The sequence below is a fragment of the Prenolepis imparis genome, unplaced genomic scaffold (genome assembly GCF_030444845.1).
Source record: "Prenolepis imparis isolate NDT839.2.m4 unplaced genomic scaffold, iyPreImpa1.0 SCAF_13, whole genome shotgun sequence".
Classification (NCBI taxonomy): domain Eukaryota; kingdom Metazoa; phylum Arthropoda; class Insecta; order Hymenoptera; family Formicidae; genus Prenolepis; species Prenolepis imparis.
Window position 1 is genome coordinate 6,926,173 of NW_028141171.1, and position 212,810 is coordinate 7,138,982.

The following is a 212,810-nucleotide window of genomic DNA, read 5'->3' on the forward strand; positions in this document are numbered from 1 at the left end:
TAATAGGTTATAAAAATTAAAATAGGAATATATTATAATGCCTTATCTGCGATTAATATTTTTTGACAGAAATCAGCTGATAACTGTCAAAAATATTAATCGAGTTTAAGGAATTATAACATATTATTTAAAACATTATTATTTTAATTTTTGTAACATATTTTTATTTTAAAATTTAATTAACAATTTAACGTTTTATTAATATTTTTTTTAGAGAAATCAGCTAAAGAATTAATTTGCTAATTAATTTTTTTTATACGTCTATGATTTCCTGCCATAAAAACATATATCACTCGATATTTGAGGATGATAAATCTTAAATTTATATCACATGTTAAACATTTCACTTTTATATTATATTATATATAGATTATTTTTCACTGTGTGTGTGTGTGTGTTCTATGATATGTTCTATGTTCTTAAAATATGTATATAGACAAAAATATTCTGCTATATATTTTTATTTAGTTTTTTAAAATTATAATTTATCATTATAATTTTATAATTACACTAAGAAAAAAAGTTGTTAATTTAATTAAAAATCGTTGTGTTTAACTAATTACAGTAATTACTAATTTGTTAATTGAAGATATAGAAATATTTAAATTAAATACAACATATCCAACATTAAATCTAAACATAACGTGTATTTGACTTAAACATTTATATATGTTCAACTGACAATATAGTAATTAGTTGAACGCGATTTAGTCAAGTTAATAACTTTTTTCTCACAATTAGTGTATAATTTATTATTTAATTTTCTTATTATTTTTTTTTAATAGATAAAATGTATCGTGTAGTGGAAAAAGAGGAGAGAATTGAGGTAGCAAAAAAGTTATAAACGCAATGTCTTTCGTTCATGATTTTAATGTCCGAAATTCATTTCATACAAATTAAGTTGGGAGAGTTATAATACAAACTTAAGATATATACATCAATATTTCGTGAAACTGCTCACATAGTTATGCAACTTATATCCATTAAATCCGTTGGATTTCTCATCATTCTCGTATCTTTAAACCGTCTTATTACCTCTTATCATTTTTTTTATATGATTTTTTCTGCCCTTTTTTATGAGTTTACCTCGCGTACACTATGCAACAAAACTTGGCAAGTCGTTCGAATAAATATAGTATTTTTTTTATATTTTAATTATCCGCGGTGCCGTGAAACGCGTAATATATTTACGTTTCGAAACGGAGTGCTCCCTCGAATCGGAGAATCGGCATTCGAGTTGGTTTCGCAAGTTCCTCGCGATATAGCCAGCCTCGTTTTCTTTTTTGTTATTTTGGAAGTCACAAAAATCCGGTGAGAAATATCTCTTTCAGATGTTCGACCAGATACGCCACGATTTGTGCTACAAACGAGTTTTACGCGAGCGAATCGATGTAATTCTTTCGATGCATATTTATTCATCTCTTGCATCTTTATAGGGGGCAACCAAATGCCCTTTTATCCTTTTTAATATGGATTAGAAATCGAATGTTTAGAGACGACAAATTAAAATAAAAATAGAATAAAGAATATCTTTCCAAGACTTTCGTTCGAAAACATCCTATATATCGTACATTTCGACGACACGATTTTTGCAAAAAAAATGGACAGAAATTGTTGAGACATTTTTATGGAGAACAGACGAGCTTCTCTCTTACATTTTGAGAGAAATTCGACGCAACTTGTGTGGGACGGAAGTCACCGGATGTATGGCCTATCATTTTCGACTCGTTCCCGAGAGATCTCTTACGCGTTATTTTTTCACACTACGCTATATTTTGTCGCCAAATCAATCAGAGAATTTACTTAATTTTAATTCATCAATAATATAAAATCAAATCGCCGCGTATGAAAACGCGATACGAGTAATTCGTTTCATCGTGTTTCGTTGTCGGGTTTTTTTTTGAGCTTATGAATCTGCACAATTTCGTAGCAAATCTCCCCGAGTATAATATTTTACCTTGCCGTTCGATCTACAACAAAATTTACGCGCGATAACAAAAGACGATACGCACAATACAATAATCGAATAGAATCCACTCGCTTTGCTTCTCTCTTTTTCTCTCTCTCGCGATATTCAATCGAATCAACGCAACCGGAAGATTAATAATGATGAAGGTTTAACTCGCGTTGAAATTATGTACAAATTAAATTAAATTAGTACAACAATAGAGAGAAACGCGCCGATTCTCCGCTCCGATCGCGATCTCAATTTATGTACATATCTGTTGGCGGGCGCAAAAATCGCGCTATCGATCGGTATATCGATATTACACATGATTATTACACGCGAACCACAGACAGATCAGATCCGATCTGTCAACACGCATACAACAGAGAACACATCGCTTCTTTTCTTACGCACTCGCCGTCAACGCATTCAAACTCAACATCATTATTTTAATCATCAGCATCATCATCATCATCATCATCATCATATCGTATCGTCGATCGAATCGACTCGCCTTTCTTTCTTTCTTTCTGTCTCTCTTTCTCCTCTCTCTTGCTTACCCTTTCGTCTTATTCATATCATTATATCATTGTCATTGTCATTCATTTTTTTTTGTTGCGTGGCTTTTTTTCCTCGCTTTTTCTCTCATGCACGATTCTCGAATAGAACAGAAGCACGAACACGACCCGATTTCGAATATGTGGAGAGGCTCGTGTGGAACGTGATGAAATAACTCTTTCTTTTAGAATTTTTTTCGACAAGAGAAAGAAAGTTATAGAATAAAAAAACTAACTAATAATTTGTAGAATGAAAAAATAACTAACGCGCAATCAAAGGGGATGCCTACACCGGAGAACACTCTGCATTTATCTTTCAGGTAGATTTTTTTTTTTTTGGCAACTCGGTATAGTTTGGAAATAGTTTGGTGTGAGAAATGGAGCACGAATTTCAACGTTTCACGACAAAAGCGATAAAATAAATATCGAATGCAGAGACCGTCACGTATGTGTATCACGCGCGAGCAGAAAAAGATTAAATCTTTGACGACCCGTTAAATATTTTACGCTCCACCGGTTTGCATCGGCGCTGACATTTTTTTTTAATTGCCCCTGTTTTTAACGGGCCGTAAAAAGATTGACGATGCGTCGATTCAACGCTCGTTAGATGGAATTTAGAAAAAAAAAAAAAAAAATATTGACAGATGATCAGTTTTTTTTTATCACGAAATTTTTCGCCACGTGTATAAATAAGCTAGAACTAATTAAAACTCATAGCTGCGCGATTCTAGGAGAGATGAGAATTACTTTCGGGGACGGAAACGCAAGGGATGGAATTGAGAAGCAAGCTTATGGAACTCGCGTCTCGATACTAACAATAAGCCGACACTAAGTAAGCCTATCTGCGGATCAATTTGGAGGACCGCCCGGTACGATCGACCGCGTAAAGACAGGAATATCCCTAACAAGCGTCTTCATTAGGAGAGTCGCGCCCCGAAAAATATCGCCTCGCGAGCGCGACGATTGCACATCCCGGTACAAAATCGAAGACACGAACGGAGAGGTCGACCTTAGCAAGGGCGGGAAAAAGGCGCGAGAAGGAGATTGGGAGACAGAGAGAAACGCGATCGAGAGAATTTATCAACCTTCCTTACATCTCCTCTACACCGTATAAATTATATCTAACATATATAATAATAATTATTAAACACACGCTAATTAAATAGTTAGATTGCCGTTACACGGAATTAAGAGTATACACACAGGATGGCCACAGCCCTCTTCTCTATAGCCTTAATTTATATAAAAACTTAATCACCCCCGAGTTATAATACAACACACAAAGAGTAAAATGGCAATGCGAACGAATTTATTTATTTTTTTTTCTTTACTCGATGAAAGGTCGACAAAGTGTAATCGGAGAGGGGGAGAAAAGAACAAAAATAGATCTGTTTTCCCTAAAAATTGATCCGCGCTTTTTGTTCGCGAAAAAAACACGTTCCACGCGAGCGAAACCCCGAAAACGAGCCTCGCGACACAAAAATCTCTCCTCTCTCGCTAACAATATAATTCCTCTTTATCCGCATTTTTTTTCCGCTTTGTATACTTTAATTAGTGAATATAATATATATGTATAGGTAATATAATTGCAAATACAACTATGTAATGAATATACGAGCCTTTGTCAGGGGGAGCAATGCAGTCGTCGTCAATAAAAGTCACGGGGGTAGTACATTGTATACCTATACATGCAATCTTGAGTCGCCCGGTCGTCATCGAAATCATCAGCATCAACATCATCATCTCTCTCACACTCTCACACTCTCTCACTCTTCTTTTCTCTCTTGCTTTCGCGTCGCAACGCAAAAAACTTAAACAAAAACGCACGTACGTGTGTGTCTCTCTTTGTGCATGTACATATATTTATCTATCATATATATATATACGTATATATAAGTTTATTTTCTCGTCGTTCCACCTGCTTCTCCTCTCGCCCGATCGGTGCTGAAAACTTAAAGACTATCCTTTTCGCGCTCCTTAAGTCACACTTATCAGTCATCCGAGCGCGCTTCTTAAAAGAGAGGCTTTCTCTCTCTTCTTTTAATTATTTTCTTAAGCACTTACAAAATATCTCTTCGCTCCTTCAATCGAGCACGCGGCGACCGATCTCTCTTTATTTCTCTCTCACTCGACGACGATCAATCGCGCGGAAGATCATCCGCGTCGAATTGGCAAGTTTCAAGTCTGCGTATCGACTGATCAGCTTCTTTTTTCTAAATAGAGAGAGAGAAAGAGAGAGAAAGAGAGAGAGAGAGAGAGAGAGAAAAAGTAAGCTATTTTGTCCGACGATTTTTCTTTATTTTTAAGGCTCTCGTGCGACCTCATCGCTTATTAATGAAATTTTGCTTTAAATTCACCGACAATTAAATCAAAGGTTTTTATATTCGATATCGCAATGATTAAATTCGATACTTTAAGTGATTATGGGCCTTAAACAATTAATGAGATCGGTCTCCAGCGTCTCGCGGACTAATCATTTATTCTCTGATATGGGCGTTAATTAATGACGGGAAAACGCGCGAGCATTCGATACGAATGGAATTAATATTACATCCATCGATCGTCATCGATATGTGGGTATCGAACGATCGCGTTTGCCCAGCTCGTCGCATCTCTCTTTTCGTTCTCTTCTTCGTTCTCTTCTTATCCTCGCTTCCTCGTGATTCGTTTTAATCTCTAAGGCGCTTTTTTTTAAGTTACATATAGCGAATCTCTACGGCCGGCCACAATGGACCAATGTTTTCTATTCTCGATGCTTTCTCTATCTGTCTAACTTCTCGCGTCAACCCTTTATCTACGGATACTCTTTATCTGGGTCCATTGAACGCGCATCTGTTTTCTCGTCTTCTCTTCCCTCGCATAATTAAACAAAAGGAGAGAATATGATATCTCGTAACTTTGCGAGATATATTTTACATTCGCGGGTTTAATATATAAAGTTATATAAAATATCGTAAAGGGTTTGCTTATTCTCTTTCTTAATAATCGATCGTATATAATTTCCAAACACAGACGCGGATCCAACGACTCGTGTACAGTAGACAGAGGGTTAACGTCTTCTCTTTCGAAAGAAAAGAAAAAATCTCCTTAACGCGCGTGATCGTCTCGGCGATTATATTATTACAAAGTTTCTAACAACACATCACAGTCAAAAAATATATCGCTATAAGATGAAATAAGGGGACGTTGATTCCGTTGTACACGCTCGTCTCTATCGAACGTGGCGCAAATAAGTAATTACTGGGGAGGGAAGGGATAGGGGGCAACAAGTAAAAAACGATAAATATTCATAGGAACGACGAAGAATAAATTTCGTTGTTCGTCCACCCCTTTGTAGCTGTACCAAGTTATGGTAGGTATAAAACTTTCTCAAAACCACTGACTGACTGACTGACTGACTGACTGAATTATTGCGAAATTCAAAGAAGGTACAAGGTGATTGCAACTTTGTTGACCAGAACCTTTGCCTCCGCGATAAGGAGAAGGAAAAGAAGAAATGCACGATGATTCTGAAAAATCGAGAATTCTGCTCGGGACCGAGTTCCTTTTATTAAGATAACGGAAGGTGTGGCTGCACTTTGCTCTCTCGATTTTCTCTATTAGAAGACGGTGTTTCAAATTGTATCAAAGGAGAGCGAATCTCCTATTAGCCTATTAAATTAATAATTTTGTCCTATATCGGACGATCTGATGGGCGAGACTCTGTCAGGACGATTTACGAGGAGTCAGCGGCGAATCGTGAAAGCAACGGAGCAACTTGTGCATTCCGCATGTGATATGCCTCTCGTAAAACGAAGAATGGATATACTCATAAAATGATATGTCACGATCGAATAATCTCGCGCTCTTGCCCGACCGAACTGTCCATTCGCGATCGAATCGCAGACTGATGGATAGAGATATGCGAGAATCAACCTGTCAGATCGCTATAACAAATATCGATTAATTTTTCCGATTGAATACTCGGCGCAAAAAAAACGCGACAGCTTTTGCTAAATCGCTTTGCGTTATCTCTACGTTACGTTCTCTTCATCTTCGCGATGTATCTTTACTTTGCGCGTAAAGTATACGGCTTTCACTTCTCGCGAAAACGGCGAATTTGCTAAATATTATTTCAGCACCGATGCTCTTTCGGCGAAGGAAGAGTGTATGCTCCGATTTATGCGTGTTTCTCGAGAGCGTTACAAGCTTTCCTTGTTGTTGAAGAGAAATGGGGAAAACGATACGAAATATCTGCGAAGAAATGTGCGACCTTGGAGAAACCGCAAACAAATTTGATGGAGTCGCGGAATTTATTTTTAAACAGGACTCGACCATTACGAAAAATATATCTTCCTGACGTTTGTATTGCCTGGGAAAGTTTTACGAAAGTAGACACTCTTGTCTTACACTCGTAAATTCCGAGAAATTGTGAGTAGTTTGAATTTCGATTCAATTCAAATAGAAATAGGCAATCAAAGTATGCGAGAAAAGAGTAGTAAGAGAGAGGCAAGGGATCAAAGTATGTGTATGTATATATATTATATATAATATATAAACCGTATGTAACTTTTAATCTCTATCCTTTAATTCCACGTTATTATGCTTATTATCTTCGACTCGAGTATACCGGCTAATTTCGTCGTTATCATTATTATCAAGGAAGAAACTCGCGAGTTCTCGTAGCCGAAACTTGTCTGTATTACTATATGTCCCTTATCAATCGCTTTGCACATACTGATACCACTAGGAGATAATGCACGTAAGATTATACTATTTATGTGTAAATGTGTCTGTGTATACATACATATTATGTACAATAAATTCACGCTTCGCTAATATTGGCACTTGGACACTTTTCGTTTACCCAACAAGTCGAGAGAAAGAGGAAAAAAAAATTAATTAATTAATGAAAGAAAGAAAGACAGACAGACAGAGACGGAGTTTGATCATCATTTGGACCTTTTGAGCATGGATATGATCGCGTTCGTCGAGCATCGCTCATCCGATCGCGGATGGGGCACAACTCGACGACACTTAGGATGGTTTCGAGGCAGTATATAGGACGTGTAGACCTTAACACGCGTTTAGAAATAAGGACACTGGTTTTTCGCCACGTGGTGCACTGAATTCGACTATCTGGACGTTGAACGAACACCTACTTGCAACTTGGAAATAAGTGGATAATATATTCGCGTTTTATAGCGAATATTCAGAAGAGGAACAATGCTGTATCCACCCAGTTGATCAGCTGATGCGAGGAGAAACTTTTCCAGCGATATCCTCTCTCGAGCCATCGGGACGAGATTATTTTAAGAGTTTTGATTCCCTTCCGAAATGTCTGTGTTTGTGACTCTTTTACGGACGAGAGATATTTTTCGCATACATTTATATACGTTCTCTCTCAACAAAACATATGTATGCGCACGATCCTACAATTGAATCCATTCTGCCAAACAATCGAGAACAATACGACGATATATCTTCTCTTTTTCTACTTAGAAAACAGCTATCCCTAAATAATGAGAGAAGTTTCCCTTTCTCGCGAAACAATAACGTAATCACACGACAATCAAGGAGCAAGTTAAAACGTAAGCGTTAAGAGCACTTAAAAATTCATTGAAAAACAATAACTATATCTGGACAACGCTCGGGTTTAAGGGAAGCGACGAGCGCGAAAGAGAAACCGGCCTGTTGCTTCGCTTAAGTTAACACGATCGATATTTTTGTATCTTTTATTATCTCTGAACATGGTTTCGGTTCATTCTCTTTGGCACTTTTTATATACTCTTTCTCGGTTGAATTATTAAAACAATCGATTGGTCGGTCGACAGGGGTAAGGAGGGCGGGGGGAGTGGTTAATCGAAGCGAGTGTTCTTGCCGAAACTCCGGTTAATTCGTAGTTAACAAAGAATATCGCCTTTCGATTTTCATACAACATGATCGCAGCGATATTATTTACAAATTGTACAATTTACAAAGGACTGGTATATGTGGTAACTACAGACGTTGAATGAAAAAACGCTCGATTCTCGGTGAGCCTTTATCGAAGCATCGTGTACCAACTCGAATCTGTATATAACACAGCGCAAAACCCGCTAAGCAGGAAATGTCGATTTTCACGTCGTTACTCGATAAAATGATTGAAAAGAAACGCAAAAATTGATATATTATATATTTCTATTAATTGTATCTTTTTAACGCAAGAAGACGTGTGTGAACAAAATAAGAATATATATTATTTATTTATCATTATGTATATAATAGTTTAAATATATATATCGACACCGGATTCCTTTATCTTCAAATAAGACTAATGGAAATTTCAATTATATTCGAATTTATGATTAGTTATTTACATATCAATTGCACACACGTACTTCTATACAGATTTAATATTCGTATGCATACATATAAATATTTGCATATGAAAATATGTTTTATTAGAGCGGTATTTAACACTGTGTCATATATTCGATTAGAGGAAGGTTCTTTCGATGCGAATTCTTCGAAATTTCACCCTACATTTTTAATCGAAATATCGTTTATCATATATTACGTCCTCAAAAAAAATTCGCATAGTTCGCATTTTAACTTATTGAGATTATATATCTACAATGAAACTTTTTTGTAATGTTTTTGTGTATTGCACAATTTCGAGAAATGACAAAGTTGTGTTTCGTGATAAAAAAAATCATTCTCGATAACATAACAGATTTAACATTTTCATTGTATATGTAATATATGTATGTGTATATATTTTATATATATACACATAGATATATATTAATCAATTATAAATAACTAGATTTAAATCAAGAGAAATCGATGAACAACCCGCATTTATTTAATGTTCAAAATATCTAAAATTTATAAACTCAATTAACAGTATCAGATAATAATACAATTATGCGTGTTTCATTGTATATAAAAGAGAGAGAGAGGAAATAATTCATTAATCATTCCAAACATTTCTATTATTGGTATATTTAAATTTAATATTACGTGACATCCTAAGAATATGCTCAGAAACGATATATAATTCGAAAAAATAAAATCACGAATGTGCAGATAAAATTTCAGCGAGGAAGAGATATATTGAGACGATTAAATTCATCATCGTCATATTCGATAGATCCTCTTCCGTGTCTTTAAACTTTATATAAGAATCTTACGTCTGGCAAAAATTTCAACTGCTCTCTCTTTTTATACCCACGACTCGATGGACGGCTTTGGGTAAATTTACTCAGTCGTCGAAAATGTATTCATTGAACAATAAATGACTAAGATTGTCCGGAAGAAACAATATTTCGCGTCAAAGCTGATCGTTTAATGAAATGTTTAATCTTTTAATTAAGTATTTCAAGACTAAGCTTTTGTCATAACCAGCAGATCAAAAATAACATTAATGAGTATCGAAAAAATACATTTGCTACATAAATTTTAGATATCATTGTTTTGTCATTAAATATATAAAATACATAAGATGTAAAATTAAAATAAAATTAATTAATTTAGCATTTAACTTAAAACATAATGTTCGAATGGAAATTGTTTAGTGATAATCTTTAGTACGACAGATAATTAGAAAAAAAAGACATTAACAAATTTGACATTATAAATTTAAGTTATAAATTTAATAAAAAAGAAAAAATTTTTAAAAAACGGAGAAATGATTGGAAATCTCGACTCGACTCGATGCACTCGATATAGCCATATCGTCTGTATTTTAACTCAATGATAATAACAATGATTGTGCAATATAGCAATAATAATTAAAAATAATATTAATATAATTATAATATAATTAGCGTTAATTATAATTTAAAAAATTATTTTTTATGCGGATTATTACGAGCACTGTACACAACATACGATATTGTTCTTTAGTGACGATTAATAATTCCTATAAAAACTATATATATATATATATATATCTCAATTCTTTTTTTTTAATTTCCTTTTTCTTTTTACGGGAAAACCATTGCGCTGAGCGCTTCATTATTTATTCCTTTTCTTTAATTATTTTAATTAAAATTTGAAATTGTTAAAAGACTTATATTATAACATAAAGTGTATGCTATGCCCTTTTACTATTAAAGTCGCTGTTAAACCAAACTGATTTGATTTCTAAAAGATTCGTCAATTTATTGTAAATTACATACAATCCCACATAATATATATTCCCATTTGATCTACTTACGATTGTTATTGCGCGGTCGGTTTTCTTATTATTATTTTTTTTTTTTAGGCTGCTCATCGTCTCATTTCTTTTGTCAACCGACCATATCTATTATCATCAACGAAGGAAAAAAAAGAACGAAGAAGTAACAAAGAATCTTATAATCACAAAGTACTACGATCTCTCTATAGGAAGGTAACTCGCTTTTTTTTTACACGCCCTTTCTCAGGTTTGCGACGAGCAACGCACGAATTGCGCGCGAGAGATACGTGCCAGCTCGTGGATAAAATGTATGCGTGTATGTATGTGTGTGTATGTGTTGCGAGCCAGTTTTCTTTTCTCCTTTCAGCGGACAAAAAAGAAACCCGGACGTGGCACGCGGTAAGCCTTATTATCTCTTGGACCCTCTTCTCGCAATCATATCTTATATTTTTTTTTGTTTCTTTTCTTTTATCTACTCTCTTAAAGTGGACGACACACTTGGACGTGCGCGCGGTAAGTAACTTATTATAGAGTTTTACTACTTTTGCTTCTCTCGTTGCGCCTTTTCTCTTCGCTTATCAACAACGTCTTCCGTCAGTCGCCGCGGGACCAGCTTACAAATTTCCATACAACTATATACGCACAATTCGCATTTCGCTGGTCATCAGAATGCCCTTACTACTATTTTTTTTTAATCCGGATGGATTTTTTTCTTTCTCTTTTGTCTAATTCTTGAACGTACCTCGATTGTCGTCAGCCTTCTACCAAGAACTAGTATTGGTCGAAGTTTGTGCGCGAGCCTTGCCCGGTTTGTCGTGATGGCGGAAAGCCAATAAATTGAAAATCGTCACGAACGATTGTCAATTCTCACGGAGTGGAAGGGAAGAGGGGTCAGCAGGAAGAGTATCTCATGTACGATATATATTTATCGATATTGCGAGATGTTTTATCGGATATCGTACAGGAGACCTTGCGACCTCGAGTCACTTTTGACTTTTCGGCGATAAAATCCAGGAACCATGTGGACCGTGAAGGATCATCAGCCTTGGAACTTGCCGAGAAAATGCAAATTTTGCGACAATGTTGACAGTAACGTACCGACAATCGAGAGGAGGAGGCGGGGAATAAGAGGCGGTCTTTTCAGTTTGTGTCAGTAATGCCGACTATTGAGATGCTCCATGTTTACGTTTGTGCTCGCGGTCGTCGTGGTGCTAACTATACTGTTATCAACGTTGCTCGCGGCCGATATCGCCTTTTCGTAGTCTATAATCAATTGCTTTATATGGCTTAACTTTTCATGCAGGTATTCGAACCGTTTCTTCAGTTGCTGATATTCGCGGTTCTGCTTAGTCTCGTTATATTCGCGCACTATCTGTTTCGACGTTGCCTGAAAAAAAAGAAAAAAACACCACCGTATTAGCATTCAATGTTCATTCGTTTTTATTGTTCGAGAAAAACGCGATTCTAAATGATTACGATACCTCGTGCTCGATCACATTGCCCGATGCTTTGTGCTTCTCCAATTGATTTTGCAAACACCTGAAGCGCTCCGCGGTTTCGGTTATTTTAGTGTGCAATTCGCGGTATTCATCATAGTCCGCGTAGAACTCTTCTTTATAACGCCTTTTCTGTCTCGCGCTGCTTATTGTCGTATAGTACCTGAACAAATATGAAACAATTTAACGTCACGATGCTTTACATCGATCAGTTTTAAGCGTGTTAAATTCACTCGCAATAATTGAATGGAAAGAATGCTTTTTCATTACAGAGTTACTGTTTTCGCAGATTAATATAATCAATAACACAATAGATATACTTACGTGAGGTAGTCGGGGTATTCCCCGGGGCTCCCCAGCCTCTCTAGCTCATCAATCGGCGGCGAAATCGTCATCTCGATAGAACTGGCGTTACCATTGCAAATGTGAGCTCCACCGCTGCCGGAGGTTTCGCTTCGAGCGAGAGAAGTCGTGTCGTTCGCGACGCTACTCCTATTTCTGCACTCTCTTTCCCTATTTCTCTCTTCCCTCGCGTCGCGACTTCGATCGCTCCTGTCGCTCCTATCACTCCTGTCCTTCCTATCGGCGCTTCCTACCTCGTTCGCGTTGCTTCCGGCATTTCCACTGATCGTAGCGACACTGCCGTCGCGTCCATGGCCGCCGCCCTGGTGATGGCTATTCCTTTCACTGTCACTAGGTGATGACGTTAGGTATGATGGCCGACTGAAACCGCTCGGAAACGCGGGGCCGCCGTAACCATTTCCAGCACCTCGCAGCACATCACTATTCGCTGTCCTTTCGGCTCGATAATCGGCGCGACTGCTACGTTCACTACGTTGCGTGTGCTGCCTCAACTCCGAACCATCGAGACCGCCGCCGCCGTTGCCGCTGTTGCTACTATTAGTACTAGTACCACCACCACCACCTGCACTATTGCTGCCACTACAACCACTATTGCCGCCAGCGGCACGCTCACCGCTGGCAGTTGCACTAACACCACTGTTATTATTATTGTAATTGCTGCTACTGGACATCTTTTCGCTAGCGGGGATGAAGGAGATAGGTTCGGGTCTCTTATAGTGCGATACTCGTGGCTTCTTCGTTGGTAGTCCATCGTTACCCTGGTAATATCCCGGTCTCTTATTATTCAGTAGGCTGGGCGGAGGCGCTGTAATCGCCGGTGGCGAACCCGCATGGATGGAATTGGGTGATTGACCACTGCCTGTAAATAAAAATATGTAAAGGATGTATAATTGTTCAAATAAATAAATAAATAAATAAAATGTTATGTAAATGACGTTTGTGATAAATACGTACCGCTGGAACCATCACTTGAGCCGGGTGGCGTTAGGTTCTGAGGTTTCCGTCTCCTCAGTATTGTTTTCTCCTGCTCGGTATAAAAAGGCCAATCCTCCTGCACATCATTCCACATATGCCTGTGTAGGTGATACGTATTGTCGCGCATGTAAGCCACTTGCTTCAGGATCGTCGTCATGATGGGTCGTTCTCGTTCCCTTAAGCCCTCTGTAATTTATCGGAATATTAATATTATTGACTGAAGTTATTCTCTGAAAAGCTAAAGAGGCGTTCCGATTTTGTCTCACCTTTGTTGATACGATCGTAAAGTTCGGGTTTCTTGTAGGGCCTCAAAGCAAGGACATGGGTAAGTCTTTCCCTGTTAAAAAAAAAAGTTATAGAAAAATATAAAATGCATTCTAATCTCTAATGCAATGAAAAAAAAATATTAATCTTTAGTAAATTTCTTTCTTATTTAGAATTTTATTGAGCATTGAATTTTATCTTATGTATTAATCTGATAACAACAGTCTTATTTCCGCGTCTTTTATCAGAACGTGATTTATTACTCGTATCCTTGTGTCATTTCGTCAATGCACTTACTTAAGTGGCCTGCGCATAATGTCGGAAATTTTTTTCTCCGGGTTGCGAGTTGCTGCCGCCAGATGATTACTATTACTACTACTATTGCTAGCGGCCGCCGGCTTGTTGGTAGACGCTCTGGGTTGACTGCTGCCGGAAGTTGGAATGCTCATCGTAGATTCCCGATGCTTTGCATACGATGACGGAAGTGGTATTGTCCTTCCGGGTATTTTCACTTTCACCTTGCGTCCGATGTCTGGACCATTCGCTTTGATCACCCTCGTACTTTAAAAGCGACATAATTATCATTGAGACGAATGCAAACTGATTCATATTAAGCTGCATTATTTTTTCTAGCGCAACTTAATTATTTAAGTAATACAAAAAATTAAAGAGAGAAAATTAAATTTAAAAATTTAAATTTAAATTTAAAAAATTAAAAATAAATAAAAAATTTTATCGCGTTTGTATATTTAAAGCCGTCGAACTGTTAGATGTTATATATACACAAATTCTATACGACCGAGTCCCAACGTGTAGCTGTACAATTAATGCAATTTGCAGCGTTATCGTTACATAGGGATCCCATCGATTGGCTGGTTATGCAATTTTCCGCGACGCGTGTCGCGATAAAGGCACCGCGATGGCGAGGAGAGACGGAAAAAAGTGTTCGGGTTCGTGACGAAATTGCACTTGTGAGGCGCTCTTAACCTTGGCCGTGATAACGACTAAACAAATTAGCCCCGTCGTCGATGCAGACCCGTCGAAGAGTGCAAATATTACGCGCTAACATCTGCAAAGCCCGATGCCGAAGAACGTTTCGTCCGTGTTCCCGTTTAAGAAAATTTAAAGAGACAACAAGCGTTCGTTTTTCTGAACAGATAACCTTTTTTTTTTTTTTTAATTAAAGCAATGCAAATAAAATATGTGCAGAATCAATAAACGAGATTATAATACTAATATTAAATATACGGTAGAATAATATTAAAAAATGCATTATTTACTCTACCAAAAAAATGCGAATATTTGTAAATAAATGCACATCTCTCTCCATAAAGATATTTCAAAAACAGCTAAGATCTCTGGAGTTTCGTTTAATTTAACAAACTGCATTGCGAGATACCGACGACAATGATATATTCGAGGTACCTGACGACTGAAAGCGCGCATCCACGTGCATGCAATTTCCCGCGAGTTTTCACGACGACGACGCGTTCGCGGCTCGTAAATTCCTTCGTGAATCGCGCGAACATCCGTTAAGCGCGACCGTATCTACGGGCGAAAGTTTGTAAAAGTAAGGCCACGACGCCGAGCATTATTTACGGTTCCGCGAGGCTCGACGAACCGGGAAACGGAGAGACAGGAGGGGCACACGCTCTCGCGCTTTTTCAAAAAAAAAAAGAAAAAGAAAAAGAAAAAGAAAAAAAAAAAGAAGAAGGATCTTTCTCCGGGAAAATCGAACGGCCGACGACGACCGTACGTCCTGCTACTCGTGGGAATATCCGTACCATTTGTTCTTGTTATTCTCCTCGGCGACCGCCATTCTGTGCCTGGTGGTCTCGTAAACGTCGTCGTTTGCCTGTATCCGCATTTTGCACGGTATGGCGCCGAGGCTCTCCAGACTTCTACGAAAGAGAAGAGGAAAAAATAAGAAATAGTTTCTTTTAAATTAATTGAAATTTTCTTTTAATACCGAGCAAAAAGACGAGTAAGACTATGCGAGACTCAAAAATTAAAATTATATTAAAAATATTATTGTATATATATTTAATTTTGTTAAATATAGAAAAAGTATTATCATATTCATTGATGAATATAATACTATATCACATTTATATCGTCTTGTTATTACTTGAAAAATGAATGAAAGCTGTGAGCAACTCGACGAGCAACAAATTGAGAAAATCATTATTTGCAATTATATTTTTAATATTAATTCGTTAAATCCTCGGGATAATATCGTCGACACGAGAAGCACTAGTAGTCGCTGAATCGGTTCTGCTGACGCAAGCATAACCGTTCAATGATGATGCTGTAGTCGTCAGTAGTCGACACCTGCTAGCTCACTAACAGCGCTTTAGTGTGTCAAGTTGCCGCGATAAAACCACCTGCTCAAGGATGCTCCAAAGTTTTTTACACAACTCGGTTTAGATTGAGGGGATTACGTTTGAGAAGATTACTTCAAATTACGGCATCGTGTGTCGAGTCCATTCAGCGGAACATTATTTCTCAGTTATAGCGAATCTTGCGTATGATAGCCATCATGTGACACATACAATATTTTCCACTAAGATATAATAATAGTATAGAATCTTTTCGTCGACTAATAAATAAATAATAAAAAAAATTTTTTTTAATGCTACCTACTCCGATTCTTTAGCACGATTATTACGACTATTCGCATGTGTATAAAATGTATGAATTTAAATTACTTGGCGAGTAATTTAAGTACTTCTGTTATACCCCGATAATCGATACGTACTTAGGGCCAGTTTGACGGACGCACTCGAAGCCGCCCTGGGGACCCTCGATGTCCTGGTTGCTGGAGAGACTGAAGGTGAATCCGGTAGATCCATGGTTGGATGGAATGCTGAGTTTCTGAAAACAAAACACGCAAAGCGTACTGGTTAGTCCATCGTCCTCTTAATAAGATCGCATTAAATTACGAAACGACAGGGCTTACGCGATAGTGTCTCATACGACCTGCCATATATATATATATATATATATATATATATATATATATATATATCTCTTTCGTGTTCTCTTTTCTCTTGTAACCGCTATATACCCGCCGGGATACATGAAACTCATCCATATATCAATTCCAGCTGTTTAATACCGATCTCACTCATCGCCAATTCCTCACTCTCTCTTTTAAGTTAGAAAAAGTTTTACAAAATAACGCGCTATTATAAATTTTACAAGTTTTGACAGGTATCAGCTGATTTCTGTCAAAAAATATTAATCGAGTTTAAAATAATATATAATATATTATTTAAAACATATTATTATTTTAATTTTTATAATATATTATTATTTTAAAATTTAATTAGCAAATTAACGCTTTAATGAGCTGATTTCTGTCAAAAATATTAATAAAGCGTCAATTTGCTAATTGAATTTTGAAATATGTTAAAAAAATTAAAATAGTAATATGTTGTAAATAATTTATGATACTTCAACTCAATTTCAATATTTTTGACAGTTATCAGCTGATTTTTATCAAAAAAATATTAATCGAGTTTATAGTATAATAACATACTATTTAAAATATAATTATTTTAATTCTTATAACATATTATTAATTTAAAATTTAATTAGCAAATTATCGCTTTAATCAGCTGATTTCTCTGTCAAAAAATATTAATAAAACGTTAATTTGCTAATTAAATTTTAAAATAATAATGTCATCAGCTGATTAAAGTATTAATTTGTTAATTAAATTTTAAATTAATAATATGTTATAAGAATTAAAATAATAATGTAAATAATATGTTATAATGCTTTAAACTCGATTAATATTTTTTGACAGTTATCAGCTGATTTCTGTCAAAAACAGGGAGCTCGCTATTGATTCGCTTATATTGCAACACAAGTGAACTGGTAACATTTATCTCATTTATACCGAATTACATGGATTGATCTTGGGGAGCAGCGCTTCTCATATGTAAAATTATTCGCGATAACGTCGTACGATTGGCGTCTTTTTATCGAGTTCTATGCAATGAGTAGCACAACGAGGTCGAAAAGACCAACGAGGATAATCGCGCCCGGAAATAAATAGAGCCTAATCGGATTGCCGTCGACGCATGACATTTCGACATGTTGATCGGATTAAAAGAAATTCGAGCGATCGCAGATCGATGGTGTCTCTTCTAGGCTGACGTTAAATGCGCAGAGTATTTTTGTAGTGCGATGATTCTTGTGGCTTCGAAACAACTTTCGCGAAGACAGAAGTGTATAAGAATGCGCGATTGTAGTTCTCCTTCCAGATCGCAATCGTTGATTATCACAGAGAGAAGAAAGAAAGCAGATTTAACCGCGATTACCTCTACATTAGACACTTTATATATCGAGTGTATGTGCGCGTTGCTCATCTGTATGGAGCACATTGTATGCAATGGCTCGTTGATAGGTCTCTTCTCCCCGCTTCGTTTCCCCTTTCGTTCGCAAACGAGTTAGCAATGTAATATTTTCTCGATATAATATAATCAAGCGAAGAGAACCTTTCATATTTATCTTTAAGAAATCTGCGTGCACACCTTTAAGGTATACAGCGTCGAGACTCTATCATTAGCGCGAATAAATTGAAAGTGAATTTAGAGTTTTTTTAAAAATTAAGTCAGGGCATACTCTCTTGTGCAGCAGAATTAACTGCAGATTGATGCAAGTGCGAGCGGGGTCCGGCTGCCTTTTTTTTCGCGATTCAATTTCATCGAAAGGCAGTCGAGCGCGACTGACCATTTCGCAACTTTGCGTATATATATATCTCCTCCTCGTTCCCGTTGTTATTTCGCCCTTCTTTCTCACCTTCTTTCTTGTTTTTTTTTGTTTAGAGTAATTACGAATGCGCGACGAAACATGCATCATCGGATGCATCTGTCAATGAGATGACGTCTGACAATTTAAATAAGAGTTTCAAAGAAGCGTTCGACCGCGGTTGTTGATCGTTCGTTCGAGCAATCAATTTTTTTTTAATGAAACAAAAAAGACCATAAGAAAGGAAGAAAAACTCATTGTTTACTTCGATTTTGTGAATGGCAGCGACGCAACGCGACATGACAGATTGATACACATACAGCGTTGTAGACCACGTGGTGAGAGAAGGTCGACGCGATGACGCGATGACGATGAGCATCAGCGAAACGATGGTGACGACGATGACGAGACAATACAGCGGTACGTAATATCACTCGAGGGGCGAGAGATGAAGAGAGGGTATACTTCTCTCACGGACATTCACGTATCGAGGCCATAGGGGCTCCCCGAGCGTCCGGCCCCCCTTCCACCGATCAGCTAGGATAGAAGTTGTCGTCGTCGTCGTCGTCGTCTCTTAAACGAAAGGTCGAATCGCGCGAGAATGCGATATGAAAGTTTTGTGAAGGGAGCAGCGGTGATCGGGAGCGCTCATTTAAATTTCACTGCACGCGTGGATGGATGATCTATCGCCGATCTGTCTGTCTGTCTGTCTGTCTATCTGTCCGTCTGTTGTCTGACCGGTCATCTGTCCGTTCGTCACAGCTATACCGCGAGATTCGCGTGTCCCAGACGAGAGCCCATTGTGCTCGTAACACGGGTTACTCGTCGCCGGAACATCGACAACAGCTGGTTCGGTTTCTCACGCCTGATGCGGATGCATGGGAGAATCGAGAACGCGCGAAGGTCCCGATCGAGAAAAGAATTACTCGGAAATTATTACCCTCAGGGGTCAATCTCAACGAGGACGGCGGTTTTTCAGGGTTTCCTCTCATCCGGTTCGAAGCCTTTCGTTCGTCACGTTTTATTTTTCCAAGTACAATATAAAAGAATCTTATCCTTATTCCATTTCGAGTGTTTTGACAAAACTTTAATTAGATAGATTACGTCAAAGTCTAATTTTGACATTCAAGATTTAAAAAATAAGATATGTAATTAAAATTGAAACTTCATTAAAGGAAATTCCGATCTCAGATTAATCGGAGAATCTGTAGATCAAAGTTTATCAGCATTTCTCGGAATCGTGGAATCTCGGAATACATAACGTCATTGAATCAATATTGTGAAAAATGATTGCACTCTATCAAACTTCCATTTATGTCGCATGTATAAAGGCGTAACGAGTCGGAGAATACGCTGATGTCTCTGACTCCCTCTCTTTTATTTTTTCTGTCTTGCGTATCGGATTGCATTTTTCGCAATTTAAGTAAGTGCCGGGGGAGGGATTATTTTAACCGTCACCGATTTATTTCGGTATGCTTTACACGTACACGAATGGTACCAGAGACCATAGTAGTAGACCGCCCACCCCCCTACTCACGTTGCCAGATTGAAATTATTTCGGTACTTAAGGCCGCAGCAACAGCTGAGCAACAAACGAACGAACGGTAATCGCCGCTCGAGACATTCGCGACATTCCAGCACATGTGAGAAGTCGCCGGTATCGCATCATCGACTATATCACATGGATTATTATATCCATGAGTATTTTATATGAATAGCCATGTGAAAAAATATCAATATCTTTTTCTTTCGTTTCAGAATCCATGTTTTCGTACGTCGTAAGATTTTACATATATTTAATAGAGAATTGGAGATTATATATATATAAATTTTCTCTGCATGATTTTGTTTCATTCGATCTGTCAAACGAGTCCCTCGAATGGGTTAACAAACGTTGTTTTGTCGAAAAAATAATTTTAACACATATGTTTTTTTATCGCGATTAATTTAAATTCATAATTAATTGTCATTTTATTCGTCTACCCACGATTGGAAACTCGCGATTCTGCATACAGCACGTAAATATCATCATCATTTGTGGACAAGAAAATGAATATTTTGCTATTTGTGGCTACCGTATATACAAGAGGGAGATTCCTGGTCGACGAAGGAGACAATCATGGATGCACCACGATAAAAATTACGAGTAATTATGGTCGTCGACCGTATCGCCGACGCAAATGCAGTAAATTTGCTAATGAGCCTTATCTCTTCTCAATTTACACGCCGCCGAGCGGAATATACATATTTCTAATCCCGATTTATTATTATTTTCATCGCGAATAATTTCACCGTGTGTTATATCTGTCATTAGTCATTAATCGTCGCGTAAGTGATTTATAAAGAAAATCCAAAGCAGAGCGATATGCATATTTGTGGCACCAAAAGCTTATTTATGTATTCTTAAATTACATATGCATGCGTGTGTGTAAATGCTAGAGAGAGAAACGGTAAATTAATTACAAAAAAATAGATATTAATAATGAAGCTTGTTTATTTCTTTGTGAACATTATGTCTGACACGGTGATATACACATCGCTCAGAGAATTCTTGGAAGAATCGGATATAAGTATATAAGTGCGGACGTCACAACGCATCGCGGAGACCGGAGTCGACGACTGGCATGCGTGTAAATAATAACTCATCGCGCACGTCATCGAAGAAAGATGAAAGACGGGGCCGCGTTTTTATTCGAAAAAATGCGGCCAAGAGATATCTTCTTCGGAAGGAATCCTCGCGAGAGACTCGCCGCGATACATTTAAATCGAAGATATCGAGAAATTCTTTCTCCGTTCAAAATAAAAATTCTTTCTATATTCCTTAATCGCTTACACATCAATCCAACGTCTATCCTCGCATCAAAAGTCATATTAAAATATTTTTTACTAGCTCCCTCAACATTTATTTCCTCCTCTCTCCTTTTCCGTCCAAGGCCTCCACAATTTGTTCCTTGAAATTTTCTTAAACGTCGGAGCACTTGGCTTCGAACAAAGAGCAACCGGTCAACTGAAACGATCCCGCGGCGAGATCGATCTTCGATCGACGAACTCGGGAGGGCAACTTTCACTGGTCGACCGCTGTCAATATCGTACAGAAAAAGGGAGACCACGCATGTAAGCGAGAGAGTGCGTGCGGGTAAAACTCATGAAGATTCGCGAAAGTGCGCCAATCAATACATATATGGTATAGATGATCTATCTTACCGCTTATCACGGTAAATACACGTGACGACCTTATAGACACGCGTGGAAACGCACGAGCGACGCTCGAGTATGCGACCGAGATTGGTAATTCTGTGTCTGGGAATTGCCAGATATTCTGTATAAAAGATGTGTCCATATACAGATATCTCAAGGAAAGGTCCGATTCGAAAATTTTCCGGCTTTCTAGATTTTTATCGTTAATCAAACTACGTTAAAGTATTTTTATTTTATTAATTTGTGTATACTATATTTTATCTATCTTCATGCCCTGAGGATGTCTATCGAAATTAGTCCATTATCAAAGAGACGAACTTTAATCGATGTAGTTACTTCTTTTTTTTCGAAAGCAGGGAAAATTAGATAATTTCAACGAGAAAAACCTAGAAGAGATTACTTGGTTTCTTTTTTATTAGCGGAATAAAACAAACGCTCGCGAAAAACAATTCGCCTTTTTCGTTGCATCAGGTGAGAAAATACAGCGGCGCTTTTTCGTAGCCGTATCTCTATGCACGGTCGATGGTGAAACAGAAGCGAGACGAAAGATAAGCGGTGTATCGGAGAGACTGACTGTCCCTGGCTCAGGATGAGGCTCCATCTGGCACAAGGTCATCAGCGCCATCGTATAAGCTGCCCCTTTCGTCTACGGGAAAAGAAAAAAAAAAAAAAAAAAAAAAAAAAAAAGATGCACGTGTGCACCGTGTGTGTCTCGATACAAAACCGAACCGACCGGTGACCTCACCACATCGTATTTTTGTTTCTCCTTTCTCCTGACGTATCTCCCTTCCTCTCCTCGAACCGGCACCTTCTTCTCTCTCGAACACGCAGGCAAAGTACACACACGCGTTACACGTATATATATAATATAGGCGAGTGTGTGATGTCGTTAATTAACTCCGCCGACCGCGAACGGTAGGCACGTTCGATTCGCACGCGCATCGACGGCGCAGAAAATAAATCGCGCTAAGTGAAAGTAACATTGCGCCGGTTTCGTGCTGACGAATCGTCGCGAAACGCCGCGATTATTCTACACACAATTGAACAAAACTCGAAATAACCGCAGGCGTAATTAGCCTGACGCATTCTTGAAAAGAAAATAATAGACAATTGAGTAGAAAATTTGAGTGACAGATGTCCTTTCTTTCCAGAAAACGTATACAAAAATTTGGATGTGCGATACTAATAATTCATATATCCAAAACACGCTAATTATGAGCCGGATGCGATAAGGAAAGTGTAGATTTTTTGTCTCTTAATGAGATTTTAATATTGATCAGTTATATAAATTCTTTTCTAATAATTTGCGCCCATTCGTCTGGAATAGGCACGAAAGTTTCTTTTATCTAGTAAGTAATTTGATGTTTTTTTATCTATCTATTTCTCAGGTTTGTCGAGATAGAAAATACAACGTTTTTAAGAAAACGAAAACATGTTTCCTTCACCGGAGTTACGTGATACGCGAATGGCACACGAAATTTCACCGTTTATTCGGACATTTTGACTCCTATAATTACGCCAGCTATCTCATTTCTTTCTTCTTTTTTTTCTTTTTTAAGACGGCGATTACGCACGATAAATTCTATCGTCGACGTCTCTCGAAAGTTCACGAATTAAGCGGCGTTAAGTGAAAGCCGCACCGGTTGCGAAACCTAGTAACGCGAAAAAAAAGCTTTATTGTGAAGACTAGAATTTTACACACACACACACACAAAGTAACATTGCAGGAAATTATATTGTTACGTCGCGCGTAATAGTGGTTACTGGTTAATTTGCGAGGGCTGCGCTTTACACGCGCGTCTATTTCATTTCGCATCGAAAAGAATATATATATATATATATATATATATATATATATATATATGCGAGTAAATTTCCTGTACCGACCACAGAGGAGAAACTGACGGATTGCGGGTAGCAGAATATGCTGAATGTTACCGCGGTCGTTTATGAAGCATCGATACTTCGCCAAGACACGCGTCAAAGCCGTTCACGTGGTCGTAAATAAAAGATCCCGCAGTAGATGCGTATATAACTATATGTATATCGATGCAAGGACAAATATGCCATTCGACTCGCGCGATTCTCTCCATTTATATGTCTATAAAATTATATAGTTTTATAGCGGTTCAAATTTTATTCGCGATCTCGATGAATGAAGATGACAAAATGTGGAGGCAAATGAGATCGAAGAGAGAGAGAGAGAGACCAGGATATAACGATTAATTATTGCCAAATTAAAGAAAGTTTCTGAAGAGAGAGTCAGATATCTTGTTATCCATCTTATTAATTTTTTCATGCAACTATTGATGGAAATAAGAAAGAAGATAATAATCTTTCGAGTCGAAATTTTTTTCCTACTTTCAACCTTAATGTTCAATTTATTTTTATACTTAGCAGCAGATCAGTCTACTTTGAAACTATTTAATAGTTTTCCGAAAGCTTCCTTCTTCAATCTCTAAATGAGAAATTATTTGTTTACTGTCTACTTGACGTACAAAGTAGAAGCACACAATACAATACCTATATAAATGAAACCTAATATCAAACTCCTCCAGAATCTATAAATGTGAAAAATAAAGGTTGAAAATTTCGATTCAGGCTACTCTATTAAATTCAGATGTTTTTTAATAAGAAAGAAATAAAAAAATAGCAATTACAAACCGGTAGAACTTCAAAACTATAATCATAAATTAGATTCCATCTTCTTTTATCGATATTTCGAAAAATTTATTAATGTGGATAATTAAATTAAAAATACACAGCAGTACATTATATAACTCGAATTGTATTGTTCAAACATCAATTCACGAAATTATTTCCCACCCAAGATCGTTCGATTTCCAGCGCATCCATAGAAAGGGTGCTTTTCGGCCTCAGCTCGATTTCCGCGACGGATAATCCGTTTGTATAGTTGTCATCGCGGATTTACCTCCCGCAAAACCATCCCCGATGGGGCTTCCGGGAACAAATCTCGGGGACAAATAACGTTACTAATTGTTATAATCGATTCCATCCGATCTTCCCCGATATGCATTCCTTTCGCTAAAGTCGATCCGATTCCGCGCGCCAGGGTTAGATAACTCATTAACCTCTTTACTTATTCAACGCCGACGTGTTATCCCTCCTATCGGAATTTTATAGCTGCTATGATTTTACGAAACGACAGTTGCTACCTGCCACACACGCAATATAATGCTTATCGCGAGCAAATAAAAAGAACAAGAGAGAAAAATCAAAGATATTCTTTATCAGAAATATATAATAAAAGTTCTACACGTAGAATTTTACTTTGTACGTAAATGTTTCTCCAAACTGCAATTTAATAAATATTTCTTTTAACAACAATCGCAAACACTCGAATCTTTTCTATTATAAAAATTTTTAAGAACAGAATATAATCTGTGAATACCACTATATATTTTTTAAATTAAAATATGACATATATTTTTCGAAAAATTACCTTATTTTCTGATTTGAAAATATAATGAATAATTCATCTAAAAAATAAAACTAAAATTAAAATATACAGGTCGAATTTTTCGATTTCGCGATACACATTTTCGCAATCAATCGAGATCTATTATAAGAGTTGTTACACATCGATAAGCATTTTGTTGTGTTAATGTAACGCGTTGAATTATAGCGATTCGATGAGAGAAGATTCAACGTCGTTTTGCGAAAGACCCGGATGGATTCGCCTCTATTTTGAATTTTCAGGTTAATAAGCTAGTATAACGGCAATAAATAGCAAAGAGTTTCTAAGAGTTGCTCGCTTCGCGAATTTCAGTTAGGGATTACGTAAGTCGAACTTCCAGGCTTGCTCGTTCACTCGCTCACGAATGATGGAACGCGCACTTAAATGATTATGAAATTGACATCGCTAAACGTTAATCGGCAATATTGCTCCTGAAACGATGGAATGTCAAGAGGAGTGTATGGAAAAAGCTTTTGAAATCCTGATAATCTTCACAATGAATTTTCGCATTTTGTGAAATAATGCAAATCGAAAAACGAATTTTTAAAAAAGGAAATCTAAGATTATCTTATCTAAGAACATTCATGAAAAATTGTTTTCACAAAAGATTAAAGAAAAATTCTTTCTATTCATAAAGAGAAATGAAAAATGATTTTAAGTCTCTTTCTGTTCTCCTTTTTGTTCGGAAAAGAAAAGAGGATACAAATCGATGGTCCCTTTAGAATCCTTAAAATATAACAAGGTTTACAAAGGATCTTTCATATAACTTCATTTTCCGTTTTTCTTTTCAAATAGAAAATTTTGGAATTCCACTATTGTCTCGTCTCGCATTTTTGAGTGAAGAATATAGCGAATCGCCATGACTTACAAGAAACAATTGTCATTGACAAGCGACTTACAATTAGTATTCATCGTCTGAGAAGGACCTAGACCCAGTATCAGCCAGCAATTGCCTAATACAGCGTCACAAATAATGCGCGGAATTGGGTTAGAAAGTTTCTCGCAGCCTTCGGTTTCGGTATCTGATGAAAACGTCAATTACGTCGCTTAAAAATGCGCGTGAAAAATTATTTGCTTCACTAATCGTTCGCGCATAATTTTTTTCTGATATTTACTTCACGACAAGTTTCGAACTATAATTTAGAGCTATTTCAAATAAAAAAAGAAAGTATATTAAAATTTACAGATTCTCTATAAATTTCTTTGTGTAATGTAACATCTCCTCCTTCCCTCTCTCTTTCTCTCGTCGATTTTTTAAATATTAAAATAGAAAGATATATGTTTGAAAAAAGGATTGATGCTATTTTAAAGACTAATAATTTGCCAGATGTCTCATATGCACGTATAATACATGGTATACACGAGCAATTGGTCATAATGCCAAATGCAAATTAATCAGATATGTTCATCGCCCACGTTCGACATCTTTTGCTCGTGCTGGCATGTTGCCGATCATAAAGCTTGCGAGCGAGCTATCTTGATAATTATGCCACTAATGTAAGCAATAGTACGCGCGGTTATTCGCTGATTCGCAGGAAGTGACTTAAAGAATCATTTCGCTTGCACGTTTAAAGCATACCTATACATCTTATCGCGTGGAGATAATGGTTATCTAAATTTATTTGTACGAGCTTAATCGCCAATTATTATTCTGCGGAAAATCCAAAATGCGCGATATTTATACGTGCATGATGTTTTTACAAATGTTATGAATGCATCTAGTTTCTAAAAACTAAATTAAATAAACAAATTTAATGCAATGGTAGTCTAATCATTTAAAGAAGATAAAATTTAAATTGTCACAAAATTAAATTTTAATTAATTAATTTTTATCTTTGAACATTTGAAATTAATCCTAAAATGTATATTCTTTAAAAAAAGGAATTAGATTACTCTTAAATTAAATTTTACAAGAATTTTCCCGTTCTTCTGTAGGTATATATCATTCTCGGAAGGCGACGGAAAACTTGGAGGAAAAGCGGGCGCGATCTCGGTCGCGACGATAGTTGAGTTAATTTGAAAGAGAAACTTAGGATACGCATTCCGTCGATCGATCGATCGATCGCTCGACTCGATCCGAAGTCGTACAAATTCCGATGCACTCGAACGAAACGAATTATAAAGTCGGAGGAGGAGGAGGAGGAGGAGGAGGAGAGGTCTCGGACTTGATTGAAATCCGCGTCCTTATGACACGCGTCGCGAAAACGCGTGAAAGGTTGGCGATTTCAAATGCCAATGAGCCAACCATCGGTGGCACATCGCGCGAACCGATGACTCAGGAACGCATTATATTTATAGCGGCATACTTATTCTCTTTGCTCTTCGCGAAGAGGCGGGGTGAATCACGCGGACGATGTCGTTGCACGAAATCGTCGGATGAGTCGCGCCAATCCTCGTCGCAACGTTTATCCCAATCCCTTTCTCCTCTCCTCCACCTCGAATCCTATCCTTCATTGACTTCTTTCTGTCACATCTCAGTAATATATCTATCGGATTAATCGCCGATTTTTCGTGATCGAATATTTTTTTTTTTTTTTGCGGAAATCAACTTCCTTTTTATTAGATTGTATAATTATTCGCGTAATAGAAAGATGATTCGTATTTAAATTATGCAAATCAGCATGCACGTGTCACTAGAATGATCTGTCTAGTTAATGTCCACGTGGCTACGTTCGCAATCGCTGTCGATTAGTATGTCAGTAGGTTATTGCCGATTTCAATCGGAGAGTCGTCCAAATTCGGCATTCGTCCGGAGAAGATGAAGATTCTCGGAATGTACGTTTACAGCTATGGTAATATTTTTAATAATTAATCTCACGACAATCTTATACTTTTTCCCGCTGCAATCTAAATTCTCTGAAATTAATTTCGAATTGGACAAAGTATTTTATCTTCACTAATATTAAATAAGAAAAATTAATGTTAAATAAAAAATATTAAATAAAATATACACACGTAATTTGTCGTATTGTACAATTTCGAGAACTTTGTCGATTTAATCAAAGAAGCTTGAGCTTTCTGTGTCGTTTACCTCGCGTACACGTGAACAATGCGTGCTATCTGGCCCGTTTACGTTAAAATTAGTCTTACAATAGTAAGGCAGGAAGCATTAGAGCGCAATTATATTAATGGCACCGCGATGTTTATTGAGGAACTACTGTAATTACGTGACAAATCTAAATTAAACAACGTCATCAAGCTCTGGGAGCTTGGGAGATGTAGCGAAAATAAAATGTAAATGTCAAGATTGTCGTTCGGACGAACGATAATAAATGTCGACAATATTTTTATCATTCAATTCGACATAAGTAGGGAAGGTTGCTTTCATTATCTCCCTCCTTCTTTCTCTCTCTTTCACCGGTTTCATATTTTTTTCATACGCTTAATAAACAGAATTGAATATTACTGATTTGATTACTCGTCGGAGAAACAAAAACATGAATAATCTATAATGAAAATCGAGATACGCGCGCATTAATCAACATATATTAGGAAATTTACTGGAAATTTTCCAGATTATCGTTCAGTGAATATATCGATGTCTTTTGTTTGTCGCGCATATCACGAGTATATCTATATTATCAAGGTATCGTGGGTATTATATACACGGCACAATTCTTTTTATATATGCAAAGGCACCTTTGTTCAAGGCAGAAATCTTATCAACGGATGGCGGATCGCTCGAACGAGCTTGGCCGCATATCGATAAGACATTCCAGAAATCTCGTCGTCGGAATCGAACGATACTTAATCCTCCCAGCTACCTGGCTACCTGTTGGCACGCGTAGATAAACAACATCTAACGAGCAACGTAAAAATTCGTTTCGATGGAAGGTGACACTTAGTGGAAGATAATGTCGAGACGCGACGACGGGGTCCGATAAGGTCCGACAACGATTAGACAAATGGCCGGAAATCATCTGGATGCTCGAAATTGTTTTCTTAAGTATCTCGCGATCGTTTTTCCTTTATTTTCGACGTGTGTCGTTGTATGACCGCCCGTTATATTAACCACACGATATATACTCCGTCCCGTTATCAAAGCCAAATTAAAATTCGAGCGATAACGAGGTACATAATAAAAGCATAGAACGATATCATTGTTACGCGGGCAAAAGTATCCGCGTATAAGTAAATCGAGCGAGAAAAGTTGTCCGTTCCACTTTACTCGCTTGCTCGCTTAACGAGTTTAAGTTGCAATTAAATATACGGCGTAATTACGTGAAACGAGTCGGTTACGTAGAAAAGAAACGCGTCGCTTAATTAAGGGGAAACCATTCCGGCAAGTGTCCTCTCTCTTTCCTCCCCACGAGGACCGATATAGATTAAATACGCGTATCTCATAGCTATGCGATATATAAAGCACAAATAATAATAGAAAAAAGATTATATATATATATATATATATATATATATATATCGATGACCTTTCGAGAGGTTAAAAGGATTCGACGCGTCAGTCTGAGAAAGACACTTTGCAATTCAACTTGTGCCGATCCCGGTGAGTCTTATATTATTTTATCGTCGGCCTTGTAACACGAGAGAGAGAGAGAGAGAGAGAGAGAGAGAGAGATTTTTATCTCTATTTTTCTCTTTCGAGGTGGAAAATTCAAAGTCGACAAGGAACATCTTCCCCGTAAAAGCCCGACTGCTCAAAGGGCAGGTAATTGACTTGTGAGTTGTGTAAATCCGGAAAGTTAAAATTATGACTAAGTAATAATTAACAGAGTAATTCCTGGAAATACAAAAACATAATAATTAAAAAAAAAATTCATCAAGAATATTCGCAAAAGCGAAAATTTTAAATGTCATTACCAGAGATAAGACACCGAGAGATAAAAAATATGTTTATGCGCTGCGAGAGAATATTACGGACATAAAGTATGAAAGTGCGAGATAACCTCTGTATCTACGGCGATAAAATTAAACACGTAAATTAAATTAACCAATACACGAGATGCGAGATTTCTAAAGGGAGACAAGAGGAAGAAAGAGAGAGAGAGAGAGAGAGAGAGAGAGAGAGAGAGAGAGAGAGAGAGAGAGAGACCGACGAGAAACAAAGTGCAACGAGGCTGAATAAAAACATTCTTCCTGTTTACGCGGAAACGATGCACCTGTGATAATCACAGCAACAACTATATACATCTAAAACCATGCGAACAATGTTTAGTTTAAGCCTGAGGTTAAATCATTCTCGACCAAGCTGTAATATCACACGCAAATATTGCAACCATTTGCGAGCTTATCGATTCGGTTGGTACAATACATGTTGTATATGCGTGCACATGTTATTTTAAATGGAATGCTAGATGGATGCACTATACATGTGTATATGTATGTGTATATATTGACTTTATATATATCATTCGAATTCGTATGCATGTGTCTCACTTGACAACTCATTTACGCGTGTATATACGTATTTACTCGAATTTGTGAATGTAAATTACACACACATACACACACGTACACATTCCTGACATAGAGTCTGAGCAAACAGACAGATAACGACTCGTGTTGTCAAATACACGCGTGTTTCGTGTTGCGTGTATGACACGAAAAGGTATCCCCTCTTATCGGAATCTTAGCCAAATATACATGTTTTTGCGAGAGGAACGATAGTGCGTCCCCTCGTTACGCCATCCAACTTTCTGTCTCTCTGTCTGTCTCTCTCTTTCCTGCTCCTTTTCTCTAATCACGCCAATAATAGTGTTCTACGCCGAGTCGCCGTCCAATTTATATATTTGTATCGAAGCCATTGGAACGGGAACGGCAACGACGGCGAGAATGGATGGGAAACCCGCCTCGATGATATTATTATCACCGTTTGATAACGCTAAATAACGTTCCCGACGTGCGTTCGCTCGATGCGTGATTGTCGCAGTAAATAAAATAAAGAAAAGCAATCCCGCTAAAAAAAAAAAAAAAGATCTCGAGACTTGCGAAAGCGATGCCGCATACTTTAGTGCATGTTTCACATGTTAAAAAAAATAATTAGCATTATTCCTCAATAACATACATATAAGCTTGGACGTCACAAACGTTATTATTTAAAGAAGACACGAAAGAAAAAATATTTCCTCGGGAAACACACGCGGAATTTAAAAATTAAATTTTAAACTCGAATTAATTCGATTTACAAGAAATAAAATAAAAATAAAATAATTAAAAAAATTCGCTCTCGTGTCTCTTGTCTCGTGCGAGAAGCCTTGGCAATGGATTTTCGATGAGACATCCGCGGAAAATGCCGGGCTCGCATAGCGGAGGCGTGTCTACATTTTCCTCCTGCAGTTGCCGGGGACAATTTTAAATCAACGTGGCTTCTCTCTCTCTCTCCCCGAGTATCTTGTTCCTCCGTTTACTACATCGTCGGCGATATGCGCGCGTTGCATGCATATCTTGGCGACAAAATATTTTCCTTCGGGAACTCTAAGTTTAGCACAACAGCGTCGGTATTTTTCTCCGACTGTGTCGTGTCCTGCGTTGAAAAGCCGCGGAGATTTATACGAGTACGTCCCGGGGATTCGTCGGATTCCTCGTTTCCTCCTCTGGAAGGATCGGCGCGAGAAAGGCCTCGAGTCTTTTTCACACTTTTCGGGAAACTTTTTTTTTTCGACGCCTCGAAAATTCGACAGTCGTGATACGATCGATTCGCGACGGATGAGCGAGAGATAGAGGCGATTCGAAAAGTCGAAACCGGATTTAGAACTCAAGGCTAATACGTTGGCAAATAAAGAGAGACGCGAGGTAAAAACAACGTTTTAAATGTCACAAACCAGAAACCGAGCCGCTCTCCGAATGCCCGGTAAGTCAAACGTTCTGCATGCTAATCTTGCACATTCCCAGTCGCGCATTTTAACGTTAAATATAATAACAACTCAGTTCTCTCTCTTTGCACCATATGTCATTAGTGAGCGTGATACTCGAATTGATAAAATCAAAGTCTATCGATATTCAGCGTCTCTATATACCAAAGTCTCTATACTATATTCAGCGTTAGAAATGCGGCATCTCGCATGAAATCGTCAACGACAGAGAGATGCGTGCTTTATTAGAGGTCTACGGATTCTCAGAACCGCGGAAACTGAAAAATATAATTAATCGCTCGAACGAGCACACGATAAGATTTGCCCGCGGATAAATCGCGCAATCGAATTTGTACGGTACTTTCAGAGTCTCTTTCAATGGCTCTTTTGCGAACGTGTGAGAGTATATTAATGTGAATGTATATACATGTATACAGGCGTCCTTCGGAGGCCCCTGCCTGTCGCTAACGTTTGCCAAGCCGAGCGCGACGTTGACAGGGAAGAAGTAAATGCACGCGAAGAGTAAAAGGCCAGAGCGCCTCTCTACGTCGTGGTCTGTTACAAAAATCCGCTAATTACGTCCCGGGGAGGGATCCAAAGAAAATATTCCAAACTCGTGAAACTCGTACAAAAGAAAATTAAACTATACGTTGGAAATCTATGATGAGTTATCGCAAGAATCACACGTTTATATAATAATGAAGAATGGTGAGATAGTTTTTATTATATCGCAATGTGTTTGGTACAACACGAGAAAGCGAAAAAAAAAATATAATACGTGCCGAAACGCACGCGCCGATTGCGCAGGAATGCCGGCTGTTTCCTCACAACAAAAAGATTCGATTGCGCGATATCACGATACTGACAATTCGTGGCGATAACAAAGAGACAAGGTACACGGACGTGATTAAGAAGCGAGCGTTTCGAAAAATTAAAAGAAGACTGTCTCCTTCATCATATGAGAGAGAGAGAGAGAGAAATCGGACCCGGAGAATGGCTTTGCGAAACGAATGGATGCGTCACGGGGAAACACGTGCGTGTATAGAGTTGCATAGGCTGCAGAAAGAGAGAGACCGAGACAGAGAGAAGAAGGTAAAGATATTCAAGAAAGAAAGCAAAGGAGAGAAACAGGAAATACTGGAAGAAACGGAGACGCACGCGCGGTAAACTCCTGCCAAGAGATAAAGAAAGCGAACTTCCGTTTTCACGGCGTTCCGCGGAAGGCAAGAGCCGCGGAAGTAGTTACGATCGGATTTCTCGTTGGCGAACGCGCGCGTTCGGTAAGAGACTCAGTCAGCGGTTGGATACAAGTTGCCATCTATCACGGCTAACGACCGTCGTGCAGAAGCCGATCTATCTCCGATATGCCGCCCAGGCGTCTCGGGATCTCCTCTCTATACGACCGTCTCTCTTCATCCTTCCCGACGACGACGACGACGACGACGACGATGATTATTCCGCTCGTCGCCAATAAAGATTCCAACGACCACCCGCGAGAAGAGTTCCAAGTCGAGCCCTCCTGTCATTCTCACGGTCGCGAAGTACGTCGACCCGAGTCTCGATCCGAGATCGAGAACTTGAAGATCTAATGAATAAATAATTAATCGCGATATGCCGTGCGAGTTTAACCCTCCTGTCGATGCATAATTTTTGTTATCTTCCCATCAATGTGTGGGTCCAATTGATATGCACTGCGACAATTTCTTTATAGCAACTGCTAGGCATCAAAAGATCAAACATTTTTTAGGAGGTTTCCGAATAGAAATAAAATATAATTAAAATTGATTTCGAGCGGAGAAATTTTGATGTTGCTAAGGGTACTCGTTCATTGACAGAAGGGTTAAAATAGTATCAATTTCTCGAATTTTTTCGTTCTTTATCCCGACGAAGCCGTCGATTACGAGGCGAAGCCGCGGAGTTATTTTATACTCGAGAGAGTTTCTCCTTCGATTTTTTTTTTGCAACGTTGCACCAATGCGCGATTCGCGCAGCAATTCATGCGCGGCGAATTATTACGTTCGCGTATTGCCCGGTTAGGTTCACCGCGAAGATATGCAACCCTACTTTTGTCTCCCTCCTCTCACTCCCTTACCCCGAAGCTCGGCCCCTTCTTCCTGTTTCTCTCCTAGGCGAGTCTCCCTCGCGATGTGTGTGCATGTATGTGTGTATATGTACGTGTATATTCGTTTTTATTATTATCCACCACGCAACAACGGTTGCGCAACATCTTTTATTAGCCGACAACTTCGCCGGGGCGATCGCGAAATCGCCCGATCGTTTACTAGCTCGAACGTGTTGTTTTCGGTTGGATCGCGTACTTATTAAACTTCGAAAGAGGATAGATAATTGATCGTTTCGAAGAATTTATCAGCAACGTCGATAATAAAATAATTAATTCGCATATGTTCTACGTTTGACGTATGCACACGCATCCTATTACTCAATACAGACCCGACGACGCATAACGTCTACGTCTCCGGATTACATACTTGGTGTTTTTTACTAGTCGCCTTACGTCAGTGATGATTCGAGGAAATCGCGCGAGCTCCTCGAAATATCCGATATTATTATTTGTTTATTGGCAATCGGTGAACAAGAGCAGATCTTGGCGCCTGACGCGATAAAACGACGTGGTTGACGAAGACAGGGATATCGCGTACGAGTCACGTGACAATGCGATGGAAATCCAATGATCGCGTATTGTCCGCGACGATGACGTTGCCGGATCGAAAGGGATCTCCCTCTCGTCGTCGTCGTCTCGGACGACCGAAGACTCCGAGATCCGCTGCTCGGAAGAGACCTTGAAGCGGTAGCGTAATAGCTGGCGCGATGTGTTGGTGTGAATTGTAGAATGAGATCACGTGGCGTGATCTTTTCGTGCACGCGTAGCGCATTCTTGCCTCTTTCGGTTTTTGCGATTTCATTTCGACGGCGCGCGGTTCTCCACAATAATATCGCTAGATTGATCCGCAGACACGCGACTTTTCCATTCTCATCTCTTTCGAGAGGGCAACGTCCTGATGCGTCGCCCTTCCCTGCGGAGAGGGAGATGAGGGAGATGAGGGAGATGAGGGAGATGAGGGAGATGAGGGAGATGAGGGAGATGAGGGAGATGAAGAGGAAGAGGAGATTGAATGACGACGACGACGACGACGACGACGATGTTATTGCGAACGCTACGTCATTTTTCGAATTTCCTAGGACAAGCCAAGACGACTTTTCCAAAGTCGTTTAGCCACGCGTGCACGTATATAAGGTGCGCCTTTAGAGAGAGCTTTCTCCTTCTCTTCTCCTCGTGTGCACCTGACCTGGCGCGCGGTCAACGCGCGTCCTCCATCCTTTTATCTCCTTCTTTCACTCTCTCGGGCCATTTGTTCCTTACTCGCCAGCCGTAATAATACGTTCGTTTCTCTCTCTCTTTTTCTTTCTCGAGTCCCTCGAACGAGGACGAGGAGAATACGGAACGCATTGCGTTCCGGAGCCAGTCGTCGAGTGGCTGATTCTAGCGGCTCGCGCTCCACCTTATATATCCGCGAGGTTCGATCACGTGGTTCTCATCCGCAGCCTCCCCACCATCCCGTACCCCTTCGCCGTGGCTATATACATGCATACTGCTCGACTGACGTTTCTCATTGTATATATAATATATATATATGTATATATAGAGAGGCCCCTCGAAGCCAAATGGAGAAGCCGCCGAGGTTAAAGAGCGCTTGCGCCGCGACGTAACACACATATATGATGCATACATTTACACGCGATCGCACACGTCGAACGCGAGTACAATATCCATACAGATCGCAAAGAAACCAGGCAGCCAACCGCGTTGAGAAGCGCATTATGCGGATACAATGCGACGTCGCACATCTCCTTAAGTCCTCGTAAATCGCCGCGCAGATTCGCGAAAGTGATATATACAGACGCCAGGGATGCTGTATGTGTGTGTGTATGCGCGAATAAAGCGTAACGATCGTGGGATCGTGCCTTCGTGACGAAAGCATAGCTCTCGCGGCAAGGAGAATGATCAATGTCATACGGCTCGAAAATAAGAGAATGCCATTTATTTTTATTTTTCTTTTTTTACGTTTTTTTCCGTTGTTTTCGAGTCGACCGCGCTGTTCGTTCAAGATACTACGTTACAGTTGTACATTCAGAATTTCGAGATTGACTTAAAGTATTATTCTCGTTATGCCACCTCCCACCGAACCTCTTCGGCTTCTTCCCGAGGATTGGCTGCGTAACCATTTTTGGAGCGCGTGCAAATTCCTGTTGAATTTCCATCGATACTCCAACACGTTCCTCATCGGAAAGAAATTTTATTTCTATTTATAAAATTAATCGAATTTATATACGAAAAACTATCACGTTGCATAAATAGATCCTCGTACTCAATACTCGTGTTCAAGAATCAAGTATGTCGTAACGAAGAATAATTACGGTAGCACGATTTCTTAAACGATAATCAAGGTAATAGCCAAGTATCAATGAGCAAGTGAAGTCGTGATCACCGTTGACTGGCGATTTAAAAGGGTTAAAGGGGGAGACGAAAGGAAAAGAGAGAGAGAGAAAGAGCCGAAAGGCGCGAGAGCGAGCTGTGTGAAGTGGGTTCGGGTTACTCTGCAAACGACCTTCTTAAAGACGGGTCGAGGAGGTGCGGACCGTTGCGATAGTAACCTACATAGCGGCGATGGACGGAGCAGCAGCGGAGGCAACAGGCTCATCGAGAGCCGCTTAGACTTGTTTACGAGGAAAAGAGAGACGAGGCAGCAAAAGAAGACGAGGATGACCACGGGGATGGCGAACGCTTGTACGACGGAGTTACTGTTATGAATATATGCGCCAACAATTTTCATAGACCATGCGTGACCGACGTCGTGGCTTCCCTCTTCTTCTTCCCTCCTCTGTCTCATCTTACGCGATCGCTCGTGCTCGATGAACCATGGCCCACGGAGGAGAAACGGGTGTTCCACGTTCTACCATGGACGCGACCTACTGGTCTTGAAACGCCTCATTATATGCGTTATAAAACGACGCTGCGACGCAGCCGACGATTATGCGACGAGGAACTTCGGATTCGCTCTTCCTATCGCAAGGAGTCGCGTACGGTAGTCGCATTTTCGTAATAGATATGCAGCCTACCAGAGAAAGAGAAAAGAGAAAGAGAGATGACGACGCGCTCTCGTTATTTCAACGAAATACATAGGATTATTAAAAATTGTTGCAAACTTTAAACCTAATCTCTTGATGAAATGGCATCAAACTTTGAAAACGTATGCATATATATGTGCGATAAAAAAATTTATAAAATGATAACAAAATGATAACAAAACATGCTAGTCGCGCTAATATGTATAAGTATATATATTTTTTATTAATTAGTAAAAATAAGATATTTGAAGAGATACTGAGAACGACTTTTCGATAAAGCTTTTAAGATACTGGAGAGGAGGAGCAACGTTCTCTTCTTGTCGAAAATATGCAGCATCTGAGAGGCAGCAGCTGTCTCATCGACTTCCAACCGTGAAGTGGTCGAGATAAGCACGCGTGCACTTTGCACGCTGTCGAATGATATCGATTTATCGTTCTCAGCATCCATCTGTCGCGTAAGAACGCGTAAAGACATTTCTTTGCGGCGTGGTCAAACATCAGATTGAGGCATCGAGTTTGACAACTGTCATAATATTGCTTCTTATTGCGATACTTATTCTAGCATTCGACTAACAAGTATAATTTTCGATAGCTGTAGGAATAACTGAAGATAAACTATTACCGCATCTTTAGAAATAGTTATTTTCTAGTAAATATTGAATCTCCTTGCGAGCACACGTGATTGATGAATAAACCTGACAGTTGAACGAATATAATCATTTCATCCTTGGTCTATATTTATTCAGAAATAGATATTATAGGATACATCATACCAAAGCTTAGAGTTAAATCTCTCTTTATGAAATACCGTCTTTATAACGAGCCGTGCATTAGCGCCGATTATCAAAACAAACATGCCCCGCGAGGGAAATTATTTGATCACGTTCCGCGAAGGAACCCATTGATTCGCGTAAAGAAGAGCTTTCCAAGGAAACGACCGACGCGTGGGTGTTCAGTTCGAAAGCGATGGGGAAGAGGAGGACACGGGGCGTATTACGTCCCATGACGTCACCGGTCGTCGATATTACAACCCTTCTTCAAGGAGGGGTCCGCTTCCTGCTCCCGAGGAATCCCTTGTCGATGCACGTCGCGTCTGTCATTCGAGAAATTCGCGCTTTGTAATCGCCGATAGAATCGGACGTGACGCGGGCTAATAATCGAAGAACGATGACGGGGCATCGCTTTCTCCCTCTCTTTCCTTGCCATTTCGGGAAAGCTGCGTGTCGGAAATTTCGGACGCGCGATTTCTAAAATGTGCAGAAGAGAGCTTACGTAAAGGAGGGGCTCGCCCCGACTTGCACGGGATTTCATAACACAATGCTTAGGTAATGGCTCTGATAAATTATGATAGAGCGGTCGTAAAGAAAAAGATTCACCGAAATCTAGACATCGAAAATACGTCCATTAATTAATTGGCGAAAAATCGCGTTAAAGGTGAAAGAGCGGTGACATATGTCGTCGCGAGGTAAAGCGTCGGAGAATTGCTTTGTCGTCGGACTATCACGGCCGCCGTCGTTATTTCTGTCGGTCGTGTCGCTATTTTGGGGCAGCGCCGGATCGAATATATGCTTTTTCGTTCCGGTGTATCGAGACCAAGGAACAACTCTCTCTCTCTCCCTCTTTCTTTCTCGCATATTTTCCCCGTACGCTCTCTCGACTCACAAAAATACAAGCGAGTGAGAAAAGGTAGGAGGAGGACGATCAGCTGTGTCGTCCGACGTATAAATAATTCCCGGCCCACTTTTACACGGCGTTGCAATGCGCGAAGTCGCTGTTAGCGAAGCTGATTGTCGTCGTCGTCAACGTGCTTCAAAGAAGACAAAGTGTGCGAGAGGGAACTGCGAAAGGGGACATTATTTAATGCTCCATCGAAACTCGGCGAGGCGAAGCCTTTCTTTTCTCTAGAGCTCCCCTTTATGAAGAATAATTGATACACAAGTAATTACGTTCCTTGCCTCCTCCCTCCTCCATCCTTTCTTCCCCTCCTCGCGAAAGATTGCATTGAATTCGTAATTAGCGTGTATTAATTCGCGCGCGCACGAGTAGACTTCAATTCTTATTCCGGTTGTTCTCTTCCGCGGCAACTTCATCTCGCGGAATGAAGATCCGATGAGACGATTCTCCTAAACTTGCTCCTCACTCTCTCGATAAAATTGATCAAAGTCTCTTCTCTCCTCGATGTATTTATAATTTTCTCGAGTCGAGCCATAAAATAATCGCGATCCGGATTAAATTATCGGCGGAATTAACCTCGATCGTTAACGAGAATGCATTTAATAAAACACGGATAAAACGCAAGCACGAAAGAGAAGAGAGCCAAGAGAGAAAAGAAGAAAGAAAGAGAGAGATCTCGACACAGTTAATTACGACGGCGTAGAACACGCGATGCGAGGGACGCGTTACACTTTATTGGCGTTACGTCAATCGTTGAACATACATTATCATTCTTACGCGCTCGTTTACGATGAAGAGCGCAGCCCGCTTTCGCCGCGATCGATCGATCGCATCGCCGTTTTTTTTTCTCCCGCGAACAGATTTCCGCCATCATGAATATTCCGAATTATTTCCTCGCGATTAATCTGTCGATCGACCGTCAGTTTCTAGAGACGCGTCTATGATAGAGAGAGAGAGACGATAAAAAATCGTGTGATGTTGTACGACGCGAAATAATATTTACGAAAGTGCATTTGCAGACTCGTCTCTTATTTCTGGCATTCCTCGCCGCGGCGGAGGCTGAAGAGTAAAGTTGGAAGGAAAGTCGGTTACGATAAAAGTCGACCACCTGAGAACCTCGATGTCAAGACGACCAAGAGTCGGCGGCACGGAAAAAGGGGGAGCAGCAGCTGATGATGGATTTGAGTCAAACGCGGCTTCGAGTTTTAACGGCTCGTTTATTTATTTTAGAGATGTCAGGTAAACTTGTTTATTAAATGGAAGGAAGGAATGCTAGAGTCGCGCGTGCGTGAAAGAAGCGACACGCGATGTGATTCTAGAGTGTCTGTATGTGTGTGTGTCTACGAGTGAAGAGGAAAAGAAGACACAGAAATGCGAACACCGCGACTCTCTCGCCTTACGCATTCGCATGCATTTTGTGTAAAGCGCATTTTTCCGAGCCGATGAGATTCGCCGTAAACAAATTTCACTTGCGCATCGAGCACGATGGGGAAGAATGTATATGCAAGAGCTGACGGACAAAGATCATTATCCCGATTGATGGATTAACGTCACTTGTTAATTGCGCGATCAATAGAGAGGGAGGAGGGAGCGAAGAGTCATTCACGCGAGCAAGAAGCTGCGCTCGATAGCGACGAGACGATGATGATGATGATGACGATGGCAATGAGAGGAGAGGAAGAGGAGAGGCCGAAGGAAATTCGTGTATGGGGAACAACGGTATAGCGAGCTCCATTCAGTGTAAAACCAAGCGAGGTAACGGTTTCCGGGCAAGGATGTGGCACAGCCTACATACCTTCGATATGAAGTAGGAGAAGGAGGTAGCAAGGCAGAACGAGACGTTGGCGAATCAACGAGAGAAGAGAGAAAGAGAGAGAGAAAGAGAGAGAGAAAAGCCGCAGGTGCGAAAGAAGAGGAAGAAGGACGGATCGTCGTTGTTATACCGGATAGAAGATAGAAACGCAATTCGCTGTGTTTGCTTCCACTCGCTAATAGTCTCTGGCGCGAACTAGAGGCTCCGCCGCGCGAATCGAAATCGCTATCGAGCTCTTCTCTCTTAGAAAAAAACGTGTCCATCCCACGCTATTGATGTACGCAAGTTTAAGTAGTACTGATAACATCGAAATACACGTTATCGGAGTATAATGGCGAGAATTGTTCACAACATCGACAGATATATCAAAAGGCGCGAATCACCTCTCGTTAAAGGATCGGATGATCTTGTACGACTCGCTTTCACTAACATATTAGGCTTGCAATCTTGTCCTATATTGCGACACGCGCCTTAGCAACAAATCTCCTCGAACTACAAGATTTTTTTTTCTTAACGCGGAGGGAGAGAAAAAAAGGAAAAGAGCAAAGTCTCTAGAAAGAGTGTCGGAAGGATTAATTTACGCGGAGAAACTCTCGATAAAGAAATCGTTATACCGGGGTGAACGCGCTTGATCGAGAGATCCGAGATTGGTCTTTTTTTTCCTCAGGCAGTCGTTAAATTTGTTCGTTTCTGGCAGTCGAAGGATCGCCGGCGAGCGCATTATACAAGAACACTTTCGCCGGCGTATATACTTGCTTTTACCTCCTGCCGATCTAAAAGTGTGTAGAGATTCCCCTCCGTTCCTCTTCCTGAGAAGGCGATACCTGAAGAGCCGAACGCTGGTTAAACCCCTTCTACCGGGTGTCTTTCTCTCTCTCTTTTTCTCTTTCTACCTCTAATCCTCTCTGTCTTTCCTATTAGCTCCTGAAGAATCCGGATCTACGCCTCAAGGTTTACATAAAGAAGGTTCTCGTTCGTAATGATCGATCTGGTTGTCCTCGTGAATTTTCCGCCGCCTTTCGCTTTAATTTATTCGCAGAAAATTCAGGACAAATATAGCGCTAAACTCGCAAAGTATCATAGAGACAAAGAAACAATTCCCTTTCGAATAAATATGATTGTACAAAGTCGATTCATACATTAAAAAAAGCCCAAATTGTCCTCTTAATAAGCTCAGATCACTGACGAGAATTAAGAAGGACGGAAGGGAGTGTGATTCTCTCAATTTTCTTTCAATCACGCGCAACAAGTGTCTCGGCGAATGTGGTAATTAAATATTTTTCCCGACTCCCCGTCTTGCTGAAACATCCGCGAGCAGTATCTCGAAGGCGAATCGCGCGATCTCGTCTCAACGTGATCGCGATGGGAACGAGAAATCTCTTCGACGTGGCGTTTCGACATCGCGCGTTGCCCGGCGGCGGTAACACCTGTGCCGCCTTCGATGTGCCACTCTTTTCTCACGTGAAAAAATATATCGCTCGTCCTTATCCGCCGCTCGCGATTCACTTAACTTAATTGATCCGCCGCGCCGGCGGATTTGGCGCCCCTCGTTAGGTCACCTCTTCGGAGCGTATTCGCTCTGGCTCGTGTTATTAACAGGGATTATCTCGACAACAAGGTTAACAAGATAAGCGATTTCTCCGCCGATTAATTGGCTACGAGTTCGACGGGCGATGATGCTGAAAAAGTATTTCTTTTTATTTTTAACGAGGGGCGCATTTATCGAAAATATAGGTCAGCGTCTGACCTCTTTTTTAGGAAGATAAGAGCGGCTCATCTCTCCGTGGCGTTTGTCTCTCTTAGGACGCGATAAGATCCGATATTCGTCATTATATATATATATATATAATCCGATATCCGTTTGTATAAACAGTCGAGCTATTATCAGTTTGCAAACAATGGAATTACCTGGATCAAGGATACGCTCTATGTTTAAAGATGCTTTACGTCGTAGCGAGAGAATCGAAATTTTTATCACTGTCTATTTGACATTGCTATTTTATTAATATCTAACACGGAGAAAATACTGGCATACATTCTCACGTTCTCTATATTTTGTATTATTACTTTAATTTTATTAAAATTTAAGCATTATTTGAATATATATGTATATATATAATATTATGAATTCGATAAATTTCGATAAATTTCGTGTTCAGCTTTTCCCGAGAGATCTCAACGTTAGCCTACCAGATCTATCTGGAGCACAGCGGTCAGTAAAAAGCCGGGCACCTTGCAGGTACTGGTAAGGAAGTACCACGGATCCAGTGTAAAAGAAAAAGACGGCGGTGGCGGTGGATTGAATCTAGATAGCGTTAATACGGTCAAAGTAAAACAAATTCCTTGGCAACTCTGCTGTGTTCATTGTTAGGAGAAAAATTAATTTTTTTTTAATTGCCGCTGTCGATGGTAAAGATCATCAAGTGATAATTGAACGTTCTTATAAAATTCTATGGGAATTTTTATCGACCGAAAGTTTGCAATGATTCTATCACGATATCTGGATATTAATTAATATATTATAATAAAAATATATATTTTATTATAATATTATAATATTAATATGTTATAGTATATTAAAATAATATATAGAGTACATCATGTATTGATAAATATTACTGCTAATAGCTTAAATAATTGTCAATAATTTTCATAATATACTAATTTAACAAATGGATGATGTATGTATAGATATTGATTGATAATCGCACGCGATAAGAGGCTAAAACTAAGCGATTAAAGTGTGAGACGTACGGAAAGGAGGTGATATGCTATTTGTTTTGAACGGTAAAACGTCTTACGTAAAGCGCGAATGTTATACGCCTTGTGGAGCAATTGGTACGCATTTAATTAGCCATTACCTCTCGACTAGTTGTTTTGTCTATGTGTTTGCTCCTCTCAATTATTTCGAATACACATTTATCGCTATTTTATTGTGTACCGCTGCAATTATTCAATCCACAAAACCGGCTATCGGTAGGATAACAGTCCCGCATATTTTGTCGGGATAACTTCGAAGATCCGTGATTTATTGCCGTTTTATATGCTGCTCATTTCGCGAAATTTATTAATGCCGCGCGACATTGTGCGAACACGATATTTTGGAAAATTATACGTGACATTGACATTATATCGCTTCGAAACGATTGACGATTGTTGTTGCCTGTGGCACGTACATACGTCGCCGCGTCAACACTTGTTGCGTAATTAATGTATGTTAAAAGTATGATACGTATATGATAAGTGAAACGCGATGACGTCGATCTTTTCGTGAAATTTGAAAGTTACGACACACGCGACGAAATGTCGAATTCTTGCTGCAATGTAAGAAACAATCGATTCTTTTCGAAATAATTTTATAAAATATTTAAAATGTTAAAAACTCATATATATATATATTTTTCACAGAAAAGCAAGCAGAAATATACCCGAATAAAAACATTGAGATTCGAGAAGCAGCTTATCTCTCACAGCTGTTGTCATGACATGATCTCGACTTCAAAGCGCAATGATATGGCCATTACAAATGGAACAGATGTAACTTTTCGTTTTACAGATCAGTATGTACACGGTTGCGCGTTTTTATGTTTTCGCAAATACTGTGTGCGAATTAAATGGCACGCGCGTTAATTTCTTTCGTCAAATGCAACATACTGGAACAAATAATTCTCAAAAGACAAAAGAATAACTGGGATATATTCGTTATAAATCATGCGCGCGAATTATTGACGCATTTGTGACGCAAATATTCGCTCCACTTTTTAATCTTTTATACGTGTTAACCTCGCATATTGTCTAAAAGAAAAAAAAAAAAACATAAAATAATAAGTCAAGATGTAAGTATTTCCACGTATTTGATGTCGAATGAGTAATATTATTGATGACATATTTATAATTATGCATTTCTAATCTTTAAACGCGCAAGAATTATCCTTGTATCTACGAGACTTCTACAATTCTTATATTTATATAATTTAAATCGGAGAAATCTTATCTCTCTAAGAATTATCTCTGGTGGAGGTAAATCGGTGCTATTTTCACCTACAAAGGAAGATATAAAAATGACAAACGTTCCTTCGGGTTTCAATTGTGGGGAAGTCTCTTTTCCTATCTTTTTCCCCGCGTGAGCGATAAGATAAGCTGACCAAAGGATAAAGATAAATTTTTATTTTCCGGGTGATAACGCGTTCTTTTTGACGGAATAAAAATAAAGATTGTAAGACGATCCTGCATTCGGTATTCCCCCCGAAACTCGACTCATGCATCATGTTGTGATGCATTTTGCAAATGCATTATGCATTTTACTCGCGACAACGCGATTGTTGCACGATTGTTTAATTAAACAAAATACCTATTTAATTATAATTAGCTAATCAATATAAATAAAGTAATAAAATAACTGATAAATAAATGGACCGTGATTAATTAATCACAGATAGAATAAAATATAAATCAATATAAAAAGAACACGATCGCTAAAATCTAACCAAGATCTCACTTTACATAGAGAGCCGATTTAAATTAATTCAAATACGTCCCCGCGCACAAATCAGTTTGTAACAGATTATATAATTGTGTCATTACGTTTCGTGTACCTTGATAATTGCAGGCATATCCGCATATGGCGTATGGAATATAATGATCGAGCTAGCGTATAGTACCTCCGTGCGAAATAACTCCGTCCCGATGGCGGAGTGAAAGTTATTCGTCGCTAATGAATTCGTAATTTCAACAAGTTATACGCCGCCGTTCGCGCTGCGATCTGAGCGCATATCGATGAAGAAAGAGGGCAGAACGGGCGGAATTGAATGGCGAAAGAAAGAGAGAGAGGGAAAGAGAGCGGGATGGTATATAAAGACACGCGAGAGAGAGAGAGAGAGAGAGAGAGAGAGAGAGAGAGAAAAAGAGAAAAAGAATGACATTATGCGGAGAGTGCACACACACACACACACATACAAGCACGTGTTCGCGAGCTCGTTCGCTGTTGCGCCCGGAATTTCCGGCCTAAATCGTTCACACCGCGGCACGGCTTGCTTATACGCGACCTTGCCGCGGATTTCACTCGAGGACTTCGAAAGCGAAACGGCGGAGTTCCGCCGTCGTAATCTCCCCCGCGGAATGGGGGAGATATCTTTTTATCGCGTAAAAGTTGCAAATATTTCTCCGCGATATTGGAATTGTAAAATTCGTAATTAAAGAATCTCCGCGCTGTAGAGAAATGTAACTTTCATTATTATTATTTATATCTCACAGAATATTATAAGTTTCTTAAATTTTTCTCACACATATTTCTCAACATGCATGTCATAAAAAGTTATGTACATATTAAACCGCGTGTAGACAAATAATTATGAATTTATTAATTCTTATAAAACGCGGCCCAGTGTTGGAGGGAAATATGTAAAAGGCGGATGTTTATCTAGGTTTATTCGATATGCGAATTTTTTCAAATGTTGCACGTGTATATGTGTGTGGGTGAGAAGGCAGGTTCAGAAGCTTGATGATCGCGACAGGAAGTAACGAGATTCTCCGCGAGCCTAGGCAAGCAGATCGAAGGATACGAGGACTACATATCTTCTGACTTAATTAAAGTAACGGAATGTATCGGGTATCCATGGCCGAAATAAATTATGTATCTTTAACTCCTTCATGCATACTTCTTCCCAACCATCTCCATTATACTACATCTATAAAAAGAGTTAGCGCATTTCTTTTCCAGAATTCCGATCTATGTAACTGATAGTTTTGGTTTGCTGAATCACTGTCTCGTGATAGAATCTAGATATGATAAACCGGAAACAATAAACTTTTTATACGCGCAGCCTAAGTAAGTTAAACAATTGAAAAGTCATTTCCTAAAATTATACCTTTCTGCAGGTAATTAAGATTTATTATTCGCAAAAACAGTGATATTCAACGTTTCCGCATGATGTAAATTATATTTTTACACGTAATTTACGTAACCGTAGATAACATATATGCTATATCATATAGATCATCTCCTTATATAATCTCATTTCGCATACACCTTTCAATTGTCACAAGAATAGATGATATCTTTCGAATCAGTCGGTATATTAACATTCATCGACCATTATTTAAGAGCTCCTCTTTTATTAAAATTATTACCTCGGGAAACTCTTCTTCGCGGACTATGCATGCCCTTGCGTGACAGTAAGACATTGAAAACGGGAAACTATTTGTTTCCCGCATAGTTGGCGTAGTGTATAGTTCGCATGAGAAAAAGTTGGCGGACGGCGAGCGGTGAAACCGCGTGGACGTAATTTTCAAGACACAAGAAGCCTGCTTGAAACCGGTACGCGAAGAGCAACATGTATACGTGCGTATGTACATATGTACATATGTACATATATATACATATATACATATAACCGGTGTGTCTTTTCCTATCCAGGCCGCGTTACGATACGTCAGTGTCGCCGTACCGGAAGCAGGGAATCTAAAACCGCACGGCGACACTCTACTTCCGGCCTTTACACGGTCCTTACGTTTGCCTTAAAACCCGTTTGCGTTCTTGAGCTTCGCATGCACGACTTATGGGAAACATCTGGATGTGTTACACGCAGCTTTTATCGAATATCCACGAGCGACAAATCTAACGATCGCGGCTCGGCGATCCGCGCAAATCGCGATTGGCTTGAATAAGAAATGAGGAAGATGTCTGTATAAAGTTTCGCGCGTTATTCGCCGCATATTTTTTTCCCTTCCGCGTAAGGATATTTTACGTGATTAAAAATTAAAATTTAATTAAACAATGAGATAAGTGCCATATGACAATTATTTTATTACAAATTCAGGTAAATTATTTTTAAATTCCTCTATACTTATTTTGCACAAAATAAGGAATTTTTAAAATTGTGTTGCACCTAATAATTTGTGCCTTGCTCTTACTAGCCTTTTTCAAACCTTAATTTATATTTATATATCAGAGTCCTTTCGATTTATTTAATTATTTTATTAAAAATGAACCAATGAAAAATTAATTGTTAAAATTTTTCAGTAATAAAGAAATATCTTGCGCACAAGTAAGCTTGGGGAATTAATTGGAGAACTATAAAATACACATATTTCGTTGAAATGCAGCACTTTAAGATTATACTAGTCTATAAAAGCAGAACCACAGATTTATTTTATGAATGACTTGCGATTATTTAAAGAGAAAGAGAGAGGGAGAGAGAAATCTGGAAAAGGCGAAAATTTTTCTCCGATTGTCCGGGTTTAAGAAATTATCGCGGGATAATCGTACAACTGTTGTGTGTGAAAACACGATCTCTTGTGTATATCCACGCATGTCCGCGGGGGGGGGGGGGGGAGGAACGCGATCAATAAACGTAATTTATTCCCCTTTACGTTCCCGTATCCCCGATAATTAACTGCTACGCGATGTCCGCAGCCCCCGCGGTAAGGACGGTTTATGGTGGCGAGAAAACGGTCGACGTTTTTTTTTTATTTTTTTCTTTTCGAGAAGACGGCGCCTTTCGAGTCTGCCGCAACGTCGCGAAAGCTCAAGCGGGAGAACGGCCCCGTGTAATTAATTACACCCACATCCGTGATTAATGATTTTGTCTCGCTCGCCGACAAACAACGCGTGAAACCTACGCTATTGGTTTAGCGACGCTTAATTGCTGAAGCGGAGTGGACTTAAAACTTGATGGTGTATCGATATACCTTTATTCGCAAGAGTATAAGATGTACATGTATGCGTTGCGAGTCTCTATGAATTATTAAAAGGGGAGAGATTAGGATGGAAATTTGTGCAGTTTCGAGAAGCGCGGTACCGCTATATTAGGCATTTTTTATTCTAACGGCACCGGCGCCTACTAATTATCCGCAAATTTCTTCAACGGTATCGGCTGACGTAACGCAGCCGGATTTTTTTTTCCTTTTAAGTTTTGGCACGGGCCTTCGCGAGGAATAACGCTCTCGAGCGAGTTCGGCCGCGCGCGCGATAGCATTAATTAATCAAGAGCGCACGAACTAATCGTTCGACAAAGCTAAAAATTTTATGAAGCAATTTTATATTTTCGACACGGTCGTTATCGCGCGTGCATTCGCCGATAATGAACTTTCACGGTCGTTACACGTGTTACATAAATTTGACTTTATCATCCTATCGCCGATATCGGCCGGTTATTATTGAACATTAATGCGTCGTGGAGTCTACGGTTAATTGTTGGAAATAATTTCGCACGCGGCTTAATATACATATATGTATATAAAATGTACAATGCGATGCATTTACTAGTACAGAATCCGCCAAGTGTCTTCCGTCGATTTGAAATCGAATTTTAAAGAGACTGAGAAATTGTTTAAATTTTATCTCTACATATAATAAATACTGTCTATAAATTTAGAATATAGATCATATATTTGCGTGGATATCACGAAGATGGAGTTAAAATATTCATTACCCTCGTGCGTTAGATAGAATTTTCCACGGTGGGGTCTAATCGGGGTAGAATGAAAAGCGATAAAAAAAAAAGAGAGAGAGAGGGAAAATCACGCGGGGATGGAAGCACATGGCGAAGAGCCAGGTGCATATTTTATGCAAAATTGTTGCCTCTTCACTTTTCTGTATCGCTCTAGCGTAAATCGGAAAGTACAGGAGTGAAGAATACACCGAAAAAAATGTTTTCTTGAAATTCATACTTAATAAGTACTCTTAATAGATATTCTTAATGAATAAGAATATTTCCATCTTTATTTTTACTTTTTGGAATATCCTCTTAAATTGAGAATATATTCTTAATTTTTTTGCAACTTTAGCGCCGAAATAAATAAATATAATAAAATAAAATTATTTAAATTATTTAAATTTATAAATAAATTTAAGTTTACAATTAATATTAAAAATAATAATATAATACAATTATATTATTATTTTTATATATAAAATTATATATAAAATATAAAAATATATAAAATTATATATAAAATATATAAAATTATATATAAAAATAAAAATAATAATATAATAAGCAAAAATGTATATTTAACTATGTCAAATACATAAAAAATATTCAATTATATGTGTAACATTTAAATATACATGTAATAAATAACAAATATCCATTTGTAAGACATTTTTTGTTATCATGATTAATTGAATCATAATTTGAATCATACATTGATAAAAAAAAACATCCTAAGAGGATCCTTTTGGCGCCTATTTTAGTGGAAGATACTATAAAGATAAGTGGCATATACTTAAAATGAGAATACAATTTTTTCGGTGTACAATCAAATACTACTTACGGCTGTATACAATTGACTTGGCGAGAACAGCAAAAGTAAATAATTTTCACTATATATCGCACAGAAAAAAAAGAAGTGTCAAATCAATACTTATATACTCGTATATACGCAACAATAGCTATAATCTTCTTATTTCAATATTATAAGTGTCATCTGAAGAATATGAAAAAATATATTATTTTATATGAAAATATGTTATTTTCTATCCAACATTTTTCTTTTCCATTCAAGAAAATTATTCTTAAATAATAAGATTAATATTTTTTTAGTTGAACTATATAAAATGTTTTTATTTAAGCAAATTTTATATAGTTTAATCAAGAAAAATATTAATCTTATTATTTAAGAATAATTTTCTTAAATGGAAAAGAAAAATGTTGGATAGAAAATAACATATTTTTCATATAAAATAATATATTTTTTTCATATTCTTCAGATGACACTTATAATATTGAAATAAGACTGTAATATTGTGGAAATTTAAGATTTAGCAAATTCTTGTAAGAGGATTATAGCTAATGTTGCGTATATAAGAGTATATAAGTATTGATTTGACACGTCTTTTTTTTCTGTGGGCATGTTTTATTGCGTGCTTTGTTAATTACAACGTTGCTTTAAAATTCTATGTTTGGAATTTTCCTAAATAAATTTATTGTTAAATATATAAAATTTGTAACGCAAAAAAATAAAATTTATTAAAAATTTAAGAGTTGATTTTCTCAACCGAGGGGTGTTTCACTCATCAAAAGTTTTTTTTATCAAAAACTTTTGGTACAAAATTTATGGCTATAATTTGCGTACTAAATACATAACATTATACGTGAATCATTGCATATCGAGCATTATATAATATTAGAATTGAAGACAGTAGCATTACTAACGCTCACCGATTCGCTGCAGTTCAGTAATCCATATTCCGCCGTATATTATATCCAATTGACAGGGGGACTTTGGGCACATTTTACACTATCGCAAATTAATATGCTTTTGTATAGATCACTCGTACACTCATACAAACGCCCGATATGAATTCGACACTTCCGCACTGACGAGATACGGCGAGATGCGTGATTTATTTTCGAGACGGAACGAGAAAACATGACGGAAAGAGAGACAATTTTTTTCTCAAGACTCTCCCGTTTCGTGGCGTCCCGTTCGTGGCGTCCCGTTCGCGGCGTGACGTCACGTCACGTCACTCGTACTTGCTGTTCGGGTAATACTTGGTCCATTTTCAATCTCGCTCGATGCATTCCCTGCTATCTCAAGATGCAGTCCTGCGTCCTGATTACCGCTCCAGGATACTGGCACTCGATCGTATCCACAATTCACCCACGAAGAGAGACTTGTCCTTGTCTAACGGTCCCCGTAAATAAGTCAAGAAGGGTCATTTTCGCGTGACTACGTCATCGCAATCTGAACATTGCCGCGCAGTAATGCCGGCCGATGAGAATCACTGGGCTTGCTCCACCGCCTTGCCGATGCTCCGAGACGCCACGATTCCGCGAGATAACGCCTACCCGACACGTATTAACGCGGCGCGGCGTTAATACCACACTTTCGACATTAATTCGCGACCGCGGGTTACCTCGGACCGGGAAAAAATCGCAAAAATCCGCCCAATTCACGGACCACCGAAACGACGACCGGTAGGAGATTCGACGAGACTACAGTAACGCCACCGCGCATGCGCGCCCAAACTTTCGAAACTACCGGCGTCCGCACAAATCGAGTAAATGTTATCGCGAATAATAAAATCTTGACAATACTATGTCGAGCACACACACATACACACTTTATTCGACATTCGCGATGCTCGCCGCGATTATAATGCGTACTCGAGTCGCCTCGAGAAGTTACAATCGAAGGAAAAACACGAATATTTTGTCCAACGAGGGGGGGGGGGAGCAGAAGGGCCGCTTCATATACGTCATAGTCACGTGACTGTCGGCGAGCTCGGTACATTCTACGTCAGGAGGTGGAGGGGGAGGGAAGACGAGCGTCGTCGTGATATTCTATACGGCTCGGTAATCGAATATATTTAAATGCTTTTTTTTTCTCGACTCTCTCGCGGAGTTTATTTCCATCCGTTTATTTTAAGCCCTTTGCTTTATATAATATTTTCATTAAAAGCGTATCACTTTATTTTGTCTTTCCAATACATTGAAAAAGAAATTGTTAATCATTTCAGAATGAGAAAGATAAATAAAAAATGTGAAATAAATTCTATTCTACATAATGACATTTCGCGCACTCGATAACCTTAAAAGATTTTACACAAAAAAATGTAATAATAGCAAAAAATAGAATATTATGCAGAGAGAATTTTCTCTTAGAATTTACCCTGAAAATCATGGTAATCGTGGGACTATATGGTATGGAAAGAATTTTATGAGAATTTCTCTGATTAATATTTATTACTTATTTATTTATTAATAAAAATAATAATATCTACCACGATAAAATATAAAATATGTTTGATTAATTTTACCATGCAATTTAGTAAAATTAATCAAACATGTTTGATATTTTAGTTAGTGTATAGATATTTTTATTTTGATTGTGATAAAATATTAATCAGAGAAATTCTCATGAAATTCTTTCCATACCATAATGTCCCACGATTACCATAATTTTCAGGGTAAATTCTAAGAGAAAATTTTCTCCGTGTAAGAATTAAAGAATTTTAAAAAATTATAAAAAGCGAAATAGGTTAGTTATCGAATATGTTAATTATCGAAAGATAATGTTTAACGAGGGGTGTCTCACTTATCAAAAATTTGTACATGTATTGCGAATTACCGAGAATTCTATGTAATTCCAAGTAATGCAACGGAATGCGTGTAATTATGTTAATTCTTTTTTTTTTTAATAAAATACAATATTAAATATCAGTACTGTTTAATGTAGTAAGAAAAATGTAATTAGAATGATTATAAAAAGAAATGTTAAGTTAAATTTATTAGATATTACTGTAAGTCTGTATAATGTATAATGTATTATGCAAAAAATTTAAAATTAATATTTTTTTAAAAAATTAATATTGCAAATATTTAGTTGGAACACCTAAATTAAAATATGATATTATAATAAAAATATAACAAAAAGTTACGTGTTCCCAATTATAAGTTTAAAAAAAATATCTTGTTTTAAACTTCGTGATTAAAAATTCAGAAATTTTTAAAAATCAACTTAAAAGACCATTTTTAATAAAAATTTCTTTGATCTAAACTTGAACACACACCAAATACAAATAAAATTATATTAGATCTGAACAAATTAAATATCAAATATTAATAATTTCATAAATTCTAATATTTAGTAAAATATATATTTAAAAAACATCATAATAACATCATTTTTACTTTTTAAGACGTTTTAATCTTGCTGGGTTATTGTTTTATGCTTGTAAATGAATCCGAAGTAACACGTAATTCCAGAAAAAATGCGTACATATGTATTGCGACAGTGAGACACCCCTCGACAAAAACATAATATAAAATTAGCAAAAGAGCGTTAAAATTTTTCACATGTTTTATTCGATTATTAAATTAAATGATTGTGCCCAGCTTAATGAATCGAATAAAAATAATTCTCAAACATATACATATATCATCATTATACATCACAGAAAAAAAAAAGTGTCAAATCAATACTTATATACTCGTATATATACGCAACAATAGCTATAATCTTCTTATTTCAATATTATAAGTGTCTGAAGAATATGAAAAAATATATTATTTTATATGAAAATATATTATTTTCTATCCAACATTTTTCTTTTCCATTCAAAATAATTATTCTTAAATAATAAGATTAATATTTTTCTTGGTTGAACTATATAAAATGTTTTCATTTAAGCAAATTTTATATAGTTCAACCAAGAAAAATATTAATCTTATTATTTAAGAATAATTTTCTTGAATGGAAAAGAAAAAAAGATTGGATAGAAAATAACATATTTTCATAAAAAATATTATTTCATATTCTTCAGACGACATTTATAATATTGAAATAAGACTGTAATATTGTTGAAATTTAAGATTTAGCAAATTCTTCTAAGAAGATTATAGCTATTGTTGCGTATATACGAGTATATAAGTATTAAGTAACAATGTAGGCTCCCTGCATTGATAAATTACAAATTCAAAAGGAGGCTATATGGAGCCACGCGTAGGGTGTAGGTACGCAAATATTAAAAACAAACTTGTTGGAATAACAAATTTATTGAATCTAAACGTTTCGGTCCTTTCTTCCAGAGAAGAAGGTCCAAAGAAAGGACCGAAACGTTTAGATTCAATAAATTTGTTATTCCAACAAGTTTGTTTTTAATATTTGCGTACCTACACCCTACGCGTGGCTCCATATAGCCTCCTTTTGAATTTGTAATTTATATAAGTATTGATTTGACATTTCTTTTTTTCTGTGCGGATAGACCGAAAATATTAAAAAGTTTGCGAAAGATTTTAACCTGAATACATGATGAAATGCGTGGCTAAAAGATGTGTGCCAATATTTTTACTTTAACCGGCTTTTATTTTTCTTTTTAATTAGCAATACCTGATATATCTGCTACTTTCACAAAGTGTATCCATTTGTCTAGACGTGCGGTCAATTCGATCGTCGAAGTCCAGAGACCATCGCCTAAGAATTCCATCTTTAATCCGACATTGCATTACGGGATTTGAAACATATTACTGTCTTGGCGTTGCGGAGGCATATTTTTAACAGCAAAGTAAAAACGTACCGTTACACCGTTGCGGCCATTTCTTTTCCAATGTAAGGACGCACCGTTCCCTATGTAAAGTCACCCAAACGCGCGGGATGCTAATTATATCTATAATTGTCAGTTGATCGCGCGATAGCTCCCAAGCGTGAAACGAGATTTTAGTCGTTTTTAATTTATGAAGATTATACGCATATATATTTGCATAGAACAAATTTTAAAATTGTTTTAGCAGATTGAGATATTAATCTATATACTTCTTTAAGTAAATCTAGATATTTTAAAATATTAACAAGGTTAAGAGTATTTTATTGACCAACACTGGCTAAAGCAATAATTCTTTTATTACGACGTTTCGACCCTAAATTGGGTCCTCTTCAGGCTATTCTTTAATGTAACGTGGTAAACCCTATACGCACATGATGTTATGTTAGAATGTGGACATTCTAACATAACATCATGTGCGTATAGGGTTTACCACGTTACATTAAAGAATAGCCTGAAGAGGACCCAATTTAGGGTCGAAACGTCGTAATAAAAGAATTATTGCTTTAGCCAGTGTTGGTCAATAAAATACTCTTAACCTTGTTTTTAAAATTCGACTGGCAATCACATCTTACATTTTGTTAAAATATTAAATTTTCTTATCCGATATAAATATAAGATCGAGACTTGAGATTTCTCGTTCGGAGAATTCTCTGCCGACACCGCAAAGGACAAAGAAACGTTTATCGATATCCATGATCGAGAGGAACAAACGGAGGAATTTGTTGAGCGAGTAAATGCATGAATTCGCGCGCAAAGCTACTTCGCGATGATATCTCTGTCGTGGTACGAGAAGCCGGTAATTTTCAATGTATACGTTACACGAACGAGGGGAAATCCAGTTTTGCAGGTTTCAGATCCTTTGGTTTCGCGTCGTGTGTAATCGTCCCTCACCAAAGTTTTATATATAAATATATAAATGTGTATGTATAGTAAGTGTCGAGCGAGAATACGTCGAGATGGTCAGTTTTGTGAAGACTCGATGTGAAAAAAAGTCCACTCTGCGAGTGGACCAAAAATAAAAATCTCTCGGTTAAAGTTGTTTGCTTAACTTTACGATCAAATATATAATTAGCTCGCTCGTAAATAATGTTCATCTTTAAAAGAGTAACCCGGAACGCGATGCGTCTCTCGCACGACAAGTGTCTGTAGATATGTAGGAGGAAAATGATTTTTTAATGCAAAACTTATAAAAATTCATTCAACTTTTGCATTTACGAAAGTAATGCACCGATAGCCTTCTTAATCCACGCAATCTTTCTTTTTCGAAAGAATTTTTAGATCAAAGCCTAAAATATATATCAACGTCCATCCATTGCGACTCAAAGCATCTCCGTTCCCTTTATCCGCTCGTAAAATTTCCATGTGGACATACCCGGCCTGTACCTAAACTCCAGCGTTATCCGGATAGCTTTGGACCGTCATTTATCACCGGAGGATTTTTAGCAGGCCTCGCGATTTTCTCTTCGCCTCGCCGAGAAACGAGTGAGAGGGGCTGCAAGACGTATTTCGTGTCGAAACGGCGATTGGCTGCGAAAACGAGACGAAAGACGAGGCAAGAAGGAAGAAACCAAGCTCTCGGCAGAAAAGATCTTTGGAACCAGTTTCTTCACTGGACACTTCGCAGCCCGTGACCGGGCTAAAAAATTTTACTTGATGGTCGATCAATTGTGCGCGAGTTCTCTCCCAGAGAGATCAGCAGAGATTTATTTGAACATGGTAATAGATATATATGTATATTTTGGCTGGACAAGCGACACGCCGCGTTTGCAACAAATATTGACAATACTCAATAATAATAATAACTATAATGCGTTATCTGCAGCTGCTGACAGGTTGCTCGTATCTGACGCGACCAAGAACGCGTTCGATTTAATCCTTATCGGTTCTTCTAGAGCAATCGCATGCGAGGCAAATGCGCGTAAATGCGCGTAAGGTAACAAACCACGTGAATGAAACGACGTAAACCGGAGGGAAAATGGAAAAGAATATAAATGCTGCGAGAGAAGCGTAACACACCCGCATCTCGTTGCTCGCGGTCGCCTACATACGCGCAAGGCCGCGACGATAAAGACACACCTATATACGGCGTCCTAAAACTATCGACCCGTTCATCTCGTTCTCGGATATTTTCTTTTCACACATATGCATTATTAATTTAATGGTGAATAAATTGTCTCGACAAAAATTCTTCAAAAATTTTTGTTACCTATTTGTTACGTATTGGTGATTAAATCTCGAAGAGAGACGGAAGTTAAAGAAAATAATAATTGAGATTTATCGTGATGAGACACCCTGTATATACACGTGTCCCGCATTCGACATTCGCGCGTATCCTATTCGCGATGTTGAATCTCGTTAACGTTTATGTTCTTCCGAAAGGAGAGATTAAGTCACGATGGAACGAGCGACTCTCACTCCAAATTGTCGTTTTACATATTCCTGGTATTTCGATAAAAAAAAAATGTCAAATAATCGATCTCTCTCTGCTATATTTACATACCTACAGTAAATATATTTTTAAAAAATTCGCGACATTATTAAGATTCGAGATATGACAAATTTGATGCAATATCAAAATATTACAATTAAATGCACATCGATTAATTATAAATAATACTGCGTCATTAGCATATCTCCGTTTCAGTATTGCGGTGTTACGGTCGCCTCTTGCAATAGCCTGACGTTTATAATATTTTATATATATCGAATGTAAAATGCAATCTTGCTGTCTCTTATTTAACACGTTTAAAGTAAAAATGTGTAAAAATGCGCAATCGAGAAATTTAAGACAAAGGCATTAATTTTTTTTTTCCACAAAAAAGTTCTACCCTCGTATCGCATCAAATTCGTAATGATATACTCGTTGCGCAATCCTTAAAATCAATTGTTGCGTACTACATGCAATATCAGTGGAGCAAAAGCCGGTGTGGGTATCGGTTTGTAAAGGTCATCTCATGGAGGCAATTACACGTCTTCGTCTCGCCGTCTTAATATCAACGTCGATACGCAATCCACAACGCATTCGGCGCGTCAGGATAATCGCCGTCTCTCCAAGGCTCGACACTTAGATCCAACGACTTTTAATACGATATCGTCGAACAACATTCCAAACCACTATTTTTTTCCATCGATACAACCGCTAATATATACACGACGTATTCTGAATATAAATTAATCATATAAAACAGCAAACTAGATATCTTCGATATTTTAAATTTAACAGTGCGTCTTCTCACATGATATAAATATCTATAAATGTGTCAATAATGATAACAAGAAAAGTATATCTCTGTATAATAATATTAACATCGAGATGCAAGTCATTGCATCAGTTATTAATTATAAATTATAATTATAAAGCTACGTCATGTATGAATTGCTCTTCCACGATATCGCTTCATCTACGCGAGGCTCGCGTAATAGAGAGAGATTTCCACACATATTACTTGTGCGAGATCACATTCGACCTTCTGAATGCCGCGAGCGGACGACCTTCGTTTTAGGGTTGCATCGTGACAACCGTCCGTCTGCCCGCCCGCCTATACCCGACGATTTCAGGTCGACCCACTTCTCATTGTGATGCTTAGATTCGATTGCTAGAATGGTAAAGTGGGTCACGCGTAAAAGTAACTGTTACGGCAGCGACGTTTCGTGTCAGTCGCGATTGACCGCGGTATGGCTACCACCTTTATATACCGGGAGAAGAGCGTGCGTATGTCGAGTGCGAAACGCGCACGCATATTTTACACACGCGTGTTACACGTGTCGCGTGAGTATGCGCAAACGGCTCAAGGCGGAAACGTTTATCCGCCAAGACAATAACGCGCAAGGAAACTTCCGCCTCGTAATTTGTCCCTGAAGGAAAAATGCCACTTGTCCTCTGTTTTTTACTTACTACTCGCGGATTAAGAAAAAACAATTGCGAAATGAGATATCCGAGCGAGAGGCATCCAAGTGACGATATAAGTATAGACAGTTGGCCCGTATTTTATTTCGTGCAAAACGCAACGATTACTTTCACGTTAAAATATACCGCGTCTTTTCTCAGAGAGAAACTAATTTTTTTTAAATTGAATTCCATCCGCTCTGATTGAACTCCATTCCCTCGACCGATATTACCGCAAGAAAAGAAGCAATGGCATTCTACGTTATAAAAGGTTTTTTTTTCCCTTGCCAGGTATAACGTAACGAGAGAATTGACTCACGCCGTTGCCTGTGCACTTGTGCAACTGGTGAAAACAAAGTTTACAAAATCGCTCATGATCGTATCGAATGCCTGGATCGATCGGCCATCGGATCAATGAAATTTCTCAAAGTTCAAACAGCCTTCTTTAAATAGCTTCATTATCGCAAATGATAACCCTTCTCTCACCGTTTATCGATTCTTCTGCAGTGAATGTCGAATAGTGTATTATTTAAATTACGAAATTAAAATGCCGAATTGAAAGAGTCGAGTACCCTGTTAAAGCGAGCGCTGCGAAAAAATTAGATCGAAATATTCGCGGAAAGTGTGGCAACAATTTTCGAGCACAGCGCGAAATTACCGGAGGAAAGAGCATTTTCCGATTCTCCCTGTCGGAACACATCCGCGATGATTGACGAATTCTTGAAATGTGCACTTCCGCCTCTCTGAAAACCCGACCTTTCCGGTAAATCGGAACTCTATCCAATCCATTGCACGATATGGCGAAATTGACATATCTATCGTATCAATCATATTATCGTACATATGTCACGTTGAATCCTTCCTTCAATCCGCAATTCTACATACAATATATTGTATATTGCTATTGTTAACAATAATATTGGACATATATCCCGAAAAAAATTAATTAACCTTTTTGCGGGCTGAGAAATCAGCTGATGCGACGGAATCAGCTGATACGCTCGATTACGAAGGGAAATCCTGTATTTCGGCTCCTTTATTTCGCGTACGATAACATATGGCAACGGATTCGATGGAATATAATGGCAATAAAATGCGCCACACACATTCCCGGATAAAATCTATACCTGTATATAATATAAACGGGCGCTCTAAGAAACCGAGTGAAAGGCAACAATGTGAAGGCGAGCGTTCGCACGTAACACACACATATATATAATCGAGCACGTGCGCGCGCACAACTGTCAGACGCATACAAATCTGCGCGAAAGAAAAAAAAATCATCGCTATCGCTAAACCGTGTGTTCGCATGAATAACAGAGATTCTCCGCGTTCGCGATAAAATTATGCAAGGAAAGACGAGAGCAGAAAAAAAACCCATGATCCCAGAGAGAGAGAAAGAGAGAAAGATAAGACGACATATACGTGTCAAAGTCGTACGTTTGTACGTATAAGAGGAATTCCCCTCCCCCCGTTCGATTGTCACACATGTATCGTGCCCGATCGTGCTGAGCATTGCTTACACATTGATTACACATGAAATGAAATCGCTCATTGCGCACGCAAACACATGCACACAAGTGCACATATATATATACGTAGCGCCTGTCTGCGATCCAGACAGGCGTTCTGTAGAAGAGAAGGCGCGAGCGGAGATCGGTTCTCTCCCTGGATACGTCAGCCCACGACAAGGACGTCCGTTAAATGGCGAATTATACCTGAATAATGGCTCTACGTTTCTGGCACCCGGGGCACCGGAACGAATTTCACTTTATGCGAGAAAATAAAAAGAAAGGAATAGAAATTCTCGGACCGTCTTTACTTTATTCCCGTTATATACACACCGAAAATGTGTCTGCGTGTGCGTACATGTGCTGCTTAATTAAAGAACAATGTAATATGCGTTTGTTAAAAAAAAAATGACAAACTTTCTTCGAGATTTTCGCCAACAATAGGAAAAAATTTAAGTCAACCGTTATTAGAAAATACAGAAGTGAGAGAGGACAACTTTTTACAAGCTTGTATTTAATTTGAAAGTCACAAATGTATTTTGTCGTGAGAAATAGCTTTTCACTACTGTGTGTAACTTTCAGTGATGTCAGAGATTCTGCTCCCCGAAGACTCTCATGAATCCGCTAACGAAATATTCCTACAGAATAATTATTCAAATATCGAATGCGAACCCTAAAGCGCCTACGTGCGCAAAAGTTGACGTTGACGCGTCTTTAGAAACAGTGGAAGACTGTCAAAGGTCAGAATGAAGACAGCAAATAAACGATCTTTGTGAATGGAAAAGTTAAAGGAAGCGATAGCTCTTTACCGATTATAGGGAAAATGAATATATGAATGAGCTAGAAATTGCTATTTAATCTGACATAATAACGCGAAGAGAAGAACGACTCGAGCTGAAAATTTCCAAGAAATTTTCCAATTCCACGTTACATGTTCATTCTCAGATGTCTCTGGAAAATTTCCAAGAAATTTTTCTGACATTTAGCGGATCAAAGTCACACAAACTTTTTACCGGTATAAGCTTTAAGAATTAATACGATAATATTATAATTCGCGATAAATCACGTAGCTAATATATCGAGGGTTTTTAAGAAAAAAAAATCCATTTCAAATTAAACAAAGAAGTTTCTCGAATAAAAAGAAAATAAAGTTGAACATCCTGTATCTTTTGGTTTCTCTTTTTCGAGATCGATCGAGTTAATTCTTTTTAATGTTTAAATTATAAGTGATAGAAGTTTATCTTATCGAATTTGTGTCGCGCGATCCATTGCGACATATACACAGGTGAATAAACAACATCTCGACGACCACGTTCGAGAGCAAGGGGAAGCCGATGAAGGACGAAGGGAGCAGGTCAATTACCTCCAGATCACGAGAGAGATTTCGTATCGACGATCAGCCCGTCGCTGTCGTTAAGGAACACCAGTGGCATATGGCTGTTACGACGCGATCTCTTCTTAAATATCATTAAGCGCGAAAACCTTTTTTTTTCCAAGCGAGCATAAGTATTAATTTGCCTTAATGCACATCGATCGCCGATAGCCGATAAGTACTAAATGGATAAAAGGGCTGATTTCATCAACTTTCGATCAATTACGATTCTTGGTTAAATTTGAGTCAAGGCCAAATTACACTACGTATTAAGCAAGCCAATTAGTGATTTCGTACTTTAAATAGTGATTAATAAAAAAAAAGCGATATATATGTAATATTACTGTGCTTCAAGTATTTTTAAATTCTTTTCGTTTTCTAGTCTGATTAAGTTCCGAAAAATATTTCTGTTAATGCACTCTTGTATGCTATATAATAAGATTTAACGGATCAAAATTAAGCCGAATAAAATGTACTTGATATAAGTAATGCAACTGCATAATTTTCCACCTTTTCACGTGATAAAAATACGCTCGATATTCGAAGGGTTTAGGTCTGTGAGACCGAACGGCGGCGGCGAGAGAAAATGGTGTATAACCTTGCTCGAACGACCTCGATCGCCTTCACCGAGGAACCTTCGGTGTGTGTGAAGCCGTGACGAACACACACATACGTACACACATATATATACACGATCTCACGATGACTGCTCGGCTGAGAGATCGGACTCTTGCAGCGCCAAGCCGCTGTCGCGAGATCTCTCCTCTCTTGCGTGTAATGCGAGATACGTCGTCGCGATGATACGAGAGGATACCCAGATGACCGAGTAAGAATTTTATACGCGCGAAAAAAATTATATAAAATATATAGAAATAATGTAGAATAGAGTATATGTAACACGTATGTGTAAAAAGTACAGATTTCTCTCTAGTTATGTAAATGTCGTGAAATAAAATATAAATAATAAATAATTAAACGACTATCAGCCTGCGTTGATAAATTAAGAGAAAGGAATGTTAATGAGATGGCGCGCCCGCGTATTCCTCTCACTCTCACTTTTGTTTTCATCGACAGAAAATTTTAGCCTTTTTTTTCTCCCTCCTCACTCTAGCTCAGCCCTACTTCAATATTGTATAGAATTTTAAGTAATTATCGAAATTCGAAGGTTTTTTTATATGGATTTCTAGGACAGATATGAAGGCCGATTCACGAAGATACACAAGCCTATACGAGATAATTAGCGTACTTGCGATCGTCAGTATGGAATAAATCGTTGTCGATACGTAGAATATCGTCGTATGCTAACGTCATAGGTACTAAATAGATTCAAAGAAATACGATTGCTTGCGCAGTTAATAGTTTCGGCAAACATTCTAAAAGAGAAGACGGATAGGTTGCTCTTCCACGAATAGTGGAATATTTTTTTCAAATAAAAAAATGTCAAATCTCGATATCTGTTTGCGCGATCGGTGAACGTTCTATATCTCTAATCTATCGTAATCTTTACGTGTAGTCGACTGATAAAGCAGTGCTTAATGTCGTAATTGTCATACGACTTTAACAATTCACATAACGATAAAATCCACATAAAAGAAAAAAAATTGCGCTCACTCACCCCTTCATTCTGTAGGAACTGTATTTTAGGTTTCTCGATGATCTTATTCTGAAACAGAAAAAAAGTCAAGATTAATTCTCGTTTTCATAAATGTAGATCGAGTGTAGATATAAATAATTATTGTGAAAAGCTAAAATGATTCTAAAATTGCTGCGCAAAAATATTCTTAAACTACTGCTCGCAAAAGTATTCTTAAACTACTGCTCAAGAAATTATGATAAAATATATCGTATTAAAAAGATATCGAACATTGTTGAGGCGCCAATTAGTCTCGGATCGATAAGGCACGCGAATGAAAGCCGAAGAGCGAAGAATTTCAGTCGCGAAGACTTTCAGACGCTCATCATAGGAGGTGATTATTACAACAGCAGTTAATTCGAACGAGGAGTCGATTAGCGTAATTATTCGGTGTCGATTGCTTGTCCAACTTGGTCACACGTGAGCAACGAGCCACCGGTAATTGACAAAGCGAACGCGTGCGATTAGGCCCGCATATGAAGGCGAGTATAAAAACGCGAGATTTTGTGCGCCCGCGTGAAATTGCGTGAAATCTTGTAATTCGCAAGAGTTGCGTTATGTCGCAGGGGCGGTGATTTTGCGTATATCTTTTACATGCGCGCCTCTATGTCTCTTGGCGAGATAATCTGGAAAAGGGAAAGTCCGCCGGTGAGAGAGCATCATCGTTCATTTTCGTTTGTTATCCAAACGCGACGAAGACGCACGGAAAAAAATATTAGCTAGCATAGCTAAATTTTAGATATAATAAATATAATAATAAATTTTAGAAGACATCTAGGTAGCTAATATTTTTTCCGTATGTAAATCACTGTCAGAATTATAATAATAAATTCATCTTTTACAATAAGTCACGATGCTTATTTACGAGCAAAACGCGTATCGAAATATTTCTCCCATTTTCAATTTCAATTTTTAATTTAGCATTTTTATTTCGATCTCTCTTTTGAAATTATTTAATTTAATTAAATTTTGCTGAAAGCTTTTCTTCTAAAAATGCGAGTTTTGCCTTTAGACATCCTTCGCATATCTGTCGATCCTATTGCTCATTAAACTCGCATATTCGCGATTTGCTAATGTCAACGAGAGATGCGCTTACGCTACGTATTACGAAGCTTATACGGTTTCCACTTATCGTCGATTTGAAACCTGTCGGGACACAGACGTGCATGCGCCGGCTGCACGCGAGAAAATTAATCGCGCCGCGGAAGATCGCGTTTTATTCGAACGCGCGCTGGGTCGCGCCAAGATTGACCCGCGAGCGCGAGATGAAAAGAATGATTTGCCTCTTTCCTGCAGCGCGATCGCCCTGCGTGATTTCACATACTTTCCCTTCCAATCATCCGCATTGGAGCAAAATACATATTCTTGAAATTAGCGCATTTCCTAATCTCCCACTAAAGAAAGAAAAATTTTGAACGTTTTATAAAAATAAGGAAGAGTTTATAAATAATTTTGTCGAATCTATATGTATATATGTATATATATACACGAGTTGAGCAAAGGGTTAAACCGTATTTAGAATAAACAGCTTACGAATGGCGTTACGTGGTTCTCTAATGTGTGTTTCAAGTCTAGATCTAGAGCGACACGCGCGAAGCGGTATGCTTTCACGATTATTCCTCATGGTCGGGAAACTTGGACCGACGCGACGACGCGGTTACACTTTGATGGCCCGCGGAAAAAGTGACGGCATTAGACAACGGCCGAGAAGTCCATTGTACGGTCGCGGCGAAGGTTTTACGAGCGGCTCTCTGTCACGCTCGCATGACAAACACGAGCATATCGTTGCATATCTCTCCCGCGTGTGTGCTCGTGGATTGTGTGGTATTCACGGCGTAATACGGCGAATAATTATACTACCACGGCGTGTTACATAAACGCGACGGAATAATCGAGCGTCGCCTTGCTGCTCTCGGTCCGCTTTCACTCAATAAAGGGATCCATTACACACAGTTTTAATTATTCTAATAATTGCGCCTCTTCCCTCGATCGCGTTTTCGTTGTTCGAAAGCGCGCCTCGAAAATCGCCCAATTTCACGCATTATTTATTCACGCGTTCGAGTTGATTTATCGAAAAATATCGATAAATATTTTCCCCCCCTCAAGGTTTGGAGATTCGAAGAAACATTTTTAGGACAAAAGGCAGTTCGGCACAGGGGTTTAACGGACCCTTGTGCGCGACGCTCGAAAATTAACGATAGTCATCGACTGCATGCACGCGTGCGCATCCGCATGATGTTAAGAGGACAAAGTGTTTCCCTCTCTGAAGGGGTGTCTTTCTCTCCAGCGGCGAAGTATAAGTGAAATTTCGTCGTCGCCATTGCTATTGTCGATGCGGGTCGTTGGCCTCGGAACGGTCGGAAATGTGGGAAGGAGAAAGGACGAATGAAGGAGCTTACTATTCGCTGATTACTCGTTTATGTGAGAACATTTATCAGAATGTAATGATCATCGAAAGAAGAGATAAAAAATGTGGGACAATTAATGTGACTTTATCAGAAAAGTAGAAATATCTGCAAGACGTATTTTACCGCAGACTCGGTCTTTTATAAGTGCCTATAAATTTTTCATAAAAAAACTGAATTTACAAAAGGTTTGAGACATTACATTTAATTTGCGTTTATATTATATATAAATATATACATATAATAAAAAATATATAAGATAAGATATAAATATAAAATAAAATGTCTAGAGTATTATCGATCAAGAACAAGCTGAGAGATTCGTATTTTTTTTTCTACATTTAAATTTGATGAAAACGAGACGTTTCATGTGCTACGCAAACGACCTCGAAAAGGTTCTTGCCAGCCATTCCTCTCAAACAAGAGAACCTCCTCGGCGGCAGGTCAATAACTCTTCGTCCTGGGCGCAACCCCCTTCCCCCCCAGACTTCCCCTCGTCTCTTACGCATCGCGTTTTCACCCTCGACGGCGACCCTTTATCCCGCTTTCTACCAGAATTGGATCTCCGGTCTGTGAGCCCATCGCGTTAACAACAGCTCACCATGCATCTTAGCCCTTGGTCTGCGAGTTATCCGCAGATCAATTATTTGTCTCGTGTGTCAACTGATAGGACGATCGATTCATTAATCGCCAGCAAATAGAGACTATTCGAATTTCAATTATCGATTAATTATAGAGATCTGAACAGCGTGTTTATAGAAATTTCCTCCTTAATTATAGTGAATCGCGCAGCACGTACGTCTTTCCTCCGATTCGATGACTTACGTTGCGTTATCAATCGACTTATCGTCGCTTAATTAATAGACATCGACGCTTACTCTCTAATAATGAGTTATCAGCTATCATAACGCTAACGACCCGATTATGAGAAAAACGACGACGACGATGTTCCAGCACGTGTTGTTCTCGCGGAATATCGAGAGGAAAACTTGACGTCTAGCCGACTACTGTTTAAAAACATGTACATACATATGTACTTGGTCTCTCGCACGCGATCGGAAAAGGACGAAAAAGCAAGAAGAAACCCGTGTGTGTGTGTGTGTGTGTGTGTGTGTGTGTGTGTGTGTGTGTGTGTGTGTGTGCGCGGTTGTGCAAGCCTTTTGCATCGGGTGCGCCTCGATATAGGTATATGTATATTTCGCCGCATAAAACGTTTATTCGCCGACATCTCGAGAACGTATGGAAATATTTTCTCAAGTTGAAAACTGCGCGAGAAAAAAAGAGAGAGAAAGCTTTTTTTCAAAATAACATTCGAAAGAGTATCAACTTTATATAAAAAGATCGCAGCTTTATGGCAATTCAAAATCTTTTTTTATACCAATTAAATGCGCTTCCATTAAAATTCTCCAGAAATATAATACGCTAGGGAAAAAGAGAGAGAGAAAAGTTATATAATATATATATAATATATATATATATATATATATTTTAATATGAATAAATACCAAAGTTCACTTGTTACATATTCGAGAAATCGATATCGAGTTTTATCTCTCTCAAAGGAAATTTTATTTTCTCCGCGCATAAACGAGATATAAGTCCTTTTTATTCATAGAAGCACATTCATAACGCCGCAAGAAATCTCAGCTGTATATAAAAGCAAGTACGCGCTTTAACTTGCAACGTAACGCGGCATCTTTATTCATTCATCACTTTTCTCGTGCGCTTCCTTCGACGGAATAAAGGCGAAAGCGTGTGCTCGCTCCACTTTGATTTTTGATCCAATTTTCGGGGGATGCGGGGGGAGAAAAGGAAGGGGCACAGAGATACCGCGAGTGCGAGAGCGAGCGTTTTGCAATTATTCCGCAATCGCGATGCGGGAAAATAGGAACGTATATACTTTTGGTTCGTTAACCCTGAAATGTGCGCGTAATAAACTGCTGTTGTTGCTGTTGCTACCAGCAACGCGATATACACGCGGCGGCTCTAATTCGCGCGGCGAACATACGCTGTAATAACACACGTGGCGGTAAGAAACTACCTAATTAAGTAATTAAACGCACAACTATGTGCTACGCGCGGCCTCTACACTCGTGAGTAACTAACGTGGCCGTGTTTAAGCCATAAAGCCGTTCTTATTAGCCAGTTGAACTATTTTATCGTCGGATGAATGAGGTGCATCTAGCGTGTATTTACCGGGCTATCGCGGATATAAACTCGATTATTTGCAATTATTGCGCAACTGATTCTTTTTTCTCGTCCGCAAAGTGGAAATCCGCGAACCGGTACTAATGAAATATATATACCGGTTCACGGAGGGCTTTAAAAGCAAATATCTTACATTTTATGTGTTAAATTTAATTTTCCAATGATCGATTTCAGGAGGGATTACACTTTATGCTCGCGCAGATAAGCGCAAGATAAGTACGGTATCACCGATGACTGCCCGTACTTTCGTCTACAATCAGTTGGGTGTTCGCCGGCGCGGAAAAGGGAAGGCGGTTCGCCAAAAATCTCTCGGTTGGCTCTCAATTAATTGCTCAGACGCGGACATAATCGTCATGAGACAGCAAGCACGGTTGCCGGTTCGCAACAGGTAGACAAGCAGCAGCAGCAGCAGCAGACAGCCACACGGTGCGCTTATTCGCCTCGCCGCGATGAGAAATTCGCCAACACCGCCAACTGGTTCACTTTCTCTCGGGCGGCGAACTCCAGGCCTGCTGTTCACTCTGCCTCCCTTCGTACGTGCATATACCCGCGTGCACACACGTATACACGGTGCACGGTTGGTGCACGCGGCCAACACGTGCACGTCTGTAATATATATGTGCATGTACCGATCAGCTTTGAGACCGCGACTTTATACAGATTAGGTTGGATCGTGATGAATCCGAGAGATCCGGGTATTTCAACCTTAACTCTAACAGGGGACCGATAAAATCCTATATAAAATGACCCATTATTTTTTATAAATTTGTATCAAGCTTTGAAAATGATATCTGTTCCTAGAGGATGCTGATTAAAATTGAGAAAATCGAAAATATCCGAGCAAACGTTACATATAGAAAATTTGTTACGACAACGATTAGATTAATGGATAATAATTGACCTCCACGTATTACATTTTGCGCAACAATTTAATTACGCGTTTCGATCCCTTGCTGAGATTAAGAAATATCGTTAATCCATCGATTCTACCGCGATCGATTACCATCGATCTGCGAATGCACTCGCATCAATAATAATAAGCGTTACACGGAATTTGCGCGGTGTGCACGAGCGACGAACCCGGTTTTAAAGATCCGGGCACCGAGACAGCGAGCGTCGTAATCAGAGCGATTAGGCGTGGCCGCGATAAGCGCTTGGAGTACTGCTTGTTCGTTGGTCGTCGCCTGTGCTAAACGCGCGCAGCGCATTGTTTCTAGGTCTCTCGGTTGTCTGTCGTCACTTTCAAACGTATGCCTTTCGAAATGCATTCGTATACAAGCCGCTACTTTCTCGTAGCTTCCATTCCCGATCTGCCGATCATCGATATCTGCCGTTATTTTCCCTCACAGTTCTATCAGAATTGTCAGGAAAAATTACTCTTACTTTTAGGAGATACTCGTTAAAAATTACTTTACGATTGCACGTGTGTAGAGATCAACTTCAAAATTCAATAAAATTATACCTTCAATAACTGTGAAGTTTAAAAAATATAAAGAGAATAAAGTTTATTATATAAAAATTATGCTATTCAAATTTCATTATTTTATTCGAAAGCGAGTTACAATTTTCAAAAAGTCAAAAGTATATAGCAGATATTGCACGAGTGTGGAAGATACCGGAAGCCTCGATATCGTGCTTAGTTACGCAAACGATAAGGCAAAACGATAGGCACGTGAAGACTATCGGTCATAATTACGGGGTGCTTGAAGGAACACGTCTTGCGTCAGCGCTACTTGCAATAAATCACGCGTTACGCCGAGAATTAATATATCCACGACAGGCGTCGCGCATGGTGGAAACGTCATCGTCGTCAGCTAGCCAACTCGTACAATGAGCCGCGGATATATAGGCTTCGGAGAGCCCGGGATCGGGATGATTACGCGTGTGCGTTGTAAATGTCAAACGAGTTTTGCGCACTTTAGGAAAAGAAGAAATTCAATTCCCCGCTCTCGACCAATCGATCGTCGCGATCGAATGAGCAGCCGCGAGTTGGCGAAAGGACTTGCCCTTCCTCGAGCAGCGAAATCCATTTTAATTCGCTCCGCGCATAAAAAGCGGAATATCCTAAGAGAAACGAGCGAGTAAAAGATTCATGTATACCACGATCGTACGTCGACGATCCGCAGAAAAACCGTATAGCCGGTATTTAAAGCGTATTATTAACGCCTTATTTAGTAAAAAGAACTTCGCGAAAGCACACCATTTTCTCCCTCTATATAAATCCTTTTATTTTTCTTCTATTTTCTTTCATCCGCGAACTTTATTTGTATTATTTCCTTGTTTTACAGTGTACAACAAAGTCTCTCGTTTACCCCTCGATAGGAGAGATAAGACTAGAATGGAGAAGACGAGGGTGAACAAAGAACAGCATCGATCCTCAAAACTAGCGACGACACAATTTCACGGCGCAAAATAGCTAACGAAGCTTGTTTCTTTCTCTGTCTCGATAATTTCTTTGATTAATTATATTATAATATCAAAGATGTCTGTGAATTTGTCGTCTGATTTTCGTGATTTTGAAACAAATTTAATTTTTATTCCAATATAAAGTTTTTATCTTTCATTTAATTCTCACAAAAATTTAATTTCCTAAAAAAGAACTTAACACAAATCTTAATAATTTTCAAAGATTTATATTTAAAAAATAGATAAAAATAATATCTCGCTATTCAATTTCGTATATTTAAAAATCTCGAATTTTACATTATCTATCGAAATTCTGAAGAAAATGAAGCTTCGCAAAGGTTAAATGTCCAATGGTTTTCGAATATTCTGTATAAAATGGCACGTTATTTGCATTGTGTTTTTGTACAGGCAATAATTGTCGCGAGGCTGTAAATCGTCGCGCAAAACGTGCGCGAGATTGGAGATAAAATAAATTTAGCGCGCCTTCGAGCACAACGCGATACGATAAATAAATCACGCAATTGCGTAATTCGCGGGGACTTTACGCGATCGTTTCCCCGTGAATACTTCCGAGTATAAATGGTCAAGGGGGATGAAGAAGAGGGACAAAAGGGAGAAGGGAAAGGGAGAAAACACGCAATGCGACGTGTAATTCGGTACAGTTAATAACGGCGATCCCGTCGTATAGTTTTTTACCTCCCTTTGGTGGACGGGCGGGATTTAAATTACCAGACGCGCGGCCACGACAATCGAATTACCAACAAGAGCAAACTCAGTTAGCTCGGGATACAATACACTCTTCTCTCTGTCGCCGTGTCGGGACGACGCGCTTTTTTATTTTTCTCTTTCCTCCGGTCGGCGAAAAAGCGTCTCGTGGAAGAGAGAGAGTAGGTGGAGAGGACAAAGGCTTGCGGCTGATAGAGGGATGAACGGGGGAGTCTGCGAGGCTGAGGAAAACGAGGGGAGCGATACGAAAAGACCGGACAATCGGGAACCATTATTCGTGCGTTACCTTCTTAAGGGCAGATGGACAACACGGAGAGAGGGGGAAAAAAAACCGGGTGCCAGATACGGATACAGCGCGAGAAGGACCGGACGACGTTTCTCGCTTTTCCCCGAGTCGAGGATCTCGAATCCGTACGGCAGGGAGAAGCTCTTGTCGACTTGGTTAAAACCCCCGGTAAGCCGGTAGACGTAGGGTCCTTCTCCACATCGCTATATACTTCCCGTTCCTGGAGTTCGGTCGCGTCGATATGCCGCACATCGACGCACTAGCTACGCGTCTGTGTATACTCGCGTTTGTGCCGCGCCGAGTACCACCTGCCCTGTAGGGACGTGTTTATGCCGCATCGAACCCGGCGATTCACACACGGGGTGCTGTTGCACTCTCTACGAACGTCACGCGTGAAAAGTTCCTCAGCCTCGGAGCTTCACCTTCGTGCGCAACGAAACGTGTTCTTATGGTGGAGACTCGATATACATCTTTTTCTCATTAGCCAAAAATAATATTACGTACATTTATAGCAGAAAAAAATAGATATATATATATGATATAAATATTATATTTAGATAAAGAGACTGCTCGCTCTCTCTCTCTCTCTCTCTCTCTCTCTCTGTGTGAGTCGAGACAGCGTCGTCAGGTCTGCGGTAAAATAAAAATATTAATAATCGCGCAACGGCATTGTTGGCCAAAAGTATTTTAATTTGGAAGTTCTGGGATTAAATATTCTGCGCACACAGCTTTTGGCGTACGTAACCGCAGGATTTTCCAGCTACCACCGCGGAAACGGCGCGCGTTCACGATAATTGCTCATTCTCGGACGTTTATTTCGAGAGAGAAAACGTTTAAATGCGATGGGCGAGTAATGACGCGTGGCATATAAAATGATAACGTCATTAAACTAGACGGAATGTATCTCGTCGCGTAATACACACGGATATCGTCCCGAATGAAGTTGCGGTTTCCTTTCATTTCTTTAATTCTTTTTCTGCCGTTTATCAACATCTTGGGCACAGACAAACAGTTATCCCGACCTTGTGCCCGTGATATTTTTAAATTATTTTGCAAATCGCGATATTTTATCCATCTTGAACGACATCAGCGGCTTAATTAATTCATCGGAAACTCGCTGCACACGCAAAACTAGTTTCGTTCCGAAATAATTCCTTTTATTTTCTATGCAAACGCAAAGAGTGCCCTCCCGGATTTTACTCAACTTTGCAGACGGTCGAGAACCAGTTTGTCCTGTGGATCCACTTTTTATGGAGATAAATAAAGAATTCGTACATTAATGTGTTAATTAAAATTAAAATCACAATGGAATGTTAATGCGACACGCGTACAATGAAAATTTTTTTCTCAAGTTATATAGGATGAGATACTAATTTGATAATAATAAAATTCAATTTAAATTTTTAATGAAGAAATTTCGTGGGGCGACGACCAACGCATATAGACGACGACGACACGGCGAAGAGAGGGCGCATTATCGATTCGTAGAAACTCGACGGCTTCGGAGACTTGGTGGTTTCTAGAGGGCGGCGACAGGGCGAGACGATGGAGTAACTCTTGACAGACATCGGACACGTTGTCAAGTGTCACGAGCGAGCACTTGAAATGGAAACGCGGTTACGGCCCGGAAGCTATGTCGATATATTGACAGAGAGAGAGAGAGAGCTTCGGTAACACAGAAACGGCAGCTTCGACGCGAAAGAAAGAAGCTCTCCTTTCCTCTCGCACACGAGTCGCGACTGCTATTCATATCGCGATTCATACATGTAAATCGTGTTTACACGCCGCTGCTGACGGAGGGACGACCTGGTGATGGTGGGGACAAAAACGGGAAAATATACGGCGCCGGATGTGTATGCTATCCTTGTTCGTGTCTCGGGTAACCGTACGCGGTTAAGTGAATGAGAACGGTATCTTCTTACAAAGCTAAATCACGCCGCGGAGTAAAAGTTAGAGGTCGCTCGACGCCGACTAAACCTGAGAACAAGCGAGTAGTGCGAATTATGAGAGCCGCCTTTGTGCGATGACGGCGCTAAGAGACAATGGGGACTCGTATATGAGTAAGAATTCGAGAGAATGCTCATATAGAAAATCTGGACGCGCAGACATGTTTTATAGTGAATTTAAAAAGAGAGCGACACACACGTGCGAGGCAGAATCGTATCCTCTTCCCTACCTATATTTCCTTTCTTAAAAATTTAAAAATGTTAAATATGAAGATATATACATGAGAGAGAGAGAGAGAGAGAGAGACAACATCGTAATTAATATAATAAAAAATATATGAATCATAGATGAGCTGTATGATGAATATTAAATAATATCTTGCTTTTATTATAAAACATGTGTGCTCTTTTATCACATTTTCGACAACATTTAATTTCTTCGTTCCATCTGTAATGGATCTTACTGCTCGGAGTGTATTACGGTCGTTAAATAGAAGAAAAGGCGATTTATTACATTGAAATCGAATCCGCGCACGTGCATATCAGCTACTAAAAGGTATTGTGTACGTACCGGGTCTGCAATATTTAAAGGAAATGGATACATTTCGTTTCCGTATATTAAATTCGACCGTTGAAACCGCGATTTATATATACGACTATCAACGATATCGTGTCGATCGATGGTGCGAATTGTATCGAAACCGAGCGCTCGCCCCAGAAACTCGTAGGCGGATAGAAATGTCACCACGCAACCGACACCTTATAATTCGTCACGCCGCAGCGGCGTTTCACAACCGCGTGTGCGGTGCGACGACGGCGCCGAGTACGTAACACACACACACACACACATGTACATACAAACGATTTAAATACGCGTCGCACACCGACCTCGTGTGTATGCGTGCACGCACACGTGATCGCAATCGGCGTCTCAAGAGAGCAGAGTGAAAGGAGCGCCGTAAATCAGCCAGAGAGACAACAAAGGGAATAAAAGGATGCAATTTATTGGACCGAACAAAAATTTAAAAAAAGAAGCTCGAAATTTGACTGCTTTAATCCTTACAGTATAGAGTTCGATTTTATCTTCCGTTCTATTTAGAAAAAAATTAATAAAATTTTGCGATATCGGGTAGCCTATTTTTAAAATTATGAATAATTTTAAAATATTTGAGAAATGAATTCTCAACGTAATTTAACAATGAGTGTAAACTTGTCGGAACATTCTACAATTTTATACTATATGGCAGACTGTCTCGCCGCTTGGATCAGCTGATCGAATGCAACTGTCAACGTTTGACGTTCTTTATTGCAGCCGATTTATTTGTCCGTTTTTTTAAAGATTTCCGTCAGATTACGTAGTATCTTACGTACGTAATATTTTTGTGTTCACATTTTTTTTAGATGAAAGTACCGTTGCAAAATCCTGAATCTTACTTAGCGTTATTATGAATCGCTTGCAACATTCGAGATTCCTGTCGTTAACCTTATTTGTCATTAACCACGTATACCGAAAAAATGCAGATAAAATCGCTAATACATTTATCATCGTCACCGCGTCCAGAGTATCACGAATTAAATTAATATTACGATTCTTTTATAAACTGCATTCTGCAAGAGGCATGCGATGCCGCGGGCTTGAGGACGCCATGCAATCATTTCGCGCCGTCAGAAAGATCGGAGGAATCGAGGTCAGGAGGTTGGGATCGGATAATTTCGACGAAATTGTACAAAACGCGATAGTCTCCGTTCGTCCCATTTCGACACCTAAAAAACCAAGATCGAACGTTTGCTACGAGAATATATTTGCAAGTTATTAAAATTTTTTATTCCGCGAGCCGACAGAATCTAGATTTTGAATTAAATCAATTTTATTCATGTCCATTTTTAGTAAGTCTAGTTCTAGTCAATGCGCGATTTAACAAAAATCCATAGCATCTGTGATTTATCATTTTATAGCCTTTTTTTATGTGCGATACTTTTATTATTTTTTTATTCATTGACTTTTCTTTACAAATCAATCCACAGATTGCAAGAAGCGGATACTTGTTTCAAACGACACAGGCTTATATGCCGAGATAAAATCGCGATTCCGTCCGCCGAATACATTACAATCAGTCGCGGTTTAATTTGATGGCTGTACCAAGGATGAAAAATTAATTCGATGACGGTCGCGCAAGGCTAACTAAGATTGTTTCCGCGGCAAGTTTCTGCACAACGACTGGCATACGGATATCTGCGAGAAAAAGATCTTTAGCACCGTGAACCGTGATAAACTATTCAAAAATGAAGCCAATGCGACGGGCGTCAAAATTCCTGAAATTCTTGAAATTCCGGAAATTTTAATGCCCGCACTCTCGACGTGACAAATACGATCGATGATTGAATTCGAGGTGAAATCGAATACGTAGGTCCACAATGATTAGAGATCTGTACGCAAATACTTCCGTATTGCAATTCCATGTTTGACAAATTAATACGGTACAAATTAGACAATCTGTCTCACAGAATTATTTATTTTTTTTATTTAAAAAAGAAAAAAACAATTTTACAAGGGCATCGATCGATGAGAATGTCTCAAATACTGCAGACTATTAACTACGTGTCTCGTATAACCTTGGACTGAAAACGCCTTCATAAATATGAAAGAACCGGATCTAATTTTTAAGCGAAAGAAGAAAAGAAAAATCATTTAAAAGAATATACCGCAGATATAAACTTATACATATATGTTATAGGTTTATTAACTTCTTGTTATGCGAATGTTAATGTATAGGATCATGTACATGCACTTTTCACCCTGTGCTATCTTTTCTGTCTTTAGTGGAGTAATAATTATCCAATTAACAATTAGATAAACCGATATGCCAGCGTTATGCATTCGTAAAAAGCCAAGTTTCAAATTATAGCCTTCATTCGAAACCATTTAGAAGATCGCATAAAGATACACAGAACATATATAAGCTCACCTCAAATCTAATAAATTCCATATTTAAATTCTGAACAATTCACGGTTAATCAAATTTGAAGATAACATTTAGTCGAGAAAAAACACAGAAGCGCTTATCGTTTTAATAAAATCCACATAATGTTGTAAGTAACACACACATATTTTTTATACATATATATGTATATATTTCTCATCCCTGCGCTCTCTCGCCGTATTATCTGACTTTATCATAAAGATAATGCGCACAAAAACATGGTAAGATGAGATATCAGAAAAGTCTCAGTGACGGCGAGATAAATAGGTATCGTATTTTTGTTTTTTGCATGTTGTTCAATATTTTATTGCGATATCATAAATTCTTCGTCAATACGATGAAGTGTTTACAATTAAATTTATGCCAAATTTTTTTCACATATAGTAATAAATACATCATTAATTTCTAGATAATTATAAATACAATTTTAGAGATATAAATATAATGACAATAAAATTGTGAAATTAAAATAATGAAAATTTAAAAAGAGTGATCGTATAGATCTAATAGAAAATCTCTTAAATGAGAATAATAAGCAAGAAAATGTGCAGTTTGACGATTCTATAATAGCTTTTATCACACACTAGAGACGATTCAACGTAAATGAAAATTATGATAGAATCGAGCATAAAAGTAGCAAGCATAAAATCGCGGTGAATCTAGTAATGAACTTTTCTCCCGGCGCAAACACGTGCGTAATGCGCAAATCATCTTGAAGAAATTTCTCAAAGCATGTTCGACCTGTTTTCATCGAAAGCCGGAAGCGCGTATCGATAGCAGCCGTTATGTTCCGCGTTGGATGGCGCATTAGATATACCTGTCTACCGGAGAATATCGCTTTTGTGATTAATTCCTATGATATCACCATTGCTGCAGCGCGATTTGTGTTTGCATTGGAAATAATTCAGGCAATGATATGCCAAGTCACGCGACTGAAGCAAATTTTGATAGACGAGCGTTTGAAGAAGATCAGAGCACAATTTATTATTGCAATCCAACTTGTATTATTTCTAAAAAGAAGTATAAGAATATTGAATTGTGAAACCGTATATAGCCGCAGTTGTAATTGAATGTAAGAATGTTAACTTTCCCTCGACTGACTACACTATTATGTATGTCGGTCCATTACAATAATTAGAAATAAACAATTACTTCTCTTTTAAAAGCTGAATCTTGAGCGTTTTCCGTAGATTTCTCTACAATGCATCAATATGTATCTGGGATGTATTGTATACCGAACAAAGCACAATTGTGTTCCCTAATCGTTACCAGATGTTGCAAAGTATTAGATTTGCACTAAATTAAATTTCCGATATTCAATGAGTTCGAAATTGACTGCAATTAGTAAATTTAAGATAAAGCGTTTCAGATTATACTATTCAAAATTTATTAACACAATATCGCTTTTCAATTTTCTTTGATTGAGTTCTTTTTATTATTATTGTTTTATTCACAGAAATGAATATATTTTTAAAAAATTACGAGTACTTTTTTATTTAATTTAAAATAAATCATAGTGCAATTTAGTCAGGCAGACATTAATTTGATCTTCGGAGGGTCTATTAATAATTTTAAAAAAATTAATAATTCGAAAATTATTAGTTTAAGTTTAATTTAAGTTTCGAAAAATCAACTTTGAGATAAATCCGTTCTAATTGCATAATTCAATAATTTATATAGTCTAATAGTTAAATTTATATCAAATTTGATAAAATCGCATATTATTTATTATCTATTTAGAAAAAAAAAAAAAAAAAAAACTAATGTTGATTGAATAAAATGTAATTTTTTAAAGTAAAAATAAATTACAATTTCTATTTTAATTTGCAAAAGCGACTATTTCAAGGATTATTTCATGTAACACAATATAGAAAAGTGATAAAGTACTTTGAAACTCAAATAATATATCAAAGGGTTCAAGATAAAAGAACCAAATCTAATGTTGGCATTGTGTGTTAAGTGTTTAACAAAATTTATCATAGTTGTCAAATCTTAAACAAAGGATAAAAGTATCTCACGATATGCGTACAAAAGATATCCTTGGAATTCGATCCTTGAAACAAAATAGCTTTGTATTTGTACCAATCTTTTAAGTTTACCGGATCAGGTAAATGTGTCATTGTTATAAGAGAATAAGACATTCACATAAAAACACAATAGAGCTGGGTTTTTATTTATTGTGCCGACAAATAGGCATTTCCATGTGAAATATTTTGTCGTAACTGTTCTTTGCGCATAAACAAGCGGCTTTGCGCTTTTTTTCCTTCATCGCCGCTCGTTGAAATGTTTCAAAATATATTCCTTTAGAAGGACATTTTAATTACGAGCATAGGGGGATGGACGGCGCGTAAATTGCCTCGATAGAACGAACCGCGAGGCGAGAATTTTTCAGCGCGCTCGTACACGTTTCTCTAACGGGGAAAGCCCATGGTATTATGGTAAAACGCCGGGAAATCTCCGTGAACGATTAACGCGGCCGAGAGTCCTTTTTTAAACCCGCCTCGTTCATGCGATTTGCTTCGTGTGCCGGCAAAATATAAAAACTTTCGCGACGAGCGCCTGTGTGCCAGTTAGGGCGGATACATAATTATCGGTAATTAGAGGAGTGTGTACGATCGAACAGGGAACAATATTGCGTTATACACTTTTATCCAATATTCAACAGCTTTGATTTTCTTTCTGATACTCTCTTTCTTTTATATAATTAGTATTCATTATACTCAAATACGTAAAAAAAAATTTAAAAGAGTAGATATAAAATAGAAGAAAAAAAAAAAAGATATACAGAAGGGATAATTTGAGCTTTTTTTTATATTAAAAAATGCAGTGTGCAGACAATGACGTAGGATATTTACACGGACAATTGGAATGTTAATCCCGACGATCACTACCGTTTCATAGCTTGAATAAGCGCCAAGGAGAGCTCCTATACGATAATTATATACAGTCACACATCCGGTATTGTATTTAAAGCGCCTGAATATTTCCACGAGGGTCTCAATCGCCGCGCGGTCGGATTAAATCCGAAAGGATTTTCTCATTAAGTAATTTACGATAATACTGCGATTCACGACTATCGCATGATAAAAGCATATGGACAACAGTGGCGCGATTCGATTCCCGGTTTTGTAAAGTGAGCACCGCGGCATTAATTTCTTGTACAAGAGCAACGGCCTTGAGACGAACTCTTCCAACGCCCCGACGTCCTTAGAGAGAAAGGACGCCTCTCAAAGGCCTTACTCGGAGAAAGCCTTTGCCCCGCTAGATAACCACACGGAACACCGCACAGAATCACATCACTCTCCCTTCACCGATCTTTTTTATCGCAATCGCGAGACTTCGCCATGGACTCGGGGCAAACTCCGACATTCGCGCGGCGGCGTCGCGTTTTCTATCGTACGATATTAACCTTTTCCAGTCCGCTCTGTACCGGTACCGATCACCATCTCTCTCCTATGACTTAGCTTACGTTTACGCGTACACCTAATCGCCCGAGGTGGAATTTTGACGACCGCGCGAATTCGTTAAAACGTCGAGTTCTTCGAATCTATCTCTCTCTAGATGAAATGTTAATGATGTTAAGTGTAAACAAGGTCCGAGTGCTAAAAGTCGTTTGAAAAATTCCTATGCAATTTCGTAAGAAGAGAAACGAATATTGGATAATAATCTCCGACGATAAATACACACCAAGCAAGCTCGAAGAGGGAATTCTCCTCAGTCACAAATGTTTTTATATGCTCGCGGGGAGACAATGGAGAGGTCGATGGAGTTTCAATCGCATTACTTTCTCATCAATCCGCGACAGATGAGCCGACATGGGCACGAAACGAAGTACTAGAGAAAGAGGAGATAAGAGAAAGTGCCCCCCCTAAAGTCAACGATCTATTACTTATTTCGAAGAAATAAAAATTTTTCCATCATTAAAATAGATCTTTAAAAAATTATTATAAAATAATTAGATACCTCTCGCGATAAATTGTAAGATTAATGACAAAAGTAAGAGTTTATATCAAATTACAATTCGACTCTTCGTGTAATATTCTTTTTTTTTTTTTTTTCAATATAGATAGTGATTCTTTGTTATATAATTTTCTCTCTCGTTCTCTCTGCAAAGTTCAAAAATCCCTCAGAGTGCCTTTCTCTTTGATCGCACGCTAGAATTTTTGCACGCGAATCAGTATACTTATCCCGATAAAATCGCGCAATCCGGACGACGGACTTGGGGTTTCTCTGAAATATACCGCATTCTTACAAAGTATAGTTCGTACGCATCCGATTGAAGGGGCGGAGGAGAAACGGAGAAGGGCGCTTTTACGTGTTATATCGGCGAATATCGTCGAGAGAGTCGCTGGGGAGTCCAGCCGAGCGTGCACCCGGTAATTATTGGCCTGAAATCGCGCGGCGGAAAGGAAAAGCGGAAGAGAGGAGACCGACGATCGCGGGCGGGTGAAGTCCAAGAATCGGAAGTTAGGGCGCGATAACGCGCGAATCGAAAGACACGCCGCGTATTCTTTCTCGTCACAACCATGAAGATCTGTCCCGCGTCTCTTGCGCCGCTATGTGTGAATCATCGCGTGCGAAAACAGAAGTCGCACTCAAAGTTACACGAGTATACATAGTGCAAACAATTCTTATCGAAAGTGATTGTCGCGCTGATCACTGCCATGGGAATTTCCGAGCTGCAGTTTGACCTATGCCGAGTTAAATCCCGAGAAGCGTGACACGATGTAAAACAATTTTCCTTTACTCTTCATGACATCAGCATTATTTAACGTAATCATGAGTTTACGTCATTATGTAGAAGCACACAAACCAATGTCTCTGGCGTATAATAAATCAATTTACCTCGGATTAATTTTAAAATAAGAATCACGGGAGGATTAGTCATATTGATTAATCGTTCCGCTGAAAGAAATTAAGGAATAACCTTAGCTCTTGTTTACAGGGAAGCCCAGGAGGAGAGGACCGCTTAGATGTTCTCCGAGGGGGAGGGCAAAGTTCACGAAGACTGCATCTCAGGCTCCCTGTAAGAGCCATTGTCCTAACGACCGCAACTTTTTACGATGCTTTTACGCGGCTTTATCGTTTCAAAGTCTCAGACTGATACTACAACGCGACGATGGGTTATGTGTTAAACTCGGTGTCGTAATGTTGCCGGGATAATTCCGCGTTGCCATGACTCCCGGCGGAGTCTATGCTCGATACATGAATTCGTAATGATGGTTCTCCGGCAACTCCGCACAAATCAATTCACGCTCGTACTCGGCAGTTTTATGAGACAGGGCTCATCATCGATCTTTCCGGATCACCCGCATCATCCGATAACGAGCCACTCGAAGCCGCACGAAATTTCGCTCTCGTCACGGCGAGACACACAGCCGACGATTTCACCGACCATTCTCATCGAAATTCGTCGCCGAATGAAAACGATACCAGATATATTCGATCGTTTCGGGTCGAAAGCGTAATAACCTCGATCGAGAACGTTTCCGGGAGATTGTGTGTCGATTCGATGCACGGATAATGTTGCTACGATTGAGATCATTAAAGAATTAGCCGAAAACCGCGCGTGTTTTTCTTCGAAAAGGAGATATCGGTATTAAGACAAGTCCAACTAATAAGCAAAAAAATATCGTCATTCCTTTTCATTATCTAACGCCGTATTGTGTTAGTGCGTATAGTCGGGAAAAACAATTTCGCTTATATAAGACCGCAAATATCCTTTTTTCTTTTTTAATCTTTTTTAATTGTTTTGTTTAATTAATTGCCATTCATTTGATAATCAATGATAACTGATTCATCAGGTAATCCATTAATGCCATTAAAATAAGTCATTAAATATCGCCCGTGCGTATACGTTTCACAGAAGACGCACAATGACATTTACCGTGACACCGTCGAACGGTTGTATAATAACGTTAATCATCGTACTAATTGACACGCGACTAAATTATGTTAGTAGCTCGCTTTTTCCTCGTCGATTCACATTAGACAACCGAGATATGCGACACTTGGCCTTGAAAGAGATAAAAAAATGCGATTGCAGTCGCTAACGTCACGAAACGGCTTTTTACCATAGCGCCTTGTCGAACAATTGTATTAGCATGCGAATATGAACGCGTTATTGCCGAAAGATAAAAGCCAAGCTGTCTAGCTATCGTAAAATACGACTATGATAAAACCCAGGTACACATATGTATAATACGGTGTGATCGCAGTCCAGCAGCTATTTCATGCTGCATTCAGCAGCTTTTAATCAAATAAACCGCCGATCCGTCGACGAGCCGATAATTAAGTATGGATTAGTTTCGCATTCCGGGAAACCGAAATAAATGAATGTAATCGCGGAGATAAAGCTTGATATAAATATTCATTCTCAATATTCACGCTATAGTAATATGAGAAAAATATACATATAAATTTTATAATATATAAGATATTTCAAAATATTTTTCAAAATAAGATTATTGTATTAATAATATAGATAAAGAACGCATATGAGTCTTCTTTAAAAAAGAACGAGAAAGAAGAAGTTTTAAAATTTTTCTTAAATATGCGAGGTATTATGTAATCTGCGAAATAGGTCGAGAATATTTATTTGCGGTGTTGCGCTTCACGGAAAAGAATATCACGAAGCAAACGAGAGTGATGTTTGTAACAGTGTGAGAGGCACGAGGCAAACCTCTCTTTTTCGCAGATATGTGTTGTATACATTTATTTACGACAAAATTTTTACGACACACGATCACCTATTTTTACATATATAATGCGTGCAAGTATATATGTGTGTGTGTGTACTTATGTTATAGAAATACAAATCAGAATGGAATCACGATCGTCCGAGACCAGTCGGTTTTACACACTTTCAAGGTTTTCAACGACCGACATTACTTTTTGAAGCATGCCTTCCCCTCTTTCGTCCAAACCCTCTCCCCTTTTCCATTCGTCTCTCCTGCGTAGCCGGCATTCACTTTCACCTCGCATAATTTATTCTATACCAAGCGTAAATTGGAAGCGTTTGACGTATGTAAGTCGCCAATTTAATAGCGCTTATACAAGGTGCGATATCTTTTTTCTCTCTCTCTCTCTCCCTCTACTGAAACTATTTTAACGATCCCGATGTGTACTTTATGTCGCCGAGGAATGCATCTCGCGCGTTAATATCATCTGACTTTCCATTTGTCATATTATAGGTATAAGTTATTTCTATACGTGAGAATAAAAAAATCAAGATCGAAACAGTCTCAAATTGTGGACTTGGCACGTGTGAATATTTAATCGCGGCTTCTCCTCATAAATAAATTCGTGTGTCGCTCGAATTTACGAGGGTCTTAAAATCTCGCGATAACCTTTCGCATCGACGACTACTAATTTACGATCGATTGTTCGAACACTCTGACTTGGCTATTTTTTTAATTTTGCCATTTGTTTTAGCTAACGCATTGTGTTAATACTGATAAAGTGTAACGCGACAATTGCGAATAGTTGTTAAATGGGAAAAAATGCAGGTAAACGAGAAGAAAAGAAAAACGAAGTTTGCAAAAGGCACGAAAGAGTTGTAAAAAAAAAGGGGAAAGAAACGGGAGAAAGAAAGACCAAACAGTGCAATGAAGAGCCCAGCTGTTTTCATGTTTAAAAAATGATTTCTGAATATTTCGAAAATATGCACACACGTAATTTTGATATAATTGCTCAAGATGCCGAGAATTTCGAAAGTTATAAAAATTGTTTGTAAATTACAAGATTCTCGTAAATTAAACAGTTTTAAAATTTAAATAACAAATTAAAGACTTTAGGAATTTGGTAAGAATATTATTATAAATGATTTTTATATGTATAGTAATTTTTTTGAAAAATTCTTGATATACATACATATATATTCTGTAAGATGTCGGTAAATATTAGGATAAATCATAAATTTTGTTGCAGTAAATATATCTTATCTTTTGGGGAAAATCTTAACTTATTTTTTTGAAATCTTTTTTTTTTTTTTTTCTTTTAACGATTCAACCTACGACCTTTACTTTTTCCTAATATACTAATAGAGCTATCACTTCTATTATATACACTCTTGTGTATACAGGTAAATCCCTTGTTTGTAGATAAAAATTTAAAGTGTATATTTCTAATATTTTAGGAATGCGAATGACTAAGAATGGACTATATAGACGAATATAGAATAGATCGCTGTCCTGAATTTGACGATAACATTAGGTTATTCAATAAACAGAATGAAAATGTCATTAGTAGAATGAAATTCTACATTAAATAATCAAATAATTAGTAGAGAGATTAAATATATCATAATCTACCTTATGCTGTCATCTGAACAAAAATAAAAAACGCAAGTTATAAATCAACTTAATAAATATGTCCATAGATATCCTATTAGAGTAAAAGCTGAATCGGTCATTCGATATAATATTTAACGTTCCGTCTGGCTCTAAATAATAATTCGGATCATGACTATCCATTTAGGGAGCTCACAGGTTACCAAGCCAGAGGGCAAGGGGGTAATAAAGGAAGAAAGTAGAGAGAGAGAGAGGATGAAACGTATTCTTTTCGTTTTTTTTCTACTTGTAAAATATACATGTGGTTGTTGCAGCCCCGTTTCTTCGGGTTCAAGTTATTCGAGTTTCAAGGAACAGCTGTACACTTCTCGAAAGGGGCACGCCCCTTTTCTTACGGGATACAGCAACGCAGCAGGATCTGAACCGGCCCTTGGAATTATAAAGGGACTTCGCTTTTGAATTCTGCAGCGCTTTTTAAACGGCCTGCTATTTAAACTAACCCTGTTTTCTCTATCTTTCTTCCTCTCTCGTTTGCTATTTTTTTACCTGCATTCTTACAATTAGCCACGGAGACTAGAATCATTCATTAAAATATTGAACATCTAAGCTGAAAAATCCTCCTGATAGAAGGAAGAAAATGTTTGGTCGTGTCTCTTTCAATCGAGTTATTTATTTTCAAACTTTTTTATATCATGAAAGATCGAATTAATTAATTTAAACTAGTAAAAGTATTTTTATTCTTTTTTTTTAATTCTAAGCAAATACTTGTGATTATATTGAGCAAATGTGAGAAAAAATAATATTTAACTTTGATGTAAACAATCGTAAATGATTTTCTTTTTTTCTCCTTTCTATTCTCTATTTATTATTTCTCTATGCAATTAAAAAAATAAGTTTCGAAAAAATTATTGCTTCGCTGCCCATTAGCATAAGATATATGACGCGTCGTTCGTTATCATTACACAAACTTATTCTAACAATAATTTATTATTCAACGATCCGAACCTAATGAAAATTAATGTTCGATTTATTTAAATGAGACTGATATAATAAGTAAACGTAATTTCAAATGTGATTTCAAAATATGTGCATATTGTATGTGGCTTCTGATTAAACTTCACTTCTCGTTAAAGAGTCGATTGGATTTTTAGCAATCGGTTGAACACACAAATTTTCATGTCACGTTGCACACACAATAATAATACGACGCTAAATCGACTTGAAGCGAAATATCTCTGAACGTCGAATGACAAGTGGAATCACGACAATCCATGGACAGGGAAATTGTTTTATCGAGGCCGTTTTCTCTTGGTTTTATGGCGCCTCACCACGACGTATGATACGCAATTCGAGTTGAAGGTGGATTATAAGTTACGCAATAGAATAAAACAAAATAAAAAAAAAAAAAACGATATCGATGATAAGCGGCATAAGCGATAGACGCAACGCGATCGAGTGCGATTGAATGTACTATTTTTCAGCGACTCGCGGCTTCTCCGAAGGCAAGTATCCATCGAATTTAACGGCGTTATTTTGACGAAGGCACGCCCCACGATTCCTCTACTTTCCAATCTCGTCCGTGAGGTTAGAATCAGCTGATGTAAGAATTCGCAATCGCTTTATAACGCTTCATGCTCGTTAGACCGCGTATTCCTCGGTGTATTTCAAGCAACGGAAAAATACGCGCGACCAGAAAGGAAGAAGCTTTTAAAAATAAAAGGCTATTAAAGGAATTCCTTTGTTTTTTTGATTCGGCGGGGCCGAATAGTCCGACGCGCCTCGGGTATTTAACAATCACCCAGATGATAATAATAAGAGAGCAAAAACAAGCGCAAGAAAATTCGCAGACGACACAACGACGCGCAGTCGTTGGGTTAGGTCGCAGAAATCTTGCTATCGATGTGATGTGACGTGAGATGATTCATCTGTTTTTTCGCGTCCACGAGAAGGGAGGGAGGATCTTTGCAAGAGAATTATGCGATTTACGTCGGAGGTACTTTTTTTTCTTTTTTTTTTTTAAAGAATGCTTCGAGAATCGCGACACACATGTGAAATTCCGCGCGGAATTGCGTCCGGCTTCGTTACGCACATATATAATAATTTTTCGACTCGGCTCGGTTCGTACTCTCGTGTTCTCGTATTACGTAATTACCGTTGTCAAAGCGGCAGACGTGTCGACATCGCACGATTCGCTCGCTCGCTCGTTCTCGCTGCTGCTCGAAAGCTGCAAAAAGGGAGACCACTGAGACGAGGGCGTATCGAATTTTCAGGTTTATCGGCCTCGTGGAAAGTTCTCGGGTCTCTTTCGAAGGAGACGAAACAGAGACAGAGAAAAAAATGAGAGAAAGAGCAGCTGTTCACAAAGAGAACCGGCCTTCTCTCGAACGTGATCTCCTTCGAGAAGAATAGATTATGAGAAGAGACAGATAGAGATAAGAGAGAGAAACAGAGAGAGAAAGGATTCTAGTGAGAGAAGGGAGGAAGGAGGGAAAGAGAGAGAGGACTGAGCTTGTCGGAAGTTTCCAGGCGTCGGCGACGAGAAGACGTCGCGACGAAATTTCGCAGAAAATATGGCGAGTGAGCGAGCGAGCGAACGACACGACACGACCGACACGACGACGATCGGATGTCTCGCCGTCTCTCTCTCTCTCTCTCCTTGGCACGATATTACGACACACACGTACGCAGCCACGCGCGCGTATATACACCATCTCGTTCACGGTACACGCATATACACGTACGCAGATATAAATGCGCTATCGTGTGCTTGAGAGAACATATATACATATACATACATCGAGTTCGCGCGCGCATGATCCTAGCCTCTCTAACGCATGAAAAGCATGAATTGTCGATATATGAGAAGCTACTCACCCGATTCTTCAAGTAATCTTGGATGGCACGATACGATGAATCGGTGAGCTTGCAGAAGATTAGGGACTTGTGTTCGAAATTGTGCGACGACAAACCATACTGGACACCTGGCACCAGCGCCATTTCTCCGTCTCCCATTTCGCCGTGTGCGGCTTCTCACTGTCTCGCTCCCACTTGCGCACGATTCCTCTTGGCGCAAAACCAGCTGACGTCCTCCTCCTCCTTCTCCTTCACCACCTCCCTCGTTGGTCGGGGCTCGCCGTAAAAAGCGGCGCACGACGATAACGCACTTCTCTCTCTCCCCGCGCGCACTCGCGTTTCTGTTTGAAAAACTCCGTTTCTCCTCTCTCTAACCGTCGTCGATCGGACGAGTCGTTCCGCGAAGAGGCGTGAAGTTTGCGCCGTACGGCGCGCGGAACGAACACAGCGGGCGACACCGACAACGGATATCTTCAGCCGGAACTCTCGACGCGAGACGAGACGTTGCCTCGACGCGAAACGTGTTTTTTCCTCTCGCCACGCTCGCACCTCCTCCTCCGCCACCGCCGCCACCGCCACCGCCACTTCCTCTCGCGTGTACGATCTCCGTATGGTTTTTATCTCTCCCTCTCTCCCTCTCTCTCACTCTCTCTTTCTCTCTCTCTCTCTCTCTAGCTCACGATACTCGACGACACACTGTTACTCGCGACGAAGCCCCCCCGGATCGGACGATATCGTAGCGTGGCAGCAAGCAGCCCCGTCCGATGGGTTAACGATGGACCACCCTCGAACGCGCTCGCGATTTTCCATAAACTCGACCGTCTCTCAACCGTCGCATATTAGTGCACCGACACGACTCATTTCAAATTTTTCCTGCGACTGAACACCGGACTTTTCGGGGCCTTTGATCCAGCGAGAGAGCAGCGCGCCCGTTCGTTTCGGCGTAAAGAAATACAACTACACACTTTCGAACAGCCACCTGGTAGGCGGGGCTTACGGAAAGGAGACGTTTGACCAATTGCAACGCGCACGAAACGGATAACCCGAGAGTCGAGCCAAGGACGAGTTCGCCGTCCTCGCGCGTTGACGGCCAACGATCGACTGCCAGCGCTCTTGACGCCTCTTGCCGCTGCGCCCCGCGTACCTTTGTCGCCACCTGTCGGCGCCTGCGCGAACTTCGCTTCGCCGTTGCTTGACGTAACGCCGCGTTTTCACACGAAATCTCTTGAGGAAATATCTCTCGCGCAAAGAAAAGAATTAATTAAATTGCTATTTATCGTGTAGAATGAAAAAACGTATGTAAAATTTATTAACGAAAAGAAAGAGAAAGAATATATGCGATTCGCTGCTTTTTTGCAAGATGATCTTTACCGTCTAGAAATTGTATAAGCCAACTATGATCGTGTTGGTAGCACTGCATCTTGATGTAACAGCTTACGTGCGCTCATCTTGATCGCTTGATCGAACGATGTAATTAGGTTATGATTTGTTGAGCCTGTTTAATAATGGCTAAATTGCGAAATTTGGGCGGTATTTTGTTCACATTATTATTTACACATCTGAATTATACGATCGCTACAGACTACGAGAATGGCAGAACTGATCCGTTTGGTCCATATCCTAGGATACCAGATAAGGAGTTGGTAAAGGTAAGCTTTACACGATTGTGTTGCGATTTTAATTTTTCAATCTTACGTCGACTTGTCTTATGTTGCCAGCATTAATTAATTTGATTACTCGTGACTTTAGATCTAGTTAAACTAAGATTGAGGTTAATCGATATTGGTGAAAGTGTTTTATTAGTCTCGTAGACTTTTGACATTTCCAATATTGACAGAGAAAAAATTATAATTATTATTCATTATTTCAGAGAGAGATAGAATTTGCGGAGGAATGCAGGAAATATATCAAATCACCTAAGCAAACCTTTATTATTAATTAATATAATTGCTGTGCAGTGAATATATTTATATACAGTACACGTATATACATATACAATGTACATGTTTCCAACAAAAGGGGAAATGTAGCAGTAAATAAACATAATAGAGTAATTTAATATTTAATTGTGTTTTTAATTTAAGATTCAAGAAACTTATCTTTTTCATATACAATACACAAATAATTGTTTCCTCTACCAGTCCTGTACATACTATATTCCTGTACATACTATATTCGATCAAACTTTTTTATACGATAATGTCTTTTAGCTATGCGTCAACAAAATTTTTAATTTTTGTTAATAAATAGCAATACAGAAAATTGTAGAATAATTTTATTTATGAAAAGTAATTTTTATTTTTAAAGTAGACTATCAAAAATAATGAGACATTTTTAAATGTGAGCTCTTGCAAACTTTAATTTTAATAATCCGATTATCCCTTTTGCATGTGAAAAGGAGAAAAAAAAATAAAGGATGGAGTAAAGGAGATTGTACACATCAAATAGAAAAATCTCAAGCAGATAGTTTTGGATGAGTTTATTAGAGTCCCTGGATTTTACCTTCCCCTGAGGCAGCTTATATACCAATAAGAAAGCCATCTTTTCTTACCGTTATTTAACGATATATACCATCTTAATACATTGCAAACTTTCAGTTTTCATTTCGCTGTCCACTTTAAGAGCACCCTTCGGATATGGTACATTGATCGCAAAACGAGAAACAAGAGAACTGTGTGAATGGACTACAGGAGAGGTAAAGTGTAGAGTTAAAAATTATTATATCGAACGTACGACTCGTTTACTTTGCTCTTAGGACATCTGCGTCAACAATATTTCAATTTTTTACTCTTTGATTCGCGAAGGCACAATAGCGGCTATTGATTACCTGAATATTTATACAAATTTATTCTCGCATTTCTGGATCAATCCTATACAATCCGATTTATTGGCGTTATTTTTAGTTAACTAAATTTGAATATCCATCTACTATTATAATATTACATATTGTACTTTATATATATTATACTACAATCTCTTTAGAAAGAAACAGACAATAGTTGAAAATTAATTGAACATTTTTTGAAAATTAAAACGAGCAAAAGGCAGCCGCTATAGTTCCTTCAACGATGCGAGCAATTTTACCCCCCATAGGAGACATTATTCTTTTAAACATTTATAACGGAAATATATACAACGTAATGTTGTAAACAAATTAGATTAGTTTTAAAATCAGCGCCACCGTCTTTTTCGATATAGGAATAATACAAATGGAAACAATGTATTTCGTAAACACTTTGTAGCAGTAATCTTCTTTTTTATATATACAATTATTATTCTGAAAAAATCGTATTGTGCAAATGCAAATGCTTTTATTACCCACACTTTCTATTGCTCTATTGTATTTTTATATATTTATCACTGCAACATTGAAAGTACACTAAGGAAATAGAAAGCGTAAACAATAAAAGATATTTACGCTTATATAATGAAAGATATTTAGTCCATTCTTTTCAGTCGCTTTTCTTTTGAAAAATGCCCCAAAAGAGGTATCCAACAATTCATCTTTATCCATTTTATCTTTTGTCTATGTGCTCCTACCTGCCTGCGCGAGATGAAAGAGCAGAATGATAGTCGAAAAAAAAACACGGAGCAGCCGTGTATTGAAAATTATAATACATGTGGCAACAAATGGAGGCGGACACTTGCGGAAACATCGGAATTTTTAGGATGTAATTTTAGGAATAGGTAGTGGGCACAAAATCATTGTTCCGTAGCTGTCTCTCAGAATTTCGCCGTAAAGAATTTCCCTTTCAGATTTTCTATGCAGGATCAGTTAAATCTGATATGGACAATTTATGGATATTTACATAAATACGTGTATATTTATGCAAAATAATCTCTCTTTAAACGCACTTTTTCTGCACAATCTTTTTGTCCAAAAAATTCTGTAAATAATTTTTAATTTATATTTTTCTTAGCACAAATATGTTATAGTTTATCGTATAACTTTTAAATTCTTGACGTCATACATTTTGCAAGTGAAAACTCTTTTATTTGATCATTTAGCTCGAAAGTTATAGTCTCAATGTTTTCTTGAAAAAAGTATCGATTAAAAATTCATCAAAGAAGGCACGCTTAATGAGAGACATTTTGTATAATAATGTAATTTACGTAATGTATGAGAGTTAAAATTTTATTCGGGTGAGAAAAACATGAGCGAAAAACTGAATTTCAGATGTGAGATAAAGTGGTAGAGATGGAGTGAAATAAATGGAAAAATTGTAGCAAAATGTGTAGTGAAATTCGTCAAAATTATTTTAATTCATGGAGCGGATGAGACAGCAACGGACATGACTATGTATATATTATATGTATATGTATATATAATGTATATACACACTTGTAAATATGTATATAATATGTGCAGTCGTATGTGCAATATATTCTGTGATTATACGATCGAGATGCGATAATATCTTACACGTGCGTGTGTACTGTCAATGCGAGAAAATTAGATTACAAAGGGCATTCGCGATTATGGACAAAAATGAACGGACGCTTAATTCGTGCGATGTCTTAATGGTGACGACTGACGACACGAGTATGATTCGCTTATCATGACGATGAGGATGACGATTGAATGAACAGATTCGCGCTAATGATTTTCCCCCTCGTCTTCCGCTGACAATGAATCGGAAATCTCGAGAGATCCCGATCGCGAATGAATGGTCGGTCGAGCATCCGGTGCGGCAAAAATTGTCTTCGCATCGCGAAATTGCATACACGTAAGAGGCAAATGAATAAGGAAGGTACATATTCAAAGAAGCAAATGAATTAAGGAAGGTACATATACTGTGTTACACTTATACACTTTTGAGATTGTAATCGGTTTTAGGGTCCGATTTAAAATTAAACATTTTTACGATTATACACAATGAATATTTTGTAATATTCATTAAATATATTCAATCTTTTTTTTTTTCCTGGTGAAGTTATATTGTGTATCTCTATTCATTCACCTCTCGCCTCTTCATCTGCAATTATAGGATATATATAACATCCTATATGTATATATTGGATGTTATATCACTCTCGAATAAAGATCAGCAACGAATCACAGTTAGTCAAACGAATGCTGTACATATATTCCGGATTTCCACTCGCATGATTCCGTCATTCTCTGTATATGTATATGTATATGTATATGCATATGTATATGGCTGTATATCTACTACGCGCGCGCGTGAGACTTAAAGTTAATAATATTTAAACTTTGTTTTTCCGTCTTTCTCTCTGATAATGCGATGATATGGCACATGGTGCGATGATTCAACGATGATATAGCTCTATAATAAGTCCTCTTTTCATTTCTCTCTTTCTCTCTCTCACTCCATTCTGTTATATTTCCTCCTAATTAATTAATTAATCATTATTGGATTTAATCTCCTCTGTTTAATAACTCTCGCTCTCACATTTCATCCACACTTCTCTCAATTTCATTCAATTATTCTCTATATATTATATTTACAAATCCATCGAATAAATATAAATAACAAATAATTAGGATCGCGTTCTCATCGCACAATTAGCGCTGAAAATATATATAGATGTCTTTTAACGTCAACATCATGCGGAAGTTAAACAATCGCATTTACGCTAAATGCGATAAGTCAGATCTCAATATCGATCATACGATATTGAGATCTCACGTTCGTTATTAATATGGAGTAGTTAATCAATCGTGAGAGAATCGATAGAGTTCTCTTTCTTTCTAACATATAGATACGAAATAAAATTGATAACCCAAGAGATTCACGCCTTTAAATCTTTCATTCGCCAACTATAAGCGGCACGCAGTGCTAGTGAATGACACGCGATATATTCATCAAATGAGGCGAGTCATGTATATATGGATCTCTATCTCTAATTGAACGGTGCGATTGATGCAAGTCAATATCCTCCGTGATTGAGTCTTGCTATGCATTGATGTCACTAGGATTGTTAGGATTTCGAGAGGCAACGCGCTTGTCCGAATCGCACAATCGTTCAATACGACGAATTGAATCGAGCGAATCGATTAGCGGAACAATATCGGTATTTATCGTCATCTGCTATGAAGATGATTATGATAATGATGATGATGATCGCTTTCAGGATGAGAAATGTAACGACGACGCGTGCATTCGGAGTTTCGATCTGTGTGAATGTGGAGTCACACAAGTGCAATCTCGCTCATATGTATGTATGTGTGTTTGTTCTGTGTGTTTTGTATCGTGTGTGATATTATATACATATGTATGCAATTTGCTGGGAAATAATTCGTAGATGAGCGAACAAACGAAATAATGTGCATTACCGAAGAGAGATTCGATACAGTAAATAGGTATTCTTTGTGTCGAATGTGCGTGTTTCATATATACTCGGATACACAATTGCTTTGGATCACCTTTTAATTAATGACCTAGCATAGCGACGATGTATCCTTGAAAACTCTCTTCTTTTCTCTCTTTTCCTTTTCTTTCATTTTTTTTTTCTTCGGAAATTTGTCTCGACAATAATAGCGCTTTCCGTGGGACGACAAAGTTGCTTCTCTCTTTGCTCGTTAGACGTAATTACCTAATAAATCGCGGTAATCCGCGCAAAAGTTATGCATCGCACGAGTGCATCGTCTTTTCGTGCTCTAATCACGCGACTTTTATTCTTAGTAAACGCTTTTATTTATGAAACACAAACATCTCCCGTCTTGCTTTAAATATTTATTAGGTACATTACACATACATATGTGTCATACGATTCTCAAGCATAGTATTGTCAACAGTTGTGTATATCTTTTTTCTCTCCACAATTTTTGTTTGTTTGTTACGCGATCTCTCGTTCATATCCCCCTTGTTAACGCGTCTCGTTTACAGTAGTTTAGAATCTGTCCTGAAGTTCTTCCGGTCTTCATTCATCTCAATTCGACCGGACGCAAAAGTTTGCGGCAATTAAGAGCCCGAGTCTCTTCAACACAAACAAGAGAGTAATCGAAGTATTTGACCTATCGCTCTCCATTGAAGTTTCTTTAAATACTTCTTTGTCATGCTCGAAAGAATCCGGAAAGTGACGATGAATCAATTTATCTTCATTTCGTCACACTCGTCAATGACTCGCCTTTGATCTTTGAGGAAGAATGTAATCTCGTCAAAAATAAATCGCATTTATAAAATTCAAAGTGTACAGTGTCTCGCATTGTAATTTAGAAAATCCAGAATGATACGTAATTATGGAAAATATATTTAGAAAAGAGCAAGAACAGAATATGTAAACACTTCTATTAGAATGTATTAAATATTCGATTTATATGATATAAATGATTGAATATCATGCCATTTGAATTATAAAATTATTAAATACATGATACGTGCCATTTTACTCATAAAATCGAGTTCTTGAATTTTTTTTTTCACGTCACTATTGTATTTTATCGTTGATTAAATTTTCGCGGTCAAAAACATCACTATCGTTATGCACTGCATACTTTTGCGTCCCTTATCTCTCTTTATGTATCCTTGGTAAAATCATTGCGATTTATTAACATGATATACGGTGTTTCAGGTTCCATGCGCCCCATATCTACAGACTCTCCGATCAATTTCGTGTACCTTTCTTCAACAAGAAACGTCAAGGTAGTAGCAATAACTTTTTGAACTGTAAGACGATAAAAAGTCTAAGAATTTCGACGAACGGCGGAGCCTTATTAAATTTTATTCAGATCGAAGTGAATTTTACTTTTACAGCATTTTTATTTAAGAGGCTTAAGATGTATTTGACATTAGAAAGTCGTGGAAAAGGATCAAACTTTCGCTAAGGAGAAATCAATTGCGAATTGGTCACAGGATCGGTAGATGCAAGGAAGTAAAGGCGAACCTGGATCAACACACTCTATATACGTACGTAAGTATATACATATATATCTCTTTTTTTGTCTTTCGTTACCATCCCGACGACATTCCTCGAACGTTTAATGATTACAGAGAATAGAAACATGAGAATGTGTTTAAAGAAGAAGAATACTGCTGCTATGTTTGGGATCGGTGTAATGACGTAAATCGTATCTATCTTTGTTTATATGTCTGTGTTCAGAGTTTCTGTACAATTTTCTTGTTCCGCATACGCGGACTTCTTCGTACGTGTTTTTTTTTTTTTTTTTTGTGCGTGTACGGTGTAGCGTGTTTTAGTGTCCTTTTTAAGGGGTAATTATCACAGAATACACGAGATATTTTCATTTAAGCTTACAAGAGATATTAATCGAAGCGGAGAATAAGAGGAAAAATTGGCGACCGATCTCGTCGACGATCGCGTCGATGGATTAACGATCGAGATTTTTTTTTTCGGTCGATCCGATCCAAATGAGATATCGTTTCGGAGACGTGTTCGTCGACGAGATCGATCTGGATGTCGAATTCGCCAGCCCATTCGTATTCAATAATGTACTTAGTTAGGCAGCGGAGAAAATAGACACTTTTACAAATGAAGATGGTGGCGAGGTCGCGGACCCGTGTTTTTTCTTTCCTGCTTGAATTTCCGACAACGTCGGTGACAGATGCAGATGCAGGTGCTTTCTTCAAATCGATCATGAAATTGAAGTTGAAACGTTCTAGCAAGATTCTAATATGATTCTAGATGTCTTGTATATGATTGGCGGAGGATATTTTGAAATATATCAATGTCCCGATAGAATATCTGTCTTTTTTTAAATTTAAACTTAATGAATATATAAATGATTAATCTATAATTAATTAATATTAATTTATTTCTCTTAACTTTAAGATTAATTCTTTCACGAAAGTTCTCAAAGAGGTAGGTTACATCACTGTTGCTGATAAGATCCTTCAATTCATGGTGCGATATTTCGACGAACACACACTCAAATTCGGAAAGCATCTGCAGCTGAGGTGTGTATGTGTGTGTGTTGATCGGACGTTCATTTTTTTTTTATTAAGTGTTGTACTCGATTCTTTCTCTCTTTGCCGATCGAAAATCCCGCGCTCGCAGCTACATCAGCAGTTTAGACACTATACACAATACGTAAGTATAATCTAGACGTACTACGTAGTAGAAACTTTTGAATATAGCGTAATCTCTCCAGAGTTGTGTTGTACCTACCCGGGCACTTGCACGGGCTGGGCGATGATTGGGTTCATCGGATACGAGATCGCGTGCATTTGTGTTTCTCTCTCACGGAGGGATCCGACCGAAGCTTCGTACGATCGAGCGAATATCGCGAGGATACGCTGCGATCGTTTTCGAGAGGAAACGTCCCTTAGAACCCCGTCGATCTGATATGAATTTCTTTAAGTATAAGAGAGATCGGCGGAGAGACGATAGAGAATCGTGCGTACAATCATGCATTCATACGAACAGGCGAACGTCCGCTATATGTACAAGTATAGTACGAGACGAGACGTACAGAAGAGATGAAGCTAATAGCGGTAATAGGAATAGTAGCGGTTTTTAACGTCCAGTTTCGATACATCATATTTCGAGAGAGAGACGTGCAGCGATCGCTACAGACGGAATCAAGAGCTACGGTATGATTACTTTGCGCGCACTACGAGTAGCATTGATTCAAGATTCACGAATATAACTCGCAGAGATGTCAGATTTTATCCGAGTCAAAGTTAGACCCAAGTGAACAATACCGGAAATAATCGGTCACTCGGACAATCGCACCTGAAATATCCCCGAGTATCGACAGTACTAATTACAAGGGTGTAAAGTTTAATTTTTTAGAGCTCGCACGCTCGCCGGTTCGTAGGAAGTGAATTCGTCTTTGAAACGGACGCATCGTCGAGTATATATTCGAAATTTTTCTCCTCTCTCTGTTACGTCAAAACACCTGAAAATGATTACCGGAAACGCGAGCGGTGATATCGATCTACGCGTGTATCGATCGTCGCGTGCGTTCTTAATTATGGTAGGTTCGCTCACGGTCCAGAATCGTTTACGCGCTTTTGGGTAACTCATCTCGAAGCTTTCGGACGGATCTCGGACATCATCATTCGCAACAGCGGCAATAACATCAGCAGCAGTCAGACGATCCATCTCTGGTATAATCTTATACGAATAAGAACGTTACTTTACAATTACAATGCCTTACTAACTTTTTTTTGTTTTTATTACTAACGGCACGTCACTGAGTGACGTCACAGGACGTGCCTATTTGGTCGTACGCAATGCTACATTTAAACTGTATATTTAGAAAAACCTTTTTTTTTCGTCAACAATGTTTTCACGTATCTACAGTAAACTCGTCCTCCTCGAACAAACGGCCTAGAAACGACGCGGTCGTATCGCGTGCGCGTGTTTGTGTGTACGTGTGTGTTTATTATGAATTTTCGTATTTTTGCGATCCTCCTCTCTGCATATGATCCTCCTTCTGTATATCCTTGCGCGGTGCGCTCGACTCGTCCTCTTCTCGTTTTAGCACGTGACGGTCGAGGATCCTGATGCTGCACGCGCTGGACCAGCTCTTTTTTCGTCTCTTCTTCGTCTTCTCCCTGATCTCAGAAGTCAGTCTTTCGGCGAACGGCGGTGTGTCCGATCGAGAGAGAGAGTTTGTGTCGCGGAATTTTTGCGCAAAACACCGTAAATTTCTCAGTTCTTTTCGCGGTGCTTTCATCTTTCTCTCTCTCTCGTCCTATTTTACGTTACGAATATTACCAAATATATTGCGTACTGGCAGCACTATTTTGACGTTTCGCGTCTCCTCGTCTCGCGAACATTCTTCTCCTTCGTCTCTTCCTCCCTTCCTCCCTCCTCACTCTCCCCCCTATGTCTCACTCGTACGAAGAAGAGTCCGATGTGTCTTTCGTCTTATATAATATCAAAGCGTCGTCGCTGTCCGAGCTTCCGTTCTTTCTGTAAATCAGGGTAAGAGAAATCCTCCTTTTTTTCCTTATTGTACGCCGGACGAACGTCGAGCCACGCGGGATTGTTGACCTAGCTCGTCGTCCTAGCTCGGGATCATGTGGAAGGTGGTTTCCCGGTGCTCATCGTCGCTGTCCAGGGACGGGGTTAAAGCTCTGTATATATATGTGCGTGTGTATGTATATATATATGTGTGTATGTGTTTGTAAGACGTAAAAAAGGGAGAGGGATATACCAAACTCGACCGAACTCTGCGGTGCGAGGGATGCCGAAGGGAGGAAATTTCACGATAAAACAAATCCTGCTGCCTAGGATCGTTCCTCCCTGGCGTAGTGTCTCGCAGCGGAGAAGGGCGGAAGGGTTCGGGCGATCGTTTTCGTCGGGCGAATTGCACGAATTACCTTTCTCTCTCTCTCTCTCTCTCTCTCTCTCTCTCTCTCTCTCTCTCTCTCTCTCTCTCTCTCTCTCTCTCTCTCTCTCTCTCTCTCTCTTTCTCTCATTCTCACACTCTCTCTCTCGCGAAATTAGTCGTGAAAGATTTCCTTCGCTCGTGGCACCATAGGCATCGAATTTGCTAACCCCCTTTGGACGGCCTCCTGTTTCTTCTCCTCATCCTCCTCCTCCTCTTCGGGCTCTTTCCAAGCTCGAAGTACTCGAATCGCTTCGCGGTCGGCTTATTAACGCGGCGTCGTGTCTCTTCAGGTAGGGTTCGGCAGTGGTGTCTCCTGCCGGATGTCGCTCTTGAGCTTCACAAACTCTTTGGCGATCTCGTCGTTGTTGCGTTGCGAGAGAATTCGCAAGATCGTCCAGCCGGTCTCGTCCATCTGGATCCGCTTACCGAGCGACAGCCAACACGCGCACGAACCCTCCTCGACGATGTCTTTGAGCTGCATCACCGCGACGCCGACGAGTCTGTCCTCCCTCGCGAAGCAATAATCTTTCACGCAAATATGCAGCTCGTAAAAGTCCAGCTGTTGTTGCTCGTTACCGATCATGCTAAGAAAAAAGGTGAGAAAGTCGATAGAATTTTATCGACAAACAAATTTTAATCATCGTCTAGAAGTTGAATTACTGCGTGACTTACAAGTCGAAGCTCTCGTTGAATTGCGGCGACCAGTTATTGCTCTTCGATTTCGTCGACTGTTTCCTCTTTTTGCCAGTGAGATGCGGACCGATCAGATTCACTTCAACATACGGTCTGAACATGCCCGTCGCCAATACCCACTTCAAATCGTTCGCGGCAACAACTAAAAACACAAAAGTTTTATTTTAATTAAATTATCGACGCGAATTGAAAAATGAATTACCAATTTTTGCATTATCAATTGCCAAGTATATATACTATATACGATTGCTTTTACAAGTTTTAGCGAAATCTTGAACGTACCTTTGACGGTGACTTTTTGTTCTCCCGTTCCCGGATGTGTGAAAAGATCCACCTGAATGCTAACTTCGCCCACCGAACCCTCTTCCGAACTGGCGGTATCTGGAACTAAAAAAGCCGCAGTCAGAATTTAAGCTCGAATAGGATGCCGTGAAGGGGTGTGTAAAGTTAGCATCCCTATGTTATGCTATCATAGTTCTGAGTTATTTAGAACAATAGGAAGAGTTCTTGATAATTTTTTCTAAAAATTGCAGAATTTTTTCAAAAAGTAATCAGGAATTATATAACTATTTAAAAGAACCTTAAAACTCTGCTCAAAAGTATTAGAACTTGATGTGTAAAAAAATGTGAAGTTGGCACCCCTATTTTTTGAAACTGATTTTCGTTATCGTAATGACCGGAACTATTTCTAAAAATTATCAAGAACTCTTCCTATGGTTCTAAATAACTCAGAACTCTTAACAGAACTATGATAGCATAACATAGGAGTGCCAACTTCACACACCCGCCGTGAAGCTAGAATATGCATCTAGATTCTACGCGGACTTCGTCTGATTCTATCTGATGCTACGATTTGATGAGACTAAGGCTAAGAGTCTAATCTCGATTTAACTATCTCTAGAGCAGATTACATGCTCTGATAATAAGCAGCTCAGGTACTTGTTGATTCTCGTCAGAGCAATTATCTCGTCAGTAATTTTCAGACGAGACGAAGTCAGCCTGCGCAAAGTTTTTGTGCATTAATCACACGGTGTGTGATGAACTTTAAAATGGTTTTATATATCTCTCGGTTCTCTCTATCGAAAACAAATTATTTTTAGTGTTTGGAGAATTCCAGCTCGAAAGATTAAGTGCGTATCTCGAGCCGAAATTTGTCTTCTATTTTTGATCTCAATTTTCAATCTAATTACTTTGATATTTTAACCAGTCTGATTATCTTTTTTTAAAATTATTTAATCTATAGTTTTGTCGAAAGTTTCTCTTTTAAATCTTTAAATGAAAAACTATTTGTTTATTGCTTATTAAAGGTACAAAATAGGAGCTCAATTTTTTATATAAATTAAATCTATCGAAATCTATAAACGCGTGAGAAAATTAAATTTGAAAATAGAGGTAAAGATTCGATTCGAGATGATACAAGTGTCCATGATGTAAGCGATCGATCCTTTCTTCGTTCCTTCGAATCCTCATTGTAAAAATAAAATTATATATAGCGCTAGGCAATGACGTTCGTAAGAAGATCATGTACAGTGATCACAAGTGGTCAAATGGTAGACTTTCTTTGTGTAACATATGTGTGTATATATATTTTGTGTATATATGTGTTTAAAGCGTCGTGTTGAAACAAATATGAGATCGAAAAAGAGACATTTTGTGTGTGAATCGTTAAAGTTCTCAGTAATAGTAATAGTAGCAGCAAGAGTGGCGGCAGTAGCAGCAGCGGCAGTGATAACAGCACAGCTTCCTAACACAACTATCGAAACATCGAGACGTCCTTGGAATATTCTTTCTTTTTATTGAACGAATAAAATTAATATAAATACGAAATTTCAATCAACTCAAACATCGCGAAATATTATCGGAAAATTATTTCTATTCGCGATTAAATATTTCAAAAATTGGTAAATAAAAGTGTGAATATCAGGATACAAATCACATCTTGAAAGACGTCTCGACGCAACGATCAGTTCACTACGTCCTAAAAATCTTTCCGACACTTCCCGCTAGACCTACTAAGGTCTGCTCTCTGTTGGTACCTTGTCGGCTCTCTCGACGAAGAGAGGGCTTGCTCTGGCGAAGGGGTTCCTCGAGGCTTTCCATACCCTCGGCTCCTTCCCCTTCGTCACCTCTCTCGCTGCTCATCGAACGCTGACGCTGATGTAGCGTTGACGCGTCGTTCAGCGGCACTGTCCCGACAATTTTCATTACGTCGTAATGTAAGTGTACAAACGCATACGCCGATATATATCGATTCTTTACGCGTGACGGATCGCGCGACGGATCGTGTAATGTAATGTGTCATTAGAATATATCGTTTGTGTTGTCTAACTATTTCGTGAGTGTTCCTGATTCTCTCTCATCGCGATTGCGTTCGCAATGTAACAAGAGACATATATAAAAATAATAATTGCATTATTAGAAATAAATAAATAAAGTATTATTACGATTTATATAAATTTGTAACTTAAACGATAAACTTGCAGTGATTACCTTGATTGATTTGCGAAGTGACGAAGGTCTTGATGAGGGTGTCCGTTGTTTGTGTGTACAGACTCAATGCGTAACGGAGGCTCTGCAGTTCCGGCGATTTCTCCAAGAATGTCTTCTTCAAGCCGTTACCACCGGCGTGGAAGTACTGTTTAATCGTGTCCAGGGCGACGTCGAGAATCGCGCACTGCTTCGGCGAAAGATTCTTCTCCACTTCCTTGGAGATATCCTGACGAAACAAGGTTAGTTGTTGACAATAATCGCAAAGCAATTTTTTCTCATAAGCATATAAATATATATGTAATTTAAATCATTTATTTTTATTACCATAACTCCGCTAAGAGCATTTTTCACATCGGGTTTCCCGGCCATGTGATTCTTAAACAGCTTCGACATATCTTCTATCTTGGCATTCGCAGCGAGATTTTTGGCATTATCTGTCAAGTTCTTGAACATCATCTACAAGAGACAAGAATTATTAAACCGTAATACACACGTTATAATAATATGAAATTAATATTCTATCGATTTAACTACAATAGAAAAGATATAATTACAATAGAAAAGTGTAAAATTTAATCATAACGCAGGTAACATACGCTCTTATCCGTCATAGGTGGCAAAACTACGGTCTTCTCTAAAATCCTCATGACTATCTTCCATAATTCTTTCAACAGTCTCTTCAATACCGTCTTCTCGCACGACTCGGCGTACAGAGATAGACTACCGTCGAGTAGAACCATGAGCGGCCTCAAAACGTCGTCAGCCTCCACAGTTACGTTGTTTCTTTGGGCCGGCTGTGATAAAGTTACCTGCCCTCCACCTTTGATAGCTAACAGAAGATCTCCCAACTCTCTGACAGAAGCTGTTATTCGCGGCTCCAGACTGTTCGCGAAGAGCATGGCCAGATCGTCCAGAGCGCCGTTCAGCTGCTGTTGTAATTCCTTCAATATGTTCGCCGCGTCTTCCTCGAGCTTGTCGCCACCCATCGACTCGAACATCTTCTCTAACTGCACCCGAAGTTGCTGGATGTTGTTCATCAGAATGCACGCCTGCGGAATAAAGAATTTATAGTTAAAGTCGGTGTGCTGCGTAAATTTTTATGCAGATTCTGTATCACTCTTGAGCACGTACGATTCGTTCCTCCTTCAGATGACTGGGGAATTCTTTCTTTACTATATCCGCGTAGGCCACCAGAACCTTGACGATGGTCTTGGCGAATCTCTTCATGTACCTCTTCCAGATCTCCGGATCCGGACACTCGAGTTTCGATACCACGTCGAAGCACTGCGTCAGTTGCGTGAAGACGTCAACGACGGAGACGCTGAAGAGCACGTGCTCGCTGCTCTTTTGGAACTGTAAGGAAAAAATTGGAGAACCAATTAAAGATCTACGTCGGGGTTCGTATGAATAACATCCGTATGAGATATATCACTTACGCCTTCCTTTTTATCTCTACTAAAGGCACCGTGGAGATATTCTAACGAGACATCGTCGTTCTCATTAAGCCACTGCATGACGAAGGGCTCAAACCAAGCCGGATATTCCGGCACGGCGCCCTTGTACGGCGGCACGTCCTTGACGTAATTGGCGTGTAGCCACTTGACCTTGAAGTGCAGATTCATATAGGCCGAGGACTTGCACAGTCTATGCTGCTCGTGCTCCTCCAGAGCGTACTTCATGTCCACCGCAAACAGAGACCACATCGTGGCTGCCGACAGTTGACCGATGTTGAGCTCCTGAGGGAATTGATTCAACACGGGCGCATAGCTGTTTTTGTCCTCCTCGATCACCGAGACTATCAAGGCGATCAGCTTGTGCCAGAAGTCGAGCGAGTCCAGCCGCGGCCCGTGATCGTCCGAGTCCCTCTTCGCCTCGTTCGGGTCCGCCTGGAACTCTCGATTGTACAGGTCGTAACAGTTCTCGAAGAGGAACTGATAGGTCGATCGCAGGCATGCCTTGACACAGTCCTTGACAACGGTGCTGGCCCGCGGCGGACTCGACAGTTCCTGGACTTTCATACGGAAGAACGTGATACTCGTCAGCAGATCCACGGTGCTCTTTAAATCCATCAATTTTTCTTGGCTTGAGGCCGGGAAGTTATTCCTATACATTGATAGGTCGATCCTGAGAGAGTTGTGCAGCTGATCCAGTAGCTTGACGAATTTCTCTTTCTACAACGAGAAGAGAATCCGATTGAGCGCTTCTTTTATTAATATAATCGCAGTTGCAATAAGGCAAATTTCTTTTCTCGTCGGACAAACACACGGGTTGAATCCTTTTTTCTATTTTACCCCGACAGCTTTTTACCAATTGAGAATAGCTGCGCGTTTTGTGAAGAGACTCTCTCGTCGAGTTTCAGCTATCACGACGTTCGAAAATTTTCAACCGCGGTGAATTTCTTCGGAACGCGAAAAATTTCGCCGTAATATTTTCGAAAGAGAATATCATGCATAATTCAGGAATATAAAAAACATCTGTTCTTTTGCAGAATTAAAAGATTCGCGAATTTAAATTTTGTGGAAAATTTTGGTTCACATATCGTTCGCTGTTTTACAAGTACCGAAAGAACGTCGATTTATAGGTAGAGGTTCGAGAAAAACATTTCCATATTCTCTACACGCTAGAAAAATTCAGTTTTGGCCAGTCTTGACTGCGACTCGGCTAAAATCTACATTGCATAAACAGAATGCGGTAGAAGAGAAAATCTTAATTAAAATCTTAATTAACTAACATGTATATATATACTTTTCCGTAATTCTTTCCTAAGAAAAGATTAAGAAAGAGAGCAGCAGAAAAATGCAATCATAAACACGGCACAATCTTGAATCTTTAATTAGCGATACGGATTTGTAACGTAAAGGTTTCTTAAATCCTATGCAAATATTTGAGCTTTGTTGTTCGCTCTTAGACTTTATTATTCTTACAGTTTTATAACAAAAAGAGTCAAATTATTAGTTCTTTCGGGCGAGAAATCTCTTCTAATCCTCGGTAAATGCTCCATTTTATCAAAAGATTCAAATTTTATTCGAAGATATTCGACGCTGCCGGGTATATCACTTAATCCCGTTCGAAAGTTCGCGAAGTAATTATTTGAATATTCGCGTCAGCTCATCTCTTATTCGTGACCTGGTGAGAATGTAATTGATAGAGGTGGAAAGAGATTCGCGTTCTTGCGCAAGTCGACGCGCTAACGTCTCGAATGCGAGGAAGCAACTCGGGATAACGGATAGTGTTGGTTGGCAGGAAATTGCAAGAGTATTTCTCGCTACTTGCAGACTCCGAGCGTCCACCATCCCTCGCTTCCCTACCATCCCTCGACCTACCACGCGCCACCGGCGCAACCTTCAACATCCGGCACTCACCCCGAAGTTACTGGCGGCGAATCTATCACTGGCCGACACGGCCGGACTAGCGGTCGTATGGGCGTAGTACGCGTTTATGTTTGCCAGGAGAGTCGACATAACGGCCGGCACGCCTGGACACAGGTACTTGGTTGAGAGGCAGTGGAAGTGCCTGGAAAATACGAGATCGGTTCACGAATACGGAACCAGAATCGATATCGAACGATCGATCGTCTCGATCGAAGCTACGATAATCACCTAAGAAGCAGAATTATTGCCTGTATTTTAATTCCAAGTAAAATATATAACATTGAAACGTTACCTCTTCTCAAGAGAAGGTTAAAAAAGGTGCCTGTCGGAAAAATTGTTATACAAGAAAATTTAATGTCGCTGTAATGTATTTATTTTATTGTTCTACACTGCAATAGCGATAAATCAGAAATGTTCGAAATTTTGTATTTTAGTTTCGAGCAATAATAATCAAATATCATTACCTGTTTTAATCTCGAGTAAATATGCGTAATTTTAATTCCCATTATTACGCTTATAATTTTAATCTCAACTTTAATAACGAGAATAAAAATTGTTTGCTCGAGAATTCAAAATCGCGGTTCGAAAAGTTATTCCGAGATAATAATGTTTGACATATGATTTTTTTAACAGCACTCACGTCATCGCCTGGTAGATGCTCTCGATGCCGTAGCGCATGGCGAACTCGTCAACGAGCTCCTCGCCGGGAGGATCGAAGTAGACCTTCCAGGCGTCGTCGCCCTTCGCCTGTGGCAGAGTCACCATACCACCGTTCTCCTCGCACAGGCTGTGGAAGAGGTTCTCGTGCAGACAGGTGTATTGCACGTGATAAGGAGCCACCTTCTCCTCGCCCTTGATCTCGACGCTGATGTGCAGCCGAATCGCGCCCGACACCGCGCTCTTGTCCGTCCTCTTCTCCAGATTGTACCAGACGTCCATCTCGCCGCTGAGCGTCCGGACCTCGATGATGGTCTGCCCGAGGAAGTCGTCGCTCTCCCTCGTCAACTTTTGCCTCAGCTTCGACTTGAGGTCGTTATCCTCGTCCCACACTCGAACCTTGATTCGATCGGACGAATTGTGGCACTCGCTGCGAACAGTAAGTTTTAATCTGAGTCTTGTTTCTTTTAAAAATAAAAGAAATTCTTTCTCGAATATTTAAACGACCTGTAATGAAAATGTCGTCGTACGTAAGGTCTGCGTGTTTTCAACAAGTAAAGTGCGATAAGTAAACATGTAAACATACATATGTACGAAGGAAGTGTGACAATTGCTGTCGCGCGAAAATTTGCAGAAGACTTTACCAGTAAGATTGAAGAAAATTACGCATTCCGCTGGCGTAGCACAGAAACTTGTTGAAATTACTTACAAGTAGAACTTCTCGTGCCACACTGGATTTAACTCTCGCGGCATGGTCCTCGTACGTTTCTTCACTTTGCCAACTTGGACCGTCACGTAGGGATCGGATGTGCCGCTCTTATCTTTGGCGATTAATCCCTGGGCGCTGATCACTATCGACGCGGGAGAAGAATACGATTAGGCTATTACTCACTAAACTGGAATGCCTAGAATTTGCACGCGAAAAAAAAACAATTTTTCTTTTTTTAATCGCGGAAACGTAAATTTCCAATTTTGCGGTATACGTTTAATGTGATTACCACGAGATATAAATCGAATAAAAAACATTAGGATCGAAGTTTGCCAGCTGGCCAGTATCCAAGAACGCGGCTGCGAGGGTTAATCCAATAAAGCTAACACAGAATTCCTGGATATTCGTTGGAACATCTGTTCCGCATCGCTTTACAAAAAAACTGTCAACAACCATAACTTCATCATAACTTCGCATTTCCATTCGTAATCGAATAAAACGCGTCGCAACGGGATCGCGTCAGATATTCATTTAAATTCCGCATATTGTTATAGAACTACATTTCTTTTCTGTGTCAATCGCAAAAAAAAAATAGATCGTATCGGAAATAAAGAGAAAAAAATCACAACGACGATAAAACGTGTCGTATAAGCTCTGGAATTCTAGACACGACGCGGGATTCCAGAGGTTCGCGGAGAAAACGGTGTGGACCCGCGCACTTGTAAGAAGTACCGTCGATAAACGAGCCAGGATTACGATCTATCGTACGGGCTCGTCGTATCGTTCGTCGACGGGAAATCGTTGTTCCGGGTCGTGTCGACGGAATACCAGAATGATAGGCCACAAACGGATGGTTACAGCTCTCGAAGCCGGGACCGCCGTGCATCATCCTACGCGAAGGTAATGAAATTTTACTGTCCCGTCCCAATTCTGATTCAGCGACTAGCGTATTTTATATACACGTTCTCCATCAGCGTTATTCTAACATTATCCGCCTCGACTTTATTATTTACGAGAAAAAAATCGCGAAATTTTTTATTATTTATTATCCCTTATATATTTTATTAATGATTAATATTAATATTTAATAGTTTCCGGGAATCTCATAATTATAGAAAATTAAGAAAAAAGATAAAAATTTTTCCTTGCATTTTTGCACGTCGATACGACTATGTATATGTAGATTTATGAATTGTTTCGATGTTTCGTCATCGTCGTTATAATTTTTTTAGCATTTATGGATAATGGACAGCTGGAGGAAACTTTTTTTTCCAGGTGTTTTATATTCATCTATTCACACTGTCCTCACGTCATTTATTCGTGCCGTTGGCCGAATGAATAAATATGACTCTGCTTTATGTGAGAATTTAATTAAAAACAGGTAGTTTAAAAACGTCCCGTAGGGCTTTTATCTCGAAATATACAAGGAATTGAGAAAAGTCGATGCATCCATTGTATCTTCTCCATTAAACCGCTCAGTAGTTTTTGCAAAACTCTTCAGACTCGCAATTAAAATACTCGACTTCATTTCGTAAAAGGGAAAAAGACTTGCTCTCAAAAAACTTGCTGAATTAAAGTTGTGTAGACGTGAATATCAAATCAATGAATATAGATAATGAGTCTTATCAATTAACGTTTATCGCAAAATAACATAAGAGATATTTTCTTTATTTTCGATATTCGAATCATTATAAATAATTTTATATTTATATATATATATTTCGTGTGAAGAAGATGCATGCAAAGGCTTAACATTCATCTGGACTGGACACTTGATATTCTTTTGAGACAGCAATCTTAAAAGCGTGCAAAAGCTCGGCGTGAGAATTATATACATACATTTATTATTATACATATATATACATATATATATATATATATATCAATATGTATATATATGTATACATATAGTTTGTATGTATGTATATACGTACAATTATATATAGACATATGTATTGTAGCATATAAAGGGGATATTTATAAGACAAATAAATATATATATTTGTGATATATCATATATATATATATATTAATCATACGTGCTTCGATTTAGATCGACGGACAGACATACATGCCCATGCTACTAACTCTTTGCGATTCGCATCGCCGATTGCAGCAGGGGACGATCGCTGATGCTCCCTGCCCCCTCGATGAATGTCAATTTCATACCTAATCTCATTAATCATCGAGTCATCGCCACAATCCACTTTGTGAGAGATGTCAAGAGAGAGGGTCTCGGCGCGTATATAAACGCGCGTCTGAGTGTCTCTGTGTCTGTGTGTGTATGTTGTAATTTGCGCAACTTTACGCTCTGTGATTGTGCACAATAATGTGTAATTCACCGACTGACATAGACGAATATGCTGTAACCTCATTAATTTATAATAAGAGTTGCGTAAATATTATTACATCTCGTATTTACATATATCGTACAACGATTGATTAATTCGATACGCGTCAGTTTGTGTGAGAGCGAATTTGCATACGATCTGCATCTAAGACGATTTTCCGTAAATCGGATTAAACGAAAAACGCACCCGGAATTGAATCCGGATGCTTCAGAGAGACGCGTAATAAAGTCATTACCGAATATAGAAGATTTATCGAACGTTTCGAAAATTCCTTTCTATTAAACGACACGATATCAATCGGATGTACGCGCGTTATTCATGTTTTTGCACGTCGTCATCGGTCGCAATCGATTTCACTCTTGCAAATTTAATTTTTAAATATATATCGAAAACGATCAGGAATACAATGTGTGTTTTGCGTTGCAACGCGTCGATTATGATCTGATTTCGAGAAAGGAAACATCGCATCGACTGACCGCGATACGATGCAGAATGTATCGCACTTATCATCGGCATCCAATGTATAATTTCTCGTTTGCATGTGCGTTATGAGGTTGATCGTTATCAATTTGCGTATCGATTTTACGTGTTGAGTGACATACTCGGGTTCAATCTCGTGTGAAACGCGCTAATTCAACGCGTACATTTGCAGCCGCGAGGCACATTAATTTTTAATTGATCACATTGCTGTGTATATTCCGATGATTATGCTTCGGTGGGTATTGCACTTGTACCGATATCGCGCTTTTTATTAACTCGTAAACCCTCTCGCGAAAGGTGGAATTCTCTCCCGAGGGAATACGATTTCCCCGTCCTCGATCCTCGCAATCTGCGACAGTATCTCGTCAGATCTCTAGCCATTTTAATTCGCGCCCAGTGAGTCACGAGATTTGATTATTGGGGCGGAAGAGGAAGTGGCACCGACTGTTACCAACGTAGTTCTCTATCTCTTTCATCACAATTCGCGCGTTCCCTCGTTCGGCCCTTCATTTCCTTCCATTTCGTCCATGTGGCGGCCGTTAATTCGCTCGTTCAGAATCAGATTAGGTATTCTCAAAATCGCGTATGTTGAAACGCGTCGAGGAAAACTAGGATCCCGTATATATACACAAAAGGGGATTGAACGATTCAGTTCCGGTTCTCGACAAGTATTTAAATTTCGACCTTTATTAATTCCAACGGTTGAAAGTGGCACTTGATAAGAGTGGTTCAAGTGCCTATTTAAGTTTCAGGATAATACCGTTTTGTTTCTTTTTCTTTGATATAATTTTCTGATTAAAACAAAAGTCGCAGACAGATACCAGATAAACCAAGCAAACGATGATTGACAACTGCGACTATCGTGACTATCCATAATATTCTTCACTGAAGTAATCTCTTAGACCTCAGAAAGACGTTTCAATCTTCTATCTCTCTCGCTCCTTCTCCGATTATTTAAACTCACTCTTCTCGAGTATTCAAGAGTGCGCGGGAGTATATAAAGGCGCGAGGAAGGAAACGCTCATGGAAGGAATAAAATGGTTGGAAAGGAAGAGACGTCGCGTTTAAAGCAGACCATTCCGCTGATTTTCTTTTATTTTTTATGCTATGTGTCCTATTTACTTATCTCCCCGTTTTACCGGGATAGCCTCCCTTTTTCGTATCTCTCTGACCTCTTTCTGACTTTTTTTTTCCTCTCGCTACTTCCGTCGTTAGCGGCGGACTAGAAGAGCGCCGCTGGATATTCCGGCTTGCCTTTGAAAGGCAAAAAAGTTTCGTTGCAGTTCGCTATGTTGACTCTATATTTATCGACTTCTACTCGTCGGAATGTGCTCCAAGGCACAAATATATCGCCCATCCTCGTTCATCTTTCCAGCTCGATCGTAAATAATAAAGTGCCTTTCTCTCTTCGCGCTCGTCCGTCTCTTGCATTACGTACGTTAAGTGCGCGAAATGCAATTTATAAATTTCATATGACTTCGTTTAAGGCCCGTGTTTTTTTTTTCTCATCTCTGTAACTTTTCGTTCAACCTTCCAGTAACGCGAGAAGAAATGTACATATATACGGAATATATACGCTTATTACGGTTTTAATCTCGAGATTTTTGATGATACATATATGAATAATAATAAGATGTATATAAAATGTTTTCTTGTATACTCGAAACTAAAATATTAACATCCATTCGAGGGTTTTAGTTATTTAAGACCCTGAGTTGCTAAGTTTCTCTAACTCTAAACATGAAACACGAATCTACGGCTGGCGCGTCTTTTCGAAGAGAGAACTGTCATTCACAGATTTCACCATTGGCAGCACTTTTGTGAGAGCGATAAAAGGACAAAAAAAAGTTCGAATCCCATTGGATCTCTTCTTTTTTCCATCAATTTACTTTGTTCTTTCGCGTTTTCCGACGTGACGTTCCCGATGGTATTTCGACTGTATCCTTATTATTGGCTGCGATCCATATCAATCCGGGATACGTTGGCATTCTCTGTTATATTTGCATGCTTAAAATATTAGATATATAAGCGTGCTGAAAGAGAATCGATAATATCTCCTCGCAATAGAATAGTATCACGTCCGACGAGAACCTTCCTAGTATTTCTCGGTTAATAAGAAATGTGTTCTGGTTTTCGTTTGTATTCTTTTATGCAGTTTCCGAGTAGATAAGAAATACATGAATTCATACTGCGACGTGAATGAGCCGCGGAGGCTGGAGCACACAGCTATCGCACTTGTCTGTACGTTGAACTATCGATCTCCTCCTCGGAGAAGGTGCGCATACATATGCACCCTGCGCCTCTCCCGTCGTTTCCACGTCGTTCGCAGCGCGATGCACCGCGATTGCAATTTCAAACGGGGAGAGAGAGGTGTAATTTTCTATGACACACGCTCTATTCCTGTAATATCGCAAAGTTATTATACGTCTCGGCGCTTGACATTTTTATTGACGTTACAGAGCGACCGGCAACGATCCGATAACAAAATCGAGAGAATTAAAAGTCGCCGTCAAACATAACGCATACCTATCTATATGTTGCTGCACGGTCGGAAGTAACTCGCACAGTTATTCCCTCCGGAGACGGCATGTATATATAGATGTATATGACATAATTCACCGTCCGTTACATTTACCGAATCGACACAACGTCGTCCTAGAAATGCATACGAGGTAGCAGCTCTCAGATACATTCAAATCGCTTCGTTAAAACCGACAATGAACGTCGTATTATGCGTTTCAAACCTACCGATCGGCGGAACGTCACGCAAATTGCCTTAGTTTTCATTGTAACGAGAGCGAAACGAGAATACGTTGTTCAACTTTAATATATATTTCGAAACTTGCCGAAAAAGGGAGAGAGAAACGCGGGCGATACGGGCAGGATACACGACTCGGAGATTCAGGTTTATGTCGCTCGATCGATCCTCGAGGGGTTCGACTTCGTGCCGGACGGAAGTACATCGATCGTATCCACAAATATATACACAAGCGCACGATGGTGTACGATTGTGAGAGTATATATACGCGACGTATACTGCGTTGTGCTTCATATATATACATATATACATATATATATATATATATATATCAGGTTCCGTTATCACCCCCCCCCCCTCCCCGATAGTGCTTTGTGACATAGATCTTTCGTGTTTTGCTCTTGAATCGCGAAAATCGTGTGCACGAGAACACGGTGATGGAAAGTCGAGATACGTGTGAGGCTGTGCTTGACGAACCGCGGGATACAGGATACATAATGCTCCGCATCTGCTTTCGATTACGGATTGTCGGATGAATCCGCAATCATGTTTCCGCGAGAAGTAAAGTTTAATTCCAAGTTCATCCGAGAATCTGCGAACGGAGTCATCACACATCCCGATATAATTCGACGATTGGAAAATTTGCTCTCGGTGATTCAGAAAGAGAATAGAGAGAAGAGAGTAAATTTTGTATTTTACAGAAAGAGAAAATAAATGTCAGCCGTTCATAAAAGTTTATCACTAAGTTTTCGTGTCAAATTGTGTGTCTCAAGCGTGTATTATGTGACTGACAGAAGAATCGAGTGATTCGTTATCGAGATTGTGGTGAATGATCATTAAAAACTCTAAAGGTATCAGTATCGTGTCACCTGTGATGGCGATCTTGCAGGACCACTTGCTGGTACCCTCAAGGACGATCTGTTCCGCCTGCTCGAGACTGTCTATGTGCGTATCCGGGTCCACTGAAAACGTCGTGCTGAAAAGAAGACAATTCCCTCGTCATCGGATCGTCCTTCGACAACCTCTCGTACCCCCTTTCGTATATAGTCGTTCATTTAATCGGAGAAGAGAACCCTCCCGAGAGAGACGGGGCACCTTTGAGGGTGTACATCTTACGGAGGCCACCGAAGGGATCATTACGAGGCGGAGGATCGTCCGTATTGTATTATCCAACAGCCATCCAGCAGCAGCAGCAGCAACAGCAGCGGTAACAGCAGCAACAGCAGCGGTAACAGCAGCAACAGCGACGGCAGTATCATATTCAGCAGCTCAGCTATAATAGCGGGGACGCATTCGCGTAGCCAGGACACTAGGATGTTTTTCTCGGAGATTAATCCGGAATATGGGAATATTTCTCGGCATCTGTGTGTATATGTATATCTCGTGTGAAAGCAAAGGGAGACGTGTATTGCAAATCCGCGCCTCAATCTGAGATGGATTAGCTCTGAAAACTTCCCCCTCGTTCTCCATATCATTTTTCAATGTGTGACTTTCGCAAGCCGGATATTGTATACAGAATTCGACGAATGAATATGAAATGAAGATCGAAGAAAATGAAGCTAATATATCCTTACCTCGAATTACAAGTCGGCTAGATCGAACTATATTTACATCGAAGAAGAGGGAAGAGTATTAAGAATCGTATATAAGGACATAATGGAAGAAACAAAGTTGAATCGAGTCGATCAAGCATACAACGGAATACCATTGACGTTTTATCAAAGTTTCATCCAAAATGTGCAAAGTACACGAGAAAAGTTGATCGATCATACACGCGTTGTCACGCCACAAATACGGTAACGTGCCATGCCACCTGTTAACATCCTGCCATCGTAAAGTTATCGTTTCATATGGAGAGCTGACCGAGGTGCGCCTATCGGCTTGGAATAAGAAAACTTGTTGCTCGACTTATGTGGCGCATCGCCAGCGCGGGACTTCCGTTGATCTCCTAGTCGTGGTAATAATCGTTTTACGAAGACGAACATGAACAGCTTTATAAACGCAACGTTTATATGCGATCATTATTTAGCCAACGAGCTACTGTTACAGAGAGATATCAAACCGGTTTTGTCATAAATAATTTAATCGTTTATTTAATTACAAATAAATTTTTATCTGTCTATAAAAGTTCGGAGAAATCTAATTCTCTTCTCCTGTCATTGAAAAATAATTACAATTACTTTTTATCCATGATCAAAGATTTGATTCTATATTGAAAGAGAGTATTAAAATTTTATGAAACATTATAGGTACATTGAAGTATAATTTCATAGTCGAATTATAATTATGTTTAAAAAACGAAGAATAAAATTTGATTTCCTTCCGAGCGCGACGTCTTCGAATATGGAGAATAAGGAAGAATTGATGAAACAAAATTCTCTCCTTTGAATTACGACCATCGATCAATGCCGTTAAACTTCCCTCCGGTAAAGTACACCGAGTACATTGTAAGAGACCATATATACTTATGTTCCTTCTATTCCCGACCATATGAGACGACGAATGAAAGAAAGAGATTCGTTTTCCCTTTGATTTGGCGGAACAATGGACGCGTTATCACGCGGAATAGAAATAATGAATAGAAAAAAGGCAAAGTGTATACCTACCCTCGCGTCGCACATGTTATTTCGGTCAGGTTACTTTTTTCCACGATCGCGTACGTTTCTCATGCAATATATTTATCGCGGAAAACAGCCCGCGGAAAAGAAATCGTTACCGCGCACTGTGTGTATGTATGTTTACGAAAAGTGTGTAAACGATATTAACTCGACAATACTTTTTCGATAGACATGTAATAAGTTTACAAAGATTTATAAGTTTATAAGCTTTCAAATAAAAAAAAAACTATGTTCGACTTTCTCGTAGGATGTATCGACCCATTCTTGTTTTGCGTTTGAAACAAACTTTGTCCCATCTATAATTCATAAACGCAATTTATTTCTCGAGATGTATGTCGAGATAAATGCATTTTTCCAATATCTTTGACATCCGTTCTAGTTAAACGCAGATCACCAAACTAATCCAACATACGTCGAGGTGAATTCAATTTTCCTATCTTCGACACGCGAGCCTTTTCACCTCGAAAAGTTACATGCTGCGAAAGCGAGAAGCTGAAATGACGCGTCGATCGAGACGATGATCGATGCTTGGATTATCATCTCGGTGCAGAAATGCAGGGAAAGAGAACGCGTTTTCGATACACGTCACTGTGTGTGAGTATCGAACCCATCGGTCAGGGATTCGCGTTCATGGAAGCTCGATGACTCTAGTCGAACCGGGAATTTACCTTAGACAATGGCAACGGCACATACTTGGCGCCACAACAAGTTGCCACGTGACCTTAATGGACTCTCGATTGAATTCCCACCAAGAGAAAGGGAAGAGCATCGCGTGATAGCTGACCAGCACAATCGCACACACGCATACATATACACACTGTGAACATTCGTATATCCTCATGTTGATGCGTAAAACAAAGCAACGCAATGTTGGTTCGATAAGTCTTATGATTTTTGCTAATAGAAATTAAATTGGCCGTCCGAGTTGTATCTCGAGCATTTTGAGAGATATTTCACTGCACGATGGTAATCGAGCTGTTGTTTCTAGGGGAACCGTTCGGACCGACTCGCGGGAAATTTTATTTGAAGCACGAAATTCCGCGCTCTCTCTGTATCTGAAGAAGAAAAGTTTCTGCAAATCGGACGAGAGCGTACGAACGAGGCGAGAACTGCTTGCAAACTCGATTTCATCGATTTTGTTGAAAAAGGAGCCGCTGCAGCTGGGAAATTGGAACGAAATTGGAACGAGAGGAAGTACCATTGAGGAAAAAAATAAAAGAAAAAAAGAGACACTGATGAGGAAAAGGAAGAGGCAAATACCAAGTAATATCCAATTAATGGTGTTTAAATAGTCGGGGCGCGCAATATCGTTACATCCAGCGGACAAATGTATAAGATCGTAAAAAAACAGCATACGCACACATACACATACCACATACATACACACACACCCACACACATGTAAAACAACAACATAACATACACGTGCGCACACACAATAGTCTTAATATCAGTTTGAACAAGATAGTTGCGAGGGGATGTAAGTCAAGGTGTTTCCAGAGGAGAATATACGAAAATAGCTCGTCCATCGTGACTTTAAGTAAAGCTCGCGGGTTAAGTTGTCAGGTGCGAAGTATATTCCAACTTATATAAAGAAGTTAAAGGGAAAATAATAGAGGTAAACAAGTTTATTCGAGCGATTTGTAGCTCGAACATAAGACAGCTCTGTCGCGTTGTAGCACGATGGTCAAACGATGTTTTAATAATGGAATTACATAATGGTAGATGGACAGTCCGCTGCATAATGTTGGTAAGTTCATGGCAATCGATACAAAGCAGCCACGCGCGGTAGCCATCAAGTGTCGTTATTGTCAGATCTGACGATATAAGGCACGTAATGACGATAATGACGATAATATGAAGAGAATATAAAGGTGTAAAACTGTGTGCGTACACGCATTACGTATAAATGTATACAGTATATATATAGATGTATAGGGATATACACAACGGGGGGTGACTCGTAGAATATCAAAGAATACGTAGGCATACGCAGCACACATATATACATATGTACGTATCGGGACGAGCACCGATGATATCGATGCTCGCTCGTCGCATGGGAGGGTGCACAAAGACCAGTTTAAGAGTCGGCGAGCACGAGCTGCCCACAAACCTGTAATAGCGATCTTCGCCGACCACTTGCTGGTACCGTCCAAAACCGACTGCTCCACCGCCATCATGTGACCCGAGTGCGCCTTTTCGTCGACCCCGAAGACTGACCTAAACTCCGACGAGACTCTCTTTCATATAAGCTGTGCCAATGGCCGCGATCTCGTCTTATCTGCAGCATCGCGAACTCTTCGTTGTTCCGAGATGACCTTTCGTCGCGAAACATAGCTTTCCCGTCGCGAGATATCATATTTTCGCTGCGAGAAGATCCTCAAAGAGGAAGATTATCTCATCGGTAGCGAAATATTTTGTCGGATAAACGAAAATGAAAAAAGAGAAGGCAACGCGTGACGAGCGAAATTTAAATCGACAAGTGTATTTAGCCATTCTTTCGCAATTTCGTAAAAAAAAACCGTGCTCGTTTTAGTGAACGATTACCTATGCAATTCCCTATACAGTTTCGGAATTCTCTCTGTAGAATCAATTGTTCAGTCAGACGGTGCTATTTCTTGCTAAATTTTTTCCGATATCGCGAGCATATAGAAGGCTAAACGAGGAGAATCGAGCGTATATACATACGCCGTGGCGAGCAATTAAGTCGACGGAAATTTTTGAAACGCGCTGGACAAGCACCCATCTCTAATTAAAGCGACTGGTCATCGATCAAACCCCTAACGAGAACGTTGATTGCCCGATAGTACACGATATCTGCGCTCGATGAACATCCAAATCCAAATCCGAGATTCGGACCCGGCTTGGATTGTCGCGATTAATATATGCGTCCATCAAAGAAGACGAGATCGGGCCTTGTAACGGTGACGATTTCGCACATTATATTAGCTTCGCTTGCTCTTCGTTACATATATTACTCCGTTTATTACGACCGTCGCCACTGCATCGCTGCACTTGTCTCTGCGTGTCCCTTTTAATTACGGATTAATTCCGGTCTGTCGCCGCCGAATGGACGGACGGCCCTTAATTGACAACTAATTATTGTCGCCTGAGATATTAAATTAATTACGATTTTCAATAATATGTATAATTATTGCGAGCGCAGCATTTCGCGATGTAATATTTCTTATGCAAAAGCGACTGCGGAGCGCTTTTCCTGGAGCGCGTGATAACGAACGCTGCAGCTGTTCCACTAATTTTGCACGTGCTAATTACGGTAGAAGCGCTAAATTACGGTAATACTCAGCGTAAACGAAGAAGAAATATCTGCATATATTTAATACGCACTGATTAAGTCGTACGTTTATACTGATATGATAAAGCGCCAAAGCGTGGTATCACCTTTGCTAACTTCGTCAGAGAAAATTTTCAACATGTGTTGATTGAAAATAATATCTGCAAAAATTATCCCTGCCTATACATTCCATCCCGGAGCAATTAACGACTTTCACAATTAATCTCGCCAATTGCGTAAACACATTTTCCAATTATATATACCGAAAAAGACGTGTATTATTACCATAATGCGCTAACGTGCGACTAATTGAACAAGCATTATTCGATCGGTTTATCAGCGGGATTATTCGGTCTTTCATAATGCAGATCGCATACGAGCGAAATTAATTAACGTTGATATTGAGTAATATTGTCTGGTTGCCGATCTGACTTTTACAAAACTGTAGGTACAGTGTGTTTTTCGTGTTGTGTTCGCGATATTTACAATCAACGCGATATAATAAGCTAAATATCGATAATACGATCGAAATGCAGGGTGGAGAGGGGGGAGGCCGAGATGTCCCGAATAGCTCGATTAACGACGCTTAATTAATTATGGCACGAGCAACGGCAGATATGCGACAGATTGACGTAAGGTACGCAAATGCGATTAGACGGTTATTATGGCGATATATCGCGTGCCCCTAAACCGCGTGCGTATATGTTTATCCGTTTATCATTTATTATGCAAACCGCGCCTGAGAACGATGCACACATATGTGACCTGCTTGGAACCGTAAACGGATCAAAATTTATATCTCTCCGTCGTGTAAACATATTTATATATTTATTTAATCCGCCAAATTATCGCCAAAATATTAAATAACGCGGCGAGATTTTTGCTTTCGCGTTCTCGCGCAGATAGATACGGATTTAAATGTTTCGATTGGAAAATGATATATTAAGTATGTACATAAATGTCAATGTCGATTATTAAACAATATTAATTTATGAGATTATTTAGCTTCCCGACAGAGTTTATTTGATCGAACAAGAGTAACACGTTTATTACATCAAGCGGATTTTGCCATATATACCGTTTAATCGATGACATTGCGAAGATTATTGTTAACTGAATAATGCATTACATTATCGTTTACTATACCATTAATTATTATACCCGTTGTTTTGTAACTGTGATTCCTTTTGCGCTTGTTCTATACATATGTTTCCTAATTTATGTGATGCATATAAAAATTACAATATCTGAATATAATCTAACTTGTTTGCGCATATAGATTCTATCATCTTTCGCAGAAAGATCATTGATCATATTAGATAATAGGTTTTCAATAATGAAATGCATTATATTCGAAGCCGTAAAATAAATACACTGTACCATCCAAGATAACAGAATATATACTTCGAAGTTTTTAGAAGGTAAATTGTGTGCTTGTGCCGTATTCATCGTAAAGCATTGTTCACGTATGTTTACACACTATGTTACCGCGAAGTTACGTCAGGGCTAATATTAGCGCAAACAACGTTTATAGGGCGTTTAACGATTTCCGATCGTTTAGAATCGGTGGGATATATAAATCCGGCTCGGCGAGTTTTTTGCTCGCGGAATCGTTTACATTCTCATCTCACACAAAGTGGAGACGAGCTCCCGGGATGGAATGGAACGGGAGGATTGTTTTAATGGCGACTAATTAATTTCTACAGTAGTTGAAAATGGCTTTTGGGTCGCTATTAAAAGTGTGCCGTTTTTGCGAGGTTTCTATACAGGCGACGTTAAATATTTCTCTCTCTCTCTTTCTCTTTACAAGATTTATATATAATTTATTCCGAAACTGACAATGGACTTTTTAATTTAAAAAAAGCAGCGAGCAGTGGCGATCGGCGAATCGATCTACATCGATCGACGCTATTCATTCTGGAACTGTCATTGACTTGACAGTCCTACGGTTCTCGTTGCTTCGCATCGATTTCCGTGGCTGCGGCAAAAGAAGGGAATAAAAGGAAGCGAGCGCAATGTTAGCGGAAACTCACCGAATTAGTTCGAAGATCTCTGGTTTTTCTCGTTCTCGTTGCTTCATCCTCTCCTTCATCGCCGTAATTATGCTAATCGCCTTATCCTCTGCGCCGTGCTTCGAGCTTTTCTCAGCCGCTCCTATGAGAACGAATAAAACAGCGAAATATGAATATATTCGAGAGATTCGCATGATATGCTTGTACGTATTAGGTATAATTAGTTGACTGTACTAGTTCGTTGATACAACTCGATCGATTAAATATATATATGCAATTATTTGTTGCAAATTAATTGTCATTTGCTTTGAACCGAATGTATGTTATCGATAAAATTTATTTATTTCTGATAAAAAGAAAAATGTATTTAACGCGCGAAAAAGATTTATTATACGTTATAAAATTTATAAAATTTATATATTTATTAGCGTACACGCAACATGTTATTTTTCAAAATGTATTGATTGATAAAATGCTTGACAAAAAAAGAGATTTGCATTGGGATTTTCGCGAGGAAAATATCATAAAAATCGTGATTTGTGTCATCGACAAGTGATTGAGTACATAATACTAATATTTTCGTGCTCCGATATCGCCTGAATACAGGACTAATAACAAGACATCGCGTGTATAACGCGTTCGGGGTAATGCATTTCGCAAAATTGTATACAAACTAGAAAATGTGTATCACAGATCGTGATAGATGGCTATGCATTTCGCGCGTTGCATAATAGTCGCGTCAATTTTGATGACATGTAATCGCTAGACATCAGATATGTTAGATGCAAGAATGATAGCAAATGGTAACGAAATATTTTGTGATCCGATACGCATGATGATCGATCGCGTTTCAAATTCTACGCGAAACTTCTGCATTCCCTTGACACGAGCAATTTCAATTATGAATTGAAAATTTTGTGAAATAAATTAGAAAATGTGTGTATGTATATGTATACATGCAAACACATATATAATTTTCATTAAAATTTTTTTAAAATAAAATGTGTCTTCTTGTATAACATGTCAGCACAATATATTGTCATTCACATATCGATTTTGAAAGAAATTTAATTTATGCATAACAGCGTAATCAAGATTCCTTTTCCCTTCATTTAGCAGAAGAAAAACGGCCTAATTAACATAAACACAATAAATAAATAAATAAATACACATTCTATAAATAGTGTAATACTATAAGTGTTAGTGGCAAAGTGCCCCAATTGTTTAAACTTTAGTATCTCATAACTATAAAAATTAAGTTAATTCTTTTCGTGCTAAATGCCTCATTTTATAAAAACATCTGAACTTGCATCGTGATATCTAAAGACATCTTTTGCAGCCGCCGTTCAATAATTCAGTATTTTGTGCATGGAATAATTAGGGGTTACATAATATAAAACGATTCCGGATATATCTGTTCCCATCCACAATTAGATACACTACGTCGCCGCGGACCCTATGCGGCGCATTCTTATATTATGTATATTTAATAAAAAATTTGTACGCTGGTGTCTGCATAGTACCAAATAATCTGCAAACAATGTACTATCGAAACATAGTGTTAATTTTTAATATTTTAAGAGGAGCCAAAAATTCATCTCTTGTATATTTCGATAGTACAATGTTTGCAGAATATTTTGGTACCAAGCAAACACCAGCGTTCCACCAGCAAACACCAACAAATTCTTTTATTTAATATATATAATATAAGAATGCGCCGCATAGCGTCCGCGCAGTGTTGTTCTAGTTATTCAAATTTTGTAAGAAATAGTAGTTATAAAAAATTTAAAAGATTTCTACTCAACACAGTTTTGTTCACAAATACGTAAAAATGCTAAAAAGAAGAATATCTAAATTATATTTTTAGAAGATACATGATGTTTCAGAGATCTAAACGAGTAAAAATCACCAGCAATTTAATATTAATATGCGTCAATTAAAACGTTATTTTGTTGAATTTATTTCAGAATTTAAATCGAAAAATAATATATACACATTTATTTCCTACGCTCGTAGAAAATGCTCGGAATTACATCGACGTTACATTTGCGTGTGTGAATAATAACTAACGTGAATGAAATAAATTTGTGTACGTAATTGAATTGAAACATAAATAATGTGTGTATACGCGATAAGAAATTCGATGACATGGACATTCATATAATGTGACACTTAAAGTATGAGTGTGACACTTAACAACTAAAAGTGATGAAAACAAGTGTCGGCATATCTTTTTTTAGTTTTTATTATCTGCGTATCGAGTTTCAATCAATGACGAGCGGTGCTCGAGCATTTAAAGACTTTAAAGAATTAAAAATAACGCGAAAAATTTGTGAATGGAAAAAACGAAACACCAATGCTCGAAAATACACCGACATTATAAACGCGTGTGTGAGTAACTACGTGTATGAAAGAAATTTTTACGAGTAACTGAATTAAGACATAAATCACCGCGATAAGAAACTCGATGACAGCTCGACATGTAGTTTTGAGACGCGACGAGGAACGAAAAGGACGCGAGAAGAAAATCCGAAATGCTAATAAGAAGCGATGTTTCGCCAATAAGACGAGCTCATTCTGCGAGTCGACGAATTCGACTTTTCTATCGGATCTAATGGTCATCGCTCGATAACTCCCGATAGTCCGCACGGACTTCGCGTTGACTCCACGTGGATTCCACATGGTTTTTAAATCAAGAAATTTAATATGCCATGTGGATCACAATGCATCGCCCAAACTATGATTTTTCTGAACTATGAGAATAAAACGATTATGATTATTTGCGAGCGATGACTCCGCGCGGATTAATACACATTATTAATTAATACACATTATTAGTATATTATACTGATACATATAATAAATAATAAATATGACAGATGGACACGCGAGAAATCATTTATTATACCAAATAATTAGATAAGGAAGACAGAAAGTCTTGAACACTACATGATGCAACGCGAAATAGCTGATACATCGAAATTACAATAACGGTGAATAAGGAAGAATTATGTAATCGGAAACGCGAAATTATAAGGCAAGGAAAATTGATATGCGATGAATCGTAGATTCATAGAGAGAGAGAGAGAGAGAGTAAATTAATCGTGAAATGTCGAATCGAGGAAAGAAATTTTATCGGGTACACGATGGGAATCATTAGTTTCGAAACGTTACACAAATCGATAGTGAATGATAGTGTCCCGACAAAAGAATACGTATATATAGGAAACGCAAAGAAGCCCGTCAAACTTAAATTGAAAGTGTGATGAACGGACGGACATTATGAGTGTCGTTACTTCCCCGATTTTTCCGGACAATGAAAATTGACTTATAAAATTCATCGCGTCATATTATCGATCCATATCTATCGAATCAAAACGCGAAATGGTTTTTATTGCGCGTTATTCGTAAAAGTTATTTTTCCGCGCGAGACGATCTAATCTGTGAAATTCAATTGCGCCCTTTAACACTCGTCCGATTATTCCGTTCTATGAATCGATTTTACGAGGATAATACCCGTTTATTGACAAAACGACGGAAATACTGTGACTACAATGGACTGAAGTCGGAATGTCTTACGGAGCAAATTAAGTATTAATTCGCATCGAAGTAGCGACGACGAAGGATTAAGAGGAAAATAGCGTCGTTTAAATATATATGTCTGTTGAAATTTATTCATTCGCACTAATCTCTGTTTAACGAACCGCGAAGCCTTTCTCGACCTCGCTTAGCTCTTGTTCCTTCACCAAGGGCCAACCGATTTTACTACTGCACACTCGTTAATGGCTAGAATCCGAAGCTCTTAATTGCGGTTACTTATTGTCCGGCAAGAAACGCCTTTGTGACTCTTCGGAGATTTCTAAATACATTTGCAACTTCTCGGTAGAGAGATAGAAATCACTTTAATATATCTGTATATATGTGATTATGACGATTATTAACTACACTAACGAGACTTTAGTTAATTAACGATATTAATTTATTTTATACTCTTCCGAGAGTTTAGTCATTTCGTAACAATAGTCGGCTTCGATCGAGCAATTAACGGAAGCGAAATATATAATTAATTCAATATATATCCTTATATAATTAATAATTTTGTAACTACAAACGGAAATTGCATTTGCAGACAAACTAAATTGCAGAAGTAAAGGCTGATGTTACTTACTCTGCAAGCAATCGGCATTCAGGAGGTCCTTGCACTTTTCGTGACACTTGACACCGCACTCCATACATCGCACACCCTGACGAGCGATGCCCCAGAGAAGACCTTCGCACTCGTAGCAGTAGGTCGGCGATGTGGCGGTCCAGGTGACGAAATTGTGAGGAGTGGTCGACGATATCGGATAGATCATCGCCTGCAGGGTTTTCTTGTACACGTGCATCTTCTGCGGATGTATCATTGCGAATGCAACACCGGTAAGTCAAAAGTGAATATTCGGGGGAAAGAGAAAGGCATAGGAAAAAGGAAACAGGTAACCGGTTTACGCAAACATTTGCTTATTCTTTCTACTTTGGTCTTCTGCTCGTAAAAGTTAACATGTCACGATCTTCGAAAGAGCGAAACGATTCGCCGGACATTAATGTGAATTGTTAATCCTTTGGAAAAATAAATATCACCTCTAACACTACAAAAAAAAAATCATGGTCTCTGATATTAATATAACGAGAAAATGCGTTTTATGTCATTTATCAAATTTTCCGATATTATTCCGCTGACATTCATTGTAATTTGAAAAGAAAATTGAACACTGAACTTCCGATATTCACAAAACAATATATGATTAAGTGAGTATGTCGCGGCTCTGCTGACGTACTATAGCATTCTATTACCTGTGTATGAAAAATTAATCGAACAACCGTATATATCGGATTACATCAGAAATTATATCTCAGCAATTGCTATTTCTAGTTGAAAAATGAGACCGCTTTTTTCTGACCTTTTAAGAAAATTGCTTTTTCAACTTATTGTTTATTTCGCGTTACTTTTATCGATCTTCAATGCGCATTAATTCGTACAAAGTATCTAGATCTACTCACTTTAATTTCAAATTTTGCATTTCAAATTATAAGTAGAAAGCATTTAGGATTAGGATTCATTCTTGTTCAAGCGGTTTCTTGCGTAAAAACTCCCTCATGAATTCAATCATTAATCGGGGATCTTCGTGTCTTTGGACTCTAGTTACATAATCATGTGCACGCAAACGGTATGCAGTACTTAAAGTTTCACAAAGGAAACCTCTATGAGAGTCCAATAGAAGCGAATTGGATACGCTAAGAGGCTGTTTTGAGGTTCCTATACTCGCTCGTGCCACTCGAAATCAAGAAGAATGACTCTCATCGTTCGGCTTTCGATTTTCGAGAGCATTTCTTTTGAGAGCGGTTTTTTTTTCTTTCTCTTTCGGGCATTCTTTTTTCCATGCTGGAATAGGGAGATTATCTAGGAGATCTTCACAAGCTCACGTAGGGGCGAACTTCTCGATCCTAAAGGGATCATCGACGTTTCATGTCAAACATCTAAAATTTTTACGCTCTTTTTCCGCTCTCTTTTCTTTTTACGATCTTTTGCGAAATATTTTTCATACAGTTTCGTACGCCGAGAAAATTCTACAATAAGCACATTTTTTAAATGTCATTAAATTATCTAGCAAAAAAAGAGAGAGAGGGAGAGAGAGCAAGGATGTAAAGCATCGATCCGCTAAGAAGCACTACTCTAACGTGTGAAACGTATTGGATGTTCCTCCCGGGGTGCATGAATCTTTCAAAATCCATATATTATCTCGATGTAAAAATCGACATGAGCAAATGGCTGAGTTTTATCTTTTAAAAATTATCTGTCAACGCGATTATTTTTCCAGAGCATCGGATACACTATAAATATACTTATATTTTTCATCCGAATTCTTGGATGCAATATTAATAAATCTTGCCCGTGCTTAAATTCTACACGTCTAGCATTAACAAGAATTATGTTTACGTAATAATATAATTGAATTTCAAGTCGCATAGATCTATGATAATGTTTTTCGAATGTTTAATTCGAATGGAAATAAATTACGTGTTTATAAGACCAGGGGTTGGATACCGAATATCTTTCGTGCGTCAAAGTGACCTCTGCAAAAAGATCCTAGATACACGAGGAACATCCGACGTCACAGAATTTGGAAACTCCTAACACTAGGGATTTCTTTCTGATACGATGTCCTGCGCCGTGATACTTTATAGACTCTCCTACGGATGTCCTATACATATATGTATGTATTTATATATACATATATATGTATAATATATTCACACGCGTGTGCATGTTTTAATCGCTATTTTCTCACCTATAATGCATACGTATACATGTACTTTCATGTGCATACGTGATGTGTATGCATATATCATGATCTTAACCGCTAATGTATTTTACACTATGCTGCTACGTGTTGCTCGAAAATAACATAGTGTGAGAAGGAGATAAATAGAAATAAGGAAAAAAAGAGCAGAAACATCACTAAATCACACTTACGTGAAAGAAAATAGCGGAAATGAGGATAAAATGCAGCACGTTTGGTAAGAAACAAAGAGTCCAATGGTTAAGTTAAGCTCCTTCGGCGCCAGGATCTCTCCCGCCGCTATTGAAACTTAAAATTAAATGATGTGCGACCTAACTCCTGCCTGATACCTGTCTCCATATTTCTTCCGATATTACCTTTCGCCATAGATCTCCTTCTCGTAACTAGAAGCTACTAGCTATAGATAATACATCTTTTTACTTTCGCTTTCAAAGCTTCTCCTTTTCCGATCCGTTGCTAGGATTCCCGGATGTGTTGCAAAAGTAATTAAACTCCAGAGAAACTTCGTTTCGTGACTGATATCGCAACTAATGCGATACAAAAAAAAATAGCAATCTTGAAAAATTCCATTACAAAAGGGCTTACGATTAGTGCGTTTTTAAAAAGAACATTTAAATATCAACGGCGCAGAGAGCGCGATATCAATTTTCCTCTTGCAAAACAAACACGTTTCTCTTGGTTTATTAAACGGTAACGCGAAGTGACGATGATGAAGTACAGTGACTAAAGGGCAAGTCCTTACCAGCTCCTCGTCGTTCAGCGTAGCTCGTGGCACAGCGGACGTAAGACCAGCGTTCCTCTTCGTCGCCGCCATAGTCTGGGAAAAGATAGGGATTAATGTGCATCTGATAAAAGTATAATATCTTCTAGTCTCTCTATTGCATAGTCAGTTCTCGAGTCCTGGGACTGAGAAACTGAAAGGGAAAGAGAGAGAAAGAACGAGAAAGAGAAAGAGAGAAAGAGATTGAAGGAAAGCGTTAGAATAAAACAAATCGAAAGACGTGAAGAAACGCAAATGAACGAAAAAAAAGAAGAAACACGTAGAAGAAGTCTTCGAGAAGTGTTATTTACAGATATTTTTAACATCGAGATTAAAACGTGGCTATATTTACGAGATCAAAACAAGAGCGAGTGACACGACGAAAGAACGTTACGTGATGAGAATTATTCAATAGTAATCACTGGCGGATCCTGGGGGGGATTTTGGAGTTAAAACCCCCCCATTGCAAATTAAAAGAAACAGTTTTGCTGAATTTGTTTAAAAAATATAAATAAAGAAAACCAAACATTAAAGAGCTATCGACGTCAGGATCCGCTAGTGTATATACAATACATAAGTATAAGATACACTGTAAATTATACTCATTACGCATTCAAGGAGTTAAGTATAGATTAAGTCAGACATAGGATGAAATGATGAGATAATTTCATTGCACGAAAATAATTAGGTGAAATTCTTTACATCTATATAATATATATATAATATATATTATATCTATATAATATGTATTATATCTATATAATATATATTATATAGATACAAAGAATTTCGCCTAATTATTTTCGTACAACAAAATTATCTCATTATTTCGTCCTATGTCTGACTTAATCTATACTTAACTCCTTGAATGCGTAATGAGTATAATTTACAGTGTATCTTATACATACATATTGTATATATTATATAGATATAAAGAATTTCGCCTAATTATTTTCGTGCAACGAAATTATCTCATCATTTCGTCCTATGTCTGACTTAATCTATACTTAACTCCTTGAATGCGTAATGAGTATAATTTCCAGTGCATCTTATACTTTTATATATACATATATATATATATATATATATGTGTGTGTGTGTGTATATATTATATATATATAAAGAATTTCGTTTAATTATTTTCGTGCATGAAATTATCTCATCATTTCATCCTATGTCTGACTTAATCTATACTTAATTCCTTGAATGCGTAATGAGTATAATTTACAGTGTATCTTATACATACATATTGTATATGTTATATATATATAAAGAATTTCACCTAATTATTTTCGTGCATGAAATTATCTCATCATTTCGTCCTATGTCTGACTTAATCTATACTTAACTCCTTGAATGCGTAATGAGTATAATTTACAGTGTATCTTATACTTTTATATATATATATATATATATATATTATATATATTTTATATATATTATATATATATTTTATATATATTATATATATATAAAAGTATAAGATACACTGTAAATTATACTCATTAGGTACGCATTCAAGGAATTAAGTATAGATTAAGTCAGACATACGACGAAATGATGAGATAATTTCGTTGCACAAAAATAATTAGGCGAAATTCTTTATATCTATATAATATATACAATATGTATGTATAAGATACATTGTAAATTATACTCATTACGCATTCAAGGAGTTAAGTATAGATTAAGTCAGACATAGGACGAAATGATGAGATAATTTCGTTGCATGAAAATAATTAGGCGAGAAATTCTTTATATCTATATAATATATATATATATATATATATATATATACACACTGGCGGATCCTGGGGGGAGGGGGGGGGGGTTAAACCCCCCTTGCAAATTAAAAGAGTTTTGCTGAATTTGTTTAAAAAATATAAATAAAGAAAAACAAACATTAAAAAGCTATCGACGTCGTTGATCCTGGAATAAAAGCTAATCATGAAACCAAAAATATTAAATAAAATAATTTTGCAAACCCCCCCCCCCCATTATTGACGTCAGGATCCGCTAGTGATAGTAATAATAATTTTTAATCAATCGAGAAATGTCAGTACATTTTTAAAGAAACAACTTCACATCGAGATTAAATTGCATCCGCTGTAATAACGTCGTTGAAAAGTTGCGAGAGAGATAAAAACAAATCCAAAGCCGAAGTAAAATACTATATGTAACGTAAATCTTGTGACGTAAAAGAAGCAGTGACATTACATGCCAAGTGAAATATCGATGAAGCTCAATTTCTATTTACAAGTTTCATGAAGTAAGTATTAATGTGACTTTTATATGTATATAATATATACATGTATTAGATATATTATATATATATGTATATTATATAATATATGTATATATAATATAACCCTTGAGAGTGAGAAAGAGAACCGTGCTAAGAGAAGTTGTATTGCAAATGTTAAAGGAGACATTTTCTCTGCATCTTCTATATTTAATCTAAAGTCTTATGTAGCCGGCTGACATTTATATAACTTGACAAGAGTGCACGCGTTGTTTGTGAAATGGGTTACAAATTTAATGCTAGTGATGCTGGCTACTGACCAGCGCGTTTGAGCATACTTTACAACGAGTATCAAAGAGCACGTGCGGAATGTTTGCTCGTGCACAGATATTTACAAATTTAATATATTATCCATACGATTATCTTTGTGTAAAATCATATACGAGATAAAATTAACGTGGCGGTCAACAAACAAGATTGCAAATATCTGAACCGGTGATAAGATTCAACTCGACATTCTAGATCTAGATGTTACGGTATTTCGAGACTCAAAACGGAAATTGTACGAGATGCTAATCAAAGATTAATCCTGTTTAATTAATAAAGTCGAGCACAGTCTCAATGTAGCGTAGATTTGCATGTTCGATTGGAAATGCATATACATATACATGTAATGTATGTAATAGTGTACAAGATCGAAATTAGAAGAGAGGATAGCGATAGTAAGAAAAGTCAGTGAGTGGCAAGAACTAGGAAGCGAATGGAGTGGAAAGCCAGAAGATATGTAAATCAGTTGACAGAAAAACGATGAAAGATAAAGATAAGAGAAACAAAGAGAGAGATAGAAATAGAGATAGAGATAGATAGAGATAGAGAGAGATAGAGATAGAGAGTGAGCGTAGAGGAATCTCTAGAGCGGAGGGGGAATTTAATCTAATTAGCTTATGGTGTCTGATAGGTGTGGTGAGCGATAGGATTTGTGGTTAGCATAGATTTCAATTAAGATATTATGCACAGGACCCCGCGAACCGTGCACGTGCCATTGTTTCGTCCCGATAATCAGGCATTAATTCCGCGCATGCTAATCTCACTTTTATCGATCATAACTGGCATATGTTATTGCGTGCCATTGTTTTTTCTAATATATTCTTTTACTCGAGTAAGTGTGCTGCAAGGTTGCACGAGGGTGCCACAGTAATTTAATTTTATTTCCTTCGAGAGTGCGCTCATCCCCTTCGCTTCTCGCCTTTATTTTCATCAAAAAGAAGCGAAAGTGGTGAGAGACAGATAAAGTAGTGCTTTGAATCGAAGCAAGCTTCCGTTGAAACGAGTTGCTTCTAAAAATCATTATCAAAACGTTTACTTATATTTTCATAACTATTTGTAACACATGCGTCTACAGCTATCAAGACGTTTATTTATTATTGATAATTAAATAGTAAATAATTCCGCATGCAGGTGAAAGAGACTATAATAGAATGGAATAAAAATATCTCCCGAGACTAATTGCTTTTATCAAAGAGATTAGAGACTATTGGATGACTGTAGATTAAATTTAAATGCACCTGAGAGAAAGAGAGAAAAAAAGAGAAAGAGAGAAGAAGAGAAAAAGAGAGAGAGAGAGATATATGAATTATCCAAAAGCTTCTTTAAATGGAAAATAGATCACTAATCCACTAGTCTTTGCTTAATTCTTACTGATGTTTTTCTTATAGAAAATGTGATTATATCTTTGCATGCAAAACACAAAGTTACAGATAAGCCATCAAAAAAGCACGACGACAATGCGTCTCGTTGAAGTGCAAATATCTCTCGTCTCTGATTATATACGAATCAAAACACCAGCCACGTTCAATTTAACGAGTCGCTGGAGACTTGACATGCTGTTTTCTCTCGTAATCGATATTTCATCCGCGAAAGATAAAAATTGCACGTTTCGCGAATAGTAAAAATTTACTTTGACCTCTGTTTACTAACGAATACACATGTAACAGAATCGCATCAAATTAGAGATGCAATCAAGATATTTCTACATCGCTGACTATTCTGTCGCGGAAGAAGAGCGCGATTTTCAACGACTCGCAACGAGGGAGACATGCATATATAGTGAAACATCAGAAAAAAAAGAATATACATCCGAAGTGGACGTAAAAAATTTAGTAGAGAGAAAAAGAAAGAGCAAGTAACAAGACGAAATATAAATCTTAGAACGAATGGAAAAATTGTGAATTACGAAAAAACATACACGAGCTATATAGTGAGAATAAAGAAGAATAAAAAAATCCACATGCAAACGTTCGAACAAGCTTCTAATTGATTTGGCTAACGAGGCATTTAATTAGTACCTTCAAAACCTGGAGGTAGAGTTTTTGATATTTTTTGAGAGGTTTTTTTCAGTGAGTGGTTTTGGTTTTTTCAGGTGTTCAAGTGGATACAACAACGGGCGCCACAGAGAACAAACAAAGAAAATAGCATTATATGCCGGTTAGTACGTGTACCGCTTGCAATTTTTTTTTTTCTTTAATTATGATATGAATATATAGGTATTTTAAAAGTAGGCACAAGAGAGGCACAAAAACAATGTTCGACGAAATTAGGAGTGATTCATCACGAGAAGAGAGAGACATAATTGAGTAATGTAAAAATATAAAAAATAAGTTTGCGCATTCTTCTTCTTCTTTAAAAATAATATTTACGATCTCGCGCGCAGTGATCATTTGCATTTTAGGTGTTTATATGTCCCTCTCTTCACGGTGAATTTAAACGACCACCAAAATTACTGGGCGATAATCGCATTTTACGCGCGGTCGGTCAATTTCGTTTGTTCGACATTGATGCCGATGATGCGTGGTTCACCGCTGCTTCACCGCAATTTTTCCGACGAAAACGTTTCGCGATTATAATCCCCAGTAATCTCGCGCTTTTCGCGTACTGCCTGGACAATTTTTATTCACGACGATGATATCACATAAAAATATATATTTTACGTCGCGAGATTTTAGGATTTGAGAGATTATATAATGTGAGAGATACACAACAATTATATATATAAACTGTTAACATTAAACGGGGAGACAAACATACAGGAGACAGACATCGGATTCTGGGATCTAAAGAGATTAAAAATTTTATTCGGAGCACACAACGCTACTTTTGGGGGAAAAAATAGGGGTTGGGGAAGGTGAGGGAATGGTAAATCTTCTAACATTAAATTCATATAATTTCTCGGGAAAATACAATCACGGTTCTCATGTAACTCCGATTTTATGATTTTCAGAGTAAAAAAGAGAAAAAAATCAAATTAAATGGGTCAATCGAAAAATCTAATTTTTTATTATTCAACTTTCGATCTAATTACGTTTTACTATGCCAATAATGCATCTCACTCCCTTAAATTAAATCACATTTTCCGCGACACACTTATCCCCACTGTGAGCGCTTTTCTCTGGAGCGCGATCGATAAACTACTTAAGAATTTCATTTAAAGCATCACGCACTAGTTGCACACGCGAGCTCTTAGCTTGCAATGGCATTCGTGTGTGTGTGTATATGTGTTTATGTGTGTAAGTGACGTAGGCAAGACATTTTTATTATGGAGCACGCGCGTCATCGTACATATAATAATTGAGCCGAGAGAAAAATATATATAATAAGATATATAATCCGCATTTCATTTAAACTCGGTCTCCCTCAACGTTTTATATATATTTTATTTTTCTCCCTTCTTATAAATCAAATTCAATTTCTTTAACCGCTTTTTATCGAATCGTTGGTCCAAGTACGCAAAAGCGAAAGGCGATTTACTTAAAAGGATTCGCGACCAGTTTACATCTCCTCCGCACTGTCTATAGGACAAGCAGAACAGATCATCGCGGTATATGTATATATATAGGTGACTGATTCGAATTTCAAATCGCGAGTTTTCTAGTATTTTCGATCGATCGGTCGGCGAGATAAAAGCACCGCTCGAAAACCGATCGCATCAGTAAATTGCGAATTCAATTTTTCCAGCGGGAATGTTCTCGGTGATTGAAAGCATAACGATCATTGGCGCGATTATATGTATAACATTTGCAAAATGTTGTTAAAATAATGAAAATTCGAGTTATTCGTACACATGTTCGTATTCAACAAATTTTGAGATATTTTATTGATTTATTTGTTAATGGATATTTCGGATAAAAAGAGAAAAAGATAGATAAAAATATTAAATAAATAACCGTGTCTCTCAATGTGGATTATGAATTATTTTCAAATCTTTTTTTTTTTTTTTTTGGAATTTCAGGGAGAGAGGAAAGAAAAAACACGAGAGGAAATATTTCGCCAGATTCGATCGCTTTGGCGCTTTGCGATGGTTTTTGGTAAAATTAGCAATTCGATTCGTCGCAAAGAACGACGGTAACACTGAAACGTAAAACACAATTAGGTTACGACGAGGTACACGTTCGTTACGAACTGCATCGGAGGATCTTTTTTCACTTTATCTTAAAATACGGTAAAACGAATATTTCTCACATAATTTCAATGCCGTACATTTGCTTTGGCAAATCTCCTCGGATGCGTCGTATACACGATACACAGAATTAGGTCTCGCGACGAAAGTATTTTAGGTCGCCGTCGTCGTCTCGCAAGATAAAATGATAAAAAAAAGTTATTATTGTTCTGCAATTAAGGAAACATAATAATTGTTACATTTATAATATATGAAACACAAAGCATATCAACTGATTGTATCATAATATCATAATGTTATAGCATAATCAATGCAGGTCGTCTAATTAATCGTGTGTTGAATATCGATTAATGTTTCATAGTTCGCTTCAATGCTTGAACCGGCACATCTCGCGAATAAATTTAGTATGTACGACAATTGATAATATTTCATCCAAGTTTCTATACATAGCACTTATGTATACGAACTCTATTATATATTATATACAATATAGTTTGTATATATAACTGAAGTAATGCCATATATGTATGATAATATATATTATATATAAAGAAAAAGAGAGAAAAAAATATTCAGTATATTAAGGAAATAATTTATCTATTTTTCCACGTGAATACGTGACCGTATCAGGCAAAAATCACATTAGTGATTATATTTTATATATACTGCCGTTTGGCGAGTTCTCACGTATCTCGCTACACCTCCGCCCGAAAATGCACACGTTGTACATAGGTACCATGGTAATTAATTCTAACTCTGTTTTATTCCACAAACGCGGAATATACAGAATTATAAAGCGTACGGGCAGCGACGCGTTAAAATTTTAAAAGAGATCCACGCGCAGAGCCAAGAGATGGCCTCGAGTTAGTCGAGCGAATTAATTAAATTTAACTGGTCGCATAATCGTCGCGCAGATCGAGAGAGGTCAGACCACTGCTACGTTGTTGAGTTGCGAGAAAAATCACGTTTTAAATAATATCCTGATAATCACGAAAAGAGAACGACGACGACGACGACGATAACGTTAATGACAACAACGAAAACGTCGGGTTGATAATTATTTCCGACAAATATATGTACGGACGGTCCAGGCAATGTACATATATGTATGTGTGTACACGGTGTACTTATGTATATATATATACGCGGAAACAATGACGGAATGGTGTTAATGGGCAATCGGCTACCTACCAGCTCGGAAACCAACGGTATCGACTTCCGGCGCGGTCGAATGTCCGGCATGCTGTCGATGGTGCTGTAGAAATTGTCTCTCGGATGTCTGGAACAAAAAGAAAGATCTCGAAAGTTGCATCAGCATCGGATCCGCGATCGCATGTCTATCCTTTCTGCTTCAACAAGCTTATATCTTTTATCTACGTATTCATATTTATTACCCTATTGTATTTAATATTTATTGTATTTAATATTTATTACGAAATTAATATTATTTATTACTCGATACATTTATTGGAAATTACGGATATTACCTTTGGCTGTAAAATACAAATTTTCTCAATAACTTTGGAAATCAAATGAAAATGTTCGGATAGTATAATATCGGAAAAAAAATGAATACCAATAAAGCGTTGCCAAGTTGAGTCTGAGATTAATTCCGCGTTGATTGAAAATGAACTGAACTTTCGAATCAAAGTGTAGGTTCAAGTTAGCCTTTAGTTCGAAAAGGGAGATTTTCTCGATCGGTTCAGAGCGTTTGAAAATCCGTTGGCAACGTAGTGAAAATTTGTGCTTGTTAGAAAGTTTTCAGGAAATTCGAGTTTTCGCAAGTCTAAATATCTGCTTCGTCAGGCGATTCTAAATATAAGATTATATTTGAAATTTTTCATCGAGGCTTTCTGATAAATTGCATTCATTTTGCGCGAAAAAACGTGGTGAAAATATATCAAAATCTGAATAAAGTACAGAATTATTGGCCGATTTGAGAATAAATTTTATAATATTTCATCTTCATCGTTTAAAGAGAGAGAGAGAGAGAGAGAGAGAGAGAGAGATTTCAGAATAACTTTTCAAATATCTTTGTTTTATTTAGTACAAATATTGTTACGTTCAAAATTTTGATTCGGAAAAAATATGTAAAGTATGACAAGCATCCATGATCTCTCGAGATTTAAAAAGAGATGCTAGTCATAAAATCTTTTTCAATGTCGAGTAACGACAGACCGCAAAATATGTTGTTCATGCGATTCGAAATAAAAATATGTCGATTTGTGTGCGTAACATGGGTAATGGAAGAAATTTTATCCCGTGTTCTATTTGACATGTAAGAAGAATGATTGAGATATTATTTCTCCGAGAGAGAGAAAGAAGGAAGAATCGAGATACAGATTTATTTCTCTGCTTATCGAGCACAAAAAAATTTATTTTTAATAATTAATAATAGGTTTAATAAAAAATGCACGTTATACTTTAAATATTAATAGTCCATTTCTCGTTAGTCAGATATTAAAATATTATACCATGTATGTGTGTATAAAATGATAAAAAAATAAAAAAGTTGGTGCTCTTAAAATTAATATAGGATTTGTACACACGTTTTAATGAAATTAATATAACGTCAGCGTAGTTTCTAAAAAAAAAATATATATATATATGTAAAGTTTAATTAAAAAATGAAGGGATTAATTAATGTCGGAAACGATATCGAAGAAATAATAGGAATATAATGTCGCGATGCAACTTACCCGTTCGCTCGTCCGCCAGATTCGCCGCCTGGTCCGCTGCCGTTCTAACAAACAAAAAAACAAGTTTATTAAAAACAAGCTCAGTAACAGTTCGAAAAAACGAAATGGAGAGCGCGCGATATATGCCACTCGTGCAAACGCAACGTGGCGCGCAGGATTCTCATTTATTTTCAATTACAGTCTTGGATAAAAGAGAAAACGCGCGGCCATGGAACAACGCGAGGAGAAGACGTCGTGCGAGAACAACACGATGATGGCACGAACACAGGTTTACCAGCTCGATCTTGCTTGAAAGTCCCCGGTTCTCTCTCCGTAAGCGATATTCTAATAATCTCTCCCGGCCGACACGATATTACAAAACCGCGAGATGAATTTCTCGCTCTAATTTCCGTGGCCGCGCGCGCACATATATATACGCACAATGCTCTGCTTTGTGAGATATTCTATCGCCTAAGAGAGAAATTACGAGTGAGGAACAGAATGAGAAGGGCGTAGAGGAAATCGCTCAGTTATGCGGGGAGTTTTCCACAGGAAAGAGAGAGCTATTTTTCGCGCGCGATGTTTAAAAAAAAAAAAAGAAAAGAAAGCAATGATCTCTCCTCGCTCTTTTTTAAAATTACGAGGGTTTCTCCTCTACCTCGTTAGATTAAAATCCGATTCGATTGTTTGTCTCTCCCGCGCACTTACAGCTGCATTATCCCCTTTGCCCATCTACTGTTTCCCTCGCAACGCAGGTTTCTCGCGAACAACAGGAAGCTCCCATCGATTGCATCGTCACACACGATGGTAAACCTATTTTCTTTCTCTCTCTTCCCCAATCCAACATATAAACCACCGCTTTCCGTTTAATCCCTTTCTCGTTCGCCGGACAGGTCGAACCCATTCTCGTCTCGCTTGTCGTCATTTATCAACCTTCGGCCTGCCGGGCGACCTCGAAGAAGCACAGGCATTTTGTCGTCTGTCAGCCGGCTGGATTCATGGTTCGTTCGTTCGTTCGTTCGAGACCAAAGTGGACTCGCGATAAATTTTGCCGGACTCGGTCCTCGTGTCTCCGAGGAGATCTCTCCTCCATAGTGTTCCTTTTCGTATCAGTATCCATAGCGTTTCCTCTCTCGTTACCGCCTGTAAGTCCTCATTTCGATAACGATTTCTCTCAATAAAAACTCTTGCTCTCCCTGTATCGGTATTAAAGATCCGGACGCGAAAAACTCTAAGGATTAATCGATACTTCCAGGTAGAGAGAGAAAGGGATATATCTACGCCGGTTGGCACGTTGGATGCTGTTCACGCTTCCGTCGTTTTCGAGAATGTCTCTCTTTTTTTCTCTTTTTCTTTTTCCTCTCTTGTCTTTTCGCTCTCCTGCGCTTCTCGTACTAATCCACGTTGCGGCCGCGCGGTGAAATGGAAGTTTTGGAGATAGAGAGATGTGTAACAGCCCGTATAAATATAATATCACGTACAATACGTCGTAAATTCTGTACGATAGAGATATAATATAAACTTATCGATAGCATAACAAGTGTAATAAGTATTTAGAGTTAGAGCCGCAGGTATTTTCATCCCTTAACGCTGTCTTTCTTTCTCTCACTCTCTTTCTTTCTCTCTGTCTCTCTCTCTCTCTCTCTCTTTCATTTCTTTCGCACATCTCTCTCACTTAATTTTCTCAATCTCATTCTCTCGAATTACAATTTTTCATTATCACTCTTGCGCTTCTCGCTCTCTGATTCTTTCTCTCCAATTATCTGTCGCTTTCGTACTCATTCTCTCTTTCTTCTAAACAGTCTCGCGGAAAGGGTCTCTTCTCTTAAAAAGCTTAGACAACACTGGAGTATGACAATTTTCGTTTCGTTTTCACATTTAATCACGAAATGGTGACCTTCGAGAGCGTCTCGTTGAAGGGCGCATAAATTAAACATGAGGCTTAATTCTCATTTTCGCAATATGATATTGCACATGAATTTGCATTCGTAATTACATTGAACGAGAACGCTTTAATTGGCAATAAGGATTATCTTTGGTCGAAATGAAACGATGCAGAAATTCCGCATCGCCGGTTAAAGCGTTATACAATGATACGTTACAAAAAACGGGCAAATATAATTGCGAAAACCGTAAAACTTTGAAATAAAAGGAATCGCGCAAATAATCTCTGCCGTCTCGCGTAAAGTAAAAACTGATTTCATTACCGGCACGAAAACCTACGTTCCGCATTTGCGGGGTGGAGTGACATTTTCTGCCGACACAGGGCGATACGCGTACACAGATTAATTATTCATAATATATATATATATATATGTATATATATATATGTATATATATATATATATATATATATATATATATATATATTGTGAGTTTTACTGCGCGCAACGGCTAATTAGAGCTCGGTTAACTCGTAAATTTTGCCGCATAGCGAAATTAAACGCGACATTTCCGACACTGTGCGACGTAATTTTTGCTAACATGCGGTAATTCACACGACATCGAATTAATTTCAAACGTGTATATATATATATATATATCGATCGATAAATAAAGATATAGAAAGATAAACATATAATATAGGGTATAGATGTGCTGACAGAGATGCGCTCGAAGGCAAGAAAGTACAACGTACAACTCAATGGTATATCATGTGTATATATCTACACGGAATAGTATCGTTTCGTGAATATTATTCTGACAAGCGTTCGCTTAATAATCAAAACCTATAATAGCATTGTATGAGTGAATGGTATATAATCCATATGCGTGTGTGTCTGCGTTATTCATTACTCTCTAACAAATTTTTTCCCGTTATCTATTAGGCCTTAACAACGTATTTTCCTTTAATTCGCTTAGACACTAGGCGTCAATTGACGGCGCTATTCGCTAGGTTGAGAAGCCTTAAGAAATCTTCGCTGTGTACTACATCGATCGATGGAAGGCGGACGCCTTCATGGTTCGCGTCCACCTCCCGTCCCGTTAATGATATGACACTTAATGAAACGATATCGATGATATGCAGGTGCAATTTTATAAGATGTCCGCTCGTCGAGACTCTGCGACTCATCGCGGGATCGAAAAGAGAAGAAATGCAGGCGCATTCGAATGATCCTGCGCGAATATCTTGTTAAGTCCTCCCTCGACTGAGGGTCGGCTCTCGCACGTATTTTCACGAACAGTCTTTCCCTCGGCATCAAAGTGGATCGGGGTCGCGGAAAAAATTTATGCGAAACTTGGTCTCGTCTCGACAAGAAGACACTCTCACGATAAAGCTCTCGGTGCCTGTGTATCCTGGTATTTACCCGCGGCCAATGAACGTGAAATATTTAGGGAAGAATTTTTTCCCTCTCCTCTTTAAAGTGGAGCAAATTGAAGTATGCCCAATTAGCGGGAAACTATAAATATTTATTTAATGTTGTGGCGCAATCTAATCATTCTCGTCGTAATTACTTACGAATTTATTTATACGGCATACTCTCCAGAGAAAATGTCTACACATTTAGTTACGTCTGATATGTAAAAATGCGTGACTTGCGTCGATATACTTGCGAAACTCATTCCGCCGCGATACACGTATCAAATGCGATGATTTATTAACGATGATAAGACGTTGTTGGAATTTCGGCAATCTTTATATATGTGTGTGTGTAACAATTCAGAATGTTTAATTCAACGGAAATAAAATATATATCACGCGAGAAACGCGATTAAAATTTTCTCTCACCCTTACATGAATTAATTCCAAGCAGCGATTATGGCTATCATTACATTGCGTGCGGCGCGTATTATAATAAACCTGCGATAATATTCCTGTAATAGCTGACATAACTTATTTACGAATTCAAGGACAACTCTTCGTGATGGATCGTAAAAATAACAAAAATACTTACGAGTACAAAACTACGTCTTTATACGATTCTCAAGGAGAAGATATTATGATAGCGAGTCGGTTATACAGACGTGGTGCGTGAAAAAAGATTACGACGAGTCGCCGGAATAGATTTCCCGCGGGTCCATATTCGAAAACTGAACTATATCAGAATGTCACAAAAGTACCCGAATGTCCGTGATTAATGGAAATGGAAATGGAGCAAGACACGAACGAAAGAATTAATATGACCTCAGGAAGAAGCGGCCGCATGCGATATGCGCATGCATATTTTGCATAAAAGTCAATTCTGCATTGCGTCCCGGTATATTACATGAGATCATCATGTTGAGCAAATAAGTGCACGCGTAAAAAAAAGATTGAAAGCGATAAACGTAAGGGTTCCATTATAGTAACAGAATCTTACGAAGGCTGTCGAAATTCCAAAACACATTACGATATGTAGTCGTGATTTATGAATATGTATACGTCATTATAAATAATTATGGTTATACATAATACATTAACGCCGTTAAAGGGAGGTGTAGCGTAAATAAATTATAAACAAATAAATTATTTCGAGGCGAATAAAGATACATGTATCTTGGAATATGTATAAAAAAGATCTCTGAAGTATCTCTAACTAATTATAAAAAAACAATACATCAGAAAAAATGTAGCATAATTGAGGGATATGTTACTAGGAGAATTTTAAGTAGTACGAATCAAGCATAAAATATCCATATAAACGAATTTCTTATATTATAAAGAAGTATACCTCAAATGTGTCTGACCAATTGTAGTAAAAAGAAATACACTAGAAAAAATGTAGCATAATTGAGAAATATGTCAATAGAAGAATTTTAAGTAGTACAAGTCAAGTATAAAATATCTATATAGACTATAGACGAATTTCTTGGAATAAGTATAAAGAAATATCTCACAAGTGTCTAACTAATTATGAAAAAACAATTCACTAGAAAAAATGTAACATAATTGAGGGACATGTTATTAGGAGAATTTTAAGTAGTACGAGTCAAGCATAAAATATTCATATAGATGAATTTCTTGAAATACATGTATCTGGAGAATGTCTGTGCAAATCTCGAAGGAAAAATCGATAAGTCAATTGAATAATTAACCGATTTGTTGGCGAGTACCGAGAGTACATTACCGCGTGTGTGTTTCAACATTAATCGAAAACTGGGTACGCAGGCCGCAGGTAACCAGAGGCATCCGCCCGTCTGAATCTGTATACGTGTGTGACTTTGTGGTAAGTAACATGGACACCGTGTACATGTATAGGTATGTATATGCGATTTCTGGGAATGATATGTCGAACTGTGTATATGTGTGATGATAGTAGCATGTGTGCTATAATTGTGCTAGCAGACAAGTTGTAGACCCCCACACTTGCGTGAGGGTGCAACCTAATCCCACGTTCGCCTAATCATCCCACAGCTCACCGCGATTTATCTTCAACTTCCGTTTCCGCGAATGTATAGTAATACTCTCGATATACATATTCTCCCGTCGTAAATTATCATTATACACAGTACGTATCCGTTTGCAACGGTAAGCGCCTTTAGTGTAGTATCGATAGTCTTAATTACGGGATATGTATTTGCTACCCTATTTGCGTGTCTGTATAATAGGGCGCCATATCTGAACACATAAGACATAAATATTTTACGTTGAGAAGAACCTAGAAGGGATCGCTTTATATGCATACGAATCTCGAGATTCTTTCACGTTTAACAATTTGTTTACGTCTATCATACTGACGTAATCGTTGCAGTTCGAAAGACATCGCTCTTGTGTTTGTACGACAAATTTCTTACGTGTAAAGACGTTTAATGTTCCGTGTAATTTTAGCGCGTTTACGTTATCACCGAGGATTCGAGATAATCATTCACGGATGGTTGCTTACAATGAATCGCAAGATGGCGAATAAATGGAGAATAATACGATTAGTCGTCAGACGTGATTCTAATCATTTCCCTCACTAATTGTAAGCCAGGCGTCGTTGGGAAATGAGTGTGGAATAATCTGTGTGACTCGATTAATTCGAGAGAGCGACTTGAATCCCAGACGAAGTCGCAACTGTCTATATATATTTCCAATAAAACGAATCGTTATTTAATTACTGATCGAACAAAAGTAAATTTTCATCGACATTTTTAATAAATTGCACCCTTCTGAATCCGATATATTTCACCCCATAACTGGGGTGTGTGTATACGATATATCATGAAATCCGTATCGTATAGTTTCAATCCTTTCGACATATACGTTGAATAATGCGGCTCTTACGCGGTATATCAGGGCTTGAGGTTCCCATTCGGTGTGACTAATGGATTAACTAAGTTGAATGCACCAAAGTCGACTTCCAGTAACTTCTAGTTATGGAGATGCTGCGAATGCACTAAAGTTACGCGTGATCTTATTACAGATCCCGCAACAATGGGGGAAGATATTTAATAAATCGCGGCGAGGCTAAAACACGTCAACAGGATATTTGCTAATGTCGTTCAATTGCACTCGCAATTTATATCTGTTTAGCATTCCCATACTTTTCTCCCTCGGGCGCACGAAAAAGAATACTTCGCCGCTTTTATTCGTATATAAGTATATACATATATGTGTACGTGGCATCGTTCTTCACCCTATTTATGAAATATATTCCGCCAAATTACCATCTTTACGGGCCGCGTATTTATTTTCTCCAAGACCAACCCAGATGCGACCTCCCCGACATATGTCACGCCATTTTTTACTTTATCTCGACACTGCGTATTTATCATCGTAACTTTTCCTCCTACGCAAAGGAAACTGTTTAGAACGAACGCTCCGTTATCCTCGAAATTTTTTGCTCGTTATCGGAGTGCTTTTCTGTGAAAGACAGCCGTTAATAGATCTTAATTGTATCTTGACAAACTTCGTTACGTTTCACGAGTAGCTGCGAACATAAACTTTTGTACATCATTAAATATAAAATAAAACTCTACTGAGATATAATCAAATTGTTGTCTAACTTCGCGGCTCAAGAACTTTTAGATACGCGTCATATTCTTATCTGACAGTTTTTAAAAGAATTATCTTAAAATTGAACGTGTCGCGCGCGTAAGCGAAATATTGGAAGGAGAGGGATCTATATAATCGATCATTCTATTTTATATATATATATATATATATATATATATATCCCAGGCAGTTCTTCTATACATATAACGAATCGTGCGTCGATATATCGAAAACTGGCAAGTTTGCGCCTGGTTATGGATTGCCAGACAAATCAATTAAAATTAATCTATGCTGTCAACTGCACAGCGAAAAAAGTACAGGAAAATATGAGGAATGCTGATGGAAAAGCAATTGTATAAAAAATCATAGTAAAATAAACAAGAATTGAATAACATTTCGTATCGTGAATTCTGATGAGAAAAAATAATATTTAAAAATAACTCTCTCTCCGTCCATTGATTATTGATATGAGATTCTATTAAATATTATTCACGTCTGACGACTAATTTTTCCACTATCTCGAATTTTCATCAAAGGATATTTACTGGATATTATTTTTTAATGTGTTTCTGTGATATCTTTTATTATACATTAAGAAACACCGAAAATAATATTTTTTTAAAGATGTGAGCGTGTGAGATGCTATGAGCTACGTTCATTTTCCATCACAAATCTTTATCCCCATCCTTATCCCGATTTATCACACAAAAAAGTTTATATACTATATGTTTTTCATTTTCCCTCCGGAAAAAACACACGACTAAACATTTCGTTATAGTATTAATTGACACAAATCTACCGCATAGGCTAAAGTGATATATATGTAGATATATACCTTTATGTGTATATATATACACACGTGAATTATGCGTGTGAATGAATGTATGAGTATTTATGTGCGTGTGGCTTGTGTTGATGACGAAAAATGTTGTTATAATGATACACTCTATGTGTGTAAGAGAGAGCCAAGAAAAAATTGGCCTGGCGTACCACCGTTCGAGCAATAAAACTCGACGAGAAGACGATTACGTACGAGCGTGTGTCAGACACTTATAGTGATACCACGACAGTATACATATACAGTTATTAATGACAATTATACTATAGGCATTTATAGTATGTAGTACTTAACTCGCTCCTTTCGCATTACGCTCATATAAAAGTGAGAAACGGTAGAGAATTGGTCTGGTCGTATATTGGCCTCGTATCGCCCTCGATCCTTCGGAGAACTCATGTAATTCGACTGACGGAAACTCGACGAAATTCAATCGGTCAGTCCTCATCAACAACGCTGGGAGGGAGGGAAGATAATTCGCGGCAATTGACTTATATATATGTGCGAGCACACGAATCCGCGGGCCGACTGTGTGTCACGTCAGTCAAATCGTTCGATTATCTCGAAGGCGATTCACAGAACAGATTCGAGAAGCCAGTCGCTCGTCCCGGAAGACTCGCTCTGCTCGTCCAATTAAAATCCCTTGTATCGATCGAATCATCCAATTAAAAAGTGTTTCACTCTCGCTTCTTGAATGCTTCCTCTGCTTCTTTTTTTTTTTTCTTTCCCCTTCTCGCGCTTTTTTTGCAACAAAGTTTTATATGCTTTCTCTCGAGTCTCGAGCTGTTTCCAATTTATGGAAGCTCGAATTAGATATTAATGAAACGTAATGAGAATTCTATTGAATATTTGTCGACGCGGAATACGTCGCGGAATAATTGCAAATTTTAATGAGTGACTTGTGAGGCGAGCGAGCGGAAAAATAAATTGCAAAACTATATACGCGACAGGAACTGTTGACTATTCGTCCCGTATAAACTATTTAATTAATTAATTACAACTTGCAGCAAATTTACGGGAGGAAGAGCGGTCGTGAAATTAAACGGGCGAAAAAAAGAATGCTATATTTACATGGTACCACCCTTGCTAAAGTTTTACGTTATTTCGTGACAACCTGTACGACAACGCCCTGTTAACGCGCGTGTATCATCAGTAACCATTAATTAACAGTCTGTCATTCTCTCTCGTCGTTGATAAAGCCGAGGATGATTAAGGAAGCTGCATAATAGGAAGGAGGATAGAGTCATCCGTACATTATGGGAAATAACGTTTTGTCCGTATATAGTATAATTGAAGATGGCATAAGTGAATCGTAATGTTTTTTTTCCGACACATAGAGTTGACAAATTATTAAGTGGTCATTTAAAGTGAATCTCTTTCGAATGTGCAGTCGCGCGCGGTATATCTGTAACAAAGTTACGATACTATATAAAAAGAGCATGCGTGCTTTGCTAGTTCTTTTTTATTTTAAAACTCGATGTCGTAATTAACAGGCACGACACTTTTCCTTCAAGTTGCCGGTAAAAGGCGGAACCCGCGTTTGGTTTTACTGCCTCGTTAAAAATGTTCGCCGTTGAAATAATCGAACCGTGAATTGTAAATGAATTAACATAAAAAATTTTAATATATTTTAATATATGCAAAAGAAACGGCAAAGTGTTTCTTTATTGCGCAGTGCGGCTTAATTATAATTGGTCTCTAATCACGGAAAATGTAATTGCAATTATCGCGAATGTGAAATCTTTCCTTTAGCGTCAATTTTTAAGAAATGTGAAGTTACCTTTTTTTTAGAAGATACTACGTGCGAATTTAAAGAAAATTTTACATTTACAGCTCATACACTCAGATTTTGAAAATCATTCTAAAACAAGCGAAAGTGAAACTTTGGATGCAATTGCAAAGATTGTTCGTCCTTTTATTTTTATCGTTACGAATGCGCAAGGTTCGACGACATATAATTTCGAAAGAAATTATATCAGAGATATTTCTCCTCCCCTAATGTCCCTTCCTCGTTCTTTCTTATTAGGACAGCGCTTCCAAAATCTTGTCATTTTCCATTATTATTGACTCTTTTTACTGGCGACGCCGGTTTCGGTACTTTGTTGATCCTATCCGCTTTAAGAAATAACGTCTAAGATTTGTGACTCTTCTGACAAGTGAAACTTTGTTACATAAAGTTCTCTAGTATCCGAAAATAATTCTCGCTAGTTTATTAGAAGTTTTTATGGTAACCCGAACTCTGTGAACTTTTTACGAGCTTTTTTCACTGTAAAACTTTGACCGCGATATACATTTTCACATCTGCTTTTATACGCGGTTATATAGACGGCTTTCTTTTTTTCTTAGCTTTCTTCTGTAGTCTCTTAATGAATATGCCAGTATCGAAATCAGCGTCTCTACACATTCTTCAAAATGCCAGGTACTGTCCCAGTCACCTAATTCTAACACCGAATTACGCAGAATAATATTAGCTTAAGTACAGTATACTATAATACGGCTGTAAATCTTTAGATACGGAAGCATATGTATCGGACGTGAATGTTTATGTGTGGTATATGTGTCTCTCGCACGCGTATTCGTATAGTTTATTCATTCGATCACTACCTGGGTCTTTATGCAGGTCGAATGGTTGTCGATATACGCAATGCGATCGATCATATATATGAAATAGTATATGCACGTCTGTTAACAAGAACAAGGAAAAATGTTTAAGATGCAAGCTATCCACAATTGGTTGTAATACTTGCTATGTCATTTACATACACCTTTAATTCACTCTCTCGTTTGTGTGGAGGGAACACGTAAATAAAATAGAAATTAAATATATAATTTCCATAAAGAGAGAAAGAGAAATATTTTGGTATTAAAATTATTAATAACTGACTATTATATATGGCTTGCACGTGTAACGCATATAATACGAATTCGAAACTCTCATAAATCATCACGAGTTCGATGCATATAAATGACATTTTAATTACCTATGGTCACGATATAGTTCTATTATGCTACTACGGTATAATGTATACTAATTATTACTACACGACGTACATATTAACGATCATTAGTCTTGTCGCTTTTCACCTTATACCAGCTGCACTGTAATGTACGATGACAGTTAGAAAAATTTTGCGCACGCACCGTACTTGTACGGCCAACTTTCTCCGGCGTGACACGTGCATTTTCGCGTAAAATTCTACGGATATAAGTATGTATGTATATGTATCTGCAGCGGTCAGCACGAAGATTATCGGAGGGATTTGTCGATTTTTTTTTTCTTTTCTAGGAGATGCTCCTGTCTCTCGGAAGGAAATCTACGAGATAAAATCCCCGATGTTATTTCGCTTCGCAAGGGAGCGTGTAGAAAATGTAACAAGAGTACAAGCTGCGGAGATATTGTCGGCGTAATACTGTCTCTCGTGTGACGGCGCGGATTACGACGCGAGGTATCGATTTTTCCACCTTCACGCACGATTGAATGGAATATATATTGCGAAATGTATCGCTCCAACGAGTGCGAGTTTCCCTGGATGGCGTTAATATCGGGACAACGATAAGCGCCGTCGATTTTGGAAGTCCTTGTATGTATATGGATGTATTTACGACGGTTAACCGATCACGAGCGATATATAGCCCCTGCCCTATACTTAATCGATTCGGAAATGTCTCGAGTAAAAGTGATTCGGATCAATCGTCAAATAGGTTGAAATAGGAAATCTTGCAAAATTGCAAACACTTGTTTTCTATATATGTCAATATTTGTATGAGTGAATGTGCGAGCGTAACAATGGTGGATGAAGGTGCTCGTCGATATCCTATTATGTCAGGAACTAAGAGCGGTTCACATTCTTACATATGTATATTCGAGATCGCTTTAACCGGAGAGAGTCTTAAGATGTTATATAATTTACATCTTGAGACTTAAGGCTTGAGATCATCTTATACGTCGCAATTATACATTTATATAGCATCCTAAGAGCGTTTTTTTTTAAAGACGATCTTGAATATAGGATTCAAGGTACATGAATACCGCTTTAAGAAATACCATCTTCCCTATACATACCGCATGTTTATTGTTTGCACGAATCACGCGAAATGTACATTTACACCGGCGGTTAAGTGCCGTTAAATTTTCTCCGCGTTTCTCTCCGACTCGTCAAACAACAAACAAACTCGTCGCGCTAATAGCCGCGCCTCTAAAAACCCATTTTCTGCTTTTCGCGATGCTCGTGACGCTACTTCTTCAAAGTACGTATCACGCGCGTTTTGCTCTGCGATGTAGTTTCTTTGTAGATCCCGGCGTGTAGACCGGAAACGGTCGAGCCATTTACTGGCGCAATTTCTACTCCGGATCGTTTCCACACATACACACATTCATTCTCACACACACACACGTATCCATTTTCTTCATTCTCAGCGCGATCCGCGAGTATTTTCAGTGTTTCTTTACAGACGTTTGGAGGAGCGATGTGGATTTCGATGTTTTACGAAATGCGAGTTTCCGCGCGTGTCTGCGCGACGTACGTTCTTATCTCTATAATGTGACTTGTCGTTATGCCCTTTGTGATTTTCAGGTAATTCTTGAAAGTGCGAACAATGATGTAATTGTAATTTGTAATATATAATTCTCTTGACATTGAGAGACATGCGAGAAAAATTAAAAAAAAAAGAAATAAAATAAAATAATGAAGATAAAATAATATTTGATGACATAAGATCTATTTTTTTTATGAACAACACAATGGCATATTTTCACAACACTTTTCCACGTCGCGCAGACACACAGCAGCAGATTCTAACAATAATAGTTACTACCTTAAAGCGTATATCTACGAATAAAAAGCACCATCTATATAATATTACGTCTAAAATGCTTATTAAATGAGCTTCTCGGTGGCCGCGTTGGATCGCGAGGATCGATCATTGTCAATCAAACGATAAAATCGATTGCCATCGAAGCGACGTCCCTTCGTCTCTTAGAAATATTGCTTGGCCAAGCGTTAGTGGTGTTACACTTAAATTGACTAGTACCGTTTGTAACGTATATGTCTCGTACAACCATTTCAGAGGCTATGCGCCTCTCTAACAACCTCGGTGAACAAGAGGGCGAGTGAACAAAACCATCGTTGCCCTCTCGATAGCAAAGCTTGACTTCCTTTTTGGTGTCGCGCACCATATTGACTGTGTATACGTGTCACTTGGTGACACAATCTTAAATCTTAACGCCAAATATTCTTTTAATTGCGCAGTATCTCGTCCGCTTTACAGTTGGTCGACGTATCAGCGCACTCGACACTCGAAATATACGTGCTCCATAATGAATTCGAAGCACGAAGCGAGAAGAATTCGTCGAGAATGTACGTCAATCATCAAATCGGTCGAGGCGCTAAAGATATTATAGGTTGAAAAACTCTTTTTTTTTTTGGCGCGCGCGAGTATATCATCGGTGAAATAAAATACGAATTCGGACTTGACAGTGATTGAATATCAATATCGGAGCATCGCGCTCGATGAAATATCGATGCCGACGGCAAAAATAACGCGCGAAAAGAGTAAGAGAAGTAAAAATATGAATTCACAATTTTACCCAACCTCCGAATCTCGAGTACGCTTTACAGAGGTTTTCGTGTCCTCACTTGATCATGATACTCACTGCCGTGGGTCCCTGCGAGATAGCGTTTTCCTTCGAGGCCTCTTCGACCTCCTTGAGCTTCTCCTCGGCCTTACGTTCCTTCAAGGCCTTGAGCAGCTTCCACTTGGACCCGGGCGGGCCAGGACTCACCTGGCCCTCCTTCAATGTCGTGTCCGAGCTTCCGCAGGACGAGGAGTCGATCTTGATCTTCGGTAGACTCAAGGTCGCCGTGGTAGCCGTCTCGGCGCTACCGGCTCCGTCGCGCTCGAGGCCTTCAAGGACAGTGCTTTCAGAATCCCAAGCTCCCGGGATGCTGACCGACACTTCGCTAGGTGGTACACTTACGCTACCCTCGCGGGATAGGGAATCCGAGCCCTGCGGCATCTTCTCGCTGTGACGCAGCGTCGAACCGTTGGAACTTCGTCGCGACTGCTGTTCTTCGAGGTCCTTTGGCAGCTCCTCTTCCTCTTCCTCGTCCATCGATTGTCCTGGACTGTCTGGACCGGATGTCTCGCCGGATGAACCTTCCTCCGTGGATGGTGGAGGCTTTTCCTTCTTGGTCTTCTCCTCTAGCTCGTGCGCCCATGTATGATAATCGGTCACCCTGGCGAATACCGCCTCCACGCTTTCCGCCGACTTTCGCTTCGGAATAGGTTTCTCGTCGCGATATCTGCTATCGCTCTCGTCGAGGCGATGCTCCTTGATGACGGTACCGTTCATTCTAGCAGTTCGTGGTTCTTCCCTCTCCTCCTTCCTCTGACCCTTTGGCTTTGTTACGGCTTTGAGTTTGAGCTCTTTCAGCACAAACGACATCTTTTCTTTCACTGTCTCGTCCGGTTGGAAAGGTTCGTCTTCAGGTTCCTCGATCAGCGCTTCGGTCATCTCCATTTCAGACTGCCTCTCCAGCTCCTCAAGTTTTCTCAGTTCGTAACAATACCATTCGTCTTCGGAATCGATCGAGTCCTCGGTGCTTTGCCGCCTCGAGGACACTCTCGATGTGCTCCTATACGAATGCGTACTGCGATTATCCTCGTCGGGTTCTCCCGGCCGCGAACCAGTCCAAGGAATTTCCAAAGACTGTTGGTGGCGCGGTAGAAACCGTGTACCTCCCGTAGTACTATATCCTCTCATGCTAGACGCTGACGGGCTACCCTCCGATGGCGGAGCTTCCTCCGACAGACTGGTAACAAGTTCCGGCAATTTCGCGTTACTTGATTTCTCGCTCTTCTCCGACACATCCTCCGGATATTCGAAGCTCGTCTCCAGAGTTTGCGCCGGACTTTCCTCCATAGTCTTCTTTTCGTTATTAATCTCTTCGCTCATTGGTTGCTCATCAGATACTGTCGATGATTGACGTTGACGATACTTGCCGAGCGCTCGAGATACGGCGAATTCCATGCTTGATCCACCAATCAGAGTGACCGGAGGTAATTTCGGCGCTTTCTCGTTAGGCGCCTCGTCCGAGCTGCCCGTCGATCTCTTAATGTCGCCGACTGTTTGGAAGATCGATGATCCACCGGATCCCGAGCCTGTACTCTTTCCCGAAGTTTCCTCTTCGAACATGCCCGACTGTTCGTTTATGTCGTGCTCATTAATCTCGGGTTTTTTCTGCTCCTCCGTGGTCCACGTATCCTGAAGAACTTGTTGATGTAATTGTTCTTGATGCTCTTGAATTTGTTGTTGAAGCGCTTGCTGCTGCTGCTGGAGCGTCTGCTGCTGCTGCAGCGCTTGCTGCTGCTGAATAGCTTGCTGCTGTTGAAGCATCTGCTGCTGCTGAAACATCTGCTGCTGCTGAAGCATCTGCTGCTGCTGAAACGCCTGCTGCTGCTGCTGTATGTAATCTTTTTGTTGCGTTTGAATCTGTTGTTGCGCAATCATCTGTTGTTGTGCCATTATCTGTTGCTGTTGTGCCATTATCTGCTGCGGTGGCGGCTGTTTTCTCTTCATGCTCGTAGTTTTTACCTTGGCGAAGAAAGGCGGTTCTTGTACGATGTCGGATATGACGCTATCTTCGTCCTCTGACAAACCGCTCTGTCTACCGCTGCTCCATTCGGTTTCGGATTGTTCCGGATCGGATAAAGACTGTGACTGGTGGCTGCGACGTTTCGCTTTTTGAAGAATACCGGAGACGGTGGAAACTAGAGTGTGCTTTTTCTTTTTCCTGGCAGTCTGACCTCTGCCCCGGCCTCTACCTACCATCTCGGCGGGCAGCCTCTGTTGACCATCTTGAGGCATGTCTAAATCTTCTCTTCTGACTCCACCTGGTAATGATTGACTCCTGTGACGTTTACTGAGATGCAAATCAGGTAGCCAATTACTCATGGAGCTCATTGCATTCTTCAGCGAAGAGCCTCTTCTAATCTTTTTTGACAGCTTGCTGTTGTCGACCTCGTGATCTTTTAGATTCGAGGCGATGCTGATGTATCCGGATTGCGAGACAATCACATTCGAGGCGTCGTAATATTCACTCTGCTGCGTCTGCTGTTGTTCTATGGATATCCTTCCGTTTTCGTGATCTTGAATATACTGATGTTCTCTCTGCCATTGTCTTTGATAACCATCCGCGAGCTGCGCGCTCTCAGCACTGCTCAGACGTTGGCTGTACGGTTGATACTGTTGTTGATAAGCTTGCGGATAATTTTGATTCGCGTAAGTATGATGCTGCTGATATGCCGAATGTTGATAGGCCGGTGGTTGAGGATACCTACGGTCCGTATACGGGCTCTGAGAGTAGCTGCCGTCGGAGGTCAAGGATCTAATGCTGGAAGACGTCGAGTCGTGAGGTATCTGTTCCTCCATCGAGTTCAGCCACGACGTGCTCTCATTGGTTTCCGTTCGCGGCAAATTAGTCGCGCTGGTCGGATAGTATGAAAGCGCATCGGTAATGTTGCCGGTAGGGAACATCGTGCGATACATCGCCGCCTTGTATCCTTCGTGATTCGTCATGCCGTCCGTGAACGAATTTCCACGCAACGGCTTCTTTACGTGAACAGTCATAGCGCTCGTCGTATCTGCGTATTGAAGAGCGCCGTAATTGTCCTGGTAGTTGTTATATTGCTCCAACGAGTCAGAAGAATAGTAAGCCGAGGTAGTAGTCTTGGGCCCGTACGAGCCGGAACCGCTAGTGTACACGCTCGTAATAGCTTGCTGCCGATTACTGCCAGCCACGGAGTAAATGGCTGGTTGTTCCGATCTGTAGACATAATCTGTTACTGTGTCGGATGGCATCGAGGCATAAGCGTGCTGAAGACTCTGCTGACGACTGCGTTTCTTGGGACTCTGACAGGTAGTAGTCGCATCCGGAGCTGGCGGTGGTACAAATGTATAATCTTCTTTCGCCGGCGACTTGCTGGCAGTCGTGTACACCAAGTGATTCATCGTTGTTGTATAAGGAAGATGGCTGGCCGTGCTCGTCAAGGTGTTCGCGAAAGCATCTCTACCTTCAGGAGTATCGTAGAGAGGTTCTTGCGTGATGGTGACGGCGTTGGTCGTCTCGGGAAGCGGCGGTATCGGACTGGAAGTCCTGGCGGGCTGCGTGCTGGGAACGAGATTGCTCGTACGAGTGTGATCCACCGAATAGGAAGTCAACATCTTAGCGATGGAGCTCTTCGGGGAACTCGGCGATTTATCTAAGCTGCTCCAGCCACTCATGGAGGATAAACCGGAATCGGATTTCGCCGTTACTATATTAGCGGCGCTACTGGATTTGACTGTATGTTTCGGTGAGACTCTCGGTGACTTGGGCGAATGAGGAGTACGAGGACTGAGACGACCTTGCTCCATGGTGACTAGCTTCTCCGTGTTTCGCAAGAAACTCGGGCTCTGAGACCTTTTCGCATCTGGTTCTCTCTGATCCGCACCAGGCATGAGGAATGATTCCGTTGTGTCTCGCGGCGCCGGCGGAGGTGGCGAGCTTGGCGACGGACTAGGTGGAGTCCGGCTCTCTTGAAATTCGAGATTAAGTCGGGCTGCGCTACCGAAATAGCCATCTTGTCTGGTGCGAAGACCTTGAACGCTGTGAACACTCTGCACGCTGCTGGCCGATAAAGTGGGCGACGCCACCTTCTCCGTGGTCGTGCTATAAATATTGGGCGAAGCGCAAGTGACAGCCGTCGCAAAACTTTCAGCCATCAGATCCGTTAGTTCCTTGTTCTCTGCGTATCCTTTCGCGAAACTACCGACGTCGATCGGCAACTGAATCACGGGCTCCGGACTCTTTTCCAGAATTGCCGACGTATAACCTAATCTAGGCGGAGTATAGGTAGTCGAAATGGAGTCTAAATTGCTCCTGGACGTAGAAGCCAGTCTTGGCGATATAGATCTCGTTGTAAAGTCGCCGTCAGTAGCCAGTCCGCTATCGGTACTGACTCTGGAGATTGATCTGCCGCCGGTAGAACCGGGACTTTTGGAGAAGGTCCAACTGTCGACGTCGGTCTCTGCGTAGATTTTTCTCAATTGTTCGTCTATACTACTTGCCTCCTCGGCCAATTTCGCCTCGGCCTCGGACGAATACTGGTTTCGTTTCGGCGAATCTAACAATCTCGATTGCAATTCTATCAGATTCTGCGAGTCCTTCTGCAGCTTACTGGTTAATCTGTCTATCTCATGTAATTTCTCTAATGCCACCTGATCGAGAGAACTGAGTCTAGAAAGCTGAGCGAGATCTTGCTCACTGACGCACGGTGTGTTTCCCCTGTAGCTCTTGTAATCGGCCGCGCTGAACACTTCGCCTTCATCCTCGTCTGCTTCGTCTTGCTTCTTCATTATGGAAGTTTGTACTTCTTCCTTGGTCGGTTGGCTAGACAGCTCTTCTAGTTCTTTCTCCTTTGAAATAGCCTTATCGAAAATGCTAGGCTCTACTTCCTTCTTGCCATTTATATCTTCGTCTTCAGCTTCCTCCCAAATCATACCTAGCTGCGACGTCGGTCTCGATGTGTCGCCGCAAATCAAATCTTCCCTATAGGCATTGTTTAGACTTCTGTAGAATGCCTCATCGGGTATGTTGCCCTCTTCCTCGAGAGTCTCCAAGGTATCGAGATTTCTGACATTTCTGTGCATATCGGTGACTACAGTCGCAGCTGTTGCACTGTCCTGCGTGAGTCCATGCATCCTTGCTAGCTCCTGTTGAGTCAGTTTCTCTCGCAACACGGTGGTTTCTTCAATATCTATCGCCGCACTTAAGCTCTTTGCGATCGCGTCCAATTCACCCACCGATCCCTGCTGATTAGCCAAAGTTTCCTCGATTATGTTTACATTGTCGTGAGCGCCACCACTGGTGTAAAACTCGATCAATTGGCTGATTACAGTTTGCTGCTCGTACAGCAGACCCTCCAGCTTTTCCAGTCTCTCCCACATCTTGATGTATTCCTGACTAAGAAGATCCAACGCTCTCCACGCGTACTTCAGCTCGGTCTCGAGGATATTCAATCTCGTGCCCAGTCTCTCCATGTAATCACCTATGATGTAATCGATGTTTCCTTCGTCGGATGTGGCGTAGCTCGGCAGAACTGGCGAGTGAGCCCTCGGACTAGTCGGCGCTGGACCGCCTAATTTCGTTGAATCCATTTTCTAGCTTTGTCGGATGCACTACGCGTCGTAAGTGCTTTTTATTGTTTCCTTTTTAATTTAATTTTTTTTATGCGCCTACGTTTCTATCTGATGATCCCTGAGGCGATTCATCGTACGAGGTTCGCTTCTAAATCAAGTCACATCCCCTCTTGTGGACCAAGAAGGAACATGAATTGCAGCTTGGCGAACCTCGTGGAGGCCATTGATGTAGTCGAATTTTTGGTCGTTGCGTTGCGTTCCGTGATAATCTCCATGTTGATTCGTTTCGAATTTTCACATCTCACACAAAGTCTAACTATGTTCTACGGTTATCTTGATCACCTTTACGTCTACATGTATCGAGTGTCTCTCTTCAGGGTTCCGTTCTACAAGCTACACCGCGTACACAAAGCTTGGAAGTCGAGGCGCGACCTTGAAGACTTTAGATCGCGCGATACTCTGCAAATGGCACTTTGTAACCAGTCTCGGCACGTTCATGCCGCCGTTGTTATCTGCAAAATACGAAAAGCCAACCCGTATGGCTCGGTACAAAGACAACCGAGTACCAAAATCCACGCCGATACAGTTTCCATGATGCTCTCTCAATAAATCTCGAAGATGTCATAAGATCGAGATAATAAAGTCAGAAATATGTTTAGGCATTTGCTTACATCCACACGGCAAAGAAATTTGCAGGTATTGTATATAATATAAACAAAAATAATATTATTAAAATATAATATTATAATATGATTTATATGTTTATGCGTTGTTATTAAGATTTCTATCTAATTGCGCCTCATTATGTCCTTGTCAATCTAAACTTGAAAGCGTTGAACAAGTAAAAGATTCTATTACGAAATAAATCCGAAAATCACGTCATACTGTGTCACTTAAATATTACATCGCGTGATGTGATAGAATAGATTGACCGTATAATTTATGAAAATAAAAGATTTAAAAAGCAGTGCTTTTGTCACACCTCGTCGAGCTTATTGATCTAACGCCCGGGCGCGATTCTATCCGTTGTCCTCCCCGTAGGATTAGTCTCGCTGATATCAGTCCGGATGATCAAAATAACCATCACGACCTGAAAACTTACGATCGATCGTATCTGTATCCTAGATCCTCGACAAACTGTCGACGAGTCCATCTTTTATCACCTTTATTGCCATCTCGCACGCATATCGATACTAGTCTCTCGATGTAACTCTACTATTACAATTTACTTCCGATAATACAGTAATAAGATTCCGCTCTTTATATTTGGCAATTAAGTTGCTATCGTTCCGTAATAATAAGAAAACGTGTCGCTTAAAGTTAGTTTGAAATAATCTCGAAAGTCGTTAACCTAATTTTGCAGGAATTATGCATAACGTTAAGAGAGGAAGAATTTTAATTACACAATTGTTGACTTTATGATACGTGGCAAGAGTCTGTTATTTTGATGAAAAGTGATGTCGTCGATAAAGATATAATATTACTTATATTTTATTACAATATTTTAATATGTCCATTTTAATATATCCAGAAAGAGTTCAGAGAAAAAAAAATATAATATATCCATTATAATATATCCAGTTAAAAGAAAAATTTATAATGTGTTTTCCAAACTTTTTTTAACTTTTCTCCATTTAAGAATATTAATATTTATTCAGTGCATCGACGAATACTGTAAAGTAAAATTATGCTAATATAATGCATCTAAAATGTCAGGCGATATTTAATCTTCAATTTTAATATAGGAATTATTTCGTTCTCGAGATCTTAACAGCGAGTGACTCATTATTTACGCTCGTATATCAGACGAGTCGTGGCGTTTATCATTCGTGTGGCTCTTTTCATATTTTATACTCGAAATTCAGCTCCGACGTTTCACGTGTTGCTAGCTTTCCTATCGGCTTTCTTCCGGTTAAGCGAGCTACCGTAGACCGCACAGAAAAGAATATCCTCGCGACGATATTGCGACGGTATATCCAGATACACCGCACAGGCAGATTCTTTGCCTGGGTCAAAATAGGCATTCACGAATTGCATCACAAAAGAAACGAACGGTTATAACACTTTGCTAGGATTCAACTCGTGGAAGATTCCTCCTACTTTCAAATATTTTCCTACGGCGCGCCTCTTGGAGTGTCGGCAAACAGAAAACAAGGTTACTCTATATTGTCCCGTTTTAATATATCGCTCTCTTATAACGCATCCGTGTTTGCTGTGTGTTTTGAACCACGAACCACCATGCCGATGGGTATAAAATTATCATTGTTAATCATATAATTAATAGCTATATTAACACACAATGGTTATTTACGTGATGTCGATGATATACAGCGTTTTTTTTTTACGTGCCAGTTATTTTTATTCCTGTCCATACTCATCGGTCTACGTCTTTCCGATTGCAGACGACTAACGGCATGTAAACACAGTAAAGCCAAATGATTATCGATCTACTATCTACTTCTACCATATACCAACTGGAATGTTTATCGTGGTATATCCGTGTCATAGCACGATTCACCATTCATGCGGTATAGGGCGGTTCACTTCTTGCGTGAGCTTTATATTTTTCATGTCACAAGGCGGTCATTACTGACACGATAAGTATCGTTCGATACTAGTCAACGGCGGCAAAATCATTTCTCGTTTTCCTTCGGTTCTTTCTTATTTCCATATTTCTGTAAATGTGTGAAAGAAAAGCGACGCCGTAATAATGTGGATCTCTCTAAACGTATCTCGACTGTTTCAAATTTTACTTTAAGCCAACTTAAGCCGCCTCGTAGTTAATTCAATTAAAAGAGGAAGTCCAGAGGATTGGAGAACGGAAAGTCTGTCGGAAATCGAGTATTTCGATGCAACAAGTCAGATAATATGTCGAATATCACGCCTGTTGAATCGATTTGCAAAATCATTCTGAGATATATAAGATTTATAAGATTGTTCTCTTATCGAAGTGAATATCTTTGCAAAATTAATCCAAATTTGGGAATTAAATTAATACATTACTCTCTTGCGCGATCGAAATTTAAAGAATTTTTTAAAGCTTCATGGAGGTTTTCGTTTTTAAAAAGAATTTCGATGAGGCCGCAGAAATAAAGTAGATAAAACGCCAGCTAACGCGGCAAGAGAGATATAATTTATTATACTTTATTATACTTTGCAGAAAGAATGTTCATTGGTTCGTGAAAAAATTTAAAAATTTTTTGAGCGTCTAATATTTTGTTTCGAATTTGCCTTATCTCATAAATCTCTCACGAAAAACCCCAGCGCTCTTCTTTTTTACATAAAATGCTTTTTACATAGAAACTAGAAGTTTATATATGCTCTTTAAAACGTAATGATTTATTTATCCTTTCGTAATGCATATCGTAAGTAATATTTTAGGATGATTTATAGAAGTGCATGCTTATATCGCGCGTCCACGTGGCACGAGCCACGATGGAAAATAATATGCTAAAATACTTTTAGCCAGGTGAAACATCTCGTTAGAGAAAAACCTTCGCCCAACCGCTTCTGGGTGGTGTGAAAGACCGTAATCTTGTTAAAAGGGGCCGAGATTAATTCTCACAACGCGTTACGTACCACGAAAAATAGGACAACCTTGCGGTATTCAGCAGTTTACCCCGTCAGAGATTTTCTTATGTGTGCACGTGTTTATGGAAGAAAGTTTTCCTTTGAAATATCCGCGTGAAACTGGTCGAAAGAGGAAAGGAGAAAGAAATAAGGAGAGCGAGAGAGAGAGAGAGAGGAGGGGGAGAGAATAAGATTTTTAAAAAATTGTTTCGTATAATTACTTGAAGATATTGTTGCCGAAGTTTTGAAAGTTGCCACTTACATGGTATCTCGATATATGTATGCTGCTTAATGCACTATAAATTTTAATTTTCAATTTCATTGCAACACAGTTAAGATGCTTTTTAATTAATGCAGTTTCTCTCTCGAGATTTCTATAGGAAAATATAAATTTTTCTTTCATAATTTCGAGATTGTAAAAAAGAAAAAGAGATAGATTCGCTCCCTTTAATGTTTGCGGATTATATTCAAAAGCATTTGTATACATATATTTTATCATCTATATTATCGCGATGTTATAAGAGTCTAATTAAAATAATTGTAATATCACTAATTAATTTCAACAATGTACGAAAAAATTGCGCGTTTCTTTATTACAACTTTATCCCGAACGAAAGTTTTATTTTACTGATGGTCGTAACGATACTGTTGTTTTTATTTGGATCTCTACTTCCGTATCTTTTTATCTAGCCTTAAGAAGTATATATATATATAGGTCAACGGTTATGGCGGAAATAGGATACGAGAGAAACTGGATAATCCTATTTTCGACTGGGAGAAAATGATTTTTCCGCAGACAGCAGAGGATCAACAACGAGATTTATAAACGCGATGTCGCAAAAGTTAATTTTTCGAGATAATTCATCGCGCATAGGCAAAGTTCATCAGGAAGCGTCAAGCAACAGGTCTCTCTCTCTCGCTGTTAGTATCATTAATTGTTGTAAGACCATTCTTGCGCGGCAAAAGCTGCCCGGCGATCTCGCTTTAAGATGAAAGATTTAATCCGTATTATTATTTCGCCAAAGCAAACATTGTGTTTAAATTGTCATCGCTATTTGTAAATTCTTAATTAACAAAGCATCGTATAAATTACTTTTGAAAATATGATAATAATGATGGAAACGTAATCTCTCTCTCTCTCTCTCTCTCTCTCTCTCTCTCTCTCTCTCTCTCTCTCTCTCTCTCTCTCTCTCTCTCGATGCAACGAATCATTTAGCATAATTGAAAATGTAACAAGCAAGATGAATCATGCTTGTTATCGTTCATCTGTACAATATTTAACGAGCCAATGGAAATTTCACCAATACTCTATTCACTATCTATAATAACATAGCGGACTTTCGCAAGATGAATTTAATTGTTCATCGAAATAAGATATTAACATATTGATTCTGCATAATAATGCACAATAATTATAATTTCAAATAAAAGTTATAATATATATATTTATACATATATATATTTAGTAAGTATTTATTTATATATAACATATATTTAATTTATATATATAAATATATATATATACATAATTTTTGAATATATTGCATATAAAGTTCTATGCATAAATATAGAGATTACAAAATATTTCTTCCATTAATTGTTCGCGGGCTCGTTCGTATTGTCACGTGATAGATTTACAAGATGCGTTTTCGTACAATATATTGTGGTTATCCGGCAATTTAGTTTGTACATCCGATAAACCGCGCCCTATTGTGGAAGAGGCATTATGGTCTTGGAAACAACTCGCGGTGGTTTCACTGTGATATACGAGATATGTATATCGACATTGTGCTCAAAGTTCTTGCTTAAAGTTTATACAAGTAATATGGAATCATTGTATAAAAACAAATAATTAGTCAGAAATTATCGAAGATGGCCCAGCAAGAATCAATAATATAATTAATCCTGAGCGACAAGATGCAAAACGGACGATCTTGTGTATCCGGGGAGATATTTATACTTGTTTATAAATTTTAATGACTCTCATCGGGCGCAACAGCATTAGCGTTCCATAACATTTAGAGAGTGTCGTCGGTAATCTTGCTGGAATTGTCGTTTATGCATCCTAATTAAGCTAGTGTCGGCTTTTACGCGAATGATATTTACGGGCTTGTTCGCGAGAAACTTGCCGCGTATTTTTATCATCGCATTGCGTCGGATATTCTGGGGGCTATATTCGCGTTTCTTTAATTAAGGCCATGTTTCTGAAAGAGAGATTCGATAATTCAAATTATTTTAGTTCCTGATTCCGGCGCTGCTCCTCATTCTTGGACGTTCCTCGACGATTTCGATGAAAAGGTTCGAGTGGCTTTAAAGTTTTCATAATACTTCTCGCCTGGTTTCACTCGGAATCCGATAAAACGGTCATCGCCGCCCTCACGGACGCATAAATACATCCGAGACCATTAGAAGAGGATTTACGTGGCTTCTTCTTCCCCAACGAGGGAGTTTATTTCTCAAGGAGTAGGTAAGAATCTATGACAAAATGGAATTGGATTTCGTTTGTGAGCTCTGCGGAGAATTTCGATACGCGAGGTTAAGCATTTTACGAAGATAAATTCGGGAGATATAAAAATATAGAGAGATATTTTTTTTATCACGTCGCGAGCAATATTTTGCACGATTGAGCGATATTTCTAAATTTTCGCGAAAAGAATGGTCGCCCCGGGCGTTCCAGATGATGCTCTCTCGTATTCCTGCCGGACTCATTCGGCGAAATCGTTTGTTCTCCGAAGAGGTGATCTCCGAGGAAGTACCTTCTTGACGTTACGTGGGAAAAATGACTCACTTTGCAACCCGCTGAGAAGTGCAAAACGAATCACGGTTTCCGAAGGAGCGCCGACAACCGACTATGAAATGGAATTCGATTCTGTACGGATGTTGGCGCGTGTATTGTCGATAAATTGAAAAAGCCAGGTTCTGGCAGGTAGAGATATGTTCCCCCGATGCTCCGAGCAATAACATCCGAGCATTGAACCTCGAATGTAATTTCTATTTGCCTCGAGAAGCAATTGTTGGCATTGTGTACTCTCTTTATATTCACAAAAGATTATTTGTTACTATTTTATCAGATACAGATGTAGATACAGAGCAAACACAATTTCTGTTGCCTTTGTGCCGACTTGCCCGAGGTAATAAAAGAAGAAGTATTTGCGACCAACTAATATTCCGTCTAACGAAGAATAATTTTTTCTACAGCGTTCGTTAAACTTTCCTCGTAAGTTTTAACATTCGAGAGAACGGAAGTTCTATAAGAAATATCCTCCGGGGCGAGCGTGATCGAGGTACTTCCTTTCTTTCCACAAAATTACATCTTTCATTGGCATATACTATGGAGCTGTTCTCGATTCAGCGAAGTTCAAAGCTCGAGCAACTCTGACGATATGTTGTTTTTCCTTTTGTCGTGATAACCGAATCGCATCAGAAAATTGAACTTTCTAACTGTCCTCGAGTTTCTAAAAATTCTATTGGAAAATGATTTTTAGTGATCCGGTACTAATAGAATCGTTATCGCAAAATGCAATGTGTGCATTTCGAAAATAATAGACGATAAAATAATATATCTGCAAGTGGAAATAGATGTGTATTTAAAAAAAATGTCAGTTTGTGACATAGGATTGCGTAATATCACAGAATCGAAGTAGTATTTAAAAGTAATCAAGTGCTGCAGAGGAATAACAATTAAAAAATTCTGTATATTTATTCTGTATATTAAATGTCTCGCGGAACACGCAATTTTCATTTTCAAACAAGATTGCAAAACGTGTAAATAACGCGAAAGAAGCGCGATACTTAGTAAATACTTCGCAACTTACATTTATAGGCAAACGTATGATCGAAAATTGGTTTAAACCTCGAGTAAGCTTCCAAGTTCCACAACAACTCGGCCATGTCTTGGCTATTTAGCGAGAGAGTTTGCGTCTTGCGAATATTAACTTTATTTTCCACGGATATCCAAGTTTCTGCGCAAAACTGAATCTCCCTCGGGAACACCGCGTATACCGCGCGCGTAATTAGGTTAACGGTAACATCGCGCACAGGGATTGCGTGTTTTACGGGGGTCGGTGCAGACTAGACGAGTGTCTACCGCGGCCGTCAATAATAATTATGACGGACGATTTGTATTACGCATACAAGGCGCGTATAATACCGATGCTGTTCCACCATTTTCCGTGCTCTGCGGCGGCGCTTCGAATTTCGCTCGCCAACGCTAACGAACGCTATAACGGATGGCGTAAAGGGCATGCGGAGCGTGATCTCGGACCCGTGGGTTTCCCCAGACCCAGCTTTCATACCCGCGCCTCCGTCGGGGATCAATATTCGCCGGCAGCCCTCCGAAACCGCGTGCGAATCTGTCTTCCTCTCTCGCTTTCCCCCCCGCTGCTGCTTTCCCCATATGATATACGTGCTGAATTCAACGCTTATGCTCGCTTTATCTACGCGGTCTCTCCTTCTTCCTGTAAATCTTCACCCCGTCTCTGACATTTGTCCCTTTTACTAAACAGCTGTGCCCCGCAATTCTGCGAGTATGTACATACTTGCTGGTGTCGCTCGCTCCAGGACCTTATTCCTCCGACACAATTTCTCTTTCGAGACTTGGCAATTTTTCTCTCTTCTCTCTTTAAGTTGTTTTCCGCGATTGTATCTCTCTTTTTTTCTCTCTCTCTCCCTCCCTTGCTATCCCATTCATCTTGAATCGACATTCCTATGTGTGTGACTGAAACTCTCATTTATTCGCAGGGACTTTCGAAGTTAAGGGGTGTATTTCTGTGTGTATATGTGTGAGAGAAAAATTGTATATAGAACGTATCGTTCTTATTTACGAAACCCACTCTAGATTTTCATTCATATACAAACATCGAGCTACAATACATCGCGTTGAATAAAATCGAAGGGTCGCTTGATTTTCAAGTTATCGTGATTCAGAATGAATAGTATCGTCCAGATTGCCTTCTCCTCAATCTTTTTCGCATCATTTATTCGCTCGTTAAATCGAATAATATGTGTAACCGGCTTCAACCCCGGTTCAGTAAATCCATGACAGTGGCACGTTTGCGTTAAAGTAATTTCTTTCAATTTATTAGAGCCTCGAGAGAAAATTGTTTTTAACATTGTTGTTGTGCACTGTGTATCCAACGTGTCGTTATGACAATCGACTAACAAGCCGCGGAATTTTACGCGATTTGTGTAATTTTATCACCGCTATTCAGAAAAGCAAATCGTAGCGGATATTCAAATAATAGGCACATTTACGAGGAGGAAATGATCGTTAGCCCGTATTGTCAATCAGTAACTGCTTCGCTTCGCTTTCGAGTTATCGATTTCGAATCATACCGCATACAAGCGGACATTTAAATCAGGAATGAGAAAAGCGCGACGCTGAGAGCGATATATATATATATATATATGTCCTCGACGTTGTGATTCTCTATCTCCGCACTATATATTTATAATTCTGGTGGAAGAACAATTCTACGAATAACCAAAATCTCGCGATCAAAATTAGGTCGATCGAAAAACTAATAATCATTAATGTATTCTAGCCTCGTTAATTGCAACATTGCAGCGAAATAATATTTTAAGAATTATTCGCGCGTTATTTTCGCGAAATCGACCCTCTCGTAGACGAGAGAGTATTCTAACACAAAGTTATAAATGCGAGAAGCGTGATTAATTAGCTGTAGCCTTCCTGCAAGTTTTCGAACAAAGCTCTCTACTCCGGCGATCGATATTGTCTAACAAAAACAAGATATAAATCTGCAGTAATTGAGATAGATAAAATATATAAAGAAAAGATAATAGTTCAATTAAATTTCCGTCACATTGCAGTTAAGGAGAAGAAAAAACTAGACGTCGCATCGCTTTTTGCCCGATATCGATTGCATGATAATAAAGTTGTAAGGATGCAAATGAGATGGATCAACGGATCGATAGGTAACACTTCTAGGGGTAGAAAAGTGATTGGGGAGGGTAAGCATCCCCCTGCGGGAAGAGAATCAAGGAGGTTTCTTCGTCGGGATCGGAGACACGGGAGGGGGAATCCTATTTCGTCGTCGTGACGTTCATTATCGTTTGCCCTCAAATTAAATTTGTGACGTCGGTATTTATCCTACGAAATAAGCCAATGATATTCTTCGTAAAAAAAATAATAGAAGTTCGTAGATTCACCTTCGCATGTTTAATATGTTTCCTTTGAGATTTTCGGATACAGAAATTTGGAATAAAATTCAAGATCGCCGAATAAACATGAAATATAAATTATAATATATAAAACAGAAACGATAATCATATAGTGATCTAGTTTAAAATTCAATCAAGATCGGGCTTGACTTTAGAGCAAGAGAAATGCTAGGCTTGAAACGTGGAAGCACATAATTGAGCTCGTGGATGCGTGCAACCCTGAAATTCCAGCTTGCAATAAATGACGTGACGGCTGCGTACGCTCTATAACTCTCACGCATACGTCTCTAACACGCGATCTCGCATAGGCGATTAAATAGAGCTTAATAACAGGGGCACGTGTTACATCGATCGCGACCGCCGGTGAAAAAAAAAAAATCATTAGACACCGCGGCTGGAAGAGCAATCGTTGCTGGATAGTGATTACTATTAAATACAGGCATCGTTGTCCGATATCGCGTGGCGGTATAATTCGCGATGGATCGATATGCAGAATTCTTCTTCGTTGAACCCGAAGACGAAAAATAGTTTGCCGTAAATGTTCTCCTCGCTTCAAATTTTCCGTATCATGCATTCCCAAATTCGTCTCTTATGAGAGTCCTTTTAACATCGACTCGATAGCTTCCCTACGATCGGCCGATATGCGAATATCAAGTCATAATCCATCGCTTTGAGAATTTGCTATACAAATCGGAGATTTACGAATAGTCAGTCAACTCTCTTTCTTTTTTAATAGCAATCCGTAGATATAATGTTCCAATATGTTCCAATCTGAATGCAGAATTTTACATCGAGTGCTTTGAGTTTTACTTGTCAAAAAAAAGAGTATTGGAAAATATACGAAATCGCCTTTTATTTTAACATGCTGCATATCTGCATAATCGCGGGAAGAATGTAAAATGTCCAATAGGAAAGAGGTAGCCAACTCTCTGTCTCTCTGTTTGCTCTTTCTCTCTCTTCGGTAGTGGTATTGATTCGCTGACGAAAACCGCGGCATTCGAATTTCCGAATTGGGTCGATGTCTAACAATAATTTTCGAGAGTGTATTTCGAAATCGTCGATGGGCAATAGTGCGATGTCCTCGAGACAATCAGACGTATATCATCGCCGAATTTCGAGAACCGTAATTCAATCATGATTGTGAAAGTTTCAGAAATTTATACAACACGTTCCTGAATATAGATAAATCTCGTCGTCCTTTCAGTCTCATTGAACAAAGTATAAATTAATTCGTTATTGATTGCTTCGAATAAATGTGTACTTGTGTGTATGTATATATGTGTGTATCGCGTAGATATATGTGTACCCAAAGGGAGATCGTCGTTTTATTTAGCGACGGAAAATCGAATCCGATGGCAGCTCCTAGGAACGGAGACGAGCCGAGGAGAGAGAGTCGATCAAGCTGTGTGCTTCGTAATTAGTCGAGCTTCGTTCGCTAAATTAGAAGCACAAACCTATACATGCCGCTGCTTCTTTCCTTGAAGGCGTTCCTGGGTAAGACGCGAACTGGAATTCAATTTACTCCATGTACTTTTCCCCGAGCTTAAATGTAACTTCAAGCAAGCGAACGTAATTCCTTTACTATAGATCAATATTGTAGTCGTGTGCCCAGAAAAGAAAGTAGAACTCGCAGTGACGTTCGTTTCTGTCACATTGATTGCGATTAAATTACGATCCAAAACATTTTCGGGGATCAATATTTGGAGCTCTTTAAATTTTAAAGACCCTTTAAAAACTCTTTCGCGATGTTGAATGTATATAAATACGTTATTATCTTCAAAAACGTGCATCGATACGGATAACTTTATTATTCAGGGCGCGAGAAATTATTCACGGAGAGTTTAATTTCTCCAAGTTTTCGATCCTGCGAGAAAAACCTATAAAACATCGCGGGCTGAGTCACAACGCAGCAGACACACATAACGCAAAATATTTACCTAATTATTCACTAGACTTGCAGAAAAGCTGAAAGCGAGTGAATGCCGTTCACACAATGAGCATTCGTACAAGACGCACAGATGTTGTCGCAATGACATTTGTGTAAAGTGCACAGATGTTGTCGCGTTTCTCTGCACACTCGTCGTCTGTTTGCTCGTCAGGAGAGGAGATAGACGCGCGGAAGAGAGACGCAACTCAAGTGCGCACGTAGAGAAGCAAGGGTATGGGATAAAGACCATCGTTCACGTAGCAAAATGGGGCTTCCATCTTTCTACTAATTTTGGAGATGAATGCAGTTGCCTGCTTAATCCGACCCTACTTAAAGTCTTTATCGCAGCTGCAATTCGACTCACGGAGGATAAATCCGCGAAACTTCCGCACGAGACCGGAAGGGAGGGAGGGTTTTCGCGAAATTACGAAATATTTTGCAATTCGGACGCACGATGAAGTCGCGAAGGGAGCAAGAACTTTCCCGGCATCATGGACGAGCTTGGTCAGATGGCCCAGATGGTCCCAGATTTTCCGAAATCCCGAGATTGAGGGAACCATCTACGTATCCATCCTGCATAGAAACAAGTCGAAAGTTTCTCGCGTTGCTCGTTGAATAATTGCGTTACACTCTGCCTGCCTGCGGTTTGTCGTTATTCTAAAGACGATTCACTCGGGATAATGCTGTTTAATAAACAAGGAGGACGGAAAGTGATGGTACAACCTAACTACATCAAGGCTTCTAAGATATATATATCGTTAAATTATTTCTAGACAACATTGAAAGTTGGTATACATACAACTTTTTGCATATAATTATAGCTCCCTTTTTAATACATTCACTGTCTAGTATATTTTAATTAATTTTTCGTTCACGTTAATGAGATTATTTTATATTAATATAAGATGCGCCGTAACATGTACATGTAATCATTTTTTAAATTTTAATAAAGAAAAAAATTAATTTGTGCTTCGTTTGTTACGCTTTTCTCTATTATTATTAAACATAATCATAATCTTGCAAATATAAATAATTTTGCATACTGTGTACACATTATTGTACGACGAGGCGGGAAGCTTAATTAGTTTCAATCATCGATGACCAGTACGCTAATAACAATTGACAACATCGTACAATTTACTTTATTGATTCTTTCTTCTTCGGCAAAGATCTTTACCGATATAATTCGGTGAAAATTGGATAGAGAATCTTATCGTCGAGAAAGAATTAAAGTGTACTCCTCTTTTCGTCTCAGAATGCCCGTCTTACTTCGTAGCTAAAGGGAGAGGTATTGCCGGTGTATTTTCAAAGGAACCATACATTTATATCCCGAAGAGAGAGCACACGCGCGAGTGGACATTGTGCATGCTCGGCCAATCAATCGAGCAAGACCGGAAGACGAAGATAAACGCGCGGCAGTTTCATTAGTTAGCATAACAGAGTCATTTCCGTTTCCGGGACGACGAAGAGCCCGTTCGCGCGCGATGAAATCTCTCCGCGAAGCGACACGTTCGCATCTGACTAAATTACGGCATTCGGTCAATGCTGAGAACCGGGTCGCACGTGCCGATCGACCTTCCACTTCCGGTTGTAGTTCATGAATGGTCCCGCGTTCGGGGAACCCGTAAGAATCCCATCACTTATCTCAATTAATCCAGGATCATTAATTAATTCTTTCATGTATCGGAAAGGATAAATCGACGAAATCGTTATATTTCATCGCGGCTCTTTGTCGAAACGCGCAAGCTAAACTGTCGTGCAGCGAGATTAATACATTCCTTAATTGGCATTCCGACCGTAGGAGTCGTTAATTCTTTAATTGCGCTCCAAGCATAATTCTACTATATATTTTATTAATCTTGTATCTGGAAACGTTGTACGAATGTACAAACGGACGAAATATCAAGCTCGTGTATCAGCGTTAGTGTATGTGTACGTCGGTGTACCTTGACTTCCGGTCGGAGGTTTATGACTGCCCAGGCTGATACGGGCAAAGTCGGTAAAGCGCTGTTATCATGGTGGAGTTATGAATTAATCTCTGAACAAGCGCTGCTATAGGTGCCGTAAAGTTTGTTTCGGAACGAAAGTGTCTTCGCGTTATTCACGTTTGGATAATTGACATAATCGAGCGTTTTATCGGGTGATCATCTCGTTAAAATTCGCGTGTTGCGCGTCTTTGTGCAACGAGAAATTTATAGATTTAATATCCTTTCTATAAGCTGGAACGGATACCCCGGTTCGTTAAACCACACGCGACTACTTAAGACCGAAAGAAGATTATTTAGCGACTCTCTGGAGGGCTCTACAAAACACAATGCAGACAGTAGCGCTAATTGGAGCGCTAAATTAAATTAAATTCTACGAAAGGACTCAGCAACACCGTACATAGGTACCTTCGGAATACTTCGAAAGCTCGTGACAGCAAGTACCTACTCGAAGAGACTCGAGACTCGAATTTCTAGTTCATTTTTACTTAAATAAAATAGACTTGTAAATTCACATATATCGTTGCATAACAATTTTTGCATTCGACGCAACGTAATCAGGTAAACGTGAGTTGATTATGGAAGAAACCGACGTTGTTTTTATTAAAGATCGAGATATGTACGTGGTTTTATTCGCGAGAGTTTTATCAAAGAGAATTCGGAACTTTTTTGCGGAAATTACATAGGAAGCGATAATCTTGATAACTTTTTCGTTGCGTCCCGACGCAAGAATACTCTTTTGAAAATACTCCTCAGAGTGTGTTTCCTCTTTTCCTTTGTTCTCCCCGAGATCTCTCATCGTCGCGCTTCAAGCTGAGGAAAAACATTTTTTTTCCCCTTTATAAAATAACGATTTAAACTTTAACCTAATGCAAGGGGGACAATTTTTCACCAGATGCTTCCAGTTAATCGCAAAGCCTTTACCACAATTAGAAAAAAAATCGATTTCTCATTGGAGTTTATCGCGAGGAAAAAAAGGACGAGCGTGGATTTGCATCCTCGACTAACTTCCACTCGTGTGACAGTTGCTCTCGAATTCATTTTAAATTCGTTTTAAAGCCGAAAAAATGTCGAGAGAAATTTTTCAAGTTTGCGTTACTTTTTGCGGAAATATGTCCAAGCGAGAAAAATACGATTAAAATAAAAAATGCTGGAAATATTTCGGTCGCAAGAATGATTTTGCGCAGGAAGCGTATGCGTGGAAATTATTTAACGATAAATTCGAACTTTGTGAAACTCTCTTTTTTATTTTTCCAGAGAAAGCTGTGCGTTTCGCGCGCATTCCGATTATTCCAGAAATGAATCGTAAAATTTAGCACACCCGCGCGATGCATTTAAATGAAATTCTGAATTGGATATTATTGCGTCCCGAGAGAGAGAGAGAGAGAGAGAGAGAGAGAGAAAGAGAGAGATAGGAGAGAGGAAACACACAAAACTCGAAGGCGCCTCTGCCGTGTGTTTCAAACACGAGGCAGACAAACGGAGGCGAATTAAGCGCGAATTAATCATCATGTGTGCGCGCCCCGCAGTTATGCAAAAGTTTTAATTGAAACTTTTCAATTGCTCGCGAAAAGGACGCGTCCTCCTCGTGCGGCACGTGCGCCCTTTTCAGTAAGGTGGTTTCATCTCGCATGTTATCGACACTCTACCTTTGCCGCGCAAACACAGTATAACATTTATTCCCGAAGGCATGCAATTAACTTTATCGGTAATCCGGGAGGCGCCTACGCTTACATACATGACATATTATGCAAAAGGTTTTGTAATCATTTTGCGATGTAACGATGTAAAGGATGCAACGCTGCACTCACGACAGGGTGTTGTGTATACTTGCATCTTGCAACGTGCAGGTTCATTCGTTAGCGAGGCAAATTATTATTAACGCGAAATACAAGAGGCGAAACGTGTGTGGCCGCGAGCCAACAGATATATTCCGATCGTTTCGTGATTTGGCATAGGATTGTGACACAAATTTGGTAATATCGCGATGCAGATTCCCTCTCGAAGATGATGATTCGCGGTATTCGAATTCACGTACTCGCGCGCAGCAAGAGGCGCGATTAAACGTGTATCTCGTCGAGGCGGAATTACGCCGGATCATATTATGCATACACATACGACATATTGAGTTAGTATCACCTACGTCATCATCATGATTATTCCAAATACATATAGTTTGAAACGACGTGCACGACGGGCAGATCGAGAGTCGCGGGAGCGAAAATTCAATATTTGTTCAGTATCTTTACGAGCCTAACGAATGCCGATCGGTGATTGCTATTGTTGATGATACGACGATATGCTTTAATATTTAAATTCATAGGTCTCGGCGATCGAAAGTACAATATTATGCGATCGCGCGGAAATGTCACGAACAGTCATCCCCTATCCATAAATGTTATTAATTAATTTCCCACTGGTAACAAGAACGGAATTAAAGCCAGCTCCGTCCAGATATTCGCCGCAATGGTTCGGCCAACAGATGTTAAAACTTTCAAACGATCCGGCATAACAAAGTACTCGGTCCACTTAGCCACTTGTGTTTACAGCTCGACGCTGGTTGAATATTCTACGTTCTTGCAATTAATTCAATCAAGGCATCCGCGCGAAACCCGTTGCCAAATTTCCATTCACGTGTTGTCAATATGGCGGATGTCGTTAGCATATCGATTTATCCTATCTACATATGCAAAATATAATCGTGATACTTTTTTAAAATATATTATTCATAGTGTTATTTGTAAAATATGGATGGTGAAATTTTCGCGCACCAGGGATAGCGATAATTACAATATCGTAATTTATATTATTAATTTAAAGTTAAAAAATTTAAATTATAAATATTTTTTGCATTCGAATCGCGATGTTATACAACTAGAAGACGAACTACCTATTAAAGTAAAAAGTTTACTGAAAGATAATCGTGCAGCAATTTAGAAGATTAATTGTGGTAATAATTTCCTTTTTTCAGATCGCGACAGTTACTTGTTACAGGATGGAAAATTCGAGGGTCGAAAAGAAAAATGAGAAAAGCAAACATTGAATGACACGTAGAATGAAAAGAGGGGTTCAGCTGCTTTGAGATCGTTAACCCATTTGCCTTTTCAGGAGGAAGGGAAGATCCTAAAACTAGTGGCCTTGACTTCCTAAACCATCCGACGAAGCCTGAATTCCAAGTTTACAGAAGAACCCGACGAGTCTTGCAGGATGGATGAGGCAATAATTCGCTCTCACGTAGTCGTGAGAGCGAATTACTAAATTTCATCAACAAACCGCGACTGTTATACATAATTAGCGCATATTCGTACGATATAATTAATATAGATGTATTATTAAAATTATAAGATAAGTATTACGATCTTAGAATATTTTTTTTTTAAATCACAGAATCGAGGAAAGGTTCAATCGCCTTTAATCTCTTTCGATAAAAGCTATTTACCTCGAATCGCATCTCGGCTCGCAGATTGAAGACTCAACAAGTATGTAATCCTTTAAAACGAAAGAAAGCGCGTGGGGAGTTTTAGTGTCTTCGCAATAGATAGACCGCGAGACTTTACGAGGTGACCGGATTATTTCTGTATGTCAGACAAACGGATTGACGGATATATATGCGGTCGAGGAGAAATAAACCCGGCGTTTTGTTCGTCGGGCTTACTTGACCTCGATCGATGCCGGTGAATTGTCTAGCTGTTATATACGTACACACACGACAGTGTTCCGAACGCGCGGCCAGTCCATTACTCTGTCCCTGGTGTTTCGGAATGGCCAACCAACGGAACAACTAGTTTTCATCCCTCTATGCTATCCGTCGCTTCTTGGCTCCGCGTTTCGCCTCGACGAACAGGAGAAGCGTGTAATCGCGACTGGTTGAAGCCAGAGGCGATATTTGATATCCGCTCCGGTTTCAGGAGATATATCGATTCTCATCAAACAATCAACATAATTATCGTTCACTTAACAATATATTCGCCTTCCTCGAAAAGTCGAGATGTTACGCTTCATTTTATCGAGTTATACATTCCCTAGACGTAATAAAATTTGAAAGAGTTAAAATATTGAATTTCATTCGATGAACCGCAACTTTCACGACGATTCGCAGTTGGCGAACCGATTAACGACGCCGCGAGGGCTGAGGGATATATATAATAACGCTAGCAATCTTTCAAACGCTTGAAGAACTCGCGAATCGGAACCTTACATTCACTTTAGATTTATAAGAGTGGTACCGTTTACCGCAACTTCCGGCGGTCTAATAATAGTCCGAAAGTTTGCCTTGTCCGAAATTACAAGAAAGCTTAAAGTCTCACGAGCAATTCTGCTTCGCAAAATGGCGTAGGTCACCGACAAGACGGATTAACGTCAAAGTCGCAAAGGGCAACCGAACCACACGAGATCGTTGACCTTTTTGTCTCGACACGCGAGAATCTTTCCTCTCTCTCTCTCTCTCTTTCGAGCTCATCGTAACGATGGATCATTTTTCGAAAAACCCCGAGACGGCTCGATGACGAGGCGATCGATTAACGGCCATTCGACTCGTGTTCTCGAAGTTTCAAGTAACGAGCCGTGAAAGAATTTCCCGGTTGCTGAACTTTACTCGAAGCCCGAGCGCGTAAATGATGTTCTTCCCGTTTCTGGATGAGGTGACGACGCTCGATGACGAGGAGAAAAACGCGAGAGGCTCTTGTTGTAATCAGCCTAACAAGAAGACTCCGTCTTGGAAAACGAGGGTGGAAATACGTGCTGTAATAAAACCGAGTTTCCTCTTTCTCATTCCCAATAATCCTCTATTGCAAACTTCCCGTCTCGCCTTTCTATCTCACGCGTCGTAATCTCCTTTTTAATTTTTCTAATTAACGACCGTCGTCACGCTGACGCGTAGCTTCATTTTGTTCGGTTTCAGTTTTGAGAATCGATATGAGAACGTGAGTGTCGTAAAGATGTGCATGTCCTTCCTCTCGACATAAATGATAAATTAGATTTTACGATTACTGGGAGGAGGGAACGGAGAGAGCGGGATTCTCGCATTCAGTTCACCTACCGTGCTCGTACTGAATTAGTGGTACGATTGCCCCTTGTACCGGGTACAAACCCCAGGCCCGGGAGAGATGCCACAGACCGGATATTCAAATGGAGAGATTACAGCGTGGCCCTGAATACCCATGAAGCGCAATAATGTCAGCTGTTATCTTTACCCGCGATCGCGCAATCGTGCTTTCTCGTCCCTGGTTTGCCTCAACTTTCGAGCAAAACATTTAGCGATAGAACGAGATGCAATTAAATTAATCCGCTTACCGGAATAAAGAAGAAAGAGAGAAAGAAAGAGAAAGGTGCTAAAAGCAGTTATTGTCAGCCTAAGGCAAGCTTTCTTGAAATCCTTGTAGTAAATATGGACTTGTAAAGAGGTACTTTTAAGGAATATATAAAGAAAATAAGAAAGAGAGAGAGAGAGAGAGAGAAAGAAATCTCGAATAAAGAATTAAAACAAGTGAAATATAAAAAAATATTTTTAAATATGAAAGATTATATTAAAGAATTACTATATTACTACATTCGCAATTATTATTTATTAAATAGAATCTAAATTAATTTAATATGTATTATCTTTTTTCTTTCATATAAATTAAAATGTCGCTAGCTGAATGATTAAAAGGAAGATTGCGCCTCGGGTTATTTCGAAAGATTACTTCTGAATGTTTGAAATATCAGAATCGTGAATATTATATATATATATATATATAGATAGATAGAGAGAGAGAGAGAGAGAGAGAGAGAGAGAGTTCCAAAATAGAACAAAGAGAAATAAGTTCGATAAAATATCGCTGTAATACATGACTTTATATTAGTTTCGTTCGCGTTTCTCTCTTTGCAAAAGTTGCCATTCTCTTCTCTTTTGCGAACATATTTATTATTATTGTCGCGTCATGGCATCAATCCGGCTTATAATGATCTCTTTACTGTGTCGAGCCAATATCTACTGTGCGCTCTCCCGTTCTTAGTCAAGGTAAAGCAATAAGCACGATCCCGGAAGGAACGCGCTAATTCAAGGATTCCGTTTAATCTGGATTCCAATCTCCAGCAGCCTTATAACTCACAAAGATACGTCGATGAATGAAGGAAGAAAATATTGACCATGGTCGCGGAAGAATGCGGAGCTTCTTGAATAACAGAGCATAATTTACGAATCAGAAAGAACGTATGTGTGCTGCATATTTTCGCTAAATCCTATATATTTTAAGATTCTTCAGAATCTTAATTATCTTCATAAAATTTATACATACAATTATCTTTATAATTTATCGTTTAATAAATAATTAATCTCCGTACTTTAAAATACTGTTAAAAAAATAATGTCGGACATCCTGTATATGTATGTCACTGAATGTATTTTTAAAATATTATTTTAAAATATATATTATTGTGTGTATTTTGCATATGCGTAATATTAGTAACTCATAAGCATCCTAGAGAGAAAATACCGCATTTGTCATACATTTTTACCGTGAATTTCGAAAAATCGTATGCAATATTTGAAAAATTCTCAAATAACGAGAACAAGCTCTTGTGTGGTTCAAGATATAACTAGCTTCCCTAGGGATAGAGTAGAAAAAGGAAAACAAAAGATATATCCTCAATATTTATTTTCGCGAAACCGCTTGGGGAAGAAGGATATTTTCAGTGGGAAAATAGCGCGAATACGTTTGTACAAGTCTATTCAATTTTTACCATGTGTTATATTAAATGTGTCGGGTCGATTAATTTGCCGAACACAACGTCGCGTTTTTACTTATATACTCTGTTATCTATTATATTTCGCTCGGAATTAAACGAGACGCTCTTGCGCATTAAAGCGTTTGGCGTCCGATCGCAATTTATTAGCTGTAATCACATATCTATCGAGAAGGACACGTGAGGAAGATCGATGGCTCCATCGGATGAAATTGGATTTTTTTTCTGTATAAACACGATCGCGCATTTTGCGGCATCATTCATCTTGAAAGCTATATACTGAAGCATATTGTTGCGCGAAAGCAAAACAGACGCATATAGTTGACACAATTAATCGGTTCAATATCATTTCTTTAATTAATATTGAAATAGCGATAATTAATTTTCAATCGCGAATTTTACGATTTAATTACTTTACGTTATTCCACGTTCTGTATATTTGTATTAGTAGCGTATAATTCAAAACGCGGAGAATGAATAAAATGAAGAAACAATAATGAGCTGCATGAAAGAGGATAATAAATATATGTAGTAATTGTTTCGTAATTTGGTTAACCGATCGGGACCTGATGCAGATATTCAGGTGCGTTTTACACAGCGTTAGTTTTGCGTATTTACAAAGTTATTTTCATTATAAATTGTTTCTCTCCCTCCGCCGATAGAAGGAAGAAAGAAGGGTGAGGGACGACAGAAGGCACGCGAAATTATTTCATTATTAAAAACTGCATGCAATAGTTGTATCGTTATAAAATAACCGTATATCCCACAATTATTCCGCGACATGGCTGGTTAAGCTTGCAAATGAAATTTTGTAACGTCACCGATATAACTCACTTAAATCGCACGCCCATCCTGTCCGCGAGAGGACTTACGAGAATCCGCGAGCAGCGTCTGCATAGTTTCATTACGTGCAAAAGCTCCCGGGTCCCGTAGATGTGTATATATATATGTATATGCATTTCCTCGAGTTATTTCGCAAAACTTCCAACAACGCCGAGTGTCAGTCGCGCATACAGAAAGTGGCGCGAGACCTCTTGGATCTCCCGCAGCATATCATATGTATATATGATAAAATGGGCATAAGAATGAGAGATAATTCTCTTTATGCACAGTGCACAGAGTAAAATATACTCGTCTGTGCCCGAAGAGCTGCACAATCTCCCCTTAGAAGGAAAAAAAAATGAAAGACGTGACATAAAATTGAAATTGCAGTCGCATTACTTGACTTCAATATTTCAAGGAATGTATATTTCAAGGTATATATGAAATGTATTAGTTTCCGGTTAACCGTACTGGAAAATAAACCAGGAAAATTGGAAAACGAATGTAATATAAATATATATAAATATATATAAATATATATAAAAATATATATTACATCATATTACATATGTGTGTGTAATTCTTTTTTCTAATGCGCGCGCGGAAAATTGAAAAGGCAAATTCGCCCGAGATTGTGTGATGCAAGTGATGTATGATAAGATTTATCGTTAAAGGGAAACAAGGGAAAAGATGAAGAGGGCACGAATGTCTAGCTAGAGTCTTCATAAAGTTTTCCCTCGCGGATCGACAACAGACTACAGTCATACATAATCTTCTCGACAAGTTATACAATTTTCTGATGCGGCTAAACGTGATTCCTCGGGCGACGTTTATTCAACAAATGTGACACGGATATGAGCGGCAAGAGATTATCGAACGACACAAGACGCGGCAAGGGCAGGCAGTTTCTGCAGACTGTACATTTCATCGACAAATGTTCGTCGTGATCGTCGCGTGCTGACATACTTCGTTACCTCGTCTATCCGATATCGAGATAAGGTCGCGATAACAAAATCCGCGATAACGTTTTAATCACGTTCTACATGATGAATGCAACGAAATTATTCGCATAATGTCAAAGATTTTGTCGAAAAATCTTGACAGACACACCGTCTGATTTCGATGAAAGAAACCACGCGAAACTTTGACGCGCAGTAAAAAGAGCAAACAACCATGCTGATCGATTGCATGCCGTTGTAAGATTCTTTCACGAGTATTTGCATTGGGAATTTTAGAGCTATAAGAGGGTTGCTTGCAGGAAGAAATAATCGCGATAAATTATTGGATAGATCGGGAAAATGCGAGATAGCATCGAGGTCGGCAGATTGCATATGATCACTGATGCACCGGCGCGACAGTAAATTTTCCGAATGCAATTCTCGCGAATGACATGTTTCGGATATTGTCACATATGTAAGAGAAACAGAAGAGAGATCGGACAAATAGTGTAAACTTTGCACTACAGAAATATTTTATAGGTATGTATATCAAATATTAATTAATTGTTTTCATTATACTTAAAATTAAAAATTAATTTAGGAATATTTAGGAGTACTTTAATATCAAAAATTAATTAATTATTTTTATTACTTAAAATTAAAAATTAATTTATATATCAGGTTAATTTGATTTATTTGTTTTACCAATTAAAATTAAAAATTAATTATCTTATTATCACAACGCGCATCTCATATTTCCTCGTGAAAGAGACTGGTCAGATAAGTGTTTGAAAGAACGATTGAATTCTGCATAAAACAATGAATAATGAATGAAAATTACAAATGTATTTATAAAATTATAGAGACGTGAAATAAAAGTTGTAAATAAAAATTATAATTAAATAACTGAGAAAACTATTCAATGCCATTATCGGCATTTTTTCAGTTGACGCGTAACTTTATAATACCATAATGGAATGTCGAACATTACGAAAAGCGAAATAATGAAGACATATCTCGTATGTATAGAATGTCACTATGGAACTCGAGATACATACATTTTCGAGATACAAATAAAACAACAACCGAATCGAACATGTCAAAGCGCGAGCGTCAGTTTTCAATTTTCGTTTTTCCCTGTTGTTTATCACAGCAACGATATCGCGCTGACGCTATTTCTTCTCGTTGCCGATATCAGCCGTGTCGCTTCATTAGATGACAAGCATGAAAACGTCGTTAGAACGCGAAGTCAAAGATAAAAGGGGGTATAGCGCGCTCTAAACGCGAGTCGTTAATACGTCCATAGCTCTCGCTGTTTTTCCCCTTAGGCGAAAAGTGCTGAGACTTATCAGAGTTCGCGGATGGCGAGAACGATAAGGGGTTCTATCTGTAACGCGCGTCCTCGTTCTTCGCGCGCGTTTCAAAAAGATTAATCATCTCCTAATATCAACATCAACTTCGGGAATTAGCCTCGCGGCCATTGTCTCCCTTCGTGTAAATTTTATACGATTGTTCGCGACTGAAACTTTTTCCGCAAGCGGTAATTAACATAGAAAACCTATTGTTGAACGTGCCTTTTGTTAAGCAAATACATTAGAGCATATGTGTAGATAGCACGTAAGAATATGTAGACTTTTGGGGATGAACAAAAATTGCGAAACTTTTTTTTAAATTATTTCGCGACGAATTCTCCACATCTAATTATTATAATGTTAATAAAAATTATCTCTTTCAGTAAAATATTAAATAATAATAAATTGTGTCGTACTCCAACAAGTGTAATATTATTTTTTCATTCCGAATTTTTCCGCCATTTTCGTAGCATGTCATCTTATTTAATGACTCAGCTCGATACCTCTCTAAGATCGCCTAACAGCGTTAAAGTTAATTGAAAAGTGAAGCTTTCGTACTAATAGAATCCTACTAATAGGAACTAGCTAGCTCGCTCGCTCGGGATAAGAGAATGCACTTTTGTTCCGGCATGATGATGCAGATTGTATCGCTTTCACCGTTGGTACGAAACACACCGACGCGTATCCTCCTTCTGTTTCGAATCCTGTGTCCCCTCGAGAACAGATTACATTACTCTAAGCCGATCGTTCTTTTGTGTACGTACAATATGATCGGTCGGGGTATGCGCTTAGAATGCACCGCCACATGAACAAAAAAAAAAGACAGAAACGGACGGAGAGACAAGAGTGAGACTCCAACAATGCAATCTGCGGGACTCTCTGGCACATAGTACTGAAACCTTTTGATCTTTCGAGTTTTCTTCATATACCATTGTACCGAGGAAAAACAACGAAAGGGCACGCAGACAGCGCACTTTAAAGACGAAGGCACGGTCAGGAATACGGAGATGACTCTGCTCAATTGCATTTTCTCTCGTGGCTAATGGGTTTTAAAGGATGCAGAGTCGCAAAACGGTCCTGGCTGCTGTCGCGTCGAATCGAAATATATTGTAATAAACCGAGAAAACGCGCAATTATCAGATTTTTCGGAGCCCTACGTCCATGTTAAAACACGGAAAAAACAGACGATATTTCGGTTGCACAAGTTGTGATGAATCAATGCGAATAACGTATTTTTTTTTACTTTTTTTCCATCATTGGGTAAAAACAGAATTTTTCTTGCCTGAAAAAATTCATTTAGATAGATAAAATAAAATATTCTAACGAATATAATAATATCGCGGGAATATTTTATTTTTGAAGCTACTGCGGTGAATTGTAAATTGCAGCCAATTTCGTTCCAAACATTTCGATTTGATTTGAGGCTCGCGTAATACGCTTTCGCGCAATAAATTCATCTCTTCCACAATGGCGCGTCGTGGCTGAATACAAAATCAATGAAAACTCTTCAAATGCCAGCGTATTTCTGTTACGAACTCGACATCGTTGATACGTTTATTCCGGCACGACGTATATTGAAATCTCATCAATATCTTCTATATCATCCGCTCTGCACCGACTCGTCGCGCGCGCGTGTGATTCTATGCTGCTGCATCATTAATCCATCAAACTTTGATGAATTATCAGATAATTTACTGAATTTATATTGAAAGAGCTCAGTATCCCGTAAACTTTATTATTATGATATTTCGAAGAAAGGGAGAGAGAGAGAGAAGATAGACGCGAATAGCAGTTTGTCGTTATTATGGTAAACGATATAAGAAGTTATGATACGAGATAACGAGTTCATACCCGAAATTCATGACCTCGAGGCGCCGCGAGCTTCGAGAGATATATATACGATGCCAAAACGTGACCTTATGTCGGTCGGATTGTTTTCGAAAAAAAATCGCTACATGAAGGTCGGACAACTGCGAGTGGCCTATCTCGGCTATTGATGACGGCTGTAAAGTTCCCATGCGGAATAATACCCAATCCCGTTTGTTGACAGCAATAAAATTGAGATAACAGAATTGTTCGGATTAACGACGGTGGCTGCAAAGCGATATGAATTCGATATCTATGTGGGATTTGCATTCAACAAAGTTATGACGCAGAGTTTAAGTGCAAAACAAAAAAAAAGATAAATAACGAACGGTAAACAGAAAGATATTGATTTTTTTTATAGTGACGTATCGTTGCCACCTGAGCAGTTGAAATATACGAGAAACATTTTCATAAAAAAAAAAAAAAAAATAACAATCGGTGACAGCTACAGGTCAAAGTTCACGCAGGATTTACAAATGGAGATTGAGAGGTAAAATGCGGGCTGAGCAATAATATTCTTCGGTATATGACATGGAGATCAAGGAAATGCCAGTTACAATTAACATTTGACACGCAGATTAAACGAAATGCTCGCTTTTCAAGCAAGCAAGGCAGGCATTGTTACTGAATCCTTAGTGATTTAGTCAGTCGCACATGTATGTTTGAATTTGTGAAATATTACTGCGGAAATGTTACAACCTGACAATCGCAATATCGCAGAAGGTAAATTTCTGCAAATTTAATTTGTCGCATGTCATCATCGGTCTCTATGCAAATAGTGAAACACGTGTGACACAATTTTTTTTCATTATTTTTTTTTAATAATCAAGATTTTGCGGAGGTTGTAAATTTCTAATTACACGGATGACTCGTCACGTCCGTTGGCGGAGCTTCCGTTGTTATGAAATTAAATAACGTTGCATAGAGGCGCCGTATAATATGAGGTAAAATTGAGATGATGCGACGCCGCCATGATCCGCGTATTCTAAATAGAGGAATCTTTAAGCTCACGAAGCGAGATAAAGGGTCGCCACCGACAACCGGATTATTCCGCGACGAAAGTGTACCGGGAAGGGCAATTACGAAATACACAGAGAGAGCTTATCCTCTCGCTGGTGGAGAAACTAGCGACAGTCGGAGTAGCAGTAGAGATAGACGAAAAAAGTAGAACACGACTGTCACAACCGCTGACAATCGAGCGTCTCTCGCCAAGTCATATAAATAACAATCAAATTTGAAAAACACGAACGTGGTTATTCCCCGAGAAAACGCTTACACATATCTTCGATCTCAGAAAAATACGTCATCGACGAAAGTAGAACGCGGCGACGAGAACTTTTTAAAATCGACTATAATTGTTTAAAATAGAGGACCGTGAAGAGAGGATGATCTCTAGGAAACGATACAGATGACAGAATGGAAAAGTTTGAGGAGCAAAAAAGAGAGGCTCTTCGTCTCGAAAGAATGAGTTATTCTTCCGAGTATTTCTTTGCAACTTGAAATGTTTTTAAAATAAAATGTGTTCCCAGCAGACGTAATGACATATCATCGTCATTGCCAGAGTCGCTGGAAAAACCACTTTACATGCAAAAAAGATTATTATATCGCGTTGCGAACATAATTATCTCGATGCGCTTGTCGAGATTAAAAATCATCATTCGCACAGACGACCTCTTCCCGATAAAATAAATCAATACCCGAACATTGTATCCGGGCAAATAAAATTTCCCTGACTGCTCTCGAATCACACTCATATTCACCAATATCCGTCGAAAGAAATCCTCTAGCGCCTCAAAACACGTATATTTATTGCGCGAAAAGTTTTGCAGTCTCTAGGTAGCTTCTAGGGAGCCGACTGTGATATCGTTGCACACATCTCGAGTTCGAAATAAGTCGGCCTTGACGTTAGGAGAGACAGCTTTTCCGAAGTCGAGTAGTAGATTCGAGCAATCGACGAGAGAACAGGGTGGCCGCGCGAGAAGGAGATATAAAGCAGGGTGGCGATGGGGGGAAGTGCGGAGAATCAAACAAGAACGAGAGAGCAAAGATGGCTACAAGAAGAGTCGATAAAAGGGAAGGAGAGAGAGAGAGAGGTGGGTGAAAATAGAGAGGGTCGCTGAGAAGGGGTGGACGAAAGAAAGAGGGATGGAAACAGGAGAGGGCGAGATGGACAGACGTATCGGTGAACGAAAGAGACGAGAGAAAAAAAGAGAGCTAGGGAGAGGTAGGGATAGAAAGAAGGAGTCAATGACTCGTGAACCCTTGGCATCGATTGCAAATATTTAAAGCACGAGGTCAGAGAGGAGTGACATGCGGGGTAAGATTTGATTTTGAATGCAAGACGACGACGACAACATCGAAGAACCGGGATTGTTCGCCCTTTAAAGGATAATGGTTGCTGGACATCATCGATGTCGCGACTGACCATTTATATATATCGTCGTCGGACGCCTGGGGGCTACATAGAGGAGCTACAACGTTAATATGTCGCGCGGAGTTTGTAACTCAATTTTCATGACGCGGTAAACGCCTACGTTCCCTTCATATTGTCATGTCTTGGTCGATAAAATGCAAACGCGTGTATCTTGATTCTCGCACAATCGCGCCCCTATACTTCTCGTGCATCCGCGCGCGCGATGATTTCCGATGGAAAAATATTACGACGACGAGGAGAGAATCGTTCAGCTTTATTCAGCCAAATGCAACAATATAACGATCGGCATCGACCGCGACGTAATTAGCCGTTATGCTGAAATTGCGTCGATTTGTTCCCGGTCCCGTTTGTTACGCGCTAATAGACACGAATCGAACGCTTAACTATCATAATAACGTCGAGGGGGGCGCTGTTGAATTTTAATTGCCGTTTAATCGATCTGAAAAATATATCCAACGCGATACTTGTGTACACCGTATTTTTAATATGCCGAAAGTAGCACGAAACTGTTCACCTCACCGCGGCAAAGCCGCTCATCTGCATATTACTTATCGCGACGTCACGATATCACGCGTCGTATTATTACTTTGTTGCCCGTGTTCCGAGGATTTGCATAAAACACTAAGCGTGAATCGAAACACATTAGAGCCAACGCAACAAGCCTTCAGACACGCGCAACTCTAAGCTTTGCTATCACATTGATAAATCCGAAAATATACCAACAAGTGTTGCGTGAAACGTGTCTACATGTGCTCGTTCTTAATACTAAACACAATTATTGACGAAGCCATAAAGAGCTTTTCTGTCGAGTGGTTTGACAGCTTTCAACGCTCACGCGTCAATTGCTTTTAGAAAATTCTAATTACTATTTTAAATTAACATTGATTTCAATCATTTGATTGAAAACATGTGATGCCAATTATATTATAAAAAACTGTCCGAATTTAAATCACCAAAGTGACATATCAGAATTGCTTTAAAATTCCCGACTATTTCAATGAATTTCAGATGAGCCATTCAATGAAAATAAAATGATGGAATACACTTCCCTTAAATCTGGTTTTGAAAAATCAGACATTTTTCCAATTGATTTTCATATTATCGCTAACTACACCACAAACGTTCAATCAAGTCGATCCGGAAGGCTCGACTGTCTTACTAAAGTGTTATTCCGTTCCACCTTGTCGCAGGTATTCAATGGAAACGACCGCAGAACGATCATCATGTAACGGAGAGGTCTACTATTCGACCAAACCGACTGATACGTAATTGAGATCAACGATGCGGAAGAACGGGGTGGACGGCGATAAAAGGAAACGATCGGAAGAAAAAGGAGCAAAAAGTACTAAGAACGAGCATTCGCGTGTAATAGCGGTATTATATTCCGGTAAAGAATTACAGTTTAACCCGCGTCGTGCTCCCTTAATTGTCGTCTTTAAGTGTATCGAGATACGCTTTAGATGAAGACTTATTGGAGGATTTGGACTCTCTAGATAGGAGCAAGAATCAACAGCGGTATCTTTGTTATCACGTCACCGTTAACGAGATATTCTCGACTCGAGATAGAGTTTCGAATGTTTAATATCACCATTTGCTAGATTGAGATCTAATATAAATAAAGCACCAAAGGGAGACAATTAGTACATCATTAAGAAACATGCAGATAGATTAAATTATAGCTCGTAATTAATAATTAGCGTTCAATGCGTAATTTGCCCGAGAAATTATTAATTGCACCGCGAGGAAGCAGATTCATATACGCGATTCATTAATATCCCCCCTTTCCCTCTCGCGAGAAATTATCCCGGGCTATTTTTCTTAAAACAATAGACACATTGCGGCAAATGTTATTCTTGTTTGCAGACAGTTATAGTTGGCCCGTTGGCGAGCGTGACAACGACAAATGTATGAAGCTTCATTGTGAAAACCTATTGTACCTATTGCGCGTGGCAATAATCGGCCGCCGCGATGCACCTCGTTTTGTTCTGTGTTCTCCGGTTTTGTGACAGCGGGGTAGAGTAGCGGATGGCGAATGTTATGTGTGCGACATCGGAACGCAACATGTATGTATCGGATGCACGCAGGCATCCGAATAAAAGTTGCGGCACACGGATCAAGAGGCGCGTCACGTCGCATGCTCGAAAGTGTTACGTATGCATTCCCTCTTACAATTGCAATACCGAGTTTTACCGAGTGCTTTTCGATAAATTATAGGCCAAATGTTACTGCGCAAACTTAATTTTTCAAAAAATCTCTTTTCTTCTCCGATATATACTATTATCGCCATTAAATGTCGCGGTTAATAATTATTAAAGAGCAAGTTGAATATAAAATCTGATAATTATTCCCAATGATGGAGATAATTAAATATAATTTGACTTTATAATGAATAAAGAAAGATCTTGGGGCAGAGAGTCTCGAGAATATGTAAAATTATTACCATGGAAACTGTTCGGACAAAAATAGAAAAATGAGTTCTTTCTCTTACCTTCGAAAGGAGATAAACAGGCGCTTTTGTTTTTCGAAGAAGGAGATTCAATACCTTATTAAACCAGGTACAATCATCGTCATCGAGATTTCGGATTTGCGTTGACACGCGCAGCACTCTATGCACGGATATTGTTTATAGGCCGTTTACCGAACTTTCGTTGTCGATACTTAAGAGAGGTAGATTTAACAGGGGGACTACAGACGAACCAACTTTAACATTTATAATAATTGAACGTGAAAACTTTAACACGACGATTAAATATTAATTGACAACTTTCGTTTGGTCGTTATAAGTGTCACTTTCTTCTCTTTCTTTTCGCGCCGATCTATATCACCTCTTCAACGACATGTATACAAATACACGTATACACACATACATATATACTTATAGATTTTTTTTATACGGCAATATATCTCTCTCAAACTTGGAACAGACGGTAAATTTTAATCACACTCCCCACACACAAATTATTTGTATTATTATATATTATTCAGAAGATAATTATTAGTAGGATTATATTATCATTGATGATGATGTTAATCGCGTTAAATTAACATAGACCAGTTTGTAATTCATCGAGCGAGCGTTCTCGCCCAATTTTATCCACCCGATATGTCACCAGATATCATTTACAATACTGGCCCCTGCGTATATCCAACTGAGAATCCGATTATCTTCCTTCTTTCGGCGAGACACTGGTGAAATAACACTAAACACTCTTTTTAGAGGACCCTTAAACTTAATTCTCCTCTCGTTACTCGCGCATCACGATTCTCACTCGCATCGCAGGAGTCTTAGTAGAGATCGCGGTACCACTAAAAATACAAAGCACGATGCTCGACGTGATGTCGCGTAATTCACTTACGCCGGAAACGACAATCGTCCTCGTCCTTTTCCGGTAACCAATAGGTGCGCGCATCTTACTCTCGGCTTTATCATCGACTAATTTTTAAAAAAGAAAATTAAATGACAAAATATAGTAGATCGATAGGCTTGCGAGATTCGATTTTCCTCTATATAATATTCTGCATTCTTCTTCTAGCATAGATTTGAAATACAAATGCGTATTTGTGTAATTTATCACGGCGAGATGTGTAGCCGTAAATGTACGAATGTCTATTTAATATTTCAAGAGTTTAGTTTTGCTTCGATTCGGCGAATCTATATGGGGAACATTTCGCGTGCAGCTTCATCATCGGGGATCCGTAACTTTCGTTACGATGGATAAGCATTGAATGTCGCGTAATCAAGAAAGTTTCGAGAATTATTTTATTACTTCGATCATGGAAGTTACTGGATTAGCAAATTTACATTTCGCTCTATTCTGAAAGACTTACAGCAAAGTTCGCGTTTGTAATCGGATAGTTATTATACAAACAGGCTTCTAGGGAAGAAGTGAGATAACAGTTCTTTGAACTGGAAAATTAAGTTCCACGAAATAAATAATTAGATTCTCATTTTTTTTTTCCCTTAACTGCTTCCTCATAATTGTTATGTCAAGTCTGATGTAATTAACTACAGTCGCAGGGCGACTATAAAAACGGCAGTAATGGTTAGTAATTCCTATTAAGCTCTAAGATTAACAGTCTCGTTCCTTGTTACACACACACACTTTGCCAATAAAGTAAACATTTTATATTCTTACCCTATCTGGCAACTACATAAAGTTCATAAAAGGTTCATTGACGGTCATGATATCTGTATTCCCTCTGTGTAATGTTAAATCCTATTTTAGAAAAACATTGAGCAACGTTAAATAATGTTTCACAGAACTTGCGCTACGTTAAAATAATAGAAGAATAAATATTACACCTTGAATTAAAGAGCACGTGCCATATTGATTAAGAAAACAATTCTCCAAGTACTGTATTATTTTGTTTATGCTATTACTCGTATGTCGCTATAAAACTTTGCAATTTTCATATCTACACAGACGTATATACTAATTAATAATAAAATTGTTAATCTATCAAACAATTTTAAAATTTTTTGATCGAGACCTTAAAAATTTTCTATTTACAGCGGAAGGGCGTAAATCAATTTTTTTTTGTTTTTGTAATTACAATCGGCTCATCCGCGATATCAATTTTCGCAAAGCCGTAGAATTTTATTACGTATGATTGGAAAAACGAGTCAGAGGGTTTTGACTATAAGAGTGTGGTTCGTAAAAGTATGATTTCGTTATAACGAGGGGATTCTCGTGGTACACCGAAATTGCCTGCTCGCGGCTTTATTTTGCGCAAACTATGCGAATCCGGGAAGCCTATCATCTGTTTGCCTAACGTATCGATCCTTGCCGGTATAATCGACTAATATTTTCTCGATAGAGGGAAAGATATGCTTTATTGTTTTTTTACTTTAATCAAAATTTTAAATGCCGGTTATGCAAAAATTTTTTGTTGAAAAAATCAAGATTCATACAAATACGATTGATAAAATTTGTATCGCACAAAGCGCACAGCTAATTAATATTTTTTTTCCTCTTTTTTTTTTTGACAAACGATTTAATTCACGAAAAATATCGATGAAGAGACATGATAAATTCAGAGTCTTCCAACTTTAGTTATTAATCAACGACAATCGATTTCAACATCGAGTTATACCGGGGCACGACATCAAAATATACCCCCTACATATTTTCCTATCTTTTTTTAAAAACAAAATATCCGAGAGAAAAAGCATGCGCGCACATATCGTTCGCGCACTCACGAATTTTCACGCTCACGAGTTTTTTCACGCCTGTCCCGCAAAAGTTGGCGCTAATAAAACGAACGAGCGTGTTTTTCGCACGAACGAAGAAAACCTCACACGCGAGAAAGACACAGCGCCGCGTGCAATCACACCGCTCACTCCGGGGCCCTTCGATCAGCACACGCTACCCCCGCAGTGCGAAAAGCGCCCTTTTACCCTCCCAACGCACGTCCGCGCGCGCGCGCACGCACCGCCGACGGAGACGACGACGCATCGTCGTCGTCGTCGAGTTCACGCGCGCACTGTGAGGGAGAGTCAGCCAGCCCTCTTCGCCCTCGTCTCTCTCGAAATCCTGAAATCCGCCGGGGCCGTCCACGGCGTCCGGAGAACGGAGGGGTAGCCTCGATCACGCGAGAGGCCGTTCACTCTGCGGCTTCGCCGCGTTGACGATGTCGTTGTTGTTCACGCGGGTTGTAGCAGCGTCGCTCGGGCTGCCGGCGACGGCGGGACGCCACTCGACGACGGCGACGACGCCGGCACTTCCTCGCTACCATTATCCACTCACTCCCTCGTTCCTCACAGCCGGGCGCGCGCGTCTCGCGCCGTTGTACGATATTTCCGGGGGTGAAGGGGGTGCAAAAAAAAAATAAGAAACGAGGAGCAGTCGCCTTGCGTGGCGCGACGCGACGCGACGCGACGCGACGCGAGTAGAAGCGGATCGACGACGAGGGGCGGTCGCCTTTTACGGTCTACGCGCGCAGCGGGTAGGCCGTGTTAAGCACGGCACTCGCTACTGCCGGCTGGTACAACGTGTACCTCCGCTACTAACCTAGCGTGTCCGTCCTCTCGCGTCGCCTCGCCTCGCCTCGCCTCGTAACTCTTCTCCCAGTCGGACCCCCCGTCGACCCTCTCGCCACGGCTACCTGGCCAAACCCTGACCTCCCCGCGCCCCGTACTCTCTACACTACGACGCCGATCAACCCCTAGGGCGCACCAACCACCACCCCTGTTGGCCGAGACGCCATCGCGCATGACGCCCAGTGCCGTCTTTTTCCTCGCATAGTGCCCGGAGGAGAAAGGATTTTCTTTTACGGATGTGTTGAGACTTATATTTCCCTATTTGTCACTTTCTTTTTCTCTAATATATGCCGACGTTATTCTTAATTTATGGGGTAAATGTAGCTGTGTACACGTGTTGCAGCGAAATGTCGTGGCATTTACGGTAAAGAAGGGACAAATTTTCAAGAAGAAAGACTAATATATACATATACATATATATATATATAGGTCAAAAATATAAATAAAAATATATACATATCTTTGCTACCCCCCATCCGGATTGAAATTTATAGTTCTGTGCATGAGTATTCCGTTAACTTTTGTTGTATATATATTTTATTTGTATTTTTAAATAAAATCTCTCAGAAGCATGAGCCTCTATATCTGTGAGGAATCATCTCGGATATTTGCGATGCAATATCAAGAATGTTAAGGTAGAGAGATGCATTCAAGCTTGTAGAATTTTCATGATACCGTCTACGTATCTCGTATGATAAATAAGTATTGCGTGTACTGGGTGGAAAGAAACTTCTTTCTTGCATCGTCTAACGTAAAACGAAAAAGACCGCGCAGGGTGAACGTTATCAAAACCAGATCACGATGCATTGCGTCGTTAGCGTGCCGCGACGACGATATATCGATCGAGACGGAGTGCGCGAAATTGCGTACGTTGCATTCGCTCGCGGCGGTTTGTCCGCGAGATAAGATCGAATTATACGAGGCGAGAGCATATACACACACGAAGAAGAGTGCGAAAGGGTCTGGCTCTTTGTGACCTCGCTAACTCGTCTCTCTCTCGTTCTCGGTTTTTTTTCTCTTTTTTATTCCAATCTAAAATCCAGGGACCAGGGACATCCGGCACGAGATCTCGAGAGAAATCATTTTCCTCCGCATATACGAGGGCGAGCAGGTGGAAAGGAAGCTCAAAGTACGATGACACGCACGGCGCTGCCACGCGGCGGTATTCAACCAGTGGCGGCGGAATGGTGGATGTTGACCTACGAGCCAGTTTGCGCATAAATCCCGGTGACTCGGTGACCGATCTGTCGCAACCCGCCGGCAAGGCTGCGGATGCTGCCGTCGAAGCTCTGGGCGCCCCTGGAGAGATCCAGGTGGATTTGACGGTGGAGATGCAAGGTGCGTCGAGCGGAAGAACCAGACGCCGGAGAACCGGATGGCGTGCAAGAGGAACGCTCGTGTGGCCGCTAAGAAGTAGAAGAAAGGAACAGGAAACGGGAAGAGGAACGAGATAAAGGAGGAAGAGGATAGAGAAAAGGGATTAAGAGGTACCAAGAAAAGCTGTAGTAAACAGAGAAGAGAGAGGGTGAGAGAGGGAGGTGAAAGAGAGAGAGAGAGAGAGAAGGACAGCACGCGGTAGCAGCCACCACGTCGTATCCCAACGCCACTTCATATTGATTTTCCGGGAGGGGAGGAGGAATGGGGTTGGAATGGTGGAAGAGAGAGAAAGCGCGAGACAGAGAGACGGGTAAGAGGTGGTGGAAGAGGGTCCAAGGCGGAGAAACGGAGAGGGAGACCGAAAGGCAGAAAGGGATGGAGCAACCGGTTCTTCGTCGTTAACCATCGTGGCTAACCCCTAAGGTTGAGTCCGGAGAAAATGGCGGGTTGGGCCGAGAGCGTCGGTACGGTATAAAATACATATGCGCTTTATCGGGGACGCGTTGTGCGCGCGCGACGCACAGCTGAGAATAAAAGCCTGGTCCACGAAGCGGGTTCGGGTCGCGAATGGCGGTGAAAATATATACGAACGGAAGAGAGAGAGAGAGAAAGAGACGGGAAGATTCCGCATCTGTGTTAATAATTTACACCACAGCAACAGTGTGATGGACGTACATATTATGTACATATATACGCTGAGATCTTATACCTTGCTATTTTAGTATGAAAAATAATCCTGCTTTATAATACATGACTATAGAAAAATATATACACACACGTACATATTATTTCTACAATGATATATACGAGAAGACACGATATAAGATACAGTTGTAACATATTACGCGATGTCAGAATATAATATGACAATGGACAAAAATATAATATGACTCTTCGCTATCTTAATTTTTTTTCTTTTATATGTAATATAAAAAGATTAAGAGATAACGAAAAGTCACATTATATTTTTATTATATCTATATATAATATCGGTGTATCTATTTTATATGATTACTTTTTTCAAGCTTTAAAAGATTATATGAGGAAATTAAATTAGCGAAATTGAAAAATTTCCTTTTACCTTAAGTTTGCGAAAATCTGATTTATAATAAATTTATTATATATAGATTTATCTAATTTATATATAATGTGTGCGTATTTTTAATTGTCCGCGGACGCCTCTCGAATAAACGAGACAATGCATTTTTAATTTAATGAAGAATAACGAAAAAAAGGAACTTTTGTATCGTGTCAATTCATCCTTGTCATGATTTTTTAGTGTCCGTGTACGTCGTAATTACATTATTCTTGTAATGAAAGTCAATAGGGAAGAATCCAACGACTAAAAAATATTTTCTTTTTCTTAATGTAATAGACATTGTAGATTATTTTTACGATTATATATACGAGAAGACAATACAAAAAGACCACTAACGGATCCTGACGTCGATAATGGGGGGGGGGGGGGGTTGCAAAATTATTTTATTTAATATTTTTGGTTTCATGATTAGCGTTTATTCCAGGATCAACGATGTCGATAGCTCTTTAATGTTTGTTTTTCTTTATTTATATTTTTTAAACAAATCCAGCAAAACTGTTTTCTTTAATTTGCAAGGGAGGGTTTTAACCCCCCCCCCCCCAGGATCCGCCAGTATATATATATATATATATATATATATAGATATAAAGAATTTCTCGCCTAATTATTTTCATGCAACGAAATTATCTCATCATTTCATCCTATGTCTGACTTAATCTATACTTAACTCCTTGAATGCGTAATGAGTATAATTTCCAGTGCATCTTATACTTATATATATATATATATATGTGTGTGTGTGTGTGTGTGTGTGTGTGTGTGTGTGTGTATATTATATATATATATAAAGAATTTCATTTAATTATTTTCGTGCATGAAATTATCTCATCATTTCATCCTATGTCTGACTTAATCTATACTTAATTCCTTGAATGCGTAATGAGTATAATTTACAGTGTATCTTATACATACATATTGTATATATTATGTAGATATAAAGAATTTCGCCTAATTATTTTTGTGCAACGAAATTATCTCATCATTTCGTCCTATGTCTGACTTAATCTACACTTAACTCCTTGAATGCGTAATGAGTATAATTTCCAGTGTATCTTATACTTATATATATATATATATATATATATATATATATAATATATAAGTATATATAAAATATATATATATATATATAAGTATAAGATACACTGTAAATTATACTCATTACGCATTCAAGGAGTTAAGTGTAGATTAAGTCAGACATAGGACGAAATGATGAGATAATTTCATTGCATGAAAATAATTAGCCGAAATTCTTTATATCTATATAATATATTCAATATGTATGTATAAGATATACTGGAAATTATACTCATTACGCATTCAAGGAGTTAAGTGTAGATTAAGTCAGACATAGGACGAAATGATGAGATAATTTTGTTGTACGAAAATAATTAGGCGAAATTCTTTGTATCTATATAATATATTAATATATTATATAGATATAAAGAATTTCGCCTAATTATTTTTGTGCAACGAAATTATCTCATCATTTCGTCCTATGTCTGACTTAATCTAAACTTAACTCCTTGCGTAATGAGTATAATTTCCAGTGTATTTTATACATATATATATATATATAATATATAAGAATATATAAAATATATATATATATATATAAGTATAAGATACACTGTAAATTATACTCATTACGCATTCAAGGAGTTAAGTGTAGATTAAGTCAGACATAGGACGAAATGATGATAATTTCGTTGCACGAAAATAATTAGGCGAAATTCTTTATATCTATATAATATATACAATATGTATGTATAAGATACACTGGAAATTATACTCATTACGCATTCAAGGAGTTAAGTGTAGATTAAGTCAGACATAGGACGAAATGATGAGATAATTTCATTGCACGAAAATAATTAGCCGAAATTCTTTATATCTATATAATATATTCAATATGTATGTATAAGATATACTGGAAATTATACTCATTACGCATTCAAGGAGTTAAGTATAGATTAAGTCAGACATAGGACGAAATGATGAGATAATTTTGTTGTACGAAAATAATTAGGCGAAATTCTTTGTATCTATATAATATATTAATATATTATATAGATATAAAGAATTTCACCTAATTATTTTCGTGCAATGAAATTATCTCATCATTTCGTCCTATGTCTGACTTAATCTATACTTAACTCCTTGAATGCGTACTGAGTATAATTTACAGTGCATCTTATATTTATATATATACACTAGCGGATCCTGACGTCGATAACTCTTTAATGTTTGTTTTTCTTTATTTATATTTTTTAAACAAATTCAGCAAAACTGTTTCTTTTAATTTGCAAGGGGGGGGGGGTTTAACCCCCCCCCCCCAAGATCCGTCAGTGAAAAGGACAATACACAAAATACGGATGTATTACACGATGTTAGAATATAACAATGAACAAAAGAGAGTATAACGCGACTCTTCGCTATCTTAATCTTTGAAGTGCATTAAGAGCGCAAGCAAACTGACTTTGCACATTGATAAGAAGTGTGAAATCTTTCTTATATACGTGCTTTATCGTCGCTTTCGCATTATATCGTATATTAATTCGAACGCGACAAAAGTTTGCAGTACGGCACGAGTTTCTTTTTTTTTCTTTTTTTTTTGTAACTAAAAGAAGCAAGTTTCGATAACTTTTGTTTGTGTTCGCTTATAGCTTTAATCAGACAAGGACGTAATATGACGTGTATTAATCTGGTTATTCAAAATAGTTAGGAACTAGGAAACAATGGAAAACTCGTTACACGATTCCACATATATACGTTTTGGTCGCACATATGTCTGCACGGATCATTACCGAAATTAAATGATTATCTCGTTTGCGAGACCGCGTCATTCTTCTTGCGAGAGTAATTCAACAGCTCATTCCTCGAAAATGATTAAAATCGCGCGATAAAACATTTATTACAACAAATATTCAGATAGTGCTATCTAACGGAACCACTTTCCGTTTCATTGCAACGATAATTATTATCACATTCAGTTCAGTGTTAAATAAGTTTAAAAAAAGGAATATGCGTATATAATATTAAAATAAAAAATAAATATGCGTACTATGTCAAGTAAGACATAAAATGCAGCGAAATAAAGGTAAGGTAACTGTGTAATCCTGCCAGAGTTAGGAAAAGGTCAGGCACCGCAGCGTGAAAAGAATAAAGATAAGGGATTTGTTGTAACGGAGGAAAGTTAAACTGGTTCAAGCGTACAGATTCGTAAATTTCCAAACTTGCTTGTATACTAATAGCCTAAACGAGCTAAACTGGATATAGCGTCCAGTAGTTAAAATCGCATCGCAAACTTGTATACTCGTATTACATTGCGTTAAAATAAGTCCTAATAAGAAAAATAGATGACACATAATCAATGGCCAACGTAATCGTCGAATGTATCATTCTAATCTCACGCGATATTAAACATTTAAATTTGTCCAAGTTTAAACCATTGCTTTGTAAGTATCGATCGACCGAGAAAACCAGATTGAAGCTCGCGCACGTGTAAAGAACATTTTTACTCGTCGTGATGAAATAATTTACCGTAGCTGCACGACCGCCCAGAATAATCTCTCGAACCATGATGACGAAGAGATTGTGTAGAGGGACCGCGTCGCTCGTTTAATTTTTCAGCCTGTGTCACTACTGCGGAGATATCGAGATAACATATGATGTAACCGTTGTATGTTTACAGTTCGATGCTATATATTATATATGATTGCAATTTCTTTGCGGGATGAGATGCACCTGACGTGCGATCAACGCGGAATAGAATTCAAAGAGAGGGAAGAGACACGTTTACCCGTAAAATTAAAAAATAATATTTTCACGTAAACTCTTCTTCTTTTTTTCTCCCTGTGGAATTTTTTTTCATATATTTCATATATTTTCGAAGACGTGAAGCGGACGCGAAAAGGTAACAATGGTAATTTCGTGAAATTTGTTTTCTCATGCAGACGCAAATCGAATTTGTCATAGTTAATTAATTGCTCGTCGACGGAGCAATCGATGAAGCTGGTAGCCGGGCTATAAAGAGCCAATTACCACTTGTTGTTGTGGGATCGTTACTTAGGCATCCAAAATGATTGCTGGCTTTCACGAAAGGTGAGTAATCAATCGCGGCCGTGGCCGAGAGAGTTATTTCGCGAGCGAGCGACCCGTTTGCTTTGTCAACGTCAGTCATCGATTTTTTTATCCGAATCCTACTGGGCGATTCTCCGTTTTATCGTATTATCGTCATCGGCCTGTCGTCGGTTTACTCGGTCGGAGAACGTTTATTTCCTGAATTCGAGTTATTATGCGGTACATTTGGCTGCTTTTCAAAGCTACATCGTCGAGACGCTCCACTGGGAATAATAGATAAAATGGGAATAATTCGTGAATAGAGAACGCATAGAGGCGATTGCTATCTCGCGGTCGTGTCGCAATTTCCGACAATAAAGGCAGAAAATATATAATGCGCGACTCTTGGCTAAGCCTGGATAAAGCATCGAATATAGAGATCTCGGTGTTTCCATGTGACGCCGCGTGCAAACCAAATTTGAATATCAACCATGAGATAGAAAGTCGGCTCGAGATTTGCAAGGAGAGCGGGAAATGCGAAGCGCGCAAAAGGAAAAAAGAATAACACGAAGAGAGAGGAAGTTCCGGTCTGGCGAAAAGCCGGATGGCGCAGTATAGCGTATAAGAAACGCGGAGGGGTTGCTTCGTAACATGGCCGGAGAATAAATTACAAAACCAAAGGGAATTAACCGTCCTGAAAATGAAGTAGGCAGGCGCAAGTAAGCTCCGTCATTTTTTCTCTATTTCTCTCTCTCTCTCTCTCCGTTCTCTTTCTCTCTCTGTCGCAATTCTGGAGGAAAACTTTCTGGGAGCACTAGTGTGAACCATGCATCGCGTCTTTTTTCGCTCTCTTTCATTGTCCGCCTTCATTCTTCGCCCCATTTCTTGGCTTTGTGTGTGTATGACCCCGAATGCTAAATTTACTTTATATAAAAGCAGTTTCCTTTCCAATTCTATATCTCGTATAGCGCGAATACGGACGCACGGTTTTCATGTACAACGTACGTTGGAGTAAAAGTAAAAATAAAGATACCAATCGCGTGGTTGAACTTCGTTGAATAATAATACAGCTTACTATCAATTAGGTCAAGTTAAGTGCGCGCTCTTCTCGAACGAAAACTCGAACGACGTAGAAATGATAATAAAAAAAAAAATTCCCCCAATCTCATTGAGTAATAACAGCCAATTGACTCGCTTATTAGTTGTCGCTGCATTTGTACGATTCTTCAAGAATGACAAATGGCGCAAAAATCGCGACGGAAATAAAAGGCGGACAGTTAATATATATCGAACTCGCCCGAATCCATAATTGTCTGTTATTGAAGCAAGGATTGTTTCGCCTTAATTATAAGAGCGGAATGATCACGACGCCTCAGTCACTTTATCTTAATTAACCAGTAACTCAATTGAGAGCACGAGTCCTCGTTAGTAACTGGAACGTCGAATTCCTTCGGTCGTTTACACGAGGTAGATGTCGAGATAAATGTAACTGACAGTTTAGTCCCTCGTTTACACTACTCAGATCTAGGAGAGATGCTGTTCGATCTCGTAAAATACGTTAAACCCAGCAGTGTTGTTGAGAAGCAGCGTATCTCGCGGAAAACCTCACCTCACGTTTTCGCGTTTAAGATAATCAATTCTCGTCGCTTACGGATGATTCTTGAAAAAAAATTTTCCGCGCGAATCGAAGAGAACGTGAACGATTTCGCGGAGACATCCGGAATTACCCGCGTGACAAATGAGTCTGGCTAAAAATATCGCGATCATCCGGGCGTTCGCGAATCGCGAGTTCAAGGGAGGAAAAAATTGTGTCGTGTCCGTGAACACAACACACTCGTAAGTTAAATATTTCCGCTTTCGACGAGTACGACACCTGTCTCGTCCATCTCCCGGATCCATCTGCCACGTCCGCAACGACGAGTCAACGTTTTCGTTTCGGTCGTGTGTGATCGATCGGACGTCCCTTCAATTACTTAGCAAGCGAAACAGCGAACACGTCGTGTGCTTGGAAAATAGCCAAGAGGTCAAAACGCAACAAGCTTGCTCGATCATTTGGGGATATTCGACCCGGCAGTTTATATCCGCGGTTATTTGGGACCGCAGTTTATTTTACGCGCGCGATCGAAGAAACCGAGGACACTCTAATACTCGACGAGACTCCAGCTTGATTATTTCGAGCGGAAAACTTCACCGGATATAAGGATTAAAATTCGGGGGGAAAGGGAAAGGGGGGCAGGATAAAACGCGGCGGATACTGGATTTTCGAAAGTTCGAGACCTACAGTGGAAAGCACTTAAAAGTGTATGAAATCGATGCGGTTCGTAGGGTAAGCGAGACACGTCGACGAAAAGTTTGGAGATGAGTCAAGAGAGAGAAAGAGAGAAAGACGAGAGAGGGGAGGGAGAGCGAAAACTCAATATAAGAACCGGAAAGAGAGTCAAAGGGAGACATGTGCACGTGAAAGGCAACTGTCACTCGTCCTGTTCTTTTCGGCAACGCACGAGTCTTAACATGTTTGTTAGAGAAAATCTCGCTGTCCCACTTCGAAAGAGCGTTCCACGTCAGCTGGGGAACGCTCTTTTTTTTACTCTTCTAATTCTCTCCTAGAATTCACGCTCGGTTGAACGTTGCTCTATTAGAGCGCGATTCGACGCCGTCGATTACCGGATCCTTCGACGAGCGAACGAGTTTCGAACACCTGTTCTCGATCTTGAAGAACTTGTCTCGAGGCACGCGATAGCCTGTTCGGAGCAGCGAAACGTCTAATGATAATTAATGAAGTCTCGGGGAGAAAAAGAGTTACGCGCTCTCGCGAGATATCATTTATTACGAGAGACGAGAGAGAGAGAGAGAGAGAGGCGATAAGACCAAGTCGAAAGCAAAGAGCAAGAAATTATGTTCGACGAGAGAAATTTCCTATTCTTCTTTGCGACGCGAAGAAAGAAAAAGGAGAAGCGAAACGACAAGGGGAACATTTGGAACGCGATAATTGCCGTTTTAATTTCCGCGGAGAATATTTCATTAATATTAATATAGCCGCCGACTACTTCTCGCGGTATGCGAGAACAAGGGAAATATTGTATGGCGATGCGAGAGAAAGAAGAATAAAGACGGCGATCCTGCGATCGTAGAAGCGTCGAATTAACCGGGCGAGCGCATGCTCCGTACGAAAATCATTAATTAAGCCGGAACTAAATGCATGAGGAGCAAGCCGCCTGTCACAATTTCCGCGTGACCTCGTAAATCATGACAAGCGTTTTCTCGCTCGTGTCGGGCTTCTTTTATGGTTTCGCTACGCGTCGAACGAACAATGTCGCGAGCGCAAAGTTTCGCATTCCTCAACATCTATATGCTTGGCGAAGCAAACGGGATGAATTTCAAAGCGAATATGTGTATCACATCGACCGAGATCGATGCGAGAATGAAAATACACAGAGGGAGAGAGAAAATGCGCGACAAATTATAGGTTGAGCTCCTTGTCGCGAGGTCGCGAGGTCATCCGATTTGAGATCGTAACCGCCGATTATTCGTTAGTCGCTCTGAAAATAAGATCGCAACGATCTTAATTTTCCATGACCTCGTTCGCGATCGCGAAAGTAGAATCTCTCCTCCCGGGGAAAATATCGAAGCATTATGATTTCGCCGCGCGGAATGAGATTCTCGCGGATATATCTCGTCTCCTATATCTCGTCCGCTGGATATTATTTCTGCAAAACCGTCGGATGGGATCATTACTGTGGGAGACTTGGGCGATGACGCTTTAAATATCGTTTTCCATCGGGCGGGAGATTATATTCTGTTTCGTTCTCTCCGATAACCGCGTGCATATATAAAAGTATTTTGAGGCGAGGGAAAGGTAATAACAAGAATAATCTCACGCGGATCGATAATTTTGCCGGCGATCGACGGAAAACGCTGGGGGAGTCTGGATGCAGTATGCCTGTCGGAGAATTCCAATTAGACAATTCTCGGTCGAACGATTCCTCTGGAGCACTCAAGTACTCTATCTCGAAACTCTGTCGGGACGTTCCCCGGTCTCCGAAATCATTTATATAAGGTCGAGATCGGTCTATCTCGAGTTTGAAACACGTCATGCTCGCCGATGTGGTTCGTCCGGCCGATTACTCCGAAACAAGCGACGAATTGTGCGAGACTTGGATCCCACAGTAGCTCCCGTTCCAGTTCGATCGATCGATTGTCTCGAGAATCGCCGCCTTTGTCCGACGCTTACGTGGTAATTCTCGTGACCGTTAACGTTCATTTCAGGTTATCGATAGACTTGCTTGATGGCCGGCAATAAAAACCAGCGTCTGAGATTATGCAATGTGTTATGTCGCTCGAGGTGCGCCTTATAAATCGTCTGCCCGGATCCCATCGATCCAGCTATATATCGGATCTCCTTTATATCGCCGTACTTTAACTTTCTCTAATCAGTTTCGGAAATGAAGTATAACTAAAGTTCCATTACACGCGCGCGAGACTATATCTTTTCAAACAAATGTCCCCCATGTCAAATACCAGCTAAAGCGAGTACAGAAGATAAACTCTATGAAATTTTCATTATATGCCGTTGGCATGGATGCGAGTTTATTCTCATCGTGAGAATTTCATAATTCAAAACGAGGATTCCCTCGAGAGAAAGAAAGAAAGACAATAGCGAGCCGAATAATATATATATACTCTCGTCATCGCCGAGCTTTAATCTTCACGTATGATTCCAAAAAGAATCATCGTCGCCGAAGTATTCATTCGTTGACTTTATCGCGCATCGGCAGATCGTAAAACGTCTCGTTCTCCTTTATATTGCGGCGGAAACTATTGCTTCCGATAGTAACGACGATGTCTTTTCCTCCTTTCCCTTAAGTCTAAGGCGAGCTTCGCGAAGCACGTAAGCTGCAAGGTGTTTATGACCGACGAAGCTCGGTCGTTCTCTGCTCGTTTAGTTTCGAGATGCAGTAGAGAAAAGAATCGCACGGTATGCGTAGTCGCACTCTTTCAATGCCAGGCTCTAATCGCCGAATTTTCATCGAGAATGTTCATCTCCGTTCCGAGTTATTCATGAGAATCACCGCGGGCGATGCAGTTTGGCGTCAGCTTGATTGATAACGTCAACCCTTATGTCGCGCGTTTTATATACGTCTCGCGAGTGTAAGAAAAGGGGAAAAAACGTATCGCATCTTATCGATGACCGACGGAAGGAAATCACGCCATTTCTCAGCGAACGGTCCACGGCGAGGAAAAAAGTGAACGACGCGAGACCCCAAACGGATTGTCGGGGAAAAGACAAATTCGAGATAATACCATTTCTTTACATAAACTAAAAATATATCTTATTGTTAGTATAACTAAGATATATATATATACATAAGCCCTGCTGTGTATGTCGCATTTACTTTGCGGGGTTGATTAATTGATTGGATAACTCTTACGAGACGGAACAGAGTAAATTCGTGTACTCGGTTTGTATCGAGCGTAGCCTTCGACGGAATTTACGCGTGCAGTTACGCATTAGGTCGAATCCAATATGGTATGCGCATCGATCGTAATGGATCTTTGATCAAATTACACGGGGGACAAATCAGCAAGATTGATGTATTTCGTCAAGTAAGAGACGTAATTAGATATACGCGAAGCAAACCTCTGATTTTCCCAAATGCGCCGAAATTCGCTTGTCTCTATATTATAATATAGGATATGAAAATTATACTGTATTAAAGTTCGATTTTGCTACTTTTTTGTGACGAGCTGCCATTATTTTAAGTAGCTGTCAAATAAAAGATGTTACAAAAATGATGCTTAAAAAAGGCCTTAAACGGCAAATCTTCAATTTTAAGCGTATATGTATTTGTAAACATCTCCTGTCAGTGTCATTCAGCTAGAATTAAAATTCACATATGCGTGAAAAAGGAACAAGAAAGTTGAAAAAATATTTAAAATATTTTGAAAATATTTTTAACGTTTCAAATTTTCTCAATCCTTTATCGTGTATATGTGTGTGTATTGTCTTCCAATATATCCGCGTTTTCTTTTTATAAAAGAATGGATATAATATCAAGTATATACTCAACGAAGCCCCATATATAAAAGATGAAGGGCAACCCTTGAGGTAACGCGATAAAACTGCAGATTTTATCAGCTTTAGTCGATTGATGCACGCTATCCTTCGAATGTATCAAATTTCAAAAATGTTTAAGAGAGCATACGGCGGTCACATGACACTTTTAACCCCTATCACAACTATGAGCACTTTAGGGTTGAACTATCGATGCACCCTTTTTCATTGTTTGTGTCAATATTTTCAATAGCTATTTTTCCCTTTTTCCTATATAGTTAAAATTGCCCGATTCGCGTTTCAAATCGTCGACCTATTATTAAATTATTCTAATTAAAGATTTTCGCGCAAATCAAACTTTTAAAATGCAAGAAGCTGTACTGCAAACTGCATGCAGCAGGCTCGCAAAAAAGACTCGGTATTACGAAGATCCAGCGCAAGCTATTCACGTGAGACTATAAATTTTCAACGATTTCCAATAATTTTCAAACCGTGAAGTTGTTGCGAATTTTATAGTGGATGCTGTAACGCCAGTAATAGAAAAAAGAGAAGTTCCTACGTAAATATCGGCTATATTACGCCACGTCTTATGAATATTTAATCGCGCTTCGTTCAAATCGTGTACCGGCGCGTATAAACACGCCTACAGATTCACACATATTTCTATGTATAATATATACATGACGGAATATATGTATATATTCCGATATGCACACAGCTTTACCGTTCAAGGTTTAAACGTGCTTGAATGTTGATTGTTCTAAACATAACTGTTAACAGTTCGAGTTTCTGTGTCTAGAATTTAAAAGTATATAACAAGAGAAGTATATATGAAATATATACGACAATAAAAAAACATTTTCTTCATGTCATTTAACACTTAGTCACTAAAAATAATTCAATAAAAATACCTTATTGATCGTTTCTTCTATCATACACTAGGTACATATAATACTTATCGATAATTATATTACTATTTTTTTTCTGGTCGCAAAAATATTTTCGCAAAATATTTTGGGGAAGTCAAGCTTTGCTCTGTATCAATTATCATTGATAATTGAGACTCTAAAGAGTAATCAGAGGCAGAGCATTCTTAGCAATATACGTACACAATCGCATTTTATATATTCCTATTTTAATGGCAAATATTTATTTGCCATTATAATAATAGATTTATTTTAATATGATAATAATTAAAGGCAGAGCATTGTGCAAAAATAAGACTCACCTGTCGCAATCAGCAATCTCGCATATCGCATCAATATAATTATCGGAGCAATTGACAAAATTGTAATACTCACCTGTAACAGAAAAAAGAATATCGTATTATAATAATATCATATACATAAATATATCCGAACGATATAATAATTAAAAACTTATGCATTGGGACATGTTAAAAATAATATTAATTATGTATATATATATGATTTTAGTTGTACTGAGAATTTTATAGAACCCTATCTTTATACAAAAGAAACAATAATGAAGATAATAGAAAAAGGGCTAACAAAATTGCAAGGAAGAAACGGATTTTGTTAATGAATAATAGGACGAATCTTCTCATGCGAATATGAGAAAGACGCATTATTATAAAGGAATGTTTAAAGAGATAACGTTGAAGAAGTTATTATTGTTAGCAATTAACCGCGTTTAACGTGTACCCATGAGTACTATGAAGCTCGTCGGTAAATATGAACAGGTACGAGAGAAGAAGGCAGAGGGAGAGGAGAGGAGAGAGAGAGAGGCACTCATTTTAATTATATCATGGGTATTCATGAATAAACATGAATTCTGAATCTGACATCCAAAATGTCCGCGATATCACGTGGCGAAACGGCGATCTCGGCCGAGCAGAAGAACAATGAGGAAGAAGACCGGATAATCTTTGTTGCGCATAATGAAGCTGTTCGGAATATACCCTGAATTTCTATATTTAAAGACAACTATAGAGAGACGGATCGAAAATTTGCGTGACAATGCGCAAATATTAGTCATGTAGGAAAAGCATAGCACGTGTATTACATATATAAATACAGCACGCATCTATCTGCAGATTTATCTAAAGAATTTTATCTAAAAAATTTAATAAAGCGTACATTAAAATTAATTTGAAATATAAAGATATTACTCGCTAGATCTACGTTACATGAACGTAAGTCATATAATATCGGTGAATTTTTATACCACACTTCTTTTACAGCAGCACTCTCGTAAATTGTAGTTTCTCTCTCTCTGCGAGAGAATATTTAACATGAACAGTCGCGCTTTGTAAACCATTGATCTATATCATCGCCCCTTTCATTTTCATGATGAAAGACCATACACGTGGCATATTTTCGTCTAATTGTAAGTAACTTTCTTGCGGCCGTTTCACATATGCGGTTTGTATTTGCTTTATATACACATTAAACACATTTATCGAGAACTTTCCTAATGAGATTAGCTGGTAGTTACAGAAATAAAAAAAAATTGCTATTAAACGTTAATTGTCAACATATATATTTTCTTGCTCCACGTGAAGATTAATAAAGTAATTAAGTGTTTGTTCATGTATATATACATATGCATTCAGATTATTAAGTACATCAGCATATAATCCTCTGCGAGGATTGCAATAACAATGAGGGAGTATATCATTTATCATTTATATTCAAAGCCTTAAAAATACACGATATATTCCTCGGTCTATCTCAAATACAGAATTATCTACATTCTGCAAAATGTGTCGTAATCACATTAATGATCCTCGTCCAATTTCCGATAAAGACGTACAATATTTCATAAACTCGTCGAAGCGAGTGTTTTTCCCGGCGCACTAAGAATATTATCATATTTTAATAATTCAGAGCTCTAGGATTTCACAAGTTGTTGCGAGAGAGAGAGAGACGAGCGCTGTGATGATAGAAAATATTATGGCATACGACCGGCAAAGTTCCCTTTTCCTGCGCTCGCTCTATTGACTAATCTTATCAACGTTGTCATAAGGGAAAATAACCCGCGGACAGAGGAGAGAAAATTATGGGATATTAACCTCGTTTCGGTTAGGTATACCGGATGTCGAGAGCCCCAGGAATCAAGCCGGCGGATCCGAGCTTGAAATGTTTGCCATCTGCCGTTTACAAAACGGCCAGCAAGATTAATGCCGTCAATCGCGACGAGCGATTAATGCGAGTAAATTCTCTTTCATTACCGGGCATTGAAAAAAGCCGATTACTCTTTTAAAATAATACTTTAAAAGAATGGTAAATAATACTAAATGGTAACTAAAAAATACATATAATTTAATATTTCACGACGAAGCCAGGGGATCGTAATTCGTGCTGTTTCTAGCACTCATATCAGTCAGGTAATCTCTTTCTTTTTTTAAGGGTCGCGTGAGCGTTCCGTCGTTTTTATCTTAGTTACCGTATGTCGTTTTTATTTTAGTTATTATATATATATGTAAATATAGGTACGTATAAATATAGTAGAGAAAGGAAAATTATAAGATCAAGTGTGCGATAAAATCATATCACGACTGCGACGTTAATTAAAAATCGCATTGAATTTTGTATAAGAGAATTACAGATATTTATTTAATAGTTTAAGAGACTCATTCAGAAGGGCATTTTATTTAACGTATAAGATCATGTAAATAAGAAAAACGAAGGAAAGTTGTATCAGAGTCGAATATAAATGATCGCGATGGCAATGCCGTGCAATATCGAAATTTGTTTTGCATTTGCAATTCGCCGGCTTTGCAATCTACGGAGCGATGCAAATTGCGGGAATTGATAGAAAAAGCTCCGCTTGAGTGCGAGATGCCGTGGATTAAATCGCGGCTTCGCAAATTCGAATTTTTCTTTTGACGATCGAGTATCTTTGAGACTGTCGTACGAGAAAGAATCTCTGCGAGATTCTGTGGCATCTCTGTAAGAGGGTTCGCGACTTGTTCGTATGCGAAACTTGGATAGAATGATAAGGGAGAGAGTCGATGTCCCGTTTGTCTGAAACGAAACGGATAAAAGAGGACGTTTCTGAAGCGGCTGGACCGACTAAAATTGGCTTGATATTCAGATGGATATACAAATAGCCTCAAAAGATTCTCGCTTTTAATTCCTCTTTGTGTGTGATCAATTCTCAAAGGTAAATATGAAATCTTAAATTGAAAGAAGAAATCGTCTACCCGGTTCGATTATCCGAAGAACAGATACGAAGTATATATAATAGATTCTTTTTCCACAGCATCACTTGGATCTTTTCCAAAGCGTAATTGTATTCGTTGACCTACTACCGGCATAAGTAAGCATGACTACAACATTAGACAAGAAAAAGCGCGATGCAATTTTTTTCAAAAAGAATTTAAAATGTACATTTAAAATATCCTTTTGATCGATCTAGATTATGTAGAAGAAGAAAAGAACCCCCGTCTTATATTTCAGCTGACTCGTTGTCAAGCGATTCATTTGTCATTGTATATCCGATTACGTAAGTCGATTATGAGAGCGTTAATGAACATCTACAGAATTAATCATACATCTTAGGGACGCGTAAGCTGAGAACATAAGATCAGCTAACTCACGATCGACTGTCTGATACGTATCGATATCGTCGAACTGATCCGACGAAGGGCTTCTCAAGGATATAAATTGTTTAGCTATCAATATAATTGCATATTTCGCGTTAATATATATAATATATAATAATTATAATATAATTATATATATAATAATTTATAAGAGAGTTTCTTTTAATCGCGAAAGTCTCTTTTCCTTACTTCGCGATATATATATTCGAATGTACTTCCTGGGTTTGTTACTCGTCGAACTAACGATGATGACTCTCCACGGCAAAGTTAAAACAGCGGAAACTTTACACGGCAGAAATTGCACAACGGGAACGGCCCCAATAACGCGTTAACGGAGGTTCCCTTGCGCATCAGTTTAAATTACAAGGGTAAGAAAAGGGGGAGGGTTATTTTGTTGCGCGGAAGTCGCGCCCAAGTAAATGCTCGTATCTCCTGTAAACGTTTACAAAACTTCGCCGGCGATATCGCGGAAGATGCAACCGGAATTTACCGCCGCGATCTTTCGCGACGAAAGTAGATGAAAACATTTGCTCTTGTTATCGAATCCCAAATAACAAGCGTCGAAGGCAAACAACCTGACCGTGCCGAGAGGGACGAATACGAAGCATTCGACGATAAGTCCTGCTGCGGCGGTGAATGCATCATGAATATTTCAAGTCCCGTAAGTGTCTGCCACGCCACAGCGGTGCTAGAAGATGTTTCGAATTCAACCGAAGTTGAAGCAACGACCAAGTGTTCTTCCTCCTCCTTCTCTCTTCTCGTCTGAGATCGATGAAGCTACTTTTTCTCTTCGGCCGCCGCACATCCCCCTCGCGAGGGAAGGACGCACGAGCAAAGGGAAGAAACCCTCCCTTTCCTATTGTCGTCGATATATATGGTCCGATAAAAATCGAGAAATCGTACGCACACCTCGTGCACACAAAACCAGGCGTTTAAAAGTACTAATTTAAAAATGATGGAGCGGACCACATTTCTCTTGTGTCACCGAGCGAATGACGATTCTCTCGGTTTCGCTCTACTGTGGCTCTCGCGGTCTCGCTCGTAATCCGTCAAGAAATAACACGTGTACCTGGCGCGAGTAGCGAGTGACAAATGTGGACGCGTGACTTTTCATCTTGCGGTCTCGTGTCTCTCTACCATTGTAAACCGGTGATACATTTTACCACGCTGCTGCTTCTACCGCGATAAAGTACATAGCTCTATTATAAACGGGGATATTTTTGTCATTCCGATTGCGTTTCCGATTCACGATTTCATTGTTATTACAAAAGATCCATTTGCCAAAACGACCCGTTGATTAAAACGATACCACAACTCGATTAAAACTAGAAAGCGAATTAAAACGGAATTTTTCGCGGCATAGATGTATCGACGTTTTTTATAAAGATACACGACTGACGTTTCAAAGTAATCTAATTTCCGTTCGAACTGGCAATGACTCACCACGTTTCTCTGCAAAGTATCAGGATTGAGAACCATCATTCGCTTCTGCTTCTTGATGAGTCTGCTGAGTCTCTGAGTTCTTTGAGCACAGGTCAAGGGCTTTCCGGAAATCGGGAATTCGTCCTGCAGCTCGTCGTCGAGATCATCCTCTACGCTCTTTTCGATCTGCGAGTTCCGTCTAGTCGTTACTGTGCTTAGGGGCACGGCTTTCGCGATCAGAGTTTCGCTTCGTACGCTCCAATTGGAACCGCCATATTTCTTCATGTTCATCAGATCGCCTATGCTGCCTCTCACGCTGCTGCTGCCCAGCTGATGATGAAGATTCGTTCGGGACAAAGCGAGCGAATGCGGAAGCGATTCGGAGCATTTTTCTGTAGACTTTACAACGTCCGGCAGGATCGCCTTGCTTTGTAGCTTGTCCAGATCTGATAAGGAGGATCCTCGGCGTATTTTTGCCCGCGGTTGAAAATTTTTCTTCAAGAATCTCTCCTTCTCGCCGCGATTCACGCTCTTCGAAGATAACGATGACTTCATAGCGAACAAACCCGCCTTCAGAGGGAACAATAAAGCCCATTCCGTCGACTTTTCCCGAGTCTCCATTGTGTATCTTTTTTTTTTCTCTTGAGAAACTGATAGACCAGAGGGAGAGGGAGAGAGAGAGAGAGAGAGAGAGAGACTCAATGAAATAGCTCTTTTGTTTCAGCGGAAATGGAGAACTCAATTCGTCGGAACGTAATCATTTTTCCTGTTAACACAAGAGTCACTTGATATTCTCGTCATTCGCGACGATTTAAACACGATATTTCGTTATACAGAAACGAATAAAATATTGAAACAAATGTTGCGGTTATATCGCTATCTTTGCACGCGCGATAGTTTCATATCCGCTCCGGTGTTTAAGGATTTCCGTTTCTGTGATTATCGTACCGTCCATAATTGTATCCTTGTACTTTGATTTGACAAAAAGATTCTCATACATACATGACGTCGTATTTATCTTCATTGCACATGTATGTAATAATTCACAGGTGTCTGATATATATATATTTTTAATCCTTTTCGTAATAAATTCCTTCGATAAGTTCTTTATATCTTACATATAGAATTTCTCTCTCGTGCCTTCGATATTTTTAAATTCGAGAAGCGAGACGCGATTTTCTTCTCTCGACGCGAATTCATAGTTTCTCGCGCGCGAAGAAAGATCCTCTTTCGGCCAGTTCCACGATCACACTCGCTAAAAAGATCCGAGGGCAGGGGAATCGAGCCGAAGGAGGTGGTCAGTCTACCTCGGTCGGATCGCTAGGTGGTATTTTCACTTAAGTTAACACGACCCCCCGTGCAGATGTACCCTTTGCGAGAGCACCCGACGACACTTCCGTCTAATAAAAGCCTAATAACGATCGATACAATCGCCCCGCCTCTTTCGTTCGCCGATTCGTTGTAATCAAGGGTGTGTGCTTGACTTCGAGCCTGAAGAGAGAGCTCCAACTTCAAGGGATCTTGAAAAAGCAGATGAAGTATCGTCTCTCTCGGACATCTTTTGTGCGACGCCGATACGATCGTAGTAGCCGGGGGATCGCGACTATTACGATACTACTGAAGGGAAAACTCAGCTCAGCTGGCGTTGGCAAGCACCAGCTGCGATAACCAAATGGCGGGAGGCGAGACCTTGTCGCGAAGGTGATACCGATTCCTCGTCATCGGACGAGGCAATCATACGGGCTTCTGATTACGACGCGGGCCACCGGCTTGGCCTACATAGATTACGTTTTACGAGGTCTTATATCGCGCATATATGCGTATACAAGCTCAAGAATGTCGCCTTCAATTTGTTTAATAACGGCTGAAATAAATTTCACTATGCGAGTATCGTTATTTTAATTTGATTGCATACGAAAGTTTGATGCTGCCAATAATATTTCTTGTCACACGTGTTTATAAAATTGATTGATTGATTAAAATATATAAATTATGTAAATTAATTAATATTAATGTTATAAATATGTATATTTATAAATGTAATTATACGACTGACAGAAAATTGTAATATAAAGTGTATATATATATATATACATATACAAATGCATATGTATGTGCAGATGCGTTTTGTACTTGTGTACAATTTATGTTATATAGTTATGTTATATCGTATGACAATTATAAGATGAATAATTTCAATTATTCGTCCTTAGTGCGAGAAATTGTGCTTAAGGCATGGAATAATGAAGGCTGCCTTTATCAAGGCGCGTTCGACGATGGAATGCAAAATGCACGAGACGCGGTGGAATCCGAATATATAAAATGCAAAGTGAGCGCAGCCGGAGCATAGAAACGTACATCTTTACGTAAATAATAAAAAAGACGCGGCAACCGGAGAAATCCGGCGGCTAGCTGACCACCACGATCAAGTATAAGGACGTGTCTACACGTAAAGGTCATTTTATCAGTAAGAACAAGAGGAGAGGAAAAATACCGGTGCACGGAAAATCGACGCTCGAGCTCTTGTAAATCGCTTTCGCGGTCCCAAACAATAGAAAAATTTCTTCGCCGTCGAAAGAAAGATCGTCCAGAGCTCTAATACGATCCAATCATTTTTCTTCCCGCGAGGAAAATAAAAGGATAGGAAAAAAAAGAGCCACATCGGGAATTATCTTCGCGCCAAGTTCCCCACCGACAGGTTTTTATCGCGACGACGATGTTTTCTCGAGTAGGACTCAAAAGACGAATGATTCGCGAACTATCTCGTGCAAATCGCACGCCCGGGACAGGCTCGCACTCGGTTTAATACTCGGGCAAATCGATCCTAATTGTTTCCCGGAGGACAATTATTCCGCCGAGGATGGTTCTTCCGGCCGGGGTGTGCAATCGGCGCAACGAGGAGAATAACGAGAGAGCGATGTGTACACGAGAACGAATGCACGAGGACACGCAAGGGCGATAATTGATCCCCGCAAGAATAGCCCAACGAATTCGGTGGCTATTATTTCCTCGCGCTCGCGAGAAAATTTCGTGAAACGAGATGCAGGTACCTCGATTCTTTTATCGTGCTTTATTTTCCTTCTACAGAAAGGCCGCATTTTTTTTACGCGATATCGCGCAATGGCGTAAATCTTTTTGAAAATCAACAGCCATTTGAACAGCTGTTGATTCCGAAAATTACGACAGAAAGCGATTTCCAAGCCGTGTGGAAGAGGAAAACAAACAATCACTTCGGCAACTGCCTGTTTCGACTTCGCGTCGGAAATTTACATTTTCCACTCCCTCGGGCCAAAGTTTCCCGACCATACATCGACTGTCGTTGCGGCTCTCTCTCGTTCCCAGGAGTGCGCCAGGTGCGTATTCTCCGGCTCTCTCTTTCTCTTGTTTGGACCGACAAGACTGCGTTAATGGAAGTTTCGTGTAAGCCAGACGGTAATCTGGTACCCGGGTGATACCGAGACGACGAGCGAGCTATACTTTTAAAGTGGCGATATACACCGAGGCGATAATGAGCGTCGATAATTCGAGATACTTTATGTCGTCGAGTCTCATTCGTCTCGCACCTAAATCAATAGCGGTGTATGAGGGTAATAACGTTTAACGATCATCGATTAGCACGAACTCAAGCAGAAATATGTCTTTATCGCGAGTTATAAGTTTCACGCGAGAGACGACGTAGCTCGCGGGGGGAGAGAAAAAAGTAGGAAAAATATCGTGATGCCTCGTAATGCGCGTATGTCGTGACTCTTATACTTATCACCGTGTTGTTTCGAGTGAGCTCGAGGATGAGGCGAATGTTTCGGCGAAACGATGCTATCGATATGTCACGCGAATGCCCGATCATTTTACAATTTCGTCGCATCCTTCTCGGAAAGTAACGTCACGCTTCTTTATCCGTTTGCAAAATATTTGCGCAACTGTTTCGCAGCTGATATACATACATATATGTATATGTACAATATGTTGATGCACACGTATACGCAGTGTTATTCTTTGTTTGGTCGCATTTTTCTGCCAATCGATAAAAGGCAAAACTCCCGCGTCTGTATTAATGATAACGTCGCCAAGGTTCTATCAATCATCATGACACATTGGCACATTAGCGTGCGCAAGATACGAGCAAAACTAATTTATGCAAATAGGATATGCTTGTACAGAGATAGAATCGACGAGTTTCCACATCATTTAATTTAAACGTCGCCTCATTGAATGTATTTGTCGACGGGGATCAACGCACTGCCAGCGACCTTTCGACCTTGAACAATTAACATACAAACGAAGAACCCGTAGCTCGCCTATATGCATAGTATAAATCGATATTGCGCGAAGGTAATGATTGACAAGGCCACTGTAGCTTTCGGGAAGGACTATCGCGAATGCGGGCCGCCGGCATTTTTTCAAAGGTCGTCGCTGCAGTCGTTGACCGTCGTTCGTAATTGATTTAATCGTCATTGTTTAACAGAGTAACATTGGCAAACGCGAAAAATAAAAAGTGAATTCGTTGGTCCATTTTTAAAAATAATCAAAAATAAATTTAAGGAGCTTTCAATTTTAAAAAGCACAAATCTTACGTACGTTTAGCTGCATGATGATCTGATTGTACGCCCAATGCCAGCGTTGTCTCGCCGTCATTTCCGGACGTTCTTTCAGCTGTGTGGGTACAGGTGCGACCATCTCCAGAAGTTCCTCGTCTGGTGGCGGCTCCGGTGGACTTCTCGGTGGAGTGTCCATCTGAACGCTTTCGTCCAGTGACGCCTGCTTAGTTATGCTCCCTGAAATTGAGTCAGCCGATTGATCGATCAATAAATTGTCAAATAATCTTATATATATATATTTTTATTTTATTAATAATTAATTTTCTTACCACGCGGACTTTCAATATGCGACAAGGACGGGGTTCCTTTATATTGTTCGACCAATGAGTCCTCTCGAGAGTTACGAAGCAAGGCTTCCTCGCCTCGTTCGTACCTTTGACAATAATATAAATTAATTGCATACAATATATGTACATAAAAATTAAAATATCAAAGATATTAATTACAATTTAATTTTAATACCTCTCAAGAGTCTCGTCCCGCATCTGATAGTCCCCGTTTATCGCGTTACTCAGAACGATATCGCTCTGAT

General features: G+C 39.0%; 3 protein-coding genes across 7 annotated transcripts; 1 reads left to right on the forward strand and 2 right to left on the reverse strand.

The window, feature by feature from the left end:
- Nucleotides 1-854: 854 nt before the first annotated feature.
- Nucleotides 855-88,269, reverse strand: Su(tpl) (Suppressor of Triplolethal). The gene is made up of 10 exons (XM_083052682.1): nt 87,197-88,269; nt 63,056-63,103; nt 16,505-16,620; nt 15,531-15,647; nt 14,044-14,307; nt 13,749-13,819; nt 13,462-13,668; nt 12,469-13,366; nt 12,130-12,307; nt 855-12,035 (listed from the first exon to the last, which is right to left on the reverse strand). The coding sequence occupies exons 1-10, from the start codon at nt 87,332-87,334 to the stop codon at nt 11,799-11,801; spliced, it is 2,274 nt and encodes a 757-aa protein (XP_082908808.1). The 5' UTR covers nt 87,335-88,269; the 3' UTR covers nt 855-11,798.
- Nucleotides 88,270-88,580: 311 nt separating this feature from the next.
- LOC145944392 (uncharacterized) lies at nt 88,581-89,241 on the forward strand. Its single transcript, XM_083052687.1, has 2 exons — nt 88,581-88,824; nt 89,046-89,241. The coding sequence occupies exons 1-2, from the start codon at nt 88,681-88,683 to the stop codon at nt 89,115-89,117; spliced, it is 216 nt and encodes a 71-aa protein (XP_082908813.1). The 5' UTR covers nt 88,581-88,680; the 3' UTR covers nt 89,118-89,241.
- Nucleotides 89,242-89,639: 398 nt separating this feature from the next.
- Unc-13 (protein unc13 homolog) lies at nt 89,640-189,063 on the reverse strand. Of its 5 annotated transcripts, none has more exons than XM_083052675.1 (21): nt 188,262-189,063; nt 185,550-186,367; nt 149,736-155,773; nt 136,371-136,414; nt 134,863-134,950; nt 126,959-127,033; nt 124,044-124,263; nt 119,897-120,017; nt 116,682-116,788; nt 106,359-106,500; nt 105,633-106,079; nt 104,984-105,134; nt 103,058-103,792; nt 102,753-102,974; nt 102,218-102,670; nt 101,946-102,077; nt 101,622-101,847; nt 101,168-101,317; nt 99,414-99,518; nt 99,111-99,273; nt 89,640-99,022 (listed from the first exon to the last, which is right to left on the reverse strand). In XM_083052675.1, the coding sequence occupies exons 3-21, from the start codon at nt 155,277-155,279 to the stop codon at nt 98,725-98,727; spliced, it is 9,423 nt and encodes a 3,140-aa protein (XP_082908801.1). In that variant the 5' UTR covers nt 155,280-155,773; nt 185,550-186,367; nt 188,262-189,063; the 3' UTR covers nt 89,640-98,724. The 5 variants fall into 5 exon arrangements, with proteins under 5 accessions (XP_082908801.1, XP_082908800.1, XP_082908802.1 ...); XM_083052674.1 differs by lacking the exon at nt 188,262-189,063 and adding an exon at nt 187,198-187,278 and having other exon boundaries at nt 185,550-186,494; XM_083052676.1 differs by lacking the exons at nt 116,682-116,788; nt 188,262-189,063 and adding an exon at nt 112,817-112,923 and having other exon boundaries at nt 185,550-187,278.
- Nucleotides 189,064-212,810: the final 23,747 nt, after the last annotated feature.

What these genes read in the sequence shown, in the direction of transcription:
- LOC145944392 (XM_083052687.1), top strand. Translation starts at nt 88,681, where the DNA reads ATGGCTAAATTGCGAAATTTGGGCGGTATTTTGTTCACATTATTATTT. An exon ending in CAGATAAGGAGTTGGTAAAG is followed by an intron (nt 88,825 to 89,045) that starts GTAAGCTTTACA and finishes TCATTATTTCAG; the next exon opens with AGAGAGATAGAATTTGCGGA.
- Unc-13 (XM_083052675.1), bottom strand. Translation starts at nt 155,279, where the DNA reads ATGGATTCAACGAAATTAGGCGGTCCAGCGCCGACTAGTCCGAGGGCT. An exon ending in TCTGGCGGACGAGCGAACGG is followed by an intron (nt 134,951 to 136,370) that starts GTAAGTTGCATC and finishes TTTTTGTTCCAG; the next exon opens with ACATCCGAGAGACAATTTCT. An exon ending in GAGATCTTCGAACTAATTCG is followed by an intron (nt 116,789 to 119,896) that starts GTGAGTTTCCGC and finishes GTCGGAGTTTAG; the next exon opens with GTCAGTCTTCGGGGTCGACG.